This window comes from Leguminivora glycinivorella, chromosome 19 (assembly GCF_023078275.1).
Source record: "Leguminivora glycinivorella isolate SPB_JAAS2020 chromosome 19, LegGlyc_1.1, whole genome shotgun sequence".
Taxonomy (NCBI): domain Eukaryota; kingdom Metazoa; phylum Arthropoda; class Insecta; order Lepidoptera; family Tortricidae; genus Leguminivora; species Leguminivora glycinivorella.
In genome coordinates this window covers 16335570-16566450 of record NC_062989.1, presented here as the reverse complement: position 1 = coordinate 16566450, position 230881 = coordinate 16335570, and the positions used below count along the sequence as shown (strand labels likewise).

Below are 230881 nucleotides of genomic sequence, written 5' to 3'. Positions count from 1 at the left end.
GGCATGCATAGGTCCTGAAACTCATATGTCTTCTCGTGGAGACTGCCTCATGAAGATGCCTTCAAAATGCTACGGGACCCTAAAAGTGGATCAAACAAGTTAATTAATTATATTAGTATCATTAAATGTAAATAAACATTGCGCGATTAAGAGAAGACATGCTGCCAGCATTTTAGGCACTAGGTGTAGGTATTTTATTTAAATATTTCCCTCTTTGTAACTATCTTTTTGTAAATTGATTGGTCATAATTAATAACGACCATGCTTTGAAAAAAAAAACTACTCGTAGGTGTAGGTATGCCTCAGGAGCAAAATCAGTTTTTTATTTATTGAAATAGAAAAAACCATAATATCAAACAAATCGTTTATTATCTAAAATAATATAGTAAAAAACTTTTGAAAATGGTATATTTATAAAAAAAAACAATAAAAAAATCAACCAGTACTACTACTTACTACTAATACCTAACTTACCATTCATTATTTTAAGAAGATAGCTTAGCTATCGAATGTGACATTAAATTAACACGATGCCATACAAAAAAAAAACAAATAATATCCGTTCACAATATTTTTGATCTTGACTCCTTTGAATGTCGTACGGTCTGTCTGATCTGGTTTTATACCTAACCAAAAGATCTATCTAAGTCTCATTTTTATTCCGTCTTAGGATTTTTAAGTTCAGAACGTTATAGGAGATATAAAAAAATATATTTTAAGAGAAATATTAAGTAATAAAATACTCGAGCAACTCAAACCGAGGCTCCTTCAGATTCTCTTCTAATAATGCAATAGAAGCCATTATACCTACTATATATTTTTTTTTTTAATAATTAATCCGGGTATTTTTGTTATGCGTTTAAGGTTTTAGTAGTTTCAGTTTTATCACTTTACTCTAGGAAAATCATTAAAATCTTTTTTTTTTCATTTTAATTTAAATTATATTTTTGTGCATAAATAGGTATCTCTTTTTTTTTCTAGCTCAGTAGAGTACTGAGTACTGGACTAGTCAAGTGTTTGCATTTCAGTTTTTTTTTCTAAGCTCATCAACATTGTTCACTGACTTGTTACTCGATACAAAATTTAATAATATTTAGGATTTAACCTGTCAATTAAAAAGACTAATAATAGAAATAATGTAGGCGAACAATGATTTAGAAGAACTACTTATCTATTTAGTAAATTTTATTTTATGAACCTACATTAGTATCATTAGTATGCTTCTTTTTGTAACAACTATCGTATTTTTTTTTTTTTTACGGTTTACTTAGATAATTTTACAATAAAACGGCAAACAACGTTTCATCAAGAACGATTTAATACTGGACTGGACTGACAAAACCCATATAAAAAAGCGTGAAATGTACGGGCCTTTTAGGCTTAAAACTGGATGGCGCTGTTCGCAGCCTGTAAGTGGCCAAAATCATATTTTCCCCAAATATTTTTGCTTGTTTTTATTTTTTATAAGAACAAATGACGTATTTCTTTATTTTAAAATCATGATACATATTTAACATATTTTGATTATGTTAATACACATTTTGAAAAAAAAATGTAGGCATCATCAGCGTAGTTATGATAGTATTTAATAGGTGGCGCTAAAAATCGAGGTACGATTCTTAGTGTAAGTATAGTAAATCCTATATAAATCATCCTTGGTTTCATTAATAAAATCTTGCCCCTATACTGGTGGGTCTGAGAAATATTAATGACATAAGAAGTAAATGAATGAGCGCGACCTTGGAGCATTATGTTAATGCGTCGGATATGCGGTTTTAATTGTTCCCAGGCTTCATAGGTGCAGACATGAGTGCAAAATACCGACAGGGCTAGTCTCTCAAAGAACATGAACATTTGTTCATTCACATACATACATAAACTTGTGCCTATATTCCAAAAAGTCGTACAGTCAAGTGCAAAAATACGTATCGAAATAATCGTCTCATAAATATGGTACTACGCTCTTATTACACCGGACTAAGATGCTATAGGACATATTTTCGAGTAAGATGTGTACACCCATATTTTTACACTTGACTGTACATAGGCAGAATTCATGAAGATGTTCACGTGTCAGTAACTCTTAGTTCATATTAAATCGACATTTAATTGATTGATGGATTTTGAAGTTTACTGTCAAAAAGACACAATATCGCCGCCTGGCGAAAAAAAACCGGCCAAGAGCGTGTCGGGCCACGCTCAGTGTAGGGTTCCGTAGTTTCCCGTATTTTTCTCAAAAACTATTCAACCTATCAAGCTCAAAACAATTTTTCTAGAAAGTCTTTATAAAGTTCTATTTTTGTGATTTTTTTTCATATTTTTTAAACTTATGGTTCAAAAGTTAGAGGGGGGGACACATTTTTTTAAATTTTTGGAGAGATTATTTCCAAAAACATTAACAATATCAAAAAATCATTTTCGGAAACCCCTATTCATTTTTAAATACCTATCCAACAATATATTACACGTTAGGATTGGCAGAAAAAAACACTCCCCACTTCGTGTAGGGGGAGTACCCTAATAAAACATTTTTTTCCACTTTTTATTTTACCACTTTGTCGTCGTGATTGATATACATATTGGTACCAAATTTCAGCTTTCTAAGTGCTAACGGTCACTGAGATTATCCGCGGACGGATGGACGGACGGACGGACAGACATGGCGAAACTATGAGGGTTCCTAGTTGACTACGGAACCCTAAAAACGATTCAGAAAACCCTCATTACTCATATAAAAATTACATTCAAAGTAGGTACAAAAATCTTCAGTAAAATTGTGTCTATTTCTTATTAAAAATAATTGATAAAAAAACTTATAGGAAAGGCCCTACAACAACATATATCTCAATTGCGACATCGGCATCCTATATCCGGAATCTCAGCTAATAGCTCTAGTCATGAGCTCTAGATTATATTATTTGATTGCATACTTAGGTATTTAATGAATTAATATACAATGAGTCCTCTATCTTAGAATTTCTAGATTCATCAGCGAATACATACTGTTAAATGCTTTATTAATTTTCTTTGCAACCTTGGTGTGGTGTTTGGAACAAGTGAACATCAAAACACAATTTGATGCTCAATATGCATTTATTTATTTATATTTTTAATAACGTGTCTTAAATATGAATGTAAAAAAACTAAAATGACTAGATAAACAAAACTAGGTAATAACGGACTGTGCTCAAATCCTAAAAATTAATAAATCCAAACTAATAATTACTTATTTTATATCCCGTTACCGCTCGAGCTTGGGATTAAGTATATGTAGCTCTGGATTATAGCCAGGAACGGGCCAGGGTACCTATCGATCGAACGGACACTACAGTTTTTGGCTCTAACTCGAACCTAGACAGGTATCGAGTAGAATGATGATAACTGCATGTTGGTCTAGGATCCGGCTCAATGTATAAACCGATGTAAATATATATACTTCATAAAATAAACATTTAAAGATTTTTATTTGGTAGGAGTAAAATGTGAGTGATTGATAATTATTTTTTCCCCTCACTAGCTCGGAATCACGTGTTTTGTCCTTTAATACCAGCGGGTAAAAACGCATTTTATCCACTAGTGGGTAAAGTAATTTGACCTTGAATAAAGTCAAATTAACTGCTTTAAAATTGATAAAAGTAAGTGAACCTGTGGATGTACTGGGAGCAGTGATAAACGCATTTTTTGCGTTCTAGTTTCCTCGCCATAGTGAGGGGAAAAGTTTTGTGTTACACTCGGGTGCAAATGTATTTTTCCCCTCACTAGCTCGGAAACACGTGTTTTGTCCTTTAATACCAGCGGGTAAAAACGCATTTTATCCACTAGTGGGTAAAGTAATTTGACCTTGAATAAAGTCAAATTAACTGCTTTAAAATTGATAAAAGTAGGTGAATCTAGTAATAAAGAGGATTTACCACATGTGGAACTACTGAAAGCAGTGATAAACGCTATTTTTTGCGTTGTAGTTTCCTCGCTATAGTGAGGGGAAAAGTTTTGTGTTACACTCGGGTGCAAATGTATTTTACTTCTCGTGTGTTAAAAAACTCGCAAGTTCAGGATTCTATTCTAGAACCACTCGCTTCGCTCGTGGTTCAACTATAGAATCCTTTCACTTGCTCGTTTTTCAATTCCACACTCGGCGTTAAAATACAACTTTGCCCCCTTGTATAACAAATAACTATTAATTTATCGCCACTCGTTTCGAATTTCCTCTTTTATTCTATTTCCTCTTTTCCTCACTTGTACCGTAATTCCTCGTATCGATTTAAAAACACTCTTCGGTCGTGTTTTTTCCTTTTTTCCGCACTTGTATCGTAATGTATATTCCTATACTCTAGTTTGCGCACTGTAGGTAGGTAGGTACCTACCCAATAATACTGTACAAAAGACATTGGCGCTTACTATGTAACTTACTAATAAAGGTATAGACATCTAGACAGTAAACCAGATAATTAGATCCCCAACAAAAATAGTCTCGTAAAACAGATGAGTACAAGGTATTTTGCACGTAAATGACTGAATTATGACTCATTTTAATAAGTACGCACGGAAAAAACTCGGAACATAAGGCACTGCGTCCCACCAAAGCGAGTAAGCGATGAGCTATCGGCTATAGAAACGAACAAAAGATAAGCACTCCCGTGCGAATAAAAGAGACACTGCGATATTGATAGTTCACCGCTGGGCGAGTAACTATAAACATCGCCGTGTCTCTTTTATTTACACAGGAGTGATAATCTTTTGTTCGTTTTTATAGCCGATAGCTCATACCTTACTAGCTCGCGGGGGGACCAGTGCCTAAATAAATGGAATAGGCACCAGCAGCGGCTGGTCCATACAAGCCGATTCCCACCGGCTTGCCTAAAATTGATTACTAGTAAAGTACCTAATGTTGAAGGTAGGTTTCTTTTTGCTTTGGTGTTGCCTAGCAGAAATTTTCATCAGCCGCCACTGATAGGCACGATAATAGCCAGCGAGTTATAGTTCGTCGCCGAGCGATGAACTATAAATAGCTCGCTTTCTCTTTTATTTACATGGGAGTGACTATCTTTTGTTCGTTTCTATAGCCGATAACTCATCGCTTACCCGCTTTTGATGGAACCGTACTTAATGCAAAAATAAAATGCGAGGTAACGATCGGATCTTCCTCAACGTACTCATACGGAATTACTCTTACTCGTAAACATTGCGGTAACTTCATATAATATGCAGCCTTAACTTATGGCAATAAGAGTTTTTTTGCTACGTTATTGATAATATTTTTCAGATAATCTTTAAGTTTAAAACGTCGTAAAAACCGGAACAATAATATTCTTGCGTTGGGTTTTAGGGTTCCGAAACAGAAGACAAAAATTACCCTTGAAAGGGCTGTAACATAAGTTAATAAATAATAATCTATTTATCCATACTAATATTATAAATGCGAAAGTAACTCTGTCTGTCTGTCTGTCTGTCTGTCTGTTACGCTTTCCCGCTTAAACCACGCAACCGATTTAGATGAAATTTGGAACAGACAATCTTTAGACCCTGAGACAGAACATAGGCTACTTTTTATTTCGAAAAAAAGGGATGAAGGGGTTGAATAAACTTTTTAACAAAAAATAAAACCGCCTTCAAAAATAAGCGCGTTACAAAACACGGAGAAACTAAAAAGCCAAAAATAATAAACCTTTGAATTCAGATTTCTTATCGTATTGCAATAATCTAAACATCCAAATTATAAACAAATCAATTATTTTTGAAGTCGGTACCAGACCTGTTTGCCCCTCCCAACCATGCGCAGGCTGGCCCCGCCTTCAAAAATAATTGATTTGTTTATAATTTGGATGTTTAGATTATTGCAATACGATAAGAAATCTGAATTCAAAGGTTTATTATTTTTGGCTTTTTAGTTTCTCCGTGTTTTGTAACGCGCTTATTTTTGAAGGCGGTTTTATTTTTTGTTAAAAAGTTTATTTATTTGTTGATTTTTAGTGGTTCCTAGTGATATTATATGTATCAGTCTGAATATATGTACAGTAGTGAAAGAATTATCCTTTAACTCCTAACCATTGAGGAGTTGACCTTCCATCATCAGCTCAGCCACATAAAATTATTACCATCAGACGTAAATACTGGTGTACCTTTGAAAAATACACTAAAAACCTTACATGTGCCTATAACATTTGAAGAGTTCCCTCGATTTCTCCAAGATCCCATCATCAGACCCTGACTTGGTCCCAATGGGACCATCTCGGGGTTATACCCGTTCGATCAAAAAAAAAAATTTGAAAATCGATCCACGATTCTCGGAGATATCGAGTAACATACATACAAAAAAAAAAACATTCAGTCGAATTGAGAACCTCCTCCTTTTTTGAAGTCGGTTAAAAAGAGGTTGAAAGTTTGTATGGGATTTCTTAATTTTAAAAGATAAAACCATGAAACTTTATATTTTAGCACTTGATAAGAAATCATTGAACATCTTGATAACGGATAGGGATAGGGATAGGGATAGGGATTGGGATAGGGATAGGGATAGCGATAGCGATAGCGATAGCGATAGCGATACGGATACGGATAATATGGGTATCGTTAGAGGGATACGGATAATCGGTCGGCGGTCTCTTACAATCAATGTGCTCTAAGACGATCGTTGTTTGCTTGCTTGAAGATTACGTTTGCGATAAGTATAAGCAAAATGTAAAAAAATTTAAGGGATAATAGAAAAAAGTACTTTTTACCCACCGATCATAGTGTCGAAATACGGGCTATGTGGGATGTTTATAAAGGTTTCCCCAGCGTATATAGAATTACCTACGCTGTGGTCGATGTGTAATATTTCTACAATCATTGCAAGCAAAAGTATTATGTGCAATCGAAATAATCGCAGATAAATATACCTACAGAGAAACCTAAGGATCCAAATGAAAATCTTAATGAATACTTTTATTACGCGGGCGAAGCCGCGGGTAAAAGCTAGTTAATAATAAAAATGTCCTGTTATAGCTTAAGGAAACACCCATGAGTAAAAAAAAAAAGATGGAAGGTTTTTTTATAAGTAATTAGGTACCTACATAATTATATTTAATTAGAATTACAATTTTAATTTCTATATAGTTATTTTAAGTAATTTGTTATTAAATAAGTTTATTAATTTAATTTAAGTAACAAACGGAAACGCTACACCACCTCGACCTCGGCGGTCGAGGTGGCCTAGCGGTTTATCACGACAGCCGCGTTAGCTGGTGACCCGGGTTCGATTCCCGGCTTCGCCACCAGTGGGCTTGGTCGCTTTTTCTTTAGTGTATATGGTATCTATTTCAGTTTATCCATTTAATATTATAAATGGGAAAGTGCGTGTGTCTGTTTGTTTGTCCGTCTTTCACGGCAAAACGGAGCGACGAATTGACGTGATTTTTTAAGTGGAGATATTTGAGGGGATGGAGAGTGCCATAGGCTACTTTTTGTCTCTTTCTAATGCGAGCGAAGCCGCGGGCAAAGGCTAGTAATTTATATATTAATAGTAGTGTTACTACTTAAAAAACAAATCAAAAAATATTTAATAAAATGAAGTCTATGAAAGAAGGAAGTGGGAAAAAAAACAAACAAAAGCCTTATAGTATGAATTTTCTGAGATGAACTTTTCGGTTTTGCCCTAATCTGTTAAACAAAGGCCTTTGTTTCTATTATTCGAGGTGGTTAGCTCCCGTTTCCACAGCACGTGCCAAAGTCTCAGTGTAGTTAAAAAGCATCTATCATGATAGCAATAAGGTTCAAATCCATAAAAAGCCCTTTCGGAGATAACACGTTTTGTCATCTTCAAAAAAAGTTACCTGCACACTGCAAACTGTTTAATAAATTTGAACCTTATTGCTATCATGATAGTTGCTTTTTAACTACACTGAGACTTTGGCACGTGCTGTGGAAACGGGAGCTAACCGCGGCGAATAATAGAAACTAAGGCCTTTGTTTAACAGATTAGGGCAAAAGTGAAAAGTTCATCTCAGAAAATTCATACTATACCTGAATACGATTCTGACTTGGCATAGTTATTTTTAGTTTCCATAGTAGAATAATGGATTTGATACGTCGCTGCTAAAATTAAAAACAACAGAATTACCTTGCAATTAAAATGGTTTTTGTGTCGTTTTTCTGTGCCGTATCTCTGTTATTTTTCGTTTAATTTTCGTTGGCTGACCGAAGGCACGCCTGGGTCTATAAAAAAGGACCACTTGGAAGGGATAATTGTTTGAATTATGGCTTTTTGTGATACTTTTAGTTTTACGATTCGAGATGCGTTGGCCTTTGGGTTTACTGCTCTATTTATTTTACATAGGTATTTACGTTTTGTGCCGACATGTAAAATAGAAGCTAGGAAAAACGATGTCAGGGTGCGTAGCCGAATGGCACAAACGCTCACGAAACGCTCGTAGATATCTATCTCTATCGCTCTTGCGCATTGGCACGACAGAGCCAGACTACTTTTCGCGGCTTTTCGTTTTCGTTTCGTAGAAATGCCATTCGGCTACGGGCCAGTTCTTTAAGCGACTTTGCCTTAGCCTTAGTTTACTTAATGTTTAACGACATGAGGCCTTTGACTCAATTATTAACCCCCGACGCAAAAACGACGGGGTGTTATGAGTTTGACGTGTCTGTCTGTCGTGAAAGCTGAATTAGTCGAGAGTGTTCTTAGCCATGAATGATGGAAATCGGTCCACCTTGTTGGTTTTTTTTTTCTAAAATTATAATTGAATTTATATAAAATATAAATAAATAAATATTGGGGACACCTTACACAGATCAACTTAGACCCAAACTAAGCAAAGCTTGTACTATAGGTGCTAAGCGACGATTCTTAGAACAAATTAAATTATCCTCATAGAAAATAATTTAATTTGTATTTTTTAGTAGACACACTACTATTTTAAACTGAAATAAATGTCATATACAAAGAAAAAATGACCAAGGCCTCCAAAGTGGTTTGAGGCATCCGTCGCGATAACGGAGGACGCTGGTTCGTATCCAGCTTTGGACACTTGGAGGCCTTGGTCATTTTTTCTTTGTATATGACATTTATTTTCAGTTTCTAAGCGACGATATACATACTTATAAAATATATATTAAATATAAAATGTTGTGGTTAGGTTTATACGATGATAGGTGATGAGAGTTTTGGAGAAAACTTTATAGACCCTAATATATACTTAACATTAATTTTGTCTCCTTTTCTGTAACTATACAGCGCCACTTTTGACTTGTATCTTAGGACTGAGGATACATGTAAAATATGTTATATTTTATTTAAATAGTATTTACCTATTAATAGTAAATATGCTTTACCATCGTTAAAGATGACAGCATCTACCGCCAACTCTTAAAAAGTAAATTCTCAAAAAGGCTTTCGCCTTTTGTAAAAAATGTCGAATTTTCGATTTTTGTTTTTCACTGTAAATGTTCAGGAGGTTCCGATCAAAAAAGAAATGATTCGACACAGTAACTCAGTGCCTCAGTGGAGAACCGAACCGACCTTGTGAGTTCACGGCGCTCGGCAACCAGTTATACGCCACAAGTAAACATTTTAAACGTCTTTTAACTTCTGGCAGGCACGCATGCAAGCAAGCAAGCAGGCCGTCCCTACCGCACTATTTGTAAGTGCGATCATAAATTAAATATAACAAGATCATACCATCCCATACATTAAAATGCGACCGCCTAAGACCGCGCTTACACTCCACCATACATAGATGGCGCCACAAAAAAATGTCTTGTAGCTTTCGATTATACTTGTAGATGGCGTTAAGTGTCACTTTTGACATAGATTTACGGCTCGGAATTGACACTTAATGCCAATCTACAAATAATCGGTGGCAACAAGGCATTTTTTGTGGCGCCATCTATGTGTGGTGGAGTGTAAGCGCGTTCGTAGACGGTCGCATTTTAATGTATAGAATAGTAATATGATCTTGTTATATTTAATTTATGGTGCGATAGGGACGGCCTGATGTTTTTATCATTCATCGCACGACATTGCTTATATGCCTGGATACGTAGCCAAATGCACAACGCTTAAGATAATATCGTTATCGTAGCTAGATATGTCTATCGCTCCTCCGTATAGGCGCGATAGAACCAGACTGCGTTTCGAATGTTTTGACCGGCGGCGTCTAGTGTCAACGATTTTTTTTAAATTTATAAATGGGCTTACTCTTGGCCACAGACTAGCCAAAGGCAAAGACGTGCCCTACAATTGAGTGAGCTCGCCCAGAAGATGCCTGTTCACTCCTGATTTGAAGGTTGCCGTCATTCGGCTAGGCCGGCGGTTGGTGCAGTACCATAACCTACCCCAGCCCCATCTCTTCACGTTCTAGATGCAGTTTTACCTACGCTATTGCTCTGAAGAACGCACTTCTACGCTTCAATGTGTGCGTGCTTGCGTAGAAAGGGTCTACAGGCTGTCAGTCGTTAATTATTTTTAAATCGGGACTTAATCGCGTATAACTACATATTAAACTGACCTCCAACGTTTCAAGGACGGCGTTGTCCCCGTGGTCTCGGAGAAGACTGGCTTGAAATGACATCAACACCTTCTGACAGCCGCGCGAGTTTTTCGAACTACCCGCACTTGGTTTTGATTATCAACTTGAACTGTTTGCGCACTAGGGATGTTACTCTGTCGACATACAACACTGACGATATTCGATTTAACGACTGTCGATATTATTTTCGGCTTACACTTATTAATGACAAGGATTCCATGTGGATGAGATCCTAAAACCTTCGTCCCGATTGAAATTGCGATGTTTTTTGATTTCAATGGCTTCGCGCACTTTTCTACTGTAGAAATGGCGTTCCGTGGAAAGGACTTTAGGGTCATGTAGTTCGATCCAGTGGTTTGATAATCAAAACCAAGTGCGGGTAGTTCGAAAAGCTCGCGCGGCTGTCAGAAGGTGTTGATGTCATTTCAAGCCAGTCTTCTCCGAGACCACGGGGACAACGCCGTCCTTGAAACGTTGGAGGTCAGTTTAATATGTAGTTATACGCGATTAAGTCCCGATTTAAAAATAATTATGTGTAATAATCGTAAAAGTTTAAATCAGTGTCAGTCGTTACTTCAGTAGGGCCTTAGGGTGCCTTTTCACCAGAGATGTGCTACGCTACGTTGCTGTGGATGCGTCTGATATCCACCAATTTGCTTATGGAACAATGAATATGATTGGTGGCTACCTAACACATCCACGTAGCGCATCCTAAGGTTAAGAAACAACAGTAAATGTGATGAAAGGGAGCCTATTCCTGCCAACAAACTGTTCTACAGTTTGGCGGAAAGTTTTATGTAAACTGTTCACTTTTATTGAATAAATAATTTAAAATTTAATTTTTTTTTTTTAAACCTTTAGCTTAGGGCCACTTGTACCAACGAGAATGGAAGGTTAACCCGAGGGTTAACCCACCATTTTATATAGAATTTGACAGATGACAGCCCGCTAACCCTGAGTTAAGTGGTTGGTGCAAGTGGACCTTAGAGGCTTATAGCAGTTGTAGCTTATGACCTTTGAGCTGTCAAGACAAATAACTGCTCCTTGTTCTACTGTGGCGAATCTGTAATGAACGACCGATAAAATTGAGATGCACCTCCACGCTTCCGATGCCATTGCTCACAAGCAGGTACCTATTTTAGCGCTGCACTATTAAAAGGAGCCCGTAAAAAATAATACTGTGTACGTTTTATACAGGCGATAAATTTTCAATTTAACCAAAGATAGAATGTATTAGTGTGAATATTAAGCACCCAGGGGCTGGGCATTTCTGTTTATGACATATGACATAAAGCTTTTAGGTAAATAAATAAATTGATACGCTTCAAAAATATGTTCGGTCGGGCCCCAAAAACATTTATCGCGAACTCCGGAACTGTGCCGATAAAAACACTAATTATGCTGCTGTAAATGATTTGATAACACTGGACCAGCTGATAGCTCACACGTGTTCTGTAGGTTAAATATTTTTCCCCTCACTAGCTCGGAAACACGTGTTTTGTCCTTTAATACCAGCGGGTAAAAACGCATTTTATCCACTAGTGGATAAAGTAATTTGACCTTGAATATAACCAAATTTTCTGCTTTAAAATTGATAAAAGTGCGTTAATCTAGTGACGAAGATGTTTTACCACCTGTGGAACTACTGGAAGCAGTGATAAGAGCGTTTTTTGCGTTGTATACTTTCCTCGCTATAGTGAGGGGAAAAGTTTTGTGTTACACTCGGGTGCAAATGTATTTTACTTCTCGTGTGTTGAAAAACTCGCCAAGTTCAGGATTCTATTTTAACAAATATTGTTATACAAGGGTGCAAAGTTGTATTTTAACGCCGAGTGTGGAATTGAAAAACGAGCAAGCGAAAGGAGTCTATAGTTGAACCACGAGCGAAGCGAGTGGTTCGAAAATAGAATCCTGAACTTGGCGAGTATCACTAGATTAACCCACTTTTATCAATTTTAAAGCAGAAAATTTGCCTCTATTCAAGGTCAAATTACTTAATCCACTAGTGGATAAAATGCGTTTTTACCCGCTGGTATTAAAGGACAAAACACATGATTCCGAGCTAGTGAGGGGAAAATAACTATTGTATAGTACCTACGGTAAGTAAAATTAGTACTTTAGCAGTAAGTAGTTAAAAATCTGAGAGAGATATCTTATCGATACGGTTAGTAAAAAATACCTACACCCTATGGTTATGAGTTATGACGTATAAAGTATTAGCAAAGAAAAACGCATGTGACACCCCTTAAGTTGCAGGCGTCCATAGGTTACGGCGACCGCTTTCCATCAGGCGGGCCGTATACCTGTTTGCCAACGACGTGGTATAAAAAAAACACAAAAAAAAATGCCAAACATAGACGAACGAGCAAATCTTGTGACTTGTGAGACTTGTGACAGAAGAAAGGCGCGCAATTAAAATTTCTACTTTCTATGGGATATAAACCTTCGCCCCTACGTTATTCAAATGTTGCCCCTTTTTTTAGTGACAAGATTAGCTTGACCGTCTATACTTATATCGTCATCAATATATATCAGCTTGGCAAAAAATAATAGAAATGGATTTTTTTTATCTTAACAACCCTTAGGCCTGATTTAGACGACGTGCGAAATCGCATGCGATTTTAGTTACATTGCGGGCTGTTGGGGTTACATAAAATTTTGCACAGCCATCAAATACAGCAATGTAATAAAACTCGTATGCGAGTTCTCGTACCGTCTAAATGGGGCCTTAGGTACTTTTATCGTACAAAAAGTGACTCAATCGTTGCCAGTACAAAACGGTTTTCAATAGACGGTGGCGCCTCTATTCACTTAAATATTTTTGCCAGGCTGTGAAGTACATAGTATGTTAGTATGAATCTTTGTAATTTTCTGCATAACAAGAATCTTCTAGCATCTTCTTATTGTAGATCAAGACAAGACAAGAATCTTCTAGCATCTTCTAGTGTCTTCTTATTGTAGATCAGCTCTGTCTTTTGTTGCCCTTCGCTAGGCAGCTGGCAATCCACAAAGCAAACTGCCATACGATGAGCCGCAACCGACAACGAGCTTTCTTCTCTTCTCTTCTTTCTTGTTATCTTCTGTTTTCAGAAATTGGTTTGGTGATGGTGAAGTAACGAACGAGAGTGCATACATTAGGTACGTAGTGTAGAATATGTATTGTACCTATACAAACAACAACAAATAGATAGATGTGAAATTCATAAATAGGTTCCTTAATAAAACGTAAAAAAAAATATCAAAAATAATTTTGACTTTAGATCGTCAAGCAATGAAAACTTTAATGTATTTGCAATTGATATAAAAATAATCATATTTAAAACCCAAAAATATACCCAAATCCATTTCAATGCCATAAACAAAGAATTTTAAGTACCTAATTTACTTCCATTTACGTCACGTCACTTCAAAATAAATAAGGTACAGCGGGGAAAATCTCGACTGGGTGGTAAATGTAACTGGTCCATTTTTTCCATGTTTTACAATGTTTGCATTGTTACGAGTAAATAGAGTGTCCACCGGTTATGCGTGTTCAATGAATACCCAATTAAATATAGAACTCAACATCATAGTGTAATAATGGAAAAAATGGATAAGTTACAATTGCCCCCCAGTCGAGATTTGACCCGCTGTAGCTCATGTTGAACTATGGAACTAAGTATGTACAATAGTAACCTAATCCTTTATTACGTAGGTACTTTTCGAAATTTTAAATAGTATAATTAACTTTAAATTAACCAAGTCGTATGACTTATAGTTATATTTAAAACTCATAATTACCGGCAAAATTCACCCATTTCACTACGAAGTCACAAATAAACATTTTTAACCCCCCATTAGCTTAAAATAAAAAGCTTAAATTCTAGGACTTACCGTATTCCTTTTTCCTTGAATGTCGACAGTCTGCGTCGGCGGGAATGGTGTGGGGACCTCCGAGCACCGGATTATATAGCGGGTTATCTACCAGGAAAGCCGCAGTAACGACTAACAATGTAATAATACTCTAATATGGTGCGTTGCCAATGTCATGTGCCGCTGAAATGAACTTGTAAACTCGTAATGCTGAATGTAAGGGGCGGCGGACACTGGGGGGCTACCTCGGACAATGGCGATCAAATATATGAAAGAAGCACGTTCCTACGCACACAGTCTAAGCTCGTGTAGGTGAATGCGTACCATGCTTGTATGAGTGAGATAAGTCATAAGACAGGTCGACTGGTCGAGTGGTCGCGTTCTTGACAGGCGGTAACTGTGAGGTAGCCCAGAGGGGGAGGGCGTTTCAGCGGGAAGCAGGGAGTAGCCATACTGTACAATAGTAATCTTTATTATATTACTAGCTTTTGCCCGCGGCTTTGCTCGCGTTAAATTCGAAAATTGCGGAATGATCCACTAACTTCCACCCCCGTTTTAGGGAAGTGCTGGGTTAGTAGGAGACAAAAAGTAGCCTATGTCGCTCTCCATCCCTTCAACTATCTCCACTTAAAAAATCACGTCCATTCGTCGCCCCGTTTTGCCGTGAAAGACGGACAAACAAACAGACACACATACTTTCCCATTTATAATATTAGTATGGATATGGATGGATACTGTACAGTCAACCAATTGGAACCCTAGGCCACTGTAGAACTATGTCATAGTGACGTTATAAATCAGATTGTAAGAAATCTCTTACTGCTTGTCAATTTGACATGGTTGTAGAGTGGCCTAGGGTTCCAATTGGTTGACTGTACCTCGGCAATAGCAACTGGCTACTGTGGAAGATTTGCTGGACACTTCCTATGCGTTGTGCTGCTCGTAAGTTTAAATGGATAACTAGTTTTTTAAAGGTGCGCGGGGCCCGAGGGCCCCGCGGTCTTTCTTGTTGCTTTTTTGTTTTTTTTTTGCTTTGCTTGTTTGTTTTTTTGCTTTGCTTTTTTGCTTTTTTGTTTCTTTGCTTAGCTTGTTTGTTTTTTGCTTTACTTGTTTGCTTTTTTTGCTTTAGCCTTTGTCTGCTTGGAAGCACTCTCTGCCCGCAGCTCGGCCTGCGGCCTTCGCGTGCTTGGGAACCTGTCAGACACGCTCCGGGCCTTCGGCCCTCCGCGTAGTTACTGTGGGGGTTGTAGGGAAGTTGGAGCTTAAACACGACCCAATAGTACGACCCGTCGTTTCGCTTCTCTAAGACACTTTTACTATTAGGTCGTGTTTAAGCTCCAACTTCCCGGTCCACCGGCGAGCCGATCAGGGACGCTCCGGGCCTTCGGCCCTACGCGGAGCTCGGCCTTCGGCCTTCGCTGGGTTTCGAAGCTCCGCGTCGGGCCTTCGGCCCGCCGCTTCGCTTATTAAGATACTTTTTGTTATTGTTTTGCTTGGGAGCACAGTCTGTACGCAGCTCGGCCTGCGGCCTTCGCGTGCTTGGGAGCACTCTGCCCGCAGCTCGGCCTGCGGCCTTCGCGTGCTTGGGAGCCTGTCAGACACGCTCCGGGCCTTCGGCCCTCCGCGTAGTTTCTGTGGGGGTTGTAGGGAAGTTGGAGCTTAAACACGACCCAATAGTAAAAGTGTCTTGAGAAGCTCACGACGGGCCTGCGGCCTGCGGCCTCCGGCCTGTCGTTTCGCTTCTCTAAGACACTTTTACTATTGGGTCGTGTTTAAGCTCCAACTTCCCGGTCCGCCGGCGAGCCGATCAGGGACGCTCCGGGCCTTCGGCCCTACGCGGAGCTCGGCCTTCGGCCTTCGCTGGGTTTCGAAGCTCCGCGTCGGGCCTTTGGCCCGCCGCTTCGCTTATTTAGATACTTTTTGTTATTGTTTTCTTGGGAGCACAGTCTGCACGCAGCTCGGCCTGCGGCCTTCGCGTGCTTGGGAGCACTCTGCCCGCAGCTCGGCCTGCGGCCTTCGCATACTTGGGAGCCTGTCAGACACGCTCCGGGCCTTCGGCCCTCCGCGTAGTTACTGTGGGGATTGTAGGATTTGTAGGGAAGTTGGACCTCCGGCCTGCGGCCTCCGGCCCGCCGCGTCGCTTTTTAGACACTTTTACTTATATTTTCTTGCTTGGGAGCACTGTCTGTACGCAGCTCGGAACTTGGACCGGAGCAATGACCGTCGGGCTGTAGAACGCTCCCTCAGGCTGGTAGGGAAATTTGACTTTGTCCCCTCTCGCCGCCGTTTTTGACTTTTCCAAAAATTTTTTTTTCTCATTCCTTTTTTTGGCCCCCGCTCTTACCACGTGCCAAATTTGAACGCGCTCGGAACGAAAATAAAAAAAAAAAAAAAAAATTTCAAAGTCGGCCATTTTGAAATTTTGTAAATGCCATTCGATGGACCTCAGATAACTGTACAACATTAGTTTAAGCACTATTAACCTTTTTCCTACCGTTACGGAGCTATGGGGATTAAAAAAAAAAACCTCCATACAAACTGGTAGGGAAATTTGACTTTGTCCCCTCTCGCCACCGTTTTTGACTTTTCCAAATTTTTTTTCTCATTTCTATTTTTGGCCCCCGTTCTTACCACGTGCCAAATTTGAACGCGCTCGGACCGAAAATAAAAAAAAAAATTTCAAAGTCGGCCATTTTGAAATTTTGTAAATGCCATTCGATGGACCTCAGATAACTGTACAACATTAGTTCAAGCACTATTAACCTTTTCCCTACCGTTACGGAGCTATGGGGATTTAAAAAAAGGACCTCCATACAAATTTCAATTGGCCGTCAAAGGGCGCCATTTTGAATTTTTCAAAATTTTCTTTTTGTATACTAATCTTAGGGTGGCTGTCCACCCGTGTGCAAAATTTCAGCGCGCTCGGACCATTTTGAAATTTTTCAAAAAAAAAAAAAGTCGGCCATTTTGATTTTTTTTTAATGCCATTCGATGGACCTCGGGTGACTGTATAACATTTGTTTGAGCACTTTTCACTTCCTTGTACCGTTACGGAGCCATGGCGATTAAAAAAAAAACCTCCATGCAAATTTCAATTGGCCCTCAAAGGCCGCCATTTTGAATTTTTCAAAATTTTCTCTTTGAATATAAATCTTGGGGCGACCTTCCACCCGTGTGCCAAATCTCAGCGCGCTAGGACCATTTTGAAATTTTTCAAAAAAAAAGTCGGCCATTTTGAATTTTTTTAATGCAACTTTTTTCTACTCGGATACCTGTATGACATTTGGTCGAGCACCCCCCGGTTATCTCTTACGGTTTAAAAGTTGCCATACAAAATAAAAGTGGCCAGGTTTCTCACATTTGTAGCATTTTTCAATTTTTTTTTATTTCATTCGAATCAAGGCCGCTTGGAGATTCTACGACCAAAATTTGAGCTCTCTACGATAAATTTGAAAAATTGACAAAAAAAAAGTCGGCCATTTTGAAAAAAAAATGGCGGCGTCAAAAACTGCCCAGGGTCCTCTATGACATTTGGTCGAACACTCCCCGGCTAACTCCAGCCGTTTGGCCAGGCCGTCCAACATTTTTTTACCCGGAACCGGTAGACCGACGGTCTGATCTATCCGGGGTCGCAGGACCAAACTCTATACGACCACACCAAACACTGCCACCCGCAAAAACCCCCTCTGCCTATTTTTTGAAAAATGTCAGTCGGGTTGTAGCTTTATATTATATAGACTAGTTTTTTAAAGGTGCGCGGGGCCCGAGGGCCCCGCGGTGTTCTTTTTTTGGTTTTGCTTTTGTGCTTTGCTTATGCTTTTGCTTTTTGTTTTTGTGTTTTGCTTTTGCTTTTTGTTTTTGAGCTATGCTTTTTTGATTTATTGCTTTGCTTGTTTGCTTTAGCCTTTGCGTGCTTGGGAGCACTCTCTGCCCGCAGCTCGGCCTGCGGCCTCGCGTGCTTGGGAGCCTGTCAGACACGCTCCGGGCCTTCGGCCCTCCGCGTAGTTACTGTGGAGGTTGTAGGGAAGTTGGAGCTTAAACACGACCCAATAGTAAAAGTGTCTTGAGAAGCTCACGACGGGCCTACGGCCTGCGGCCTCCGGCCCGTCGTTTCGCTTCTCTAAGACACTTTTACTATTGGGTCGTGTTTAAGCTCCAACTTCCCGGACCGCCGGCGAGCCGATCAGGGACGCTCCGGGCCTTCGGCCCTACGCGGAGCTCGGCCTTCGGCCTTCGCTGGGTTTCGTTTCGAAGCTCCGCGTCGGGCCTTCGGCCCGCCGCGTCGCTTTTTAGACACTTTGATTATCGTTCTGCTTGGAAGCACAGTCTGTACGCAGCTCGGCCTGCGGCCTTCGCGTGCTTGGGAACACTCTGCCCGCAGCTCGGCCTGCGGCCTTCGCGTGCTTGGAAGCCTCTCAGGCACGCTTCGGCCCTCCGCGTAGTTACTGTGAGAGTTGTAGGTAAGTTGGAGCTTAAACACGACCCAATATTAAAAGTGTCTTGAGAAGCTCACGACGGGCCTGCGGCCTGCGGCCTCCGGCCCGTCGTTTCGCTTCTCTAAGACACTTTTACTATTGGGTCGTGTTTAAACTCCAACTTCCCGATCCGCCGGCGAGCCGATCAGGGACGCTCCGGGCCTTCGGCCCTACGCGGAGCTCGGCCTTCGGCCTTCGCTGGGTTTCGAAGCTCCGCGTCGGGCCTTTGGCCCGCCGCTTCGCTTATTTAAATACTTTTTGTTATTATTTTCTTGGGAGCACAGTCTGCACGCAGCTCGGCCTGCGGCCTTCGCGTGCTTGGGAGCACTCTGCCCGCAGCTCGGCCTGCGGCCTTCGCGTACTTGGGAGCCTGTCAGACAAGCTCCGGGCCTTCGGCCCTCCGCGTAGTTACTGTGGGGATTGTAAGATTTGTAGGGAAGTTGGACCTCCGGCCTGCGGCCTCCGGCCCGCCGCGTCGCCTTTTAGACACTTTTACTTATATTTTCTTGCTTGGGAGCACTGTCTGTACGCAGTTCGGAACTTGGACCGGAGCAATGACCGTCGGGCTGTAGAACGCTCCCTCAGGCTGGTAGGGAAATTTGACTTTGTCCCCTCTCGCCGCCGTTTTTGACTTTTCCAAAATTTTTTTTTTCTCATTTCTATTTTTGGCCCCCGCTCTTACCACGTGCCAAATTTGAACGCGCTCGGACCGAAAATAAAAAAAAAAATTTCAAAGTCGGCCATTTTGAAATTTTGTAAATGCCATTCGATGGACCTCAGATAACTGTACAACATTAGTTTAAGCACTATTAACCTTTTTCCTACCGTTACGGAGCTATGGGGATTTAAAAAAAAACCTCCATACAAACTGGTAGGGAAATTTGACTTTGTCCCCTCTCGCCGCCGTTTTTGACTTTTCCCAAAAATTTTTTTTCTCATTTCTGTTTTTGGCCCCCGTTCTTACCACTTGCCAAATTTGAACGCGCTCGGACCGAAAATAAAAAAAAAAATTTTCAAAGTCGGCCATTTTGAAATTTTGTAAATGCCATTCGATGGACCTCAGATAACTGCACAATATTAGTTCAAGCACTATTAACCTTTTCCCTACCGTTACGGAGCTATGGGGATTTAAAAAAAGGACCTCCATACAAATTTCAATTGGCCTTCAAAGGGCGCCATTTTGAATTTTTCAAAATTTTCTTTTTGTATACTAATCTTGGGGTGGCTGTCTACCCGTGTGCAAAATTTCAGCGCGCTCGGACCATTTTGAAAATTTTCAAAAAAAAAAGTCGGCCATTTTGATTTTTTTTTAATGCCATTCGATGGACCTCGGGTGACTGTATAACATTTGTTTGAGCACTTTTCACTTCTTTGTACCGTTACGGAGCTATGGTAATTAAAAGAAAAACCTCCATTCAAATTTCAATTGGCCCTCAAAGGCCGCCATTTTGAATTTTTCAAAATTTTCTTTTTGAATACTAATCTTAGCGCGACCGTCCACCCGTGTGCCAAATCTCAGCGCGCTAGGACCATTTTGAAAATTTTCAAAAAAAAAAGTCGGCCATTTTGAATTTTTTTTAATGCAACTTTTTTCTACTCGGATACCTGTATGACATTTGGTCGAGCACCCCCCGGCTATCTCTTGCGGTTTAAAAGTTGCCATACAAAATAAAAGTGGCCAGTTTTCCCACATTTGTAGCATTTTTCAATTTTTTTCTATTTCATTCGAATCAAGGCCACTTGGAGATTCTATGACCAAAATTTGAGCTCTCCACGACAAACTTGAAAAATCGTCAAAAAAAAAGTCGGCCATTTTGAAAAAAAAAATGGCGGCGTCAAAAACTGCCCAGGGTCCTCTATGACATTTGGTCGAACACTCCCCGGCTAACTCGAGCCGTTTGGCCAGGCCGTCCAACATTTTTGGCCCCCGCTCTTACCACGTGCCAAATTTGAACGCGCTCGGACCGAAAATAAAAAAAAAAAATTTCAAAGTCGGCCATTTTGAAATTTTGTAAATGCCATTCGATGGACCTCAGATAACTGTACAACATTAGTTTAAGCACTATTAACCTTTTTTCTACCGTTACGGAGCTATGGGGATTAAAAAAAAAACCTCCATACAAACTGGTAGGGAAATTTGACTTTGTCCCCTCTCGCCACCGTTTTTGACTTTTCCAAAATTTTTTTTTCTCATTTCTATTTTTGGCCCCCGTTCTTACCACGTGCCAAATTTGAACGCGCTCGGACCGAAAATAAAAAAAAAAAATTTCAAAGTCGGCCATTTTGAAATTTTGTAAATGCCATTCGATGGACCTCAGATAACTGTACAATATTAGTTCAAGCACTATTAACCTTTTCCCTACCGTTACGGAGCTATGGGGATTTAAAAAAAGGACCTCCATACAAATTTCAATTGGCCTTCAAAGGGCGCCATTTTGGATTTTTCAAAATTTTCTTTTTGTATACTAATCTTGGGGTGGCTGTCTACCCGTGTGCAAAATTTCAGCGCGCTCGGACCATTTTGAAAATTTTCAAAAAAAAAAAAAGTCGGCCATTTTGATTTTTTTTTAATGCCATTCGATGGACCTCGGGTGACTGTATAACATTTGTTTGAGCACTTTTCACTTCTTTGTACCGTTACCGAGCTATGGTAATTAAAAGAAAAACCTCCATTCAAATTTCAATTGGCCCTCAAAGGCCGCCATTTTGAATTTTTCAAAATTTTCTTTTTGAATATAAATCTTGGGGCCACCTTCCACCCGTGTGCCAAATCTCAGCGCGCTAGGACCATTTTGAAATTTTTCAAAAAAAAAAGTCGGCCATTTTGAATTTTTTTTAATGCAACTTTTTTCTACTCCGAGACCTGTATGACATTTGGTCGAGCACCCCCCGGCTATCTCTTACGGTTTAAAAGTTGCCATACAAAATAAAAGTGGCCAGTTTTCCCACATTTATAGCATTTTTAAATTTTTTTTTATTTCATTCGAATCAGGGCCGCTTGGAGATTCTATGACCAAAATTTGAGCTCTCTACGACAAACTTGAAAAATCGTCAAAAAAAAAAGTCGGCCATTTTGAAAAAAAAAATGGCGGCGTCAAAAACTGCCCAGGGTCCTCTATGACATTTGGTCGAACACTCCCCGGCTAAGTCCAGCCGTTTGGCCAGGCCGTCCAACATTTTTTTACCCGGAACCGGTAGACCGACGGTCTGATCTATCCGGGGTCGCAGGACCAAACTCTATACGACAACACCAAACACTGCCACCTGCAAAAACTCCTTCTGCCCATTTTTGGAAAAATGTCAGTCGGGTTGTAGCTTTATATTATATAGACTAGTTTTTTAAAGGTGCGCGGGGCCCGAGGGCCCCGCGGTGTTCTTTTTTTGTTTTGCTTTATTGTTTTTTTGCTTTTGCTTTTTGTTTTTTGCTTTTGCTTTTGCTTTTGCTTTTTGTTTTTGAGTTATGCTTATGCTTTTTGTTTTTGAGCTATGCTTGTTTGCTTTTTTGCTTTAGCCTTTGCGTGCTTGGGAGCACTCTCTGCCCGCAGCTCGGCCTGCGGCCTCGCGTGCTTGGGAGCCTGTCAGACACGCTCCGGGCCTTCGGCCCTCCGCGTAGTTACTGTGGGGGTTGTAGGGAAGTTGGAGCTTAAACACGACCCAATAGTAAAAGTGTCTTGAGAAGCTCACGACGGGCCTGCGGCCTGCGGCCTCCGGCCCGTCGTTTCGCTTCTCTAAGACACTTTTACTATTGGGTCGTGTTTAAGCTCCAACTTCCCGGTCCGCCGGCGAGCCGACCAGGGACGCTCCGGGCCTTCGGCCCTACGCGGAGCTCGGCCTTCGGCCTTCGCTGGGTTTCGAAGCTCCGCGTCGGGCCTTCGGCCCGCCGCTTCGCTTGTTAAGATACTTTTTGTTATTGTTTTGCTTGGGAGCACAGTCTGTACGCAGCTCGGCCTGCGGCCTTCGCGTGCTTGGGAGCACTCTGCCCGCAGCTCGGCCTGCGGCCTTCGCGTGCTTGGGAGCCTCTCGTAAACGCTCCGGGCCTTCGGCCCTCCGCGTAGTTACTGTGCGGGTTGTAGGGAAGTTGGAGCTTAAACACGACCCAATAGTAAAAGTGTCTTGAGAAGCTCACGACGGGCCTACGGCCTGCGGCCTCCGGCCCGTCGTTTCGCTTCTCTAAGACACTTTTACTATTGGGTCGTGTTTAAGCTCCAACTTCCCGGTCCGCCGGCGAGCCGATCAGGGACGCTCCGGGCCTTCGGCCCTACGCGGAGCTCGGCCTTCGGCCTTCGCTCGGTCGAAGCTCCGCGTCGGGCCTTCGGCCCGCCGCTATGCTTATTATGACACTTTTATTTATTGTTTTGCTTGGGAGCACAGTCTGTACGCAGCTCGGCCTGCGGCCTTCGCGTGCTCGGGAGCACTCTGCCCGCAGCTCGGCCTGCGGCCTTCGCGTGCGTGGGAGCCTCTCAGACACGCTCCGGGCCTTCGGCCCTCCGCGTAGTTACTTTGGGGGTTGAGGGAAGTTGGAGCTTAAACACGACCCAATAGTAAAAGTGTCTTGAGAAGCTCACGACGGGCCTGCGGCCTGCGGCCTCCGGCCCGTCGTTTCGCTTCTCTAAGACACTTTTACTATTGGGTCGTGTTTAAGCTCCAACTTCCCGGTCCGCCGGCGAGCCGATCAGGGACGCTCCGGGCCTTCGGCCCTACGCGGAGCTCGGCCTTCGGCCTTCGCTCGGTTCCGAAGCTCCGCGTCGGGCCTTCGGCCCGCCGCTACGCTTGTTAAGGCACTTGGGGTGAGCAGTTTTACCGCGTGGGTTCGCCCCGCGGGCCGTGCGGCCCGCCGGGCTCACGTGCCGGCCCCTCTCAGGGACGCTCCGGGCCTTCGGCCCTACGCGGAGCTCGGCCTTCGGCCTTCGCAGGGTTTCGAAGCTCCGCGTCGGGCCTTCGGCCCGCCGCTTCGCTTATTTATATACTTTTTGTTTTTGTTTTGCTTGGGAGCACTCTCTACCCGCAGCTCGGCCTGCGGCCTTCGCGTGCTTGGGGGCCTCTCGTACACGCTCCGGGCCTTCGGCCCTCCGCGTTGTTACTGTGGGGGTTGTAGGGAAGTTGGAGGTTACACACGACCCAATAGTAAAAGTGTCTTGAGAAGCTCACGACGGGCCTGCGGCCTGCGGCCTCCGGCCCGTCGTTTCGCTTCTCTAAGACACTTTTACTATTGGGTCGTGTGTAACCTCCAACTTCCCGGACCGCCGGCGAGCCGATCAGGGACGCTCCGGGCCTTCGGCCCTACGCGGAGCTCGGCCTTCGGCCTTCGCTCGGCTCCGAAGCTCCGCCGTCGGGCCTTCGGCCCGCCGGCTACGCTTGTTTAGACACTTTTGTAAGGAAATTGTATGGGAGCACTTTCTGCCCGCGGCGAGGCCTTCGGCCTCGCCTGAAATTACTTGGATTTGGCCCGGGTGGGAGCCTAAAGTCGAGCTCCGGGCCTGCGGCCCTCCGCGGGGTCGGCCTTCGGCCTCCCACCCTGAAGCTCGCCCTTCGGGCTCGCGAAATTACTTGAAAAATTGATTTTGCCATAACGGCGGCCATCTTGGATTTTCTAAAAAATTTTTTTGACATTTCTAATCTGGGGGCCCATACCTCTCGGCATGCCAAATTTGAGCGCGCTCGGACCAACTTGAAAAAAAAAAAAAAAAAAAGTCGGCCATTTTGATTTTTTTTGGATGCAACTTTTTTCTGCTCGGGCTCCTGTATGACATTTGGTCGAGCACCCTATAGCTATCTCTTACGGTTTAGGAGTTGCCATACAAAAAAAAAGTGGCCAAATTTTTCGCATTTGTAGCATTTTTCAAAAAATTTTTTTATTTTTGAAATCAGGGCCCCCCAGAGATTCTTTGACCAAAATTTCAAATCTCTAGGATGAATTTGAAATTTGGTCAAAAAAAAAAGTCGGCCATTTTGAAAAAAAAATGGCGGCCTCCAAAACTGCCCAGGGTCCTCTATGACATTTGGTCGAGCACCCCCCCATTATCTCCCCCCGTTTAGCCAGGCCGTCCAACATTTTTTGACCCAGGAGTCGGAGACGAAAATCCATATTTTTCCGGACCACGCATCGACCGTCTCTATACAACCCCGTATCGACCCTCCCCCTACCCCCCACCGTTTCCAAATAAAACATCTATATTAGAAATGAGTCGGGTTGCAGCTATATATAATATTAACTAGTTTTTTAAAGGTGCGCGGGGCCCGAGGGCCCCGCGGTGTTCTTTTTTTGTTTTGCTTTTTGTTTTTTGCTTTTGCTTTTGCTTTTTGTTTTTGAGCTATGCTTATGCTTTTTGTTTTAGAGCTATGCTTATGCTTTTTGTTTTTGAGCTATGCTTTTTTGTTTTTTTGCTTTGCTTGTTTGATTAATTGCTTGGGAGCACTCTCTGCCCGCAGCTCGGCCTGCGGCCTCGCGTGCTTGGGAGCCTGTCAGACACGCTCCGGGCCTTCGGCCCTCCGCGTAGTTACTGTGGGGGTTGTAGGGAAGTTGGAGCTTAAACACGACCCAATAGTAAAAGTGTCTTGAGAAGCTCACGACGGGCCTGCGGCCTGCGGCCTCCGGCCCGTCGTTTCGCTTCTCTAAGACACTTTTACTATTGGGTCGTGTTTAAGCTCCAACTTCCCGGTCCGCCGGCGAGCCGATCAGGGACGCTCCGGGCCTTCGGCCCTACGCGGAGCTCGGCCTTCGGCCTTCGCTGGGTTTCGAAGCTCCGCGTCGGGCCTTCGGCCCGCCGCTTCGCTTGTTAAGATACTTTTTGTTATTGTTTTGCTTGGGAGCACAGTCTGTACGCAGCTCGGCCTGCGGCCTTCGCGTGCTTGGGAGCACTCTGCCCGCAGCTCGGCCTGCGGCCTTCGCGTGCTTGGGAGCCTCTCAGACACGCTCCGGGCCTTCGGCCCTCCGCGTAGTTTCTGTGGGGGTTGTAGGGAAGTTGGAGCTTAAACACGACCCAATAGTAAAAGTGTCTTGAGAAGCTCACGACGGGCCTGCGGCCTGCGGCCTCCGGCCCGTCGTTTCGCTTCTCTAAGACACTTTTACTATTGGGTCGTGTTTAAGCTCCAACTTCCCGGTCCGCCGGCGAGTCGATCAGGGACGCTCCGGGCCTTCGGCCCTACGCGGAGCTCGGCCTTCGGCCTTCGCTTGGTTTCGAAGCTCCGCGTCGGGCCTTCGGCCCGCCGCTTCGCTTATTAAGATACTTTTTGTTATTGTTTTGTTTGGGAGCACAGTCTGTACGCAGCTCGGCCTGCGGCCTTCGCGTGCTTGGGAGCACTCTGCCCGCAGCTCGGCCTGCGGCCTTCGCGTGCTTGGGAGCCTCTCAGACACGCTCCGGGCCTTCGGCCCTCCGCGTAGTTACTGTGGGGTTTGTTGGGAAGTTGGAGCTTAAACACGACCCAATAGTAAAAGTGTCTTGAGAAGCTCACGACGGGCCTACGGCCTGCGGCCTCCGGCCCGTCGTTTCGCTTCTCTAAGACACTTTTACTATTGGGTCGTGTTTAAGCTCCAACTTCCCGGTCCGCCGGCGAGCCGAACAGGGACGCTCCGGGCCTTCGGCCCTACGCGGAGCTCGGCCTCCGGCCTTCGCTCGGCTCCGAAGCTCCGCCGTCGGGCCTTCGGCCCGCCGGCTACGCTTGTTTAGACACTTTTGTAAGGAAATTGTATGGGAGCACTTTCTACCCGCAGCGAGGCCTTCGGCCTCGCCTGAAATTACTTGGATTTGGCCCGGGTGGGAGCCCAAAGTCGAGCTCCGGGCCTGCGGCCCTCCGCGGGGTCGGCCTTCGGCCTCCCACCCTGAAGCTCGCCCTTCGGGCTCGCGAAATTACTTGGAAAATTGATTTTGCCATAACGGCGGCCATCTTGGATTATTGAAAAAAATTTTTTGACATTTGTAATCTGGGGGCCCATACCTCTCCGCATGCCAAATTTGAGCGCGCTCGGACCAACTTGAAAAAAAAAAAAAAAAAAAAAGTCGGCCATTTTGAATTTTTTTTGATGCAACTTTTTTCTACTCGGGCTCCTGTATGACATTTGGTCGAGCACCCTATAGCTATCTCTTACCGTTTAAGAGTTGCCATACAAAAAAAAAGTGGCCAATTTTTCCGCATTTGTAGCATTTTTCAAAATTTTTTTTTATTATTCGAATCTAGACCCTAGAGAGATTCTATGACCAAAATTTCAGGTCGCTAGGATGAATTTGAAATTTGGTCAAAAAAAAAAGTCGGCCATTTTGAAAAAAAAATGGCGGCCTCCAAAACTGCCCAGGGTCCTCTATGACATTTGGTCGAGCACCCCCCACCTAACCCCCACCGTTTGGCCAGGCCGTCCAACATTTTTTGACCCAAGAGTCGGAGACGAAAATCCATATTTTTCTGGACCTACATTTTCGACCCTCTATACATATCAGTCTTCAATTTTAACCCTCCCCCAGCCGTTTCCAAATAAAACATATACATGAGAAATCAATCGGGTTGCAGCTATATATAATATTAACTAGTTTTTTAAAGGTGCGCGGGGCCCGAGGGCCCCGCGGTGTTCTTTTTGGGCTCTTGTGCTTTGCTTTTTGTGCTTTGCTTATGCTTTTGCTTTTTGTTTTTGTGCTTTGCTTATGCTTTTGCTTTTTGTTTTTGTGCTTTGCTTGTTTGATTTATTGCTTTGCTTGTTTGCTTTTTTGCTTTAGCCTTTGCGTGCTTAGGAGCACTCTCTGCCCGCAGCTCGGCCTGCGGCCTCGCGTGCTTGGGAGCCTGTCAGACACGCTCCGGGCCTTTGGCCCTCCGCGTAGTTACTGTGGGGGTTGTAGGGAAGTTGGAGCTTAAACACGACCCAATAGTAAAAGTGTCTTGAGAAACTCACGACGGGCCTGCGGCCTGCGGCCTCCGGCCCGTCGTTTCGCTTCTCTAAGACACTTTTACTATTGGGTCGTGTTTAAGCTCCAACTTCCCGGTCCGCCGGCGAGCCGATCAGGGACGCTCCGGGCCTTCGGCCCTACGCGGAGCTCGGCCTTCGGCCTTCGCTGGGTTTCGAAGCTCCGCGTCGGGCCTTCGGCCCGCCGCTTCGCTTGTTAAGATACTTTTTGTTATTGTTTTGCTTGGGAGCACAGTCTGTACGCAGCTCGGCCTGCGGCCTTCGCGTGCTTGGGAGCACTCTGCCCGCAGCTCGGCCTGCGGCCTTCGCGTGCTTGGGAGCCTCTCAGACACGCTCCGGCCTTCGGCCCTCCGCGTAGTTACTGTGGGGGTTGTAGGGAAGTTGGAGCTTAAACACGACCCAATAGTAAAAGTGTCTTGAGAAGCTCACGACGGGCCTGCGGCCTGCGGCCTCCGGCCCGTCGTTTCGCTTCTCTAAGACACTTTTACTATTGGGTCGTGTTTAAGCTCCAACTTCCCGGTCCGCCGGCGAGCCGATCAGGGACGCTCCGGGCCTTCGGCCCTACGCGGAGCTCGGCCTTCGGCCTTCGCTGGGTTTCGAAGCTCCGCGTCGGGCCTTCGGCCCGCCGCTTCGCTTATTTAGATACTTTTTGTTATTGTTTTGCTTGGGAGCACAGTCTGTACGCAGCTCGGCCTGCGGCCTTCGCGTGCTTGGGAGCACTCTGCCCGCAGCTCGGCCTGCGGCCTTCGCGTGCTTGGGAGCCTGTCAGACACGCTCCGGGCCTTCGGCCCTCCGCGTAGTTACTGTGGGGGTTGTAGGGAAGTTGGAGCTTAAACACGACCCAATAGTAAAAGTGTCTTGAGAAGCTCACGACGGGCCTGCGGCCTGCGGCCTCCGGCCCGTCGTTTCGCTTCTCTAAGACACTTTTACTATTGGGTCGTGTTTAAGCTCCAACTTCCCGGTCCGCCGGCGAGCCGATCAGGGACGCTCCGGGCCTTCGGCCCTACGCGGAGCTCGGCCTTCGGCCTTCGCAGGGTTTCGAAGCTCCGCGTCGGGCCTTCGGCCCGCCGCTTCGCTTATTTATATACTTTTTGTTTTTGTTTTGCTTGGGAGCACTCTCTACCCGCAGCTCGGCCTGCGGCCTTCGCGTGCTTGGGGGCCTCTCGTACACGCTCCGGGCCTTCGGCCCTCCGCGTAGTTACTGTGGGGGTTGTAGGGAAGTTGGAGGTTACACACGACCCAATAGTAAAAGTGTCTTGAGAAGCTCACGACGGGCCTGCGGCCTGCGGCCTCCGGCCCGTCGTTTCGCTTCTCTAAGACACTTTTACTATTGGGTCGTGTGTAACCTCCAACTTCCCGGACCGCCGGCGAGCCGATCAGGGACGCTCCGGGCCTTCGGCCCTACGCGGAGCTCGGCCTTCGGCCTTCGCTTGGTTTCGAAGCTCCGCGTCGGGCCTTCGGCCCGCCGCTACGCTTATTATGACACTTTTAATTATTGTTCTGCTTGGGAGCACAGTCTGTACGCAGCTCGGCCTGCGGCCTTCGCGTGCTTGGGAGCACTCTGCCCGCAGCTCGGCCTGCGGCCTTCGCGTGCTTGGGAGCCTCTCAGACACGCTCCGGGCCTTCGGCCCTCCGCGTAGTTACTGTGGGGGTTGTAGGGAAGTTGGAGCTTAAACACGACCCAATAGTAAAAGTGTCTTGAGAAGCTCACGACGGGCCTGCGGCCTGCGGCCTCCGGCCCGTCGTTTCGCTTCTCTAAGACACTTTTACTATTGGGTCGTGTTTAAGCTCCAACTTCCCGGTCCGCCGGCGAGCCGATCAGGGACGCTCCGGGCCTTCGGCCCTACGCGGAGCTCGGCCTTCGGCCTTCGCTGGGTTTCGAAGCTCCGCGTCGGGCCTTCGGCCCGCCGCTACGCTTATTAAGACACTTGAGGTTAGCAGTTTGACCGCGTGGGTTCGCCCCGCGGGCCTAGCGGCCCGCCGGGCTCACGTGCCGGCCCCTCTCAGGGACGCTCCGGGCCTTCGGCCCTACGCGGAGCTCGGCCTTCGGCCTTCGCTGGGTTTCGAAGCTCCGCGTCGGGCCTTCGGCCCGCCGCGTCGCTTTTTAGACACTTTGATAATTATTTTGTTTGGGAGCACTGTCTATCCGCAGCTCGGCCTGCGGCCTTCGCGTGCTTGGGAGCCTCTCCGTCACGCTCCGGGCCTTCGGCCCTCCGCGTAGTTACTGTGGGGGTTGTAGGGAAGTTGGAGGTTACACACGACCCAATAGTAAAAGTGTCTTGAGAAGCTCACGACGGGCCTGCGGCCTGCGGCCTCCGGCCCGTCGTTTCGCTTCTCTAAGACACTTTTACTATTGGGTCGTGTGTAACCTCCAACTTCCCGGACCGCCGGCGAGCCGATCAGGGACGCTCCGGGCCTTCGGCCCTACGCGGAGCTCGGCCTTCGGCCTTCGCTCGGCTCCGAAGCTCCGCCGTCGGGCCTTCGGCCCGCCGGCTACGCTTGTTTAGACACTTTTGTAAGGAAATTGTATAGGAGCACTTTCTACCCGCAGCGAGGCCTTCGGCCTCGCCTGAAATTACTTGGATTTGGCCCGGATGGGAGCCTAAAGTCGAGCTCCGGGCCTGCGGCCCTCCTCGGGGTCGGCCTTCGGCCTCCCACCCTGAAGCTCGCCCTTCGGGCTCGCGAAATTACTTGAAAAATTGATTTTGCCATAACGGCGGCCATCTTGGATTTTCGAAAAAAATTTTTTGATATTTGTAATCTGGGGGTCCATACCTCTCCGCATGCCAAATTTGAGCGCGCTCGGACCAACTTGAAAAAAAAAAAAAAAAAAAGTCGGCCATTTTGAATTTTTTTTGATGCAACTTTTTTCTACTCGGGCTTCTGTATGACATTTGGTCGAGCACCTTATAGCTATCTCTTACGGTTTAGAAGTTGCCATACAAAAAAAAAGTGGCCAAATTTTCCGCATTTGTAGCATTTTTCAATTTTTTTTTTTATCATTCGAATCTAGACCCCCCAGAGCTTCTTTGACCAAAATTTCAAATCTCTGGGATGAATTTGAAAAATCACCTAAAAAAAAAGTCGGCCATTTTGAAAAAAAAATGGCGGCCTCCAAAACTGCCCAGGGTCCTCTATGACATTTGGTCGAGCACCCCCCCACTATCTCCCCCCGTTTAGCCGGGCCGTCCAACATTTTTTGACCCAGGAGTCGGAGACGAAAATCCATATTTTTCCGGACCACACGTCGACCGTCTCTATACAACCCCGTATCGACCCCCCACCTAACCCCCCCCGTTTCCAAATAAAACATCTATATATGAAATGAGTCGGGTTGCAGCTATATATAATATTAACTAGTTTTTTAAAGGTGCGCGGGGCCCGAGGGCCCCGCGGTGTTCTTTTGTGCTTTGCTTTATTGTTTTTTGCTTTGCTTTATGTTTTTTTGCTTTGCTTGTTTGATTTATTGCTTTGCTTGTTTGCTTTTTTGCTTTAGCCTTTGCGTGCTTGGGAGCACTCTCTGCCCGCAGCTCGGCCTACGGCCTCGCGTGCTTGGGAGCCTGTCAGACACGCTCCAGGCCTTCGGCCCTCCGCGTAGTTATAGTGGGCGTTGTAGGGAAGTTGGAGCTTAAACACGACCCAATAGTAAAAGTGTCTTCAGCCTGCGGCCTCCGGCCCGTCGTTTCGCTTCTCTAAGCCGGTCCGCCAGAGAGCCGATCAGGGACGCTCCGGGCCTTCGGCCCTACGCGGAGCTCGACCTTCGGCCTTCGCTGGGTTTCGTTTCGAAGCTCCTCGCCGGGCCTTCGGCCCGCCGCGTCGCTTTTTAGACACTTTGATTATCGTTCTGCTTGGGAGCACAGTCGGTACGCAGCTCGGCCTGCGGCCTTCGCGTGCTTGGGAGCACTCTGCCCGCAGCTCGGCCTGCGGCCTTCGCGTGCTTGGAAGCCTCTCAGGCACGCTCCGGGCCTTCGGCCCTCCGCGTAGTTACTGTGAGAGTTGTAGGTAAGTTGGAGCTTAAACACGACCCAATAGTAAAAGTGTCTTGAGAAGCTCACGACGGGCCTGCGGCCTGCGGCCTCCGGCCCGTCGTTTCGCTTCTCTAAGAATTCATTCGTCGTGTTTAAACTCCAACTTCCCGGTCCGCCGGCGAGCCGGTCAGGGACGCTCCGGGCCTTCGGCCCTACGCGGAGCTCGGCCTTCGGCCTTCGCTGGGTTTCGAAGCTCCGCGTCGGGCCTTTGGCCCGCCGCTTCGCTTATTTAGATACTTTTTGTTATTGTTTTCTTGGGAGCACAGTCTGCACGCAGCTCGGCCTGCGGCCTTCGCGTACTTGGGAGCCTGTCAGACACGCTCCGGGCCTTCGGCCCTCCGCGTAGTTACTGTGGGGATTGTAAGATTTGTAGGGAAGTTGGACCTCCGGCCCGCCGCGCCGCTTTTTAGACACCTTTACTTATATTTTCTTGCTTGAGTTGCTTGGGAGCACTGTCTGTACGCAGCTCGGAACTTGGACCGGAGCAATGACCGTCGGGCTGTAGAACGCTCCCTCAGGCTGGTAGGGAAATTTGACTTTGTCCCCTCTCGCCGTCGTTTTTGACTTTTCCAAAAATTTTTTTTTCTCATTTCTATTTTTGGCCCCCGTTCTTACCAAGTCCCAAACTTGAACGCGCTCGGACAGAAAATAAAAAAAAAAATTTCAAAGTCGGCCATTTTGAAATTTTGTAAATGCCATTCGATGGACCTCAGATAATTGTACAACATTAGTTCAAGCACATTTAACCTTTTTTATACCGTTACGGAGCTATGGGGATTTAAAAAAAAAACCTCCATACAAACTGGTAGGGAAATTTGACTTTGTCCCCTCTCGCCACCGTTTTTGACTTTTCCAAATTTTTTTTTCTCAATTCTATTTTTGGCCCCCGTTTTTACCACGTGCCAAATTTGAACGCGCTCGGACCGAAAATAAAAATAAAAAATTTCAAAGTCGGCCATTTTGAAATTTTATAAATGCCATTCGATGGACCTCAGATAAGTGTACAACATTAGTTCAAGAACTTTTAACCTTTTCCCTACCGTTACGGAGCTATGGGGATTAAAAAAAAGACCTCCATACAAATTTCAATTGGCCTTCAAAGGGCGCCATTTTGAATTTTTCTAAATTTTCTTTTTGTATACTAATCTTAGGGCAGCTGTCCACCCGTGTGCAAAATTTCAGCGCGCTCGGACCATTTTGAAAAAAAAAAAAAAAAAAGTCGGCCATTTTGTTTTTTTTTTAATGCCATTCGATGGACCTCGGGTGACTGTATAACATTTGTTTGAGCACTTTTCACTTTTTTGTACCGTTACGGAGCTATAGAAATTAAAAGAAAAACCTGCATTCAAATTTCAATTGGCCCTCAAAGGCCGCCATTTTGAATTTTTCAAAATTTTCTTTTTGAATACTAATCTTGGGGCGACCTTCCACCCGTGTGCCAAATCTCAGCGCGCTAGGACCATTTTGAAATTTTTCAAAAAAAAAAGTCGGCCATTTTGAATTTTTTTTAATGCAACTTTTTTCTACTCCGAGACCTGTATGACATTTGGTCGAGCACCCCCCGGCTATCTCTTACGGTTTAAAAGTTGCCATACAAAATAAAAGTGGCCAGTTTTCTCACATTTGTAGCATTTTTCAAATTTTTTTTATTTCATTCGAATCAAGGCCGCTTGGAGATTCTACGACCAAAATTTGAGCACTCCACGATAAATTTGAAAAATTGTCAAAAAAAAAGTCGGCCATTTTGAAAAAAAAATGGCGGCGTCAAAAACTGCCCAGGGTCCTCTATGACATTTGGTCGAACACTCCCCGGCTAACTCCAGCCGTTTGGCCGGGCCGTCCGACATTTTTTTACCCGGAACCGGTAGACCGACGGTCTGATCTATCCGGGGTCGCAGGACCAAACTCTATACGACCACACCAAACACTGTCACCTTCAAATCCCCCTTCTGCCTATTTTTTGAAAAATGTCAGTCGGGTTGTAGCTTTATATTATATAGATACTGTACATTCACCGGCATAAATAAGTGATGATTTCTGTACCTTGTCGCTTTAGATTGTTTGACAATTTCGCATGACATTTCGAACAAGACGTTAATGTGACAAGGTACAGAAATCATCACATATTTATGCCGGTGACTGTAGTACAAAAATATCTGATACGATCTTCGGTAGAACCATAATATCGGGTCACATATTCTTGTGACCCTCGAAGAGTTAATATAAATATTATTATTAGGCAATGTCACAGTTTCGTTTTCTTTCAACCCCTTATTTGCCAAGAGTGGCACTGAAGCTTTAGTAGTTTCATGTGTTCTGCCTACCCCTTTATGGGATACAGGCGTGATTGTATGTATGTATTATTAGGCACCGATGGATCGATGAGGTCCAGAAAGTCCCTGAAAGTCACTGTGCGACCATCAAGCGACTAAGTGGCATCAGATTGCACAGGATGGGAGCAAATGGCGGAGTCTAGTAAGTAAGTAGGTAAGTAAAGTATTTATGGTATTAAGTATTAAAATAAAATGCAAGAGCCCAGAACCTATCGCAATAATCATTTTTAGGGTTCCGTAGTCAACTAGGAACCCTTATAGTTTCGCCATGTCTGTCTGTCCGTCCGTCCGTCTGTCCGCGGATAATCTCAGTAACCGTTAGCACTAGAAATCTGAAATTTGGTACCAATATGTATATCAATCACGCCAACAAAGTGCAAAAATAAAAAATGGAAAAATATGTTTTATTAGGGTACCCCCCCTACATGTAAAGTGGGGGCTGATATTTTTTTTCGTTTCAACCCCAACGTGTGATATATTGTTGGATAGGTATTTAAAAATGAATAAGGGTTTACTAAGATCGTTTTTTGATAATATTAATATTTTCGGAAATAATCGCTCCTAAAGGAAAAAAAAGTGCGTCCCCCCCCCTCTAACTTTTGAGCCATATGTTTAAAAAATATGAAAAAAATCACAAAAGTAGAACTTTATAAAAACTTTCTAGGAAAATTGTTTTGAACTTGATAGGTTCAGTAGTTTTTGAGAAAAATACGGAAAACTACGGAACCCTACACTGAGCGTGGCCCGACACGCTCTTGGCCGGTTTTTTTTATTTGCACTTTTTCAATGATAGAGTAATCGTTAAAATTGCGTTAACTATAATAGAGAAGCTTTTTAACCCCCGACGCAAAAACGACGGGGTGTTATAAGTTTGACGTGTCTGTCTGTTTGTCTGTCTGTCTATGTGTGTGTCTGTCTGTGGCATCGTAGCTCCCGAACGGATGAACCGATTTGGATTTAGTTTTTTTTTGTCTGAAAGCTGAGTTAGTCGGCAGTGTTCTTAGCCATGTTTCATGAAAATCGGTTTTCAAAATTTTAATTTTGTTTACAGCACTAACCTAAGTACGTTTTCACATTAGAATAGAATAGAATATTTTTGTTGCGAACCATGGTACACGTAGAGTTGTTACATTTCATTAAAATAGAGCGGCATGGCGCCTTGAGAGGGTATTGCAAAGCAGTCTTATGTCTAGTTATTATCTGATCCGATATCGGATGTAGGACCGATATCCCATACATTTTTGCCTTTGAAATCCTTCCGACATCCGATATCGGAACGGATAATGTGAAACTAAAGCCTAGGAATGGTATTGTTGTTTTTTTAGATTGATTTTGGAGGAAAAATGAATTTAAAATGTAAAAGTTAATAATAATTAATTTGAAATCATTATAAAATAAATCTCTGTGTACGCTGTTCTTTTAAACTAGCATAACCACCCTGCCAGTCAAATATGATTTTTATTATTTTTGTTCAAAGTCCTTATCATAAAAATAACAATACGTTTGACGTTAGTGAACTTAGTGATGTGACTCAACGTTGACCACATCGCCTGTGCAGTTTCCTGAAATATGAAACGTTTTGCTAAAGAAATGCCTAGGCAGTCCTAAGATCTAAGAGTCCTAAGTTTAGTCAGGGTATATATAATAGTCAATATCGAATACATATAGACCAAGAGCCGAGAGCTGCCAGAGCTTCCTAATTTTCTCAACAGGGTGGCTAGCCGAATGGCACAATCGCTCACGAAACGCTCACGAAACGAAGCGCTAGTAGATATCTATCTCTATCGCGCTTGCATATTGGCGCGACAGAGCCAGCGGCGTATCGCTTTCGTTTGGCGTCGGAGAAATGCCATTCGGCTACGGGGCCAGATACATTGACTACTTAGATAAATACATACATATAACATACCTATAATCACGCCTGTATCCCATAAAGGGGTAGGCAGACCCATATAACCATAATCGGTCGCCGTTCCTACGCAAATCGTCCTATTTTGTGTACACACAGGTCTTCGGGTCTCAATGCTTAGTCGCAGTACGGTCGACGTTTAGTCGAGGCGACCCAAATGGGGACGATTGGTAACAGGCACAAATGGTCACAGAAGTGACAGAAGTGTGCACTACGCGTGCACACATTGTTACCGTTTGGCGACTACTTTCCCAAAATCATTCGTTCATTTCATTCTTTTCAAATGGCGACTTTCAGAGACGTCAAAGTAAAAAGAAATGAAATCATTTGACATTAAAATGTAATGGCGTAAGAATTTGTTAAAGATAAATATTACTTGCATTTGTAATATAATGTGGGCTAATTACCATGACCAATTAAATTGCTCGAGTGATTTCATAAAATAAGTCTAAATTTATCAACGCGCCATCAATTTACCTCAGTTTAACCAGTAATAATATTATTGACTACTCGGTGTTTGCGTAGTTTGGTGAAGTTTTAGTGCTCCGGTGCATATACTATACTGAAATAATAAAAATAATGCCTAGAAAACCAATAAAGTTGTTAAAATATGGATTAAGACTGGGTAATATTCCATGTAAAAAACAGTCGCCAAACGGTCACCAAACGGTCAACAAACGGTCAACAAACGGTCGCAAAATGGTCGCAGCGTACACGCGTGACCGAAAGCAGTGAATATTTATTGGATTTATAAAATGGCTTCTTGTATTCATTTTTTCCAGGTATCCTCAAACTTTATAAACAATTAAATATGCCGTCGTACTCAGTTGTCCTCACTAAAGAAGATTAAAAAAAAAATTGTAACGTGCGTACCGAGCTGCTGGGTTGTAAAGGATCGGGGATCATATTATTATGGTCTTCTATAGAGCAACTAGTATCTTGCGGCATTTCACAATTGACACTTGTTGAAGTAGTCTTCATTAATATTACTATCAACATTAATTTCAGCGATCTGTACTTCTTTTGTCAAGATTTTTGTAGAGATAAGTGTCCACAAATTTGTAATGTTAAAGAGACATAAATAAAACGTAGTAGAGTAAATAATGTGTTTTTTTTTGTAACCCAAACAAAATACTTGTAGATACGAGTGCGGAAAAGAGGAAAATCGATACGAGTAGCGATAAATTAATACACGAACGAAGGGAGTGTTTTAAATCGACACGAGTTGTGAATGTCCTTTTCGCACGAGTATCGTATGACGATTTTCAGTACCTAAATCTAAGCTAAGAGTTTCGACCAGACAAGAAATGAATCATTGCTTGATTTGCTCGCACTACTGCGTTAAAAAAACCGGCCAAGAGCGTGTCGGGCCACGCTCAGTGTAGGGTTCCGTAGTTTTTCGTATTTTTCTCAAAAACTACTAAACCCATCAAGTTCAAAACAATTTTCCTAGAAAGTCTTTATAAAGTTCTACTTTTGTGATTTTTTTCATATTTTTTAAACATATGGTTCAAAAGTTAGAGGGGGGGGGACGCACTTTTTTTTCCTTTAGGAGCGATTATTTCCGAAAATATTAATATCATCAAAAAACGATCTTAGTAAACCCTTATTCATTTTTCAATACCTATCCAACAATATATCACACGTTGGGGTTGGAATTTAAAAAAATATCAGCCCCCACTTTACATGTAGGGGGGGTACCCTAATAAAACATTTTTTTCCATTTTTTATTTTTGCACTTTGTTGGCGTGATTGATGTACATATTGGTACCAAATTTCAGCTTTCTAGTGCTAACGGTTACTGAGATTATCCGCGGACGGACGGACGGACGGACAGACAGACATGGCGAAACTATAAGGGTTCCTAGTTGACTACGGAACCCTAAAAAGCAGCATCTGTACTGAAAAAAACTATCATTACGCAACAGAAATTCTATTAATATCACAGTAAATACTCTATTTCATTTGATACCTACTTTTATTGTGTAAAGCAACACTACACATCATTTTTATCAATAAGAATTAAAAATTATATATTTAATACATTAAGTAACTATAAAGTGCTTATCTATTTGTATAATCATTCTGCACTTAAACATTAAATAAAGAAACATAAATAACATGTTATTAAATAACATAATAGTAGTGTTACTACTTAAAAATAACAAGTTAAAATATTTTCTATGAAAGTAATTTAATTTGTTCTTAGAGCATTCTGCACTTTTCTTAACTTTCCCACATTTCTATAAAATGTCGAAGAGTGCTTAAATGGTCGTCGTTGTTTATTATCATTTAATTCGCTCATATTTAAATGATTCAAAGCAACCAGTCCACAACTTCACAAGACAGTTTGAGAAACCTTCGTATTTCAGATTGTCATTTGCGGTTACAGTGGTTCAGGAGCAGTTCGGTAATCAGACCTACACATGTGTGTACAAATTCTGTCAATGTCACTGTCAGAAACCGTTTTGACAGTGACAATGACTGCTACAAATTCGTTTACTTGTTGTTACCGTTATGTGTGCATACGTCGACTAATAAAGTGTCGTTAAAAATCGTTCTGACAGTGACATTGACAGCCACAGATTCGTACACATTTTGTTACCGTAACAAGTGCACACGCCGACTACATTTTGTTATTGTATCAATACGGTCGCATTGTTTGCACGACGTTACCACGCGTTATGTCACATTTGACAGTTAGTTACTGATTTGAAGATTTTGCGACCGAAATGGTTGTATGGGGAGCACATGAAATAGTACATTACGATACAAGTGCGTAAAAAAGGAAGTTCGAAACGAGTGGCGATAAATTAAAACACGACGAGTTTTTTCGCACGTGTATCGTACGACGTTTTTCAGTACAGATGAGCCTCTAAAGTTTCGACCTAGCATATAATGAACCACTTCTCGCACTAGTGCGTAAAAAAAACACCATCTGTACTTAAAACTAAGTTTCAGTGCCACTCTTGGCAAAAAGGGGTTGAAAGAACTCCAAAATACAATACTTAGATACAGTAACGTCAGTAAGTTAAAATCAGTTAACGATTCGGGTTTATCGGGATCGCATAAGTGCGAGCAAGATAGATGTAGGTAAAACCCGAATCGTACTGTAGGTATACTAGGTTACGGTTTGGTAAGGTCACTAATATGGTACGATAGTACTCTTTATTATACTGTGGCAAGGTATATTAGATGACGATCCTTTCTATGTATTAACCCTTAAATGCATGATGATGTATATATCATATTACTTTTCCCAGAGTCAGAAAACCATTGTTGTCTATTCACATATTATATTAATTTCGCGATAAAATCATGCATTTAAGGGTACCCAGCGGGGGTCAAAATGCTTGTTTATCTCACAAAATGTGTAATTGCACGGAGCGGGATATAGAAAAATCGGTCTCCCGAGGGAGTTATGAAATACACATTGTTTATATTGCAAGTGTGATGAAAACCATTAAATAAATAATGACAGGCTCTTTTTTTTTTCCCCGGTTTCACCACCAGTGGGCTTGATCGCTTTTTCTTTAGTGTATGGTATCTATTTCAGTTTGTAAATTAAAAACCCAAACCAAAACAGAGCGTCGGGCATCACTACAGGTCTTTATCGGCGGAAGGCACGCAGGAAGGCCCGGCTACTGTACTGGAGCCCTGATAACTGCAACATTTAAACAATGCAAGTGCTACCCCGACCCCGGAGTTTTTTAATTAAGTAGAAACAGATAAAGCATCTTTTTGTGAGCCGTGGTCCTGGGTTCGAATCCCGGAAAGGGGATTTATTTGTGTGATGAGCACAGATATTTGTTCCTGGATCATGGATGTTTTTCTATGTATATAAGTATGTATTTATCTATTTAAGTATGTACATCGTCGCTTAGCACCCATAGTACAAGCTTTGCTTAGTTTGGGGCTAAGTTGATCTGTGTAAGGTGTCCCCAATATTTATTTATTTATACCACGTCGGTGGCAAACAGGTATACGGCCCACCTGATGGAAAGCGGTTACCGCAACCTATGGACGCCTTCAACTCAAGGGGTGTCACATGCGCGTTGCCGATCCATTAGAAACTTGTTCACTCATTTTTTGAAGAACCCCATAGGTTGGCCATCGCTATCCACATTCGGCAAGTGTGATTGGCGCCTTTGCACCCGGTACAACTCGCAGTTTTTTTTTTTATTTTCTTTTCTTTAGAAGGTATATTTTATTTCGTTTTCTATTTTTTCTATACCTACTCAAACAATATTGTATATTTAAAATATTAACATCGAATAAGGAAGGGTTAAACAAAACCCCATTTACAGTAAATATTATCGGTTCGGCATGAAACCGAGGTTCGTGGTTTTCCGTCCCGATAGTGCACGTGTTCATTTGTCCCGTTTTAACTAAAAACAGGAAAACCTGGAACACATGGTTTAAATGTATTGCGCAATATTATAATTATTATAAATAAATATTAAAGGACATTCTTAATTTCTTACACAGATTGACTGAGTGCCTCGGTATTAAGCTCAAGATGGCTTGAGTTGTGGGTACTCAGCCACCAGGCGGAAATAAGCAGTCACGAATGATATAAGCACCATCAGGGGAGCTACTTATTCGTTGCCGACCTTTGAGAACCCTAAATACCTACCTGCTTCTTGAAGAACCTCATGTCATAGCGCAATACTGGGGACGCTATTGCTATGTCTTGTATGGGAACCCTGCATTTTATGATTAAGCACTGAGACTTGGCACAGTTGTTCATTGGGTGGCCCTGAGTAGATAAAGATCGGGAGGCATCGAGAGCCCCCCTTAATTTAGGAGGGAGGAGGGGGGAAGGCTGGCGCCTCCGCGCTTCCTTTGAAACCATATTTCTCTAAAACTATACAAAATAGGGCATGCGATATATCATTTTCGGATAAATGAAGAACGAGGAATTCATTTTTGGAACAAAAAAAAATTATTTTAGAACAAAAGTACAAAATAAAATGGGAAAATTTAAAAACGAGATTTTTTTTTATACATATTATTGCACACTTTATGAAAACTGTAATGGTTTTTTTTAAATAAAAAATATTATTTAATAGCTACATTTATCTAGTTTTAGAAAATGTATAATTTGTTATAGAAATATATTATAGGACGAGTGATAAAAAATAATTAACATCGCCCGATAGGGTGATTTGAATGCTCATTTCAATAATGATTTCAGGTATAATCACTATTTTTAACACACGAAAGCCGTAATCATTGTAGTTTATGGCTATTTTAGTGATTAATGTACTTGAAATTTAAAAAAATACAAAAATTTTAAAAAATATTAAAAATGTGATAATTTTTTTTAACATTATCCTATTTTGTTCTTTCTACACAATATATATCTAAAAGCAATAAATATCAATAAAAAGTCACATTTATACAAGCATTTTATAAAAATATATAGTTTGTTATATAAATATATTACGAAACGCGAGATAAAAAATAATGAAAGTGACGTGGCAGGGCGATCGTGATGTACGGTACGGGTCAGCTTGTATGATTCGATGAGGTGAGGTAAAGGCACTCAAAGCTCTCAAAAAGTGTAGTTATTTAGAGTACTTCAAATTAAACAACATACTCCTATATAGTCTGAATTTAACTATTGATATCACATGATATGATAGGTCAGATATATACATCTGATCCTAATACATCTTGTGAAATAGTAGATATCTATATGATTTGCATAATTTATGGATAATTCTTACTTGACATATTTATTATTCCAGATCTACGTCCTGTACTTTGGTTAACGAGTGCCGAAAATAGTTATTAACCAAAAAAGACCGCCAAATTAACAGCATTTCACCGACAAAAGCTGCCTTACACCATTTCTGTAAGGGTTATAGGTATATCAAGGTGTCCATGTATGGTATCAACTAAACCCAATTCAAAATTTGCCATTATTTGCTACTTGTAGCTGGACGAAAGTCTGTAACAATTGGGATTTGGGAGCCTACTTGCCCGCAACGTTGCCTGTTGCTGCAGAAACATGCCTCGAAATTGTCGAATGCAGGTGTAAAAAACAGTGCCGCGTAAGGTGCAACCGTAAAAAAAGACTTTTTAAATTAAATGTTCGGAGCTGATGTGCTTATGCTGTGGGTGTTGTGATATATACATAATTAAATTCAGACTATTCATGTTGTTTTATTTGAATAACTCAAAATAGCTACACTTTTTGAGAGCCTTGAGTACTAGCCCCGATACACATGTTTTCGTCTAGTCAGACCATTTTTTGAGGTTCTCCTTTGTACAAAAGCAAAGTCTTAGTTCAAAAATCATTAATGTTTAATGCTAATACGAATGTAGTTTATTTTTTATGGCACTATTGCGCAATAACTAACTATCATTGATACTGAAAGGAAGAATTTGACGATTTTTATTTTATCTTTTATGGATGGGTAAAACCGATTTAAGGGGGCCCAAAGGAAGTAAGTAACTAAGTTCTGCTAGTAAACTAAAAAATCTTCAAGCCTATGCATGCAGAACTGCTTTAGGAGAGGAGAACGTGATTAAGACAATTTTTCTTTTACATTATAAGTCACATGCAATTTTATTTTACAATCAAAATAAACTATATCATAGGACTTTTACAATTTTCTGTACTGGGTCGTGATATACCTACATGTGTAAACGTTATTAGAATAAGTATATTTCTGTATTACTAGACGAACTCCACTGCACAGCGGGTAGTACCTTTACCTCACCTCATCGAATAATGCAAGCTGACCCGTACATTAAAATTTTCATTTTCATTATTTTTTATCTCGCGTTTCGTAATATATTTATATAACAAACTATATATTTTTATAAACTGCATAAATGTGGCTTTTTATGGATATTTATTGCTTTTAGATATATATTGTGTAGAAAGAACAAAATAGGATAATGTTAAAAAAAATATCACATTTTTAATATTTTTTTTAATTTTTGTATTTTTTTAAATTTTAAGTACATTAATCACTAAAATAGCCATAAACTACAATGATTACGGCTTTCGTGTGTTAAAAATAGTGATTATACCTGAAATCATTGACAAAACTTTTTGAAATGAGCATTCAAATCACCCTATCGGGCGATGTAAATTATTTTTTATCACTCGTCCTATAATATATTTCTATAACAAATTATACATTTTCTAAAACTAGATAAATGTAGCTATTAAATAGTATTTTTTATTTTAAAATGACTATTACGGTTTTTATAAAACGTGCAATAATATGTATAAAAAAAAAATCTCGTTTTAAGATTTTCCCATTTTTTTTGTATTTTTGTTCTAAAGTACATTTGTTTTGTTCCAAAAATAAATTCTTCGTCCTTCATTTATCCGAAAATGATATATCGCATGCCCTATTTTGTATAGTTTTAGAGAAATATGGTTTCAAAGGAAGCGCGGAGGCACCAGCCTTCCCCCCCTCCTCCCTCCTAAATTAAGGGGGGCTCTCGATGCCTCCCGATCTTTATCTACTCGGGGCTACCCAAGGAACAACCTGTGCCAAGTCTCAGTGCTTAATCATAAAATGCAGGGTGTTGTGCAATAGCGTCCCAGCTACAAGGGGAACACCTCGGAAGGTGTTATTGGATTGCCACGTGTTGAAAAAGTGAGGATGAACTTTGTTTCTTTGGACGACATACATACAATCACGCCTGTATCCCATAAAGCGGTAGGCAGAGCACATGAAACTACTCAGAAAGTTATGACTTTCATAAGGCGCAAGGGGTTGAAAGAAAACGAAATTACTGGAGACAATTCCGCAAAAAATAATTAAATAAATTGGTTATTAGAAGATAAATGTACTGCGTCATACCTACACGAATATTTAGTAGCTCTCCAAGTGGAAAATCGAAGTATTTAGCATACCTGACCATTTTTTTTGTGCTTTCATAAGCATAATCTATCTGACAGGAAATTGACCTACTTTGAGTCCCAGGGATGATCAGATCCTATGTTGACCTCAATGTCTTTTCATCAAATCACCACTCAATTACTTGTTACACTTATCGATCGATTCATCAGAAAGAGAATAAAAATGAACTTTTCACTAACACTTCGGTGAAATCTTTTAAAAACCAGTTTTACATGAATAACAAAACCAAAACCGGGATTCGCGATTTCGAGGTCAGTTCCGATTGTCAATGTCAAGTTCTGGGTCAAGGTCGTATACTGCGCAGGTCAGGGCTAACCGGGAAAATCGGAAGTCGCAAATTTGGACCATCTTTCTCTGTCACTCTATTGACGCCTTTTTTGGAGTGACAGAGAAAAATAACCGCAATAAATGGACTTAAATTTTCGCGGTTATAGTCAGATCGAGGGTTGCCTGGTTGTCAGTAAAAAAAAGTGATATGAAATATGATATGACGAGATAAATAGCGCCTGTGGAAATTTAGACAGGTGGTCAAAATTATTGAAATTAGAACCATGCAAATTGTATGATAGAGTCCAAATGGCGGTGGGAAATATATTCCCCTTGTCTGATTAAGGGTTAATAGCAAAATTTTGCTATTACGTTTTTTGTAGGCGCTGTGAAATTTTAAAATATTCTTTATTTACATGAACATATTTACATAATTATATAAGAAACTAAGACTAAACTTGAAAGCTAGCTAAGTCTAAAATAGGCCCTTGAGGCATTGTACCAAGGATACTGGCGACATTTCCTCGCTGTATCGCAATGCTGATACGTTGAGCGAGGAAGTCGCCAGCTCTTCGGTCACCAGTTACCTCAACCAGACGCTGTGAAATTATGAATTCATATCGCGTTTACCTACATTTTTTGTTTACAGAACAGAACGTGCTCAATTAATGGCTGTAATGTAGAATAATAGAGAATCCTGGAGAAGTTTCCTATTTTGATGTTTTTTTTATAATTATTTATTTAAATATTTAGTAACATAACCACAGCACGTTGTTATTTGTACGCTCACTCGGCTCACGGTATAATTTTTCGAGCCTAGGTGTTTAAGCAGTGAGAAAATAATCGTATACATTTGGTAGAACCCTGTGGCTCAAGGTTAGAAAGACTGAACCGGTATTACAGAAGTTAGCAGGTTCGAGTTCTGCCGAGTGTGAATTTTGTTTTGTATGAGGCTGAGCGGAACTCACCATACACCATACAAGCGACCCGCCCCGGCTTCGCACGTGAAGTAAAGCTTGATTTGATTAGCACATATCGTCATATTTCAATCACTTTAAAACAAAACCTTAACAAATGATACCTGAACCTTCCTCTAGAATAGCTCTCATAGGTGAAAACTGCATGAAAATCTGTTCAGTGGTTTATGAGTTTATCGCGAACACAGTGTCCACAGACAGACAGACGCGGCGAATGACTTTATTTTATAAGGTGTAGTGATGATAGTGATGGGGATGGGCTACATTTTGTTAACATTTTATCTCGAATAGGTATGAGATTGAGAAATAAAAAAGGGAAAACAATAAAACACTCATGGTATAGTAACGCTATAATTATCATTTAAAGTAACATCGTTAAAATAAAATAGTACATAAACCGTCACAAAAAAAACATGGCGCTCAGAGCGCCGATCAAAACGTTGTCTTTTAGGTAATAAAGGACATTTGGGACCATTAAGGCCCATTTAGACGGTACGAGAACTCGCATACGAGTTTTATTACATTGCGGTATTTGATGGCTGTGTATGTATGTATTTGTATGTACCCTCAACAGCCCGCAATGTAACTAAAATCGCATGCGAATTCGCACGCCGTCTAAATCAGGTCTAAAGGTCTCAAAACGGTGCAGGAACTCGCATGCGAGTTTCATTATAACTCGCATGAGAGTTTCATTGTGTTGCTAACAAACGACCGACCTTGGATTCTATTCACGTAGGTGAGAGCGAGAAAAAATAACTCTTTCTAGCTCTCACTTACAGGATAGCAGCATAGGATGTGGATGACCTCGGTACGGTGCGGCAGTGTTAGAATCTTTCAGGTATTTCATTGGTGTGCTGAAGTTTATGCTCAACAATCTGCAATGTAGCTAATCACATCAGAGTTCGCGCGATGAGTAAATAAGCCTTACGGCCCAATCACGACATTGGTCTAAGCGCGACAGCGACGAGCGGCAGCCATACGTGCGAATGAAAAGTTGCATCGCTGTGTCTCGCTCCAATGTATGGCCGCCGCTCACCGCTGTCGCGCTTAGACCAATGTCGCGGCTGAGCCGTTAAGGTACAGCGGGGAAAATTTCGACTGGGGGGGCCAAAAGTAACTGGTCCAAATGGAAAAATTTCCATGTTTGCATTATTAAATAGTGTCCACCGGTTATATATGGTAGGCGTGTTCAATGGATGCATGTAGAACTCAACATCATAGTGTAATAATGGAAAATGGATCAGTTACAATTGTCCCCCAGTCGATTTGCCCCGCTTTACCTTAAATCATTCGTATACAATGCTGTCATCTCTAATTAACAAAATAATTGGTTATAATGTGATGAAATTATAAATGCTATTTAAAAATAATAGCATTGTATTCGTATATTAGACAATCACAAACAGAATTGTATGTGATTCCCGATATAACAAAAAACTAAAACGCTCTTAATTTTCCCTGCCCTATCCATAAAATAAAACATCGATATGAAATATAGGGAAATATTATATTTTACAACCATATCTCTATTCCTTACAAAACTTCCATTACAATAATCATTCCCAACCGAGATCATGGCGCATTTACAAGAATACAGAAGCGTAATAAAATAACATCGAAAATCCTTAATTTATATCTTTTCCCCTCACTAGCTCGGAAACACGTGTTTTGTCCTTTAATACCAGCGGGTAAAAACGCATTTTATCCACTAGTGGGTAAAGTAATTTGACCTTGAATAAAGTCAAATTAACTGCTTTAAAATTGATAAAAGTAGGTGAATCTAGTAATAAAGATGATTTACCACCCGTGGAACTACTGGAAGCAGTGATAAACGCATTTTTTGCGTTGTAGTTTCCTCGCTATAGTGAGGGGAAAAGTTTTGTGTTACACTCGGGTGCAAATATATTTTACTTCTCGTGTGTTAAAAAACTCGCAAATTCAGGATTCTATTCTCGAACCACTCGCTTCGCTCATGGTTCAACTATAGAATCCTTTCACTTGCTCGTTTTTCAATTCCACACTCGGCGTTAAAATACAACTTTGCCCCCTTGTATAACAAATAACTATTAACGCTCCAATAAGAGCGGGAAATAGAAAAATCCAACTTTAAATATTCGTGATAAGGTCTCGGGGTTAATAAGCATCCACGTTGGGTAAATGGTCCTCCCATATTGACTGTATGACAGGAACAACAGAAACTACCACTAGTACTATCACGCTCTCTCTGTCACATAGATGGCGCCACAAAAAAATGCCTTGTTGCCATCGATTATTTGTAGATTTTATTTATAATATTTATTTATTTATAAAATCGAAAGCTACAAGACATTTTTTGGTGGCGCCATCTATGTGTGGTGTAGTGTATGTGCGTTCTTAGGCGGTCGCATTTTAATGTATATGATGGTATGGTCTTCTTGTAAATGCGCCATTACAACACACCAAGGAGCCGAATGTGATTTTGATAATTTATAAATTGAGCAAAAATCACTTTGACTGCTATCCCAAATGTCAAAACTCGAAGTTTTTGTTATTTTGCGTCACTCTCATTCTTATAATAAATTATTTAAGTGACAGGGACGCTTAGAATTTTCGAATTTTATGAATTGCCCCCTGATTGTTATCGAAAATCATCCTGTAGTGGTCATAATTTAACTAATAAATAAGGTATAGAAACACTAACACAAATGACCGAATTATATATTAAAAATGGGTAGTTATAGTTACATTTCGTACCGTGTCTATAATAGACTAAAATAAACGTCAATCGTGCTAGTATTTCTTAAAGTTGAAGTCTCTATTTGAGTTGATCGCTGTAAGTGTAAGTTAAGGCCCGTCTTTAAGAATAAACAGGACGGCCCTCGAAAAGTTTAATTTTTTCCCCGGATACTGACATTATTCGTAATATAATTATATTAATCATTTTTAATATCATAACTGATATCAATCAAAAATTATATCTATGATTAAAATAGGGTAATCTCGCCTCATTCGGTAACACGCCTAATTCGGTGAAACAACCAAAAATCGTCTTTTAGAATAGTGCTTCAAAGCTTGTATCACCGAATTAGGCGTGTCACCGAATGAGGCGAGTTTACCCTACATTGTGTAACAATATTTTTCTTAATCTCAATGTCATTTTTCTAATGAGGACTGCGTTTGTATAGAGCATCGATCTCATCTTTCTTAATTTGAACTTTTTCTTCGCTTAGTACCAAAGCCATCAGCCATTTTAACAGACTCAAAAACAACGCGCAACTTCTAAAATAATCTCCTGAGAGAAATACAATAGCCAGCTCAAATAGAGACGCATTCTAATGGACCCTCGGTTACCAACATTGTGTCATTCTCACGCAAAAGTTACCACTTTGTCGCTTAAGCATAAAAGGGTGTTTTTCAAAATATTTTTTTTTTTTAATTTGCCTCTTTTGTGTCCCACTGCTGGGCAAAGGCCTCCCCTCGTTTTCTCCACTCGACCCTGTTGTTGGCATTTTCCCACCATTTCGGGTAGAATGCGTCCAGGTCGTCCCGCCATCTCCTTTTTGGTCTGCCTGCACCCCGGCCTGCCCCGTCTATGGTGTTTCGCGGGTCCCAGTCTGTAAATATTTTTCAAAATAAATCTCGAATATTGAATTTCACCAGATCTGAACGTGTTTGGGCTCATTCTTCACAGAATCACGAGCTGATTCGATCCCGACGATAAAAAATGTGTCCCAAATTTTCCATACAAAATTCAAGTTTCCAATACGTCATCGTCACGCTCGTAGTAAGTTTATACTAAAATCGTGACGTAAAGGAAAAAAAATGAGGGCACATTTTTTATCATCAGGCTCGAATCAGCTCGTGATTATGAGAAAAATGAACCCTAACACGTCCAGATCTGGTGAAATTCGATTTTAGAGATTTATTTTGAAAAACACCCAAAAACGAGAAAATTTCATCCTTATAAGCGACAACTTGGTACCTTTTACATTTAAGCTGCCTCCTTTACGGCCTAGCCACGACAATGGTCTAAGGCGTCTTGCGGCAGCGGCAAGCGGTAAGTCACAAAAACAAAAACGCAGCGCGCGCGAGGCATGCCACGACCTTGCCGCTGTTCGAAATCGCGCGCGGGTTTTTACGGGCCTACCCGCGGGAGCGGCGCGCGGGGCGGCGCGCGACGAGAACAACTGTAGCGCGCCGCGCCCGCACCGCCACGACATTACAGCGGCGCGACCGGCCTAGGCGGCTAGGTGGGGCTAGCGATTCCGCGCGAAACAAAATATTTTGTTTTTATTATGAGCGTCTTGAACCCGAAACCTTTATTTAATGAAAATTGAATTGTACTTTCGCGTATGTAGTATGTAATAATGTTTTCAAACATATTTTTGTATAGTATTTATTGGTATTTACTCTTAATTTTTTTCTAAGTGTTTATTTATATTAAGTATCATTTAACTAGCCATAAAATAAATTCCATGTACTTAGTCATCACACATATTCTCTTGTACAAGACGTAATTGACTAATTAAAGCATTCTATGCACTTTAGAGTCATATTCGACAGTAAAAAACATGTTTTTAAATATGAAAACGTTCTGGCCGCTCCTAGGCCCTGCCGCCGCTTGTAAAAGTACGTGGCATGGCTAGCGCCCGCGCGCGTTTCCCGCGCAGCCCAGCCGCCCCGCTCGCCGCCTTAGACCATTGTCGTGGCTAGGCCGTTACTATCTAAATCGATATATTCACTTATTTTAGGCCTTCCACATACATACATTTTTGGCCCATCATACAAATTATTTAAAAAATAATAACAGAATTGAGAACAACATTTTTAGATTTTTTTCTCAGATGTCACCATAATTTGATTGAGTTGGTAACATCTGGGAATAAGGTAAGGTAGGGTAAGATAAACACTGGGATAAGACCGACATCTGTAGGGAATCCTCATACAGGTCAATTGACAAGTGTTGGCACGAATGGAACGAATGAGTGAATGGAAATCACGTGTGTGACAGATTAACCAATAAAATTGCAGCGTTTGACAGTTCCGACTGTACACCCATAGATTAAATATAAGATTACTAGCTTTTGCCCGCGGCTTCGCTCGCGTTAGAAAGAGAAAAAAAGTAGCCTATGTCACTCTCCATCCCAACTATCTCCACTTAAAAAATCACGTCAATTCGTCGCTCCGTTTTGCCGTGAAAGACGGACAAACAAACAGACACACTTTCCCATTTATAATATTAGTATGGATACTATCCCATACATTAAAATGCGAGCGCCTAAATAAATGCCTTGTTGCCATCGATTTCGACAGAGATTTATGGCTCAAGGTGACACTTAACGCCAATCTACAAGTAATGATTTTTAGTGGCGCCATCTACTTTTTTAACCCCCGACGCAAAAACGACGGGGTGTTATAAGTTTGACGTGTCTGTCTGTCTGTCTGTTTGTCTGTCTGTGTGTGTGTCTGTCTGTGGCATCGTAGCTCCTGAACGGATGAACCGATTTCGATTTAGTTTTTTTTATTTGAAAGCTGTGTTATTCGGGAGTGTTCTTAGCCATGTTTCATGAAAATCGGTCCACTAGGTCGCAGTCGGGGGTTTTTTCAAAATTTTAATTTTGTGGTTATGCACGTTCTTAGGCCGTCACATTTTAATGTATGGGGTGGTACAATATGGTATACCGATGCATGTGTCACTCATGCAGTCAAAGTTTTGTTCATTACATTCCTGCTACCTTTCGTGAATCAACCTGTACTGTCAGTAAATTAACTAAGTATATCAATCTTGAAATAAAACTATGGAAACGGATTATATCGCGTATAATGAATTTACAATTCACCCCGACGTTTCGAACACTTTACAGCGTTCGTGGTCAACGGGTGACTGAGGAAAAATTACACGTTATTATTAAACGTCGGGATGAATTGGAAGTAGTTACGCAGAAACGTTTTAATTTGTCTGAAATTGTCATTGAAATGAAAGACTTTTGGTCTAAAACTTAATGACAATTTCATGTGGATTGGAACGTTTCTGCGTAACTACGTCCAATTGTAAATGCATTACACGCGATATAATCCGTTTCCATAGTTTTATTTCATTAGTAACTATCGCGGTAACCGAAGACAATATTATATCAATCTTACCCCACCTTACTCCATTTTTTTCTGATATTAGGACCGAAAAGTCATAATCATAAAGAAACAAGAATACATACATCTCAATTGAAAAGTATGGATATTTTTTTATACATTTTACAATATCATTATAAAGTATACTCTAGATTTCTACTCTCGCCGTCCTTTTCTAGTCTTATATGTTAGAAGAGGACGACAAGAGTTTAACATTCCTCGCTATAAAAGTTATACAACATTGCCATGTGAAATTAGTCCTTAAGCCAACGGTATATGATATACAGTTCTACACCAAGAGTGTTAGGTGGTAAAATACTGCTTCATGGTTCAAAAATAATATATTTCTGTACTTTTTTCCCGCACTAGTGCGCAAATGCTTGTTATTACGAAACTTTAATATGCTGAAAACGTACAATACACGTGCGAAGAGGACATTCGTAACTCGTGTCGATTTAAAACACTCCCTTCGGTCGTGTTTTAATTTCTCGCCATTCGTTTCAAACTCAATTTTTACGCACTTGCATCGTAATGTACTATTTCTACACACATATACACATAAACTGACGCCTGTATTCCCAAAAGGGATCGACGGAGCACATGAAACCGCTGGTTTCAATACCGCGCTTAGAACTTAAGAGGTCGATTATTTTTCTAACCGTTTTTAAACAGGTTTTTCAGACAATAACCGGTTATTCAACAATACTATAACGATGGTTTAAAAAATGTGAGTATTTATAAAAACAAACAGTATTTTAACACCTAACAGTTACCCTGCCATCCAGCCGCTTTGCCATTCAATATTGGACCGTATTCCAATACGGCAAGGTTTAATTTTATATGTGAGTGTAAACCTATCTAACACATTATGTATAGGTATGTGCAGTGTTAATATTTACGATATTTTTGTATGTACAGTCAGCAACACAAGCTACGCAGTCAAAATATTAGCACTTAGTAAAATAGCAAGATTTTGTACCGGGGTGTATTTTGCCTGTATAGTTATTTTTGGTGCTTGTTTGTGGGTACTCGGTTATGATTTATAAACATTTGACAAGTATTTTATTTGAAACATGCAATTTTCTGATACTGTAAACTTTGCAGATCAAAAATATGTCAAGATACCAAATACATATCATATATTGCTCAAAGGTTAACTGGAAGAGATCCCTTAAAGGGATAAGTTCGCCTTTGTACTAGTGATAAACTCTTGTATTATTTTCTGGTACAATAAAGTGTTTTACTACTACTACATATCGACAACAAAAACACTATGTCACACGCAAAAATGTGAGAACCCACAGAAACGGTTCTAATAAACTCAGAAACCCAAAAAGTGTGCAACGAGTCGCCTATCAGTTTTTTATTTAAAAAAAATGAGTTTCTTCACCTAACGACATGTTTCTGAGTTGGGCCCTTTTTTTTCAAAGTTTTTTTTGCAACATGGGTATTTTTTACGTGATTCATACTCAGAATCGAGAGGTCTTTCGATCCTGATAGGAGAAAAAAAAATGTCCCAAGATTTCCATTCATTTTCCAAACCTTCCTGTCCGTTACCGCCATACAAAATGTATGAAGAAATGGTAACGGAATGGGAAAAAACCTTGGGACACTTTTTTTCTCCTATTAGGATTGAGAGAGCTCGCGATTCTGAGTGGAAACCAGTTAAAAAATTCCAAATCCAAAAAAAAGTGGGGTGAACAACTTTGAAAAAAATGGCCCAGTTATAGCTAACAAAGTTGCAGTACATAACACAATCAGTAGACACTCACCTTTCCGATCACGGGGCACAAAAACTAACCATCACTCACGAACACACAAACACTTTCACTACCTATAAACGCCAGTTTTCAAAACATAGACTTGAGTCATATAAAAACTATCTTTATTCGGTTGATTGGCAAAAAATAGAACATAATGCTCAAAACAACCCAATCAAGCTTCTAACATCTATTATAAATATTTTAAACAATGCTGCCAGTATCTGCTTTCCATACAGTCTTGTACAAACACATAAGAAATATAACTGTCCTTGGGTCACAAACGACTTAATAATGAAAAAACAACTTCTCGTTCAGTTAATCGAAATCACTCAAAAACACCCCCATAGTAATGAGACATTGAAACTAATAATATCACAATCAATAAAATTTGAACAATCTCTGTCACACGCACAACGCGAATACTACACTAAAACGTTACAAAGTAGCGGTAATCAACAAAAAACTCTCTGGCAAATCGTAAACACCTTCACAGGACGCGCCCCCAGCAAGCGGCAATGCAATCTGGACTTATTAAGAGATAGCCGCGGTGAACAATACACATCGCAGAACCGGTTAGCTAACGATATTAATATATTTTTCTTATCCGCCGCAAGTACTGCAAACGCACCCATCGCTCGCCCGGAACTGGCTAATGAATTATTACATAATTCGTGCACCTCTAGCCCCGTTTCCATTAGGTTATCAACGTTTACCTGTGATGAGTTGTATAAAATCATAACGCAGCAAATAGCTACAAAAAACACCTGTGATATATATGACACCTCAACTATGTTACTCAAAGTTGGACTACCATTAATCATAGTTCAATTAACAAACATTTTTAACCAATTATTAAAAGTAGGCATTTACCCACCCATACTTAAAAATGTAAAAGTCGTTCCCGTTTATAAGGGCAAAGGACAGAAAGATGAGTTGAAAAACTATAGGCCAATAAGTATAATTCCCACTATGGCCAAAGTGTTCGAAGCGGGCGTGAGTAATCGGCTGTATAACTTTTTGGAAAAGTTTCAGTTAATACACGCAAAACAATTTGCCTACCGACGAAATCGCTCATGTGGCTCAATAATCCGCGAAACATTGCATAATATAATGCAGGCTAAAGAAAACCATTTACATGTAGCTATTGTTCTCTGCGACATGACGCGTGCTTTTGACCTTTGCGATCACAACGTCCTTATCAAAAAGTTTGAGCACCACGGTCTACGTGGCCCAGTTTTAAAGTTGATGACCGATTTTTTACAGGGAAGACAGCAATCCGTTGTAATAAATAGTGGATCGGTAAAATCTGACTGTGGGTCTGTGGACATTGGGGTCCCCAGGGTTCGTCCTTGGCTAATCTATGTTTTTTATTACAAGTAAATGACTTACCGGACGCCGTAGACGGCAATATGTACGTTTTTGCTGACGACGCTTGCGACATAATAACCGCTCCTAACATAGACAGCTTAGAGACGTCAATCACCCGTGACGTACATAAACTCCTACATTGGTTTTCTGTTAATGGGCTCGTCCTCAATGTGTCAAAAACTCAGGTTCTCCACTTTAACCTAGGAGGGAGACCGCCAAGACCGCTAGTGGTTACCATTAACAACACAATCCTCCCGCAAGTCAACTCTGCCAAATTTTTGGGTGTTACACTCGATCAATCGCTAAAATGGGACACCCAAATTCAATTAGTATGCACTAAGTTGGCAGGCATCTGTTTTGCACTTAAAAGATTGTCTTTTGTTCTTCCTCAAGCACAAGTGCGGAATAGTTATTTTGCCCTTTTTCATTCTGTGCTAAACTACAGTCTAGAATTTTGGGGGGTCGCCGCTGACTGGCGTCGTGTCTTCGTGTTGCAGAAGCGAGCGGTAAGAATAATAGCCAACGTGCCTTCTGGATCGCCAGCTCGACAACTATTTATATCATTACGTATTATGACATTACCATCGCAATATATTTTTAACATTGTAAAGTTCGTAAGAACCCACATTGACACATTCCCACACAGAGCCGGTAACTTGAGATGCTTAAGGAACAGGAACAGGGGTTTACTCGAAACATCTAACTTCAGACTGACCAAATCTACCAAAACGACCTATGCTATTGGCCCTAAAATCTATAATTGTATCCCCGAACAAATAACCGCTATATCCAATGATAATGTATTTTACAATAAATTAAAAAAATGGCTTATTGATAATGCCTTCTATGACATCAATGAATTCCTTGAAATGTAATATTTAGCGCGATAATGTATTTAAATTATTTAAATTATATAGAACACATTTATAAATTTTATAATTTAATTCTTAGAGTAATAAGAATTACTTAGTAATAATGAATGTTTATGTTTCTGACGTGTAATGTATAAATATGCAATATCAATAAATATGAATATGAATATGAATATGAATATAGCCTTTAAATGTCTATCTTTATAAGGCGAAGCGTCTTGGTTTGTATGGCCCCTTCACAAAATTATAAGATTACAGCATCATATTGAAAATAGCAGTCGTCAAATGTAGCCATTTTGGAGTCCTTTTGAGTTCAACGTTTTGAAGATCATAAGGTTTAGAAGTGTACAGTATCATAAAATCTTGCAATACAAAAATGGTGACAGAGACCTGATTATCCGACATCGCCCCGTCACCTGTCCGACTTGCCCGCGTTGAGATGGTTCGGGACATCAGCGAAGGCGAATTTTAACCGGTAGTCCTCCACTACTATAGTATGTTGAAGTCCGTCCAGTTCTGTCTTAGTACTTTTTGGAGAAAAAAACATTGATTTAGAGTAGCCGCGAGACCCGGGTTCGATTCCCGGCTTCGCCACCAGTGTGGTTGATCGCTTTTTCTTTAGTGTATGGTATCTATTTCTGTTTATAATTGTCACAGTGTCTTACAGTCTTGCAACAGTTGAGTTTTAGAAGTGTACAGTATCATAAAATCTTGCAATACACAGTAGTCACATACAGAAACCTGATTATCCGACATCGCCCCGTCACCTGTCCGACTTGCCCGCGTTGAGATGGTTCGGGGCGTCAGCGAAGGCGAACTTTAACTGGTAGGCCTCCGCTACTAAATCTACTAATACGCTGATATTAGAATCTGTCTATTTACTGCGTTAGTACTTTATGGAGAAAAAAAAACATTGTTTTAGATGTGTTCAATATCTTACAATCATGCAACAGTTGAGGTTTGAAAGTGTACAGTATCATAAAATCGTAGTTATATACAGAGACCTGATTATCCGACATCGCCCCGTCACCTGTCCGACTTGTCCGCGTTGAGAAGGTTCGGGACATTAGCGAAGGCGAATTTTAACCGGTAGTCCTCTACCACTAGTATGTTGAAGTCCGTCCAGTTCTGTCTTAGTACTTTTTGGAGAAAAAAACATTGCTTTAGAGTAGCCGCGAGACCCGGGTTCGATTCCCGGCTTCGCCACCAGTGTGGTTGATCGCTTTTTCTTTAGTGTATGGTATCTATTTCTGTTTATAATTGTCACAGTGTCTTACAATCTTGCAACAGTTGAGTTTTAGAAGTGTACAGTATCATAAAATCTTGCAATACACAGTAGTCACATACAGAAACCTGATTATCCGACATCGCCCCGTCACCTGTCCGACTTGCCCGCGTTGAGATGGTTCGGGGCGTCAGCGAACGCGAACTTTAACCGGTAGGCCTCCGCCACCAGTACACTGATGTTGGAGTCCGTCCAATTCTGTGTTGGTACGTTCTGCAGGAGGATCATGAGCCCTTGGAAGTCGCGTTCTAGCATGAGACGCTCGCGCCAGTGGAGAAGGAATGCTGGAAGTGGAAAAATGTTGGTGAGACTAAGTAAATAAAAAACAGAAGTTTTATAAAAAAAAACCGGCCAAGAGCGTGTCGGGCCACGCTCAGTGTAGGGTTCCGTAGTTTTCCGTATTTTTCTCAAAAACTACTGAACCTATCAAGTTCAAAATAATTTTCCTAGAAAGTTTTTATAAAGATCTACTATTGTGATTTTTTTCATATTTTTTGAACATAGGGTTCAAAAGTTAGAGGGGGGGGGACGCACTTTTTTTTCCTTTAGAAGCGATTATTTCCGAAAATATTAATATTATCAAAAAATGATCTTAGTAAACCCTTCTTCATTTTTAAATACCTATCCAACAATATATCACACGTTGGGGTTGAAATGAAAAAAAATATCCGCCCCCACTTTACATGTAGGGGGGGTACCCTAATAAAACATTTTTTTCCATTTTTTATTTTTGCACTTTGTTGGCGTGATTGATATACATATTGGTACCAAATTTCAGCTCTCTAGTGCTTACGGTTACTGAGATTATCCGCGGACGGACGGACGGACGGACGGACGGACGGACGGACGGACGGACGGACGGACGGACAGACAGACAGACATGGCGAAACTATAAGGGTTCCTAGTTGACTACGGAACCCTAAAAAGAGTCATGGGTCGTAGCCGGTTTAAATAAAATGATTACTCTAAGATATTATTGACCGCGAAAGATAATTTAAAATATAATTAAACAGGATTCATTAAACCGGGACCGGGAGGTTTATATCAAGATAGTTAACTCATCAACCTACCTGCACACACATATAGCTGGAAGGTAGCGAAGCCATCAGACTCAGCATAGTGCCCCACAGTTGAATGGTGCAGGGAAGGGTTACGTCAAGATGGTTAACTCATCATCCTACCTGCACACATATAGCTGGAAGGTAGCGAAGCCATCAGACTCAGCATAGTGCCCCACAGTTGAATGGTGCAGGGGAGGGTTACGTCAAGATGGTTAACTCATCATCCTACCTGCATACACATATAGCTGGAAGGTAGCGAAGCCGTCAGACTCAGCATAGTGCCCCACAGTTGAATGGTTCAGGGGAGGGTTACGTCAAGATAGTTAACTCATCATCCTACCTGCACACACATATAGCTGGAAGGTAGCGAAGCCGTCAGACTAGGGTTGTGCCCCACATGTTGAATGGTGCAGGGGATTATGTCAAGATGGTTAACTCATCAAAAACCGACCTGCAAATATAGCTTTTTTTAGATGAAGCAAATCAGACTCGACAATAACAGTTTTTGTGAGTTGTAGGTGTTTCAATCAATAACGTATTTTAATTCAGTATACAAACGTTTACTGCAATCCCCGATGCGGCGTGGAAGCGTAGGAGAGGCGGTGGTGACCAACAGTAAATAGTGATAACTACAAACTAATGATTTAGTAAATGTTACTTTTATAAGACCAGAAATTAAAGTTATTTGATTAAATTCGTTTAATAGTTAACATTAAGTCTAAAAAACCGTATAAAAGTATTAACTACTTTGCAAATTTTGAGATTTCGTACTTTAGAAAAAAAACATTCTCCAGAAAAAAAACTGTTTTTTTTCACGGTTTTTTTTCATGTTTTTTTTTCAAGCCAGAAAAAAAACCGTTTTTTTACAACCTTACGTCAGACTCAGCATAGTGACCCACAGACTAATGGTTCAGCGGAGGTTTATGTCAAGATAGTTAACTCATCATCCTACCTGCACAGACATATAGCTGGAAGGTAGCGAAGCCTTCAGACTCAGCATAGTATCCCACGTACTAATGGTTCAGCGGAAAGGTATGTCAAGATAGTTAACTCATCATCCTACCTGCACAGACATATAGCTGGAAGGTAGCGAAGCCTTCAGACTCAGCATAGTATCCCACGTACTAATGGTTCAGCGGAAAGGTATGTCAAGATAGTTAACTCATCATCCTACCTGCACAGACATATAGCTGGAAGGTAGCGAAGCCGTCAGACTCGGCCAGATAGGTGTCCCACAGGCGGATGGTGCAGGGCAGGGGGATCTCCCTGGTGAGCAGGTTGTTCATCCAGCGGAAGGAGAACTGAAGGTAGTCGACGCCGTGGTGCTGCAGGTGCGTGTGCAGCGGCAGGTCGATGCGGCGGATCAGCTCCTTCAGCTGGTTCACCTGGAAGCAAACAAAGGATTTTAAGAACTTTTTTAATATTATTTTTTATTTAGTCCTTTTTTTTGGACGGAGTGGGAAAGCAGTTATGCAGGATGTATAGACCTCGCCGTTTCTTTAAAACACAGGAGAACTATCCTAGCTCAGGCATTGGTATAAATCATCTCTTATATGTATAACAATTCTTAGTCTTTAAGAGCAATCACTGTACAATTATGTTTTTCTTAATAAATTATTTGTGATTGATAACGTTTTTAATACTTTCAACGTTAAGAACACGTATGGCACTGGTCCCACCAGAAGCGAGTATGCGATGAGCTATCGGCGATAGAAACAAAAAAGATAGTCGCTCCCGTGTAAATAAAAAAGACGCGATGACAGCACGAGCGAGTTATAGATAGATAGATAGATAGAATACTCTTTATCGGCACACCGCAGCAAATGATACAGTGGAGACAAAACAAATGATTATAAATAGAGGCAGACAATCGTCTTATCGCTAAAGAACGATCTCTACCAGACAACCTTTTATCAAATAACAAACATAGTTCGTCGCCGAGCGATGAATCTCTTTTATTTACACGGGCGCGATTATCTTTTGTTCGTTTCTAATGCCGATAGATAAGGTCATTGCTTGCTAGCTTTTGATTGGACAAGCGATTGACGGCACATGTCAAAACAAATAACATTGGGAAGTGGTATCAAATAAGGTAAAAAAAAATTTGACAAACTTTTACTAGTAAATATTTCTTACTTTTAATTAATGTACGAATTACATTAGTGAAATAAAATAGGAGTACATTTTACTGTTTATTTATCCTGTTAGTGAGACAACTTTATAACTAATTAATAATTAATCGAATACAGGAATTACCTATTATTAAAATAAATGAGATCACCGAATTATTTTCCTCATAAACGAATCAAAAGCTAGAACTACAACTTAGAATACCAGCCTATCACATGGGTTAAACTACATACCTTATATTGAATCCCAAGCTGTGCAAATATATAATTATCCTGTATACTGTCCAGAAACTTCGATAGGCACCAAAAAGAATCCGCTTCTATAACATCTCTCTGTGCTTCCTCTAGTTTATCCAGCGGGTAGTTATCTAGTTCTTCACCAGGGATGGCTTCTTGTAGGAACACCATGAAGAATGGAGTGACAAGGTCATTGATGCCTTGCACGTACCCAGAGGCGGGGTGACGGATCGCCCAGATGTAGAGGATGCGTTCGAACATCACCTGCAACATAAGGGTTAATGTTTTACATGTGTATAGAACTGACGACCTTTAAGAAAAGATCGTACACCATCTTAAAGCCCAACAGCAATAAAAAAAGTGTATATTGATATTATTGATCAATTCAAAAGTAATTTTAATATTTTGAAAATAAAAACAGCTTAAAATGTCTAAATTTATCATTTAACATCTCTCTGTAAATGGCGGTCTTGTCAACGTAACCTTTTTAAAAGTTAGAATATGAATTAAATGCAAATGCAAAATTAGCTTATTTCATTACTTTTTGAAGAAAATAAATAAATAAAAATAAAATAAATAAATATTATGGGACATTCTTACACAGATTGACCGAGTCCCACGGTAAGCTCAAGAAGGCTTGTGTAACTTGTGTTCTAGGTACTCAGACAACGATATACAAATACTTATATGCATAGAAAACATCCATGACTCAGAAACAAATATGTGCTCATCACACAAATAAATGCCCTTACCGGGATTCGAACCCGGGACCGCGACGTTGCAGGCAGGCAGGGCACTACGCACGCGCTAGGCCAGACCAGTCGTCTAAAAAAAATTGTCGTCTAAGAAAAGTTGTTCTTGAGTATTCGTAGTATATAAATGTTTCTCTACCTGTGATTCTTCACCTTACATGGTGACCTGGCCATTATATTTTAACATTTATAACACTAAAATGATCTACCTGAACTGTGTGTTGCTGAAACAGCGCTACCAATGGACTCATCCTCGGTATATCAATATGTATCTGCCTGTAAGTGTCATCGTCTCTCTCCGCATCGTAGTACTGTCTGACTAAGTGCTTGTAGTCCGCCCGCTTGCGCTCCAGGGTCTCGGTTCGACGCTCGGTGTTGGCTGGGAGGTAGCCTGCTAGTAGACGCCATGTGTTGGCACGAGCCTGGAAGAATTTGGAATCTTGAGCATTGACATTTTGACATCGAGTAAAACATTTTGAATCATGAATGGTTAAAACAGTTGATTATAATATATTATTTTTATTTTTATTATTTTTTATAAGGCTTACCACCAAAAGTCAGAATTGCTTATTAGTAACTAAAACTAAAAACATTAAACACTATATTAAACAGCATTTTGGCCGAGATGGGACACGCTGACAACACTGATTGTCGTATGTGTGGTGAAAAGGAAGAGACTAGAGATGGGCCGAATATTCGGTAAATATTCGGTATTCGGCATATTCGGCAAGTTTTCCAATGTTCGTATTCGGTCGAATAGTTCGGTTACATTGCCGAACATTTACCGAATAAACAACGTAAATAAATTGAGTAAGTTGTTTTGTAATTCATTGGATAATGACTTCCTATTTCAGCAGTCTAAAGAACTAACTAAGGGAATTAAAGATGCGTTAAAATATAAATACAATAATTTTGTAAAAAAGTAAAAATAACATAGCTTAAGAAACAAAAACCAAAATTTCCTTATGCACTAAATTATAGGAACATTAAGAGTCTTAGTAAGATATATGTACCCATTACCAATCATTGAAGTTTTTAAATCTAAGCCTGGATTTAAAATATGGCGGAACCGAATATTCGGCCGAATATTCGTATTCGGCAAAGTCCGTATTTGGCCCATCTCTAGAAGAGACCGTCAGACATCTAATGTGTGAATGTCACACCCTCTCCAGACAAAGGATGAAGAACTTTGCAGCAGGTTACATGGTGCCAAAGGACTTCAGAGAGCTTCCCATGAGCCTCATCATCCGTGGAGATGGTCGAGAAGCTCCTGAATAGCTGAAGGATCTTAGGATAGTAGGGGGTAATTGCACAAAAGATACCGATGGGTCGAAGTGTATTCGTAAGGGTCCCCGCAGATTTAAGATAAGATATAAAACAGCATTATCTTTACTTGTATAACTAATAAACAACATTATTCATATGACTATGAAACTGATTTCACACGCTGGTCGCCAATTTCACGCCTATCCGTTATTCAATCGTATATTTATGACGGTCAACTATGCCAGATTTCTGATAACAAAACTGCAAATTTCAAAGATTGTGCTGTGTGTGTATTTCTAGGATATTTTAAATAAGTATGATCAGGGGCGGCTCACTCCGCGATTCTATCGCCGCGCTACAAGTACATGCTGGCGGCCGCGAGTTCGCGGCCTAAGCAGGGGTGGCGCGCGTTCTCACGGAACGCACGTTCGCACTTTCTATTGTTACTTTACGTCGCGAGTCTTTTTTAATGTTCATATGCGATGTCCGGGTGTGGAATGGCTAATAATGCTTAGTTAAATAGACATCATGAATAAAATAGGACAATCTAACACAGATCTGATTGATTAAGTCCCACGGAAAGGTTCAATAAGACTTGTGATGTTGGGACTTAAACAAAAATATATAAATAACATAAATACTTAAAAAGTACCCAAGACTTGAATATAACATTTTATCTGAGTATTAATTCGTTTTAATCCATAGGCAACCCTATCGTCCGACGCTGCGCACGTGCGGCTCGTTTCTTTGTTAGAATTTTATAGGCATTTAAAAAGGCGGCATTTAGTGAACATCAAAGCAGTGGGCCTTCTGTACTTGTACTATTATATATTCTGTGGTATGATGGCATTTTGAATTCTCAATATTTATTTCATACCACTCATTTGGAAAGATTACTTGTCTTCCCTGTTAAGAGGGTGCAAAGTGGCACTTTTCTGTTCAAGCTGGTAATCTGTAAAAAAAATTTTTTACTATGGTACCTATGCATTACATGGTAACAAAATTATTGGGTGTTTTCACTTGAATCACCCACTGTGCTCAGGATTCAATTTGGGCCCTCACTGTAAATAAGTAATTTTGCCTTGTAACACAATCTAGTATGTTTGTAGAAAGAATGTAAAAGGCAAAACTTGCTTTTAAAAATCCAATGTACTTGAAATTTGTTCTATAATTTGTAAGATTTGTATTCAGCGGTACACTAATAATATTACTATACTAATATCTTTTAAAATGCTATAATATAAACAGAAAAAAAAATGACAGTATTGTCGCAAATATAATTTTAATTTTTGAAACTACTGGTAAATTATATATTTTTTATTTTGAACTGTGATTTATTTATTTTAATTGTACTGTTATTTTAATTGGACCATATGTTGTCTGCAATAAACGGATTTATTATTATTAATAATACTGTTGTGATTGTGGTTCAGCCATACATGCTGATTCAACTTAAAGAAACCTTATAGGTACATGTACAATTCACTACAAGATAATTATTATAAATCCAATAACATTTTTCAAGGTTAATAAACATACTTTATAATTACATGGCTATTTAATTTCTGTTAAAAACATACTCATATAATTTATCTTAAATGCACCTGTGTAGAGACTGTAGAGCAAACAAACATCATGACAGGTAAACTGAAGTGACAACAAGTGTTTTATCATATCAATTATAGGTAATTCCACGGAGGTTGAAGTGAATGATAACACACACAGCTAAATGAAGATTAGTACTGATTGCAAAAAAATGAATGAATGAAATGAGTGAGTGAATGTAAAAAAACTATCAATATATTTTTGAAAAACATTATTATTTATTGATAGACTTATCATTAATGGTATTAAAAGCAGTAATGGTATTATCCGGTGAACTTTATAGCTCATATGAAATTTCACTTCCAAATAATTATTCAGCTATCGATATATTTTGTATCGGAAGGATGTCCCTATGTTAATTGACGTTATTGCTACTGCGACTTCTATGTCTGCTAATAACTAATGAAAAAATAGGTAAACACCATTTTAACAGCTATGATGATAATAAGGCAATCTAATAAAATATCTTTGATTTCTACGATTAATATTACAATCATAATCTGATCTGACAATTAATTAATCACACACGAGATATTTTATTTTCTGTTTTGTTTGAAAATTATTCTATAGACGTAATTCTTAACAAAATAGTTAATATAAACTTTTTGGTCTTTCTTGCAATTCACTGTTGAATCTGCAGTCGGTACACGGTAAGAACACTAATTTCAAAATCTCGTTGTCTTTACATGACAGTGTTATAGTGTGCGTGGCCTCAACCGAGTTGAAACTACCTATAGCACCTTGATTACACAAACAACACTTCATTAATAATTAATTATGTAACAATGACTGGACAAATGGTCAAGGAACATTGTATGGTAATCAACTAATAAGGCCTAATTTACCCTTTGGGTTGGAAGGTCAATTGGCAGTCACTTTAAACTAGTGCCTATGCCACATCTTAGGTTTAGCTGTCAAAGCGGACCCCAGGCTCCCATGAGCTGCCATTTCATCATTTGTTTTACCCATTTTAAAACTGATATGTTTGCTTCGTCATTAGACATTACTTTGTTTATTTAAACTATTTAAAGCATAAATTCATTAGAGCTTATCTGAATTATGTTAGATGGCTATCATAGAAGGCAGTTTCAAGTAGTATAGTAATAACAATTAGCCAAAATTTGTTTTTTAATTGTATTGATTAGATTAGATTTTTCTTTATTTCATGATAAAAATTACACTATAAATTTGTTACATGCCAAAGTTATGTTTATCTTCTCATCATGATCGTCGAAAATTACATTATAAATTGAAAATAATAAAATGAATATTTTCTCCCAATATTGTATTAGGTGGCTTCTATAATGTTGATAAAATGTCATTATAACTTAAACAAATATTATGAAACAATATTACAAAAACAACCTAGTCCCACATCAGACACAAAAGCTTGAACTGTGAATAGATTCATGTTTCTTAATTTCAATAAAAATGTACTTAGGAAAATTTAAAAGGAGTTGAAAACACATCTATACTTCTATACTTAGCATAAATTTTGTATTAACCCTTTTGCTGACAGTGCTTTGCCTGTCAACATACTGTCACTGAAAATACATATACGGGTTATGTCTTTTCTGTGACAGTGGTTCGGCTGTTGACATACTACATACTGTCAGCAAATGGGTTCAGCATAATAAAATTTTGAAAAAACCCCTGACCGCGACATAGTAGACCGATTTTCATGAAACATGGCTAAGAACACTCCCGACTTACTCAGCTTTCAGACAAAAAAAACTAAATCCAAATCGGTTCATCCGTTCGGGAGCTAGGATGCCACAGACAGACACACACACAGACAGACAGACAAACAGACAGACAGACACATACACAGACAGACTCGTCAAACTTATAAAACCCCGTCGTTTTTGTGTCGGGAGTTAAATAAGGATACTGTACAAGATGCAGGGACAAGGGTATTAAAGTATTTTGGTCTCAGTTTGTAGTTTCTTCTCTTAACAAAGCAGGAACTACAATCAGCTACAAGTGTTGTGCTAAGAAAATGTCGGCAGTGACTGCATTAAGCAGTTTCTGCAATTTTTAAGTAAAATTTTTTGACGACCGGTCTGGCGCAGTCGGTAGTGACCCTGCCTGCTACGCCGCGGTCCCGGGTTCGAATCCCGGTAAGGGCATTTATTTGTGTGATGAGCACAGATATTTGTTCCTGAGTCATGGATGTTTTCTAAGTATATAAGTATTTATATATTATATATATCGTTGTCTGAGTACCCACAACACAAGCCTTCTTGAGCTTACCGTGGGCCTCAGTCAATCTGTGTAAGAATGTCCTATAATATTTATTTATTTAAATAAATCAATATTATAGGACATTCTTACACAGATTGACCGAGTCCCACAGTATCCTCAAGAAAGCTTGTGTTCTGGGTATTCAGAATAATATACAAATACTTAAATACATAGAAAACATCCATGACTGGGGAAAAAATATCTGCAGGGTTAGCATATGATTGCCGCGAGAGTATGTCGCCGCGAGATAGACTACCCGTCCTTATGCCATTATACAGTCTAATTCACGGGTGACATACTCTCGTGGCAATCATGTGCTAGGCCTACTGTGCTCATCACACAAACAAGTTCTATATTCCTTAACAATTCCAGTCAAAAGTTCTTACATAAAACATTGAATTGATACTTAGAAAAAAAATGGATATTATTTCCTCAAGCATATTTTGTCTTTCAGAAAAGGTCAAAGTGGAATAACAAAGATAGATTTTGTTTTGTTTTGGAATAGCATATTTAGATGATGCATTGATAGATGGTGACATCTGTATGTTGACATTTAGTTGAAGAGCCGAAGCCAGTATGAATAAAGATATATGAATTTTGGATTGTATATTTATTTTCAAATAACAACTGACCATCAACCAGAAACACAATGATTCACTTTTCTCAGAAAATAAAACATAACAAGTAAACACTGCAATGTCACAGTTTCGTTTTCTTTCAACCCCTTATTTGCCAGGAGTGGTACTGAAACTTGAGTAGTTTCATGTGCTCTGCCTACCCCTTCGTGGGATAAAGGCGTGATTGTATGTATGTATGTAACAAGTAAACAAAACTCCTATAACAAGCCCATAAATAAATTTTCAAAGCCATATCACACTCACCTTTACTGGAATTCCGGACCAGCTGAGTTGCTTAAGCTCATCCAAGTTAATGACGGCACTGTCATGCAGCTGCTGGAACCTCTCCAGCTTAGACTCACTGCTCTCCTCGCGAGAGGTGAGCGCCGAGAGCCGCACCGCCCGCGGCCGCCCCGGGTAGTGCCGCAGCGGCCCCGCGCTGCCCCCGGGGCCGCTCCGCCTCCCCTCACTCCTCCTCACCGGCACGGCATCCTCCTTCTGCACTTTCTTCTCCTCCTTTTCACCCTCAACCTCAGTCTTCACTGTCTTCACATTCTTAGTACTATTCCTATGCGAATTTATAACGTTCAAAGCGGCGGTTTGCGATATGGCTTTCGATATCTTCGTCTCCGCGATCCCTGATATGATCTCGTCGTCCCCCAGGTCCCAGGCGTCGTTTACGGACGCCTGGAACTGCTGATACGAGGACCCAGACATAACCTCCACTCCCCGCTGGGGCCTGCCCGGTACGCGCTGTGGGGTCTTCCAAAACGTGTCAGGTAACCCGTTTTTGTCATGTTCGGGTTGGTGACTTTCCATAATAATATACAGCAAGGAACATTCTAAACAACTTTGTTGAACAACAAAATAGTAGAAGGAAAATGTTTTTGATATGACATGACACTTGGGCATAGACAAAATAACTCTTGGTTACGTACCCCATGGGTGCGTTTTCTTTGCGCAGTTTTTTTGCATTTTTTTTTAATTTCTAAAAACGAGAAATGTATTGTAAAAAGGAAATATTAAAAAGGTTTACTTATTTAACTTGACTTGTTTTGGGTGGGACAGACGTTATTTGTCAAATTATTTCAGTCTTCGACTTGATAATCCGGTTGTTTTTGTAAATATTGTAACAAAATGTTTATTTATTGATAATAATTTAAATGCAGACACGACATTTAGCAATAAAACTACAAAATTTATTGATATAAATAATTCAAAATCACATGATTCGCAGTAATCAAATTTCTTCAGAAAAACATTTTTTTCGTTCAAAGTTCACTGTTTCTAGGTGGCTTGTTAGATCAATATCAAAAACTGGAATCTATTGAGGAAATTAATTCAAAAATTAACGAAAGATGGCTAGCCCGAGCCCAGAAGGCGATGCCACGTCAATGTTTATGGCCCGGAGAGAAAAGCAGGGTAGTCCTTTACCAGAAGAAAATGCAAGGCGAAAAAGTAAAGAGCAACCCCCAGTAGAGATTATAACAGTGAAGGACTTCTTTGACTTTATGAAGACAGCGTATCAAGTTTACGAGCATTTAGAAGGTGATGACGATGAAGGAACGAAGATTGACTGGGAGGAATTAACGAAATTAACGGTTATTAACCACGTTATCGAACAGCAGGAACGCGACTTGCTGTTCCAAACTGCTTATGCGGACCCCAAGCCCGTCACTAGCAAGAGCGACACAACTTTGGAAAATAAGAAATCGGAAAATAAAAGTATTGAGAAGCGAATGAGTTGCAGTGAAATTGAGCGTATGTTTCATTGAAATAATTAAACTATTGTAACTTTCTTTACTAAGTACTTATTAAATATTATATTAATGAATTTTCAGAAGGTGGATCGAGAAGAAAGTCATTTATTTCTGAAGCTAAGGTAGAGATGCTTGGAGTCTGGACTGAGGCAAATCTCAATTGTAAATTAAACGATGTAAGAAACCGTTTAAATGCACTATGAACATAAACATAATTCATGTACCTACCTATCGTTGTCAACAGATGGCGCTTAACTCAATATTGTTTTCAGGTTATAAATGAAGGCATTTTGGATTCAATTTTGCCTTACTTAGTCGGCTATAAGAAACCTACGAAAACTACTAGTGTGTATACACCGATTATAAAGAAGCCCTTATCAAGTACTAGCACTGAAGTTAAAAAGCCGGCAAGTTTTGGAAGTCAGTATTTTTAATGTTAATAATATGTCAATCCATGAAAGCTTCAATCATATTAATGTAAAACGTATATTTTTAGATTTTGTATGCGAAAAGGAATCAAGGGATCGTTTAGGAAGACGTAAATCATCAATAATAGCATTACAAGAAAAGTTAAACCAGAAACAAGAGTAAGTTTTCATAAATACTTACTAGATGGCGCTTTTGTCAAATCTGCTCGCCGCTGATTATGAATTTATTTTTTTAGCTTTTCCTTTCTTTACTTTGTATCGGATTTTTAAAACGAATTATCTATTTACTGTATAAGAATAACGAAAACAAGATGAATAATATAAGAATATTCTTAAACTTGTATTTACCTGAAACGTTTGATCAGTTACACTTGAAATTGATTTTCTTTTATTAATTAAAAACACTATTTATTATTGTTACCAAATTCTATTAAAGTTATTGACTGTAATTTGGCAATTGAATCATAATTTCGCCTCTCCATTCAACATCCGATATGGTCTAGTGGCTAGGATACCTGGCTCTCACCCAGGAGGCTCGGGTTCGATTCCCGGTATCGGAATAACTTTTTGCATTTTTTTCTTCTATTCTTTTTAGAGGGGACGTGGAAATCCATGTTTGCGACGAAGTAAAAGGCCTGAAGAAAGACTTTAGGTGCTCGCAGAAGTTGTTGGTGTCTAAAATGGGGTACTTTGCTGACGTCACGGCGGGGCAGCGATTGGAGGATATGGACATATCGGTTCACTGCGATATACAGGTTTATTTTGTCATTTGATTTGTTTTACTTTAATTTTATTCAATATTTCAAGATATTTTAATAACCTTTTAATAGTTATTTGTTTTACAAGGGGGCAAAGTTATTGTTTAACCGCACGTGCCAATATTGATTTCAAGGCGAGCGAAGGTTAAACAAATCTTTTGCCACCGACGAAGGTTAAACAAACTTTGCCAAAAACTTTTTCACCACACCAACACAAACAAAATACTGACTATGAAACATCAAACTAAATCAAATCTATCAATCTAATCAATATTTATGATTCAAAATCATCATTTGCACGTAAATTATACCAGCCAGCTCAAGACATCAAGTTAAAATTTGTATGAAATTGCTTTGCACTCTTGTGGATAAAATGCAATTTTGCTATCTGTTTTCGAATAGCAAAGTAAGCCTTTACCAGTTGGTGTGGTGAAAAAGTAATTTATGTACCTACGTAATTTGTACCTATAATAGCGCCCAAAAGTAGTGATTATTTTTACAAAGTTGTATTATTTTAAAGAATAAAGGTAAAAAGATAACACTGATTTAAGAATAAATTTAAGGATAAATACGTGTTTAGTGTTTACGATATGCTAGCTAAAGTAATAGTTGCCGCAACGCAATACCGCCTCATATATGCCATACTTTGCGGTGACTAGTTTGTCAGGCGCTAAAATGACCTCAAAATATAAACAGAGCCGTATAGGCACTTCTTCTGCATTTGGCTCCTACTTATTGATGAACATTTAAGTGTATTTTTTTCATAGTCTTTACAACGGGCCGATTTTTGAGTCTCACGCGTTCGAATTCAGAAAATTGTCACTGAAAATAATAAGCAAGTCATCGTTTTCAACCGGTATTTTAGTGACAAAATCCCGTATGCGAGATTCAAAAATCGCCCTCCAACTCTTTGTTTTGTTTAGCAACGATTCGTCATAAGGTACATAGTTGACTGGTCGAGTTATTTAGGCAAATGTGTATTAGGTACTTCCAAGCAAAAAGTCCTACTTTTTGTTGCTTGCCGTAAGGACACGCATCAACAAGCTATTCGTATAAAGATACAAGCAAATCTCATCTTTATAGTACCTAAGCGCGAAAGTGGGACCTTTGACTAGACTTCGACATAAATATATATATTTGAATAGGTACTAAAATGAAATAAATGTCATATTACAAAGAAAAATGATCTTTGTATATGACATTTATTTCGGTTTATAGTTAAATAGTAGTGTGACTACTAAAAATACAAATTAAAATATTTTCTATAAACATAAGATAATTTAATTTGTTCTAAGAGGTACTAAAATGTTTCAGATTTTCGATTGGTTAATGCGCTGGGTGAAACGGGATTCGATACTAGTAGCAGACTGGCCTCTCTTGGACCCCCACAATGTCGTGCCAATTCTAGTTTCTGCATCTTTTCTACAGGTGGGTTTATAATTGGTTGTATTTTTACATAAAAATAATGGTTTTAAAAAGTACATGCGTATACCCATACCCATTTGTCATTTCGACATAACAAACAAACAAACAAACAAAATGTTTATTTCCAAATTAAAGGTACACAATTTACATTTTATACTGACCCCCACACTAGGCTAGGCCTGTCCCGTGAGGGAAACATTCATTACATATCTAACCTTTTCAATATCGAGAGGTACTTTAATCGACATTTGTAAATAAATAATGTTACCTTTAAATCAAGAGTGAATAGGCATTTTCGGGCTTCGCGATGGATACTCAGCCACTCAGCCCTGTTTTTACACTATTTAACAATTTTAACCCTTCAGATGGAGCCACTGCTACACGACTGTCTGATCTACTGCCACGCACACATGAGCGAGATCGTCAAAACCTCCACCAACCTAGCCTGCCTCAGCGACGCTTTGCTCACCAGGTAACAACTGTAATAGGTACACAGGTCATTGACCACCTCAATATTTTTTTCCATATTAACACGACGAAACGGGTAATGAACACGAAATGTTTCGTAACACTTTTTTACATTTTTTTTAGTTGTAAATTAAATTTAAACTAAGACTACTATTGGCGCAGTCGGTAGGATCACTAAAATTACACGAAATGAATACAGTAACTTAGTGCTCAAACTATAGTAATTTTATCGGTGAAAAGATTAATACGGGTTTTACGCAAAACTTTACATATTAAGAGCGTCTCTAGTATATTAATTGAAGGCCTTCGCGAACTGCACCACATTCGACGAAGCCTTTGAATGTGTGTAGGTACTTACTTTTATAAATGCATGTGGCCTCTAGGTTGGCAGCAATGTACACGAACGCAGAACTGGAAGCAATCCGGGACCGGAAGGACAAGATCCAGTCCCGGCTTTACTGCAAGATGATCCTGTCTCTAGCGGAGCCTGTGCCTGAGACGCTGCGGGGACATTACGCCACTCTGGCCACGCTGTTTAAGTGTAGCAAGTAAGTATTATCTAAATAAAATTATAAGAAATTCGTCGGAATTCGACGCACTTGACTTTTAACACTTTCGCAACCAGGCTAAATTTCGAACAATACCCCAGAAACCGACAGTACCCGATAGTCGGGCAACGACGTGCAACTCAATGCCGGACGCCGCGAACCCGATAGTCGGGCAAGCGGCGGACGCTCAGGGCTGTGCCAAATAACTTTCGTATACGTGCATAAAATGAAAGAGTGCGTAGCATAATGTCGAAAATCAAATGTTCTAAGTACGAAATTCCGAAAGACATGACATCGAAAATCAAAATTGCTAATGTACGAAATTCAAATTCAACAGTGAAGTTAACTCCTCTTCGCGTAATTGTGGCTGAGAGTTGTGCTCATCAACTACTGCATCCTCGCCGAATATATTTATTAAGTCTCGCTCAATGTCATCAGGACCACGAGCATTCGCCATCGTCGTAGTAGAAACAACCAAATTAATTATCAATTCCAATCAGAGGCAAAACCACAAAGTCCAGTAAGAAAGCAGAAGTCACAGTTGTCCAGAAACAAGCCGATAGTCGTCAAAATAAAAATTAACACAACACAACAACGTCCAAAGCACATCACAAACCATTACGGAATGGCTCGGATTGCAAATTTTACACCGTGACCGGTGTGAAAAACCCGAGTCGCAAACTTCAAATACATAAGGGATGGTAAACAACATCTCCAGGGTTAAGTGTATGATCACAGTAACTACATTCTTTTGTCAAAGAAATTGCGACTTTATGGTATGTGTACTAGCGTACTAATTATCGTAACTATTCAAAGCTACTTGTTACGTTTTGCTTCCACGCAGTTGCAGTGCAGTGCTATTTTATGACTTACCTATTGTCTTTTTCTGAGAACTGCCGCTTAGAAATTAGAATGTTGTTAGGTTCTTAGTTGAATTTTTTGGTTTATTTCTCTCCGAATTTTGTTTCACTAAAATCATCCTATGAGTACCTACTCTATCACTCTTAAATATTCGTAAACACAAATTAGGTTGTACGATTTACGAAAATTCTAACTCCTATTGATACATACCCGTGTATGCGATTTAACGTAACCAACTAATAAGAATTATTATTTTGTAATCGCATTAGGTAAAGTAAATAGAAATACAAAGTGAATTAATAAATATAATAATCAACTGTACCAACTTTTCGACCACATAAGTACATTATAATCAGAAGACAATCAGTGGCAGCCCTGAGGTAGCGAAGATGCAAAGCTTGCCCGACTATCGGGTACGTTGGCGTCACGTGAAGGTTTATAGCTCTTGCTCGACTATCGGGTATGCCGGCATCTGAGTAAAGTTTACGAGTACCCGATTGTCGGGTACGCGGTGTCCAATGTGTTAAATAAGTTGATTCGCAAAAAAAAAATTGGCAGAAGCTTTTATCGCCGACTGTACCTTTCTTTCAATATTCCTGCTCTACCATAATATTGCATAGTCACGTGATTTCCATATTGAAACATTGAAACATTTATTTAAATAACACAGTGAGTTAACACGGTCCCGGGTTCGAATCCCGGTAAGGGCATTTATTTGTGTGATGAGCACAGATATTTGTTCCTGAGTCATGGATGTTTTCTATATATATATAAGTATTTATATATTATATATATCGTTGTCTGAGTACCTGCAACACAAGCCTTCTTGAGCTTACCGTGGGGCTCAGTCAATCTGTGTAACAATGTCCTATAATAAAAAATAAAAAAAAAGTTACATTTTAGTCTGGTCCCCACACTAGGCATAGCCTGTTCTGTGGTGGACATAGGACAAACAGTGTTTACAATTAAAAAAAATACAAGATTATAATTAATGAATAAGCTTTTGATGACAGAAAAAACACAGGTAAAAATAAAGGAACAATTAATATTGTCTTCGGTTACCGCGATAGTTACTCATGAAATAAAACTATGGAAACGGATTAAATCGCGTATAATGAATTTAAAATACATCCCGACGTTTCGAACTCTTTACAGCGTTCGTGGTCAACGGGTGACTGAGGAAAAATTAAAATGTGCAAAAGCTACCCACTTACAAGAAATATTAACGAACCATGACCACAAATAATATAGATTTCTAAGGCAGGTTCACACACTATTAATAAAGCCAGTTATACAATATTCAAAAAATTTTACCATTACTCTGTTAAAAAAAAATAATTAACCAATTAATCTACACAAAATTGACAAAGAAACAAACTGCAAATGTCCAACACCATACAACACAAATGCCTCACAGCCTTCGTCGTGCTTGTTCCATTATCAGATGTACTACTGGATCCCAAGCCGGTGGTAAAGTAAAGCCATCCTCTCTATTAAAGTTTGGATATTTCTTGATCTCAATGGCCTCTCGCAACATTCTGGGTATATATCACTTCTCCTTAGCGAGAACCAGAGGCTTGTCAAACTTTATAGCATGATTGACTTTATCCATGACATGTTCAGAGACCGCAGACCTTTGCCGACGGTGCTTGACATCCGCTATGTGTTCCTTCACCCGTGTGGAAATGCTTCGTTTCGTCTGTCCCACATATGACAGCCCGCACTCACAGTCTAGCCTGTACACTCCCGCGCTTTGTAGAGGAGTTTGACATTTCACAGGCCTCAGGAATTGGGACATCTTCTTCATAGGCTTGAAATAAGTTTTAATAGAAGCCCGTTTCAAGATGTGGCTGATCCTATCTGTGACCCCTCTAACAAAGGGGAGAATTGCAGGCCGGCGCTCGACTGTAGGGATCTTCAAACGGGCCTTCTGCTTGACACGCGGTATCTTGAGCTCGTTCGCCAACAGCGCCTGCCTGGCATGTCGAAGCTCCGCGGTCAAATGTTGGTCGTCACATATCCTTTGGGCTCTCTGAAACAAAGATTTGCCTACAGTAGCTAGTTGACTGGGATGGTGGTGGGATTTGCCATTTAAGTACCTATCAGTATGAGTAGGTTTTCTATACACAGTGCGACCTAAGCTATTATCAGGATTCCTCAAAATGAGAACATCCAAGGAGGGAAGAGAACAGTCTTTCTCCAATTCCATAGTAAATTGTATTTTACTATGGATAGAATTTAAATGGTCTAAGAAAGTTGAAACATTACTTTTAGGAAGTATAGTAAAAGTGTGCTGTAAAGAGTTCGAAACGTCGGGATGTATTTTAAATTCATTATACGCGATTTAATCCGTTTCCATAGTTTTAAAGGAACAATTATTTAGCATAAAACTGTAGGTAACTAAAAGTCCAAAAGAGATAGATATTTCTATAATTAAGTACTTACCTAATCTTACTATTAATATAATAATATGTGTGCAAAATTTCAGCTCAATTTCACTTGTAAGATTTCATTACAGACAGACAACGGACAGGTGAAACTAAATAAAATCTTGTAAAATGATCGAATAAGAAAATATGCTTAGGTAGGTTATACGTCTACCTAATAAGGATCTTCATAAATACAGTCACGGACAAGGATCTTCAAACAGAGACGAAATCTGTGTGAAGTCTGTATGAAAAGAGAAGAGTCTTCATCTCTTTCCTACTTGCCGTATCCGACAAAGATGACCTCAACAGAAGAGTCGTGGAAGTGTGTCCTTTCCGATGTATTGGTGTGATAGAAAGGGCCAAACGAACTTTACCGTCTTCGTAACTTTAATTAACGTTTATGAATAAGGAGAATAGTCTATGTCCCAACCTTCTTCGTACAGACTATCAACCTCTTCTTCCTGATTAGATAAAGTCTCTCCATTTCATTTGCAATATTGATTAATAAAAATGCTTAGAGACGGTAATATCTTCTGATTACCAGATGTAGTAAGCTGCTGGGACGCCACATCGCCGAGCACAAGTGCCGTGTCAGCCATCAAACATGCGCATAGACCGACGGGGCAACGTCATCTCTTCACACATCAAGTGAGTGATATCAGACAATGCCTGAACTATAAGTTTAAATTTCAGTGAAAAATATTCTTTATTTAATTTATATAGCTGCCCAGCTTCAGGGTTAATAACAGTAAAACATAAAAATGAATAGGAGAAAACTGCAGTTCATTCAGTAAATTAATGCGGGATTGTGAATGTTTTTTTTATTTTCATCGAAAGATGTGATAAGTCACTGACGCCGGTATCGGTCCATGCAGACTCACCACCTCCGCCGTCCGCGCCCGCTCCAAATAAAAGACATGGAAAGTAAAACAGTTTGTCACTTTTTTCACATCCACATAACCACGGTGTTTTTTTATACTGTTCCGTTTTAAAAACACGTGTAAAATTTTGGTTTTTGAAAAACATATTTGCGTAAGTTTAAGGTCAGGCCGCGGTGGTCCTTTAGCTTTTAATTCTAATCGCGTTGCAAAAGTTTTTTCACACTCTTTTATAAATGTCACATTGTATCCATCCATTCTCACACACTTGCAATAAAAACAATTTAAACGGTTTCAAAATAAGGCAAAATTGCATTGCAAATTGGCAAAATAAAACTTGTTTATCTATTGTTTACTAACAATTAACAAAATAGCGCGCGAAATACGCGGGTCGCGGATGACCGCGACGCATTTCGCGCCTGCGCGATGCAACCGAGACGGTAATCAAGGACAAACCCACAGACCTATATCGAGATAGAAGGAAAAAGCTTGGCGGTTGACAGGGAGACCGATCGTGTAACATTTCGCATTTATTGGTGTTCTTATTATGATTGGATTATCCTAGTTAATTATTAATGTAGTTTACAATATTTATAATATAAGTTAGTTTGAGATTTTTGCATGAATGTATTTGTAATTTAATTTGTGTTGCATACTTTTTAATCTGTTGAATAAATAGATAAATACTTGATACCACAAATGTGAATTGACTCGACAGTTTGAATTCATGGCTTATTTTTACATCGCTCGTACTCTAAGACCAAATCAATTTATTTTCATTACAATCATTACAAACACATTATTCTAGCATTTATTTCATATTTATAGGTCGTTTGTTTTGAACGCACGCCAAATCGAGCTCGTCAAATTAAAACCGCAATGGAAAACTAATTTTGACATCCAATTGTCGAGCAGACTGCCGTTCGCGGTACTAAATATGATACTTTTTCTTTCTATCTTGATATAGCTCTGTGGTCAAACGTCCCTAGGAGCGGCGCTCCAGATTTACCTAATATTTCATACATAATCTTCTGTCTCACGCGCGGAGCTATGACTAAACTTCTCTTTCGCTCTTACTGAATTTCGTATTAGAGAATGTACTGAATATTTCTCCATAGGAGCGCAATTCAAAGCGCTCCGTTGAGCGCGGTGCGTATGGAATTATACTCGCGCCTCGTCCTCTTAGATAAGTCATAAACACATGTAGTTCCACATAAGTGACACCACTCTTGACTGCACTGTAGTTGAGATTTTTTTTTTTTTTTTTTTTTTTTTAAGTAGGGTAGTTTCAACCTTTATATAAACCAGCCATAGGCCGCGCGCCCCTCATTCACATTTTAGTGCTCAACCACTCAAGACGTGTAGTACTTCGTAAATTATTCTCTAGTATTTTTCGTCAGATTACAAGTGTAAAATACGTACATACGTGTAAAATGCCCAAAAGGAAGCAGGATAAGGAGTATAAGCATTTGCTTAACAAAATTAAAAAGTTAGAACGTAAGGTCAGTCGGAAGCGTATTATTTCAACATCGTCGGAAGATGAGGAGTCAGTGCAAAGATCCTCACGTTGTTCGTCTGCGGAAAAGACTACAAACTCAGGTAATAGCCCTTGTGGTAATATTTTTTACTGAAATCCTACCTACATGTGAGGTACGTGATACGCAATGATGTTTACATTGCTAAAATATCATCATCTTTTTACAGTAATGTAACTGATGGTTCAAATCAAATTATTAATTGACTTAAATTTAAATGTAATAGCAATATTCAAACTTTTAACGTATTTTTTCTTATAAAAGAATAAAACGTCTTGCGGTAGTATGCCTACCCTTCGTAAAATAATGTTAGCATTGCGTTTTAAATATGTAAATAACACTTTCTTGCTAACCTGTTGTGCAAAACGTATTTACGTTTGATATCATAGCGTGTAATCTGAGCTGTCGATGGGGCAGACTCGCCACACACTATGCAAGATGCACAAAAAGTACCTTGCCTCAGGGCCTTGTATTTACATGTTTGCCCGTTTCGGTACATGGTAAAAAGTATAAAGTTTGAATTACAGTTATCAAATAGATGCCTAAATGGTTATTGTATTCTCAATTACAGCATTGGCGGCTTTAGGCCCACAAGACTGGCTAGCGACCCACGATACCGTGGAGTTCGAAAATGATTGCCACGTTACACCCGAATCCCCCTCGATGAGGTTAATATGGAACCTATCCTTCATACAGTTCAAGTTCACACGACCCCCGACGTAGTCCCAGAAACGACTGCCGAAATAGTCCCGGAAACGACCCCCGTTGTTGCGGAACAGATTCCGGAGGACAACGTACCAGGCCCATCTTCAGTTCCAGATGGTCATCAGGATGAAAATATCACAATTACGCTAGCAAGCGATGTGCTTGAAATTTTGGGCGAGGACCCGTCTGCTACTAAAAATTATGGCCCTGACGTGCACACTGAAATAGCAACACGTTTTCAGCATATTGCTACAAATGGCCTCAGCAAGGAAATGCGTAAGGAGTTAATGGCCAAATATTTAACTCCTGAAAATTGCTGCCACATCGCTGCACCTGCCTTGAACCCAGAAATAAAGGCTGCAATCCCAGAAAATTTCGTAAAAAGAGACAATGGTATTGAAACAAAGCAATCTCAGCTGGCAAGTGCGATTGCTTGCTTGTCGGAGGTCTTGTCGTCGCAGCTGAACAGCAAAACTAAAAACAACGACATGCTCGCTAAACTGATGGATATGGGTCGACTACTGTGCGACATACAGCACGGCGATTCAATTACCAGACGAAATTTCATTTACTTCAACGTAAAGAAAGAAATGAAAGAGCATTTGACAAATACGACAATAGATAAATTTTTATTCAGTGAAAATTTATCTGAAACGCTGAAATCCGCAAAAGCAGTTTCTAAGTCGGGAATAGAGCTGAAGCCCGAGGAAAAGAAGACTTCTAAAGCTGCACCACAGAAGCCTTTAAACCGCCGAGCTCCTGCCCCCGCGCGCAGGCCGCGAGGGCCGCCGCCGAGGAGCCGCGAGCCTGCAGCGCCGAGGGCCCCTCATCCGCCGCCGCCGCGCTCGCCTTACTCGAGGACGTCGTCGTACCATCATCACCCGCCCCCGCCGCCGACCCGCAGTTGGCGACGTTAGATACAGTTAAGTACGCGGGTAGACTGTCCGATTTCTATAAACAATGGGCGCTCATTACAGATGACCGCACCATCCTGTCGTGGATTAAGGGATACAAGATCCCATTTGCGTATCCAGTCACGCAAACATCAGTACCGATAACCACCTAGCTATACAGAAACAGAAAAGTCTCAATTTAAAGTAGCAATTGATAAACTTATAGAAATCGGAGCAATCTCCCCATGTGAACCTTGCGATGAATAATTTATATCTAGCGTTTTTCTTGTGCCTAAACCAAATGGGTCGATGCGATTCATATTGAATTTGAAAAATCTAAATGATTTCATTCATGCAGATCATTTTAAGCTAGAAGATCTAAGGACTGCGACAAAATTAATAACTCGCAACTGTTACATGGCGTCTCTAGATCTTAAGGATGCTTATTTTTTACTTAAAGTACACAAGGATTCAAGAAAATATTTAAGATTTATTTTTGATGATATCTGCTCCGTTTACCTTCACAAAATTAATGAAACCTGTCGTCACGTTGTTACGAACTGCTGGTTTCATCTCGACTTTGTACTTAGATGATTGGTTTCTTATAGGCCAGACATATGATCAATGTCTACAAAATATAGAAATCACCAAAAGTCTTCTGAAAGCCTTGGGGTTCATCATAAACGAAGAAAAAAGTATGTTACAGCCTTCTTTGTCGTGCAAGTTCCTTGGTGTCATATTAGATTCCAAATGTCTTCAAATAAGCCTACCACTTGAAAAACGTCAGCGAATCAAGGAGCAGATAACCAAATTTATGGGACTCAAACGATGCAAAATAAGAGCTTTTGCGCAATTGGTAGGTATATTGGTGTCCGCATGTACAGCCGTAGAATATGGATGGCTTTACACCAAGGAACTTGAACGATGCAAGTTTTTAAGTCTTGACGGCGACGATAATTATGATAAGTATATGACCTTGCCAGATTCTCTACTCCCTGATTTGCAATGGTGGTTAAACAATATTGATCATTCTGTCCAGCCTATAAGAAAATATGAATACTGCAGGGAAATATTCACAGATGCCTCCACTACGGGTTGGGGTTCAGTTTGTAATAACGTTAGGGCCAGTGGCCAATGGTCAGAGAATGAAAGACAATTGCATATCAGTCAATTGGAACTCTTGGCCGCATATATTGCCTTGAAGATTTTCGCAAAAGATCTTTATAATTGTCAAATACTTCTCCGCGTAGATAATTCTACAGCGATATCTTACATTAATCGTATGGGTGGCATTCAATACCCCCACTTAAACAAAGTCACTAAGCAAATCTGGCAGTGGTGCGAAAATCGAAGGATTTTTGTATATGCATCGTACATAAAATCATGTGACAATGTTATAGCAGATGCGGAATCTCGACGATTGCATCCGGATATAGAGTTTGAGCTTAAGAACTGGGCCTTTCACTCTCTGACACATGCCTTCGGAAAACCGGATATAGATTTGTTTGCCAGCAGAATAAATAAGAAATGTTCTAAATACATATCATGGCACAGGGACCCAGATGCATTCGCTATAAATGCATTTACCATAAGTTGGTCGCATTATTACTTTTACGCGTTCCCGCCTTTTTCTATAATCTTGAAAACGCTCAGAAAAATTATTTCTGATCACGCAAGAGGAATTATGATCGTTCCCTTGTGGCCTAGCCAACCATGGTTTCCGGTATTTAGATCACTTCTTATATCAAACACAATCACATTCACACCGGATAAGAATGTATTGATTTCTCATTCCAGCACCAGACGAATCCGCTCGAAGCTTACCCTGGTGGCAGGCATCTTATCCGGGAGTCGTTCTTACGCAGAGGCTTCCCACCATCAGGCCTAGACATCGCCTGCGCGTCGCTATCAGAAAACTCCCTTAAACAGTATGACAGTGCTATTAAAAAATGGTGGCTTTTTTGTAAAGAAAAATCCATAGATGTCACTGAAGGCTCTGTTCCCATTGTGATTGAGTTTCTTACACAGATGTTCCATAATGGTGTCCAATATGGAACACTCAACTCGTATAAATCAGCTATATCCTTAATACTTGTAAATGATATATCTAAGGATCCTAGAATTACTAGGTTTTTAAAGGGCGTATTTCGACTCCGACCGCCCTTGCCAAAATACAACTCCACTTGGAACCCAACTTGTGTTCTGGATTTTCTAAGTAACTTTTATCCAAACGAAACTCTATCATTAGAAGATCTGTCAAAAAAATGTATCACATTATTAGCACTCACAACAGCACATAGGGTGCAAACTTTCTCTAAAATCAAAATACAAAACATAGAAAATCTGAACGACAAGATTTTAATTAAAATTCCTGAGGTTATAAAAACTTCTCGGGTGGGTTCCAAGCAACCAATTCTTGTGTTGCCATATTTTACGCAAAAAGTAGAAATATGCCCTGCAAAAACCTTAATGTCTTATGTTGAAAAGACTGCGTCGGTACGGAAATCGGATTGTTTATTTATAAGTTATAAGAACCCTCATAACCCTGTAACCACGCAGACCCTCAGTCGGTGGATCAAGTCCACGCTCGGCGCGAGCGGCGTGGACGTGTCGGTGTTCACCGCGCACAGCACGCGCCACGCCAGCACGTCGCGCGCGCACGCCGCGGGGGTGAACATCGACCTCATAAGAAATACCGCAGGTTGGAGCGGCAATTCCACTACATTTGCTCGATTTTACAACCGAATTGTCGTTGAACCTGATAATGAATGTGCCCTGGCTAGATCCATAATAAATAATGATGATTGAGTGAAAATAGGTTTACTGTTATAATTATTAAGAAATTATATTATGCAAATAATATAGAATAATTGTATTCAGAAAGATAATTGGACTATGTCCACATTTGTATGAACCTGATTAAAAATCAGAATGATTAAAAAACCGAAGACTGTTTTATTGATATGCCCGAATGAACTCTCAACATCTACATGTGTTTATGACTTATCTAAGAGGACGAGGCGCGAGTATAATTGATGATTAAACGAACTTACCTGTAAGTGAAGTTCTATCATAATTATACAAAGCGCCTCGTCCGAATTAGATAAGAGCAACCCTCCCACCCAAAACCCAAAAATTTTAAGACATATCAACAAAACAGTATATGAGACTCTAAACTAAATGAGGGGCGCGCGGCCTATGGCTGGTTTATATAAAGGTTGAAACTACCCTACTTAAAAAAAAAAAAAAAAAAAAAAAAAATCTCAACTACAGTGCAGTCAAGAGTGGTGTCACTTATGTGGAACTACATGTGTTTATGACTTATCTAATTCGGACGAGGCGCTTTGTATAATTATGATAGAACTTCACTTACAGGTAAGTTCGTTTAATCATCAATTGTATAGGAAGGGAATTGGCGGATTAATATAGACTGTATAATGAACTTTTAAGAAATATAAGTAATTGTTTGATTGGACTTTTTTGCGATAGTTTTTATATAGTATAATACATTAATTTGAGGTACCATAATTGATGTATTACTAGGTTTAATTGTGATTATTTTTGGGAGTGCACCGCACAAGCGCACTTTAGGGCAAGCCGCTTGAGAGGCAGGTGCGCGCGACTCCATACATCAAGCGCACTTCATATGGACTCGCGCGCGACAAGACTAGACGGAAATAGGTATCATTTCATCACCAGGGGCAAATTGAGAGGCAGTCATCTATACACGGAGTTGTCATCATCAAAGTGAGTGTCCATCATTAGACCAGGCAGACTAGTATTCTCCAGTCTTACTGATTCCCGAATTTTATGGGTTTCTAAGTCTTGGGTGTGTGTATAACCAGATATGTTTCTGATCAGAGAACCGTCATGGAGCCTCAACGAGTACATCACCTGGCTATACGGGGAGCTGCGGTCTTGGCGCCGTGTCTATTGGAGGCTATGGGCAGACTGCCACTTCCTTCGCTGCCAACTATGTGACAGCTACTTCCCTAATTATCAGGTATTCATGCAGATGTATGGGCAGTAGGGATGGGCCTACTTAGTCCGAACAAATGAAACTACCGCTGGGATGTTCTGTATCTCAACATTCTCAACCAAGGGCAGCTCCAGCTTTGTACTCACACTCAGAACAGCACCTAGAACCTGTTTACATTCTAATTAAATTTTCTTTTGCATGGGGGGTTAAATTCTAGGCACAGTCCGGGTTCCAGAGGGTGGGGGGTCTGTCTGAATCTACCCCTGAACTTTACGTTGTTTGCAGATGGAATGGTGCTCTCACCACGAGCAAGGGCCTCATATGTTCTCGGTGGAGAACCGTCCGGCGCTGCCCGCCGGCCGGTATCCATGTTGTGGAGAACGCGCTTACCGGTTTGAGACTCTCACACGCAACACGGTAAGACATGCTAGCTACATATTTTCAAAAAAATACAAAATACAAAATCATTTATTCAGCAAATAGGCCACGGGGGCACTTTTACATGTCAACATTACAGAGTATTCATTAAAGTTAAACAAATGAAATTAATAGAAATATTAACTAAAAATATTAATCATAAGCAAAGTAGCTATACACTGATATAGAATTAGAGATGTATAAAGTCTCTAAATGTCATATTATTACTAACTATAATCAATACATAAAGAAAGTGCAAACAGATACAAAGATAAAAGAAATCTATAATACTTCAATAGTTGTAAAAGACTGAATATTACAAGTAAAAATATTATACTTAATCAAATAATCCATGGAGATGTATAGCGTCTCCAAGAGTCAAATTTTATAAAATTAAAATATTTAAAAGTAAAAACCTTTGTCAAATAATACAAAAAAAAAAAAAAAAATACAGAAAATGAACAGCTAAATTACACATTTCAAGAGATGTACAAGTCTCTAGTTGTCAATCATTAAAGAACAAATCAAGTTTACAAATAAGGGCCAATCAAGGTTACAAATTAAGTTTAAAAATATAATCAAAATCTCAGAGATGTATAAGGTCTCTAAGTGTCCAAAAAACTAACATTAACTTAATCAAACGACAACAAGGTCATTAAAGTAAGGAGGGAGTCTATTTTAAAATAAAATATAATCAAAATCTCAGAGATGTATAAAGTCTCTAAGTGTCCAAAAGCTAAAATTAACTAAATTAAACGACAACGTGATGGTCTCTAGTGTCATCCTTAAGACATTACTTACTTAAGTTTAATTCTTACAAGAACCGAATGTAGTGTCTCGCAATCCGCTCAAAAGTAAAGTTAAATAATCTAACAAAACATGTGGCCCAGGTAAGCTTGAACAGACCAGTCTCCACAAACAGCACCCGTTCACGAGTATGACGCGTATCTCAGCCATCGCCTCCCTCAACCTCCATTCGGGAAGGTGGCGACCCGATCAACACGCCACCGTAAGCAAAGACTTTTAAGCGAGCATGACATGTTCAAGCTAACAGCAAATTGACAAAAGAAAAATCGACACAGTGAAACACGACATTAAGCTTGTAGGTGACATTAAAGAGGGCAACAATGCCTAGTATAGCTATACATAACTAATTACATGCTCAACGTGACTTAGAGATGTAAAGGTCTCTAAGGGTCAGTGTACTATCATACTTTAAATAAATTTTATATAACTACGCTATATAATGAAAACAAAATTCTTAGAGGTGTATAAGGTCTCTAAGCGTCCTACTAACATAACTAATGATACAATACAATCACATGAGAAAAATTACGCTGTGTCATTTTTACTGGATACTAGTACGGTTGTATTACAAACTTCTGCTACCATAATCAAGCTACTGGCTTAAAGGCATTTTTATCATTTATAAAATCATTTACCGTATAGTAAGCTTTACCTAGCAAACAGCGCTTAACATGTGACTTAAATTTGCCGAGTGGCAAGTTCACTACATCAATGGGGATTTTGTTATAAAAACGTGTACAGTTCCCAACGAAAGACGTACTAACCTTACGGAGACGGTGGAAGGGCACGGCAAGTTTATGTTTGTTTCTAGTGTTATAGTTATGGATATCACTGTTAAGCTTGTATTCATGGATGTTTTTCCTAGCATACATAATATTCTCAAGTATGTACTGAGAGGCAACGGTAAGAATGTTCACCTCTTTGAATTTCTCTCTTAGGGAAGCTCGAGCGCCCAGTCCATATATGGAACGTACAGCTCGCTTTTGCAGCACAAATATCGTCTGAATATCTGCGGCTTTACCCCATAACAGAATTCCATACGACATAACACTATGGAAGTAACCAAAGTATACCAGCCTGGCCGTCTCTACGTTTGTTAGCTGTCTGATTCTCCTTACTGCGTAGGCAGCTGAACTAAGTTTGTTAGCTAAAGTAGCAATATGTGCGTGCCATTGCAGTTTTGAGTCTAAAGTGACTCCCAGGAAAACAGTTTGGTCTTCAAACTCCAGCGTATCACCTTTTATTTGGATTTTGCTGTTATTTATCTGCTTGACGTTAGGTAACGCAAACTTGATGCATTTGGTTTTCTTGGCGTTCAAAAGTAGATTGTTTGCCGTAAACCAGTTAACTATAGTTGATAGGGCATCATTAATACTGTCGAAGCTATTTTCCTTCCTGTCCACTTTGAATATAAGAGAAGTGTCATCCGCAAATAACACTATATCATGTCTGCCTTTAACAAGAGTGGGTAGGTCATTAATATATACTAAAAAGAGGAAGGGACCAAGAATTGAACCTTGAGGCACTCCGAGGGCTACCGGGGACCCCGCCGAATGAGTTCCATTAATAACTACTCTCTGAGTCCTATCCGACAGATATGATGAGACTAAGTCGAGGGCACCGGCTTTTATCCCGTAGTGGCTTAATTTTCGTTTTAAATTTTCGTGATCTACGCAATCAAATGCCTTGGACAGATCACAGAAAATTCCAACAGCATCTTGAGCTTTTTCCCAAGCGTCAAAGATGTGCTTTAGGAGTACCGCACCAGCGTCAGTGGTTGATCGACCTTTGGTAAAACCAAATTGATTGCTATCAAGCAGTTTATTTCTGTTGAAATGCGACAGCAGTTGATTTAAAATAAGTTTCTCAAACACTTTGCTTAATGCAGGTAGTATTGAAATCGGCCTAAAGTTCGTAGGATCTGTCTTCGTTCCTGATTTAAACAACGGGATAATTTTGCTATGTTTCATAATATCTGGAAAAGTGCCAACATCAATGCATCTGTTGAAAATCTCAGCTAAATATGGTGCAATAGATTCAATAATGGAATGCAAAACTTTGACTGACAGGCCCCATAGATCTTCAGTTTTCTTTAAATTCAGTGATCTAAAAGTCTTAAGAACTATGTTCGGAGTGATATACGAAAATTTGAAGAATTCTGTACATTCCGCTACATTTCTCTTCAAAATTTCTTCAGCGACATCTGGCGACGAATTAAGAGACTTTGTTGTTTCTACCGGTATATTCGAGAAAAACTGCTCAAAATGATCTGCCACTTCACGGTCGGAACTTACTAAAGCGTCACCAATTCGTAGCTTGTAGTGCGGATCCTTCATTTTACGTTTCCCAGTTTCATTGCCGATCACCTGCCAGGCAGTTTTAACCTTATCACTAGAATTTAGGATCTTTTTAGACAAGTGATTAGCTTTCGCGGCGACACACATCATCTTAAAAGATTTTGAAAAATTCCGAACATGCTCCAGAAATTCCGGCCTTTTATCAGTGGCTTTTAAATCGTATAAGTCGTAGAGTTGGCGTCTTGTCTTATGAATATCCGGCGTAGCCCAGTCGCTAAATTTAGTCTTGGTCCTGCTTTTTACTTTCTTTTTAGTGAAACAGACATCAAATTCATTTTTAATGCAGTTAAATAAATCAGAACTCAAACAATTGGGGTTTTCTTGCGTACATGAAAGACAACATAATCGTTTGGTAACATTACGATTAAATAAATCTAGGAGCCTTTGAGAGATTGGCCTACATAAAGTATCTTGCGGAATTTCTTCTGTTTTCTCATTGAAAGAAGCTTTTAGACCACAGTGATCAGAACTTAGGTTGTTAATAACAGATTTACTAATCGCATCCTTGTTACTAAAAATGTTATCTATACATGTAGCACTGGTTGCTGTGATTCGAGTGGGTTCGCAGAATAAGTTAACCAAGTTAAAGGATTTGAAGGTGTTTAATAACCTTCCACATAATGGCGAATGTTCAAGTATGTTGACATTAAAATCGCCACACACAATTATACTTTTTTGGGTTCTAAAAACACTACTAAGTACGTCATCTATTACTGATTCAAATACATTATAGTCCGCCGAAGGGGGCCTGTACACGCATATAATGATAAATTGGTCCATCTCAACACAAGAAAGTTCAATATGGCGTTCTACAGACATGTCAACAATGTCTCTGCGCTCTTTACTTTTTAAGTTATGCTTAACCATTATTAATGACCCGCCACGGTTACTAGATTTCCTAAAAAAAGAACTAATTATACTATGATTCTTAAAATTAAACATAAATTCATGTTCTTTAAGCCAGTGCTCAGTAATACAGAGTATGTCAATATTCGACGACTGCAAATACAAATCAATTTCAAGTTCCTTACAAGTGAATCCTTGGATATTTTGGTGAACCAGGTTCAATAAATTGGTTTTACCTATCATACTAGCATCGCAGTGATCAATAAAAATGGAGCCGGCTGGTGCACTCGTTGTCGGAGCTGTTAGTTTAAATTCAAATCACCAGACGGCTTCATCTCGAAACCCTCGCTACCGGGGCATGAAAAATTAAACCGTTTCATATTATTATTAAACGCCGTGCTAGCCACGTCGGGGCCTTTAATGTTATACGCTAACAGGTCAGCACATTCTACTAAACATCTCCTCGGTAGGTAGGTTTTCTTATAAGGCATAACAAACTCATCTATAAATTTATTCGTATCAAAATACGAAATCGTACTACTGTACAACGCCAAATTATATAATAAAGAGTTGTAGTGAAACACCCTCTTGTTGACTTTGCTAGACATTCTGTACGGGAGCGCACAAATAATGATCTTCGCAACCTCTTCTCGGTCGACCTTCGACAGAGTAGCGGATAGTTTTAAAATATCTCGCTTAGTACAGTCGACACTGTTCCCTATGAAAACTACGAGCGTGGAGTCGCAGTCAAACTCGCCTGCAGAGATACATTCGATCAGTCGATCGACGGTGGCCCCGGGTGACAGTCGTTGATGACTCGGTGGTGGAGGCGCTCCGCCAGCAGCGCGCCCAGGCCGACGCCCGCCTCGTCACTGTACAGCACGGTGCGGGCGGCGCGCGGGCGCGGGCGCGGCGGCGGTGCCGGGGCAGTGGCGGGCGCACGGCAGGGTGCGGCGCCCGGCGGCGGCGGCGGCGCAGTGGCGGGCGGCGACGGAGAGGGCTCGACGTAGGTCAGCAGCGCCAGAGCCAGCTTGGCGAGGCTCGGCGGCGAGGGAGCCGACTCGACGGCGCGCGGCGGCGGCGGCGGGGCCGGCTCCGCGAGGCGCGACCGTGACGGCGGCGAGGCCGCGGTGCGGACGGCGGGCTCGGGGTCGCGGCGCGGCTCGGACGCGAGGGAGAGGCGCTTGGCGAACAGGGCGCGCAGGGAGGGTGTCCCCGGCGCGGCCAACGCGGCACGCAGCGCGGGCGACTCCGGCTCGACGGGGCGCGTCGTAGGCCGCGGTGACTCCATGCGCAGCGGGTACCCGCTGCCCGGCACTAGAACATCATTCATAAAAGCTATGTATTCCTGCAATGCTTTACTTGAGAGTTCCTCTTTATTATTGAGGTCTTTTAACTTTAGTTCTAATTTTCTTATTTCATTAGAAATGAAATGAAATAATTTATTTGCTCAACATACACTGGTGTTGTAAATTTACATGTCAGTATTTTAATTGTATTACATGAAGGTATGTTCCACCGTAATTGGCATGCAAAATCTTACATTAACTATTATAATTATTTACAGTATTCACACAATATATTTACATTTATAATTAATTATCAATCATATCATAAATATTAATGTTATAACTTTAATTAATAATACAAAATATATTCTCATTATTTTTAATTATACAATTTATCAAAATATTGTTGAAAATCCACATTGACTTTACATAATCTACGTGGTCTATTGCCACCACAGAGAACCTCCTATAGAGTGGCAGTCTTGTATATTTGGTTCGCGATACGAGTCACCAGTGTTTGGGGTGCGAGGAGCGGGCGGGGAATGTGTTAAGCGCGCTGTGATTGGCCGTTTCAAGGACGGCGGGCAGTCGCGCCAGATGAAAAGGGACAGAAGTATGACTGTCCCTCTACTGACGCGTAAGTGGCCAATGTAAGTTGACCTATGCCGGCTCTGAATAAATTATAAATATGACTTATTTGTGGAATGTAATGCCGTCTGTTTTTAAATTTGAGCTTCTTGTTACCTTTCCACACCATTTCACACTACAGGTGGACATCTTTAAGGCATCAAAATACCCTTTTCCAATTTTTTGTGCGAAAAACACGCGCTGCTTTCGGGTCTGTTACTTGGTCGATACTGATCGGGCACGGCGAGCGCCCGCGCTTATATCAGTGCAAATACTAGGAAGGCTGGCCACCGCGAGTCGTCTTGTAATAGATGTCTATAGGGGTTGGTCTGTGATTGCCACTAACACATGCGAAATTGGATTTATTTTTGTAAACAAAAATACATATTAAATATATATATAGCGATATTACCGTCAATATTCCATGTTTTATAAATAGCGGACGGCAATGTTCAAGAGGCTCCGCTTTTTCAATATATCTAATAGCCTTTTTCTGCAAAATAAGAACATGGTGCACGTGAACACTATTGCCCGAAACCTCGAGGCCGTATCTTACTATACTTTCAAAGTGTGCAAAATAAACAGTTTTAAGTACCGAAGAGTTTAACATTTTGGAGAGGTTTTTTAAGGCATAACAAGCACTGGCTAGTCTTTTTCTTATAAGACTTATATGGTTTGGCCATCGCAACTGTGAATCTAGTTGGACTCCTAGGAATTTGACATTGTTGACTTTTGCTATAGGTAAGGGTAAGTCATAAGCCGAGCTGTTCGTATGTCTTAAAAAAGGGAAATACAGTGTTTTGTCCATGTTAACTTTCAAACCATTACATTCAAACCAGTATGTTAGACTCGCCCATGCCTGACTAATTTGGGCCGTAAATTCTTCATCATTTTGATTTTCAAATATTATGCTTGTGTCGTCTGCATACAGGTATACGGTTCCATAACTTATATTATATTGTAAATCATTAATAAATATATTAAATAGCAAGGGGCCAAGTACAGATCCTTGAGGAACCCCGCAGTTAACCGATTTCTTGGCAGAATTTACAAATTTAATACAGCCAGTTCTATCTACATCAGATATTTGTACATATTGAACTCTGTTCGTGAGATAAGATGTTACAAGTTTTAATATAGATCCCCGTATTCCATAATAATATAATTTATCCAATAAAATGTCATGATTAACGCTATCAAACGCCTTACTAAGATCGCAGAAAATACCTGCACATTTTAAATTTTGGTTTAGATTGTTCATAACTTGACGAACCAATTCAATAATGGCTGTTACTGCATTCCTATTTTGTGTAAAGCCAAATTGCTGAGAACAAAAATAATTATTGTTTTCAAAATGACTAATAATTCGTGATGCGATAGCTTTTTCAAAGATTTTTGATAAAACTGATAGTAGTGAAATAGGGCGATAGTTATTAATGTCAGTCTTGGAGTGCTTTTTATGTAAGGGTACCACTTTTGCTATTTTTAGTTGAGAGGGGAAGATTCCGTCACATATACATGCGTTGAATATGTCACATAGTGGTACGCATAAGCTTTCAATGCTATGCTTAACTAGTGTGGTACTTAGGTCATCAGGACCACAGGAATTTGTATTTTTTAAAGATTTGACTATATTTATTAATTCTGCCTCAACAATAGGTGACATGAACATCGATTTTGTGTTATTAATGGGATTATTTTTCAAAAGGTTCATATGCTGACCACTATATTTTGCATTCTTTTCAATAACCTGGCCAGTTCTAATAAAATAATCATTAAAAATGTCACTCACTCTTAAAGGATCATCAATCATTTCATCATCAAGAATTAGTTTGACCGTATCGTTAGCTATTTTCTTTTTGCCCGTATTTTCATTGACGACATTCCATATGGCTTTACTTTTCGATTTTGCTTTTTGTATCGTACTTTGAACATGGTTGTTTTTAGCCCTAAATATAAGTTTTTTTACAGATCTGTTATAGGATCTATAGCATTCCATAAGACTTTTATCTTGCTTATGTTTACGGGTTTTTAATAATAGAAGCCTTTTTTCCTACACGCTAACCTGATTCCACGATTAATCCATGACTTTTGATTTATTCGTAGCCTAACCTTCCTCAAAGGTAAATGCTTATTAATAATAATATTTATTGTTCTGTAGAACAATTCCAATTTACCCTCACACGATTCCTCTTGAAATACATTATTCCAGCAAACATTTTTTATATCATCATTAAATTTTTGTAAAGCAACTTGGGAATACTTCCTTGTATAGTGTAGTTTTATTTGTTTAACAGGCTCTATAAATTGATCAAGAAAATAAACAATTTGAGCATCATGATCCGAAAAATTACAGGGAATAACATGAGCACTGTAGTTATCGCACATGTCGGAAAAGATATTGTCTACTAGGCTTTGAGAAGTTTCCGTTACCCTAGTATAGTCTTTTATCGTAGGCATTAAGTTGTGTTCCATGAAAATTTGTAAAAAATCTTCAGTCAAATTTGATTCGCTTTTTAAATCAATATTGAAGTCACCACATACTATCGAACAATGTTTTTTATTGTTAGACAAAAATAACTCCAATTGTGCTAAGAATCTTTTGGTATCACTGCTTGGACTTCTGTATACAGTGCTTATAAAAATTTTATGAGTCTGCAGTTTTATGGACACACAGCACACCTCAAACAATTTTTCTTTATAATAATGCTCTACATTACAAACTTGACAGCTTTTAAAAATATCGTCCCTAGCAAAAATTACAGCAGCAGAGCGATGATTCAACTCTTCGACTGTCTGGTCCAATTGATGCTGACAAATTAAAAGTTCATCACTTAAGGCCAAATTACTTAACTTGGAGTGAAATTTCTTGAATACTAAATTATGGCGTTTCAGTAAAAGTTTTGATTTCCTTATGAATCTACTTAATTTTAGATATTTTTTGATTTTGTTGGATCCCTTCATACTAATTTTATTAACCTCATTGGCGGGACATTTTACAGGACTTGTTAAACTTTCTACTATTGGGGAACACACTGTTTCATTATGAACAAAATCTAACTCAAAACTATTAAGTTCTGCAAAAATACTTAAATTGTTATCCGTCGGTCTGGCCTGGCCCGAGCAATACTTGCAAGTCATTTTTGCTTCTGACTCCTCCAGCTGCTGTTCCAGGTCCTGGATGCGTTGCAGTGCCTGCTCGTGTATCTCCTGACATTGCTTGAATCTGTCAACGATGGCCTGTAATTCATCTCGCTGCCCCTGCATATCTTCGAATTCGACATCTTGAGTTGCAAGCTGGGCTTTGAGACTTGTATTTGTTCGAACAACAGACTCAATTTCTTGCTCACATTCTTCCTGTTCTTGAAGAAGTTTTGTGTTCAACTCATTGGCCGTTTTGAGCTCTCTCTGTAGTTGTTGCATTTTGGCTAGTAGGACGTCCCTGCGTGTTGTCATTTTAGTGGTTGTTGCTGGAAGCATATTTATATGTGAGATATATGAACAAAGAAATGTAATAATATGTAATGCTTCTAACAAAATATGGTGACTAAAAAGAAATAAACTATAGTATTTGCAGGTTTTATTTACTATATAAGAAAATCATTGAATAGCCTTTAAAATTCACTATTTTACAAGTTAAATGATTACCAATGGGTATGATTATGCTGTTTTAAAGTGATCCACAATGGTATTAGTATGTAATTCAAATGTTAAAAACCTACTATGTTTCAATCAAGTTTCTCCTCTAAAACATGTAAAGTAACCACAAAAGGAAGTATGGCAATGAGTAATTCTTTGCAATATGGGCTAATAAACTAAATACTAGGCTTATAGATAATGAAAACAATACTCATCTGTAAAAATCTTCGGCGAAATACAGTATAATTTTAAATCTGGAACGTTAGGCCGTTGACAGTTGCCTTGTCCTCTGTCGTCGATATTTTGCTTCTTGCGTTTGACGTAATGTTAAAATAACATTTGAGCACTTTAATTACGACGTGAACTTTCTGATTATCACTAAAACTATGTTATTATTACAGTAAAATAATTAATTTAACATTTTTAAATACGTCGAGCTAATTTGACGTTTGCTCCCGGCGGTGTTGCCAGGTCACTATCCTTTCGTCTTGTGGCCCTGGTTTAACAGCCTTGGGCTCCCCACATACAGTCTTAAAAATTCATAATCTTAAAAAAAAATTGTATGCAAATTGACAGTTCAAACTGACACTGACAGATTGACTGACAGTTTGAACTGTCAATTTGCATACAAGTTTTTTTTAAGATTATGAATTTTTAATGGCCGCTGTACACACATGGCCAACAGTTCCACCAACCCCCTTGGCCATGTGTGTAGAGGGCTACTTGGCCGTAAGTTTGCAGTTGGCGCTTGCGCTTGCCGGCCAACCGATTCGTGTCGGTTTTTTGTCCACACATCAAAGGATCTTGGCGCCAATGGCCAACTGCGTTTACACGTTGGCGCTTCATTCAGTTGGTCGTCAGCCGTCAGAGAGGACAGTAGTGATATATTTACGAAAATAATAAGTTTATCTATGCCAATAATAGTGTAGATTTTAGGAAATAAAATAACCTTGCAAATGTTTAATGTATTTCCTAAAAAAGATAAATGTTCTTATCAGAATATTCAAAAAATTGTTAATATTGCAAATAATTTAATTTTACTACGGGGTTATTATTTTTTAATATTTTTTTTCTGACAACGTCTATGACCAAGAATTTCCTAGATTTTTTCATTACACGTCCATCTTTCATGAAGAGCCAATGCCAAGTGATTGGTTCGCCAATGTGTAAACAGCGGCTCTTATCTTGGCCAAGGGGTTTCACAAAGGGCTGGTGGAACCGTTGGCCATGTGTGTACAGGGGCCATAAGACTGTCTGTGGGGAGCCTTGTAGGCTTGATTTAAGTATTCCTACCGTAGACATGATTGTACATAGTCATACTCAGTTCATATGTAGCCGCCATATGAGGTAGTTAATGTAGTTATGGTTAATAATTGGTTATGGCAGGCCAATTCTGTCAATCCAAATAGTACCGAAAATATTTACGACTGTGATACGAGACCGTGGGATGGGATGTGACATATATAGTGCCGGTTATGTAGAAATTTCAAGGGCATCAAAATTATGACCTAACGTCACCTTTAATAATGTATTGTCTTGTAAGTTCTCAAGGTTTTCACAACTTCTGTTCTTTATCTTCCCAGGGTTGCCAATTCCGCGAGCACGTCCCGGACGACCGTCTGCCCACGGACGCTTCCGTGATAGAAATCTACAACCAGTTCCGAGAGATAATCGCCATGAAACCGCCTCAACTTATGTTCCCCGAACGGTTGACCAGGCTGGTACCCAGAGGTAAGATGTCCTTACGTGTCCTCTGTACTCTTGCTGTATAGGGTTGTAGGCATGACCCAGAAGGTGATGGTGGTGATGAGATCTATAACCAGTTCCGAGAGATACTTAATCGCCATGAACCCGCGCTGCTTATGTTCCCTGAGCGGCTGACTAATAGGCTATTGTACCCAGAGGTAATAACTGTAATTCTACTTTTGCTTCTTGATTTAATTAATTATTCTTCTTATAACTTCTTATACCTAGCGGAGCTGAAATTCTTCGATGAATCTTTCAACTTCACCTGCTCAGAAGCTTTTTCGACCACATCTCCGTGTTCAGAATGATGTCGCTCACGAGTAGTGTTTTTTTGGCTCTAGAATCAGGTAGCCCCCACATTTTTATATCAAAGTAAAAAAATGGAAAAAAATTACTCTTCCGTCGGGACTTGAACGCATCTTCTGCAATCCGTGCCACCAATAAAGCTAAAAGTGTAACCAATTATTGAGCCACGTAAGCCGCACCGGACCTCGCAAATCTTTCCATGCCGTTCATTATGTACAGACGCCTTGGAGTGGCGAATAACGACATCTACCGTCAGGAATTACATCTTGTAACGGCACTGGAGTCTCAAGTCAGCTAGCCTAATAGCCTATTCCAAAAGTCCTTCATTGTAAACACTTCTTCCCCAGAGTCCACGGAAGACAGCGCCGGCCGTCTCCAGTGCAAGGAGGTGTTCTGGTGGGAGGGCATCCAGCTGGCCCCCCCGCGGCCTCCGCTGGGCCTCCTCGGGAAACTCTACACCAGCGACACCAAGTTTAATCGTGAGACTCTTCTCTTTCTTACCTTTTTCACGCAAACTCTGCCGATGGAGCATTCCATGAAAAAGTCTACTAATAAATAAATAAATAAATATTGGGGACACCTTACACAGATCAACTTAGCCCCAAACTAAGCAAAGCTTGTACTATGGGTGCTAAGCGACGATGTACATACTTAAATAGATAAATACATGCCTATATAATACATAAAAGACATCCATGACTCAGGAACAAATATCTGTGCTCATCACACAAATAAATGCTCTTACCGGGATTCGAACCCAGGACCGCGGCTCAGCAGGCAGGGTCACTACCGACTGATCCAGACCGGTTGTCAATGTCCCGTACAAACGCGAATTTTCTCCAAATTGGCTGGGGTAAAAGCGTCTTTTTCTGCAATTATGCATAGAAAACTGATTGCATGTTTTAAACGCCGCAAAAAAAAATCGCAACACAAAAAATAATGCGTTTGTACGGGACAGCCCGTGCCGTGGAATGCTCCCGATAACCATGAATCCTTCCGTTTAATCTTTTTTGGTTTCGGAGCTATAGACTGTCAACCAAATCTTGGTGCTAAAAAAAAAAAACGCGAAATTAAAATTTTGTATGGGAATTAAACCTTAGCCTCTACATTTTCAATTAATTTTTAATGTATTATGGCTCGTCGATGATTCCGCCAATGTCAAGGCACTCGTTTTATGAAAATAATTGCCCGGTGACTCCGGCGAGTCCTACATTTTTCAGATTGCCGCCTTTTTTAGTGCCAAGATTTGACTGACCGTCTATATTTACCTACATACATATCTATTGGGAAATAAAAATAATATGTCCATCTTTCTAATTGCATAGTCTCCGCTCTTCAAAAATTTCTTTCGTATAGATTATAAATTTGTGTTCCTTCTGCAAAAAATTAGTCTTTTTTTTACAAGAAATCCGAAACCAATTTTTTGCGATCGGTTTATTATTTACGAGTACAAGGCATATTGCGATTGAGACCTATTTTTAAGACAGTTATAAAACATCAAAAATATCATAGGAAAATTATTGCTGTATATATGCTATACCCACATTGGTTTTACTTAAAGTTAACGACAAAATTAAGTAGTTCGAATACAATTCACAGCGACTTTTGACGCTGTACAATACACGTACGAAACCTAAGAGTGGTATGATCGGAACAGCAACTTATGGAATTTTGTTTATTTTATTTTGCTTGTAACTGATTAATTGGTGTACATACACAAAAAGAGAGTGAAGATATACCGAGTTGTAATAATGTTTGGAATCGTGAGCAATGACAGGGTTTTAGAGACGTTCATTGTCCACATTTAAAACACATACACACCACACACACATTCGGTAATATCTTCAAAAATCACAGCATTTCTGTACAAACACCCTATAACTGAGCATTCGTAGCACTAAGGGTCGGTCACACAGTGGTCAAAGTGGTCCCGTTAGACATGTTTTCTAAATTTTGACATTTAGAAGTTTAAAACTGTTGGTGCAACCAACTCTTTGTGCACGACTTCAGTCGTCAGCGGGGCGTTAGGCGTCATTTTATCTACATAGGTACATGTAATCATCAGCGACTTGTCTACTTTAATTTCGATTTAATTTGTTTAATATTGGTAAAAAACCGCCGCCGGTTCCTTAGAAAATATTGTTTAGATTTTCAGCACGCGACGCGCATTGGACACATAACATCTGTGTTGTAGGCGTTCATCGGCTACGATGAAAGCTTACCATCAGGCGGGCCGTATACTTGTTTGCTACTGTAGTACAAAAAATCGCGTTAATGCTCCGCTGCCGCTGATTGCGCCCACTCAGTTTGCACTCTTGTATAGCCTGAGAAATATATGACGGGGCTGGACTATTTATTTCACACTAAATGCGTAGCCGAATGCACAAACGCTCACGATAATATCTCTTTCGTAGCTATCTATCTCTATCGCTCTTGCGTATTGGCGCGACAGAGCCAGACTAACCTTTCATGCGGCGTTTCGATTTCGTTTCGCATCGCAAAATGCTACGGGGCCTGAATTGTCACCTCACCGCATACTTTAGAAAAAACAGCAGCGCCCTCTATGACAATCCATATTAATATTATAAATGAGACTGTGTGTGTCTGTTTGTTTGTCCGTCTTTCACGACAAAACGGAGCAACGGATTGACATGATTTTTTAAGTGGAGATAGTTGAAGGTATGGAAAGTGACATAAGCTACTTTTTGTCTCTTTCTAACACCCCACTTCCCTAAAATGGGGGGTAGAATTTTGTATGGAGCATGCCGAATATTTGGATTTAACGCGAGCGAAACCGCGGGCAAAAGCTATCAGTAGTCATATATTTCTGGTCAGGTTTTATGTACGAATGGTCACTATGGTCAGTTACCTCAGTTACCTCTCTGCACGTTAGCGTCAGCCCAGCCGGGCTCGCCGGTGCTGGCGTCGCGCGCGTCCACCACGTCGGTGGCTGCCCCCGCTGCGGTCACGGACAAGAAGAGGCCGAAGGAGGATTTGAGGAAGGTAAGATTGGGGCGTCGTGATGGGATCGTAGCCAAAAGACAATCTATAGCGATGAACACCAGCTGAAATTAGAAATTGACCATTGGTTAAGCCTTCCTACAGTAGACGTAACGTAAGAATAGATCTTTGACGAGAAATAAAAGTTACTTAATCTTAAATAGAAAGACGAACCGCGTATTTTAGTAGTATTAATGTATTTAGCAGGTTGAGCTCAAACGTTGTCCAAATTTGATTATGTACGTATTTACTTAGCCACTTTGTACTTTATATTTCTAGTAGTAATATAGGTACTAGTAGCGCACTCTAGTGAGTAAATCACAGTACAGTATGATACTAACATTACTAACACAATGAAAACATTTTGGGTATATGGTGTTAAAAGTTAGTTCACAGTTGAATCAGGCTTCTTTTTATAAATAGTTGTAAGTGGCGTAGGCTTTTATCATCATCAATTTCATCACTGAATTTTTGAAATAGAAGCTAAAGTTTATAAATTGCCTAGGTTGGTAGATCTTAGAATTACCTACCTACCTTGCTCATAAGTTTTAAACCTCGTTTTTTAATGTCCAAATAGAAAAAGGGCATAATTTTAGAACAAAACGGGACTTAATCGCGTAAACACTTACATTTATATTTGGCCCGACGAGTGTTTACGCGATTAAGTCCCGTTTTGTTCTAAAATTATGTGTGCAAATCGTGTTAGTCTAAATCAATATATAGAAAAAGGGCACCTGGACCATTTTTTTTACAGTTGTCCACCCCACTTTTGTCTTTGTATTTAATTGGAAATTTTTATGTGTTTTCCACTCAGAATCGCGAGCTCTTTAGGTTAAGTAGTTTTTGAGAAAAATACGGAAAACTACGGAAAACCCTACACTGAGCGTGGCCCGACACGCTCTTGGCCGGTTTTTTTTACAGTTGTCCACCCCACTTTTGTCTTTGTATTTAATTGGAAATTTTTATGTGTTTTCCACTCAGAATCGCGAGCTCTTTCATAATAGGAGAAAAAAAGTGTCCTAAGGTTTTTTTCCCATTCCGTTACCATTTTTTCATACATTTTGTATGGCGGTAACGGAATGGAAGGTTTGAAAAATGTGCGGAAATCTTGGGACATTTTTTTTCGCCTATCAGGATCGAAATACCTTTCGATTCTGAGTATGAATCACGTAAAAAATACCCATGATACAAAAAAGTGGGGTGGACAACTTTGAAAAAACTGGCCCACCTATACCCCGTATAGTAGTATATTTTCATGTCTTAGTTTTAAGTAGGTATTTCAAATTAAATGGTAATAAAATAGCTTAATAGGTATGAAGTAAAACTATGAGAACGGATTAAATAGAAGTTCGAATCGAACCCTTTACTGTCAGGAATTTTGGATAACCAAGAACGCTGCATAATCCATAGTTTTATCGTCCAAAACAATAATTAACAAAATGTTTACACAAAGAAAGGCACCCCCGGCAGCGGCGACTCCCCCGGCTGCGAGGACAGCTCCTCCGACGAGAGTGAACAGAGCTCCGGCCAGAGCGACGAAGACGCTCCCAGGAGTCAGCGACAGCACCCGCCCCCGCCCAGAGCCAGGTGACCATTACCACAGAATATACAATAGTACAAGTACAGAAGGCTCACTGCTTTGATGTTTGCAAAATGCCTCCTTTCATATATTTACCTACATTACTTAACAAACGAACCGTACGCGTAGTAATTTGTTTTAATATTTTTTTTAAAGGTCTATTATTCTGGCGATTGCTAGTGACGGCTAGGTATTACTTACTGAGAATTTTATTTTAGGTACCTACCTAATATTCCTGATAGGTAATTTTTTGAGCTTTTAGCCATACTTTCTGAAGTTATTAAAATAGGCAATAACCAAAATTGCAAAACATCCAATATAAATTTTATAGGGAAAATTCTCAAACTTTTCTAATTTTTATTTACTTAGAGATTGAAACGTTCGAAATGTTCAATTACCTAAATTTCTTGTGACGCTTTCCCAAGAAGTACTTAACAATATTTTTGGAAAGTTTCTACAGTTTGCACATCATTACGTGTACGATCTAGTGCAAAAACAGTCTGATTGCAAATAAAGAACTTGAATCTTTTGGGCTTTTTCTTTGAGCAGACACGCCGCCATGTATGCCCCTTGGGTGATAGGCCGGCAATGGATGACGTCACTGTCCGCGCGGAGCGTCACTGTCCGCGCGAAGCAACCAAGACGGGCAGAGGCGATTCGAAGAGCGGGCTGGAAGACAAATGCGTACTGCCCTCGCTCGGAGAGGGAATACTACGCCAGGGAAGCCGAAGGCACAACCAGGTAGGTGTCAGAAACGTAGGTATACTAGCTTTTGCCCGCGTTAAGTTCGAAAATTGCAGAATCCTTCATACAAACATCCACCCCATTTTAGGGAAGTGGGGGGGTTAGAAAGAGACAAAAAGTAGCCTGTGTCACTCTAAGTACATCCCTTTAAAAATCACGTCAATTCGTCGCTCTGTTTTGCCGTGAAGACGTCACAGACACACAATTTCCTATTTATAATATTATGGATTACTAGCTTTTATCCGCGGTTTCGCTCGCGTCAGAAAGAGACAAAAAGTAGCCTATGTCACTCTTCCTTCAACTATCTCCACTTAAAAAATCACGTCAATTCGTCGCTCAGTTCTGCTGTGAAAGACGGACAAACAAACAGACACACACACTTTTCCCATTTATGTTATCCTGAAGTACCTAAGGGTTGACAGTTCAGTTTATTATGAAGAAAACAGTTCTAATGAAATTCCGCAATGGCGCGTAGTCATACATTTCTGGTCAGGTTTTAGTATTGATTATCTTGTTGCAGGCGGCGTGTACGCTCGCCTAGAAGCGGAGTGGCGCGAGCGACACGGCGCCCGCGCGCGGGCCGCCACGTCGGCGCGCGCGCGACTCCCGCCGCGATACAAATGAACAACACACAAACGACCTCCCCATGCGTTTCATTTACTCACGTCACAAAATACACAAGTCATCATATTTACTAGAGACGCAGCGACCGTATGCCTAAATATACAGGTTCTCGACGCGGTTCCAGTGAACAATGCTCACATTTCAATACGCGTTCCATTTCTACTAGACGTGGATTGGACAAGTTACAAAATATACAAGTTAATGTTTTGATAGAGGCGCGTTAACAAAGCGATTTTAAAGTGAAATACAGATGAGACTTCACTATAAATAGTCGTTTTATTTAACCTAAAGCGAATTCCAGTCATTGTGTGGAATGGAAACCGAGGAGCGCAGTCCGAAGGCGGACTTGAGGTAGCCACTGGTCAGTGGTCACCCACCCGCGCAGCGCCTTGAGGTTTGAGCGCGCTGATATTTTTAAACACACCATCATCAATAGTACTCTTTGTTATACTGTGACCACAGCATCGTCTAATGGCCGCTGTACACATATGGCCAACGGTTCCACCAACCCTTTGTGAAACCCCTTGGCCAAGATAAGAGCCGCTGTTTACACATTGGCGAACCAATCACTTGGCATTGGCTCTTCATGAAAGATGGACGTGAAATGGAAAAGTCTAGGAAATTCTAGGTGATAAACGTTGTCAGAAAAATTCTATTAAAAAATAATAACCCCGTAGTAAAATTAAATTATTTGAAATATTAACAATTTTTTGAATATTCTGATAAGAATATTTATCTTTTTTAGGAAATACATTAAACATTTGCAAGGTTATTTTATTTCCTAAAATCTAATTATTGGCATAGATAAACTTATTATTTTCGTAAATATTTCACTACTGTCCTCTCTGACGGCTGACGACCAACTGAATGAAGCGCCAACGTGTAAACGCAGTTGGCCATTGGCGCCAAGATCCTTTGATGTGTGGACAAAAAACCGACACCAATCGGTTGGCCGGCAAGCGCAAGCGCCAACTGCCAACTTACGGCCAAGTAGCCCTCTACACGCTTGGCCAAGGGGGTTGGTGGAACCGTTGGCCATATGTGTACAGCGGCCATAAGGGTCGGCTCACACCGGAATGGCAGCGGTCGGATCTTTATCTACATATTTAGAAAGACCGGTATCACTGGACTAACTAAAAACAGGTCGCGCGGCCGCAGATTAAAATTATTTCACACAAAGTGCTCGCCGGCTCGCCGCATCGCTGCCATTCCGGTGTGAGCAGACCCTAAGATTTTCTTGACTAGCCTTTCAAGTAATTTCCGACACTATAAAAGCATATACAAAATATAGGCGGGAACGTTTTTCGTTCCATAGACAATTTAGCGCCCTTTTCTATTCAAAACTTTCTCTTTGTCTATGGTGTCTTGTTTGTGAACGCTCCTGTATACTAAAACACACCCTCTTTATAAAAGGGCAACATAGAGCACACAATTTTTATAAAATTGCCACCTTTTTTACTCAAATAGTGAACATTGTAAAAACGCCTGAGGCGTTTTTTTAATTACTTGATTTTGCGTGTTCGTAATAAATGAAAGGCAGCTTTTTGTCAAGTTGGTTTTATTTAGCCTAGAAGTTCATCCTGTGCGGGAACTGCGAGGAGCGCAGCCCGAAGGCGGACTTGAGGTACCCGCGCAGCGCCTTGCGGTCGGCGCGCGCGCTGATCGCCTTCACCACGGCGTCGTCCACGAGCTTCTGGTCCTTCTTGCGCTGTTCTGATGGAACGTATTTCTGAAAGAAGAAATATTTTTTGTGAAAAATGAGAAACAGATTCAGACTCCAGAGGTCCAGAGTAAATATTATGAAAATAATTAACATTTCATTAAATAAACATTCAAATTAGCATCAAACATCAACTTGTCTTAGTTTTTGGCACTGTCAATTGTAAAATGTTTATCACTGCAAATACAAACGAAATCAATACATGTTCAATGTATTACCATAAAAATAAAGAAGGTAAATTCTAGTCTATTAATTACATTACAAAACAATAATACGGCAAATTGAAGCCAGAAAATACGGTTTATTTAACCTAGTCACGTAAAAGTGCATGTGAGTAGCGATAACGACGGACGAAAGTTATTATTAGTGCTGGAAAAGACTTAGGTTCCCCGCAATATGTTGTGTAAAATTGTATAGTAGCTACTTTTTATAGGCAATATGGCTCAGTAGAGCATGAAACGATCCACCCTCCATCCTTACACAGGCATACTTATGTGAACACATCCACTGCCAGGAATGGTCTAATTAATAGGCATTCGTGAACTTTGCTCAGATGTCGGACAAGCGGGTTGTCGCTATATAAAATAATAGTTATAGATGTTCCTGTAGCGCACACTGCCATTTTTTATCTGGCAGTGAATGTGTTAATACATCCAAGACAAATATATTATTATTGATGTAATGTTGTCTTCCTCCACCGATGTATGCAGCTACATTTTCTAGGCAATATGGCTCGGTAGAGGGCACGAAGCCAACCAATCTCTCCACCGAGCCATACTGCCAGAAACTGTAGCATGTTGCCGTGCTGGTTAGTTCAAGCTGATTAGTTTCCACAAAAAGATGCTAATGTTAGTAAATGGAAAAGTACAGGAGATTTTGGGAAATAATTAAGTTTAGGAATGTAAAAATTATAATGGTCAGACCCCGTAGCCGAATGGCATTTCTATGACGCGAAACGAAAATGAAACGCCGCGAAAGGTAGTCTGGCTCTGTCGCGCCAATACGCAAGAGCGATAGAGATAGATATCTACGAGCGTTTCGTTTCGTGACCGTTTGTGCATTCTACGCACACAGGATAGCATAAATGGAATGGTAATAAAATGTAGGAATTTCAAGCCTGTATTTATTAAGAATCCTGTCCTTAATTGATATAAGAGACATTATAATGTAATTTTAAATGTTTATAACATAACATGCACTTCACAAATTCATGACAGGTGACTGGACAATGTTATTACAAATGTAGTGCGAAAGGATTTGCCTTCGTATCGTTACGGAAACGTCCGAACGTGTCATGTTATTTCAGTCAGTCGCAGTACAAGATGTACTGACATTGACTGAGCTAGCATGACAAATACGAAGGAAACCCTCTTCACACTACATCTATACTCACTAGCATCTTGATTTACTACAGCTATATTGAATTAAATTATTTGAGGAGTGTCTTTTCAAAAGGACTTATTTCTATAAGTCAACAGAGGTTATTTTTAACCGACTTCAAAAAAGGAGGAGGTTCTCAATTCGACTGAATTTTTTTTTTATTATTTTTTTTTTATTTTTTTTGTATGTATGTTACTCGATATCTCCGAGGATCGTGGACCGATTTTCAAAATTTTTTTTATCGAACGGGTATAACCCCGAGATGGTCCCATTGGCACCAAGTCGGGGTCTGATGATGGGATCTTGGAGAAATCGAGGGAACTCTTCAAATGTTATAGGCACATGTAATGTTCTTAGTGTATTTTTCAAAGGTACACCAGTATTTACGCCTGATGGTAATAATTTTATGTGGCTGAGCTGATGATGGAAGGTCAACTCCTCAACGGTAGTGAAAGAATTATCCTTTAACTCCTAAGAGTTAAAGGATAATTCTTAGGAGTTAAAGGATAATTCTTTCACTACTGTACATATATTCGGACTGATACATATAATATCACTAGGAACCACTAAAAATCAACAAATAAATTAACTTTTTAACAAAAAATAAAACCGCCTTCAAAAAAAGCGTGTTACAAAACACGGAGAAACTAAAAAGTCAAAAATAATAAACCTTCGAATTCAGATTTCTTATCGGATTGCAATAATCTAAACATCCAAATTATAAACAAATCAATTATTTTTGGAGTCGGGGCCAGCCTGCGTATGGTTGGGTGGGGCAAACAGGCAATAGCAAGGCGACGAACAGGTCTGGTACCGACTACAAAAATAATTGATTTGTTTATAATTTGGATGTTTAGATTATTGCAATCCGATAAGAAATCTGAATTCGAAGGTTTATTATTTTTGGCTTTTTAGTTTCTCCGTGTTTTGTAACACGCTTTTTTTGAAGGCGGTTTTATTTTTTGTTAAAAAGTTAATTTATTATCTATGACTTCCTAGAGAAATAAACCTTGTTGACTTATAGAAATGTCTTTTTGAAAATACACTCCTCATTTAAATGATTATTTTTTGGTGTGAAAAAGGAACTTTAATAAGGGCAATTATTCTCAATTATTTATATTTTTGAGTAATTTAAAGACACACAATTATTTGCCACTGTTTTTCGACCTCTGGTTTATAAAACTGCCAGTTGCTTATCTAGTCCAGTACCAACACATAATAATTGCTCTTAAATTTCTTAATAAAGTATAGTGAGTGAAATTGGCAAGTTAGCAATGTTACCATCACCAAGATTAGTGTTAAGCAATATGATTGTTAGCGAGTCCTAAAACGAACCTCTTTCTTAGTGGCGAAGATGTCCTCTCCCTGCTTCCGCTTGACGCTGCGCTTGGCGGACTTCTTGTTCTTCTTGAAGTAGGCGTCGTCCAGGTGCTCGGGCAGCTTGAAGGCGCCCAGCTCCAGCTTGGTGGAGGTGCCGATCACGTAGCGCTGGGGAATGCGGCGCAGCGGGCACGAGTTCAGCTGGAAATTACAAAAATATACTTGTAAGTAATTAGAGATGGGCCGAATACGGACTTTGCCAAATACGAATATTCGGTCGAACATTCGGTTCAGATGTTACCGAACCGAACATTCGGCCGGATATTCGGTTCCACCATATTTTAAATCCTGGCTTAGAACTTTTCAATGATTGGTAATGGGTACTAACTAAGGCTCTTAATGTTCTGTTTAATAACGATAGAGTGGACTGTAGGAAAATTCGAGAAATTGGGGGGCGACAGGGAGTCAAGATTTAGGGAGTCAGTTGGGCAAGAAAGTTGCGGTATATTATGAAAATGGTGTGACTAAATGGATGAACTAAGTGTGAAATAGTGTAACACGAAGATTACCTTTCGACGCGCCGATGATGGGGCTGAATCGCTGGTCACCGTTGAAGACCTCGGGCTGGATTCTGGCTGTCCTTTGTCGCTCGCTAGAAAGTAGGCTAAGAACCGTTACCTCTAGTCGTTCAACTTAGCCCTCGATTCTGCCGCTCGACGGTCTCCGGGCCTCTCCTGATACACTACACTGATTCTAGCTAGTTTAAATGTTTGGCAGTAGCACTTTTACTGAACGGCGCGAAAGTTAGTGACGAAAGCGATAGCGAGAGATGTGCACTGGTAGTCGTTCGGTGACAGACTGACTGTCAGTTTTCAACTGACAGCGATTCAAAAAAAATGTTAGTGTTGCCACGATAAATGCAAAATAATCTTATAAAATGAAAAATGCAAGGTCAAAGCTGAACATTCCGCCCACCAAAATGCATTGTATTTTTACCAAGCCGAAATAAACGACAAAAAACTTAAAACTAAACGAAAATGGACGACACAAGTTTAGTGACCTACAAAGGTCACAGCGGTATTGGGCACAACTTGACCACAGGCCGCTTGTACAGTCCTGTGGCAGTGCGCACAGTGACCACACGACAGATCCCGTCAGATCCGGGGTGTGTGTCAATGATGCGGCCCAAGGGCCACTTCATTGGACTCGTTTGCTCGTTTACAACGAGCACGAGCGTGCCGACTTGGACGTTAGGATGTTTGTCGTGCCACTTCATCCTCTGCTGGAGAGTATGCATATACTCCTTCGACCACTTGCTCCAGAAGTCCTGGTGCATCTTCTGTAGCAACTTCCAGCGTTGGAGAGGGCCGACACGAACGTCTGACAGGTCTTCCTCGGGCACTATCGACAAGGGTTCCGTGGTGAGGAAGTGACCTGGAGTCAGAGCTGATAGGTCGTTTGGATCAGAGCTGAGAGGAGTGAGTGGCCTTGAGTTGAGCAGAGCTTCAACTTGGCTCAAGACCGTCGAGAATTCCTCATAGGTCAGCCGCTGATTGCCGATGACACGCGACAAGTGTGTTTTCACCGCCTTGATCCCAGCTTCAGCAAGGCCTGAGAAGTGTGGGCTACCCGGCGGGTTGAATTCAAACCTGATGCCATCGTGTGTAGCAGCGTCCTTCACTAGCCGTTGGAGGATGTTGCTTGCACCGACGAAGTTTTTCCCTTGGTCGGACACTAGACGACAGCATCGACCACGACGCGACACAAACCGCCGAAGTGCGGCCAAGAATGCGTCTGATGACAATTCCGTGGCGAGCTCGATGTGGACCGCCTTTGTCGCAGTGCAGACAAAGACGCAGACGTAGCCCTTATAAGTCTTATTACCGCGACCGCGTCCACGGCCGAGAGCGATGTCAAAAGGCCCTCCAAAGTCGACCGCTGCGCTAGAGAAAGCCTTAAGCTGGTTTATTCGATAGGAAGGCAGATCCCCCATGAACGGCGCCGGGGCACCCAGTGGGCGCACCCGAAAACACCTCAAACACTTCGATACGACTGCATAAATAGCCCGTTTTGGACTCATAATCCAAAAGTGTTGCGCTAGCAGGTTGTGGAGGGTTTGAACCCCTGGGTGCATGAACCGCTTGTGATATTCATCTATAAGAAGAAAGGTCAAACGATGGTCGCGAGGTAGAAGCAATGGATGCTTCACGTCGAAATTGAGAGAAGCTCGGGACAAGCGGCCGCCCACCCTAAGGAGACCCGCGTCATCCATGAATGGGGCCAATTTTCTAAAAGCTTTAGGAAGAGAGTTCGATAGGTTATTCGAAATTTTCTCCGCTTCCTCCGCGAAGCTATGCTGTTGCACGCAACGCACGAGAACCAAGAGTCCTTGCTGGATCTCGGGAGGTGTTAGAGGCCCGCTCAACAATTTGCTGGGCACCTTTTGGTTCTTCGCATTATTTGCGAAGCGGCGACAATACGCTATGATACGTTGAAGCGTCCGTAGCGACGAGAACCGCTCCATCAAGGACTCAAGTAGTGAGCTGTCGTTAGACACTACGAGAACCGTAATCCTCTCCTCGTCATGGAGAATATCCCTCTCTGGCTCTAGCGCCGACTTAGGCCAGCTTTCAGCAGGACGGCTGAGCCAAACTGGCCCGTTCCACCAACAGGTTTGGTTGACCAAATCGTGGGGAAGTAAACCCCGCGATCCGCAGTCCGCTGGGTTGTCGGTAGTTCTGACGTGATTCCATGATTCGGGAGGGATGATGTCCTGTATATGACTGACCCGGTTGGCCACAAACGTCTTCCATCTGGATGGACAAGACTTGATCCATGTCAGCGTCACGCTTGAATCCGACCAAGCGAACACCTGGCCGACTGAGTGGAAAGGCTTCAAAGCTTCCACGACCGAAGCCATCAAGTCTGACAGTAGTACCGCTGCAAGCAATTCAAGTCGCGGCACTGTTAACTTACGCAGGGGCGCAACCTTAGATTTTGCGCAAACCAGCTGGACGTTGACCTTACCGGTCGCATCCACTGTGCGACAGTAAACGACGGCACAGAAGCCACGTTCTGAGGCGTCACAAAATCCATGGAGGTGTAGTATGTCGAATTCTCCAATTAAACGGCGAGGCACAGATACAGCGCTTAATGACGATAGCTGTGTCTTGAACTCGTGCCATTCTACCCTGATGCTTTCCGGGACATCTCCGTCCCAAGACACGCCAGAAACCCAGAGTAGCTGCATCAGATACTTGGCTAGGAACGTTACGGGCGAAAGAAAACCCAGTGGATCGAAGATCCTAGCTATCTCCGACAGAATGGTGCGCTTGGTACATCGGCCGTCCGGAGTTGATGCAACACGGAAGCGAAAAGAATCCGATTGAGGTTGCCAAAGCAAGCCCAATATTTTGAGAGAAATGTCACTAATTTCTTCGAAGTTTTTGAAGTCCTCCGAGTACAAGTCGGTAGACGGGAGATTCTCCAGGAACTCACTACTATTGGAGGTCCACTTCCTCAGGTGGAAACCTCCCGACGACAAAATGTTCGTAAGTTCAGTCTGGAGTGAACGCGCCCGTTCGACAGAGTCCGCGCCAGTGACGACGTCGTCGACGTAGATGTCACGAGCGAGAACGGCTGAGCCTCCTGGGTATTCGGATGCAGCATCACTGGCAAGCTGAGCCATTGTGCGGAGAGCTTGGAATGGTGCGGCAGAGACCCCGTAGGTTACCGTTTTGAGGCGGTAGTCGCGGACAGGACCGACAGCAGAGGGTCGCCATAAGATGCGCTGAAACTCAGCATCTTCTTCAGGAACCAGAATCTGTCTATACATCTGCTTCACGTCGCCTGTGAAGACCACGGCGTGCCAGCGAAAACGTATAAGCAGGTCGAAGATGTTGGTCTGAAGCTTGGGCCCAGCGAGGAGACTATTATTCAAGGACAACCCGTTGGCGTCCTTGGCACTTGCGTCAAAAACCACGCGAAGAGGCGTTGTGACAGAATCGCGCAGAATTCCATGGTGAGGAATGTAGTAGAAATGGCCTTCACTGGTAGAAGGAGGTTCCACTGACTCCAGATGGCCGCGAGACTCATAGTCATCCATGAATTCCACATAAGCCCTTCTGAATTCGGGGTTAGAGCTCAATTTGCGTTCTAGCGACACGAAGCGTTTAAGAGCTATTTCGCGAGAGTTGAGGAAGGTAGGTTTGTTCGCCGGGTCGACAAACGGTAAAGGGACTACATACCTACCTTCTTCGTTCCGATAATATTTTGTACGAAAGTAGTCTTCGCAGCGTTGGTCCTCCTCAGAGACGAAAGGTTTAGATGGAGGACTGACGCTTTCCAACTCCCAGAATTTCTTAATAGAGTCATCAAGCGACAGAATCTGCGAAGGACTCGACACGAAAAAACAATGTTTATTATTGTTACGATAGGATACCAGAGCACTGGTGGTGAGTTGAGTCCCATCACACTCACCCATAACGACCCATCCGTAGATAGTTTTCAACAAGGTAGGCTGTCCAGGCCCCCCATGCCGTATACCAGGTAACAACGATGATACAAAGACCTGGGCGTTAAGCAACAGGTCCACCGGGGCGGGCTTGGCGAAGTCAGGATCAGCCAGCGACAAATTCCTGATGTGCAACCACCCCGACGAATCGACAGGTTGTGGAGGTTGATCAGCACATACAGGCGACAACACGAGAGAGTCGAGTTTAATACTCGAAGAAGAGGGATTGTTCCCTAGTGGTTTTATTTCACATGTTAGTGATCCGAAAGTTTGACAAGGCAGGTTGCCGATACCAAATACCGTATGTTGGCCAGTTGTTGCGAAGCCCAGCCTTTCTGCGCATGCTCTTGACATAAAATTGCATGCACTAGCCCCATCCAGCAGTACACGCACTGGTCGAAAGATACCAGAACTGTCCCGAATTAACACTTTGGCAGTTGCAAAGAAAATGGTATTGTCTCCTGCCGTTGCAGTTAAGACAGTATTATTACTGTTGCTATTACTGCTAGTACTAGGTGGAGCATTGACAGCCTTTGCTGGCGCTTCAATCTTTTTTGTGAAGTGCAACAGTTCATGATGTGAACGGTTGCACACCCTACAGCGACTAGCCTGACACGTTTTCACCCTATGTGAATCGGAAAAGCATAAGATGCACAGGCCCTTCTCCTTTATGAAGCTAAACCGAGCCTCGTCACTCAAGTTAAGGAACTTGCCACATTTATCGAGGCTATGCTGCCCCGTACAACAAATGCATTTTAATGTTGATGGAGTAGCGACAACAAGCGCAACTTTCCCCTTAGCTTGCGGTTTAACATTCGGGACCTGAAGCCTACCACTAAGGTTCGAGTTCTCCAGAGCCCTACTCCGCTTTTCAATAAAACCCTTTAACTCTTCGAACTTCGGGATGTCATTGTTAGACGCAAGCTGCAACTCAAATGCCTCACGCGTGGCGACATCTAACTTTGACCACAGCAGGTAGTATAGCATAAAGTTTTTGTCTGGGAGGTTAAATTTCGATAGAATACTCAAGTTCTCATTAAAGTTTATGACGACTCTTTCCAAATCCGTTTTATTCCTAACCGGCTCGCAGTGCAACAACTTTTCATAATACATGGCAGCTATTTGCCTCTTCCGGTCATAATAGTTGGACAGTGTCTCATAAGCGCACCCATAGTTATCCCCTGACAGAGGGAAACTCTTAATCAAATTGTATGCAGAACCTTGGACACTTGATAATAAATAGTGTAACTTTTCCACACTGCTTATTGTGTTCCGAGTGTGGATAAGCGAGTCGAACAACTCTTTAAAAGAGACCCAATTTTCTAATTTCCCATCAAACGGTTTTATAGTTATCTTTGGAAGCTTAGCTAAATTCGTTTCAAGCGCCAATGGTTTCACTTCCGACGTGTCACCTACCCTAGCCAACTGCCTTAACCTACACTTAACTAATTTCAACTTACTTTCGAACTCTTTAGTGACCTCGTACTCTTCTTCCCGTTTGGCGGGTAACAACGCCCGCAAAATCCGTAACTGCGCGTTGTGGAAGTCTCTTTCCAGATCTTTAATGTCGGACTCGTCATAACCTTCCAAACCCGACGCCTCAATATTCTCAAGACGGAAAATTGCATATCCCCGCGCTACACGGAACATGTCCACTGTCGCGGGCTCGATATCAGTATCCTCGCGGTCACTCATACTAATTAAAAGTATTAAAACTGCAGTAAATAACACAAACACGGCAGAAATAAACCAGAGCAATTATAACCTTTCGACAAAACACCGCGAAGCAACTGACACTGACAGTTGATTGACGTTGACAACTGCGACAATGTTGCCAGTATTAATTATGGTGAACGAATGGTTCAGTAAAGGCGCTACTACACGACCTACAACTTTCTTGCTCACCCTCGACTTTTTTATGACTTTTATAAGTCTACCCTAAACAAAAATAACAAATGATATGACCAAGCTAATTTGAATGAGCAACAAACGAGAAACGACAAAACCAACGGTCACTATTCAAATTATCCGGTTCGAAGGACCAAAATGTTTAATAACGATAGAGTGGACTGTAGGAAAATTCGAGAAATTGGGGGGCGACAGGGAGTCAAGATTTAGGGAGTCAGTTGGGCAAGAAAGTTGCGGTATATTATGAAAATGGTGTGACTAAATGGATGAACTAAGTGTGAAATAGTGTAACACGAAGATTACCTTTCGACGCGCCGATGATGGGGCTGAATCGCTGGTCACCGTTGAAGACCTCGGGCTGGATTCTGGCTGTCCTTTGTCGCTCGCTAGAAAGTAGGCTAAGAACCGTTACCTCTAGTCGTTCAACTTAGCCCTCGATTCTGCCGCTCGACGGTCTCCGGGCCTCTCCTGATACACTACACTGATTCTAGCTAGTTTAAATGTTTGGCAGTAGCACTTTTACTGAACGGCGCGAAAGTTAGTGACGAAAGCGATAGCGAGAGATGTGCACTGGTAGTCGTTCGGTGACAGACTGACTGTCAGTTTTCAACTGACAGCGATTCAAAAAAAATGTTAGTGTTGCCACGATAAATGCAAAATAATCTTATAAAATGAAAAATGCAAGGTCAAAGCTGAACATGTTCCTATAATTTAGTGCATAAGAAAATTTTGATTTTTGTTTCTTAAGCTACGTTATTTTTACTTTTTTACATAATTATTGTAGGTTCTTATATTTAACGCATTTTTAACCCCCTTTGGTCATTAGAATCCTGAAATAGGATGTCATTATCCTATGAATTACGGAACAGCTTACGCTATTTATTTACTTTGTTTATTCGGTAAATATTCGGCAATATAACCGAACTATTCGGCCGAATACGAACATTGGAAAACTTGCCGAATATGCCTAATACCGAATATTCGGCCCATCTCTATAAGTAATGTACTTGAATGAGACTATTAGCACAATGGAAAGACGACTTGGTAAAAGTAGCAGGGGTCAACTGGATATGAAAATGAAATATTTATTTTTCAAGTAGGCATATTATGATGCGCATATGAACGTCAAATAACGGCTCTAACCCTACGCCTCAGCCTCGAGAAGATTTCAGTCCCCCCTCAGATGGGAGGGGGTATCCACTATGGGACCGGCAATGGGAGCCACCGCATCAAATGGAGTCAGCTGTAAGTGTATGCTGTGGGGTGGGTGCTGTAGGTGTGCCTCCAAGGAGAATTCAGGTTTTTTTTTTTTATACCACGTCGGTGGCAAACAGGTATACGGCCCGCCTGATGGAAAGCGGTCACCGTAACCTATGGACGCCCGCAACTCAAGGGGTGTCACGTGCAACAAAGAAACAGAAAGGTGGAACAAAGGTTTCACTTTATGAATATCATGTTGTAAAGTTACCAGAAATAAATGACTTTTTTTATTAAATTATTAATGTACTATTGTGTGTGTGTTCACAATATTACACTAGTTCAGTGTAATATTGTGAACCTATAAGTTTGCATTGGAGCAAAAGTTCGTTCAGTCTTGTCTGTTGTCAGTGTGCTTTCAATCTAGTAGTATGACTATGAGAATAAGTGGCATTGTAATTATAACAAGATACATACATACATATTATCACGTCTGTATCCCATAAAGGGGTAGGCAGAGCATATGAACTACTCAAGTTTCAGTGCCACTCTTGGCAAAAAGGGGTTGAAAGAAATGCAAGTGACATTGCAGTGACAGGTTGCCAGCCTCTCGCTTACACCACAATATGTTATTTTTTACTTTCAAACAAAATAATTGCTTATTTCTAGGATAAATTCCGTCACTTTATTTCATTGGCTGTTTACACTAAAGTACATAACAACCTGATATACAAGACAAGCTATTTTTTAATAAAACTGCCGACACTATCATATGGTGGTTTAGCCCAATGTAGTTGCTATGAGTGGCAATTTACTCATGACTCATGAGGCGGTGCAATTGGAAATACTGTTATTCTGTTAGTGTAAACATTAATCTTATAACTCACTGCGAAGGGTCCGGTGACCAGCAGCAGACCGCTGGGCAGGACTCCGACGAGCACAACACGCTTGCCAGCATGGCGACCAGCGAGCAGGATGCACACGGTGCCGGGCGTGAGGTTGGGGCGTGTCCTCCTCACATGCTTGCTGAACGACTTGTGGTGGGGACGGGAGCGGATCCTGGAAAAATATTGCAAAATAGTTATTCAGGGTAGGACCACAGAACTCAACCATTTCAATATGACTAATTTAACCTCACACAAACTGCAAGACACTGTTTACTAACTAAACTGAAAATAAGAAAGAGTGTCATATTAATATTAACTCTAAATTTTGACAAATTGCACAGAAAATTTCTCAAATTTTATTGTTTTGATGGAAAACTAGATGACTATAGTGAGTAAAGTCTTAAATTTACAAAATGAAGGCTCATGGAATATGCTCCCTGTTTTTTTTCTCCATAATGTAATTAAATATTTAATTATGCAGTCAAATTTTAATTGAATGATAATTTCATGTTAAAAACCAACTGAATAACACAAAATTATTGATGTGATTATAAACAATATGCATGTAAATTATTGATATGATTACAAACAAGTATTACATTCCTAATGTTTGTGGCACAGTCAGCAACAAAAATATGAATACAGACAATGTGCCAAAAATATGTAAACACGACCTCAGGCAATAGTTATATATATTTTTGACACTTCTGCAGTATTCATAGCTATCATCTCTGTATTATATACATGCTGGCTATGCGCTTGGTTACAAGCTTCAAATATTTTTGAAAAGGGCCAATGTAAATTTTTATACTCAAGTGTGGATAACAATAGGTTATTTTCAAAATAAATCTCGAATATTGAATTTCACAAGATCTGGACGTGTTTGGGCTCAGTTTTCTCAGAATCACAAGCTGATTCAATTTTTGAAAAACACCCATAAAAATAAAATAGCCTTTATTTCAGACGTTTTGTTACATTTCATTTTGTTGTTAACACATATATTATATTTCCTAATTTTTGTCTGTATGCCATTTGTAGGCAAAGGCAAAGAAAAACACCCATATAAACAAAAAACCGGCCAAGAGCGTGTCGGGCCACGCTCAGTGTAGGGTTCCGTAGTTTTCCGTATTTTTCTCAAAAACTACTGAACCTATCAAGTTCAAAACAATTTTCCTAGAAAGTCTTTATAAAGTTCTACTTTTGTGATTTTTTTCATATTTTTTAAACATATGGTTCAAAAGTTAGAGGGGGGGGGGACGCACTTTTTTTCCTTTAGGAGCGATTATTTCCGAAAATATTAATATTATCAAAAAACAATCTTAGTAAACCCTTATTCATTTTTAAATACCTATCCAACAATATATCACACGTTGGGGTTGGAATGAAAAAAATATCAGCCCCCACTTTACATGTAGGGGGGGTACCCTAATAAAACATTTTTTTCCATTTTTTATTTTTGCACTTTGTTGGCGTGATTGATATACATATTGGTACCAAATTTCAGCTTTCTAGTGCTGACGGTTACTGAGATTATCCGCGGACGGACGGACGGACGGACGGACGGACGGACGGACAGACAGACATGGCGAAACTATAAGGGTTCCTAGTTGACTACGGAACCCTAAAAAAAGTTACTCACTTGTCCTGTGTGGGGTAGAAAGACCTCCTGCGCTTGAGCAGAACAGTACGGGAGCCTCCGTTCTTGTCGCCACCAACCTGCTTGACCACCACGGAGGGCTTCTTGGGCTTCTCGGCTTTCGGGTTCTTCTTGCCGACAAACTTGTACAGGGCCTACAAAACAACAATTAGATTTAGCAGAAGAATAGTGTTTAGCAGGCTTTTGCCAGTGTAAAATACTAAATAATATGTGTATGGTCTTGATGTTTATTATTATTCTGAAAAACTATAGTAGTTAATGGGTAGTGCTGACAGTTTGGACCAACTGATACACAAATGTACATTTTGAGGTTATAAAAACAGACTATTGATTATTAAACTATTATTATAATTATACAATAGCTGAAAACAACTTGTGACAAAACAATGATTTGATAAAGCTGATAGAACTTAAAAACCAGAAATTAAAAGTACTTACCTTCTTGTGGTACATCTTGGACTTGGAGAATCTGACAACTCCATTGCCCAAATCGTAATTCCTGGGCTTGCCAACCTTGGCCTTCTTCACGCCGCCAGCGGGCGCCGCGGCGGGCTTAGCCGCCGCCTTGGGCTGTGGTGGAGCCATGACTTAACTGCACAAACAGAAACCAACATCAGTAACAACACACTACCTCACGATTTTAGGTTACAATTGTTTTGACACAACGAACACGACACAAATTAAATAGAGACTTTATAACATGTAGCTTTGATGCTTATTGCGACCTGAATTATTTGTTTTAGCACTTGAGAGAGGGTTAATTCACAGTGGAAGCACTTTTTGGTCGTGAACGTCAAAATTTTAACTTAACATTTTTCATGAAAAACTTAATGTTTAATTCAAAATACGGCACCATATAACTTATACCTAGCCTTAAGATTTATAATCATACACGGTATTTAAAAATTAACACGAATTTGCACGTATTCAGATGGATTTGTTTCCATAAAATATTATTTCAACTCACATTACAACCGGGCTCAAGCAAAAGAAATTGACAGAAAGAAAAATGCTTGTCTATGGCACGATAGTGATGTGATTGTATGACAGTTATCGGTTTTTCCGATTCGTATTTTTGTCTATGAAAAACTTTGAAAATATTTAAAAAAAAAAAATTGGTTGTCTGTAAAGTCGGTTTACGGACGGTAGTTTAACGTGATAACGTCAAACATTACAGTAGTATAGACAGGGGCGGTCAGAGTATAGCAAAAGGGGCCCGATTCTGGGACTTTTTTCACGTTTTTTTATTTATTTATTTATTTATTAAAAATACACAAAAGTTAACAGTATTTCACCAAAGCACTTATGTGGTAATATAATTATGTACATGTTAAATTGACATAAATAAAAGCAAACACACTTAAAAGTTAAACTATGGTTATTACATTAATCACCTAAGGAGTGTAGAGTCTATGAACCTTAAGAGTTTTCTGTAAAACACACCAACACTATCAGCAAATATGTCAATATCGTCTGTCTCCAACATGATGCGGTTAAGAGCAGCTCGGGCTCGAGCGGTGCGCCGGCCGCCGCGAACAGGCGCCGCCGCCGCCGCGCCGGCACCGCGCCCGGCATGCCAACCACCACATTCGCTCTTGGCACTTGCAGCCCCATTCTCTCAAGCACGGATGCGTCATCTACTCTATGGTGAAACAGTTGGCGGTAATGCATAATATGCAGCAGTTTCCGTCTGGTTTCTAGAGTTTGAAGACCAACCATTCCTGTTACGAATAGAGATGGATACATATATGGGTAATATCCGTACAGTCGTTTGTAAATGTGCCTACAGAACTTCCTCTGCACTCTTTCTAGCATAGTGTTTTGTTCTTATTAGAAATAATGCATTAAAATAAGCATCTTTTATAAATTAAAGTTTTTTTAAAACCTACTAATTTAGGAGTTAGAGTGGTGCAAAGTTGCAAAATTTTCCCGTAGCATTACTAAGGCGCCAGAGACAGAAAGCGATATCGACGGAGCCCCGCTTATTACAAAAACTGCACAGAATAGGAGCCTTCGGCCGTTTGAAGATACCTAACGAACCTAACTTATACCTATATAAAAGTCGTCATTTTGTATCCTAGACCGTTTGCGAGACACGAGTTAATTTTATTAAAGTGCTAGTGCCATTTACTAATCTTAGAACCCTAATATTCGCAGCTGTGGTGCTTTACTCAGGCCACACGCTACAACCATACCGACTTTTGTGTCAAAATGACAGTCAGCAATGTCAGATTCCACATTGGTCATTAATTTTGGAATCAGCACCCCCTAAAACCTATTTTACGACACCCATGATGACTTTTGTGTCAAAGTGACAGTCAGCAATGTCAGATTCCACATTGTTCATTAATTTTGGAATCAGCACCCTCTAAAACCCATTTTACGACACCCGTGACGACTTTTGTGTCAAAGTAGGGTTGCCAACTTTTTTTTAGGGAAATATAGTATTTTAGAAAATTCCATCTAAAAAATATAGTACACCGAAATAAAATATAGTACGGTACACATAATCGATAACCAAGTCGTAGAGATCGTTCTTTCTGTCCACTGTAAGGGGCTCTATTCGGTTTTCATCGATTTTTGACAAGTTTTGTGTTGCATTGGTTCTCTTATTTAAGTATCGCCGAAAGTTGTATGGCCGAATATCACTTTCCAACTTACGTTTCGCGCAATTTTATTCCGCCGAATGTTCATTTCCCAACTTATTGTTTTATTTGCCAAGCTCACATTTACTAACTCAACATTTGGCCTTTTTTAAAAAAGCAAACTTTCATGTTGTCGAATGTTTTACTTAGCGTAATACATATATAACTAGTTGTTTATTGTATGTAATGTACCAAATGTTTTATCGAACACCAACAATATATATGGCGTATTTCGAAAAATATGCAATATTGAGTCTAAATTTATTGACAGGTATGCAATTTTTACTTACGTACCTATTAATATTCTTTTAGTTTCAATAGTTACCTACTTACTTTTTTACAAGACCCATATTTAAAAAAATACCCATATTATAAGTACTTATATTTTTTATGAAATTTGACATTGTTTTAAAAACATTTTTACTTCAATGAAATCTAGACTTTTATAAAAATGCAAAAGCGATTTTAAGTTTAAACTAATTCAGGCAAAAATTTTGACCAAAGAACCAGTTTCGGTCCTAAAATAGTTCAACTTTGATGCTAAATATCACAGAATCAATGAGCTGTGAAGTAGGTACCTAATTATGGGATGCTAGTTTGTTTAAAGACGATTCTGTTAATATGATATGCTTTAGAAACTGTCGTAATATTCATAATACCAATGGATTCAAATCGAAGCTTATCGGAGTAGAGAATCCCCTTAAGAAATATCGTTATTTAATATATCATGTAAAAAATACAAATGTTTGCATACAACGGTGTCTTTATACGTAACTGCAATATTTGCAGGTCAGAACGAAGTAATGAAATGGACATTGAAGGTTAAATATGAATAAAAGCGCGAGCGGAGCGAGCGCGAAATTTTTTTCATTATCCTGGCGGTTTGACCCTAGTGTAAATTCGCCACTGGCATGGACCCCAAAAATATAGTACTTTTGCGTACTATATATGCTTCATACAGAATATAGTACGCTGGGCCAAAATATAGTACAGTACTATATTATATAGTACGGTTGGCAACCCTATGTCAAAGTGACAGTCAGCAATGTCAGATTCCAAATTGGTTATTAATTTTGGAATCAGCACCCCCTAAAACCTATTTTACGACACCCATGACGACTTTTGTGTCAAAGTGACAGTCAGCAATGTCAGATTCCACATTGTTCATTAATTTTGGAATCAGCACTCCCTAAAACCTATTTTACGACACCCATGACGACTTTTGTGTCAAAGTGACAGTCAGCAATGTCAGATTCCACATTGGTCATTAATTTTGTAATCAGCACCCCCTAAAACCTATTTTACGACACCCCTGACGACTTTTGTGTCAAAGTGACAGTCAGCAATGTCAGATTCCACATTGTTCATTAATTTTGGAATCAGCACTCCCTAAAACCTATTTTACGACACTCATGACGACTTTTGTGTCAAAGTGACAGTCAGCAATGTCAGATTCCAAATTGGTCATTAATTTTGGAATCAGCACCCCTAAAACCTATTTTACGACACCCATGACGACTTTTGTGTCAAAGTGACAGTCAGCAATGTCAGATTCCACATTGTTCATTAATTTTGGAATCAGCACTCCCTAAAACCTATTTTACGACACCCATGACGACTTTTGTGTCAAAGTGACAGTCAGCAATGTCAGATTCCACATTGGTCATTCATTTTGGAATCAGCACCCCCTAAAACCTATTTTACGACACCCATGACGACTTTTGTGTCAAAGTGACAGTCAGCAATGTCAGATTCCAAATTGGTCATTAATTTTGGAATCAGCACCCCCTAAAACCTATTTTACGACACCCATGATGACTTTTGTGTCAAAGTGACAGTCAGCAATCTGAGGTACTACATATTTGTAATCTGAAAGTAATCAAGTCAATAATTTCAGTTATTTTGAATCGACTATGATTCCGAATTATTGGTAATAGTAATTATTGTATAGATGATTAGTGATTCCTTTATATGTAATGGTAATTTACCGTTTCACTTGATTACATTACAAGTAATCTGACACCCAGTAGTGGATTACAAAGTAAAATCAAGTAATCGTGTAATCCGGAATCGATTACGATTTGCCCATCTCTGCGGCGCTGCTGCAAGTTTTGAGACAGAAGTATATGCTAGAAAGAGATGCAGATATTTGCCACTCACTCTTACCTATAGTTGCGTCTCAAAACTTGCAGCAATAACTTGCTGGTCTAAACTCAGCTTAACGAGAACAACACACGGGCGCGCCATCTGTCCCAGCTGTGGTGCTTTACTTAGGCCACACGCTATAACCATACCGAGCGCATCGATCAGTCGCTTAGTTCCAACGCGCGCCAATAGATGGCGCAAAAACTATATTGCGAAACGGGACAATGACGTCATCTTTTTCGTGCATGCTGCCCGTAGTAACGAGTTATTAGACGTTATCACGTCAAAAGATTAAGAAAAATTGCAGAAAAACATTTTTTGTATTTAAACCATAAAATTTATAAGAAATCTAGTTTTACATAATTTACAAATACCATAAGCATTAAAATTTTATTAATTTTGATTTTACTGGCAACTCTACTTGAAACGTCAAATTATTTGAAATTAAAAAAATAATTAGTGATGAAAAATGGCTTCTCTGAGGAGCCCGTCTTCGCCGTCCGACGGCTATAAAAGGTTCAGTGACGATTTCGCAAACACCAGCATCAACAATTACGGCTCGAACGTCACAAGTAAACCAGAAGCTATGATTTTACTATGCACTGTAGCCGCATAACCCGTGTACGCTTTCCTTGTACTTACAATACATATTGTTATGCATATTAACATTTGTTTTAATTTTCTACGCTAATTATTTGCCTTAACTCATAGACTTCCTACTGTACCGCTACCCTTTCCGATCGATCAAGTGTTCCTGTAATACCTTAAAAGGATAATGACGTAAAACTATGAGTCATAGCCGTCTAAACACTAACTTATGTATATTATAAACAATGCACATTAGTTGACCCAAATTCTTTTTTGCGGCATTTAGTTTCTTAAAGAATCCTTCGCTAAGCTCTCGCATGGCTGTAGTCGCTTTTTGCATGCTCACGAACGTAATAAACGTAGTAAACATGTAGTGAAATACAATTTTAATTGATAAGTAAATGTATTACCTTGTAAGTATTACAATAGGGGCAGCAAACGGTAGTTAATGCCCCGATTACGCGTGTATCAGTCGACCTCTAATATTATATCCAGTTAGATCTCACCTAGACTGCTTAGTCCCTTTGATCCAAACCAAATCAGAGAAGTTTTATATGAATAAACTAGGTACAGATGTAGTGCGAAAATTGTTTCCTTCGTATTTTTCCGGAAACGTTCGTATTTTTCAGTCTATGTCAGTACATCCAAATACTATATACTATAATACGTGCAGCTTCTGACGTTTCCCATACAATTGAGCGGCAACAATTTTACTAGCGCCATCTAGCGGTTCGAGTTGATCAAAGTAGTTGTTCAAACTTTTATTTGAGTAAATTAAAATAGAAAATGCTATTACTTGATCTACTTTAACATTTTTAGACGGAATAAAACAAAAACATAAGAATTTGTAATTTTTTTAATTTTATGCTGTATGAAACTAAACTATTTTGATCAACTCATGCCGCTAGGAGCGCTAGTGTGCCTGTTGCCAACTTTGGCACCGAGCTGCACGTATTAGCTCGTAGAGTTTACATAGTATTTGGTACATCTTGTACTGAGACTGACTGATATACATCTGTAGCACATATGTATTCCTTGATTTGGTTCCTAGTGATTTTAAGTTAGTAAAATAAAAAGGAATCACGTTTTACAATAATACTGCAGGAATAGGCAATAATATTAAAACCACAATTTAGTGCAAAACATATTTGACTCAGACATAATGCTTCTGTTAACACACCATGTTACACATGATCACCAAACCTAAGTTACATCGACAGAAATAAATATCTTTACATTTGAACATATTTATCTTATATGTGACTGTAATGAATGTAACTGCATTGAAAATCAGGCCGTCCCTATCACACTGTTTGTAAGTGCGATAGGGATGGCCAGATGTTTTATATTTTATCAATCAACCTTGCTTATAAGTCATGGATCATGGATTATCCCGTTTCATTGACAAAACGCAAACTCATTAAGTCATTAGTACAACCATAACTATTAGGTTAGCTTGACATTTAAGAATTGGGGTCAAGTTTTTTAATGCCAAATATATGCTTAACTAATATAATAATCTAATCACTAAACTAAATAAGTTTTTTTTTTTCTAGTGATTGGAACCTCCTTTTAAGCTTTATTATAGCTTGTGCCAGGAGGTACCGCTCTTCCATTTCTGAAGATTGTTACCAAATATTGTGCTACTAAAGTATTTAAATGTAACCTCTTAAACAATGTTTCTAAACTATGAAATTTAAAACTAGGTACTTACCCGTCTTACTTAGGTAGTCACCCGTTGACCACGAACGCTGTAAAGAGTTCGAAACGTCGGGATGTATTTTAAATTCATTATACGCGATTTAATCCGTTTCCATAGTTTTATTTCATAGGTACTTAGAATTACTTTTTTATCAAACATATTTATAGAATCATTAGATCTGTTGTCCTGCAGTATATTAAGTACTACTGTCCTACTCCTTTATCTCTGTGACATTCCCAAACAAAATGCACCATGACACTTAGTCATTTTCACATTATCCGATCCAATATTGGATGTAGGACCATGCATTTAAGCTGACATTTTTTTTCCTTCGAACTCCTTCCGACATCCAATATCGGGTAATGTGAAAATGCACTTTCTATTAAGAATTTAAGACACTGACAGGTTACTCATAAAAAATTATAAGCAAATTACGAATTTTAAGTGACACGTACCTTTGGCTTAAGAACGCCACACTCTTATCAGCCTTATCAGAGGCAGCTGACATCTGTTATCTGACAGGTGTACAGCACCTTTGGTTCTGTTTGAAATCATTGTCTAAACTTAAGAAAATGTTTGGTTTTATAAGTTTCGTGTAAATATTTGTACACATCATTCAAAATTATAAAGGAAATAGGATTTGTCTAAAGTTTAAATTTTAAACAAAATGGGTCAATAGTTGTTGTGTTTTGATTTCAATTATTTCCCTAGGCTGTAGGTAGATATATTTTAATTATTTTGCCTTATTTGGAATGCTAACCTTTGCCTTACCTTGCTAGACTTTGGACCTCAAAGATGTCTATAAACAATCGGTCATGTAATATCTAACCAGTATTATAAGTATAACGATTTTTCGATTACGTAAAATTTACTTAATTAAATAGATTAGATTTTAAAAGTTCGTTATATCAATTAATTGGTTAAATTGAAAAAAACTGGGCAATTGAATGAGGTCATCTCATCGCAATGTTTGTTCTAGTCAGTAAACATTGTAAAATGTCTACCCTAGATTAGACTAACCTTATGGCTTTGAGTCGACGTGCGTCAGTTTCCTTAGAATCAAATTACATTATGTATCATTCAATCATTTATATTAAACATGTAAAATCGGGTACCTCACGTGAAATTGTCGAAGATCGCTCGACATGTTTCGCTCCGTAACGAGGAGCATTTACCCGATTTTACATGTTTAATATGTCAGTGTCTCACGGTAGTTTTGTCGTGTGTCGTGTGTTTGTAGTTTGTACCCTGTAAGTGACGAATAAATAGTACGGGAGTAGAAAAAGAGGTAAATAAAATAAAATAAGTAAATGTTGTCAACCCCTGCGGTTCTTCGAGGTACCATTTTCTTCTTATTATGATTCAGAGCTTGTAGTAGACATTAAATTTAAAATGTGACGATATTCGTGAGTCAGATTATTTTTAAATAAAAGCAATGGCCAAAGTGAATTTGCCAGACCAAGTGTTTTATTACTTTAGAGACAAGTGGTACCGATTGAAATCATGTGAGTAACCTATTGTGAAAATATATGGATTCCTTAAATAGATTCAAAGGGACTTCTAACGTTGTGTCCTTAACGCTGTAGAAATATTAACGTCATCAATAATTATTGTAAACAGTCGTAAACCTTTTTTCACCACACCAACTGATAAAGGCTTTCTTTGCTATTTGAAAACAGATAGCAAAATTGCATTTTATCCACAAGAGTGCAAAGTAATTTCATACAAATTTTAACTTGATGTCTAAAGCTGGGTGTTTGAATTCACGTATAAATGATGATTTTGAATCCTAAACGTTATATAAATTGAAGTATTTTATTTATTTTGATGTTTTACAGTTCATATTTCCATAGTGTTGGTGTGGTGAAAAATTTTGTGTTTCACTCGGTGGCAAAGTTTGTTTAACCTTCGTGCCTTGAAACCCTCGCAACGCTCAAGATTCCACGTTTTGAACCACTCGCTACGCTCGCGGTTCAATATTGGAATCTTTCGCTTGCTCGGGTATCAATATTGACGTGCGTCAGTTTCCTTAGAATCAAATTACATTATGTATCATTCAATCATTTATATTAAACATGTAAAATCGGGTACCTCACGTGAAATTGTCGAAGATCGCTCGACATGTTTCGCTCCGTAACGAGGAGCATTTACCCGATTTTACATGTTTAATATGTCAGTGTCTCACGGTAGTTTTGTCGTGTGTCGTGTGTTTGTAGTTTGTACCCTGTAAGTGACGAATAAATAGTACGGGAGTAGAAAAAGAGGTAAATAAAATAAAATAAGTAAATGTTGTCAACCCCTGCGGTTCTTCGAGGTACCATTTTCTTCTTATTATGATTCAGAGCTTGTAGTAGACATTAAATTTAAAATGTGACGATATTCGTGAGTCAGATTATTTTTAAATAAAAGCAATGGCCAAAGTGAATTTGCCAGACCAAGTGTTTTATTACTTTAGAGACAATCAAATATCAAATATCAAATATTTATTTCGCTTTAAAATGTGGTACAGGAGATGTTCACATAATATATTGTAGTCACACACATTCCACCAGAAACTGGCATGCAAAATTATTATACAACCTAAATAAGAAAAAGCATGCAATGGTACTCTAAGTACTTAAATCTAAAATAAGGTCAGTCATATTTAACGTATTTACTAAAAATGTCCAAATTACAATTATATTGCTACTAAAATAACACAACTACAATTACACATTCAGCTAATTAATAAATATTTCATAGAATGTCAAGTTTGATGTCTATAATAATCAAAATATTCTTCCACCGAGTAAAAACATTGTTGAATAAGCCAGTTCTTTAGTTTGCGCTTAAATAAACTAATAGGTAAATCTTTAATGTCATCATGAAGGCGATTAAAAATGTCAATGGATTTACAATATGCATTATTGCTGTACAATTGTGTCATCCGCCCAGGACCGGCAAGCCGATTTGGGTACCTTGTAGGAAAGTTACTTATGTCTTTAAAAGTTTTGAAGAGTTCTGGATGAGTCTTGACAAATAAACAAACTTCATATATATAGATACATGGCACAGTCAGCAAATTCAGTTCTTTAAATAGCGGTCTACAAGATGCTAAAAAGTCTACGTTACAGATCGCTCTTACACACTGCTTTTGCGCTAAAAGTGCGCGTTTGACATGGCTTGAATTACCCCAGAGGATAATGCCATATCTGAGTAGTGAGCAAACATACCCATAATAAGCCTGAATAGCGGTCTGCTTGGTGCTAATCTTAACTAATTTCCAAAGGGCATAAGCAAAGGAATTAATTTTATTACATAATTTAGTAATATGCTCATCCCAGGACATTTTTTCATCCAAGCAAATACCCAAAAACATTGTCTGACTTGCTTCTGTAATCATGTGATCTGTGAAAGATACAGTCAGTTGCTTCTTTTTGGCGTTTCTGTTAATAAATTGGACATACGTGGTTTTTAAAAGATTAACTTGAAGGTTATTTCTATGCAACCAAGTGGTACCGATTGAAATCATGTGAGTAACCTATTGTGAAAATATATGGATTCCTTAAATAGATTCAAAGGGACTTCTAACGTTGTGTCCTTAACGCTGTAGAAATATTAACGTCATCAATAATTATTGTAAACAGTCGTAAACCTTTTTTCACCACACCAACTGATAAAGGCTTTCTTTGCTATTTGAAAACAGATAGCAAAATTGCATTTTATCCACAAGAGTGCAAAGTAATTTCATACAAATTTTAACTTGATGTCTAAAGCTGGGTGTTTGAATTCACGTATAAATGATGATTTTGAATCCTAAACGTTATATAAATTGAAGTATTTTATTTATTTTGATGTTTTACAGTTCATATTTCCATAGTGTTGGTGTGGTGAAAAATTTTGTGTTTCACTCGGTGGCAAAGTTTGTTTAACCTTCGTGCCTTGAAACCCTCGCAACGCTCAAGATTCCACGTTTTGAACCACTCGCTACGCTCGCGGTTCAATATTGGAATCTTTCGCTTGCTCGGGTATCAATATTGGCACGTGCGGTTAAACAACAACTTTGCCCCCTTGTAAAACAAATAACTATTTTCAATAGGTACCTGCAGAACTATTATGCGATTTGAGTGTTTTCTTGGAAAAATTTAATACATATCTAAAACTAATAGATGTTTATTTCAAATGGTATAGTCTTTGTGAATACATTTTAAGCAATTTCAATGTTCTCGTGAAATACCTATCACTAATTATACATATAAGTATCTATTTCAATAACCTAACCACAAAATTAAAATTTTGAAAAACCCCCGACCGCGACATAGTCGACCGATTTTCATGAAACATGGCTAAGAACACTCCCGAAGTCCCGACTAACTCAGCTTTCAAACAAAAAAAACTAAATCCCATTCGGTCGGTCGATCCGAACGGATGACATGAACCGATTTAGTTTTTTTTATTTGTAAGCTGATGGTAAGCGATCACTGCTGCCCATGGACACCCGAACATCAAAAGTGTTGGAGGTGCATTGCCGGCCTTTAAGATGGGTGTACGCTCTTTGTGGTTAGGTTATTCATATTTTATCGTATTAGCACAAACAGGCAGAAATTCGCGGCATTGTGCGACCTTCCAGTCACGGCTATTGTTGAAAGCGATTCGTTTCTGTCGCTATTGTAATCTAACGCAATATTAATGGGCAAAAAAACTACGGAATTTCGAGGACGGCTCTTTGACTATACTCTAAAACAAATGATGGTGAACATTTTGATATTAATGATATTCAACGCTTTTGGTTCCTGGCTGCCTAGCCAAGGTGACATAACTTACACTACGGTAGGTAACGAAACGCTTAGTGTTTCTCATATAATTACTTGAGTGGAAACATATTTCTTGACCTGCAGTATTACCTGCCTCATACATCCAAAACCAACTCATTTATATCATTGGTATGGTGTTGGTGGGGCATTCGATAGTTTATGGCATCAAGCAACCACGATCGCGGTTACAAGTAAAGGAACGAAGAATATTTGGTGGGGCAGACGGTCAAATAAAGTTCATATCAAAGACATATCGTCACTACTTTTAAAAAAACTTGTATCTTCGTCTGTCAATAAAAGAAAATTGTAGTAAGTATGTATGGAATGCATATAGACTTACTGCGTTTTAACTTTGAGAAGCAGCGTGAGATACGAGATTTTTTTAAAGTAGTGACGATATGTAACTCTGTAGAAACGGATAAAGTCTAAGAAAAAAACGTACATCAAAGCCATAGAGAAAAAGGTACGGTGACCTAGATGGCGTTACACCTTTGGGGACCGCTCGGCTAGATGGCGCTAATATTAATATTTGACATTTTAACACATATCAAGCTAAGAATATGGACCAAATTGTCAAAACAAAGGTTCAAAAGTTTTAAGCTTGTGTCAAGAGTGATTACACATGTATATGTTATGGACCAAGTGATTAATAAGGGCATTATGTATAATGCCCGGGCATTATGAATAATGCCTAGCTGTATTGGGCAAAGTGATTATTCATTGTCTAGACGCCATTTTTTATCACATTGCCCGGTCATTATGATAATGCTACGTGATCGTTGGGCAAATTGATAATAAGTTTAACAAGTTTGCATGAACGCCATTTTTTATCACATTGCCCGGTCATTGTGATACTGCTACGTAATCGTTGGGCAATTTGATAATAAGTTTAACAGGTTTTTCTGAACGCCATTTTTTATCACATTGCCCGGGCATTATGATACTGCTACGTGATTGTTGGGCAATTTGATAATAAGTTTAATAAGTATACTGGGTGTTTCCTAACAAATAATGAAATGTAAATTGCGCTTTCTTGAATAAGCATACCTTTTAACCGCCGCCCTTAAATCTCAAGGAAGGTGGTTCTCAATTCGTCTGTATTTTTTTTATGTTTGTTCCACGATATCTCCGCCGTTACTGGACCGATTTAGAATTTTTTTTTTTTATTGAATGTATATGCATACAGATTGGTCTCATTTTTATCAGAACCCAGTTCTGATGATGGATCCTGGAGAAATCGAGGGAACTCCTCAAATCTGAAAGGCATACATATAGTGATTTGTATGTTTTTAAAGGAACAGCATGCATTTACGTACGCATTCTGCAGAGCTAGTTCATCATCTAAGTTTATTAACAATTGCTTTTTGACACCTAAAGTGCTATTTTATCCCTCTCCTAGCGAGAAAGGGACACTTGGTCATACCTTCTAAACAAACTAGGCGTTTCACCATCTTTGCCATGCGTGAAAGTACACTTTTATGATAGCGCTTACCGGTAGCTCTGCCTTATGACTCTCACCCTCCCCCGACATCATCTATGTCTCACTAAGGCTCGAAGCGAGCTCTGATCTGCGGCCTATGTCGGACTTGTCGTTTAACTCTAAATCATTGATTATAAGTCCTATCTTAGCCATCCTTGACATCGAGAGGTCCTACGGCACTGCAGGCGGCTCGCGACGGTGTCCTATGTAGTTTGATATGAAACTGCATACAGTATCTTGAACAGATCGGCACGAAAGTCTGCTGAAGCTGCGCCAATCCATCTATTAGCTTTGCTACATGTTTTATTATTACTCTGCCCAACAGAGGACGGGCATTATGTATAATTCCCGGGCGAAATTGAGCTATTCGGTATGTTATTATCACTTTGCCCAACAGAGGATCGGCATTATGTATAATGCCCGGGCAAAATTCAGCTATTCGGTGTGTCTTTTGCATATCTCTGGATCGTGGACATGCGTGGACCTTTGGGAGGCATGCGTGGGGCCAAAGCCAACAGCACAGAGGCCTTTTAAGACATTTTAATATACTACCCCGAGCGCACAATATGATATGATACAACCGTAGATGGTCCCCGCCAGGTGCAAAGACTATTGCAGTGCAGCACTTTTGTGCTACGATGGGAGCTAAAGTCATGGGTTATTGTTTTATAAGTTGGATGAACTGGATAGAGGGTTATGGGAGGAAAATATCGGGCACCTGACAATAAGTCTCACAATTGTAAAAGACAGGCGGTGACTTGCCAACTCATTGAGTGGGCCCTGCAAAACAGCCGCACACACGGTGCGACAACAGAGCAACACTTAAAGAGTGGCTGAAAGGTTGTCGAGAGGTGAGACTGCGGTAGCCAGATTCCGGTGATCCGTTCAGCAGGCCGCCGATGTTATGACACTTTCCCATTTATAATATTAGTATGGATTCTCATACTGTGTAATTTTCTTTGTGTAAATAAAATGAAAAATCTCTATTCTTGGGCAAAATTCAGTTATTTGGTGTGTTATTATTACTTTGCCCAACAGAGGATGGGCACTATGTATAATGCCCGGGCAAAATTCAGCTATTCGGTATGTTATTATCACTTTGCCCAACAGAGGATGGGCATTATGTATAATGCTCGGGCAAAATTCAGCTATTCGGGTGTGGTATTATTACTTTGCCCAACAGAGGATGGGCATTATGTATAATGCCCGGGCAAAATTCAGCTGTTCGATATGTTATTATCACTTTGCCCATCAGAGGATGGGCATTATGTATAATGCCCGGGCAAAATTCAGCTATTCGATGTGTTATTATTACTTTGCCCAACAGAGGATGGGCATTATGTATAATGCCCGGGCAATTTAATTATTTGAATAGTTATTATCAAACTGCCCACTCGCAATGGGCATTATTCATAATGCCCGGGCATTATGTATAGTGCCCGATTTATCACTTGGTCCATAACAACGCTTACGCTCTTAGTGCGTTTTCACATTATCCGATCCGATATCGGATGTCGGAAGAATTTAAAAGGAAAAAAATCAAAGATGGCGTAGTTAACATACAGGATAATAGCTCTTGCCGGCGGCTTCGCTCGCGTTCAATTCGCAAATGGCGGAATACTCCATATAAATGTCCACCCCCCATTTTAGAGAAGTGGGGGGGATAGAAAGAGACAAAAAGTAGCCTATGACACTCTCCATCCCTTCAACTATCTCCACTTAAAAGATCACGTCAATTCGTTCGTCGCTCCGTTTTGCCACAGTATAATAAAGAGTACTATCGTACAGTATGGCCACTCCTGCTCCCCGCTGAAATTGCCGTCCACCCCCTCTCAGTTACCTCACAGTTACCTTCTGTCAAAAACACGAACAGTCGACCTGTCATATTTCACTCATACAAGCCACTACAAGCATAGTACGCGTTCGCCTACACGATCTTAGACTGTGTGCTAGGAACGCGCCTCTTTCATATATTTGATCGCCAGTGTCCGAGGTGTGGTTTTGCTGTGAAAGACGGACAAACAAACAGACACACACAATTTCCCATTTATAATATTAAGTATGGATCGGATATTGTGAAAACGCACTTAATTATGGCTCTAGAAATTAGAATATGTCAGATATTATGCGGCCTTTTTGTGCGATATTATTGCCGGTGACGGCACAATATTATGACGGAAACTTGTAAGTAGATATTATAAAGTAGAAGTCCGATTGCACGGTGTTGATATAATTTTATAAGTAAACATTTGCAGTGCCAAGATCATTAGATAGTGCACTTATCTCTTATTACGAGACCGGCCATGGAAGCGTGAACAGTGCTTATTATTGAATATAAATTAATTATTTATTTAATAGAGTTTAGTTAAATAATGATGAGGTTCGATCAAATTTTGTATTCGTCAAAAAATGCAGTTCCTGATACAGTGTATTCGACGTTTTCGTACTTTTTAAGTGAGTTGTTTATTGGTTTCCACTTTGATATCGATTAAAGTCAATCCATACTAATATTATAAATGGGAAAGTGTGTGTGTCTGTTTGTTTGTCCGTCTTTCACAGCTAAACGGAGCGACAAAGTGACTTGATTTTTTAAGTGGAGTTAGTTGAAATGATGGAGAGTGACATAGGCTACCTTTTGCCTCTTTCTAACCCTCCACTTCCCTAAAATAGGGGGTGGAAGTTTGTGTGGAAAATTCCGCAATTCTTGAATTTAACACGTGCGAAGCCGCGGGCAAAAGCTAGTTCTTTATATGATTTAATGTGCTACAGTCAGCAGCAATAATATGTTACTCGTCGAAGGCGGCAAAAATATATGACACGTTTTAAATATGCCTCTACCAATAACATCGTGTCAGATATTTTTGCGGAAATCATTTTGTAACATATTATTGTGGTAACTATACATACTAAGTCGGTGGCAAACTAATGGTATGAAGTCTCCGTAGCCTATAGTTGCCTGCAACTTCAGAGGTCTGTGAGCTTTGGCAGCCTTACTCACTGGCAGAAACATAACACTACGAGCTAATGTGGTTAATTTATGTGTTCTGTAGATTTTAAGTTACTGATTTCACTATTATACGATACGAGGTTACCGATCTGCGTGCTAGAGTACAGAGTTTAAACATATTTAGCAGTTTTGTAATAAGTATAAGCTTGGTATAAGTTAAGAAAAAAATTGCTTTATAAAATAGGAACGAAAATAAGACGGTAAATTTGCGGTAAATAGAACAAAGCACCCACACCCACATTCGCGAATTTCTGTTTGGCCCTATGGTTGACTGGTAGAGAATGCCTTAAGGCATTAAGTCCGCCATTTGTACTTTTTTTCCAATAGTGCAATAAAGTTTAAATAAATAAATAAAGTAATGGTGTTCCAAGCCTCAATGAAAAGTTAATAATGCGTTTTGAGTATTTACCTAATTTGTAATTAATAACCGCTGAAAATCTTGATGGCTATAGTTGATTGACTATAGTTTGAGTTATTATCCTGCGTATTTGGTATACTGTGTTCGTGCGCCGGAGCGTATCCATCGGATGCGCCTACGCACTTCACGCCACTCCGCCCACTAAACTAGATCGCTGCGATATGGATAAAGAAAACCATATTCCATTGCAAGGTAGGCTCATTAGTATAGGTGCTAATAGGCTAATTATGTAAAAATACCGTTGTATTGTCATTTAGTGTGACGATTTTGATGTACCACGGTGTGGTGTCCAAACCTCCAATCATTGGTTATTATTACAACGCCTGAAAGATCTATATTTATAATGATGGTATAAAGTTAGAGATACTTTCCTGTGTTAGATTAGATCGCTGCGATATGGTTAAAAAAAACATATTTATTTATTACACTAAAGATGTATAAGGCCCATTTTTTCAAATTTGTCCACCCCACTTGTTTTTTGGATTTGGAATTTTTTATGTGGTTTACACTCAGAATCGCGAGCCCTTTCAATCCTAATAGGAGAAAAAAAGTGTCCCATGGTTTTTTTTCCATTCCGTTACCATTTTTTCATACATTTTGTATGGCGGTAACGGAATGGAAGGTTTGAAAAATGTATGGAAATCTTGGAATTTTCTTTTTCTCCTATCAGGATGGAAAGACCTCGCGATTAGTATGAATTGCGTAAGAAATACCAATGTTACAAAAAAGTGGACAACTTGGGAAAAAAATGGCCCATAATATGTTTAGTAATTTTTACTGTGTTTTTATAAGAGACAGAAGCGACGGCAAGGTGTTTCAGCGCCGATTTCCGCAAACTTCTCTTGTCAGTCCTGCGGTAGACTATGTCGGTCTCGCATCGGTCTAATAAGGCATCAGAAAAGGTGCTCTTCGAATATTACACCATAAATCGTCTGCAACAGACGTTAAGGCCAATGATGATGACTCTGTTTCTTAAGTGCAAAATACGTTTTTTTCCAGACACTCGGACCGGCGATGGCGCCGGCGACGGCACACTCGACATGGGCAGCCGCTCCTCACTCCACACAGGGCTCCACATGTCCGAGGACGAGCATTGGGAGATGAACTACCACGAGGCCGCCATCTATTTGGAGGTACAGTCAGAATCCTGCGTTAAAAAAAATATTTTTCACCACACCAACTGGGCTTACTTTGCTATTCGAAAACAGATTTTATCCACAAGAGTGCAAAATAATTTCATACAAATTTTAACTTGATGCCTTAAGCTGGCTGGTCGAATTTACCTGTAAATGATGATTTTGAATCATAAATATTGAATAAATTGATGGTTTATAGTCTATATTTTGTTCGTGTTGGTGTGGTGAAAAATTTTGTGTTTCACTCGGTGGCAAAGTTTGTTTAACCTTTCGTGCCTTGAAACCCTCGCATCGCTCAAGGTTCCACTTTTTGGAATCTTTCGCTTGCTCGGGTATCAATATTACGTGCGGTTAAACAACTTCTTTGCCCCCTTGTAAAAGAAATAACTATTAATAATGTCCATGGTCATGCTTCGGCTCTTCGTCACATTTATTAGTCACAAGGGATGTCCCCCATCTTTAATCCGCTCCGCGACCTAATCCCTTGGAAAATAAAGTATATTCTTTACAAACACGACTGATAGCATTAAAACAATACTTTATTTATACTGGCTTTAGCAAATACCGGGTGTTTTCAAGAAACCATTGCCCACGAAACGGTTCAAACCTCTGACCTCTAGTTACAAAGTGACACTGATTGTTAAAACTGTAGAAATTGTTTTTAAACCCTCTCCTTATACCTAAATATTTACACTGTAAAAAGTTTACTATTTATTTGGCGGCTTATAATTTATTTTACTGTATAAATATAATCACCAACTAACATGTCTCGCCCCCAGGAAGGCCTCAACAATGAGAAGTTCGACTCCCACCCGTCCAGCCCTGAGGAGCTACCAGCATACCTTCGAGTCCACAACCCTTGGTACCATGGACTGGACTTGCTAGCTTCCCTGGTGTTGATACTACTAGCGTTTACGGAAGACCCTGCGGTACCAGCATTTGAGGTACAGTACATTACTTTACAGTCAAATGGCAGCGTCCCTAAAATGTCTAGAAGAAGACGTTCAGGCCTGAAGACCTGAAAGGAAAGTCTGAACAGAAGTTTGACTCCCACCCATCCCTGAAGAGTTACCGGTATACCTTCAAGTCCACAACCCTTGGTACCATGGCTAGGACTTGATATTGCTAGCGTTCACGGAAGACCCTACTGTACCGGCTTCTGAGGTATCTAAATTTCCACATCATTCCACTTTGACGTTCATTGTAATATGCCTACTTGTAAAATAAATTATCTTTATCTGTAGCGCTTTTGAATGAATCAGACAAATCCAATCAGGATTACATGTTTAAACTTATTTCCCAATTTTGCTGCTATTCTACCCGGCAGCACCACATTTTTTATAGAAACTGCATTTAAAGGTAAAATATAACAGTTAATAATGTCTTTTGCAGTTACCAGTATGGGCCCACGGCACGATAGAACTGTTGGCACTGATGGTGATTGGTGTGGAACTTCACCTGAAGCTAAAATGGATCGGATGGAGCACCATCCTGAAACATAAGAGGACCATGATTAAGGTAACCTTTGACACTACTTTCATTCCCCTTTCTTTGTTAGTTACCGGGAAGAAAGTCAACTACGTGAACAAATGTACTTAATCAATATCGAATACACATGTACATATTTATTTTTAGTGATGCTTACGTGAATTTATTCAATAACAATATTACATAGTATTATCTTAAAATAAAACTAAACTCATGAAATAAAACTATGGAAACGGATTAAATCGCGTATAATTAATTTAAAATACATCCCGACGTTTCGAACTCTTTACAGCGTTCGTGGTCAACGGGTGACTGAGGAAAAATTACAATGTGCAAAAGCTACCCACATACAAGAAATATTAACGAACCATGACCACAAACTATTAAATCTAAAATTATTCTGAAATTAAACTTAAAAAGATATAAAAATTAAACTAAATAAATCTAAAATTAAACTAAAACTAAATCTAAAAACGGCCCCTGTGACATAGTACCGAAGACGCTGGCAGCATTTCTTCGCTGGATTGTCAAGCTAATACGCTGAGCGAGGAAGCTGCCAGCTCTTCGGTCTATTTATTTATTTGAAACAATATTTCGAGCTGTAGTCAGCCTAGTCGCACTTTTACCGACGCCTATCAACGGCATTTACCATTTAGTTTAGACAAAATTGGACGCGTAGACAAGTCGTTCGTTGTTCACTCTCCATAGCCTAGCGTATAAATAGTATAGATTAGCGGCCAATCGTTCAGGTAGCCAAGTAGTGTAAAAATCGAGAGATACTTTAATAGGTACATTGTTGAGTTTTGCTGTGATTTTACCAATGTTTGTAACACTGTTAACTTTAGATACTTTAGTAAGTGTTAGTACAAACAAAGACATAACTCCGTGTAGACAGATAGTCTAAGAAAAAAACGTACCTCGGTACCATACAGAAAAAGGTACGGTGGTCTAGATGGCATTACACCTTTGGGGTACGCTCAGCTAGATGGCGCTAATATTAATATTTGACATTTTAACACATATCAAGCTAACGATATGAGCCAAATTGTCAAAACTGAGGTTCAAAAGTTTTAAGCTTGTAGAGATGGCAGTCTATGTACTGTGATTACACATTTTACTTTGACAGTAACTCTCTATATTACTCGATCCTTTTTGGTACAAATTATTCTTTATTACAAACTGCTTTCTTTTCCAGGGTGTAACTCTTCTAATAATGGTGCTAGAAGCAGTAGTAGTACTCTGCAGACAATCTTCTCACTTCCGAGTGACGAGAGCGCTTCGTCCCATCTTTCTAGTTGACACGAGACATTGTGGAGGCGTTCGAAGGTTTATAAGACAGATCTTACAGAGCTTGCCGCCTATTTTAGATATGTTAGGTGAGTTAATTTCGTAAAACCGGCCAAGAGCGTGTCGGGTCACGCTCAGTGTAGGGTTCCGTAGTTTTCCGTATTTTCCACTTTTTATTTTACCAATTTGTCGGCGTGATTGATATACATAATTGGTACCAAATTTCAGCTTTCTAGTGCTAACGGTTACTGATATTATCCGCGGACGGACGGACAGACAGACATGGCGAAACTATAAGGGTTCCTAGTTAACTACAGAACCCTAATTAAGCAAAAACTAGATATTAAAAACCTCACATTGTCCGATTCTATACAAGAAAAGACTTTTAATGAAAACAACTGTTGTAAAATGCTCTATGGCATCAAGTCATTTTATATCAAATGAAATCGCTTTAATTATTTAAATATTAAATATAAATAAACGAATATTAAATGAATTATTAATTCAGTAATACTAATTCATATTCTTAATTTACACAGGGCTCCTAATGTTCTTCGTAGCTACGTACTCACTTCTGGGCTACTACCTGTTCTCGGAACATCTTGACAACGGTCACTTTTCGACCATCAGTGATTCCTTCGTCAGTATGTTTGTGTTGCTCACCACCGCCAAGTGAGTAAAATTATATATATACCATAATGATATAGTTGTCTTTCTAAATTTGTTACAAACTTGTAACGACACAAACTCGCACTGTACTGCGTTAAACACCACCCTATTAACCCTATATATTATGTTATCAAACCAACCCTAACTTTTATAGTCTTGTGCCTTCTGTATCGAACACTACCCTAGTATTTGTTATGTTGTGGTTTCTGCGGCATATACTACCCTTAATTAGGCATTTTCGCGAGAACAATCACCAAAAATATTTTTTCTAAGGTAGGTAAATTTTATGTTTTTCCTACTCAGAATCACGAGCCCGTTCGATCCAGGGCAAAAAATCCCAAAATTTTCTATTATTTTGCATACTTTCCACTTTGTAACCGCTTGGCATGGAGAAATTATGAATGAATTCATTGATAAATTCGCCATGCACTTTTGCAGCCGATAGTACGTAGTGTTTGAAAAATGATAACGAAGTGGAAAAATGAAATTTGGGACGCTTTTTTTATACCTAGTAGGATCGAAAGGGCTCGTGATTCTAAGTAGGAGAAACATTAAATTGATCTATTTTGAAAAAAAAAAAGGTTTTGAATCTTTTTTCGCGAAAATGCCCAATTTTGTCTCATCTTGTGCTTTGTGCATCGGATACTACCCTAACTTTTGTAATCTTGTGTCTTTTGCATCGAACACTACCCTAACTTTTGTAATCTTGTGTCTTTTGCATCGAACACTACCCTAACTTTTGTAATCTTGTGTCTTTTGCATCGAACACTACCCTAACTTTTGTAATCTTGTGTCTTTTGCATCAAACACTACCCTAACTTTTGTAATCTTGTGTCTTTTGCATCGAACACTACCTTGTGTCTAACTTTTTTGTAATCTTGTGTCTTTTGCATCGAACACTACCCTAACTTTTGTAATCTTGTGTCTTTTGCATCAAACACTACCCTAACTTTGGTAATCTTGTGTCTTTTGCATCAAACACTACCCTAACTTTGGTAATCTTGTGTCTTTTGCATCAAACACTACCCTAACTTTTGTAATCTTGTGTATTTTGCATCGAACACTACCCTAACTATTGTTATCTTGAGCCATTCGCATCGAACACTACACTATATTTTCTTACCTTGTGTCCAGTTTCCCGGACGTGATGATGCCGTCCTACGCCAAGTCCAAGTGGTACGCGGTGTTCTTCATCCTTTACATCATCACAGTGCTCTACGTGCTTATGAATTTGGTGAGTTGAGAATATATTCGAATTTACAAACACGCATTACAAAATGGCATGACTCGGTCACACCTTGGTCACTGGCGATCAAATATATGAGAGTCGCGTTCCTACTAAGCTCGTTAGGTGAACGCGTTATGCTTGTATGACTGTTCGCGTTTTTGACAGGCGGTAACTGTGAGGTAACCGGGAGGGGGTGTGCGGCTTTCAGCGGGGAGCGGGAGTGGCCATACTGTATAGTACTCTTTATTATACTGTGACTCGGTTGAGAAGTGTACTGCAGCTCTATTTTCACCGAATATTATAACCTGGGAATATTAATTAATTTTACTAACATTGTAACGTTGCGAGTTACATTTTTAACGTGTTTTAAAACTATTTTTGTTTGCCACGACACGCGACATCAGGTGTTTAGTGTCGGTACTGATACATCCGCCACTTAACGCTTTATCTGTCGACGACCGGTCTGGCGCAGTCGGTAGTGACCCTGCCTGCTACGCCGCGGTCCCGGGTTCGAATCCCGGTAAGGGCATTTATTTGTGTGATGAGCACAGATATTTGTTCCTGAGTCATGGATGTTTTCTATGTATATAAGTATTTATATATATATATATATCGTTGTCTGAGTACCCACAACAGAAGCCTTCTTGAGCTTACCGTGGGGCTCAGTCAATCTGTGTAAGAATGTCCTATAATATTTATCTATTTATGGACGGTCAAATAACCTCAATAAGTAAAAACATTACAATATTTCAGATGTTAGCCGTAGTCTACGAAACCTTCACCCGCATAGAGCGCGAGAAATGTCGCGCGTTGTTACTGCACCGTCGCCGCGCCGCGCGACACGCCTTCAGATTGCTTGTGTCGCGCCGCGCCCCCGACGCAGTGAGGTTGCGACACTTCGCTGGACTTATGAGACATTACGCACCACACTACAGTAAGAACAGTTTTTTGTACTTCTTAAATACAACAACTATATAGCAGTGTAGTTCATTAAGATGGCAGAAAAGGTGTTGTTTCTTCTTTCTTTATTTAGTACGATCAAAGAGGATCGAGTATTATAGAGAGTTACTGTCGAAGTAAAATGTGTAATCACAGTGCATAGACTGCCATCTCATACTGTCATACTGTGTAATTTTCTTTTCTTTGTGTAAATCTCTTGACACAGGCTTACAACTTTTGAACCTCAGTTTTGACAATTTGGCCCATACTTAGTTTGATTTGTTTTAAAATGTCCAATATTAATATTAGCGCCATCTAGCTGAGCGTACCCCAAAAGTGTAATGCCATCTAGGCCACCGTACCTTTTTCTGTATGGTACTGAGGTACGTTTTTTTCATAGACTTTATCTGTCTTTACGGAGTTATATATGTCTTTGGTATGATGGTGAGTTAATACACATTAGAAGCGAACAAATCTAAAAATGTGACGTGCACCGCATTATGCTAAGGTAATGTCTAATCTAATACTTCGTACAACGCTACAGGTCTCTTTTTAAAGTAAATGTGTCTTTCTATCGCAGTAGGGTCCTTATGCTTTAAGTAACGTCTAATGTTTGTTTACAGGTGGGCTGGATGTGTACCTAATGTTTAAGCAACTCAATCAGTCTGGTACGGGCGGGCTGTCCCGCTCAGAGTTTGCGAATCTGTATGAGGTAAAATAACAGTTACATAGACGACCTAATATAAATATGTACTGAAACAGTCTTTTTCTACTCGTCGACTTTAATCTGTCAATTAGAACACCACAGACTAAACTATAAGTGCTGACTTTATATAATCTTTAACACTTAGTCAACTATAATATTTCATTACAGTTCACTTTTAGTTAACTGTAATAATTTCAAAAATAGAACTTCATACAAGTTCTTTACTAATTTGCGATACCTGGCAAATTTTTGTGCATCTGAAACACGTTTTTTTTATCTATTGCGTTATCGACCAATCAGAGACGGTTATTATAAACAATTGGTTGCCAGGTAATTCGATGTTGATACAACGGCGAACGACGCTATTAACATTAATTTTAACTTGAGTGATAATATTTTTCGTCCTTTGATGATAAAGATGATGACTCATAGAAAAAGTATTGTATACAATAGTGATATAATTAAGCTTTTCACTCTCGTACCGTACTATTAGGCCACTCAGCAAGCTTCGTGGCCTAAACATGGTACTCGACTGAAAAGCTTTGTATTATATCACGATTGTATAAAATACTATTGATTGACCATATCGTCAGCGACTACTCTTGTTGACTTGTCCGGAAATTTACTAGTTTTTATCAAGATTATAAACTGGGAGAAGCTTGCGGAGAAGCGAACGGAATGGCGAAAGTGCGTTGGAGATGGTCGCAAGTTCGTCGATGAGACCTGGTTTGCGGCACTTGCTGACAAAAGGGAAAGAAGACACCATAGCGAAACGTCGCAGTCGGTTGCAAGCTTCCCTTGTCAGCTATGTGGCAAAATGTGTCGCTCTCGCATAGGTCTCTTTAGTCATCAAAAGCGATGTCTCTCGGACATTGCACCATAAATCGTCTGAAATAGACGCTAAGGCCAGTAGTAGTATGTAAAAACCACTAGGTCAACCGTTAAAAAATGTGACTGCTTATAGTGTGCAGTACTATAACGTCTTTATTTGCGGCAGGTATTCGCGTTGCGGTGGGCACCGCAGACTGCACGTGCACCGTGGTACGCGGAATCTTGGCTAGAACCGTGCGCACGCGCTGCTAGCCAACTCGTCCACAAGCCTTACTTTGAATACATCATCTGTGAGTATCATAACTAGAGCACAGTATAATAAAGAGTACTATCGTAGTTTGGCCACTCCCGCTCCCCGCTGAAAGTGCCGCCCACCCCCTCTCGGTTACCTCACAGTTACCGCCTGTCAAAATTTTACTGATACAAGCATAGTACGCGTTCACCTACACGAGCTTAGACTGTGTGCTAGGAACGCGCCTCTTTCATATATTTGATCGCCGGTGTCCGAGTTGTGACGAGTTCCTAAGCGAAAAAGATTGCTTGACAAAATTGACGGAATATTTGTAAAATTATACGAAGGACTTACGTCGTGGTTTGTGTGGGCGACGGTCGCGCAACCGTCGCGTCGCGTCGCTTCGCCTATCATCCGGTTCATCGATGTCACTCGCTTCCATAGAGATCAAATGATTTCGTCGCGTCGCCGTCGCGCGCCCGTCGTCCACTCCAACCACGGTGTAATTTTGAGACACTGATGGGTTTTATTATGTTATTTGTTTACGAGGCTTTATTTGACAATTATTATACGTACGTATATTATTTATATTTTCAGACGCGCTAATAGTAGGCAACGGCGTGGCGATGGTACTACGGGTGTTGGAGGCCGGGGCGGGCACCGACCCCAACTTGCCAGGGTTACAACACAGCGCGAGGTTACTGTGCGCCTCCTGGGATACATGGCTTTTCCTTTCACGTAAGTACTGATTCAGTTGTGAATACTGTACCATTACTTAAATACACCCCCCCCCCCGTTCCCCGTGTAGTGACGGGTTAAGAATTTCACCACCCCCTTTCTTCCCGTGGATTTCCTAGAAGTCTACTGTGGGATATTGGTTCAATTGTGGCGTAGGCGAGAGGATGTCAACCTGTCACTGCAATGTCACAATTTGGGTTTCTTTCAACCCCTTTTTGCCAAGAGTGGCACTGAAACTTAGTAGTTCATGTGCTCTGCCTACCCCTTTATGGGAGACAGGCGTGATTATATGTATGTATGTACTTAAATACAACCGGCCATTAGCTCAGAAAAATAAGTTTGTTAGAAAACCTATCGACAAAAGACAATTGAATAAAAAAAATGATTATTTAATATTGTTTATTTCGAGCTTCGTAACCAAACTCATAATCTAAAATATTGTATTATTAAACAGTATACACGAAGAAAGATTGATAAAGTGTAATAGTTTGTACTGGCGCAACCGGTAGGATACGAATTTGCAATGTCATTTTTACTTATGCCTTTCTTCTTGTTGGGTAACAAAACAGCGGGTTGACAAGAAGGCATTTCAAGTGAACTTCAACGAATCGACTTGTTAGCACAAATTATTCTTATAACTATAATGCATAATGCACAACCAAACAATTAAAATGCTTGATTTAAAAATAACGTGAATCCTTAAATATTATCTTTCCACAGTATTCCTGATAGAAGCAGCCCTCCGTATGATGGCGTCAGGCGTGGCAGCGTACCTGGAGAGCGGGTGGAACGTTTTTGACCTCAGTGTGACCCTGCTAGCACTTATGGGGGCAGTCATGCTTACTATAGCGCCTAAACTGTATATCGTCGTCATATTCAGACCTCTAAGGTAAAATACCCTATTACATAAACCTCCTCCTCCTTGCGTTGTCCCGGCATTTTCCACGGCTCATGGGAGCCTGGGGTCCGTTTTGACAACTAATCCCAAGATTTGGCGTAGGCACTAGTTTTTACGAAAGCGACTGCCATCTGACCTTCCAACCCGAAGGGTAAACTAGACCTTATTTGGAATTAGTCCGGTTTCCTCACGATGTTTTCCTTCACCGAAAAGCGACTGGCAAATGTCAAATGACATTTCACACATAAATTCCGAAAAACTCATTGGTGCGAGCCGGGGTTGGAACCCGCGACCTTCGGAACGAAAGTCGCAGGTACTTACCGCTAGGCTACCAGCGCTTACCCTATTACATAAACCTGTACAATAGATATTTCAATTCCTTAAATTCTACCAAGACGACTTTCCATGAAAAGAACTTGAAAAGTACAGTAAGCTGCAAAATTGGATGGCGAATTTACCAATGAATTCATAATTTCTCCATGCTATTTCACAGCGCACTGTACTTTTAGAATCTATTTTCTGAACTCCTCTAACAATAACCTACCCACAAACAGTAATAACAAGACAACAAACTACAAAAAATTCTGCTTCCGAAGCGGCATGTTATAATTATGTGGTTATATGTCGGATAACACAATATTTTTACGATTTTTATCATTAGATATTAAGGACTATGTCATCTATGACAAATAGAGTAACAATATAAATATGAGCGAGTTTAGTAAAACTTTGTCGACTGCTGTAAAGTCGTTTTGTAAGTTTGTTCATATAAGAATCTCGAAACAAACCTCGTCTTTATCATTTGCGAGGAAGTAGGATGTATTAGGAAGTATGAAATCATCATTCACTTGCCCTTATCCCAATTAAGCTAGGAACATACTACGCGGACGTCCGTCGTAAATCGACCGCGGACGGGAATCTGGACAATGGAAATACACATAACCGTGCAAACTATCGGTCGACGGACGTGGCCGTGGCCTTGAGCGCATGGACGTCCGATCGAAATCTGGCTCGCTGGATGTTTTGTTCCGTGCACACTGATCGGTCGCGGTCGCGGTCGATTTACGACGGACGTCCGCGTAGTATGTTCCTAGCTTTAGGGTCGGCGCAGCATGTCTTTTTCTTCCGTACTTCCATATTTCCATCAGTCACTTGCGTTCGTCCCATATCATATCTCACGCAGTCCATCCACCTTTTCGGCTTTCCTCTCCCACTTCCTCCATCTACACTTATCCGTTTTACTAAATACACATATAAACAATTTGGCCTTTACTTTCAGGTTAATGCGTCTCTACAAGCTAAAGAAGCGTTACCGCGACGTATTCGGCACACTAGTGCTACTGACCCCACTGATGTCGTCAGCCGGCTGCGTCATGCTAGTCATGTACTACTTCTTCGCTATCGTGGGCATGGAGCTCTTCGCGGGGCTGGACCTTAGGAACTGCTGCGTGTAAGTTCCGCTACTTGATGGTAGATGGCGTTGGTGTATGTCGCGTAGAAGTTGACTTATTGATTAATAGATGGCGCTACTCGTCTTAAATACCAAAAAATATTCCCTTTGCTACTTCTGATATAAGTCATCATCATCATCATGTCAGCCCTTTATCGCCCACTGCTGAGCATAAGCCTCTCTTCTAGTACGCCACTTGTCCCGGTCCTGAGCTAGTCTCATCCAGGTGTGACCCGCAACCTTGCGGATGTCGTCCACCCAACGAGCTAACGGATGCCAAGCGCTTCTTACGTCTGTAAGCGGCCACCATTCCGTTAACATTTTAGTTCACCTACCATCACTCTGCCTAGCAACATGTCCCGCCCAACTCCATTTTAGTTTGGTAATGACGAAACCAACGTCTTGCACCTTGGTGCGACGACGGATCTCGACATTCCTTACCCGATCTCGAATCTTGATACTGAGCATGGCACGCTCCATGGCTCTCTGTGCAACTCGGATCTTATGCACAGCCTTCTTAGTAAGCGTCCATGTTTCAGCACCGTAGGTCATGGTGGGCAGGACACATTGGTTAAAGAGGCGGGTCTTCAGGCATTGTGGAATGTTAGCAGGTTTGAGGATGTCCGCCAACTTGTTAAATGCCGCCCAACCCAGCTGGTTTCTCCTAGAAATCTCCTTCTCCTGGTGTGTTTTGTCAAAAGATAGAATAAGATATAAGTAGAAGTAATTTAACCCATGTAGACTATCAATGAAATAGAGTCCGTCCAAACTAACTCTGCAGCTTTGACAGCCCAGGACGTGCAAGTATTATCATAAACGCCGAAATATAAAATCACGACGTAGCACTTCCTCGTTCTGTGCTATAAAATTCGCTGCAGAGATATCTTCGGCCGACTTTTTCACATAAAGATTGTTACTTAACGATAGATGGCGTTAGTAAATTTACGATTTCACGATGATGGTCGGCATATCGTCAATACTTTTAAAAAATCTCGTATCTTACGCTGCTCCTCAAAGTTAAAACGCATTAAGTCTATATGCATTCCATACATACTTACTACAATTTTCTTTTCATTGACAGACGAAGATACAAGCTTTTTTAAAGTAGTGACGATATGTCTTTTCTACATTTAATTCTTTGTCTATAAACATATGCTTAAAAAAGAAACTAAGCAAGTTTTTATTTTATTTCAGAAATACAACAGTAGAAGACTTCTACAAATACTCAGAGAACAGCTCAACCGCTCTCGGATACTACTATCTGAACAACTTTGAGAACTTGATCACGAGCGGTGTATCACTTTTCGAGCTGACAGTTGTCAATAACTGGTTTATACTTATGAACGCTTATGCTACTGTCGCGGGGCAGTTTAGCAGGATTTACTTTATGGTAAGTTTTAGCATAGAGAAATAATTATGGGAAGAGTTGTAACTCCGTACATCAGTAAATGCAAGTTATTTTTAGTGACATCTAGCGTCATTCATGCGTCAATCACGCGTCAACTAGCTTAAATTATCAGTACCACTACTCGACACTAGGTGTCAACAGTGTCTCGTCTTATATTACAAGCAGAAGGGATTGAAAATAGAGTACTGATTAATACTATTGTAATATTATCTAAAAATCGTTGAGCATTAGACTAGGTTCGTTGCGACATCTATTGACACACATTGACCTTGCTAGCTCTAATGGAAGAGTAGCGCATAACGACCCAGCCGTGGATTGGAGTTCACTCAAGGCAGTGATTTTTTCCAGTTTTTTTAAGCTTAATAGCATAAATTTCAGACGTTTCTGAACTGTTGGATACAAAATTAATTAGTCACTTGCCAATAGATGGCGCTGTCAATCGTTACTAGTAGGTACTAGTACTGGTTGCAGATTACCGGATTTAGCTTTAGCTTTAGCTCTAGCTGTAGCAATTATTTTACTATCTATCGATCGAACAGATCTAACACACATTTCTATTCATCATAGCTTTCATCTCACTCGTTTCATAGGCAATTATTTATAGATATTTTAGGTATATACTTTCATCTCTGTACAATATTTCTTTTTCAATCAATTATGTGTTATCGTGATCTGATCTGGTTCCGGCAGAATATCAGTGATGCTGCCTCAGGGCGTAGCGTAATACTGAGCCGTAACCCTTTTGTCTTATTGCGACGCGCACAGTATCATAGTACGCTATGGTAAAAATCTGTGTAATTTCCTGTTTTCCAATTTGCTTATTATGTATTCTAATTCTTTTTTGTAAATTATTTCTTTTGTGTATTCTGTGTGTATTGTGACAAACAAATAAACGTATATCCATCCATCCTATCCATACTAACGATTACTAGTAAGCCCTGATTTTATTTATTTTGTAGGTTTATATATCTTCTAACAATGTGTTTCGATAAATATTTTTTTCCGGGTGCCTGACTGCCTGATCAGACAGGTTTCGTCACTTACCAATAGATGGCGCTGTCAGTTTAAGTTTATGACTTGTTACAGGTGTTCTACCTGTTCACGATGGTGGTGCTGACTATTGTGGTGGCCAGCGTGCTGGAGGCCTTCCGCTTCCGTATTCAGTACAAGCGCTCCACTACTAAGAGAGATGGTAAGTTCATCAAATGTCATTAAAAGTGGTATTCTATCTGAGGAGTGTCTTTTCAAAAGGGCTTATTTCCATTTTTTCTTTTTTTTTAAACTATGAATGCAGTTTTTTTAGTATAGAAAATTACGTGTTGTTTTGAGATTAAAGCTCGATAAGTCTCGCCCTGATCATTAAAAAAAAGAGTAACATCAAAGTTTAGAACACATTTTGAAAAATGTGTAATGATTATTTATGTGGATAAACCAATGTATGTAGTACAACAACATTGATATCAACTAACTTAATACAAAATCCAAAAATTAAATAAAACTATTTTAAAATAATAACGTTTACGCTACGAGGCCACAACAAAAGGGCTTAATTCCCAAAAGTTCGCATCAAAAGTGCTTAATTCTCAAAAACATATGGTAATTAAATATTTATTTAGGTACACATGTTACGTTTGATGTAATCATAGCATTAACGTCAACTTACAATATTACAATTTTGCAAATTAAATATTAATTTCAAAATCAATACCGTGGAATTATGCTTTTCTCGATTTCCCAAAAAAAGTTCAAAGTGGAAATAAGCCCTTTTGAAAAGACACTCCTCATCTGTCCAATCCACTTTGTCTAGTGCCTATGGGCAATTTCAGAAGTTGGGTCCCCCCAATTAGCAAAAGTTGTTAACAAAAATTAACTCGCTGTCAGTTTTGTCACGACAATTAAGCATAAAAATCTGTCTAAAAATTTATTTTCTTCACATTCTAAATGTAGATTATCGCTTAAAGTTTATGTAATTAACACAAAAACAATGTTTTTGTAGAAATGTCATGCTTAATTACCGTCACAAAACTGACAGTGAGTTAATTTTTGTTAACAACTTTCGCTAATTGGGGGGTCCCAAATTCTGTAAATGCCCCTATGATAAAATAAATTTGATGACTTCATCAAGTTACTAGAAAGTGACATTTTTGATCGATTCGATTAATAGTATTTATTTATTTATTTATTACCTGGGTGAATCAACTTTTTCTTGCCTGTTATTACCATGGTTACGGTCCCCTGAGTCACGCTGGTTTTATGCAAAATTATGCTGAAAGTTGATTCACCCACCTACGAATGACATTGAACTGTATTCTTTGGTGTGCAGAGGAGAAGTTACTGCACGAGGAGGTGCACACGAGCTGGGAGGAAGCCACGAGACTCGGCGCCGGTGGGGAGTTAGCTGATGAGCTGCGGCCCTTCCTGCCTGCAGGGGTAACAACCTTCGCTGTACACAATCTGTAGATCGTACATACATACAAACATACATACAATCACGCCTGTATCCCATACAGGGGTAGGCAGAGAACATGAAACTACTCCAGTTTCAGTGCCACTCTTGGCAATTAAGGGGTTGAAAGAAAACGAAAATTGTGACATAGCAGTGACAGGTTGCCAGCCTCTCGCCTGCGCCACAATTTAATCCAAATCCCACAGTCGATTTCTACGACACCCACGGGAAGAAAGGGGGTGGTGAAATTCTTAACCCGTCACCACACGGGCGGGTCTGTAGATCGTTTCATTCACAAAGACGCATTTGACTAGTTTTGTCAGGCTATTGTTAAATAAAAATGTTTATTTAAAAATACATAGAACTTGCCAAACCTAGTGAATGACGGCAGGCCGGCCCAGATACCGCCGGGGAGACAGTGTGATGGCGGATCTGCGTCAGCTACAAGCCGATAATTGACAGGAAGCTGCGCAGGATCGGGATAAGTGGCGAGCTCTCGTTTTTTAAGCCAAGATCCTAAGTTAGTGACATGGGGGGCGATTTTTGAATCTCTGAATCTGAAAAGTAGATTAAGTATATGTATATATATTTTTTCTTTTTTCCTTTGCTTAAGACAACAAGAGTCTTTTACAACTCTAAAGTTATTTTAGTTATTCGTTTTTTTTTCTTCATGTATAATTTTTTTAGATGTACTTTGACACTTAGAGACTCTATACATCTCTAACATCTCTTATTAATAATCATAATAGCTTTGTACTTTGTATAATTTCTTGTTTTATTTTTTTTATGAATACTTTTGCTTATTAAATTGTATCTTGTTTTTTAATGCATGTTAATTATAAGATGTAATGTTTTGAAAAGAAGTGGCCCGCCGAGTTTCTTGCCGGTCCCATAGTGGATACCCTCCTCCAACTGAGGGGGGACTGAAATCTTCTCGAGGCTGAGGCGTAGGGTTAGAGCCGGCGTAGTTTTATTTGACGTTCATAAGCGCATTGTAATATGCCTACTTGGAAAATAAATATTTCATTTCATTTCGCATACGGGAGTTTGTCACTAAAATACCGGTTGAAAACGGTGACTTGCTTATTATTTTCAGTGACAATTTTCTGAATTCGAACGCGTGAGACTCAAAAATCGGCCCGATGATCTACAAAATTCTTGAAACTTGCGAACGCGATGTTTAAGTTTCAACTAAAGCAAAAATGGCTTAGTAGCTGCCAGCATAAGAAACGGAATTTATTTTCTAAAGATCGCCTATATAATCATTCTATTATGTTTCCAGAGTGAAGTTACATTCATTGGTTCTCGACCGCGTACGAAAGAGGTTCTCCAGCGGCGTATGTACCACCAGGACATTCAAAAATGGCTGGCAGACGAGGATGACAACGAAGGTAACGCAAACACTTAACATTGACGGCCGGTCTGGCCTAGCGGATAGTGACCCTGCCTGTTAAGCCGCGGTCCCGGGTTCGAATCCCGGTAAGGGCATTTATTTGTGTGATGAGCACAGATATTTGTTCCGGAGTCATGGATGTTTTCTATGAATACATATAAGTATTTGTGTATATATATAGTTGTCTGAGTACCTGCAACACAAGCCTTCTTGAGCTTTCCGTGGGACTCAGTCAATCTGTGTAAGAATGTCCTATAAAATTTATATTTATTTACTTATTTATTTATATTTAACATCCCTACTCTCACTGCAAGTACAAACTCAGTATGAATGAACACTTATATGAATGAAAGGACGTTCGAAAATCAAACGCTAAATTATTCTGGGTCTTACTAAGCTAAATTAACCAATAATACTTAACCCAAGCAAAAACATAGTAGCGTCATCTGTTGATTTATAATTTTCTCTATAAATTGGGAGTGTTCGTTCTATCTTCTTCCCTCATTTATGAAGAAATACAGATTCCATTCTAGAACCGAAAGTAATACAAAGTACGTTATAATACGTTATTTAATGTTTTGTTTTGTCAAAAAGTAAGAACTCAGAATTCCTTGATTCTCATTTCTCAGGTATCCCGCCCTCAACAACTCTAACCTCGAACGACCCGCTGGCCCCGCCTCTCATCCAGCAACCGGAAGCGGACACCAACCACCAGCTCCGCCCCGGCTACCAGTTGTAGACCCTGCCACACGCGCTCTACTGCAGGTTGCAGGGTGTGGTGTGCGCCTTATGATCCGGCGTCGTGAGCTGGCTGAATGCCACTTTCCGATGCCATTCGTGAGAAAAAAAGTATTGTCTATGATTTTAAGGGATGTTGCAGACACTAAACACAGTTCGGGATGCTTATACAACATTTTGAGGAGTCTGGGTAAGCATATAAATAATTTTGAATATTTCTGATCTGAATGGTAATAGAGCCCGTATAAGCTGTCTGGATTGCAAAATCTGTGCGAAATTTGCTTGGTGAAATAATGTTTGTAGAAATATGAGTAATTCCCGAAAAGTTTGTGCATTTGGATCACGTCTCCGATTTTGATAAAAATTCGTAGGCTGATAGAATCCAAGATGCTGAGCAAGATCCACTAGATGTCCCAAAATTTCCCAGGTAATTTGTATGAAACCCTCCTTTTTTGTTACTAGATTTCTTTATATTTTCGGTACCAAAAAAAGAAAGTTGCTCATGGTCTCTATCAGCCTGCGAATTTTTATCAAAATCGGAGACATGATCCAAATGTACAAACTTTTCGGGAATTGCTGATATATACCATTGTCGTCCTTATAATATTACATACAATAGGCATATTGATAAATACCTATTATGTTTCTTACTATACCACATAATTTAAATTTTATGTAACTACTGTAAAAATAATTAACATCAGCCCATCCCCGTCAAATAATATAAGTTTCGAAAGACGGCATAAATGACTTGATATAAATGTGTACTAGTGAGTTTGACTATAAAATAATCGAATCATTAATTTATTTTAACATAAAGGATGAATGAATGTATAATAATGAAATAATAATAACAAAATATGTGTAACATCTGTGATAGAAAGGATTCAAAGCGAGATTTTTATTTTTCGTTGTATTTTGAGGTTGTTTATTTTATTATACTTTTATTTAATTTAGACTTGAGCCAGTAGGAACAAAATGAGATTTTATATTGGGTTGTGTCAAACCTTTGTGTACATTAAGAGGGCTTTCAATGTGAAAAATAATGAAATCGCAAGCGAGCGTTTAATCATACCGTGTGTGATATCACACACGAACGTGTGTAGTCACCAGTAATAAAAAGTAACAAAAAACACTAAATTTTGACACCTCACAAAGATTTTTATTTTATAACCTATAAATTAACTAACTTTTAGGTTATAATATAATTTCTTATACCGGTACTGTATTTGACACAACCCACACTTTATTTGGTTGTTAATTTACCAAAGTTTGATTTATAAGTTATAAGAGAAACTATTTTAAAAGGCAGCTGATTCTATTAGAGAATTAGATAAAAATATATAGTGATTATTAGAGATTGCCTTCATAGCTATAGTATTAAAATGACTTAATACTGACTTTAGGTAGACTAATCATGTTCGTACACGCGCTGAAAATATTAGCTAATAATATTAAAAACTTGAAATGAATTTACTGAATAAAAATACAATAACATTGATGTTTACTAATGAATGTTGCAACAGTTATGGCAGCAAAAACCTTTCTCATATTTTGTTTTACTATGAGACTCGTATAATTATAAATTGCATAATACTTTTTTTATAATTTAGTTCTAAGAAATGTACACTCTGGCATTATTATTGTAAATATAAGCCTTATCCAATGACCATAAATTGAATAATTTTATTTATTTGATAGATGGTAGATAGTCATTCTCGTGATAAGTGTGGACCATATAGAGTGTTATAGATATTTTACGATTTAAGTTTTATTTGTTTGACCGGACGATATGTTTATTATTATTGTGCTAAAATATTATAGTTCTATTCAGTATTATATGTGTTAATCATGTAAGTTAATGTCAGAACTGCAACTTGTTTAACTCAACGATATTATTTGGAATTTTTCGAAATATAATGTTGACTAAAAGTAAGTATTGATTCTGTTTGAAAACCTACATTACCAACGTGTATGTCACTAAATAAAAATATGCAGAAATCTCTGGACCTCTCGTTTAAACTCTTCATATTTAAATGCTAAAAAGTTCTAAAAACGACTTGAAATGTATACAGGGTTATTTTTAAACTATATTCTACTTATACTTCGGATTGGTTTTCTCTGTCCAAATGTCCATTTTGTACACTTTGTAAAAGCTTTCATAAACCAAAGTCGTTACTAACTCAGCCATTAAAGCCATTACTAGCTAAATAAATTAATAAGTATTGTTTATAATGTAGGTAGGTATTCGTAAGCGGAAGGCCTTACTTAGAGAAATCATTTGTCCGTCTCACCTCCATGCTGAAAAAGGATGAATGATTTAAGCCGGCTATAAAAATGCCTTGAAGAGAGAAACGAAGGTCACGTGAGAGAAACGAAGGTCACGTGACGCGCGTCAAATCGTCCATACACACTTTTCGTTCGCTCCGTGATATTTATTAAAATACGAAGTATTTAGCTGGTTTTGGAACAAAATTAGTTTTAAAGTTTACTCGTAGCATCAGTGGTTATTACAATTGAACAATAATACGGCGTGAAAACGTAATTTGTAGCACTAAATTGCAGTTTTAAAAACAGTACAGACTTATTGCGGTACGGATCAGCTGAGCGGTGACAGCCAATCAGCTGTTAGTATCTGCGTGTGCGCGTTATCAGTGCGTCAGTGACACTCACGGGATTTTACACCTTATTACTAAGACGCGCAGGTCGCTTTTGCAATGGCAAGCTGTGGCGGTTGTTTTCAAAAAATAACCGACGGACGGTTTTTGAACTGCAGCAACTGTCGAAAATTATACGACCTCGTATGTGCCAATGTCCCGGAGGACACTTTTACCGGCATGGGACTGGACATAAAGTACTCCTGGAAGTGCGTTGAGTGCAAAAGTGCCGAGCCGCGGACGGACAATACAAACACGCCCGTACGCGGAAATAACAATATAAATATGTGTCGTGGTGCGCGTTCGCAAGTTACTCTAAGCCCCGTGGGGCATGAGGGGGACAGCTCCGTCATGGAAGTGTCGTACAACGACGGCAATTCGTCTGTCGCCACGCCGCGTGACAATGGTCTAGATGTGTCCCGTGTTGCGGACTCGCAGGGGCTTGCCGCCGAGCTGCGGCTGTTTCGCGAGGAGATGCGCAGGATGTGCCAGGAGATGCGCGCTCTTCGTGCGTCTTTGGATGGCCTGACAGCCAGAATCGACCAGTGCGACAGGCGGGTCGACAGCTGTGAGGGGCGCATCGAGGCGCTATGTGCCCGTGTCGAGGCGTTGGAGAGCAGACCTCAACACAGTGATGCCGCTCCTAGCGCCTCTCTCGCGGAAACTGTCTCGCAGCTCAGGTTGGAGCTCAATGATCGCGATCAGGAGCTGTTACTAAATGACATCGAGATTAGTAGTGTGCCGGAGAGTAGCGGCGAAAGCACGATGCATATAGTAACAGCCCTGAGCAAGAAACTGGGAGTCGAACTCACCGAGCATGACGTCGTCGATGCTGCGCGTGTGGGGCGCGCGCCTCAGTTGCAGGAAGGTACCCAGGAGCCGGCGGGGCGGCCGCGGCCGCTCGTGGTGCGCCTGGCGCGCCGGGCCGTCAGGGACCGCCTGCTCCAGGCGGCGCGCGTGCGCCGCGGGGCCACTACGGAAGGCACCGGCATTCCTGGCCGGGTCTGCACCTTCTACATCAACGAGCGGCTGACTCCACACAACCGGCGTCTCCTGTATAGGGCTCGGGAGCTGAAGCAGCAGCACTCTTGGCGGTACGTCTGGACCAGAGACGGCAAGATCTACGCGCGACAGCAGGCGGGCACGAGCTCGCCCCGGCACCGTATTCGCACAGAATTAGACCTAGACCGTGTTTTTAGCTTACGATAGGTTTGATCACTATAATATTCACTTGACGTTTAGCCTAAGATCACTTTCGTTAGCTATAACTCGCTTCTGTCTGTCACTGCTACTGCTGCCGCTCACTACTTATTACACACTTGAAAAACTTACACTGAACTGGAGGATTTCTACTACACCTAATACTTGCTTCAATAATCTGAATACTACATCATGTATATTATTTACTTATGCACAACCACATGCCGAAACACACATTTACGCTTATAACCTCAAACACTCACTGCACCCAATGAACACGCTCGCTACCTATGCAAAACCGGTTATGTTATGCCGCCCGCTTATCTACTATGAGTACTATGTTTTTCACCATTTTATAAAATGACTAAAAATCTGCTTAGAATCGGTTTGTTCAATGCGGGCTCATTAGGCACTAATCAAGACAATTTTTTAGCGACCTGCGTTCGATTGGACATGGATGTCTTAGCAATAAATGAAACTTGGCTGAGAGGGGGCGATGAGGGCCGGGCCCCTGTGATACCGGGGTGTAGGCTTCGCCACACTCCGAGACCACAGGGCTTGCGCTCACGCGGCGGGGGGGTTGGTTTTTATATCAAACGAAACGTCACTGCTCGTAACTTGCCACACCCCGTAGACCCCAAACATAAGTCAGTTGAACAAATGTGGGCACTCATGACGCTACAGGGAAAAAAAATAGTAATAGGCACAGCTTACCGTCCACCTTGGCAGGATGTTGACCTATTTTTGGACGCCATATCGGATACAATTAGCTCACTTAATTGTTATGATCATTTAATACTGCTGGGTGATTTTAACATTAATTTATTTGATAGTAATGATTCCAAAATAACAAAATTTAACAATTTTTTATATAGTTTTAATTTAGCACAAGTAGTAACTGAACCAACACACTTCACAAATACCAGCCAGACACTGATCGACGTTGTTTGCACTGATTTACATGCCAGAAAAATTAATGTTGAGCATGTCGGGACTCTCTTTGGGCACTGTATTGTTATGTGTGAGTTCAGTATAAGGCGAAATAAACCACAGCCGTACACTGTACTGTACAGGCCCCTTGACAACATTAATCTTGCACTTTTTGATACTGCCTTGCGTAGTGTAAGGTGGGATATTATGTCTGAGTTACCTAACGTTAATGATAAATTGGAAGCATTATGCAAGTACATAGTCTATTTATTTGACTTATATGCACCCCTAAAAAAAACCATAATAAAGGGCCCTTCATATCCTTGGATAACTGACACGGTGAAGTTAATGATGCGTTTGCGTGATCAGGCTGCCGCAGACTATCATAAAACTCGTTCTGAGAGTAAAAAACTGTATTACAAAGACCTAAAATCCACAGTAAACAAAGCCATATATAATGAAAAGACTGCGTTTTTTAACCAGAATATAAATAATAAAATAAAGGAGCCAAAATCCCTCTGGAAAAATTTAAAAACGACCATTCTGCCTAAAAATAACACTGAACTACCATCTACTTTCAATGACCCGGATGTAATTAATAATCATTTTTTGGATCTACCGCTGACATCACAAGTTACAATTTCACAGCTATCCTACTTTGAATTCCACAGGTTCAACAAGTCTGTGTTTCATATTGAACCAGTTAACACCGAGCAGATACTTAAAAATGTTTCTAAACTGAAATCAAATGCAGAAGGTCATGACTTGATTAACTTGAAAATGCTCCTGATGACGTTCCCATACACTCTAGACTTGTTGACTAATGTAATAAATACTTCTATTTTAACATCTACTTATCCTGACATCTGGAAAGTAGCCATCATACGCCCATTGCCCAAAAACACTAATCCATCAGAGCTAAGGGACTTGAGACCTATTAGTATATTGCCGTGTATATCTAAAATAATAGAAAAAATTGTGTGCACACAACTTAATGAGTACATTGTAAGCAACTGTATCTTACCGGATGTGCAGTCAGGCTTTAGGAGGGGGCGTAGTACAGCCACAGCCCTGCTACATGTCACGGATGATATACTTAGCGCGCAAGATAAAGGCTTGTGTACACTGCTCGTACTGCTCGATTTTTCTCGGGCATTCGACTGCATACATGTAGATTTGTTGCTATCAAAGTTGAGTTATTACGGATTTGATAGTAGTGCACTGCGATGGTTCCATAGTTATCTCACTGGAAGGTTTCAATATGTTAAGTTAAGCTCAAGTGATGGATCAGTCAAGATGTCAGAAAAAATGGCCGTCTCCAGAGGCGTCCCACAGGGATCAATACTCGGCCCGATCCTGTTTATCTTGTACACTGCAGATATGGGAACACGCATTACACACTGCAAGTATCATATGTATGCAGACGACACGCAGATATATATATCTTGTAGGCCTTCTGACATTGACAGCGCTATACAAAAAATAAATATGGATCTTGCAAGCATTGCATCGTGGGCTTTAGAGAATGGCTTAATGCTCAATGCCGCTAAAACAAAATATTTAATATTTGGCACCAAAAAACAGCTCAACAGCATCAGGCCTACCAGAGATGTAATGTTGTCAGGGGAGCCCATTGAGAGAGTCTATGAGGCTCGAAATCTAGGTTTAATTATGGACAGCTCACTAAGGTATGAAAAGCATGTTACTGAGTCTGTTAGAAACTGTTTCTACCGGTTAAAATTATTATATAACATAAGACCATTTATCAATGAATCTCTGCGCACTCAGTTAGTCGAAGTACTTGTTCTGTCGAAACTAAATTACATGGACTTAGTGTATGGTTCTTGTCTCCTAGCAAAAACGAAACGACTCATTCAGCGGGTACAAAATGCGTGTGCTCGTTACTGCTTCAATATCCCACCAAGAGCCCATGTAACTCCGTTTTTGAATGATCATAACATTCTTAAAATGTTGCACCGTCGCAAACTTCATCTGGCTTGTCTTCTTTTTGGTACGATTAAATACAAATCTCCGTCATATCTTTTTGAGAAGCTATCATGGATGTCCACTCGTAGATCGTTAGGGGCTCGTAACTGCAGTGTTCAACTGGTGACGCCTCGACACACCTCAGCAGCATTTCGTGGTAGTTTTAAGTACTTGGCCAGTCGCTGCTGGAACAACATTCCTCCTCCCCTCAGGAACCTGCAAATTAGTATCAAATCTTTTAAAACCAAACTTCAGTTATGTATACTTCAGCACCAGCGGCAGCAGGAAGCTTTCCGAAATGACACAAGTTTTTTGTGTTCTTAATCAATACTTTCAAGTAACTGTGTTAAGTGCTTGCTACAATTTGTACAAATGAGCAAGCCAATTAATTAGTTAATTAGGTAGTAAAAGGCATACCTGTTTTATGTCCTTTCTTTACAGACACAGCCAAAGCGCACTTGTTGATCTCGTGTCCGCGTTTTCGCAATTTATTGCCGCATCGTAACTTGTGGGTATAATTGTTGTAACCCAATCGTCACTTATATAGGTGATAACTGTATGCATATTGTTTCTTGGCACTTCGGAGCACACACGCTTCGGCAACGTAAACGCTTTTGTAACAAAGAACTTAATCAATGTATTATTGCACTTATTTTTCCGTGTAACGAGTTAACGTTATGCTTGTTCCATGTAGTTATTACTTTTTTAGCAGATTGAACTGTTTGAAATGTAGAATTGTAATTTTATATCAATCGTGAAACGTGCAACATGGTTTTCGTTTTCTCAGTTCTCAAATGTCATATGAATGTCATCATGACACCTAACCCATCGTGCAGCGCGCAGGCGCAACAAGATGGCGTCGACCCAAGAATGACAAATGGGCGCGTTCAAGTTATATTAAGGCCGTGTTGCACGTTTGCGTCCGTGGCCCACAAATGGTGTCGCCGGAAGACCAGCGCTGACTGTATGGTTAGCATTATGCTGAGGCGGGACCATTTCGTGGTAAACGATAATTTTTATATTATGTTTTAATAATTAAATGTTTGTATTTTTAATACCTATTGTAATTTACCACGAATAAACGATTTCTATTCTATTCTATTCTATTCTATTCTATTCTATTCTATTCTTGAAGCTTCTGACGATAGGGCCATCGTAAAAAAACTTCGTTTGTTCGTTTATTTTTAGACGGTAAAGCGAATTTTTCACTAAAAAAGGCAGCAAATTTTAAATATATATAGGGGCGAAGATTAATCATCCTTATTTAAAAAATATTTTAAGCGGGAACCCGCTTAAAATATTTTTAAATATGTATGAGTCTCACGGGAGTTTTATAATTAATCATCCCATATAAAATTTGAGTTTCGCGCCTTTTTTTAGTGAAAAGATTGGCTTGACCGTCTATATATTTCGATGTTCGCGGTAAGCCCTCTGATAAAAATAGTATCTGTAATAGTAACAGTATTTTCGCTTGAACGGGTAACTAACAAATGAATTTAAGCAAAGCGCTATAGTATGATCACGATAGGCGAAAGTGTAGTATTCAAAATGATCAATTAAGTATAACCTAGTAATTTTCAATCAAAGTCATAGATATCACCCTGTATAAGTTTTATTGTCATTAGTAAGTCTTAGAAAATCAATTAGAGTCGTAATATATTTGCTTATGTAGTTACAAAAGTATTATTTCTCATCATTCCCATGATATATTATTTTGTGATAATTTGCAAAACATATTTTTAATCATTGTTTATTATTTATTTTTACTACTTACTATTGTAATGTTCTTTGAAATGACAGTCAGCAAGAAAAAGTTCATAGATTAAAATACTATTGATATGGTCGATTGAATAAACATGCCTTATTCTTCTAAAAATTATAAAATGAGCAATTCCCGAAAAGTCAACTATGTCACAGTGACGTTATAAATTAGATTGTATGAAATCTCTTACTGCTTGTCATTTTGACATGGTTGTAGATTGTAGAGTGGCCTAGGGTTCCAATTGGTTGACGTACATTTGGATCACGTCTCTGATTTTGATAAAAATTGGTAGGCTGATAGACTCCATGATGCCGAGAATGATCCACTAGGTTTCCTAAAATGTCCTAGGTAGTGTGTATGAAATCATCCTTTTTGTTACCAGATTTCTATACATTTTCGGTAACAAAAAAGGAAAGTTTCATACAAACAACCTAGGACATTTTGGGATACCTAGTGGATCTTGCTCAGCATCATGGATTCTATCAGCCTACCAATTTTTTTTATCAAAATCGGAGACGTGATCCAAATGTACAAACTTTTAGGGAATCGCTGAAATACGTTACAATTATAATAAATTTTATGACATGAAAAATTATTTTACTTTGCTCTTTTTTCTTGCCGACTGTATTTATGGTTTGTATGTGATGTCTTCCACTTCTCTTGTCTGTGGTTTGTTTCACTTTAAAAATGTGCACACTTTTGGTTGATGTTCATTTGACAGGGACAAAACTTACGGATTGTACAGTCAACAACACAGCTGTGTATACAGACAAAGTGCCAAAAATATCTATACAGAACTTTATTACCTGTACATAAAGGTGTGTATACATATTTTTGGCACTTTGTCTGTATACACAGATGTGTTGTTGACTGTACCTGAAACGGGGTATGTAGTCAAATGCACAAACGCTTACGATAATATCATTAACATTATCGTTGTTAGCTATCTCTATCGCTCTTCTGTATACATTTCGATTGGCGCCTAGCGTCAACGATTGTCATTTTGGCTAAGCCGGTAGATGGCGCTATACGACGTATATGCGCTACAGTTTCAGCTAAAACTATAACTAAACCGGGTAAATCAGAAGTCTATTTTTAATTCCCTGTGTTTGTAATGTTCGTTGTAGACTTGAGCATTATATTTTTCGTCAGTCGCGAGCGACATCTAGCGTCAAGTAGCGGTACTGATAAATCCGCTACTTGACGCTAGATGTCGTTTATGAAAATAATAGGCAGTAAAATAAGACTATGAAACCAAAACCTTGTTTCTCACTTTTTCGTCTGCTGCGGTCTGGCAGTCTGGCCTAGCGTATCGTGCCCGATTTTGCCGAGTAGTGACCCTGCCTTCTAAGCCGCGGTCCCGGGTTCGAATCCCGGTAAGGGCATTTATTTGTGTGATGAGCACAGATATTTGTTCTTGAGTCATGGATGTTTTCTATTTATATAAGTATCGTTGTCTTGAGTACCCACAACACAAACCTTCCTGAGCATACCGTTGGACTCAGTCAATCTGTGTAAGAATGTCCTATAATATTTATATTTATTCATATTAGCGAGTCTGTAACAGTATGTATCGTTTTGTTAGAGGTATAAATTATTAGCACGTTGGCTACGCACCCTGGAGGCATCAACCGAAAGTGTGCCATTCCTACACAGTAGGGTCGATTATCGCCTGTATACGCGAAGATTACCGCATAGAATGTCAGTATTAGAATGAATTTCATTTGTCACGTTGTTGAGTCGCAAAATAATTGTAAATGAAGTGTTGATATTTATAAATAAAATGCACTTTTAGATAATGTCGTCTTTTATTTAATTGTTCGAATGCATACCTATTATGCCTACCTGCAGTATCGATCCAGAGGCCGTGAGTTCTAGTCTCACCCGAGGTAGACATTTTCCACTTTTAATTTTGAGCAAAGATATGTTACCTGGAGGGCGTTTTTTGAGTCACGCATACGGGATTTTGTCACTAAAATACCGGTTGAAAACGGTGACTTGCTTATTATTTTCAGTGTCAATTTTTTTAATTCGAACGCGTGACTCAAAAATCGGCCCGCAGTTCTAAAAAAAATATTTTTCAGATACCTCTATGTATATGATAAATGGGCCCTAAATTGCCCTAATTTTTATTCTGACAAACCCAGTTTGGCAATTCTCGCAACAGGGGTGAAATAAAAAAATGTGTATGGGAGATCGAGCCTTCGTGGCCAAATCTTTCAAAATTACCTTCTTTACTGACAAAGCTAGTATAGTCAGAAATTTAAAGAGTGACAGGCGGTTAAAGTAGCGCCAGCTTATGTGATAAATGTCAGCTTCCTCAATCAGTGCCATTGCCATCCACCCGCTCTCGGTTACCTCACAGTTACCGCCTGTCAAAAACCAGTCAACCTGTCATATCTCTTTTTTAACTATAAAACTTCCGTGAGACTTAACATTTAAAAATATCCCCCCCTCCGCCCGCCCTCAGCAGCCGCGCACGCAGTATGCGTCGCGCTCTCGACATGTAAAGACGGGGTCGCTACTCTTGAAAAAGATCCTCGAAAATGGATCGAAACATGTCGAACGCTATATCGACTTAACACGTATGGTACGCGTTTACCTATACGGATAGACTGTGTGCGTAGGAACGCGCTTTCTTTCGTATATTTGATCAGCTGATCGCCATTGTCCCAGGTGTGGTTGAAGTAAATAAAAGCCAATATAAATACTTGAAACAATTTACTAATACAACTAAGTTCATTAACATTATCCTAGTTAATCCACGTAGCACCAAATACCGTACCATTGAGCGCACACAATAAATAACACTGTCATGAAAAAAAAAACTTTTGGTGCTTGCACACGGTGCAAAGACGAGGAGTGCACTATCAAAAAAAAATTACTAGGACTAATATTATACTTTTGGATAAGATTAATGCTGCATGGCATAATGTCTCAAGTATTAGTTACATGCTCCATGTGCAAGCACCATTAACACTTTCGCAACCAAGAACCCGCCTAGTGGGCACTCGTAAACTTTTCTCAGACGCCTGAGAACTCGCCCAGCGGGTTCTCGCCATACATGCTGGCGGCATTTTTTGTCTGGTAGTGAATGTGTTAGCATATGAGAAATATTATTAACCTAACAATTAAAACAAGAAGAGTACGAGTTATCAGATAATTTGGAACGGCCAAGGACTTCAAAATATCTGAACACACGAGGTAATTTTTCTTCCCTCACATATGTAAAGGGTTCGAAACGTCGGTATGTATAAATTGATTAAACGCATAAAATACGTTTCCATAGTTTAATTTCAAGTGTAATAATTATCACTCTGAAGAAGACAATAGTAAGAGGGGTGTGTAGATATTTTTGACTACCTTATCCGTTCAGATATATATGATGGCGACTGTACAAAATACTAACATCCTTTTTACATATTAAAGCTTGCGTCTTGTTATTGGCTGTGCGCATGGCTGAATTTGACTGCTGCCATTTGTCAAATATTAATGGGCGCGCAGCCTGTGTCTATCCATCTCAGAAAGGTCATTAGTACTTACGCTTCAAGTTAAAACAATAAAGTGTTACTAAATGAACATTCTCAAATTTTTAGACTTTTGCTACCGAACCCGCCTGGTAGGCACTCGTGAACTTTGCTCAGATAGTGACAACCCGCTAGGCGGGTTCTCGCCATACAAGCGGGCGGTTATAGATAACTTCCGGTTTCTGACAAAGTGTGGCATTTTTTGGCTGATATTGAATGTATTATCAGAATCTGAAATAAACGTATTAATGGCAGATATAGCTATGGACCCTTCAGATAAAGAAAGCTACAAATATAAGCTAGGTAAAGCCTGACCTTATATAAGACCACGCGCCATATTGCGGAATTTCATTAGAACCATTTTCTACATACTATACTGAGCTGTCACCCCATACACCAGAATAACAGCGCCCTCCTGACAATAGTCATAATATTATGTTATATTTCTGGTCAGACTTTAATAAAAGTGAACGGGCTCAATGAGGTATAAATAACATTTATTACCCGTTATTGTGGCTACAATTATGTTTTAAGTTTACTACCGAAATGCGGGATCTAGAGAGATGACGTCACGTCTGTATCTTTAGATATTTAAATAAATGTAAACTAAATGTACCCTCAAAAGGCTCCTTAAGCCAGTTGAGGGTAAATCAAAACATTAAACGACCAAATAAGGAAGTTAAAAACAGCGACAGTGACACTTGGTTTTGTATTTGGTTGGTTAACACTTTCGCAATCAAGAACCCGCCTGGTGGGCAATCGTGAACTTTGCTCAGATGCCGGAGAACCCGCTGGGCGGGTTCTCGCCAAACAAACGGGCGGTTATAAATTACGACCGGTTGTTTACGTAGTGCCTGAGTGTTAGTGAACGTGTTAACCGACATATATTGTAACTACCCGAAAATGTATAAATGATTTGTTAACGTTTTTTTAAGTACCTTAAAGTACAGAGTATAGTTAATGTACTTTATCAAACATTAGGAACATATGTATAAGCAAGAATTTACATGTAATTACAGCAAAAACGTTATATTTATCTATTGAACCCTTGGGGAATGTTTTACTGGGAATTAACTATACAAATACAGTGACGCCATACCTTATATTTTAGAAACTATAAAACAAATATTATACATAAGTTCAGGAACTTAAAATGAAGATAATAAATACATTTTGACAATCGTACAGTGAGCAGCAGTTTATTTTTAATGTTCTTACGTTCGTAATACATAGGTAATAGGCCCAAGATCTATAAAAAAAAAATAGTTTCCTGTATCCTCTAACAATGCAACCAAGAACCCACCTGGGGCCCATTTCTCGAACGATATTAGGCTAATAATATTAGTCCACGAACTGTCAAATCCTATATATGGGTTGCCATGACAACACACTAATATTATTAGACTAATATCTTTCGAGTAATGGGCCCCTCGTGAACTTTGTTTAGATGCCGGACAATCCCCTGGGCGGGTTGATAACTTCCGATTTCTGACGTAGTGCGCCATTTTTAGGGTTCCGTAGTCAACTAGGAACCCTTATAGTTTCGCCATGTCTGTCTGTCTGTCCGTCCGTCCGTCCGTCCGTCCGCGGATAATCTCAGTAACCGTTAGCACTAGACAGCTGAAATTTGGTACCAATATGTATATCAATCACGCCAACAAAGTGCAAAAATAAAAAATGGAAATAATGTTTAATTAGGGTACCCCCCCTACATGTAAAACATGTGATATATTGTTGGATAGGTATTTAAAAATGTATAAGGGTTTATTAAGATCGTTTTTTGATAATATTAATATTTTCGGAAATAATCGCTCCTAAAGGAAAAAAAAGTGCGTCCCCCCCCTCCCTCTAACTTTTGAACCATATGTTTAAAAATATGAAAAAAATCACAAAAGTAGAACTTTATACAGACTTTCTAGGAAAATTGTTTTGAACTTGATAGGTTCAGTAGTTTTTGAGAAAAATACGGAACCCTACACTGAGCGTGGCCCGACACGCTCTTGGCCGGTTTTATTTGTCTTGTAGTCAACGCGTCTATGTCATATTTTCAATTTATTTTTATTCTAATGCTATTTTTTATTTTGTTCATTATAATGGACGAGTGGCGGAAAACAGGGGAGGCCTTTGCCCAGCAGTGGGACACATTGCTATAAAAAAAAACCGGCCAAGAGCGTGTCGGGCCACGCTCAGTGTAGGGTTCCGTAGTTTTCCGTATTTTTCTAAAAAAACTACTAAACCTATCAAGTTCAAAACAATTTTCCTAGAAAGTATTTATAAAGTTCTACTTTTGTGATTTTTTTCATATTTTTTAAACATATGGTTCAAAAGTTAGAGGGGGGGGGACGCACTTTTTTTTCCTTTAAGAGCGATTATTTCCGAAAATATTAATATTATCAAAAAACGATCTTAGAAAACCCTTATTCATTTTTAAATACCTATCCAACAATATATCACACGTTGGGGTTGGATTGAAAAAAAATATCAGCCCCCACTTTACATGTAGGGGGGGTACCCTAATAAAACATTTTTTTCCATTTTTTATTTTTGCTCTTTGTTGGCGTGATTGATTTACATATTGGTACCAAATTTCAGCTTTCTAGTGCTAACGGTTACTGAGATTATCCGCGGACGGACGGACGGACGGACGGACGGACAGACAGACATGGCGAAACTATAAGGGTTCCTAGTTGACTACGGAACCCTAAAAATGGACTCTGGGATCCATGAGGCTGACAATACTTTTATGGTGTAATATCTGTGCTAATATTAATATTTGCTGCTAACTGTACAAATGTTTTCTGGAAGACATTACGTGACAAGATTTCAACGCATTTGCACATGGTTCTTACAATTTAAACACGACATTAAATTTATACATTCGTCTCTATCGCTGGTATACGAACGAAAGAGACGAAGATATTTTCGATGTTCCCATTGTTCTGAACCTCGAATATTTACATACATAGGCAAGTTCTAAAAATGGAAAAGTACTAAAAACTATGCCATTACTATCTTGATGTAAGCAATTTAATTGAAATCACGTTTAGAATAATTTGTTCGAGATTTAAATGAGGGATAACCAAAAATAATTCTATTTACAAGATTTTTTATCAAAACACAACTCATATTTACCACCATAATTTTAATATTTTGAGCTAAGCGTGATCGAAATCCGGCAACCTTCAAAGCAAGGGTGAACAGGCATCTTCTGGGCGAGCTCACTCCATCGTAGGCCACGTCTTTGCCTTTTGCTAGTCTGTGGTCAAGAGTAAGCCCATTTATAATAAAAAAAGATCCGTTTTATAAATTGTGATATCTCAAAAGATATAATTAACTGAAAAAAGCCTTTTGTTTGGCATGACGGGTAATATATTATACAGATATACTCTAGCAAGTAATTTCTTTCAGTAGAAAAAAACTTGTTAAATAAAATACCGTAGGCATAAAGGATATGGGAGCACAAGGGAGCACTTGTGTGTTTGCCAGAGTATATTAATGAACGAATGGATATTATATTATAGTATAAGTAGAAGCTGCCTAGTAACGCTCTTTATTCAACCCGTAGTTGAAACTCAGGTGGGTATTAAATTAACTAAAAAACATTAATACTAAGGGCCAGTTGCATCAACCACATTTGACAGACACATCATCGTCACGCAGCAGAGGTCTATGGACCTTCCCATACAAACAAATTTAACGAATGCTTTAACGGTCACGGACGGTTTGGTGCAACCGGCCCTAAGTGATGCCAAATTTTATCCACAAAATGCCCGTAATAGTTAAATTATTCTATCTCTTTCTGATAAAGATAGATGAAGCTTAACAGACAAGGATACGAGGTTTTGTGAGTAGAGACGTATACATACATTACTTAACAGTTAATGAGTTATATTGCAATATCTTTCTAATCTCCACCATAAAATAAAAGCCGATAATTTGATATAGGCGAGGAAATACCCGCATAGTTTATTATCTTTTCCTGTCATATCCTTTTTTGATCATACGAAATAGAAGAAAATGCAACGCTATTCAAATTAAAAGCGGTCCGATGGGCCTCACAAGGTTTTTTTTTAAATAGCTCAGGTATCGCATAGGCATCTTATTTTAGTTGACTATAAAACATCCATGGAATTTTGGCATGAGAATTTAATAAAATTAAAATCTGGCATCACTTGGAATCAGCACATGTACTCGTAAAAACATACATAATTATAATAAATAACTAATTATAAACATATGATTAAAATAAACAATAAATAATGCTAAATAAAGCATTGGTTCATGTATTTCATGATTCATATTTTCATGGACTTTATTAATTTTTCTTTAAACCCAAGAAACATTTTTTTTCAAAACTGGTGTATTGATAAATTATAATAAATACACATTTTAGTTGAAGAACAAAATAGGTCACTATTTAATCCATGCAATGAGTCCTGTTTTATTTGCTCGCGTTTGTACGCTAAAATGTGCACTATGACCAAATCAATTATTTTAAATGACATGTTCCCACGACAAAATTAATTATTTTAAGTGACTTCATATTCGATTCATTCTTAGGAATGTTTTCAAAAAGACACTTATAACATTAGAGCATATGAAAATTGTAAATTGCATTTTTTTATTTACTACAGATATAAATGTTAAGTAAATGTAATACTGAATTATGTTAAATTGAACTGAATTAATAACTGACATTTATCAAAATTATTACATACTCTAATGTTATAAGTAACTTTTTAGAATTATTTCAAACTTTACATTCATATTTTATAAATTAATAACCTTCAATTACTGACAGATCTATGTGCGTTCAAAATACTGTACGTAGGAGGTATTTTGTATGGAAAATCTTTTGCACTGTCATACAGTGATCTGTTAATGAAAATTAAACTATATTTAATATCAATATAGGTTTGATTTAAATAAAACAGAATTGGTCAAAAAAATTATCTTAATATTGTCTTTTTATCATTATAAACATTATAATAGACCACAACACAATCTGAACTTTTTAAATCTTTACTTGTGCTTTTCTTAATTGTTCCTATTCTCTTAAATTTTCACTCGTTATCTGACAATGACAATTTTCATACACCTCAGGTCCCTGTTTCACCAACTTTACAACTGAGACTGACAATTTGCCTGTTAATTTCTAGACACAGAAATAAATAAAAGTACTATGAGTTGTCAATATCATCCAACAATTATCACCATTTTCAGTGGTGAAATAGGGACCGGAAGTGATACGAAGCTAAATGTTCACAATAAAAATTTGGCCGTTGACAGTATCCATACGACAATTGGACGTAGTTACGCAGAAACGTTCCAATCCACATGAAATTGTCATTAAGTTTTAGACCTTGTATGAAAAACAAGTCTTTCATTTCAATGACTATTTCAGATGGATTGGAACGTTTCTGCGTAACTACGTCCAATTGTCAAATAAAAATGGCCAGGTTTTCATACAATAATTGCGTTAAACGCCATACATTTAAACATCATTACATTTGGTGCTTCAAAAGCCACTAATGTGTTTCCACAAACATATCGTCCATTCAAGTATCTTAAGTAGACCACTACTTATTAAAAAATATCCGTCTGTCCATCACCATCACACTATAAAACACTTTATAAACCTAATAGTCCATAATTCTCTTTGTCTTTGCAACATCCGATCCTTGTAAGGCAATAATCTTGTAAACCGCTCTTGGTATCGAAGCGACTAATATATCTTTCTATGCATTAGCATATAATATATTAGTTTAAAAACCCAGCAAGATACTATTTATCCACGTTTCTTGTACGTTAGGAGCTTGTATTTTTCCTGAGAGCACGCAGACATTTTTATCTTGTATTGATACTGCTTCCATCGCTTCCATTAGACCAAGAGCAGACATAGAAAGGACACACAGTTGTAAATGGACGCTCTTATTGCGCAATACACGCGCATCATTTCCATGTCTGTGTACATGCGAACGACGGAGTTGCGTCATCACGCACGCACACAACGACATTTGTATGGTGTGTTGCGTTGTACCAGCGTAGCGTGATAGTCCCAGGAAAAATCATAGTAAACTTTCTTTGCTTCTTTCGGACACTCCTGAAATAGAGAGAATAGAAGTATTAGTATAGTAGTGCAATTCCCGTTTAGTTTGTACATTTGGATCAGGTCTTCGATTTGAATAAAAATTGGTAGGCTGATAGAGACCATGATGCTGAACAAGATCCATTAGGTTTCCCAAAATGTCCTATGTAGTTTGTATGAAACCTTCCTTTTTTGTTACCAGATTTCTATACATTTTCGGTAACAAAAAAGGAAAGTTTCATACAATCGACCTAGGACATTTTGGGAAACCTAGTGAATCTTGTTCAGCATCATGGACTCTATCAGCCTACCAATTTTTATCCAAATCGGAGACGTGATCGAAATGTACAAACTATGGCAAGACCAATTTAGTTGAAATACGACCGATACGACCTTCAAACCTTCAAGAAAAGAGCGTACACCCATCTGAAAGGCCGGCAACGCACCTCCAACACTTCTGGTGTTTCGGGTGTAACCTTCAACCTTCAAATCAAGAGTGAACAGGCATCTTCTGGGCGAGCTCAGTCCATCGTAGGCCACGTCTTTGCCTTTGGCTAGTCTGTGGCCAAGAGTAAGCCCATTTATAATAAAAAAAAGATTGTTTACCCATCCCATAAAAAATTGGTTTCCTAGATAGTGTCAGGAATAAAGGATCAGGATGCAGTCGTACAGTAGACACAGCCAGTCATTACCGTTAGCCGCGCTCCCTGTGTCACATCTCGAGCTGCACGCCGGGGCCGCCGAGGCAGGTCTCGGTGACGCGGAACCCGTTCTCCAGCAGCTGCCCCGTCAGACCATCTACTGTGCTGCGCGGGGTTGAAGGCGGGATCAGGATCATTGCGTAGCTGTGGGAGGGATAAAAGTGATAAGTAAAATTGCACGGTATTTTCTAAAAAAAAAGTCAAAAACATTTATACAGGGGAACAGAGGCACTTTTACATGTCAACATTATACTAAATACTTAATATGAATTAAACTAAATTAGAAATCTACTTGCTGAATCTTCTATTCTAGAATTATATTTATTTATTAAAAGTTTATTGCACAAAATATACATAAAAATGTAGAAATGGCGGACTTAATGCCAAAAGGCATTATTTTATGTTATAATTCCATACCATAAGTACTACAGTATGTCTTTTTTTCAACTAATTTATTTGCGCGAAATCAGTACGATTCTTAACTAGGGTGACTGCTAAATGTCTAAGAAATTTTATTTGTTGTAATTTCCCTTTCTTTGCGATTACATTTTGGTGCCGTGACCAGGATACAGACAGAAAGGAAGAAAAGAATTATTATAACAGTTTCTGAAAAATCATTTCATCAATATTTTCCAAAGCATGAATTGAGATGATAGCAAAACCTTAGAGCTATTCCAATACACGACTAGTGGAGAAAGACTAAAGAAAAATATTGCGTAAGTACTTACCCCCCGCCGCCAGCGCCCGTGAGCTTGCACGCGAGGTTCCGCGCCTTCGCCTGGCTCCTGATAGCTTCCAAGGCCGGGTGCGACACGCCCAACGCCGCCAAAAGACAGTGGTTCATGTCCCACAGTTCCTAAAACATTTATGGTACATTTTAGCATAACACGAAAGGTGGACTAGCAGGGTAACGAAATGGAAGGGCCCACAAGGCAAACGTCGTAAAGCAAGACCGCACACGAGATGGGAAGACGAGATAAGACAAATGGCTGGGCCCTGCTGGTCACACATAGCGCAGGATAGAGACAAATGGAGCTCTTTAGAGGAGGCCTTCACCTTCACCTGAGGAGGGGTTCGTGCATATCAAAGATATCTACATAGCTAAGATACACAACACGACAACATTTACCATAATATATATATATATACTTTTTTCTTCTCTTATGTTTAACAAAAATTGTAACGAACTTGCATGAAATAAAAGGCTTTTTATTTTATTTTATTATTATTAGCATAACACTATAAGCAGGTGTATTCAAGTCAAGAGTGAATAGGCTATTACTGAACCAGTGAGCTACAACTCGACCTTGTCGTCACTTTCCATCAGGTGCGACTAAGGTCAATCACTGGCCAGTTTATAATAATAAAAAAAAGTATGGGGAAATTGGGTAATCAACATACGTGTGTTACAACCACGTAATTCTGAAATTACGACTTCAGTGGTTAATGTAACATCTTGTATATTGTAATTATATCTTTCAGGTAACTCAACCAGCCGGCGTATCATGCTTTCAATTTTATCACTTATCCACGTGGATAAGACACCTGTCACTCTCACACTGACATACTTGCCAGAACGTGACGGATGCTTTATCCACGCAGATAAGTGATAAAATTGGAAGCATGATACGCCGGCAGGCAGACAACCATGGTCGCGCGATAAATGATAAAATTGATAAAACATCAAGCCGTCCCTATAGTGCTATTTGTGAGATAGAGACGGCCTGACGTTTTATCATTTATCGCGCGACCATGCTTAATACGCCTGCACGGGAAGCATGGTCGCGCGATAGACGATAAAGTAGCAGGCCGTCCCTATCGCACTATTTGTAAGTGCGATAGGGACGGCCTGATATAATTTGACATTATGAATAGGCATGGGAAAAGTATATTGTACAAAGTAAACTTACTCCTAAGTGTTGATAATCCGCGTCCGTATCTCCTGGACACTTGCCACCGGCGAGTTTTTCCAAAACCTGTAACAGATTAGATACAGTCATGATTAAATGTTTTTATAAGCCAGTTATTAAAATGGAAGTTCGACTGTATGCTTAGGCCGTTTTCACATTATCCGATCCGATATCGGATGTCGGAAGGATTTCAATAGAAAAAATCCAAGATGGCGCCTGTAATGTATGGGATATCGGTCGAAAACGCACTTACGCAGTGTTCCAGTATTTTGATCATATTGCCATGAAATACAGTGATAACTTGGAGAAGTTGGTAGTCATTTGTAAGTTAAACCACATAATATATAATAGTACAAGTACAGAAGGTGAGAAGGCTCACTCCTTTGTTGTTCACAAAATGTCGCCATTCTAAATTCTTACCTACATTGACAAACGGACCGCACGCGAGCAGCCGACATTGAATTCTATTGCGCCGCGTGAAGGTCGTCACCAGTGAACGGGCCGCGAACTCGCGGCCGCCGGCATGTACTTGTAGCGCGGCGATAGAATCGCGGAGTGAGAGGTTATTTTACATTTGACAGACAGAAGAGGCCATCTTGTCATTAAGTCCTACGGTCTGTATCTAAAAGTATACCAGGCTGCCATAACACTCTGAGTGGTAGTGTGCGCGTCCAAAGCGTTCATCACATGGTCCACAGCCGCTGATACATACATAGCTCATTCGACAGTTGACAGAAGGGGTAACAAAGAGCCTTCTACCTGCATCAGGTACCAGGCTACCATAGGACACTGGGAGTTACCTGAGTGGCAGTGTGCGCGATGTCATCCAAAGCGTTCATGTCCACAGCCGCTGTTTCTCTGCCGGACGCAAGCCTTGCACCTGAATCTAAGGCCGTTTTCACATTATCCGATCCGATATCGGATGTAGGATGTCGGTCCAACATCCGATATCGGATCGGATAATGTGAAAACGGCCTAAAAGTACCAGGCTACCAGAAGACAACAGGAGCTACTAGTTACCTGCGTGGCAGTGTGCGCGATGTCATCCAAAGCGTTCATCACATGGTCCACGGCCGCCGTATTCCTCTGCCGTATGCCCGCCACTTTGACTAGCAGGGCGTGAGTTTCGCGGTTCACGCGCGAATCCACGAGGAGCACTCGCAAGTTCAGCCGAATGTCGAGGTGACGGGGCTTGGTTCCTTTCTTGAAGGAGACTATGGAGCCGAATGTGCAGGTCTCGTTATCTATGCCTGAAAAAAGTAAAAAAAGAAGTTATATACTTACTCTGTCAAACAAGTCTGTCAGTAAATAAGAACAAAGAAAACTATAGGTATCCTTTTCTCTAGCACCCTAAAGAAAAGGATGCATATAGTTTTCTTTGTTCTTATTTACTGACAATAGACAGAGAGTATTTACGAACTTTTCTCTTTTAAATAAGGGGTAAACGGGCACCTTCTGGGCAAGCTCACTCTATCGTAGGCTACGTCTTCGCCTCAGCTAGTATATGGCCATGATTAAGCCCATTTAGAAATAAAGTGGTAACGGGTTCAAAATTTTAGTTTATATGACATTTTAATCTTCTAATATGATGAGGAATATGCTCATGTCACACCGTGTACACTCGATCCTCTTCACTCAAAGATCTCCAAGTAAAGATACAATGTCAGGTCTACAGATTTACGAAGTTGTTATATACACTTGTTACATGTCCTTGCAAAGTAATAAATTGTTGTGCGTTTAATTGCATTACTGCACTGTATACCAGCAGTAATACATTTTATATTAGCACCTAATTCTTACTTCGTTTTAAAGCACTTATTGTATTGATTATAAAACATTTCTGGTTAAATAATTATCGATAATTGAATGATAATGATAAGAAGTAGTCGTAGAGTAAATCATCCATCAAATGTATGGATGCATTCAGAGAAATAAGTTCAAAAGCAAGTCAATTCATCGAATAATTCTTAACTGATTCGCATTTGACAGTGCAAGGTCAAGCTGGCCGGTTCAAGGTTCGAGCCCCGATGTGTGCCAAGGGCGTTTGCCAATTGCCTCGATGATTCTATATGCAAACCGGTGGACTAAATAAAATTTCGAGAGTTAAGCGGAGTTAATAAACTTTGAATTATTCCACGTTTGAATGATGCGTGAATTTTTACGCGTGATTTGTACAACGTCACTTTTCACAGATATTTTTGCGACAGGAGGCACAGGCGCCTGATGGTAAGCGATCACTAGCTGGCACCTATGGACACCCAAATCAAATTATTTTCTTAAATATTGTTTATATTTGTAAGTGTGTTTAGTAAAACGTCCCACTTTGTCGGTTAACATTAAGGCGAGATTTACTTGTATCTTTATATGAATAAACTGACAAAGCGGCTTTATATTAGCAATCGACAAAGTGAGGCGTTTTCCAGTGCACACTCACATTTGTTAATCCATTTATAAAAAATAAGAATGTGTGCAATTGCAACGTTGTTGACGTCTGTCTTTAAAATAATATTTGAACATATGTTACCTTACGAACAATTAACACTTATTCAACTTTAATTAGTTATTGGCTGATATCATATGTATGTATTTGTATAAGCCACATAATTAAATAAAACCAAATATGTAGGTATATTGCCTGACGTAAAAAGCAAATTTAATATTTACTAGCAAATGTCTATTTTGGCCTTCTTGATCAAGCTATTTTTCATGGAAAATGTAGATAACTAGGTATGCATTCTGATTGTCAAGTTTGCGTAAAGAGTGGTAAGTCTATTTTATAAATCGTAGAAACCTATAAATAATAGGTAACTTGACTATCACTACCGTAACCTCACTGCATTATAAATTCCTTAGGGCCACTTGCACCAACGAAAATCCAGAGGGTTAATCCACCACAGGAGGCTCGTAGTTGCCTTGCGCGCCTAACGCCATCAGTCTCAGTAAATCTCGCGAGGAAAACAATGAGGCAGAACTATCCATTCTATAGTTACAAGCCCACGTACCGTACAACGATTGAAAGTATGTCTAAATATAAACTCGACTCACCTGAAGGCGTCCCATGCATGATCCGCTCGCAGTTATACGCCCAGGCTGATATCGCTTCTGCCTCGCGCGGCTCAAAGTCGCCAGGAGGCTCATAGCTGCCTCGCGCTCGTAACGCCATCAGTCTCAGTAAGGCACCCGCGAGGCAAACTGCGAACGAGGCAGAACTGCCGGTCCCGGCGCCGATGGTCAGCTCGGAGCCCATTGAGATGTCCATGGATTTCACCTGGAGATAATAAATAAATAAATAAATATTGGGGGACACCTTACACGAATCAACCTAGCCCCAAACTAAGCAAAGCTTGTAATGTCATAATATGGGTGCTAGGCGACGATATACATAGAAAACATCCATGACTCAGGAACAAATATCTGTATTCATCACACAAATAAATGCCCTTACCGGGATTCGAACCCCCGACCACAGGCTCACTGCCGACTACGCCAGACCGGTCGTTGAGAAATGAACATTTTTTTTGTAGAGGCTACTTCATAGGGAACATGTCTATACTACTTGACGCATTTTCTAACTAGTTAGGTTAGGTAGTTTGCATCCTAGACATCACTAACATTTTTGCTCTGGAATCCCTTGATTTATTATAATTTAATGTCCGTCCTCGACGCTTTATTGACTTGTTTAGAATGAAAATACAATCTAATGCAAATGCATAAAAAGGATAAAGATTAAAGAGGAATTTATATTAATCAGAATGAGTACCTGTACAGCATAAGAATGAAGTAATATGCCTAGGAATTCCTTCAAATTATGATCATTTTCTATAATGTATGTTTTCTATATATTTTTTTACCTGTCGTGATTGTTTCACCGGATGGTGTGATCGGAAGATGAGCGCTGGAAGTCGCCAGAAATATGATGAGATTAGACCATTTCGTAGCACCTCCTTCTTGTTTATGTCTTCTTATTTGTAACATGTTTATTTTGTGTGTGTGTGTGTTAACGAATAAATGCATTCTATTATATTCTATTCTAACATAATATGTACGATGTAAGGATTGTTACAAGGGATAATAATAATAATAAAATACTTTATTGCACACTACAGAAGAAAAAGAAACATAATTCAGAACAGATACAACGTGGTAGGTAACAACAGGCGGTCTTATCGCTAAAACAGCGGTCTCTTACAGACAACCTTCAGATAGTCGAGTGGCGATCGGAATAAAATTTACGGGTGGTGCAAAGAAGAACAGAAGGCTAGTACCTAAATGTACAATATAATAAAATACATATACTACAAATATAAAAACTATGATAGACTACATATACTAATAAATACAACAATATATGAGATATAACTATGAAGACCATTTCAACGACCTGAAATTTCTTGGAAAACAGAAAGTTTATGAAGTAGACAAATAATGATCCTTCAACATTTTTTTAAAAATGGGTAATGAAGTTGCACGTCTAATATTAATGTAGCAAGGGATGTAGCTTACAACAAGTTATTAAGTAAATTTAACTTTTTTATCGATCCCCAAAACACGATAAGTACAAAGGACGATTTTAGTGTCAATTGGTTCTCGTTTAAACCCTTCAAGTCCAAAATAAAACAACACAATATTTACCTGCAAATTCGTACTCCCAAAAATCCCCGAGAACATATAAAGGAAGCTCCTCAAAGAATTCTTCTGGTTGTTCGGCAGCTCATCGAAATTCGGCTTGATCTGATGGAGGAACTCATTGACCTTCCTCAGGTGGTTGTCATGGTCGAGGTGTCCAGGTATCTTCCAGGAGAACTTGCCAGTGACGCCGTGGCAGAGCTGAGGGTTGAAGAGGGCCTTCACGGTCGGGGTGAGGGGAATGGTCTCTTGGAGACCGACGCAGGGGAGGTGGATGTACACCGCTGGTTCTCCGACCGTTTTTACTTCCTGAAAAACGAGGTGTATTAGAGATTGGTTGAGTGGTATGTGACCCCAAATGGAGCAGGCGCGCAAACACATTCAGTAGACTTATATTTACGGATTGAAATCGTGATTACCAGACATTGTACATTTTCTAGCAATTTCTGTGAAGCGTGGTAGAAATAAAGGAATTCATACATGTGTTTCCTAGGTAGATGATCAATTAAGGGTAATTTTACTCATATAAAAAAAAAAAAAAAACTATTCCAGCTGGCTTCGGACATTATATTCCTTTAAAGCGACAATGTTGCACCAAAATTGATGGTAAAATGTCTGGTGATTTTATATGCATTTTTTCGACGCAGTTACATCCCGACATCTTCAGTTTTTTACCCGTGACCATGATACGTAGAACTGCGTCGAAATGTCGGGAGCTTGACCAACATCAAAAAAGGTAATCATGCTCTAGGTATATCCCGGTCAATATAAGTCTAGTGAAACTAACCGCAAATCATTCAAAACACATTCGATGCCAACGCATGCTACGCGTTAAGAGCGCAGCTGAAACATGCAGAATTCCTTATATTAAAAAATCTAATATAAACAGTGAACCCGATAGTCGGGTCACTGGCACTGAGTGTGTTAAAAACGGCGTGACACTTTGCAAAAGCTATTGTGATATACTATACTAGTTTCCGTGGTTTTTTTTTCTTAGTTTAACTATAAAATGATTTAAATAGTTTACCAGCATTACAAAAATTAACATTAAAAAAAAAGTGATTATTACTTCAGCGTGTACTTATTTTGAAAAAAAAATGAAGAGAATAATGCTAATGTAACTTTATTAAACTTGAAGACAACATATTTATCTTACAATTTTTATTTTTAACCAAACTAAAAAAATATTAGGTGTTTAAAATATAACCCTTTTATAATTGTGTTTATAAGTACAAAACTATTGTTTTCTTTTTCTGTATGCGATTAATGATTATCAATGTGACTTATTGATAAATAATAACGGGACAAAAAACTGCATTGGAATCGCATCACAACATTCACAACCTCCGACAAAATATGCCCCTTATGCCCGCGCGCATTGCAAATGGATGAAAAACTCATACAACCCATACATACACAAATGATATGTTACTTATTTCATTAGGTACACATAGGGTTGCAAATAGAAAAAAAAACAAATGTTTTTTTTTCAGAATTTTGAAAAAAAAACATGAAAAAAAACCGAGCACCCTTGTTTTTTTCTAAATATGGTTTTTTTTTTCAGATGAACAAATAATTCGACAATAACGGTTTTTCGTGAGTTGTAACGTGCTTCAATAATAATAACGTACATTTTAATTCGATTAACATTCAGTATACAAACGTTTATTGGGAAATCCCCGATGCGGCGTGCAACGCGGAGAGGTGGTGGTGTTGCCAACAGTAAATAGTGATAACTACCAACTACAGATTTCGTAAATGTTACTTTTATAAGACCAGAAATTAAAATTATTTGATTAAATGTGTTTAATAGTAAAAAACCGTATAAAAGTATTAATTGCTTAAATTGCTTTGCAAATTTTGAGATTTCGTACTTTAGAAAAAAAACATGATCCAGAAAAAAAAACTGTTTTTTTTTCACGGTTTTTTTCATGTTTTTTTTTCAAGCCAGAAAAAAAAACGTTTTTTTGCAACCCTAGGTACACACAAATATAGCTAAAGGCTCTTTCATATCAAGCGAAAAAACACACAAATACACAGCTAATAAAGCAAAAGTAGCAGATGATGATATAATGCGATTGTAGCTGTGTTTGTCTGTCTGTTACCTCATCAACCTTAAACTACCGAACAGACTTTGAAAAATTTAGTTATGAACATGAAATTACACACATCGGCTCTCTTATTATGATCACAATTTTGACCAATTTGGTGCACTTGTATCATAATGCATATTAATGGGTATTTTCAGAATTTGGGACCCAAAGTTAGCGTAAGTCGTTAATAAAAATTAACTTACTGTCAGTTTTATGACGATAAATGATAATTAAGCATGAAATTTCAATAATATTGCTTTTGTGTTAATTCCATAAACTTTTTAAGGACATTTCAAATATTTTTTTTATTTTATTTAAACGCAATTGATTTTTGGAAGTTTTACAAAATGTTATGCTTCATTATTTTTACTTGAAATTAATCATTAAATTAGTCTAGTTAGGTACAAATAAATACATAAAAAAGAGAAAAAAATAAAACATGTGTAATAAATAAGATATCCTCATAATGGTTATTCTTACTGACTAAATTAAGTCACTTCTCTAGTTCTTATCTACTTCATCTAAAATAAAGCAAACCTAGAAGATTGCCAAGGTTTACAGATTAGAAGATAACTTAAAATAAATTGCAAAAACTACCTTCTCAGATCTTTTAGAAAAACTTTAGATGCAAAAATAGAACTTCTGATATATTTTAAGAGTTTGGCACAAGGTTTGGCATGATAATAATTAAGATATTTATGTATATATTATTTTAGTAGGTAACTCTTTTCCAGGCCGTGCCAATTTGTAAGGTTTCTCAAAAATTCCAGGTCTAATACTGTAAAAGGTCCAAAAATGACACACACCACTTATAAAACACTTTACTTTATTACCACCACTAGTTACTTAACACTATGTATAACACTCACATATTGCTTGACTGGTTTGAGAACTGATTTGGAACTGATGACACCTTGTTCCTCGGACCTTATATATGAATGCTAAAAAATCTTAACACCGCGATTCAGACTTGCGTGCTCGGAACAAAGAGACATCTATTGAGTACATTTTAAATTAATTTTCAATAACCAAAATAATGTTAATTGTACATAAATGCACATATTTTCATACTTAGGTTATTTCTAATATTTTTTGAAGTATTTTAGAGACATTTTTTACCTAAATAAACCAAATTAATATTACAAAATCGCTACCACTAATGCCATCTATTGGTGTACTGAACAAACTGTGAAATACATAAGAAATGTATGAAATAAAACTATACGGCGTCAACATACCGCCCACCAAGAACACAAGCAGTTTGTTCTTAACTCCGCCCACCATGGCATGATATAACAGATAAATACAAGGCAAGTGATTACATGAATACAACATTGACATGCCTATTACATTTATCTGAAACAATAAGGAATATGAAATTAGTTACTCGATACAAAATTGAAACAATTAGAACAATATTATTTGATAAAGATGCAATTTTAATAACAATAGACCGAAGGAGGGATTTTATTTTACACAAAACTGACTACTCGTGTGATGTTGTCCGTACCTGAACGTTTTTTATGCATTCCTCACAACCATCTAGATGCAAAATATTTAATCGTTTTTGAACAAAGCCACAACACCAATAGCTGACTCAGAAGTATGATGAGATTTCGCTGTCGTACGAAATTATTGACATTTAAATCACTAGAAGGTGGAGGTAATGGAACGTACTTTGGGATTCAGGTAGCTGGAATACTTACTACATGAAGGTGATGAGGATTGCTGTAGTAGAATAACTTCGGCCAGATAATAACTGGCGCTAGCCAAATAAACTCCAAGTTGCTTCCTATATTTCTAAAATAATGATGATTTACCATCAATCGTTGCTTGTTATTGTTCCAGGTTGCTTGTCTGAAGTTGTTAGAGGATCTATTTCTTGCCGAAGAAGAAGCATTGCCGTGGATGTGGGCAGCTGCTTTCTTGTACCTCTCTTTCAGCTGAGTTTCTTGTTTGGTTGCTGCAAAATTAAGTTTACCTTTGGCGCATCGTATATTTTCTTCGCGTAAAGGTAACTTGATTGAATACCTACCACTACACTCCCTGTTAGTAGCGGCAGCAAAAGTTTCTTCATGCTTCTTTTCTTCCTTAGTGTGTATTTTCTTCTTCTTCTTTGAATCTGGCGCAAAAAGATCAGCTTCGAGCTTCGAAGGCTTCCTCCGAACCTCGCTGTCAATGACATGAATGTGGTTAGCTCTGATCTTATTGTGTAATTCCGACTCACCTGAGTGAACCGGCCCGGAAATGATCCAGCCTAAGGAAGTTTTCTGAGCGATGGGTCCTCCTTGTGGAGCTTTGAATACACCGCTCATGAGTGTTTGACTATAAACTTCTCCACCAAGCAGCAAGTCGATTTGTCCCGGTTCATTGAATGTTGGATCTGCTAGACTTAAACTCGAGAGCTCGGACCAAGACTCAACATTGACTCGTTTCTCTGGAAGATTCAATGTGAGTTTGTTTAACACAAAAGCATTGATGCTTACCTTAAAATCAGAGTCTACGCGAGATGTGATTGTTAACTTCACCGACGAGTTAGAGCTCACGGAACTCTCCTCTTCATCTTCACATAGTCTTGTGATTGTGCTTTTGTTGGGAATCCTGGGCAGTCCGAGCAGATGAACCGCAGACTCTTTGATGAACGACTCTTCTGATCCTTGGTCGATAAAGCACCTGAGTGTTATGAGTTTACCAGATTTCGATGTGGCATTAACTAATGCTGTTGGTAGTAAAACCAACCTACGAGATGTCGAAAAATGGCTTTTGATTTTAGTGGTAGTGGATTCATCATTCGGCGATGAGTGAGATGTAGCTGTAGGTGCAACTACATTTGAGGCAGCTGAGTGATTTGTATTTTGAGTCTCCTGAGACTCAGCTGCTGGTGTGTTATTTCTGGAATGCAATAATGAATGATGTTTCTTTTGGCAAATTTGGCATCTAGACGATTGACGGCATGCATATACTGAGTGATGAGATCCTAGACAGTTAAAGCAAAGCTTGTGTGACTGGACAAAACCACGACGAGCATCAGTGTCAAGTTTAGCAAACTCTTTACAATGACTTATCTTATGGGCGTCAGAACAAAATGCACAAGATTGGGTTTTTACAACTGAAACATGATGCACCTTTACAGTAGAGCTAGAAGCTTGGTGAGCGTTGGTGCTGGGTCTGGAAAGCTTTGGGTCAATGAACTCCAATGCGCGAAAACGTGACTCTAAAAAAGCTTGAAATTGCTCATAAGTTGGAAGCTCATTGTTGGTTTCAATTGACTTCAGTTCCCATTGCTTTCGCGACTCAGCATCTAACTTTAAACACATTAGATGCACAATAATAACGTCCCAACTCTTAACATCGATGCCTAAGTTCTTCAGCGCTTGTAGACACTCGTTGGTTGTATCTAATAACTCCTTAAGAGCTGTAGCAGATTCAGTAGCCAAATTGCGTTGACTCAACAATCGTTTCAGGATGCAGTTTGATAAATATTTCTTGTTGTTGTACCGCTTGTCAAGTTGCTCCCAACTGGTGATGTAGTTATACTTGGTGATTGGAATGTGTCTCAACAACTGTTCAGCTTCGCCAGTTAAATGCCCTTTTAAGTAATGTAACTTCTGAACATCATCAAGATCCTTGTTATTATGAATCAACGAAACAAACATGTCCCGAAAACTCACCCATTCAGTATACTGGCCGGAGAACGTCGGTATTGTGATCTTGGGAAGTTTGATACGTTCTTCAACTTTAATGCTTGAAGTACCATACTCGGAGACTTGCATGCTTGACGGTGTGGATGATGAAGCTGGCTTGATGCTGCTGAGGATAGATTTGACAAGGCATTTGTAATTTATGTATGCTTCTTCACTGTCATCATATACATTATTCACAACATATGGGCTTTGGGTTAAAGCTTCCGATTCGCTATTCTGAATAATATGCGTATGTGTGCGTGAAAATTGCAACCATAATTCCTCTAATAATTCCAATCTAGTATTTAGATAATCAATAGAGTTGCGTCGTTCTTTGGGAGACTTTTTGAAGTTTTCAAAATCGCGAACAATTCTAGACTGCAAGTCATCCTGTATTTTGATAAGTTTCTCCATTGTGATATTTCTAAGTGTTTGACAACAAAAAATATTCTAAGTCCTGGCTACTGATCTGAATTTTCTAAGTCTCGACTCGATCGGATTGAATTTTTTCTAAGTCCTAGATTATACGATTGAAATTTACTAAGTCCAGTTTCATATGAAATTTTCTAAGTCCTCACTCAGTAATGAATAATAAAGTACTCACAATTGACCACTGGCACTCACACTTTGACCACTACTGACGTCACACGATGTACACGCCGCTGACGAAGTCACCCGATGACGCCGCTTACGAAGTCACCCGATGTCGCCGCTCCCGTGACGTCACACGATGTTGCCGCTGCCGATGACTCCGCTGTTGTGACGTCACACATGACGCCTGCTGCCGATGACGTCAGGCCGTGGTTGACGTCGAGTTGCTGCACCCGAACAGTGCCCTCTGCCGTCGAGCACTAGAACCGAATAGCCATCTATCCGGCTCGAAGGACCATGTAAAAGGTCCAAAAATGACACACACCACTTATAAAACACTTTACTTTATTACCACCACTAGTTACTTAACACTATGTATAACACTCACATATTGCTTGACTGGTTTGAGAACTGATTTGGAACTGATGACACCTTGTTCCTCGGACCTTATATATGAATGCTAAAAAATCTTAACACCGCGATTCAGACTTGCGTGCTCGGAACAAAGAGACATCTATTGAGTACATTTTAAATTAATTTTCAATAACCAAAATAATGTTAATTGTACATAAATGCACATATTTTCATACTTAGGTTATTTCTAATATTTTTTGAAGTATTTTAGAGACATTTTTTACCTAAATAAACCAAATTAATATTACAAAATCGCTACCACTAATGCCATCTATTGGTGTACTGAACAAACTGTGAAATACATAAGAAATGTATGAAATAAAACTATACGGCGTCAACAAATACAATTAATTTAGACGACCGGTCTGGCGCAGTCGGTAGTGAGCCTGCCTGCTACGCCGCGGTCCCGGGTTCAAATCCCGGTAAGGGCATTTATTTGTGTGATGAGCACAGATATTTGTTCCTGAGTCATGGATGTTTTCTATGTATATAAGTATGTATTTATATATTATATATATATCGTTTTCTGAGTACCCACAACACAAGCCTTCTTGAGCTTACCGTGGGCCTCAGTCAATCTGTGTAAGAATGTCCTATAATATTTATAATATTTATTTATTTAATTTAGCTTTCATGATTAATTTGAAAGCGAAATAAGATTTGCCGAAAAGCCATTTTAATTTATTTACTGTAATATCAGAAATTGTATGCGAAATTAAATTGAGTGAAAGACAGGAAACCAAAACATTTCAAGAAAATATTATAAACTTTAAAAAAAAATTGAACATTAAACCGCAATACTAAAGTTGAAATTCTTTTGACGCGTATCAGTTCAATCAATCGCACTATGCCCGGAAAAGGGTTACCAGTGTTACCACCTTAAAAAAATAATTAAAAAAGTTACCTTTATAACAATAGAGCTCCTGAGCCCAAGGCTCACAGCGATAGCAGTCTTCCCATACACAACTGCATGCTCACCATGCAGTATAACCTTCCCCGGCGCCGACACACTCACAGTATAAAAATTCTCTCCGCTCAACATTTTTAATAAAAAAAAAGTTTTTTTTTTAATTGTTTATTCTAGTACATTATTGAGCCTTCCACTGGTCGGGCGTGAGCGTCTTCTGAGTGAATGCGTGTATCTGCTTGAGCTCCTCCTGAAGAACTGAGTTGACGAGTCTGCGGACAAGGAATATATAGATTAGTGAGCGTCAATTGTTTTTTTTATTGGGTTCCGTATGTTTCGTGGCGGGCATCGCTGGCAAACAGGGAACAACAAACAAGAAACAACGAACGTCTGGAGAGAGAGAGAATAGTGTTTGTCAGTGATTGGTATCTGTGTCGGTTTTTTTCGCATATCAAAGGGAGGTTGGATAAGGTGACACGTGCGCCAAGTGTGGGGGTGCCTTCTTTATAGAATTTGGCATATGTTTAGTATTTTTATTCTACCGCCAGAGAGCAGCACTATCACACATTCCAACCATAGAGTAACTTGTATATTATACCAAAGAGGATCAAGTATTATAGAGAGTTACTGTCAAAGTAAAATATGTAATCACAGTGCATAGACTGCCACAAGCTCTCGACACAAGCTTAAAACTTTTAAACCTAAGTTTTGACAATTTGACCCATATTCTTAGCTTGATATGTGTTAAAATGTCAAATATTAATATTAGCGCCATCTAGCTGAGCGTACCCCAAAGGTGTAATGCCATCTAGGCCACCGTACCTTTTTCTGTATGGTACTGAGGTACGTTTTTTTCTTAGACTTTATCTGTCTATACGGAGTTATATTTATATATGTCTTAAACATTTTGAGAAGTTTTCGCTATGATATTGATACATCAAAAATGTTTGTTTACAGAGTCTGCCAGCGCTTACGTGCGATAAAGGGGCAACACTCCAAACATAGTTTCAATAAGTCCTCGATAATGTGCTAGTGCCGCCCTCTGCGCCGAATTTTGCACAATAACCCCTATTATTGCAAGATTCTAAACAGACCATATAATGTATTAAAGAGTGTTTATTAGTGTAATTTATGTCTTCAGGTAAAAATTAAAACACAGTATGAAAATACTAAGTTTAATATATCGATATTACTAGTTTTATATATCGATGAGCTGAAGCGAAATTAATTATGAATTAAATTATGACCAGTCAATCAGTGCCAACTGCCAAGTTCAGGTAACTACTATATAAAATGATAATTTAATTGAAGATAAATTATTAAATTGACTAATAAAAGTAATAAATTATGTAAACTGTCAGAAATTTACTAAACCCCACTAGGCTCGGAGGTTTATGTTAGGTATGGATAACTATTTACCTATTCATTTATATTCATACAATCTCTATGTATCTCGTTTTAATATGGCGGCAGACCAATGTTAAGTTTCAGTCTACGATTTATGCAACTAGGTGGCACACCTTTTATCACGTACGGTAGGTACCTTCCTATAATAGCATTGATTTTTCTTTTTCATATATTTGATTTGGCTCAAATGGGACTGGGCTGGTCACGTCTGCCGCATGCACCCTGACAGATGGGCTAGTATAGCCACCAAGTGGATGCCACAAATAGAGCGCGGACGCGGCAGGCCCAGAAGAAGATGGAGGGACGACCTAGACACCTTCCTCACCAACTGGCCGGAAGAGGCACTAAACCGGGAGTCATGGAGGTTAAGGGGAGAGGCCTTTGCCCAGCAGTGGGGCACCATTATAGGCTAGATAAAAAAAAATATATATATATATATTTGATCGCCATTGTCCGAGGTGTGCTGCAAGTCTAGTGATGTGCAAATTGCGGAAAGTTTTCAAAAAAATCTTAAATTTCTTGAAAAATTCACGAAACTTTCACGAAAAATAAAGGGAACTTAAATTTATGAAATGGAAAGTTTCCACCCATACAATTTTCCATACAAAGTATGGAAAGTTTCCGAAGTTTTCCTATGTGAAAATTTCAGAATTTTGGAAACTTTCCGTCGGCACATCAATAGCTGCAACCCAACTGCTTGTATGCGAACTGTACGTACTGACCAATTGCTATTGGTTGTTTTGCTCTCATCTCCATCCATCCAGACTAGTAACAGTTTCAATCTAACCCAGGGGTTTCCAAGCTACGCTTGCACCTTGGCCTTGTCTTCACAAGTGCTTGATAACAAGCAGGCCAGATAGGACGTGCATGAAGTATATTTTGAGTTGGGTTGTGCACTGTGATGGCATGGTGCGACGTACAGAGTATAGAGGGGCTTCGCGAGGCACTCTTCACCATGCTACTTTGCGAATTAGTTGGGCGAGCAGCTAGAGCGCAAATATTAAATTTGAAACTTTAAACTCGGCCTGTAAAACATTGGGGACCCCTGAAACCTATGACTCATTCAAGTCAGTTCACCTTGTACATCGAATTTATGCTATTATCGTTATATTTCCGATGTGTCTTATGTACATATTATTATATGCAATAATATAGACATAAGGGTATTTAAGCGTTTACGAACATACATTACGTATGTACTGGATGACTTATGTGATATTTTAAAATTGATGGTACGTATTATACCTCTAAATATTATTACGAGTATATATGACTTTCGTAATATAAATATGGCGTCCCGAGCAGGCCTCCAACCCCGGCCCACCTGGGGGAGCATATAGAGGGGATCCTCTCTCGAATTGCTATACAGTCACGAACGCAAGTGTCGTTCGGATGCTGCTTAAATCATCTGCCATAGATGTAAAGGCCTTTCCCATAATTTCCATCACGGAAACCATAGGGTATATTCCGGTTCCGGACTTTTGGGAAGTGTGCGCGGAGCCGAAGCCAATATATTGGCTCGTATACGTAGTCCCTTTTTGACACTAATGAAATGTAAGGAGTAAAAGCCTCATCATCCTCCTTGCGTTATCCCGGCATCTGCCACGGCTTATGGGAGCCTGGGATCCGCATTAACAACTAAAAGCGACTCGCAAATATCAGATGACATTTCGCACATAAGTTCAGAAAAACTCATTGGTACGAGCCGGGTTCGAACCCGCTTTACCGCTAGGCCACCAGCGCTTATGTAAGGAGTAAAAGCTTATTATTACTATATCAAACGCCAGATTGTGACAGATGACGGGACAAATTCCCATAGGCCAAGAAATACGGGCACGGAAATGGCGATGGATAGGGCACGTGCTAAGCAGAGCAGACAACCACCTGTCCAGGCAGGGTCTCTGCTGGCAAGGACCTAGCAGTAAACGGTGGGGACGGCCTTGTACCACGTGGAGGCGGTCAGTGGAGAAGGAGGCTGGCGCAAGTGGACTAGGCTGGAAGGTTCTGGAATTAGTCGCCCAGGATCGTGAGAAGTGGAATTTTCTGCTAAGAGGACTATGTCTCTCCCTAGTGAGGGATAACAGGATCATATCACCACCTTTATTAGTAATATAATTGGAAAACTTGTAGCAGCGGCTACAGAACCCTACAAGCATAATTATGTATGCGTCTATCATTTTTTTAAATCGTTTGAAGACCTTTCAACTTCGTGATAAAATCAAGGAAAACGGTTTAGAAAGAAATGTTTGATCATATCGTATACTGTTCAATGTATTGACGCAGTTAGAACTATAGAATGTTGGTCTTTGTCATGTAAAAAAATATAATAACAATACGTGTTTGTATACTGTGAAAAAAATAACTATATTAGTTCAGTTTAGTTACTATGAGTTTTTAATATGTGAATCGATTGCGAGATTGTCTCGGATAATGTTTTGAATTTTTAGTTTTTAGCTATTGCATACGCTGCAACAATCGTGATGACGTGGCCACGATGATGACGTATAAGTATGTATTTTTATCTATTTGACGTATAAGTATGTACCTATATACATAGCTGGGCATTAACTCGTTAATCCGTTAATCGTTAATTAACGAAGTTAACATTTCGATTAACGGATTAACTTTTAAGTTAACTTGAGAAAATGTTAACGGACTCGTTAACTTCCGTTAAATTTCTCCGAGTCCGTTAATCGTTAATCTAGTAGGGCACAGGCGCCATCTGCGCTGCGAAAAACACGTTCTGAACGCTACTATAAAAGCCCGAAGTATGGCAACTCCTATGATTTGCCGGTAAATCCTAGGTTTTACCGATGTCGATTGCTAAAAGTCCGAAATATTACCTAAAAAAGTATTCTTCACGTGGATTTGCTTTTACTAACTTTGATTCGGTGAATCCTAAGCTTTACCATGGCGACTGTTGTAGTGATAGGGCAGCAAATTCGAGCCCTATTTACGACCACATTCGCTTCCCTAGCCTCTACCGCCCAAAGTGCCACAACAGTCCCGTCACCGCCAGCATCTCTCCTGACACAGCTCTTGGCAGTAGCTCAGGCGATCACTGCCTTCCACGTGCAGCCTAGAGTTCAATAGGCTAGCTGTACTTCGGCCTTTTACAGAAACATAATACGTTATAGTGGATACTGATGCAACTAAATATTTAAAGAAAAGTTCATTTTTTTTCACGTGTTAACGGATTAACGATTAACTTTAACTTACGTTAAATTTGTCGAAATGTATCGCTTTAACGATTAACGAAGTAAATTTTTTAGTAACGGATTAACGATTAACGAAGTTAACTATTTGATTAACGGTGCCCAGCTATGCATATATATATCCTCAACTAGAACTCATAGTACACAAGCTATGTATTTAGTATGTATTCATTAGTCCCTAAACACCTCTGTAAATACCATGATGGCATTGAATAAATATTTTGAATATATAACTAATACTAGTTTTTGCCTGCGGCTTCGTTCGAGTTAAATACGAAAATTGCGGAATGCTCCATAAAAATTCCACTCTCCATTTTAAGGGGTTAAGAAAGAGACTAAAACCCCCACTACTAGTTAAGAAAGAGACAAAAAGTATGTCACTCTCCATCTCTTCATCTATCAAAACTCACGTCAATTCATCGCTCAGTTTTTCCGTGAAAGACGGACAAACAAACAGACTCAGACACTGTTTCATAATATTTTGTATGGATACGAGTAATGTGATATGATATGCCTAGTTTGGGGCTAGGTCCATCTGTGCAAGTCGAACGGTATTTATTTATTATTTATGAATTCCACAGTGCTTTGAATTTCGCTGCAGAATTAGCTTGGACAGAATCTACCACAGCTATACTTGTGAACATTGAAAATATTGAAATGAAATCAAGAACAACTTCATAATAAACGATTCACCGGTTTTTGAACCCAACATCGCCAAACAAAACATTCTATAATTATCTTATAATGGACACTACGTCTAATACAGGCCGTTATATTTCATTGTCCATATTAAATTGAGCCTCAGGAAACAAAAGATACTTATTCAACCTTTAATAAGCATTATCTTATAGAATAGTAATAGTAAGGTCTTAATTCTCAGTTGAATAGCACTAAGTCTTGAGATCTAACCGTTTGGCCTGTGAAGGGTGTATGTGAGAGCAAACACGTCAGCCTATTGATCTCAAAGATATTTATAATTAAAGGGGTTTCCTAAAAGGTATAGACAACTTGAAGCTCTGTGTTGACATGGTCTTCTTAAGGTCTACTTACGTAATCATCGGCAAAACGAAAGCCTACAGAAATTTCTGGTTCCATTCCGCCACCTATTTATTTAGAATATTAGACAATCGAGCAGTCACGAGAGTGTTCTTGGGACGCTGGCGGCCGTCCGTGGGTCTCGGATACGGTGTTGGTTAGGTGCTCAGCAGGGTTAGCACATGATTGCAGCGAGATAGACCTATGTCATTAATACAATCAGAAGAAGACGTGTGATCTATCTCGCAGCAATCATGTGCGAACTCTGCTGTTGTAGTTAACCTTGACAAGTGTGTTTACTTATATTGCTTTTACCTGTGGCGCGCCAGCAAGGGTTTCCCCTGGAACTTGTCGGAGACGATCAGCGCTGAGAACTTGGCGCCACAGCCGTCACTCTCATCCGTCACTACCTGGAACAATCATATTCACGTTAGACCAAAGATATGGATGACATCCGGACAATTGCGGATCACTGGATGAGACTAGCTCTGAACCGGGATAAGTGGAGTACTAGAATAGAGGTCTATGCTCAACAGTGGACGATAAAAGGACGACTATTTTAACACAACAATCCCTTGTTGTGTTAAAATAGTCAAATATTAATATTAGCACCATCTATCCGAGAATCAAACAGAGGTATAGCGCCATCTAGAGAAACATGCATTTTTCTTGATGGTTCCAATAATTTCCATTAAAAAAAGAGAACGTTCTCGAGAAAGTTGAGGATTTCTTCGGTAAGGAATTCTCAGATCTCGTTTTTTATCGGCACATCACCCATGACATGACCCATGATGAACATGGCCAAACTGTGCCACGATTAATTATTTCGCAACACTTTCCTCAAATTCCAACAACATCGTTCATAGAATATGTAATCGAGCCACGTGCGTTCCGCGAATCGCGAATGTCCAATTCGATCAATTGGCGAGCAATCAGACGACCCAAATTTGGGGGCAGTGTGCCACGGGGCTATGGGTGACCCATAAATTGTTTGGATTGTTTACTAATTATGGTAAAGACATTGGATCTGTACGAATTAGAGGGGGGAGTGGAATCTCAAGAAGTTTGAAACGAAGGACGTAATATATTGACATTCAATTTTAATAGGCTAGTTTCCTATAAGTACTTAAAATAAAGCGGTACAACGTTACTGATTAGGTTAGCTATGTGCTACATACCTACAGGATGACATAAGGTTATTTAGCGCCTGATTAAAATAAAACCTCTATATTTCTTCTATGTCTATGGTTATTTTATTTTAACCAAAATTTTCATAAATTATCAAAATCCCATACAAAACGAGGCTCATTGTAAGGGCCTATTTAGACAGTGTGAGTTTGATTACATTGCGGTATTTGATATGTGTGCTGAATTGTACAGTCAACCAATTGGAACCCTAGGCCACTGTAGAACTGTCATAGTGATGTTATAAATCAGATTGTATAGGCCACTCTTGGTTCCAATTGGTTGACTGTACGTAACCTCGACACTGCGAGTTTGTCTCCCGTCTAGATGAGCCTTAACGCTTCTGTGTGTCAAAATTTCGAATGAGATTCACACTAGAGGAGCCACGTTTTTTAATGCAATTTACATTTAACTATGTAGTGGTACTACTGGTACTGGATTCCATTTAGGTACATTAACATTTTGATATAAGGAAAATGCACTAATGGGAAAATTATATTACACGTGCTAAAAGATTTAAGTGAGTCAGTCGGCAATGACTTGGACCAATCTCAAGGCCCTTAAGGTGATATCGGTATGTGTACATTGTACTGTACAAAGTGTACAAGTATTGTACATTGTACTGTACAAAGTGTACAAGTATACACACTGTACAATGTACTCTTACAGGGCATAAGTAGATTATCTAAACAGCAACTTATTACAAACACTGGCGTCGGCAAGGAATTTCATTTTCAGTACAGATAGTGTTTTTTTACGCACTAGTGAGAGAAGTGGTTCATTATATGCTAGGTCGAAACTTCGGAGTGCCATCTGTACTGAAAAACGTCGTACGATACACGTGCGAAAAATAACTTCCTTTTTACGCACTTGTATCGTAATGTACTATTTCAGTACAGATGGTCGTTTTTTACGCACTAGTTCGAGAAGTTGTTCATTATATGCCAGGTCGAAACTTCGGAGGCTCATCTGTACTGAAAAACGTCGTACGATACACGTGCGAAAAGAACTTCCTTTTTTACGCACTTGTATCGTAATGTACTATTTCAGTACAGATACTACAGATGTGCTTTTTTACGCCCTAGTGCGTTCTTGTTAGGTCGAAACTTCGGAGGGCAATCCGTACTGAAAAACGTCGTACGATACACGTGCGAAAGGGGCTGTCCATAAATTACGTCATCGATTTTTTCAGATTTTAGACCCCCCCCCCCCTATAATCATCCTATCGTCATATCTTAATGACCCCCCTTCTCCCAAAATTGACGTCATTACCAGTTTGACAAAATAAAACATTGCAGATTTGAGAAAAATAGGGTATTATATGATTAAAACACTTGGTTATAGAATCATCTTTTATTATTTTTACTTTGGCAATAATCATTGATATAATATAACTACTTATAATATAATATAAATACATAGTATAAAACAAAGTCGCTTTCGCTGTCTGTCCCTATGTATGCTTAGATCTTTAAAACTACGCAACGGATTTTGATGCGGTTTTTTTAAATAGATAGACTGATTCTTAAAGAAGGTTTATATGTATAATACATTGAAGTACCACGGGCGAAGCCGGGGCGGGCAGCTAGTATTATATGTAATATTATTGTTAGAGTATTTTATCTGTAGTTATTACTGTATTTGTGTACATCTATGTTGCATTACTTATGTATGTTTATTATGAGTTATTTTAGTATTGTATGCGCCTTAGCCGCCTCTCACATTTGCAGTCTCACTTACTAGGTGTGCTGGAAGAAATTTCTTTTTAGAAATAATCTTTTTGTACGTGAAAAATAAACTATAAATAAATAAATAAGAATGACGTCAATTTCGAAACACCCCCCCCCCATCTATCATTTACCGTCATCCGCAGACCAAACCCCCCCCCCTAATTTAGAATGACGTAATTTATGGACGGCCCCTAAGGAAATTCGTAACTCGTATCGATTTAAAACACTCCCTTCGGACTTAAGGCTTATATTGTAACTTTGAGTTTTGAATGATTCACGGTTATTTTCATTAGACTTATATTGACCGGGATATAGACCGTGATTACCTTTTTGATTTTTGTCGAGCTCCCGATATTTCGATGCAGTTGCATGCATCATGATCACGGAAAACTGACGAAGGCGGGTGGATGTTAAAGTTGTATAGACATCGCGCGATCTACCCTCCTTCGTAGTGACACTGTGAGTGTAGTGTGTTTGGACAGACCATCGAGTGTGAACGCGACCAGTGGTAACGCTGAAAGTGAGCGCAGCCGACGCGCGCGAAGGAGGGTAGATCGCGCGCTGTCTATACAACTTTAACATCCACCCGCCTTCGTCAGTTTTCCGTGATCATGATGCATGCAACTGCGTCGAAATATCGGGAGCTCGACAAAAATCAAAAAGGTAATCACGGTCTATATCCCGGTCAATATAAGTCTAATTGTAACTTTGGTTGCTTTTTGATAGTTTGGCTAAAAGATTTCGCAGAGAAACAAAAAACGTACCTAATACCAAAGAGAATTGAGTATTAGGACACTAAGTTTCGTTTCAGGCACTAAGGATAGACTAAGATGTCGCTGTACCACCTGCAAACTAGCGAACGACATTTTGGAAAATAAGTTCGTTTTTTTGCTCAGATTCATAATGAAAACATCAAACCTATTTCAAAATCCCGCCATAAATATGTGGCGTGTCCTGTCCAAATGTTTTATGTGATATAAGGAATCTTTAGGCATGGAAAGTCACATGAAAAGTTGTCGTAACTTAATAATATAGATGGCACTGCATTCGAAAAATCTTGACTGATAACTCTATACCAATATAATAATATGTACTCTATGGAACAGTCTATGTTTACTTACACAACAGATACTAAACAGTATCACTAGGCAGATTCAGTATAGTTCCCATTATTGTCATTAAGAAAAAACTTCACTAATAGATTTCCCAGTGATTTACCATTCATCTCACACCTCGCTTCTGATTGGTCGGGTGACCCATAAGGAAACAATTGAATCACCGCTCAATGACGATGCACTGATACTATTCAAGTGCATGTGCAAAATCTCGGCGAATTCTTAAATGGTGCATTGTTATAGAAGAGAATTAGGGCCCATTTAGACGGTACGAGAACTCGCATACGAGTTTTAATACATTGCGGTATTTGATGGCTGTGCAAAATTGTATGTAACCTCAACAACCAGCAATGTACCTAAAATCGCATGCGAGTTCGCACACCGTCTAAATCAGGCCTTACTGTTTTTTATTTGTAATCACTAGTCAGGGGCCAAATATCACTTTTCAGGTGGTACTACGGATCAAATCTAATTCCAATAAGGCCTATAGTTACCCTCTGGGTTAGAATGTCAGATGGCAGTCGCTTTCGTAAAACTAGTGCCTACGCCAAATCTTGGGATTAGTTGTCACAGCGGACCCCAGCTCCCATGAGCCGCGGCAAATGCCAAGATAACGCAAGGAGGATGTTGACTGCGTAGAGTGCGTAGTCATCAAATCAATTGTCCAGACAATTTATGGTGCTACCGCACTCTCACTGGCTGTTATAAATGTTATAGGTATAAAATTGTATGACAGGGACAGCGCAATGGCATTGACATTACGCTGTCCCTGTCACACAATGTTAATACATAACATTTGTAACAGTGTGGGAGCACCATTAGAGTTGTAGTGAAACATACGAATGTCCCATTCTATCACAGTCTGTCTCAGTACAAGATGTACTGACATTGACTGAACTATATACAATTATACATACATATAAACACGCCTGTATCCCGTAAAGGGGTAGGCAGAGCACATGAACTACTAAGTTTCAGTGCCACTTGGCAAAAAGGGGGCTGAAAGAAATCCAAACTATGACATTGCAGTGACAGGTTGCCAGCCTCTCGCCTACGCCACAATTTAACCCATATCACCTACGCTACGGGAAGAAAGAGGCAGGTGAAATTCTTAACTTAGCATGGAAACCCTTTTGCACTGCATCCGTAATTTGAAGACTATAAAATATATTATTATTGCAGGTAAACAAAACATACCTCTACAATAATAACTCCACTATTACATAAACCGTCTAGACAGTGCCGGGCCGCGCACTCGATCAGGGTAGAGCGAGATATAGTTTTGGCGCCCCCTTGTTTAAACTTTTTTGGGGGGTTCGATACCAAAATGCTCATAGATTCGCTGTGTCCATCAGAAAGGTCACAACCATTAGACTAGTTAAGTAAAACATTTCACATGTATGCGCAATGATAGAAATTGTAAGCGCGAGCGAAGCGAGCGCGAAAATTTTTCCTATTATTTATGGAGGGGGGGTGGGTTGATTCTATAAAAGCCCCTGTCTTCATAGGACATACGTACGCGAGGTTAATGCTTTCCTGTACGGCGTGTTCATTGAGGAGTTCACTAGGACAAGAACAAATGGTTGTGATAAAACAAAAGAGGCCAAAGACCAAGCTCTGGCAGACCAAGAAATCGATAACTGATAACAGTCGGATTTGAGCTTTAGTTCAGGGCCAAGGCAAGGCATGGAAGAGAAAAGCAAATTGCAGCAATGGCCAACTTGGACAGACATGGAGAAGTCGAGAAGTTCGACTCTAATTGCAGAACTGCGGAAGAGCAAAGCTTGGAATTAAATAGGTTAATTATGCTCTCATGTTATTCGGCCCTTGCCATATTTTGGGGTACTTAGATTTCGGTTATTAGAAGTGCGTTTATCATCACGCTTACGCTCCTTTGTCTCATACAAAATTGCGCCTCTGTGAGACGTTTTGCGCCTTTGGCTTTAAGAGGAACTCCGCTTTGAATTGCGGATAAACACTGAGCGTTTGGATAGCGACGTAACATTGTCTTTGTCGTTCGGTCTCGCAACGATGTGGTTTGTCAAGAGCTAGAAACATCTTTCGCGGCGCCCTAGCAACAGTAGCAACGGCTCCCACCTTATGAATGTTCTACATGGTGGCATTGTGGTGCAACTTTTCAGATAATCTGAATCACAATCACAAATCTAGATTTTCAATATCTGAATAAAATTCATTTCCGGCTCCTCTCGCCATTTTGGGCTATGTGTGCGCCCACGCAATGACGATTTTGGCGCCCCCTTACCATTCGGCGCCTAGAGCGGCCGCTCCACTCGCTCTACCCTTAATCCGGCCCTGCGTCTAGAGTAAGACAATAGGTGAAATTTGAGAAATTTCAGTCATCAAGTCAAGAGATCAAGTATTTGCAATGCTGACGTTATATTAGACGAGTCACAAAAACTCAACCGTGTTTGTATTTTTTCTTTATTTGCAAAAACTTTTAGTTTTAAAATGTATATGCATGCAGTAAAGCAGGGTTCGAGGATATATATCAAGATATATATCCGATATATATCAAGATATATATCCGATATATATCGGATATATATCCATCTAGGTTCGACGATATATATCTATGGATATAAATATCCGATATATATCTTTTTTTAATAAATATTTCAATACAAAAATGGTTTTCAAAAATGTAACATTGTTAAAAAACAAGTTTTTTGTGTTTGTTACTATTTTTATACAAAATTTTATGTTTTTTTTGTACATTTTTCCTTATCTTAAGTAGTGTTCATAAATACCGCAACAAAAAAAATGAAATGCCTTCCATACAAAATGGATATATATCAAAGTTGATATATATCCGATATATATATCATAAAATTCATAAATATCCGATATTTTGATATTTATTATAAATATCGGATATTTTCGAACCCTGCAGTAAAGTAAGAAATGTCTCACGTCACACGTAATTGTTGCAAGGGACAACAAGCATGTCATTGTGATCTGAGGCTTCTTTAATTTTCTTTTTTTTTATACCACGTCGGTAGCAAACAGGTATACGGCCCGCCTGATGGAAAGCGGTTTTTTCAGTGAACAGAGGCACAACTCTAATTGGGATTAGTTAAGTTTCCTTAAGATGCTTTTCTTCACCGAAAAGCTACTGGCAAATATCAAATGACATTTCGCACATAAGTTCCGAAACTCATTGATTTTACAATGGCTTAGCAATAGGTACCTAGTTTGATTTATTGAAATTTGACTTTTGATTTGAAAGGATTAAAAAAAGATAAACGGCCATTAAAGATAAACGGCTTTCACTTCAACTCGCAGGGAACTGACATATAAAACTTCGTATTAAGTACCTATCAAGGAGCAGGTAATTTTTAGTTTTATTTCCCAACAGGTCTGTAACCTAAAGTAAGGCTGTAAGCTATTTATGCTCCACAAAATCCCCTTCGAGGCCTTGGCCTTCAAGACCCGCATTCCAAGCTCATGTTCACAAAACGAAAAACTATGTTTTTGTTGGAATACTTGAAACGCGGTCTCATGAGGACTTGAGGTCAGTTCCGCGATTATGTTTTTAAATGCCCGATTCGAATTTTAAGTTCATATTATGATAAGACAAATATTCGCTTTATGGTTTGGTCGTTCGAATCGCTAGTTCATCTCTTGCTTTTTTGAGCAAATAAATAAAAAATATTATCAGTATTAACTATGCTAGTGTTTCTGACTTATAAAAAACCCAAAAGATCAGTACCAGTGATAATAAGCTCTGAAACATTTTTAAAGATTAATTAGAATAATTACATAGTATAAATGTCGTAATCCGAATATTGGACAAGGTGTCTGACTTCAACTGTGACTCACCAAATGACATATAAAACTTCGTATTAAGTACCTATCAAGGAGCAGGTAATTTTTAGTTTTATTTCCCAACAGGTCTGTAACCTAAAGTAAGGCTGTAAGCTATTTATGCTCCACAAAATCCCCTTCGAGGCCTTGGCCTTCAAGACCCGCATTCCAAGCTCATGTTCACAAAACGAAAAACTATGTTTTTGTTGGAATACTTGAAACGCGGTCTCATGAGGACTTGAGGTCAGTTCCGCGATTATGTTTTTAAATGCCCGATTCGAATTTTAAGTTCATATTATGATAAGACAAATATTCGCTTTATGGTTTGGTCGTTCGAATCGCTAGTTCATCTCTTGCTTTTTTGAGCAAATAAATAAAAAATATTATCAGTATTAACTATGCTAGTGTTTCTGACTTATAAAAAACCCAAAAGATCAGTACCAGTGATAATAAGCTCTGAAACATTTTTAAAGATTAATTACAATAATTCGACGACCGGTCTGGCGCAGTCGGTAGTGACCCTGCCTGCTGTGCCGCGGTCCCGGGTTCGAATCCCGGTAAGGGCATTTATTAGTGTGATGAGCACAGATATTTGTTCCTGAGTCATGGATGTTTTCTATGTATATAAGTATTTATATATTATATATATCGTTGTCTGAGTACCCACAGCACAAGCCTTCTTGAGCTTACCGTGGGCCTCAGTCAATCTGTGTAAGAATGTCCTATAATAAAAAAAAAAAAAAAAAAAAAAAAAATTACATAGTATAAATGTCGTAATCCGAATATTGGACAAGGTGTCTGACTTCAACTGTGACTCACCAAAGGAAAGAATGTGAAAGTGTATCCAAATCTCAATTATAGAGAAACGGAGAGCATGACATTGATGACCGCCAGTCCTTGAGGCGTTGACTTGACACTTGAAGTTTTTTATCCATATAAGTTTTTTTTTATTATAGACTAGTCGTTTAGGAGAGATAAGAAAAAGCCTACATTAAAAAATCTGTATGCTGCCTGTATGTCTATTGTCTCCTAGTGCATCGTAATTAATTTGTTTCGTTTCAAATATCGAACGTTTTAAAAGTCTGTCAATCACTAATTAAAACGTAATACCAACATTACCTCTTACCTGAAAGACTAGGTATATCTGCCGAGCTCGGAAAGGGTGACCTATTTGCCTTAGGGCCCATTTAGACGGTACGAGAACTCGCATACGAGTTTTATTACATTGCGGTATTTGATCTGTCCAAAATGGTATGTAACCTCAACAGCCCGCAATGTAACTAAAATCGCATGCGAGTTCGCACGCCGTCTAAATCAGGCCTTATTATATGACCTACGACATGTCAAATTAGAAGGAAAATATACCTGCGGAGCGAGGATATATAAAAAAAACTTCATAAGTCTTGACAATAGCAACATTGCTATCGTTAGAACTGTAAGAAGAGTGTTCCGATGACGATTCCTTGAAATGTCTAGTTTGGCCTTACTTTTTTCTACTAAATACAGATTGGGGCCTGTAACAAAAGCAAAAAATTAAACTGTAAGCTATTCTCCTTATACTGATCAACATTTGTTCAGCGACTTTTAAAAATAACTTGTATTTTGATTTTTATTACCATTGAAAGTTTTTTCTAAGAGGTAATGTATTACGAATTCTGTTAAGTCTAAAGTGTGACAGACAACGTCAATGACAACAATAATGGCGTACATTGAAGCTAATATTTATTTTGTATGAAAAATAAAAAAATTAAAGACTTCATAATTTTTAAAAGTCACTGAACAAATGTTGGTCAGTTTAAGGAGTATAGCCTACAGTTTAATTTTTTGCTTTTGTTACAGGCCCCACCCTGTATAAAAATCTGTCATAAAGACCCCCACTGTGACTGAGAGGGCTTGTAACTGTCTCAAAATACATATTTCATGACTAAATACCTATCTACTTTAAAAGCCTGTTGTTTAAAGCAATGTCATCATCATTCGCGTTATCCCGGCACTTTTTTTAACCCCCGACGCAAAAACGACGGGGTTTTATAAGTTTGACGTGTCTGTCTGTGTGTGTGTCTGTCTGTGGCATTGTAGCTCCGGAACGGATGAACCGATTTACATTCAGTTTTTTGTGTCTGAAAGTTGAGTTAGTCGGGAGCTCGGGAGTGTTCTTTTCTTAGCCATGTTTCATGAAAATCGGTCCACTATGTCGCAGGGTTTTTCAAAATTTTAATTTTGTAGTTATTATATTATGAATGGGCTTACTCTTGAACACAGACTAGCCAAAGGCAAAGACTTGGCCTACGATGGAGTGAGCTCGCCCAGAAGATGTCTGTTCACTCCTGATTTGAAGTTTACCGGGTTATAAGTATGAGCTCGCGGAAATATAGCCGTCGGCAAGGAATTCCACTCCTTGGCAGTGCGCATTAAGAAAAGAAGAAGCAAAGCGCTTCGTGCGAATTCGCGAAATATCTACCAAGAAAGGATGGAAACGGGCCGTGTGTCTAAGAGTCCGATGGTAGAATGGGGACGGTGGTGAAAGAAGCTCGTGTAGCTCTTGAGCACACTCCCCGGAGTGCAACCTGTAAAACACACTTGCCACGGCTCATGGGAGCCTGGAGTCCGCTTTGATAACTCATCCCAAGATTTGGCGTAGGCACTAGTTTTACGAAAGCAACTGCCATTTGACCTTTCAACCCGAAGGGTAACTAGGCCTTATTGGGAATCAGTCCAGTTTCCTCACGATGTTTTCCTTCACCAAAAAGCGACAGGCAGATATCAAATGACATTTCGCACATAAGTTCCGAAAAAGCCATTGGTTACGAGCCGCGATCTCCAGATTGAAAGCAATGTCATGATAGACTAAAATAGACCCATACTTTTTTACTATTTATTATTTATTTTTCTTCAGACACAATAGTTACATTGATATTACAGTTTACAAAATACCGCCAAACTGCAAAACAGTTTGTTGGCAGTTATGTTTGCTCTTGATTGATTACTGAGTAGGTACAAGTTGTGTCAAGTTATACATAATATCATGCAATGTTTAAATCATCATTAATAGCTATACTAACTAAGCATGCAACGTTAATTGTTTAAATTAATTCTAATTTTACGCTATAGGTACTGAATGACGCCTTCAGGGCCAGCAAAGATAAGTCCAATTATTATAGATTTCCAACTTTCCATACTAAGTTGACCCCTCTCTGCTGCTCCTATGGACAATTATTTATTAGATATTTTTTGACACTTGTATGCAAGTAAGGTAGAAGCACAGACCAACCCCTATAGACATCCATTACAAGACGACTCGCGGTCGCCAGCCTTCCTAGTATTTGCACTGATATAAGCGCGGGCGCTCGCCGTGCCCGATCAGTATCGACCAAGTAACAGACCCGAAAGCAGCGCGTGTTTTTCGCACTAAAAAATTGGAAAAGGGTATTTTGATGCCTTAAAGATGTCCACCTGTAGTGTGAAATGGTGTGGAAAGTTAACAAGAAGCTCAAATTTAAAAACAGACGGCATTACATTCCACAAATAAGTCATATTTATAATTTATTCAGAGCCGGCATAGGTCAACTTACATTGGCCACTTACGCGACAGTAGAGGTACAGTCATACTTCTGTCCCTTTTCATCTGGCGCGACTGCCCGCCGTCCTTGAAACGGCCAATCACAGCGCGCTTAACACATTCCCCGCCCGCTCCTCGCACCCCAAACACTGGTGACTCGTATCGCGAACAAAATATACAAGATTTCTACTCTATAGGAGGTTCTCTGTGGGTAGAAGTTACCTTCGCATTTAATGCGATGGGCTAAATATAAATAACTTACCATAAAATCATCATAATATTCATAATCCGTATCGATCCTAAGGTCAAAAACTATCGAAAACATCGCAATATTGTGACACGTTTTAATTTTTCACCAAAGAAGCTTACCTTAGAACGGATTATTTTAAACTAGCTTTCGCCCGCGGCCACAGAATATATAATAGTACAAGTACAGAAGGCCCACTGCTTTGATGTTTCCGAAATGCCGCCTTTTTAGGGTTCCGTAGTCAACTAGGAACCCTTATAGTTTCGCCATGTCTGTCTGTCCGTCCGTCCGTCCGTCCGTCCGTCCGTCCGTCCGCGGATAATCTCAGTAACCGTAAGCACTAGAAAGCTGAAATTTGGTACCAATATGTATATCAATCACGCCAACAAAGTGCAAGAATAAAAAATGGAAAAAAATGTTTTGTTAGGGTACCCCCCCTACATGTAAAGTGGGGGCTGATATTTTTTTCATTCCAACCCCAACGTGTGATATATTGTTGGATAGGTATTTAAAAATGAGAAAGGGTTTACTAAAATCGTTTTTTGATAATATTAATAGTTTCGGAAATAATCGCTTCTAAAGGAAAAAAAAGTGCGTCCCCCCCCCTCTAACTTTTGAACCCTATGTTCAAAAAATATGAAAAAAATCACAATAGTAGAACTTTATAAAACCTTTCTAGGAAAATTATTTTGAACTTGATAGGTTCAGTAGTTTTTGAGAAAAATGCGGAAAACTACGGAACCCTACACTGAGCGTGGCCCGACACGCTCTTGGCCGGTTTTTAAATACCTACAACATTCTTACAAAGAAACGAGCCGCACGTGCGCGGCGTCCGGTGATAGGGTTACCAATGGATCCAAACTAATTAATACTCACAATAAATGTTATACTATTATATTCAAGTCTTGAGTACTTTCTAGGTATATACGCTGTATTTATATATTTTTGTTCAAGGTTCCAACATCACAAGCCTTATTGAACTTTTCCGTGGGACTTAATCAGTAGTAGATCTGTATAAGAATGTCTTTTGGTATTTATTTTATTCAATATGTCTATTTAACTAAGTATTATTAGCCATTCCACTCGCGGACATCGCTTAAAAAACCTCGCGGCGTAAAGTAACAATAGAAAGTGCGAACGTGCATTCCGTGAGAATGCGCGCCACTCCTGAGTAGGCCGCGAACTCGCGGCCGCCAGGATGTACTTGTAGCGCGGCGATAGGATCGCGGAGTGAGCTGCCCCTGCCGCGGCTTCGCTCGCGTTAAATTCGAAAATTGCGAAAAGATCCATACAAATTTCCACCCCCATTTTAGGGAAGTGAGGGGTTACAAAGAGACAAAAATTAAAATTTTGAAAAACCCCCGACCGCGACCTAGTGGACCGATTTTCATGAAACATGGCTAAGAACACTCCCGACTTACTCAGCTTCTAGACAAAAAAAACTAAATCTAAATCGGTTCATCCGTTCGGGAGCTACGATGCCACAGACAGACACACATACAGACAGACAGACAGACAGACAGACAGACAGACAGACAGACAGACAGACAGACAGACAGACAGACGGACAGACAGACAGACACGTCAAACTTATAACACCCCTTCGTTTTTGCGTCAGGGGTTAAAAAGTAGCCTATGTCACTCTCCATCGCTTCAATTATCTCCACTTAAAAAATCACGTCAATTCGTCGCTCCGTTGTGCCGTGAAAGACGTACAAACCAACAGAGTAAGTGTATAAGTACCTATAGTAAGTACTAGCATTCATTATGATCTTTTTTAACCCCCCACGCAAAAACGAAGGGGTGTTATAAGTTTGACGTGTCTGTCTTCTGTCTGTCTGTTTGTCTGTCTGTCTGTGTGTGTGTCTGTCTGTGGCATCGTAGCTCCCGAACGGATGAACCGATTTTGATTTAGTTTTTTTGTCTGAAAGCTGAGTTAGTCGGGAGTGTTCTTAGCCATGTTTCATGAAAATCGGTCCACTATGTCGGAGGTTCTTTTAAATGTTAATTTTGTGGTTAGGTTATTGTAAATATTTTTTGGGTTAACTTTCTTATTTACCTTGTCAAAGTATTCAAGTAGATGCTATTAAATATAGATGCGGACAAAGTGCCAAAATTATGTATACACGACTTTATTACTCACACGTTAAGGCTGTGGATACATATATTTGGCACTTTGTCTGCATACATAGTTAATACCTCGTCTGTAGAGTGGACAGCTCTCAAGTTAGCCCCTCAAGCATAAAACACGTTCAATAACAAACCGGAATTTCTAAGGTTTAAAGTTGAATTTCGCTCGCACGTGTATAAACGCAGTCAGTAGTAGTAGGTAGCGTATTCTGTGCATTTTTATTAACATTTTAGGCCGAAATGATCTTGACCGAGTTTAAGTATTAAATTCAAGTATAAATATCACGCTATTTTACAAATCTAGAATTAACCGGTTATTAAAGGGCGTGTTAACTTTGATATGCAGTTAAATAATTGGTTAAAAAAAAAAATCAGCAAAGGGGCACTTTTACACGTCACGTGTACATATTTAGAAAATATTTAAAATTGATTTGGTTATTATTATTATTCAAATAAATGCAGAGTAAATAAAAAAATGCATGCATCCGATGTCATGGTCGGTCTAGTGAAGTGTTATTATTTGTAATAAGCTAACATCCTTTTAGATATTGATACAATTATTATTTATACATGTACATTTTATATTTGTATTTTAGATTTATATACGATACATTTTATATTTTAGATTTTATATTTCTTTACCTTTACTTCTGTTGGGTAAATTGTAACTGGTACCCTGCGATACAGGCATAGCCTAGTGCGGGGGCCCAAAAAAAAAAAAGTAGACATAATATACCCGATGTATCTCATAACACGAGCAAATAATTAACACATGACCAGTTTAAAGAGTATAAGCCTTCATTTTAATTTCATCATATCAGCCCATTATCGCCCACTGCTGAGCATAGGCCTCTCTTCTAGTACGCCACTTCTCCCGGTCCTGGGCTAGTCTCATCCAGTTGTGATTTTAATTTATTGCTCCTGAAGACGACTAGTATAAATGTTAATATATGTATTCTTTAAAGCAAGAGTAAATAGGTATCTCATAGGTAAGCGTGCTCCACCGTAGACCGCATCATCATTTACCATCAGGTGTGATCGTGGTCAAACATCTACCTATTCATACTAAGAAAAAAAAGCTTGGCAAAAAAGAGTAGAAATAAAACTATTTTTCCCCTCACTAGCTCGGAAACACGTGTTTTGTCCTTTAATACCAGCGAGTAAAAACGCATTTTATCCACTAGTGGGTAAGGTAATTTGACCTTGAATAAAATCAAATTAACTGTTTTAAAATTGATAAAAGTACCTGTGGAACTACTGAAGCAGTGATAAACGCATTTTTTGCGTTGTAGTTTCCTCGCTATAGTGAGGGGAAAAGTTTTGTGTTACACTCGGGTTCAAATGTATTTTACTTCTCGTGACGTTTTAAAAAACTCGCAAGTTCAGGATTCTATTCTCGAACCACTCGCTTCGCTCGTGGTTCAACTATAGAATCCTTTCACTTGCTCGTTTTTCAATTCCACACTCGACGTTAAAATACAACTTTGCCCCCTTGTATAACAAATAACTATTTTTTTATCCTAGCAACACTTTTCTCATACAGAAGTGTCAACATAGTTGCCACATGCAAAGCAGACAAACGGTGCCGGTGGCGCCCCTATTATTTTCTACTCTTTTTTGCCAGCCTGTATATGTATAAGCTACTCTATGGTATGGTTTATTTTATGTTATGACTAGTGCTGCACTGTGGCGGCAGATCATTGCAGTAAATAATCCTTATTGTTTTGGAGCAGGTTATTGTATTGTATATGTAAGAGATCAATGATCTTTCTTGAGAACGCACGTCTATACATTTTTTTTAATAACGATTGAGAATGACATCAATTGACATTTGATTATAGTAAACAAAGAGATACAGCACGCGGCATTTTTTTATTTCAAATTATTATCTCAGTATTTATTTTCATTCTTAGGCTAGGTATTTTACAATATGTATATATAAAAAAAAACAGAAAAACATATAAACATATTATAAAAAACCTAACCTAGGGTGCCGCCAGCAGCGGGGCAGGGCCCAAGCTGCCGGTGGTTAGGGCTGCAGACAGAGGAACGTCGGACTATCCGCGCTGTGTTCAAGATCACCGCCTTCTGCATCTGGCCCTTGATCCACCACATAGCGAGTCTCTTAAGATGTTGGTCGAGACACTCGAGACTCTTCGCTATGAGACCGTTCGCTGAAACGACTATCGGAACAATGATCGTTGAATCAACATCCCACATGGCGGTTATCTCGTGAGCCAAGTCTAGGTACTTACTGGACTTGTCCTTCTCGGCTTTCACGAGATTCTCATCATGGGGGATGGTGAATTGGCGATGTCAACGAGCACGGCCCGGCGTTGCGGCGTTATTATAAATGGGCTTACTCTTGGCCACAGACTAGTCGAAGGCAAAAACGTGGCCTACGATGGAGTGAGCTCGCCCAGAAGATGCTTGGATGATTAGGATCGAAATAACATTTACTTAACTTTTTAGTAGTCGATTGAAAATCTATACTTGTATTTGGGCCAGTCAAACTAATTCGGCAGTTGATCCCATCCTGGATAAAATAATAGTAGCACCAATTTATTTAAGGAACTTTCGATTCTATTAGGATAATAGGTTTCAAACATTTAACGATCATCAACATCATTAACAAAATGGGAAAGTGTGTGTCTGTTTGTTTGTCCGCCTTTCACGGCAAAACGGACGAATTATCATGATTTTTAAGTGGAGATAGTTGAAGGGATAGAGAGTAACATAGGCTATTTTTTGTCTCTTTCTAACGCGAGCGAAGCCGCGGGCAACAGTTAGTAGTTACATGAAATTGTCCGGAATATAAAAAATCCTATTTCTTTTTCTATTTTTTTGTCTATAAGATTCGAAAGAGCTCATGATTGCAGGTAATGACACAATGATAGGACATGATTAATTAAGTTAATATTTATTTCTTTAAATATTTCTGTGTGACTATAAATTTAACAGAATGCTAAAATTAGATGAATAATCGTCAAACGCTATTTCTAGCTAGACTAGACAAGAGAAAAAATATCGTCATTACTTTTAAAAAATCTCGTATCTCACGCTGTTCCTCAAAGTTAAAACGCAGTAAGTCTATATGCATTCCATACATACTTATTACTTACTACAATTTTCTTTTCATTGACAGACGAAGATACAAGTTTTTTTAAAAGTAGTGACGATATGGCATTCTGCATTACTATTTATAGAATACCACTTAAACAGGAGAAACTTATGTTAGACTTATATTTCGCAGTTAATATATTAGCATATGCAGAATCTTTGCTGTTTTCTATTCTACGCTTTCTATCTAGTTAATCAGATTTCTCTTCCTCGATCATCTAAGTTCTACATCATTGTATAACATTACTTTGTTGATTGTGAACATCACTGTGGACAGTCAAGTTTAAAAATATGCAAGTTTGTCTAAAATATCTTCCGTAATTCCTTAGGGACCGGCCACACTTAAGAGACGCATGTCCTGAGGTGCGGAACGGACGTCCGCGCCACGCCGCCTGAATGTAGTCCGTTGCGCGTCTCGAGACACGCGACGCTTAAGTGGGAACGCTGCCTTATGTCGGTTAAATAAGAGCACATACTGTACAGTGTACGGCACATACTCTTCAGATATGTACATATATCGGAGAGGCAAAGATATTCAAAAATATATAATTAGTCTATTGTCAATTGGCATAAAATCCGTTTGGGTATTTTTGAACAACTCCGTTGTGTGTTGTGTCTAAATTTAATGGTAACAGTACGAACCGGATGTCCGCAAAACAGATTCGTTGTTTATATCTTTATGTTATAATTTGAGAAAACTACGAAGGTTTTTAGTATTTTCTATTTTTCATATGCAGTTCAAATGCGACACGAACTTCTATTATCAAACCTGATCTTATGCCAGTGGCAAAGAATTTTGGACACATTTAGTAACACTCGCCCAAGTCTTGACCAAGTATTAAAAATAATACAATAAAAGCTTTGTATTGTTATCGACAAATGATATGCACATGCACACAACTAATTTTAACACAACTTATTGTACCATTCCAAAAACGAATAACTATGATTCAATCGTTATGCAGACACTTGACTCTATTTGTGTAGTTTAGTCACGGTCAAGACTCATAAGTGTCCATATTTACGTATTGAAGAGGTCATTCTTTCTGTAAGGCTGCATTAAACCTATTAACTTTGGCCTTATGCTAGAACTAAAGAGGTTGACTAGTCAAGGTAAGCGATAAGAAACAAAAACAAAAGAACAATCACCAAAACACTTCACCGTATAAACATAAAATTCAAACAAAGAATCAAGCGCGTTCTAAAATTAAAAAAAATATAAGTACCGATTTTTCGAATTTCACCGCACTAATCCATAGACAATTTTTTTTTCAATTCTCGCGTCGTAAGCGGCCAGTGCGGACCGGCGCGAGCCCGCGAACTGACTTCCACCGCCGCGGAGTTTAGGCGACTCGCTTCAAAAATGGAGGAACGCAGTTCGGAGAACTGATGGGTTTATCCGTGGCAGAATACCGGCATGCATTTGCTGCGCTTTTTTTTAAATCTTCACTTTTTGTCAAAAGATAGACAGCTAGCTCAATCGATACGATAACATAGATGTATTCCCAATCGTAAGAAATTAAGAACATTTATATTGTGGTATATTCCATAATAAAGTTATGCGTATAGGAGGAAGTGAAAGTACCATTTTAATCGCCATTTAAAAATTAATTAAAACCTGTTTTTTGCTTGTAATAATTTACTCCTTGATTAAACATTTTATAGACTTATGTATATTGTTATTATCCTCTTTGCTTCGTCTTCTAGATTATAAATAAACACAATGTAGTTTCACGCAATGCTGGCCTGTAACACTGAATTTGAGAGAATAGAAAAAAGAAATATTCAAAAGTGTATTGACATATGACATTTCCATCATTCACAATTTTTCAGTGCTAAAAGTAACACTCACAAAAGAAAATAAGCTTTTTTTTCAGCTACTTTTTACAAAATGGGCAAAAGAAAACATAAAGACCAATATGAACGCCTACTCCATAAAATAAAAAAATTGAAGAAGGACATAAAAAGACGAGATAAGAAAGACGAGAGAGAAAAATCTCAAATCAACAATGAAGGTCAGTCATTTAATTTTTTTCAACGAAATACAAACGTTCACATCTTGATGATTCTCACGTGTATGGTCCGTAATGCGGGCTGCTTCTGGGGCAGTCACTTTACGTTCTGACGTGAACCCATACGAGCACTGCGGGCAACCTGTGGGGTTGTCACTTTGCCGTCAAAGCCTGTTGCCGTTATGAAACCCTCTCATTAGATATATAAATGTCATGATGTATTGATATAATACTTACAGACGAGTTGCGCTACGATGATCACTCGATAAGAGATGAAGATACTAATTATATTGAAACCCTAAGATCGACGTCCTATTTGCCGGCACAATCAATGAGTCCCATCAATCCGCCGGCCCGTCCATCATCGGAACTATCCCTACCCGCAACTCCATGCATACCACTGCAGACATCCGAAGTACCTACACAGGCAATTGGGCAACAAAAAACAACGGCCACCGCTTCTGCACCAGATGTTCCTGTACGCGATACACCGGAAGTAAGTTTACCAAAAGGAGATGAGACTCTATTAGACAACACTCTTTTAGAAATACTCGGTGAGGATCCGACAATAATCCAGCAATATGGAAAAGAAATTCAAGCCGATTTGGCAAAGCGACTACAATATATTGCGACTAATGGCTTGACCAAAGAAACTCGTAAGGAATTATGTGACAGACACTTACCTCCTATAAATTGCACTTTGATTGACGCTCCAGAACTTAATCCGGAAATAATAGCTGCGGTCTCGGACGCAACAGTTAAGAGAGACAAAGGTATCCAACTAAAACAAAAACAACTTGGACGAGCAATATCATGCGTTGGTGAGGCTCTCAGTACTTTAATGTCTAAAGAAGACAAGGACACACCAGTTATAAAACTCCTTATGGATGCCTGCCGTTTACTTTGTGATAACCAAAGCCTAGACTCAATCACACGACGAAACTTTATCCTCTACAACCTAAAAAAAGATATGAAAGAACAAATACAAAAAACGAACATAGATAAATTCCTATTTGGCTCGGAACTTTCCGAAACAGTTAAGACGGCAAAATCCATATCTAAGTCGGGAGCCGACCTGAAATTACCCATGTCATATAACAAAAACTTTGATCCTAAACACAAACAGTACAAACCGCACCAATACTCAGGAACTCAACCTAAAAGAAATAATTTAAACTGGAAGGCTCCTCCTCCGAGTCGCAGGCATCAGGGGAGCCAGAAGAGCAGGGAGCCTGCCTCTTCCAAGAGTCAGCACGCGAGCAGCTCGCGCACATCGCATCGAGCGTCCCGCCACAGGTACTCGAACCGCCGCTAGCTGGAACACCGGTGAGTCACACAGGGAGACTGTCCCATTTCTATTATCAATGGTCACTGTTGACACCAGACCCAGTAATACTATCATGGATAGCCGGATACGAGATAATTACACAACGCCCGGTGGTGCAAGTTCACCCTCCCAAAGAAAGAACCTTCTCTATTAATGAAAAACTTCAGATCTCTGAATCAATTGCAGAACTTTTAAAATCTGGAGCTATCTCTGAATGTAAACCATGTAGTGGACAGTATTTATCACCTATATTTTTAATCCCAAAACCAAATGGTAAACACAGATTTATCCTTAATCTTAAAAATTTTAACAAATTCATTGACACAGAACATTTTAAACTGGAGGATTTAAGGACTGCCTTAAAGCTTGTTTCTGAGAGATGTTTCATGAGTACTCTAGACCTCAAAGACGCTTATTTTTTAATTCGCATACATGAAAATTCACGAAAATATCTCCGATTTCAATATAATACAAAATTGTATGAATTTAATGTATTACCATTTGGCCTTAGTACAGCTCCATTTGTATTCACAAAAATAATGAAACCAGTCACGAAATTGCTCAGAACTTGTGGCTACATATCCTCTGTGTATTTAGATGACTTTCTCTTAATAGGACGGACATACAATACTTGTTTGGAAAATATTTTAGCTACAAAACAATTATTAACATCTTTAGGCTTCATTATAAACGAGGAGAAGAGTAACATGGTACCCAGTACGAAGTGTAAATTTTTAGGTTATATAATAGATACTAAACATTTCCAAGTCACTTTGCCTGATGACAAAATTAGTAAGATTAAGAAGGAATTAAATCATTTTAAATCTCTGTACCGATGCAAAATAAGAGATTTTGCGCGTTTAATCGGCTTGCTTAACTCTACGTGTCCTGCGGTAGAGTACGGTCGGCTCTATGTTAAAGAATTCGAAAGACAAAAATATCTCAGCTTAATGAACGATCCCGATGACTTTGAAAGATATATGAATATTCCTCAATCACTAAAAGCAGACTTTGATTGGTGGTGTCGCGCCATAAGCAAACCTAAAAACAAAATTAAATATGACGACTACTGCTTGGAAATTTTTAGTGACGCCTCTACTTCGGGATGGGGAGCTGCATGTGGAGAGGAAACTGCAGGTGGACCTTGGTCCATAGAAGAAAGCCACAACCATATTAACTTTCTAGAAATATTGGCAGCCTTTTATGGCTTACAAACCTTTGCTAAAGATATGCTAAGCTGTCAAATCTTACTTCGTGTTGATAACATGACAGCAATTTCTTATATTAATCGAATGGGTGGTGTGCAGTTTCCTCACCTCAACCAAGTAACAAAGAATCTGTGGCAATGGTGTGAGACACGGAATATTATCGTCTATGCCTCTTATATCAAATCCTCGGACAACACTTTAGCAGACGCAGAATCGCGCCGCTCTCACTCAGATATCGAATGGGAACTAAACAATTACAGTTTCAATACGATTATCAAAACATTTGGTATGCCGGAAATAGATCTCTTCGCCAGTGCTTTAAACAAAAAATGTCATGTATACGTGTCATGGTATAGTGATCCACACGCATTTACCATAAATGCATTCACCATTCCATGGAATAAATTTTTCTTTTACGCGTTCCCTCCTTTTACGATGATTCTAAAAACGATAAGAAAGATTATAAGAGACGAGGCTACAGGTATAATGGTAGTCCCTTTTTGGCCTACTCAACCATGGTACCCTCTATTTAAACATCTGCTTGCCACAGAACCTTTATATTTTGGACCTAACAGCGACTTGATCATATCTAATTCCAGCGATCGCAGTGTACACCACAGACTTACCCTGGTTGCCGGAATCTTGTCCGGGAGTCGCTACTAAGACATGGGACCCCTCCGTCGTCCATCAATATAATGATTGCCTCCCTATCTGACAATTCTTTAAAACAATACGACTCTTGCTTAAAAAAATGGCACAGTTTCTGCACTATCAATAACGTAAATTTATTTACTTCCTCGATAACTGAAATATTAACTTTTCTTACGCAGTTGTATGAAGCTAACGCTCAATATGGTACTTTAAACAGCTGTAGGTCCGCTCTGTCCCTGATTTTAGGCGCACATATCGGCAGCGATGATCGAATTAAACGTTTCTTTAAAGGCGTTTATAAAATTCGGCCGCCTTTACCGAAATATAATCAAACATGGAACACCTCGTTAGTACTAGATAATCTAGCATCTTGGTTCCCCAATCAAAATCTTGAATTAGATCAAATAACTAAGAAGCTCGTCACCTTGCTTGCTCTAATAACTGCTCACAGAGTCCAAACTTTGGCTAAAATTCTCATAAATAATGTTGAATTTCATACTAATGAAGTCACTATTAAAATTCCAGACCTAATTAAGACTTCAAGACCGGGCGCAGCCCAACCTATGTTAACGTTGCCGGTCTTTCCGGAAAAACCTGAAATCTGTCCGGTTAAAACTCTGTCTGTTTACATAGATAAAACGAAATTGTTACGTGGCAATCACGATTCTCTTTTTATAAGTCTTAAAAAACCCCATAAGTCTGTAACCTCGCAAACGATAAGTCGTTGGATTCGACAAACTTTGGGAGAATGCGGTATAGATATTACCCTGTTTACCGCACATAGTACGCGACATGCAGCAACCTCTAAGGCGCATAGCCTAGGAGTTAACCTGGACTTAATAAGGAAGACCGCGGGATGGAGCGGCTCCTCAACTATATTTGGTAAATTCTATAATAGATGTATTAATGAGACAGATAACTCAACCTTTGCCAAAACTATTATGTCGAATGTATTATGAATGAGCGGCTTTATAATTATGTAACTGTTCTAATGTAAACCAGTAATTTGGGCTTGAAGTAAATTAATTGTTGTTTAATGATTTGTTTCCTTTTTTTTTTCTGTTCGATATTTCACGATTTCTCTCAAGATCTACATTGTGTTTATTTATAATCTAGAAGACGAAGCAAAGAGGATAATTAATGATTAAACGAACTTACCTGAAGTGAAGTTCTATCATAATTATTCATTAATTATTACTTATACTATATTAGTTAACCCTTTGTTTTTAATTATAAGAACTCAATACTTTTAAATCGGCAGCGATATAAAAATATAATGCTAACTAATAAATTGCAAATTTATAATACTAATCGATCTTCATGATGAAATCGTTATGGAGTCATGATGCAACGCAGTCCGTTAGGGACTATTTTTATTTTACTATAACCATAATTTATAGAACAGAAAAACACTTCAGATGCGCTTGGAATAGAATTTTACAACCATTTCAGAGACACATCGCTCTCGAAAACTTTTTTTTTATTCAGACCTAATATCTAATCAAACGTTGCTTACTTAGAATAAGAGGTATAATGCGATTTCAGGGTTGGTCCCATACTAGAGGTAAAAGTTGCTCTGTATGACCTATCACTACATATAGGGTGTCAGAGGTTTTCAGTGGCTTGCTGGGCTGGTGTGACACCCTGTATAGTATCCAAACTAATATTATAAATGGGAAAGTGGGTGAATGTTGTGTTTTTTTTTTTTCATTTTACCTATGGCAAAACGGAGCGACGAATTGACGTGATTTTTTCAGAGGAGATAGTTGAAGGGATGCAGAGTGACATAGGCTACTTTTTGTCTCTTTCTAACCCCCACTCTCCTGAAATGGAGGGGGTTTGTATGGAGCATGCTGTAATTTTAACAGCTAGTAAATAATACTACTTAAAATCGTATGTAAATAAGGCGTTTAAAGGTAGTTTCGACAGTTTAGCAATCACGTCATTTTACGTGAAACATGCATCGTTGACACAAATTACACAGATTGTGCATCTACGCGTAGCCTCAATAGCTTAGCAGACAATTGTTTTAAGCAAAATTATCATAAAGATGTGACGAAGATTGCAAAAAGTAAGCTCTGAATCTGACACGCTTTAGATAGTGTTGATAAAATTCTCCAATCTAATTGAGTTGTTTGCGGTATGCGGTGTTTGTCAGATAATCTGTTTTTATATCCTAGATAGCAAAATGATAGGTCAATCATCCTGCTTTTGTGCCAAGTTAGTACGTATACTCTAACAACGACACCGATCGCAAAATCGCATGGGATAGACAATACATTGCGGGCATTGTGGCATTTATTGAATTTGTGCTCCTACATATGCAATATTTAAAATCGCATGGCACTTGTTAAGTCGTTCGCAGATGCCTTAACGACCTATGGACTGCAACGAAACTTCAACTTTTATGGCGGCAAAACGTTTGAGTTATAGAGTAAATATTCTATTAGAACTGCACATAGACATACACTAAACACAAGCCATAAGAAAACGCCCGCTCATTCGCTGATATAAAAAAAAACTAAAAAAAACTACGTAAGCACTATTATTCATCTATGATTTGTCTATGGTACATAACTTGCTTAGCCTAGCATTAGATTTCGAAAATTCCTTACAGAAGACCGCAGCCAAATAGCACTAGACCCTACTCATAGTGTTGTGTTCCTGCCGGTGAGTAAGGCTGCCAGAGCTCAACGAGGGTGCGGTGTGCTGATGACGGGAGGACTTACGGAACTAACTTGTTCCGTATATTGTCCTTTAGAGTCGTCGGCAACCCGAACCCTCCTTGGAACTTGTACACTCCTTTTTGCTGTGTACTTAACACAGCAAAAGGGAATGTACAAGTTTCTAATGGGGTGGCAACGCGTATGTGACACTGTTTGCGTTGCATGCGTTCATAGGTTACGGTAACCGCTTTCCATCAGGCGGACCGTATGCTTGTTTGCCACCGACGTAGTATAAAAAAAAAAAAAAAAATCGAATCGTGCTCCATGCTAGTTACGTTTTGGATTAGAGTTGTGACAGACGACCAAGGATGCGTTGCGAAATGCGAGACTGATTATAATGAAACCTTGGCAGACGGTTCCAAATTTCTACTTGACTGAGATAATTTTAATCAAAATGTTGGCAATAGTGTGTGGCCAACGTGACAGTTCAGCAATACAGATAACATACAATTTGAGAAAAGATCGATATGAACCAAAGAGCGTAGCCGTGTTTGCATAGAAAATCGGCCCTTTCGCCAAATGTTCACTGTAATTTTTTTTTAAAGAGCTCTCGTGACAAATATTATTTACTGTAAGTTTGAGGTTTCTATCTTTTTTATTTTCTGAGATATGATTTTTTTATTAATTTACATAATATCCATTTTTTTCAACATTGGCTAATGCGATTCACTTGAACTTTTGGGACAATAATATACTTGTAATGACTCACATGTTCTAGCAATAATATTTAATAGTGCCGAAAAAAATCTTGGCTTAAAGTAAGAAACAAATCTTCAGTATTTTTTTTCTCGCTTTTTAGAAAAGCGACACCTATAGTTCTTTGTCAAGTAATTGCTTATATAAAGGCCCGCAATATATATTTTTTTCAAAATAATCCAGGAGGTACTTCATACTAGAAAATGGAATAATAAAGGATACTACCCATACCGCAAACGAGCTACACAGTAAATAGGTGAATTTTAGTCGCAAACCTCTTTATTATTAACAATATTGGTACTGGAAGATTGCATTCATAAAGGTATTACGACTAAAATTCACCTATTTACTGTGTAGCTCGTTTGCGGTATGGGTAGTATCCTTTATTATTCCATTTTCTAGTATGAAGTACCTACTGGATTATTTTGAAAAAAAATATATGTTGCAGGCCTTTATATAAGCAATTACTTGACAAAGAACTGTAGGTGTCGCTTTTCTAAAAAGCGAGAAAAAAAAATACTGAAGTTTTGTTTCCTACTTTAAGCCAAGATTTTTTTCGGCACTATTAAATATTATTGCTAGAACATGTGAGTCATTACATGTATATTATTGTCCCAAAAGTTCAAGTGAATCGCATTAGCCAATGTTGAAAAAAATGGATATTATGTAAATTAATAAAAAAATCATATCTCAGAAAATAAAAAAGATAGAAACCTCAAACTTACAGTAAATAATATTTGTCATGAGAGCTCTTTAAAAAAAAATTACAGTGAACATTTGGCGAAAGGGCCGATTTTCTATGCAAACACGGCTACGCTCTTTCGAATTTAAAAACATATAACCAGGAAGTGGAATGCCTATATCTAAAAAATGTTATTTTTGTATGTGCGTGTTTAGTATTTTTATTTTAGTTCATTGAAAAACTTATGCCAAATGACCTAGAAAAAATAATAATTAAAAGCTCTGGAACATGATTTATTTCAATGCACACTTGCACAGTTAATAGTTGTGAATACAATACATAATGCAAGCACTTAAAAAAAAGCCTGTTGATCACAGAACTAAATCAAGATAGAAGGAAAAAGTGTATCTACTTCGCGTGCGGAAAAGTTAAATAGCGAGCGACATTGTTCGCCGCGCAAGTCAGTCTGCTCTCGACCGCTGCCCGCGAGTGACATACAGTGAAAAATACAAAATGGGTCGGTATCACGTCGGTATTCGATAATTAACTGTTCAAACACCACCAATAAAAGCAAGAGTGTTAAACAAAGTGTTTCCTATCATCGGTAAGTACCATTTGTCCTAAAATATTTTTTATTAAATAAAAAACACGATTTTCCTATTTTTATCACAGAGATGGGCAAAATGTAATCGACTAACGATTAACGATTAAAATTACAAGATTTAATTGCGACTGACGATTGAAAACCACGAATGATCAATCTTAGTTGTATAGAGCGCGACTAATTTAGTTGCAACTAAATTAGTTGCCGATTGATTTCGGACAACTAAATTTTGTAATCGACTAATTAGTTAGACTTATTTCTCGCAACTAATGTTGACAGACTGATTAGGACATCTTAACGAATGTTTAAACATATCATCATGTATTACCTACTTAAGATATTTTAACCATTTCTAAGGAGTTAGATCGGTGTTCTAACTATTATTTTGCTACTACAGTCACTTTGAAATTGGATTAAATTTCTCTTATCTAAGGGTAAATAAAAAATGGGTACTTTGTTTGTGCATTAGTAAAATAACATTAAAAAAACACAATAAAAGTACCCGGTTGACTGGTTTAAATACATTTCCAAAAAAAATGTTTGATTTATTTTTTGAATAATTCTACAACCGTAAGAGTTAGGTCGCTAGTTTTTTAGAGCAATTCATTGTATTTGACCTACGGAACCTTCCCTTAAAATTAACGGAATTCAATAAAAACATGGTGTATAGTATATACCAAATATCGTGAAATTCGTTGTTGCCATTATATAAATTTGAATGTAGAATGCCGCAAGGAAGATGAACAATAATTAACGCTGAGAGTTCTTTACATTACAAAGAGGTTTAAATATTTTAATGACAACAAAATAGTGCGCGTAGATAATAGATAAACAATATGCAGATGTTTGATTCAATAGAACGTCTTATTTTTAGAAGATGCGTCGGCCCTTGCACCAAAATGAAATTATGTCCAGGTAAGTAGGATTAGTCATTTAGCCCAATGTTTTGTCACCACGTGCCACTAAAAAGAGTTTTACTATCGACAGAGACAGCAAAATACTGGTAATTTCTATGTCTAAGATTTACTCAGTATCGTATAATTCAAAGTATTGCAATAACATACTTAATTGTTTTGTTTGCTACTTGTGAACACTGCAGTTTTTCGCTATTTTTCGTTACCGATATATCGTTATAATATTGCATTGTCATTCAAGCATTACAAATTAAACGTGTATACGTAATTTTAGCTCAATCGGTCGAATATATCTACTTCAAAATAATCCACAAAATTCCACCCAAACCAACATAGTTACAACATACGAGTACCTCCAATGTTATATACATACCTACTTGTAGTTACAAATAAGATATAAATGCAAAAACGGCCGACTGTGTAGTTTTAATGATTTATTCGTGGAATTTAGTCGATTGAAACTAAAACTAATTTAGTTGTTAGTCGAACATTCCCACAACTAATTTAATCGCAACTAAATCAATCGCGATTGAATAATGACGATTGATATTTTTAGTCGATTGATTAGTTAACTAAAAAATCAATCGATTGATGCCCATCTCTGTTTTATCATCAAAACATTAGCTGACGTACGGCCGTCAAACTAGTTTTCCATTGCGGCTTTAATTTGACGAGTCCGACTTGGCGTGCGTTTAAAACAAGCGATATAAAAATAGGCTATTCAAACTGTCGAGACAAAGTGAAGGTAGATTTGTTATTTTGTCCGTCGAACTCACGTCGAACTTAAGAATAGTGGTGCACCACGGAACTAAATCGTCATGTATGCTGCGATTTCCTTATTCGATTTAAATCGATTTTGCGAAGCAGTGGAAATTATAATTATGTTTTTATATTGTTATGAACCTATACCTATAAAGTACGAGTGAAAAGTAAATTTAACTTTAAAATAGGTTACAGTTACGGTATTAACGTTGAATTTGTGGTCGGCAGAAAAACAAATACAAACATAATACGCTCTATATTTATTATGAATAAAAATAACTCTAAAAATGTGTTAATGGTTAATTATATTTATATATTACTAAAAGTTGTAACAAATAACATGAGGATAATGGTCGATTTTCTTAAAAATATTACGAAATATTAACTAGTATTAAGAGGGCATTCAACGAAAACGTCGTAATAATGTAAAATTGATAGTTTTAGTCGGCAAAATGCTACACTTTCCGTCATCTAAAAGACTTATTAAGTTCAGGATTCGATTAGGACATCTTCTTAACTTACATGTTGTGAGACTGGATTTTTAAAAACTAACTCACTTAATAAATTATGATTTTTTTTCTGGTGCATGTTTAGGAAAACCCGCGAAAAGTGCTGACTTAGTCCGTCTAATTTGTAAAATTTGGATAGTATTGAATGCTTCAAGTGGTAAATTTGTATTATGTATATCCTGTACTACAATCATCTGAGACTACTTCTTTGTTATAAGGCTTTAGAATAGAGTAAATGAGGATATGATGAATCCAATTTGTTTCAGAAATCACCTCAGAATAAGTGTCAATTTCTTCGAAAACTTACGTGTTTTTGAAGTAATTTTAATATAAAAATAATCTGCAACGCTTACTCAAACAGATTTTATGCAAAAGTTTTCTATTAATTGCAATTTAATATTTTTGACGATTTTTTAAAAATGCCTCCTTATTACCGGTTACGCGCGCTTGCGATGTCAGTACCGCGGCAGAGCTTGTAGAGGCAGGACGTATGTTAGTCCGCTCCGCACGCGGCTCGACGATCGCGAAGTTATTTTGTCATTGTGTGCGGCACCCGCCGTGTCCAAAACCGCACTTGTGTGCGTGTTTGGCTGTACTGTTGCATGTATACTGCGACCGAAAACTTTGATCCTTGGGTTGACGACTTTGGTAACTAACTAATTAACTTGACTAAAATTTTTAGTAAGTATTATTTATTATTGAATATCATTTGAGGTCACTGACTCGTCTCAACAAAATCTTTGACAATAGATGGTACTCAGGATCTGATGATGAAGTCAGATGGTAGTCATGAGTTCTCATCAACCAGGTCTTGAAACCATTTCGTGTTTGGGCTCGTTTGATTCGCCTCAACAAGATCTTTGACAAGAGGTGATGGTACCCAGGATCTGATGATGAAGCCGGAAGGTAGTCATGAGTTCTCATCAACCAGGTCTTGAAACCATTTCGTGTTTGGGCTCGTTTGATTTGCCTCAACAAGATCTTTGACAAGAGGTGATGGTACCCAGGATCTGATGATGAAGCCGGAAAGTAGTCATGAGTTCTCATCAACCAGGTCTTGAAACCATTTCGTGTTTGGGCTCGTTTGGTTCGTCTCAACAAGATCTTTGACAAGAGATGGTACCCAGGATCTGATGACGAAGCTGGAAGGTAGTCAAGAGAATTCATCAACCAGGTCTTGAAACCACTCCGTGTTTGGGCTCGTTTGGTTCGTCTCAACAAGATCTTTGACAAGAGATGGTACCCAGGATCTGATGGTGAAGCCGGAAGGTAGTCAAGAGTATTCAACATCCAGGTCTTGAAACTCTTCTGTGTTTGGGCTCGTTTGATTCGTCTCAACAAGATCTTTGACAAGAGATGGTACCCAGGATCTGATGATGAAGCTGGAAGGTAGTCAAGAGTATTCCACGACCAGGTCTTGAAACAACTTCGTGTTTGGGTTCGTTTGATTCGTCTCAACAAGATCTTTGACAAGAGATGGTAATCACTCTTTTATACTCTGGCGCATCCACTGTGTCAGTGTGTCAACAGTCAACTAAAACAGGTAGGCGTAGCGTAGAGTTGTATTTCCTTACAAAAAACCAATACATAGATGTGGACCTTCCTGTGCTACATGCAATTAAAACAACATAATATTTAAAAACCGGCCGAGAGCGTGTCGGGTCACGCTCAGTGCCTACACTGAGCGTGGCCCGACACGCTCTCGGCCGGTTTTTAAAGCCGCATTGGTAAATAGCCGCTCGGCTCTTCCGTAGTTTTCCATATTTTTCAAAAACTACAGAACCTATCAAGTTCAAAACAGTTTTCCTAGAAAGTTTATAAAGTTCTACTTTTGTGATTTTTAAATATATGGTTAAAAAGTTAGAGGGGGGGGGGGGGGGGGGACACTTTTTTTCTTTAGGAGCGATTATTCGCGAAAATATTAATATTATCAAAAAACGATTTCAGTAATTCATTTTTAAATACCTATCCAACAATAAATCATACGTTAGGGTTGAAATGAAAAAAAAATCACTCCCTACTTTACGTGTAGGGGGTACCCTAATAAAACATTTTTTCCGCTTTTTATTTTTGCACTTTGTCGGCGTGACTGATATACATATTGGTACCAAATTTCAGCTCTCTAGTTCTAACGGTCACTGAGATTATCCGCGGACGGACGGACGGACGGAGGGACAGACAGACAGACATGGCGAAACTATAAGGGTTCCTAGTTGACTACGAAACCCTAAAAACACATTTTGAATATTAAACTTATATTGACCGGGATATAGACCGTGAATATAAGTCTAATGAAAATAACCGTGAATCATTCAAAACTCTTACATTTTAAATATAAAAAAAACTACTTAAAATTAAAGAAAACCGATCTTAGTTCCATTATATACAGAGTGGGGCCTGTAACAAAGGCGAAGAATTGAACTGTAGGCTATTCTCCTTATACTGATCAACATTTATTCAGTGACTTTTAAAAATTATGAAGTCTTTAAATTTTTAATTTTTCATACAAAATAAATATTAGCTTCAATGTACGCCATTATTGTTGTCATTGACGTTGTCTGTCACACTTTAGACTTAACAGAATTCGCAATACATTACCTCTTAGAAAAAACTTTCAAGGGTGATAAAAATCAAAATACAAGTTATTTTTAAAAGTCGCCGAACAAATGTTGATCAGTATAAGTGCGTTTTCACATTATCCGATCCGATATCGGATGTCGGACCGATATCCCATACATTAAAGGCGCCATCTTGGATTTTTTCTATTGAAATGCTTCCGACATCCGATATCGGATCGGATAGTATGAAAACGGCTTAAGGAGAATAGCCTAGAGTTCAATTCTTCGCCTTTGTTACAGGCCCCACTCTGTATATGTACCTAGAAAACATCATCATCTTCCTTGCGTTATCCCGGCATTTGCCACGGCTCATGGGAGCCTGCGGTCCACTTTGACAACTAATCCCAAGATTTGGCGTAGGCACTAGTTTTTACGAAAGCGACTGCCATCTGACCTTTCAACCCAAAGGGTAAACTAGACCTTATTGGAATAAGTCCGGTTTCCTCACGATGTTTTCCTTCACCGAAAAGAACCTAGAAAACATATCATATACAAAATAAAATAAAACTAAGAAAACGGATTATATTCATTGTACGCGATATAATCTGATTCCATAAATTTATTTCATGAGTAACTATCGCGGTGACAGAAGACAATATTATATACACAATTTATTATATTATAAAAGTTTTTTAATTTATTTCTTCCAAGGCTACACGCGTTTTAATAAAAAAAACTGTGATAAGTTTAATAATTAAACTAAAAGGTCAAGTATTTATGCACGAAATCATGTATGCAAATATGTAATATATATGGTGGTGTTTTTACGCAAGTATCAATAATGGTTAGTCCGCAACGCCACTGACGGCGTGGCGGTACCGACCATGAATGCTATCCCTTTCGCTCTAGCCGCACGTAAGGTTGGTTCGAAGAGGATCGCACGCTATGTCTGTACCGCAGGCTACAACCGTTATGCTTCTGGTTATAGTGTGCGTCTGCACACAGGCGCACGCCAGCGCCGCCGGCGTCGAAATGCGAGCAAGCAGATTTTTTGAAAGCGCTCTTAATACCTACCTACTAAAATCTTTGTTCCTGGCCTTAGGCAAATTATATACCTACTAGTGAATTGTTTGTCATCACACGAATACAGGTATATACTTACTTCATTTCACAAGGAAGATGAACATCCGATATTTTTAACTTCGGTGGGCCACAATCGATCGAATGGGTTACGCGGCGACAACGTTCCCATCACTAAAGTATACTCGTGACGTCATAGGCTCGACACAAAACGTTACACGCTCGGTTTCGCTGTTAATCGCCGAGCATTTTCCTTCTATCTTGATATAGTTCTGTACTGTTGATGATCTCATAAAAAGAGACATTTTGGACTTTACGTAAAAAAATCTCTCGTTAAAACTTTCCTTGTGCACATTTTATTGCTAATAGCATTTAAAAGTACTGTGGAATTTATGAGTTTTTTTTTATTGTACGAATTAACCTGTACGCCTAACAAAATAAATGTTATTCCCATATCAACCGTAATAAATAAATGATTAAGTTGAAACCATATGGAGTAGACCAGAGAAAATTGATGTTATTTTTTTTGAAATCTCAAGTCAACTACTTAGCGAAATAATAAAATTTAGTATTAGTATGTACTTACCTACAATTCTCCTAACAAACTATGCTAACTGGTCAGAATAAGAACAAAAAACATTGATCCCTGGCCGGTTTTTGTGATAATTATAGCCCGAAAGATTACATACTTAAACAGGTTCGACCACTACCTATTTATTTATTTTTATTGTGTATCGAACTTTAGAAAATTTTTTAACCGACTTCAAAAAAGGAGGAGGTTCTCAATTCGACTGAATGTTTTTTTTTTTATTTTTTTTTTATTTTTTTTTAATGGTGGAGCTATGCTATGTCTAGAGGTTATAATTATAACGAGTGGTATCACTTATTTTATAGAGATATTCATACTCGTATGCCGGGAATCGGGAATTATCATCTTCAATCACATCATAGAATAATAGTATTTACCTTGGGGTAGAGATGGGTAACTACCCAGGTAAACACCCGACGGTGGGTATTTACCGGGTAAATACCCGATATTTACCTACCCGCGGGTAAATACGCGGGTATTTTCATTTTTCTTCCAAATTTGACGTTTTTAAATGGTGTTTGGGCTAAAATAGATTAATTAAAGTCAATCTTTGTAATTGTACACATAATGTTTATTCAAATTGGGAACGAATAGGTTGCTATGAGATAAAATGTGATTTTAGTGTATCACTCCAACTATAAAAATCGTGTAATATCATTCTCTGACATACGGAAATAATTTAAAATGCTTTTAGTATAAATTATAAGTTTGATAAATTAAAACTGTAAATAAAAATATGTGAATAAAAATATTAAAAAAAAATCTTTTTCAAGCTCATAACTCATACATAGTATGTTCTATGACAAAAATGCGTAGAAACTTTTTTGTAGGAAATTGTGTCTACTTTAGTTCGTACATACAATACTTTTCGATATTAATGATAGTTTCCATGAAATATGAAAAAAATACATTTTACCCCCTAACCCCACCATAACCCCCTCCAACCAGTACTAGGAAGTTTATCTTTATCGTATAAATACGACTAATTAAAATACAATCTAAAAAGCACACATAAAACATATTTTTTAATTATTTTTAAAAATATACATTAAAATTTCTGTAAACTTAATTGTCTATTTGACTGAACAGTTTTGTTTTAAATTGTGTATAAAAATTACAACCACTAACTTAGTATTTATCTCCATTTTAACACAAATCAGCATGTCCAACATGAAATGAATCTACCCGTCTATTTGGGTAGATACGGGTAAATACCGGGTAGATAGGTATTTACCGGGTAAATACCTGGGTGGGTAGATTGGGTATTTACCCACGACCCATCTCTACCATGGGGCCATGGGGGCCTAGTGCGCGTCGCCTCTATGAGGAGCTGTCCAAGCGCCTCATAGACGCATCTGGTGACCAGAGGGCTGGCCAGTATTTCGCGCACCTTTCCGCCTGTTACGATTTCAAGAAACTGCCAGATTTTTTATTTGTAGTTACCAGCGCCATATCTCCTCGCATTTTCTCCTGCAGATTTTTAGTATAAGTGTTCTGTTGTAAGTTTTTACTATGTTGTTGTTTTGATATAATCAATGAATTGTTTTTCTATTTGAATAAAGTATACTTAATAGAATACATTCTCCGACGCCATGTAATTATATAATCCATGCAAACTGCCAGATTAGGTTAAGGAACTACCACCAGCGCCATATCTCCTCGCATCATTTCTCCTGCAGATCGATTAACAGCCTTCCGTCATCTGTTTTTCGATTCTGTTCTTTTAGACAGCAGCGTCATCTATGGCATTTTGGTAGAACTGAATCGAATACCAGTCAGGTTGTACAAGTCGTAAAACACTTGTTTGTTCTATTTGTCAAATTAGGAGTGATATAACGCGTCTTAAACCATGTTTTGATCGTTCTCCGACCCACATAATTATATAATCCATGTTTAAACTATAGATAGTATCCATCATACCAATATTAATAAATGGGAAAGTGTGTGTCTGTTTGTTTGTCCGTCTTTCAAGGCAAAACGAAGCTTCGAATTGACGTGATTTTTTTAAGTGGAGATAGTTGAAGGGATGGAGAGTGACATAGGCTACTTTTTGTTTCTTTCTTACGCGAGCGAAGCCGAGCGCAAAAGCTAGTTATATTACAAATGGGGAAGCGTGTGCTTCTGTTTGTCCGTCTTTGACGGCAAAACAGAGCGACGAAATTACGTGATTTTTCAAGCGGAGATAGTTGAAGGGATGTAGAGTGACATGGGTTACCTTTTGTTTTTTCTTTTTCTAACCCCCTACATCTTTCGTCTTTCACCTTAACGCGTGGGCAAAAGCTGTATAATATAAAACCAGCATTATACATACATACAATCACGCCTGTATCCCATAAAGGGGTAAGCAGAGCACATGAAACTACTAAAGCTTCAGTGCCACTCTTGGCAAATAAGGGGTTGAAAGAAAACGAAACTGTGACATTGCAGTGACAGGTTGCCAGCCTCTCGCCTACGCCACAATTTAACCAGCATTATGCTTCTATAAAAACAATTAGTTCATATCGCGAACCGCGTAACCCTCAACATTGCGCGGAAACAATCAAGCCATCCTCGCCGGAAAGGAAAACGTTTCGATAGCCTTTCATTGAACTGCTTCTACTCGGGATTACTACAATGTGCAACGATAACTACTCACGTAAGAAACTACCGTTTGGTTTTATTTTATACTAGCTTTTACCCGCAGCTTCGCTCGCGTTAGAAAGAGACAAAAAGTAGCCTATGACACTCTCCATCCCTTCAACTATCTCCACTTAAAAAATCGTCAATTCGTCGCTCCGCTTTGCCGTGAAAGACGGACAAACAAACAGACACACACACTTTCCCATTTATATTATTAGTATGGATTGTTTTTGTAATAAGTAAGTACGGAACTATGGGAACAAATCAAATTATTTTAACAAATATTTTGATTTGTGGGTTCATGGCGTTAGCCTAGCCCGGATTGCTAAAGACGCCGGTGCGAATCCGGCCTTCGCCACTGGTGGTGTCCGTAATTTTTTCTTTAATATATGACATTTTATTTCGATTTTTAAGTAAGTAAATACTTTATTTTATTGTACAAGTAAATACTATTCAGTACAAAGGCGAACTTATACCTTTAAGGGATCTCTACCAGTTAACCTTTGAGCACTTGAGTGAGAGTTTAAGACGGTAGACATCCACATAATACAAAATACAAAGACGGCCCAAAAACTATAAAATAATAAAAATAAATTTTTCATTACATACTGTAACATGCAGTAATTAAAATAGCTATATCCTATCACTTTTGTAAAACTCTGCCTACGCCAATCTTGAAGTTAGATGTCAAAGCGGACCCCAGGCTCCCATGAGCCGTGGCATATGCCGGGATAACGTAAGGAGGATGATGATGGTCCTATCGCAAATCCAAGATTTAGTGAACATAGTATTAGCAAAATGGATTCCAAATTTAGCGTTGACAGTGTCAATAAATGCCATTTAAAGTTGTCGTCTATTCTATTTCAATCGAATGAAGTCATTCAAGTTTTGATCGTTTTTAGGGTTCCGTAGCCAAAATGGCAAAAACGGAACCCTTATAGTTTCGTCATGTCCGTCTGTCCGTCTGTCCGTCTGTCCGTCTGTCACAGCCGATTTACTCGGAAACTATAAGTACTACAGTGATGAAATTTGATGGGAATATGTGTTGTATGAACCGCTACAAAATTATGACACTAAATAGTAAAAAAAAGAATTGGGGGTGGGGCCCCCATACATGTAACTGAGGGATGAAAATTTTTTTTTCGATGTACATACCCGTGTGGGGTATCAATGGAAAGGTCTTTTAAAATGATATAAAGTTTTCTAAAAAACATTTTTCTTAAAGTGAACGGTTTTTGAGATATCAGCTCTCAAAGTCGTAAAAAGTATGTCCCCCCCCCTCTATTTTTATAACTACGGGGTATAAAATTCTAAAAAAAATAGAGGTGATGCATGCTAATTAACTCTTTCAACGATTTTTGGTTTGATCAAAGTATCTCTTATAGTTTTTGAGATAGGTTGATTTAACTGTAATTTTGGTTTGCTGCTACGGAACCCTTTGTGCGCGAGCCCGACTCGCACTTGGCCGGTTTTATTTTAATGCTATAGGTAATAGATATCATTTTTGTTTTTTTACAATGGGTTGCTATGCCATAAAAGTTGCACGTCATTGCGTACACATCCATTAGCCCTAAACACTCTAATTGAATTGCCCAAAACTTACCGACCACAAAGGTCGAGTTGCACAATAGTGGAGTAAAAGTAAGGTACCCTGGACATAATTCAATAACTCGTCCTTTTTGATATTTTATTGGGTATTATTATTAAGCATCAAATAGTAATTATGTACATAGATAAAAAAAAAGACGATCGTATTCATATCTTATAAAAATCATGAGATAAAGTACATTATCCCACTTTTCGCTAACAGCAAAATAGTTAACCGAAAACTTTGTTAGATTAACTTTGTGGTGCACTCAGATGCGATCAGTTATTAGCGATATTACACAGAAAATAAATCTGATTGTGTACTTTTTTTACCGTTTTCATTTAATGTGAATATCTAGGTAGGTAAAAATGGTGACCATGATATATATATCAATTTGCATTGTATTAAGTATATATAGACATTTAACACCGATCTTAAACATATATTTTTAACGCTTAAATAAACATGAATTTCTCAGTAGGTATAAATTGTAACTGAGATTTTTTGCTTAAGACCAGGTTTTTGTGTACTATAATCATGATTTTATCAAAATTAATACTGTGAAGGTCGCGCTTAAGAAACTGTAAATGTCAGTAATTTAAAAGGGTGCAAAGTTGTCGTAGAGCGGCTGTCGCGGGGCGGGGGGAGCGCGCGGGGCGCGGGCCTGGGAGAGCGCGCCGCGCACCGGCCGCGTCACCGCGGCGGATCGGTTAATAGGTTAGGGACGTAAGGTACCGGCCACACCAGAGCGTCGCGTGTCTCGGGGCGCGGACGGACGTCCGCGCCACGCCACCTGAGTGTAATTCAAAAATCGTCTCCTCAGTACATTTTGTATAGGAAGGACGTAAGACGCGCCCCAGGCGGCGTGGCGGCGGCGTGGCGCGCGCCGCGCCGCCTGGGACTTGGTGCCAATAGGACCATCTCGGGGTTATACCCGTTCGATTAAAAAAATAATTTGAAAATCGGTCCACGATTCTCGGAGATATCGAGTAACAAAAAAACCGACCAAGAGCGTGTCGGTCCACGCTCAGTGTAGGGTTCCGTAGTTTATCGTATTTTTCTCAAAACAATTTTCCTAGAAAGTCTTTATAAAGTTCTACTTTTTTGATCTTTTTTCATATTTTTTTAAACATAAGGTTCAAAATATAGAGGGGGGGGACGCACTTTTTTTCCTTTAGGAGCGATTATTTCCGAAAATATTAATATGATCAAAAACCGGCCAAGAGCGTGTCGGGCCACGCTCAGTGTAGGGTTCCGTAGTTTTCAGTATTTTTCTCAAAAACTACTGAACCTATCAAGTTCAAAACAATTTTCCTAGAAAGTCTTTATAAAGTTCTACTTTTGTGATTTTTTTCATATTTTTTAAACATATGGTTCAAAAGTTAGAGGGGTGGGGACGCACTTTTTTTTTTCTTTAGGAGCGATTATTTCCGAAAATATTAATATTATCAAAAAACGATCTTAGTAAACCCTTATTCATTTTTAAATACCTATCCAACAATATATCATACGTTGGGGTTGGAATGAAAAAAAAAATCAGCCCCCACTTTACATGTAGGGGGGGTACCCTAATAAAACATTTTTTTCCATTTTTTATTTTTGCACTTTGTTGGCGTGATTGATACATTGGTACCAAATTTCAGCTTTCTAGTGCTTACGGTTACTGAGATTATCCGCGGACGGACGGACAGACAGACAGACAGGGGGAAACTATAAGGATTCCTAGTTGACTACGGAACCCTAAAAAACATTCAGTCGAATTGAGAACCTCCTACTTTTTTTGAAGTCGGTTAAAAAAACAACCTTTATTGCCGGCCGGCATACGGCTAACCGATTGAAACAGAAACATAAATGAAAAGAGAGGGCGAACGGCGACACCTGTGTGTCGGCGATTTCAAAGGTAAGCGCACGTGCACCCGATCTCGCTACCTACGCCCAGGTGCGGGCGCGGCTTTCGACCTTCGCGCCGTGCAATAGAATTTAATGTCGGCTGCTCGTGTGCGGTCTGTTTGTTTTATAGAGTGGCGGCATTTTCAACATCAAAGGGCAAAATTCTGCAAAATTTTGTGCAAAATTCTGTTATATCAATAACTTCTCACGTCACTAGATTATCGACTTTGAATGTCGAGTATATTTATAGTATCATCACTTTATTTCAGTGTACGAATTTCGTATGTGTTAAAAATCATTGTTCTAGCTTCATAAACCAGGGAGGAAATAATGGAGAGCGTTTATATGTCTTGTTTTGCCTTAATTCAATATCATCACATATTTTTGTTGCTGATAAAATAATACATCCTATATATCAAGGCCTTGTAGCTCGGCGAAAGAATCGTGATCGCGGAGTGCGCCGGCACTGATTATAATTATTTTGTCCAGTTATTATAATAACCTATACAAAAAGTACCGATAGAATAGGTATTCTAATCTATATCTGCATAGAACTATTTAAAACAAACCACAAAAGTTCATAGTTGATCGTTATTGGTACAGTCAGCAACTCAGCTGTGAATAAAGATAAAGTGCCAAATATATGTATACACATACCTTAATGTACCAAGTACCAACACTTGTACAGGAAATAAAATACTCTATACATATTTTTGGCACTTTGTCTTGCCAGCTGTGTTGTTGACTGTACACGATCTAAAAAGGAGCCGAACGGTTATTATAATTACGCGGCGACTTGCGTAGTCGGCGGCCGCGCGATACATAGTGCTGTCTCTGTTCAGGCCCCGTAGCCGAATGCCATTTCTCCGACGCGAAACGAAAACGAAACGCAGTCTGGCTCTGTCGCGCCAATACGCAAGAGCGATAGAGATAGATATCTACTAGCGTTTCGTTTCGTGAGCGTTTGTGCCATTCGGCTACGCACCCTGTTCTCACTACCACGAATTTGAAGAACAATATTGCTGTCTCTCTCAATCTTTAGGCGTCATTCATATATTACGTCATACTAAATGTGACAATCCATGTTAAAGGATTAAAAAAGCGTGACATTGGGGGGTCCAAATAGTAGTCCATAAACCACGTCTTTGACCAACGTGAGTGATATCTCTGTCACTCTTTACGTCTTTACTAACAGAAATTTAAATAACAATAGTGCTATCTCTGTCACTCTTTACTAACAGAAATTTAAATAACAAAAATGCTATCTCTGTCACTCTTTACTACCAGGAACTTAAATTATTATAGTGCTATCTCTATTCTCTGTCACTCTTTACTATCAGGAACTTAAATTGTTATAGTGCTATCTCTGTCACTCTTTACTACCAGGACCTTAAATTATTATAGTGCTATCTCTGTCACTCTTTACTGTGTGCGGGAAGTGCACATACCACGAGTTTGACTAACATGAGTGCTATCTCTATCACTCTTTACTACCAGGAACTTTAATTATGATAGTGCTATCTCTGTCACTCTTTACTACCAGGAACATAAATTTTATTATTACAGTGCTATCTCTGTCACTCTTTACTACCAGGAACTTAAATGATTATAGTGCTATCTCTGTCACTCTTTACTGTGTACGGGAAGTGCACATACCACGAGTTTGACTAACATGAGTGCTATCTCTGTCACTCTTTACTACCAGGAACTTAAATGATTATAGTGCTATCTCTGTCACTCTTTACTTCTAGGAACTTAAATATTTTTTTCGGTTTCGGTTTTGGTCTTGGTTTCGGTGTCGGTTTTGGTGTAGGTTTCGGTGTCGGTTTCGGTTTCGATTTCGGTTTTCGTTTCCATTCCCGTTTCGGTTTCCGTTTTCGTTTTCAGTTTTGTTTTTGTTTAAACTAACAGAACTAAAACTAAAACCAAAACCAAACCAGAAACGGGAAACCGAACACGGGAAACCGGATATCGGATACCGTATATCGGATGCTGGTTACCGGTTACTGTCTACCGTTTACCGGATACCGGTTACCGTCTACCGGTTACCGGTCACCGTTTACCGGATACCGGTTAACGGTCATTGGTTACTGGTTACCGGTTACCGGTCACCGAATACCGGAGACCCGTCACCGGTTACCGGTTACCGGATACCGGTTACCGGATACCGGTTACCGGATACCGATTACCGGATACCGGTTACCGGATACCGGTTACCGGATACCGGTTACCGGATACCGGTTACCGGTACCGGATACCGGATACCGGATACCGGATACCGGATACCGGATACCGGATACCGGATACAGGATACCGGATACCGGATACCGGATACCGGTTACCGACCGGTACCAGATACCAGAAACCAGGTTTTGATTTCTGGTTTCTCATGTTACAACGTGTATAGATTAGTCGATACCAAGTCGGACACTTCCGATTAGGCGATTTCGGCTCGCATTGTTACGCAGCATTCGAGTGTTGAGTTTCTCACACATGAGGCCCCCTAATAAAATTTGTACCACTCATATTATTGATTTGACTCTCGCAACACAAACACCTCATGCCCACACAAATACACACAAAATAAAATCATTCACAAACTTCAAATCATTCAAAAACTCAACAGTCACACGCGCTCCTCGCGGTCCTCTAAGAACTCCCTCGCGAGAGTCGACACTTCAAAATGAAGCGACATCGCATCGGCTCATCATCCACAAATCCGAAAAGATCCACCGATAAATTTGTACCGGAAAGACCTCACCGCGACAATGTCATATTACCCAA

The 230881-nt window shown here is 39.3% G+C and overlaps 6 protein-coding genes and 1 non-coding gene across 12 annotated transcripts; 4 read left to right on the top strand and 3 right to left on the bottom strand.

The window, feature by feature from the left end:
- Positions 1 to 55433: 55433 nt before the first annotated feature.
- Positions 55434 to 67345, bottom strand: LOC125236692 (TBC1 domain family member 22A). Of its 3 annotated transcripts, none has more exons than XR_007178227.1 (6): positions 66709 to 67345; positions 60922 to 61134; positions 59958 to 60224; positions 58769 to 58979; positions 55990 to 56817; positions 55434 to 55638 (listed from the first exon to the last, which is right to left on the bottom strand). XR_007178227.1 is itself a non-coding variant. In XM_048143605.1 (5 exons), the coding sequence occupies exons 1-5, from the start codon at positions 67261 to 67263 to the stop codon at positions 56624 to 56626; spliced, it is 1440 nt and encodes a 479-aa protein (XP_047999562.1). In that variant the 5' UTR covers positions 67264 to 67345; the 3' UTR covers positions 55434 to 56623. The 3 variants fall into 3 exon arrangements, 1 of the variants encoding a protein (XP_047999562.1); XR_007178228.1 differs by having other exon boundaries at positions 56253 to 56817; XM_048143605.1 differs by having other exon boundaries at positions 55434 to 56817.
- Positions 67346 to 67520: 175 nt separating this feature from the next.
- Positions 67521 to 101520, top strand: LOC125236790 (SANT and BTB domain regulator of class switch recombination). Its single transcript, XM_048143717.1, is given in 19 exon segments — positions 67521 to 68205; positions 68286 to 68380; positions 68477 to 68624; positions 68701 to 68791; positions 69228 to 69387; positions 70705 to 70818; positions 71181 to 71287; positions 71667 to 71831; positions 75666 to 75699; positions 75702 to 75769; positions 82994 to 83135; positions 83397 to 83528; positions 94677 to 94824; positions 95493 to 95624; positions 98039 to 98148; positions 99599 to 99732; positions 99881 to 99903; positions 100340 to 100465; positions 100989 to 101520. Coding segments are annotated over 19 exon segments (2436 nt in total). The 5' UTR covers positions 67521 to 67802; the 3' UTR covers positions 101093 to 101520.
- Positions 69121 to 69192, top strand: Trnae-cuc. Its single transcript has one exon. It is a non-coding gene; the product is annotated as a tRNA-Glu (tRNA).
- A 1113-nt stretch (positions 101521 to 102633) lies between the features above and the next one.
- Positions 102634 to 116707, bottom strand: LOC125236526 (60S ribosomal protein L6). Its single transcript, XM_048143355.1, has 6 exons — positions 116642 to 116707; positions 116113 to 116266; positions 115657 to 115808; positions 114018 to 114189; positions 105528 to 105713; positions 102634 to 102821 (listed from the first exon to the last, which is right to left on the bottom strand). Exons 2-6 carry the CDS (start codon positions 116257 to 116259, stop codon positions 102660 to 102662), a joined length of 819 nt encoding a protein of 272 aa, XP_047999312.1. The 5' UTR covers positions 116260 to 116266; positions 116642 to 116707; the 3' UTR covers positions 102634 to 102659.
- Positions 116708 to 120933: 4226 nt separating this feature from the next.
- On the top strand, positions 120934 to 152381 carry LOC125236331 (two pore calcium channel protein 1-like). Of its 4 annotated transcripts, XM_048143088.1 has the most exons (19): positions 125118 to 125212; positions 126243 to 126265; positions 133452 to 133585; positions 134368 to 134532; positions 134981 to 135106; positions 136272 to 136452; positions 136903 to 137035; positions 138167 to 138266; positions 139014 to 139194; positions 139823 to 139911; positions 140903 to 141026; positions 141566 to 141706; positions 142427 to 142595; positions 143884 to 144054; positions 145249 to 145444; positions 146549 to 146654; positions 147786 to 147892; positions 149191 to 149299; positions 149931 to 152381. In XM_048143088.1, exons 1-19 carry the CDS (start codon positions 125166 to 125168, stop codon positions 150038 to 150040), a joined length of 2412 nt encoding a protein of 803 aa, XP_047999045.1. In that variant the 5' UTR covers positions 125118 to 125165; the 3' UTR covers positions 150041 to 152381. The 4 variants fall into 4 exon arrangements, with proteins under 4 accessions (XP_047999042.1, XP_047999044.1, XP_047999045.1 ...); XM_048143085.1 differs by lacking the exons at positions 125118 to 125212; positions 126243 to 126265 and adding an exon at positions 120934 to 121036; XM_048143087.1 differs by lacking the exons at positions 125118 to 125212; positions 126243 to 126265 and adding an exon at positions 124167 to 124259.
- Positions 152382 to 153047: 666 nt separating this feature from the next.
- Positions 153048 to 153905, top strand: LOC125236789. Its single transcript, XM_048143716.1, has one exon. The coding sequence runs from the start codon at positions 153048 to 153050 to the stop codon at positions 153903 to 153905; it is 858 nt and encodes a 285-aa protein (XP_047999673.1).
- Positions 153906 to 167536: 13631 nt separating this feature from the next.
- LOC125236301 (mevalonate kinase) lies at positions 167537 to 207000 on the bottom strand. The gene is made up of 10 exons (XM_048143040.1): positions 206909 to 207000; positions 189087 to 189181; positions 183112 to 183386; positions 175433 to 175735; positions 173846 to 174068; positions 171821 to 172050; positions 170801 to 170866; positions 169619 to 169746; positions 168882 to 169034; positions 167537 to 168204 (listed from the first exon to the last, which is right to left on the bottom strand). The coding sequence occupies exons 3-9, from the start codon at positions 183247 to 183249 to the stop codon at positions 168902 to 168904; spliced, it is 1221 nt and encodes a 406-aa protein (XP_047998997.1). The 5' UTR covers positions 183250 to 183386; positions 189087 to 189181; positions 206909 to 207000; the 3' UTR covers positions 167537 to 168204; positions 168882 to 168901.
- Between the last annotated feature and the right edge of the window lie 23881 nt (positions 207001 to 230881).

What these genes read in the sequence shown, in the direction of transcription:
- LOC125236692 (XM_048143605.1), bottom strand. Translation starts at nt 67,263, where the DNA reads ATGGAAAGTCACCAACCCGAACATGACAAAAACGGGTTACCTGACACG. An exon ending in AGCTTGGGATTCAATATAAG is followed by an intron (nt 58,980 to 59,957) that starts GTATGTAGTTTA and finishes GTTTGCTTCCAG; the next exon opens with GTGAACCAGCTGAAGGAGCT. An exon ending in CCAGCTATATGTCTGTGCAG is followed by an intron (nt 56,818 to 58,768) that starts GTAGGATGATGA and finishes TTCCACTTCCAG; the next exon opens with CATTCCTTCTCCACTGGCGC.
- LOC125236526 (XM_048143355.1), bottom strand. Translation starts at nt 116,259, where the DNA reads ATGGCTCCACCACAGCCCAAGGCGGCGGCTAAGCCCGCCGCGGCGCCC. An exon ending in TTCTACCCCACACAGGACAA is followed by an intron (nt 114,190 to 115,656) that starts GTGAGTAACTTT and finishes ATATTTTTCCAG; the next exon opens with GATCCGCTCCCGTCCCCACC. An exon ending in TGGTCACCGGACCCTTCGCA is followed by an intron (nt 105,714 to 114,017) that starts GTGAGTTATAAG and finishes TGTAATTTCCAG; the next exon opens with CTGAACTCGTGCCCGCTGCG.
- LOC125236331 (XM_048143085.1), top strand. Translation starts at nt 120,934, where the DNA reads ATGGCTTCTCTGAGGAGCCCGTCTTCGCCGTCCGACGGCTATAAAAGG. An exon ending in CTGCGGTACCAGCATTTGAG is followed by an intron (nt 134,533 to 134,980) that starts GTACAGTACATT and finishes TGTCTTTTGCAG; the next exon opens with TTACCAGTATGGGCCCACGG. An exon ending in CTCCACTACTAAGAGAGATG is followed by an intron (nt 146,655 to 147,785) that starts GTAAGTTCATCA and finishes TTTGGTGTGCAG; the next exon opens with AGGAGAAGTTACTGCACGAG.
- LOC125236789 (XM_048143716.1), top strand. Translation starts at nt 153,048, where the DNA reads ATGGAAGTGTCGTACAACGACGGCAATTCGTCTGTCGCCACGCCGCGT.
- LOC125236301 (XM_048143040.1), bottom strand. Translation starts at nt 183,249, where the DNA reads ATGTTGAGCGGAGAGAATTTTTATACTGTGAGTGTGTCGGCGCCGGGG. An exon ending in GGAGCTCTATTGTTATAAAG is followed by an intron (nt 175,736 to 183,111) that starts GTAACTTTTTTA and finishes CTCGTTTTTCAG; the next exon opens with GAAGTAAAAACGGTCGGAGA. An exon ending in TCGCGCACACTGCCACGCAG is followed by an intron (nt 170,867 to 171,820) that starts GTAACTAGTAGC and finishes AATCTGTTACAG; the next exon opens with GTTTTGGAAAAACTCGCCGG.